General features: G+C 44.4%; 4 protein-coding genes across 14 annotated transcripts; all 4 read left to right on the forward strand.

The window, feature by feature from the left end:
- The first annotated feature begins 46,518 nt into the window (after positions 1-46,518).
- LOC118945979 (ETS domain-containing transcription factor ERF-like) lies at positions 46,519-102,901 on the forward strand. Of its 5 annotated transcripts, none has more exons than XM_036969623.1 (7): positions 46,521-47,431; positions 63,357-63,496; positions 90,010-90,128; positions 90,961-91,195; positions 94,900-95,083; positions 97,107-97,236; positions 101,846-102,901. In XM_036969623.1, exons 3-7 carry the CDS (start codon positions 90,023-90,025, stop codon positions 102,676-102,678), a joined length of 1,488 nt encoding a protein of 495 aa, XP_036825518.1. In that variant the 5' UTR covers positions 46,521-47,431; positions 63,357-63,496; positions 90,010-90,022; the 3' UTR covers positions 102,679-102,901. The 5 variants fall into 5 exon arrangements, with proteins under 5 accessions (XP_036825508.1, XP_036825518.1, XP_036825521.1 ...); XM_036969618.1 differs by lacking the exon at positions 46,521-47,431 and adding an exon at positions 58,993-59,324; XM_036969629.1 differs by lacking the exon at positions 46,521-47,431 and adding an exon at positions 58,993-59,324 and having other exon boundaries at positions 90,010-90,086.
- A 2,750-nt stretch (positions 102,902-105,651) lies between these two features.
- Positions 105,652-166,449, forward strand: LOC110503633 (rho guanine nucleotide exchange factor 1). 5 transcript variants are annotated; one of them, XM_036969519.1, is made up of 30 exons: positions 105,652-105,969; positions 128,021-128,107; positions 128,363-128,476; positions 129,534-129,632; positions 130,204-130,246; positions 130,373-130,478; positions 130,741-130,881; positions 132,581-132,610; positions 140,232-140,340; positions 140,540-140,630; positions 141,049-141,081; positions 142,333-142,542; positions 142,646-142,787; positions 143,931-143,942; positions 144,996-145,148; positions 145,782-145,978; positions 146,152-146,298; positions 151,636-151,715; positions 151,915-152,155; positions 152,236-152,336; positions 152,458-152,532; positions 152,651-152,726; positions 154,110-154,277; positions 154,780-154,867; positions 156,056-156,175; positions 156,466-156,527; positions 161,039-161,185; positions 161,271-161,512; positions 161,936-162,018; positions 162,270-166,449. In XM_036969519.1, exons 2-29 carry the CDS (start codon positions 128,057-128,059, stop codon positions 162,005-162,007), a joined length of 3,150 nt encoding a protein of 1,049 aa, XP_036825414.1. In that variant the 5' UTR covers positions 105,652-105,969; positions 128,021-128,056; the 3' UTR covers positions 162,008-162,018; positions 162,270-166,449. The 5 variants fall into 5 exon arrangements, with proteins under 5 accessions (XP_036825414.1, XP_036825415.1, XP_036825416.1 ...); XM_036969520.1 differs by lacking the exon at positions 143,931-143,942; XM_036969521.1 differs by lacking the exon at positions 141,049-141,081.
- A 1-nt stretch (position 166,450) lies between these two features.
- LOC110510079 (B-cell antigen receptor complex-associated protein alpha chain) lies at positions 166,451-170,345 on the forward strand. Its single transcript, XM_021591406.2, has 5 exons — positions 166,451-166,730; positions 168,096-168,461; positions 169,235-169,350; positions 169,582-169,644; positions 169,786-170,345. Exons 1-5 carry the CDS (start codon positions 166,691-166,693, stop codon positions 169,909-169,911), a joined length of 711 nt encoding a protein of 236 aa, XP_021447081.1. The 5' UTR covers positions 166,451-166,690; the 3' UTR covers positions 169,912-170,345.
- A 620-nt stretch (positions 170,346-170,965) lies between these two features.
- On the forward strand, positions 170,966-214,951 carry LOC110510088 (hormone-sensitive lipase). Of its 3 annotated transcripts, XM_036969527.1 has the most exons (14): positions 171,038-171,135; positions 178,331-178,371; positions 194,941-195,182; positions 195,764-196,048; positions 196,170-196,260; positions 197,280-197,425; positions 198,080-198,265; positions 200,626-200,778; positions 202,517-202,661; positions 204,885-205,112; positions 205,245-205,403; positions 206,434-206,660; positions 208,754-209,020; positions 209,159-214,951. In XM_036969527.1, the coding sequence occupies exons 2-14, from the start codon at positions 178,356-178,358 to the stop codon at positions 209,558-209,560; spliced, it is 2,547 nt and encodes an 848-aa protein (XP_036825422.1). In that variant the 5' UTR covers positions 171,038-171,135; positions 178,331-178,355; the 3' UTR covers positions 209,561-214,951. The 3 variants fall into 3 exon arrangements, with proteins under 3 accessions (XP_036825420.1, XP_036825419.1, XP_036825422.1); XM_036969525.1 differs by lacking the exon at positions 178,331-178,371 and having other exon boundaries at positions 170,966-171,090; XM_036969524.1 differs by lacking the exon at positions 178,331-178,371 and having other exon boundaries at positions 170,990-171,135.
- The last annotated feature ends 3,217 nt before the right edge of the window (positions 214,952-218,168 follow it).

Genomic DNA, 218,168 nt, shown 5'->3' on the forward strand with positions numbered 1-218,168 from the left:
GCATCACTTGGACTAGGGTCCCAAACAAGCTTGTCTGTGTCAATTCAAAGGGAATTGCTCTATTATTTTTACGTCTGTGATTACGAGGACGTAGCTGTAACTACCACTCGGGCACAGATAACAAAGATGTATTTAGAGCTAAATAATATTGAGTGTACCTTTGTTTAAAGCTGGAATCAATACGTTTTAAACCGTGTCCATTTTTCATTTAGCCGCGTCATGTCTGTGCAGAGGAGGAGCCGGGAGATAAATGGGCTGGATCTTCTAATTCCCCTGTTGCCGTTATCATAATTGTTGAACAACCACGGTTTTTAAAGATCGGGCGTTAGGGGAGGCAGGCCACACAAAGAAAGTTAATAGATTTAGAAAATTGAGATGGATTGTGCAGCAGACATATTTAGAATGTTCCATTGGTTTGGCAGGAAGATGGACAAATATGATCAGGGGTTGTGGTGGGGGAATAAAACAGAGTACACACACAGGGCAGCAGCAGAGAATGCATCCTGCCTCACAGATAAAGGTGTTAGTGTGAAGATATGTTGAGTGAGTGTGTGTCTCTGTTATGGTTAGTACTGTAATGGCCGGATGTGTCATAGTTTGAAGTCCAGAACTGCCTTAATGCAGATGAGTTCACCCGTGAATTGTCACTGAAGGGTCCTAATTGACAAGCAGTTCCTTTCTCGGGGCAGCAGGGGGAAACCGCTAGCTGTCGATGGATGCTTCAGCCAGAGAATACAGGAGGAAATCTTTCCGTCTCTGAGTTGGGGGCAGGCAGGAGGAAGAGCTTGAGTGCTGTTAAATGGCACAAGCTAGAGACGGCAGTTAACAGACTTAGCACATTGTTTCAGATAAGCACAGAATGTCCGAATCAGAAGGTCTCTATTCCATTTGATAATGTATTATTTTATCTATAATGTTGATCAGTGTTACATGTATTCTTGTATCTATAGGGTTGAGCAGTGTTACATGTATTCCTGTATCTATAGGGTTGAGCAGTGTTACATGTATTCCTGTATCTATGTTGATCAGTGTTACATGTATTCTTTTATCTATCATGTTGATCAGTGTTACATGTATTCTTGTATCTATCATGTTGATCAGTGTTACATGTATTCTTGTATCTATAATGTTGATCAGTGTTACATGTATTCTTGTATCTATAATGTTGATCAGTGTTACATGTATTCTTGTATCTATAATGTTGATCAGTGTTACATGTATTCTTGTATCTATAATGTTGATCAGTGTTACATGTATTCTTGTATCTATAATGTTGATCAGTGTTACATGTATTCTTGTATCTATAATGTTGATCAGTGTTACATGTATTCTTGTATCTATAATGTTGATCAGTGTTACATGTATTCTTGTATCTATAATGTTGATCAGTGTTACATGTATTCTTGTATCTATAATGTTGATCAGTGTTACATGTATTCTTGTATCTATAATGTTGATCAGTGTTACATGTATTCTTGTATCTATAATGTTGATCAGTGTTACATGTATTCTTGTATCTATAATGTTGATCAGTGTTACATGTATTCTTGTATCTATAATGTTGATCAGTGTTACATGTATTCTTGTATCTATAATGTTGATCAGTGTTACATGTATTCTTGTATCTATAATGTTGATCAGTGTTACATGTATTCTTGTATGTATAATGTTGATCAGTGTTACATGTATTCTTGTATCTATAATGTTGATCAGTGTTACATGTATTCTTGTATCTATAATGTTGATCAGTGTTACATGCCACAAGTGGAATACACCCCTTTTATTTAGCACTGTGTTTTTTTCCATCTAAAACTGCTTTTAGAACCTGTAGAGAGAGACAACACAGCCAATGCTTTTGTGTTTCCTATTTTGGAACCAGTCATTGTGTCCAATGACAAACATCTCTCTCCTACATTCTGTCCTATTTTCTATAATATTCACATAATTATGGCATGATGCATCTCTTCCCTCCCTTCAATAATGTATTTTTTTTTCTCTCTATGGCTCTTATTTTCCATCCATTATCTTTCCCCAGCCTCAGATACATTGTATTTATGGTGCTCCAGTATACTCTATGAATGTCTGATGATGCAATGACATATTTCATCAGTACAATATAGATGGTAGTATTGCGGATACTACTGCAAATCATCAACAAATCGAAACATGAAACCAAACATTTATTTAGCCTTCGACATCCCAAAGACAAATGGCAAAAGCATTTTCAATCTGTCCCCCTGACAGACAGTTGGTAGTCTTTTAGGTTGCAGTCTGAAAATTGAATTACCTCATATTGGATCCTATAAAAGTCCAGTTGGGGGGATTTTCTTTCTGTGATGTAATTTGAGGTATCCAATTTTCCTCGTATTTACTGTCTATATTTTTGTCAATTTGGCAGAGGAACACATTGTACGTGTTGGTGCTTCGATGTCACTGGTGTCGTCGTGGTACTGTGGTTTTGCTCTCGTCGGCCCTGGAGGTCAGTGTGTGGGAAGAGAGGGTGGCTCTATGGGGGCTTTGGAGCCGCTCTCGGCCCGTCCCTTTGGGCACCACCAGGTCCGCATCCACTCCTCTCATTCATGAAGGGGTCAAAATACGGGTCAAAACATCCCGTTAGACTCTGGAGAGACGCGCTGGTGTGTAGGCGTAGATGAAACTGGGTATTTTGGGGGGGCTTTGGTATAGGCTGCAGCTGGTAATAGTTATTTCGCTTCACTCTCTCACAAGTCCAAAGACGCCTAAAACTATTGGTTTACACAAAAGAAGAAGGAAAAAAAAACCTCAATTGTTTGGTGAAGAGTGCTATGAGGAGGCTGGTGAACAACGTGGGTATGTAAGTGGGGTCGCGACCCAAAGTGGACCACTGATATGTTAATGGTCGATCGCGACATGTCAGAGTGAAATATATATATATAGCCTAAATATTTTTACATTTATTAGGAACTCCCTCTGGGCTCTCAACTTACGGTTGAGAGTTAGAATAGTACACAAGGTGCAATTTTGAAATTTGGTTGTGCCTCAGCAGTTTTCGTCTTGTTATGTCAATCACTGACAGTCACTCAATTAGTCATGTCATCGAACAATTTTTACATGGTAAATTAATCTAGCCAGTTTATCTAAAGTTGAAGTAATCAAGGCTGAATACCATCTGGGCATGGAGGGCACACAGACCCACAATGCTCTTTACTTTCTGTATCTACGTCATATCTCTGAGTCTACCTTTAAAACTGAAAAGATTTCACTCCATCCCATGGCAAAATGAGTAGAATTGCTGAACATTTTTATAAAATTGCAAAAAAGGGGGCATGTTTTTATGAGCTTGGGCCCATGGAAAACACTGAATTTCTCATTTAGGTCCCAGAACATTCCCATTAAGTTCAAGTTATGGTTTTATCTAATGTTAGGAGGATAACAAAATGTTTTTTGTTTTTTTTAATTACCCAAAACATTATTATGGGAACTTTTAAAGAACAGATGAAATGTATTCTGGGAACATTCTGGTAACATCAGGTGAATGTTTTTTGCACCATAAAATAATCAACCACACAACTGGTAGAATCAACCACACAACTGGTAGAATCAACCACACAACTGGTAGAATCAACCACACAACTGGTAGAATCAACCACACAACTGGTAGAATCAACCACACAACTGGTAGAATCAAACACACAACTGGTAGAATCAACCACACAACTGGTAGAATCAAACACACAACTGGTAGAATCAACCACACAACTGGTAGAATCAAACACACAACTGGTAGAATCAACCACACAACTGGTAGAATCAACCACACAACTGGTAGAATCAAACACACAACTGGTAGAATCAACCACACAACTGGTAGAATCAAACACACAACTGGTAGAATCAACCACACAACTGGTAGAATCAACCACACAACTGGTAGAATCAACCACACAACTGGTAGAATCAAACACACAACTGGTAGAATCAACCACACAACTGGTAGAATCAACCACACAACTGGTAGAATCAACCACACAACTGGTAGAATCAAACACACAACTGGTAGAATCAACCACACAACTGGTAGAATCAACCACACAACTGGTAGAATCAACCACACAACTGGTAGAATCAAACACACAACTGGTAGAATCAACCACACAACTGGTAGAATCAACCACACAACTGGTAGAATCAACCACACAACTGGTAGAATCAAACACACAACTGGTAGAATCAACCACACAACTGGTAGAATCAACCACACAACTGGTAGAATCAACCACACAACTGGTAGAATCAACCACACAACTGGTAGAATCAACCACACAACTGGTAGAATCAACCACACAACTGGTAGAATCAACCACACAACTGGTAGAATCAACCACACAACTGGTAGAATCAACCACACAACTGGTAGAATCAAACACACAACTGGTAGAATCAAACACACAACTGGTAGAATCAACCACACAACTGGTAGAATCAACCACACAACTGGTAGAATCAACCACACAACTGGTAGAATCAACCACACAACTGGTAGAATCAACCACACAACTGGTAGAATCAAACACACAACTGGTAGAATCAACCACACAACTGGTAGAATCAACCACACAACTGGACAGTTTTTGTATTTTGAGAACATATATTTTGTGATATCCCCATAATGTTCTCACCAGACTGTTTCTATAGACCTAATGAAACATTCTGTGAACCTTTTAAAGAACAGATTAAATGTGTTCTAGGAATATTTTTGCAACATCAGGTGAATGTTTTATACAAACATTCTATAGTCATCAGCACGACTGGACAGTTTTTATGTTATAAGAACATTTGCCACATTTGCCAGAACGAATGTTCTGGGAACTTTCACAGAAACAGTTTTGGTTTGCTGGGCAGGCTGAAAAAGTATAACAACCTCTGTCCTAGACAATTTCTGCCAATTATTTGTTTCACACACTCTGGCATGTAGGCCTATAGATAGGGCCTGTGTTTTGAAGATCTGACCTAGAAAAACTCAGGGCCTTAGTTATATAGCCTATATGGTTCCAGAGGTTTTCCTAGTCAGGACATGTAGTGTATGTAGTGAGGACTTCCAGGGCTATCGCTAACAGGAACTGCTAACCACTTTCTCTTTGGTTGATTATGGGCTTGTCCAGCTGTACCATCCAGCTAGCATCTGTCGCGGCGGCTGCTGTCGTGGCTCTCTGACCGTGGCCTCCCTCCTCCTCCATCCCGATGTAACCTTTTGCTCCCTGTCTGTGTAGGGAGGGATAGAGATGTGGATGGTGAGAGAGACTGACAGTGTGCGCTCCCCTGCTCAGTAAATATGAACTGCACCCAGCAGACAGACTCATTCATCACAGGGGAAAGGGAGAGAGGGAGGAGGGGGACAGAGAGGGGCAGAATGGAGGGTAGAGGAAAGGAGCAAGTAGGAGCGACAACAGAGAACTGACCACTGTATAGCCAAAGAAGAAGGGAGAAAGAGGGAGGGTGGAAGTTGGAGGAGGCAGATGGGAGAGGATGAGAGGATTGAGGGATAAATAGAGGATAGTGGATGTATTTGGGGCAGCATGGGAAACAGGAAGACTGATGAAATGTAGAGGGACAGAGAACGTATTCTATATTGTTTGAGCTCTGACAAGTGTAATTCCTGACAATGTGTAGATCCTGATGTCATTCTAACTCTGAAGACAGACCGGCTTCGGATCTCAATTTTAGAGACTTGTTGAACCTCAGACCTTGGCCTTCAATCACTTCATTTCTTAAAGGGAAGTGTCTTGTAAGGGATTTCCACATCAACCAAACAAAACGTATATTTACTGCGTTGTGGTTATTTTCCTTCCATGCTTTTTACACTATTAACCCTAGTTTGGATTCCATTAGCATTATGTTGAGGCCTTTCCTATTGAATTACAGTGGGGAGAACAAGTATTTGATACACTGCCGATTTTGCAGGTTTTCAAAAATCCAGAAAATCCCATTGTATGATTTTTAAGTAATTAATTAGCATTTTATTGCATGACATAAGTATTTGATACAACAGAAAAGCAGAACTTAATATTTGGTACAGAAACCTTTGTTTGCAATTACAGAGATCATACGTTTCCTGTAGTTCTTGACCAGGTTTGCACACACTGCAGCAGGGATTTTGGCCCACTCCTCCATACAGACCTTCTCCAGATCCTTCAGGTTTCGGGGCTGTCGCTGGGCAATACGGACTTTCAGCTCCCTCCAAAGATTTTCTATTGGGTTCAGGTCTGGAGACTGGCTAGGCCACTCCAGCACCTTGAGGTGCTTCTTACGGAGCCACTCCTTAGTTGCCCTGGCTGTGTGTTTCGGGTCGTTGTCATGCTGGAAGACCCAGCCACGACCAATCTTCAATTCTCTTATTGAGGGAAGGAGGTTGTTGGCCAAGATCTCGCGATACATGGCCCCATCCATCCTCCCCTTAATATGGTGCAGTCGTCCTGTCCCCTTTGCAGAAAAGCATCCCCAAATAATGATGTTTCCACCTCCATGCTTCACGGTTGGGATGGTGTTCTTGGGGTTATTCTTCCTCCAAACACGGCGAGTGGAGTTTAGACCAAAAAGCTCTGTTTTTGTCTCATCAGACCACATGACCTTCTCCCATTCCTCCTCTGGATCATCCAGATGGTCATTGGCAAACTTCAGACGGGCCTGGACATGCGCTGGCTTGAGCAGGGGGACCTTGCGTGCGCTGCAGGATTTTAATTCATGACGGCGTAGTGTGTTACTAATGGTTTTCTTTGAGACTGTGGTCCCAGCTCTCTTCAGGTCATTGACCAGGTCCTGCCATGTAGTTCTGGGCTGATCCCTTACCTTCCTCAAGATCATTGATGCCCCACGAGGTGAGATCTTGCATGGAGCCCCAGACCGGGGGTGATTGACCGTCATCTTGAACTTCTTCCATTTTCTAATAATTGCATCAACAGCTGTTGCCTTCTCACCAAGCTGCAGTGTATCAAATACTTGTTCTCCCCACTGTAACTCAAACTAGCACATTAAACATTACCAAGGCAACTAGACCATTTATACATCATTAGGCCTATACCTCATATACCTTCACTTTCAAATTCCCCTCTTCTCCACTGACCCTCCAACTCCTCCATTGAAAGCACCTTCCCGTTCCTCTCTCACCCCAAACCTCCCCCTCTCTGCCTTTCCCTCCATCTCTCCTTCCTCCACAAAGAAAGACAGGAGAGAGGGAAGATGGCGTGTGGCAGATGCCATATTTCGACTTTCTGTCAGTGTGATTAATATTGACACGGTGTGTTTCTTACCAGAGGGTTGTTGACTGTGTGTGTTGTGTTTTGATTTCATTATTCTGTGCTCAGGCAGTTTTTCTTAAAGATCATACAATAACAGATGTGGGGTCTGAAATAGAGACACAGATATCAGGATGGGTTGAGTGCACTGGTCATATCACTAGTAGAGACATCGGTCATCAGTCCTCCTATCCCGACATGTCTTACCCCCTCAGGGTGGGCTAAGCAGAGGCCTTATCAACTGTGACCCCTATGTATGTCTATGCCTGTGTTCATATTTCTAAAGAACTTCCCCTCTGGACTCGAGAGGGATTTAGGCTAATCATTCATTTCAGTGTGAACAGTTGAGAAGGAGGAAGAATCAAATCAATATCTAAATGTTGACTGCTGAGGAGAATAAATGAAGCAATGTGATGGAAAGGGAAAGGTTGAGAGACAGGAGAGAGAAAGAGGACGGGAAGGAAACAAGGAGAAACAAAGATAAACTTTTACGAATAAACAAATAAAAGGCGAAGCCGGGAAGAGAGTGCTAGATACGCTAGAGGCCGATGGGGGGGAAACAGTTGTCGCTGGAGACTTGTATTGACTTTTCCCTCCTCAATCGCACGTGACTGGAGCCTGTGTGGGGGCTGAGAGAGAGACTGAGGGAGAGAGACTGAAGGAGAAATGAGAAAATAAATTACTCTGGAAAGATATGACGATAGGCTACACGCAGCTTTAAATCTGAAAGGGAATTCGCGACACACTCGACCAATTTGTCACTGCGCTCTTTACCTTTTTTCATTTATTTTTTTGTACTTTTCCCCCTATTATTTTCGCCGCTTCAACACCCCGATGCCCTTAATATACCCCACCATCCTGTTCCATCCATTCTCTTTACACATTTCCCACTTTGTTTTTGTCTTGGTTAGGGTACTATTCGCCTATCATTTGCCTAAAATTGTATCCGTTTGTATTTTTCTTTTTTGCATTAGGCTATTATGTATTATTAATAATAAGCTACCTGCCTACATTTATCCAAAGATCAACCCATTTCATGATGCTACTCTCAGTGTGGGATCATGCTACTTACCCCATAGGCTACCCAAAACAAGTGTCTTTATTTGTGTCCGTTTATAATTGATGACAAATCCATAAATCTATCAACCTAAACTACTTGTCTTTCAATAGATCTGCCTTCATCTGTAACTACACCCAAGAATCTGTGCCCACTCTCCCTCCTTCTCCTCCTCCTCCCCAAACATATCAAAATCTAAGAGAGAGGTGGGAAATGAGATGCATCGGGGGGAAAAAAAGAATGAGGGGAACCAACAGTAAAGGATGGTTGGAAAAATGGGTGGAAGAATGAAATGGAAAAGAGAAAAGCAAGAAAACGCAGACTTAAAGTATACCCCCCTCTTTTATTTAATTTAGACGCGAGGCGAAAATCGATCCTGCCATTCGATACGCAATCCGAATCAAGGCGAATTAAGCGGGCGGAAATTAACTCTGAAAATATTTTTGATGGAGTGGCTTGTAGTCTCTCGGCCAAATGGACTGCAAAGTGGAACAAATGACAGGGGCCTAGTGGTGGAGACAGCGCCGCTCCATCTTCCATTAGGCCGTAATGGGATAGGTCCAGCCCCCTAGCTCGACTCGGCTGCATTAATCAAAACAGCCGCTATATGAAGATTTATGGTTCTCCCCTCGTCTCCGCTCCACTCCAGCGCCGCCGAAGCCAAAGCCAGTTCTCGGTGTGTGTGTGTTTGAAGAAAGGGGGGGGGGGGGGGGGGGGGGGTGATCTCTCTCTCTCTCCAAATTCCTTGCATATACACTAACAGACTCGCGTGTTTCGCTATGTGCACATGCTCCTTTATTCCGGGACTGTGTAATCGTATCTTGTCATTTTTGTCTACATGCATGTCTTAGGACCTGTTTCTTCGATTGGTACCTCTTATGGAGCTAGGTGATAGTCTATACTTCATGTAATACAGGGTAACAGGATGCTTTGGTTCTGGGTTTCTACAGACTACATTCATAGTTTTAATATGTACTGTATGTCTGTGACGCTGTAAGGCATTTGCCTTCTTTCCATCTGTTTTTATTTTATTACTGTTTATGACTGAACAGACTGTTTTTTTCCGAACCACAAACTTTCCATGAACAAATAAATCCTTAGGATATCACTGGCCAACAGTCCTTACTCTCAGGCATTCAAAAGTGAGACTTTAATGATAGTTCAGCCTAGTTGCTGTACTGAACCATCCTTCCAGGTGGTTGATCTGTGGCCCAGTTAGAGATAGAGAGGTAGGTCCACTGCTGTGCTGGGGCAGGGGGAGACAATCTGACTGACTAGCATCATGTCCTGGGAACAAGCCAAAAAACTTAAGCCACTTTTGATGAAATTAGACTGATCGGCCCACCACTGAGAGACCCTGTTTGAATGTGTGTGTGGTTGAAACAGGGAGCAGGATTGGAGGTCTCCCAATGGATGACCTCATGCCGTTGTCCCTTATTTCCCAATCTCTCTCACGCACACATGCACACACAGTGAGTTCTCTCCTTAACGCCTAACTTTTCCCAGCTCTCTCCTCTTCTCTTTCCCCTACCTCTTTACTTCCTGTATCTTCTCTGTTTTCCTTTCTCTTTGGGACACATTATTTCTACCTGTCCCACCTCTTTCCCCTCTATATACCTCCCTATCTTTTTCCACTTTAGACTATTCCCTTCGACCCCCGTCCCCCGCCCCTAGCTCTCCCATGCGGATAACCAAACCAACATGGAGACATCTCTATATCCATCTATCTATCTCTCCTTTCCTTTTGCCCTCCCTCTTTTCCCTTTTCCCTTCTTCTCTTTCTTTCACTGGCGCGTGGAGGGGAAGCTTGCTGCCAGTTTCAGTCTGCCGAAGGGTTTATTTAAATTAGAATTGCTTCAATCTCCTCCCCCTCTTTCTCTCATTCTCTTTCTCTCTCTCCCCTTCTTTCCCTCTCCCCCACCGTCCTGTTGAAGCCTCCAGAGTCCAGTCAACACTGGGCAACTTTGTTTGTAGATGGAAGGGAAAGAGTGGAGGACGGATGGGGAGGAAGGAAGTGAGGAAATGAATAGGGGAAAGTAGAGGTGGGAGAGAGGGAGTTAGAGAGAGGTCAGGGGAGACCTGCTAGTCAGTGTTCGTTAGTTCCTCCCTCCTCTCATGGCTCATTCCGCTCCGATTAGGCCCTTTAAAATGTCCTCTTCACTTGAGTCTGTCTGTAGGCTACCGCTCTGCCTCCTAGACATCCTCCTAGACATAGCACCCCTACCCTGTAGGCTACTGCTCTGCCCAGTAGACATCCTGTCAGAGCACCCCTACCCTGTAGGCTACTGCTCTGCCCACTAGACATCCTGTCAGAGCACCCCTACCCTGTAGGCTACTGCTCTGCCCACTAGACATCCTGTCAGAGCACCCCTACCCTGTAGGCTACTGCTCTGCCCACTAGACATCCTGTCAGAGCACCCCTACCCTGTAGGCTACTGCTCTGCCCACTAGACATCCTGTCAGAGCACCCCTACCCTGTAGGCTACTGCTCTGCCCACTAGACATCCTGTCAGAGCACCCCTACCCTGTAGGCTACTGCTCTGCCCACTAGACATCCTGTCAGAGCACCCCTACCCTGTAGGCTACTGCTCTGCCCACTAGACATCCTGTCAGAGCACCCCTACCCTGTAGGCTACTGCTCTGCCCACTAGACATCCTGTCAGAGCACCCCTACCCTGTAGGCTACTGCTCTGCCCACTAGACATCCTGTCAGAGCACCCCTACCCTGTAGGCTACTGCTCTGCCCACTAGACATCCTGTCAGAGCACCCCTACCCTGTAGGCTACTGCTCTGCCCACTAGACATCCTGTCAGAGCACCCCTACCCTGTAGGCTACTGCTCTGCCCACTAGACATCCTGTCAGAGCACCCCTACCCTGTAGGCTACTGCTCTGCCCACTAGACATCCTGTCAGAGCACCCCTACCCTGTAGGCTACTGCTCTGCCCACTAGACATCCTGTCAGAGCACCCCTACCCTGTAGGCTACTGCTCTGCCCACTAGACATCCTGTCAGAGCACCCCTACCCTGTAGGCTACTGCTCTGCCCACTAGACATCCTGTCAGAGCACCCCTACCCTGTAGGCTACTGCTCTGCCCACTAGACATCCTGTCAGAGCACCCCTACCCTGTAGGCTACTGCTCTGCCCACTAGACATCCTGTCAGAGCACCCCTACCCTGTAGGCTACTGCTCTGCCCACTAGACATCCTGTCAGAGCACCCCTACCCTGTAGGCTACTGCTCTGCCCACTAGACATCCTGTCAGAGCACCCCTACCCTGTAGGCTACTGCTCTGCCCACTAGACATCCTGTCAGAGCACCCCTACCCTGTAGGCTACTGCTCTGCCCACTAGACATCCTGTCAGAGCACCCCTACCCTGTAGGCTACTGCTCTGCCCACTAGACATCCTGTCAGAGCACCCCTACCCTGTAGGCTACTGCTCTGCCCACTAGACATCCTGTCAGAGCACCCCTACCCTGTAGGCTACTGCTCTGCCCACTAGACATCCTGTCAGAGCACCCCTACCCTGTAGGCTACTGCTCTGCCCACTAGACATCCTGTCAGAGCACCCCTACCCTGTAGGCTACTGCTCTGCCCACTAGACATCCTGTCAGAGCACCCCTACCCTGTAGGCTACTGCTCTGCCCACTAGACATCCTGTCAGAGCACCCCTACCCTGTAGGCTACTGCTCTGCCCACTAGACATCCTGTCAGAGCACCCCTACCCTGTAGGCTACTGCTCTGCCCACTAGACATCCTGTCAGAGCACCCCTACCCTGTAGGCTACTGCTCTGCCCACTAGACATCCTGTCAGAGCACCCCTACCCTGTAGGCTACTGCTCTGCCCACTAGACATCCTGTCAGAGCACCCCTACCCTGTAGGCTACTGCTCTGCCCAGTAGACATCCTGTCAGAGCACCCCTACCCTGTAGGCTACTGCTCTGCCCACTAGACATCCTGTCAGAGCACCCCTACCCTGTAGGCTACTGCTCTGCCTCCTAGACATCCTGTCAGAGCACCCCTACCCTGTAGGCTACTGCTCTGCCCACTAGACATCCTGTCAGAGCACCCCTACCCTGTAGGCTACTGCTCTGCCCACTAGACATCCTGTCAGAGCACCCCTACCCTGTAGGCTACTGCTCTGCCTCCTAGACATCCTGTCAGAGCACCCCTACCCTGTAGGCTACTGCTCTGCCCACTAGACATCCTGTCAGAGCACCCCTACCCTGTAGGCTACTGCTCTGCCCACTAGACATCCTGTCAGAGCACCCCTACCCTGTAGGCTACTGCTCTGCCCACTAGACATCCTGTCAGAGCACCCCTACCCTGTAGGCTACTGCTCTGCCCACTAGACATCCTGTCAGAGCACCCCTACCCTGTAGGCTACTGCTCTGCCCACTAGACATCCTGTCAGAGCACCCCTACCCTGTAGGCTACTGCTCTGCCCACTAGACATCCTGTCAGAGCACCCCTACCCTGTAGGCTACTGCTCTGCCCACTAGACATCCTGTCAGAGCACCCCTACCCTGTAGGCTACTGCTCTGCCCACTAGACATCCTGTCAGAGCACCCCTACCCTGTAGGCTACTGCTCTGCCCACTAGACATCCTGTCAGAGCACCCCTACCCTGTAGGCTACTGCTCTGCCCACTAGACATCCTGTCAGAGCACCCCTACCCTGTAGGCTACTGCTCTGCCCACTAGACATCCTGTCAGAGCACCCCTACCCTGTAGGCTACTGCTCTGCCCACTAGACATCCTGTCAGAGCACCCCTACCCTGTAGGCTACTGCTCTGCCCACTAGACATCCTGTCAGAGCACCCCTACCCTGTAGGCTACTGCTCTGCCCAGTAGACATCCTGTCAGAGCACCCCTACCCTGTAGGCTACTGCTCTGCCCACTAGACATCCTGTCAGAGCACCCCTACCCTGTAGGCTACTGCTCTGCCTCCTAGACATCCTGTCAGAGCACCCCTACCCTGTAGGCTACTGCTCTGCCCACTAGACATCCTGTCAGAGCACCCCTACCCTGTAGGCTACTGCTCTGCCCACTAGACATCCTGTCAGAGCACCCCTACCCTGTAGGCTACTGCTCTGCCCACTAGACATCCTGTCAGAGCACCCCTACCCTGTAGGCTACTGCTCTGCCCACTAGACATCCTGTCAGAGCACCCCTACCCTGTAGGCTACTGCTCTGCCCACTAGACATCCTGTCAGAGCACCCCTACCCTGTAGGCTACTGCTCTGCCTCCTAGACATCCTGTCAGAGCACCCCTACCCTGTAGGCTACTGCTCTGCCCACTAGACATCCTGTCAGAGCACCCCTACCCTGTAGGCTACTGCTCTGCCCACTAGACATCCTGTCAGAGCACCCCTACCCTGTAGGCTACTGCTCTGCCTCCTAGACATCCTGTCAGAGCACCCCTACCCTGTAGGCTACTGCTCTGCCCAGTAGACATCCTGTCAGAGCACCCCTACCCTGTAGGCTACTGCTCTGCCCACTAGACATCCTGTCAGAGCACCCCTACCCTGTAGGCTACTGCTCTGCCTCCTAGACATCCTGTCAGAGCACCCCTACCCTGTAGGCTACTGCTCTGCCCACTAGACATCCTGTCAGAGCACCCCTACCCTGTAGGCTACTGCTCTGCCCACTAGACATCCTGTCAGAGCACCCCTACCCTGTAGGCTACTGCTCTGCCCACTAGACATCCTGTCAGAGCACCCCTACCCTGTAGGCTACTGCTCTGCCCACTAGACATCCTGTCAGAGCACCCCTACCCTGTAGGCTACTGCTCTGCCCACTAGACATCCTGTCAGAGCACCCCTACCCTGTAGGCTACTGCTCTGCCCAGTAGACATCCTGTCAGAGCACCCCTACCCTGTAGGCTACTGCTCTGCCCACTAGACATCCTGTCAGAGCACCCCTACCCTGTAGGCTACTGCTCTGCCCACTAGACATCCTGTCAGAGCACCCCTACCCTGTAGGCTACTGCTCTGCCTCCTAGACATCCTGTCAGAGCACCCCTACCCTGTAGGCTACTGCTCTGCCCACTAGACATCCTGTCAGAGCACCCCTACCCTGTAGGCTACTGCTCTGCCCACTAGACATCCTGTCAGAGCACCCCTACCCTGTAGGCTACTGCTCTGCCCACTAGACATCCTGTCAGAGCACCCCTACCCTGTAGGCTACTGCTCTGCCCACTAGACATCCTGTCAGAGCACCCCTACCCTGTAGGCTACTGCTCTGCCCAGTAGACATCCTGTCAGAGCACCCCTACCCTGTAGGCTACTGCTCTGCCCACTAGACATCCTGTCAGAGCACCCCTACCCTGTAGGCTACTGCTCTGCCCAGTAGACATCCTGTCAGAGCACCCCTACCTTGTTCTCTTTTCCTCTCACTCTTTTTGTTTCTGTCTACTCTCTTCATATTTTCTTCTGTTCTCTTTTGGCCTCCCTATCTGTCTGCAGTCTCCCTGTTTCACAAGCTTGTTCTCTTACTAAGTCTCCAATTCCTCCCGCTCTATCTCTTTATCTCTGGTCCGTCTATCTGTCCATTATTTGACTCCGGTGAGTGAGCTGCATGGCATGGGTCAGTCAAGGCACCTAATCATCCCTGTAAATAATGACCCTGCCTTTTAAACCCTTCTTTCCCTCTCTCCCCCTCCTCCCCCTCTCCTCACCCCCACCACTCTTTGCCTATTAACGCACAATTATGTGAACGTGCCTCTTGGCCGTTGCCGACACCGACATAAAGGAAACGAGGTGTGGAGAACATAGAGGCAAGTCTCTAATGGCTGACTGACATCAGACAAGCTCATAGATCATAGGATTATTAATAACACTGTTAACCGGCCCAGTCAGGACCACCATCATCAACACAGACAAGTCTTAATGCACACTCTGATCATCTCTCATTCCCAGCACACAGCTCTGTGGCCTGTCGTGTAGGCTCTTGGAGGTGGCACCCATTTCATTTGACTCACTTAGATGATGCCTCTACAGATATAGTATCTTAATTTGATCACCCTGTTGCAGGACATTTAAAACTTGTAATTTATGTGAGGTTCAAAAAGGCTTCTGAAGTTTGTAAATTTCACTTAGAAATTTCAGACTTGATTTCCCCTCATGAAAAATATGTCAAATGTCCATTAATTCTAATCCACATAATAATTCACATTTCCTGTTGGTGCAGGATTATTTTCCTGCAGTAGCAAACTGGCTCAAATTAAGATCCTACATTTGTAGCCCACTGGTGTTGGTATAGAGATGCTGATTGGGTTATGATGATTCCGACTGTGTTGATTGGGTTATGATGATTACAATGGTGTTGATTGGGTTATGATGATTACAATGGTGTTGATTGGGTTATCATTCTGCAGTGCGCTGAGATATTCCATGTGACTTGTAGATAATGGGCAGGGAAATGTGGCCTTTAAGGCAGTGAGGGCCCATCTAGGGAGGGGAGATTGAAAGGCAGCAGGGAATGAATGACCTGTCCATTTAACCAGCCGGGCTCAGAGAGATGGCAGGGGAGCGGGGCGTCTCTGGAGAGCAGGGTCTGGGGAAATCACACTTGCACTTCCACCAAACAACTGGATCCTATAGGACTGAGCTGAGGGAGCTATAAACAGGTCAAGTTGATCCATTCTCCATCCACTATCATGGTTTGTTTCTATACTGTAAAAGAGAATCACATTTGTGTTGTATGATTGAATGTGTGTGAATAATTTGAAATCACAGTCTAAAGCCAGTGACTCACGGTCAATGCTTCCTAGGCTTCTAATAAGGGACCTACAACAACTGACATAAATTAGTATACTTTATTCACCTCATGTTTAATCATAGTGTGTTATTTCTCCATTGGTCTGTCCAGAAGTCTCAGATAGCCCTTAGGTGGTGTCGACTATTTACAATTCTAAAGGGAAAAATATAATATAATATGGCTGATGGTCTCAGTCCATTGCCCTGTAGTGCTAAAGGTTGGAAACTGAATACAGCTATAATAGCTGTCCATGGTTCTGAAATGTTAACATGAGGTATTCTGCAGGTGACAAAGTCACCACAGATCTCTTATGAGATGGTTGGTCAACAATAGTGTTGCTAATGCCAGCTCATTGATCCTTCAAGTGATTATACTAATGAAATGCCTTCTATGAACTAGCATTGCATTAGAACATGCATTAATTTATTCACCATTAGGTCTTAGGTCTGATGCCAAACTAATACAGAGTTAGAGCTTTCCTCTTTGTCTGGAATATAGGTTAGCTTCAGCACATCACCCAGACCTTGACCTCTGTGACCTTTGACTCATTCCACTGACCCTAAAACAACGGAAGTGGCAATTGTATCTAAAATTGTCGATGCATCATGTTTGATTATCTTTACAGATCCAATGAGCGGGAGGAATGGGACTGTACTGCACAACAGACAAAGTCAGTACTTTCATATCAAAGGTGCTTTATACTCGCCCAATGACAGATCTACTGATGTTTGAAATGATTTGTTTGGCTTTGGGAGATAAATAGTGTTCTGTTGGCCTGTCATTGTTTATTGTGCCCTTTTGATAGAATATTTAGCAATAGGCAATTTAATTGGCATTTGTGAAGAGGCAGTACTAAACTACATTATGACTGTATCCTCATTATTCCGGTCTAAAACATTTAAACGGTTGTAAAGGCATGAAATAATTAAATAATATTGCTAAAGAATAATATTTTATCTCTAGCTGCCTTATTTTGATGGATGTCTGTTTATGATTCGTTCCGCCAAGAAATTCCTAAAACATTTCCTGATAATATATCAATTTATCAGCCGAGATTTCTATGTTCATTTTCACCCCTCCCCCTAAAATAAAGCGTCTTACTCCTAAACGATCTCGAACTAATTAAGCAAGCGTTAATTAAAAATTCGAGAGAGTATAAACGTAGAGAATTGTTGTGGAAACGTTGAAGTTAATCAAGCTTTGAAATTATTGATAACATCCTTAGAACAGTGATCGATCGGTAAGACATTAACTGATACAAATAAAGCAGGGATTGTGATGTGTGTGTGTGTGTGTGTGTGTGTGTGTGTGTCATCAGGAAAGCACATCATCTATCTCTGGATGTAACTCTCTAACAGTAAAAGTCCATAAGGCTTGTTTTCAATCCATATGTTATAGTACGTTATAATGTACTTACTTACAATGGCCAAATGTCATCACTGATGTTGTACTAGCTAAATCCCCTTTACATAAAAAAAAACACAAGCTGTGACCTCATATGTAGTTAGTTATCCGTGTATCGATACTCAATTGATGTGTGCTGATGCCAATGCTTCCTCTCTTTGCAGGCGTTATACAAAACATCAGGTTTTCACATGTTTACATGTTATGTCCCCTGTGTGTCTGTTTACGCCTGTGTCAATGCCTGTGTGGCATGTACTTACAAGGCGCTTCATCATTCCGCCAGCTATAGGAGCAATTCACCCATAAAGTGAGCCTTTCGCCCATAAATAATATTCAAGTCGCTCTATTGTTAAGTGAAAAGTTGACTGGTGTTTGATTTTTTCTTCTTATTTTTTTTCCTTCTTCTTTTCCGCGGCGACCTCGGGTTAGGACTCATACATCACGGGATGACAGGTATAGAAAGGCCCTAAATTAGCAACTAAATCGAATATTGATCAGCTATGTGCGGCCCTGCGAGTCGCGGCTGCTTGCCGTTTTTTTACAGGGAAAGAGAGGAGAGAGAGAGCGAGAGATAGAGGAAGGATGGAGGGGTTGGGGTGAGAGGTGCCACTGTGTGGGTCTCTCACTCTCTCTCCCCCTTCTCTCTCCTTATCCTTCTCTCTGTTTGAGTTTGAGTGCTTGGGAGAGTGTCTTGTGTTGTATATTGCTTTGCAATAAGAGCCAGTGACACCGTTTTTATCTTCATCCGATTGAGTTTACTCGTCTGTGCGTATCATTTTCTGTACCCTTCCGACTAAATATATGCAAAACGATTGATGTATACGCCTCCGTATTAACTCTCCCCATTCTCTTTGGTTGAAGTGTTGTTAAATTGCCGTGCCGTTATTAATGATACAATGATGACAAACGTAGACTCCCATTAAGATCATTGTTAGCTGCTGAGACATTATAGCCTACCCCCTTCCCTTATCACATCTGTCTTCAGAGGGAGAGAAAAACTTTCCATACATCCATCCATAAATCAACAATAGCCATATGCAAAATCCTCTCCCACTTATTTAGTTTATTTTAGTTTTCATCGCATGCTTCTGAAGTTTAAATAAAGTATCTCATTACCCATTTGACTATTGGTCTGCGCTGTTTATAGATAATTTGCTTGATCGCGGTGCCCCCTCCCCCATGTTAGAATGAGAGAGAAGTCGACGGCGCACACTGTTTGATGAAACGATCAAGGGCTTTCCCTGGGAAACGTTGTTTGTCCGTGGCGGTGACGAACCAAACCCAAGGCCGGGGAGTGGGTGGTCAAGGTTACGCCGGGTCACTGAGATTAGTCCCGGCGAAGTCTTTAACAAAGGGCCGGAGCGTCAGGCCCGCTAAATCCAGATCAAAGTATCGGGTGTTGGACAAGCGGGGCGTAAAACAGGGATGAGCTGTGGATTACAACGGGCTAATTGGAAATTAGTCTGTAAGTCCATTAAAAGAGGTGGTTCCAACATTCTGCTTCTCGTTTAGGCCTCTGTCGTTCCACTACTCCCTCATAGGCCAAATCGAAACTGTTGGATACGGTTCTCATATAGTCATAGCCTAGACCTATGGGATTCAAAATGTGCAGCCTACAATATCCTATTCATATTAGGCCTATAGCCAATGTTGCTATATATGAGTTTCATTGAACGCGGAATGACCGTGCCAGGCGTTAGCTATTTCAGCACCATGGACAGCGTTATGTCAGCACCTCGCTTTTGGTCAGCGCCAGATCGAGTTCACGTTGCAGATTCCTTAAATACTCAAGACTGCATCACTTTTTGAACTTTGTAGGCAGTTCTTGTCATTCTAACATTTTCCTATGACATATGTGGGCCACGTATATTCCATCGTAGAGATAAATAGCCCATAGCACCGAATAGGCCTACTTTTTCTTCCGTCTCATTTGTCTGTTTTGCACTTACACTTCAAGATATATTTTAACGACTGTTATCAGTTTTTCATGCGAAGAGGACGACGATAGAAAATAGCAGAAGTTGTCAGAGATGCGCGCACCCCTTGTCACGCGCCTCTTGGCTAGCAAGTTGTGTAGAACTTTGCTCGAGGACATTCCGGCAACCATCTGTTTCCGGAAGATCTCTGAGCGCAGGGTAGGAAGCGGAGTTCGCAAATTTACGGGGAAAGGTGGTTGTCTGCCAATACGCCTGTTACTGTGAAAATGCTCCGTTTGATTTATTTTCTCTCTCCACTCAACTTTTCTAAAGACCTAACAGGAGGTAAGAAAATACATGTTATCTTCCTTTTCCTTTTTTTCCTTGGCAGAACCAGAAATAAACAAACCTCCTTCCTACTGCCACACACTAGCCCAGTCTATAAACACCCACATCTTCCCATCAGATTAACGGTCTTCTTTTAGGCTGAAAATCGTAATTCAAAGGATATCTTCAACATACTGAGTTCACATAGGGTTCATATGAAAGTGACCAAACACTTGCGTCACAGGCTTATTCCTATATCACTAACCTATTACCTATCTTACATTACTTAATTTTATCGAGTTACATTGCATTAAATGTATATACTGTAAGTGTACTTCTCATAAACAGAATCTGAGCTATGTGTATTCTTTCATTTCAGAAGAGATCAAAAACTTGCACATTAGAGAGACAGAGAGAGAGAGAGAGAGAGCGACAGAGAGTGAGAGAAACAGAGAGAGGGAGAGAAACAGAGAGAGAGATGGATAGAGGAAGATTGAGCAAGATGGAAGGAAGAGAGACCAGGGAAAGTACAGGTGGGTTGAAGGTTGTCAACAAATTAACACTGTTCCCATTCTGTTCATTAAGAGAACGTCTGGCGCAGAACAAGGTGTGCGTGTGTGTTATCAAGGTGAACTGGCAGAGAGACAAAGCACCTCTTCGAGGGGAAGTGCCCAAGGCAGTCAATGGCTTATACAGTACATGTGATTATATACAGTGCATAGGTTAGAGGAGTGGAGTGCTTCCCAACTGTGGGCACTGGAGACACACACACAGCTGATTCCTTCTGGGGTGTATCTTAAGGCTGTGTCCTAGCCTGTGGTGTTGGTTTTGTTTACAGTATAGGTCCCAAAATTGATTTGCTACATTTCAGCCCACAGGTTGAGGACCACATATTAGAAGGTTTTCTGTTTCTGACTGGTGGTTGTTATTGTATGTCTAACTACATCTTATGGTCAGCTAAATAGCTGGTCCCAGGCCTGTCATCTTGTTCTGCTCATAAAGGTTCAGATTAAAGCTAAGGGAGGGAGAGCTGATCTTAGATCTGATCTGTTGTTGTTTACTCCAACAGCGTCCAATGATTTGGGCCAGATCCAGAGAGGCTATAGAGCAGGTGGATGCTCCACTGAGCATTTGCTTGAAAATTATAATTGAATTCTGTTCATAAAGGTTAGACGTAATTGACATTTATATTTACCATAGCAAAGTTCCTTTAGGATTTGGAGAGTGACATACATGGATGAGTGCTATTTTGTTTCACTCTTTGAGGGTGTAAATTGATCAGAACAAAAGAGCAGAAGGTGAGAACCAACAAAATAAGAAACAACAAGAGAAGCTTTAGATAAAGGAAGAAGAGGAGTCAGTTGTTTGAGACGGAAACTAAAGATGCAGCAAAAGGCCATTGCCATCCAAGCAAAGAGTACAAATGATAGAGGGATGAAGTAACCATAAAACAAGAGGTAAAGAGAAGGAGAGAGGAAGAGATGAATGATGGATAATTGCATTAGAAAGAAGAGAGGGCCAGAAGGAAGGAAATGATTAGAGGAGGAGGGACTGATATCCGATAGAGAGGGAGAGATGAGGCTTGCTTACCGCTGCCGTTCAATACACACTGACACTCTCCCTCTGTGTCAACACATACTGTGTGTGTGTGTGTGTGTGTGTGTGTGTGCATCCTAATCCTAGTCCAGTGGCATACCCACTCTTGTCCACTCCTCGCTACATTTCAGTCCATCTCTCTCATTCGCTTTGTCTCAGTCCATCTCTCTCATTCGCTTTGTCTCAGTCCATCTCTCTCATTCGCTTTGTCTTAGTCAACATCTCTCATTCGCTTTGTCTCAGTCAATCTCTCTCATTCTCTTTGTCTCAGTCAATCTCTCTCATTCGCTTTGTTTCAGTCCATCTCTCTCATTCTCTTTGTCTCAGTCCATCTCTCTCATTCTCTTTGTCTCAGTCAATCTCTCTCATTCGCTTTGTCTCAGTCAATCTCTCTCATTCGCTTTGTCTCAGTCAATCTCTCTCATTCGCTTTGTCTCAGTCAATCTCTCTCATTCTCTTTGTCTCAGTCAATCTCTCTCATTTGCTTTGTCTCAGTCCATCTCTCTCATTCGCTTTGTCTCAGTCCATCTCTCTCATTCGCTTTGTCTCAGTCAACATCTCTCATTCTCTTTGTCTCAGTCAATCTCTCTCATTCGCTTTGTTTCAGTCCATCTCTCTCATTCTCTTTGTCTCAGTCAATCTCTCTCATTCTCTTTGTCTCAGTCAATCTCTCATTCGCTTTGTCTCAGTTAATCTCTCTCATTCTCTTTGTCTCAGTCAATCTCTCTCATTCGCTTTGTCTCAGTCAATCTCTCTCATTCTCTTTGTCTCAGTCCATCTCTCTCATTCGCTTTGTCTCAGTCCATCTCTCTCATTCGCTTTGTCTCAGTCCATCTCTCTCATTCGCTTTGTCTCAGTCCATCTCTCTCATTCGCTTTGTCTCAGTCCATCTCTCTCATTCGCTTTGTCTCAGTCCATCTCTCTCATCCGCTTTGTCTCAGTCCATCTCTCTCATTCGCTTTGTCTCAGTCCATCTCTCTCAATGCCTCCTCTCAATTTGAGATTACAATCCACATTATTTGATAGTGTGAAAGTTCTATATATAATTAGTACCTCTAATCCACTGATTTGTATAGGTGTCAGAAACGGATTGTCTTATTCCTCTGAGATGGGCTCATATTGACACGTCAGTACTTGTTCTGTGTATTTTGTTGTCCATTGCTTTTCAACCATACACACTCTCTCTCTCTCTCTTTCCCTCTCTTCATTCCTTTCCTTTTGCTCTCCCTTTTCCATCCATCCCACCCCCTCTTCTATCCAGGCAAGGCCACCTACAGTTGAAGTCGGAAGTTTGAATACACCTTAGCCAAATACATTTAAACTCAATTTTTCACAATTCCTGACATTTAATCCTAGTAAAAATTCCTTGTCTTGGGTCAGTTAGCATCACCACTTTATTTTAAGAATGTGAAATGTCAGGATAATAGTAGAGAGAATTATTTATTTCAGCTTTTATATCTTTCATCACATTCCCAGTGGGTCAGAAGTTTACATACACTCAATTAGTATTTGGTAGCATTGCCTTTAAATTGTTTAACTTGGGTCAAATGTTTCAGGTAGCCTTCCACAAGCTTCCCACAATAAATTGGGTGAATTTTGGCCCATTCCTCCTGACAGAGCTGGTGTAACTGAGTCAGGTTTGTAGGCCTCCTTGCTCGCACACGCTTTTCTAGTTCTCCCCACATATTTTCTATAGGATTGAGTTCAGGGCTTTGTGATGGCCACTCCAAAACCTTGACTTTGGGAGTATGCTAGGCGTCATTGTCCATTTGGAAGACCCATTTGCGACCAAGATTTAACTTCCTGACAGATGTCTTGAGATGTTCCTTCAATATATCTGCATAATTTTTCTCCCTCATGATGCCATCTATTTTGTGAAGTGCACCAGTCCCTCCTGCAGCAAAGCACCCCCACTACATGATGCTGCAACCCCCACGCTTCACGGTTGGGATGGTGTTCTTCGGCTTGCAAGCCTCACCCTTTTTCCTTCAAACATAACAATGGTCATTATGGCCAAAAAGTTATAATTTGTGTTTCATCAGACCAGAGGACATTTCTCCAAAAAGTACAATCTTTGTCACCATGTGCAGTTGCAAACCATAGTCTGTCTTTTTTATGGCGGTTTTGGAGCAGTGGCTTCTTCCTTGCTGAGCGGCCTTTCTGGTTATGTCGATATAGGACTTGCTTTACTGTGGATGTAGATACTTTTGTACCTGTTTCCTCAAGCATCTTCACAAGGTCCTTTGCTGTTGTTCTGGGATTGATTTGCACTTTTCGCACCAAAGTACGTTCATCTCTAGGAGACAGAACGCGTCTCCTTCCTGAGCAGTATGACGGCTGCGTGGTCCCATGGTATTTATACTTGCGTACTATTGTTTGTACAGATGAACGTGGTACCTTGTGGTGTTTGACAATTGTTCCCAAGGATGAACCAGACTTGTGGAGGTCTACAATGTTTTTTTCTGAGGTCTTGGCTGATTTCTTTTGATTTTCCCATGATGTCAAGCAAAGAGGCACTGAGTTTGAAGGTAGGCCTTGAAATTCATCCACAGGTACACCTCCAATTGACTCAAATGATGTCAATAAGCCTATCAGAAGCTTCTAAAGCCATGACATCCTTTTCTGGAATTTTCCAAGGTGTTTAAAGGCACAGTAGTAATAGTGTATGTAAACTTCTGACCCGCTGGAATTATGATACAGTGAATTATAAGTTAAATAATCTGTCTATCAACAATTGTTGGAAAAATTACTTTGTCATGCACAAAGTAGATGTCCTAACCGACTTGCCAAAACCATAGTTTATTAACAAGACATTTGTGGAGTGGTTGATAAACGAGTTTTAATGACTCCAACCTAACTGTATGTAAACTTCCGACTTCAACTGTACCTTTTGTCATTGACCCCTGACCTGTGTGCCTGGGCATTGACTGTCTCTTCTCTCCTCGTGTCTCCGGAGCTCCCTGTCAATACTTATCTGGTTTAGACACCCTCCCTCAGCGCTGTGGTCAGAGAGTGGGGGAGACCAGACGCACTGGAGCATCAGGAGATGAAGAGGACGAAGGAGGAGCGAGAGAGGGGGAGGGAGAAAAAGAGAGATGGGGCAGTAAAAGTGATGAAGATCGACATGTTTAAAAAAGGAGTGAAAATGATATAGCTGTTGCAATGACATCTGTAAGCAGATGTCCATTGACACAGACATTCATACTCATTCATAAAAAAACATACAATTAACAGAAATGAAAATGAAAATGTTTTTATGACAATACACTTCATAACTCTGGCTGCATCTACAGTAGAACTGGATGTTCCATCTAGAGTGTGTTTCATGTTATTCCTAACGTGCATGTCTCTATCAGCCCTATTTTCCAGTCTACTCCACCTCCACCATGCTCTGCAACCCTTTCTCTTCCTCTTTCCTCTTTCCATTTCCTCTAATCTTTCACTCCCTTGCTCTACATCCGTGTCACTTTGATTTCCCTGTCCGCTGGCCTGCAGGATGTGTATGTGTGTGTGACTATCGTCTGTTAAGAGAGTGTGACTTAATTGTGTAAAGCAGTTTTGCCATCCTAAGTGAATCACCACGTGTCCTTTAGCACATCAAGTTACTGAATTTACTGCTGAAACACACAAACACACACACACACACACACACACACACACACACACACACACACACACACACACACACACACACACACACACACACACACACACACACACACACACACACACACACACACACACACACACACACACACACACGGTATGTGTTGACACATCTCTATTCCATCTGTATGGGTGTGTCTGAGCACATTTGACACTTTGCCTAAGCTATATGTTTATATGTATATCAGCGTGAACCGTGTGTGTGTGTGCGTGTGTGTGTGTGTGTGTGTGTGTGTGTGTGTACACTGCTGTGTCTAGGCTTGGTGCTGGATGGGCCAGCCTGAATGAGAGTAGACAGTGGGCGCGTGGAGAGTAGGGGAGTGAGAAGGACGTAGCGCGGGTGGAGGGGGGAGAGAGGAGAAAGCGTTAGGCCGAGGGGCCCCCCTCTCCTAGACAGTTTGACTGATGACATGCATTAAACAGTTAATCTGTCTGATTGAATGTTTGCTTCCTTCAAATTGAAACATTAAACAACAAGGCGAGAGAGAGGGAGGGGAGAGACGGAGGAGGAGAGAGGGATATGGCTTCATCTATTGCCCAAATCATGCAAAGCATGGGACTGGAATATTTAATACTGCCCTGTGAGCCAGAGAAGAGGGAGAGAGAAGAAGAGGGAGATTGGAAGGGACAGAAAGGGGCTGAGAACGAGAGGAAAGAGAGGATGGGTGGGAGAGGGAGGGATGGATGAGAATGGAAAGGCCTTGGGTGGGTGGAGGGGGGAGAGTGAAAGGGTTAGAGAGAGTCAAAGTTATGAAGACAAAAAGAGAGGGATGAGAGAGAGAGAGAGAGAGAGAGAGAGAGAGAGAAGAATGGGCCTAACGAGAGGTATTGAGGTGAAGGTTTTGTACGGTTATCCATGTAAGTGTAAATAAGAACAAACTTACCATCACAGTGATAGGGAAAAGGAGGGTAATCGATGACATTAATCAATCAATGAACTACCAGGGAGTAAAGGAAACCAGCAGTATTCTGGACCGCAGGGCCTGGATTTGAAATTCCCTCTCCTCATGTCATTAAAAGGAACCTCCTTTCCATAATGATGTCTTTTAACACATAGAATTAAGAATGAGAACATTTAATATGATCTCTATGTTCTAACATTTGTTCAGATTACCCCTTCCCCTCCATCCTCCAGTAGGCTTGTCCTACCATGCTTCTCAACGTGTTATTATGTTCACTACCATGTCAGATTACCCCTTCCCCTCCATCCTCCAGTAGGCTTGTCCTACCATGCTTCTCAACGTGTTATTATGTTCACTACCATGTCAGATTACCCCTTCCCCTCCATCCTCCAGTAGGCTTGTCCTACCATGCTTCTCAACGTGTTATTATGTTCACTACCATGTCAGATTACCCCTTCCCCTCCATCCTCCAGTAGGCTTGTCCTACCATGCTTCTCAACGTGTTATTATGTTCACTACCATGTCTGTCTTCTTAGTTTTTATTATAGCCTAACTAGGTTATACTTCCTCAGGTTGTGACCTCTCTCAGAAAGAAGCCCAACCCCAGTCAGCCATCTCTCTGTGAAACCAACATGGAGACGACAGAGTCTGTCTGTCTATCTATTTGTACTGTTGTTTACACTTGAGCATGTCTGACCATATGACATGTCTATAAAGGTGATTCTAGGTATGATAGCAAAATCAGAAAGGCAAGATCTTCAAACTTGTTATTAATATAAATTTGTTGAGATTGAATATAAATACTGAGAGTAACAATTGTAATGCCTGCCAATAAATGGTCCTCTCATACTAGAAAACAGTCATTTTACTAATGAGTGGTTGCTGTCAAGTGCTGAAACATGGCTATAGTCTGACAGTGCCTGCCGGGGTTGCTGTCCAAGGTCCTGAAACATTTGCTGCTGCTAGGAGTCCCGGACATTAGCTTTAATGTTTACAATACTGTTAACAGACAGATGCATAGACGGACTGACAGATGGACGGAACAAGACAGAAAGAGCTGTTACTGTGGTGAGGATGGTGAACGATTGGGAGGAATTGGGTGACCCCCTCTAGGTAATGTGATATGTAATTTACCCTCAGCCTGACCTTGCTCTTCCCTGTATCCCACCATCACAACCCTCACAATATATTCCCCTCTGTCTCAAGTGCATATTCTCAACAATGACCTGTCATTTTCTTCCCCGGCTGATTTTGGCCCCCCTTTAGGACCAGGGCATATAATTGCACAAACAGACAGAGATAATGGCTTGATGAACATGAGTCTTTATCGTCAACAGGCGCCAGAAACCCAGAAGCAATATGAAAACATGAACAGGTAGGTAGCAGGATGGACAGATAAATGGATAGATCTCTTAGAGAAGGTCAAACTCCTGTGGCCAAGCGCTAAGACCATCATGAAGAGAAGAGAGAATTGATCGCCGCATGCTCCCAAAGGGGCTAAAACGACCAATAAATAATTTTTGCGGCGAGGAACATTCTATTGGGAGGGAAGGAGCAAGGAAGGGGAGAAAAAAACAACCCTTTCTTGGACTGTACATAATGACTCAGGTAAACTGCTGTCAGGAATAGCTCCTGGATCTTCAACTGGATTGTTTGGGTTTAGAACCCGGAGTTGTAGAAGGTCCATGCACCTCTCTCTCACCTCCCTGAAATAATGTATTGGTGGATAGTTGTATGTTCTCTCTTGTTCTTCTTAATGTCAGCACTACCAGAGCCCTTTGGCATAGGCCTTTGATTATTGACATCACCAACAAACCCCTCTTCCCCCACTTCCTTGACGATTGATGATTCCATCCATCCCTCTCTCTGCCAGTAAGGAGTCCCAAAATGATCCCCTCATCACAAGATGGTGTCTTCTGTTAGTGCCCCAAAAATGTATGATCCTCTCCTTGCATGGCGCCTGTGTGCAACCCCATAACACATCCCCCACTTGATGAGTGATAATAAGTGATTCCTTCAGCATTTAAGGCTTTATTCTATACCACCCACCCCCCCCCCCCCCCCCACCACCACCACCACCACTACCAACTCTTAAAATACGCGCTCCAGCTATTTTATTCATGTTCTGTTGAAAAACAATGGCCCAAGTACAAATACAGTAATGTACACACACTTGTGCCATGTCATGTCATACCTGGACCACCTAGTGGACCACCTAGCTCTGGTTCCTCCCCAGCCTGCATCAGTCTCTGCTTGGCTACTGACGCTCAGATGGATGGAGCGAGACACAGCCAATGGCCCTCCGTCACTAACAGAGGGATGGAGGGGCACGAAGAACACTGGCGGATATGCAGATTGGGGAGGAGATGAGCGTGTGTGAAGACAGAGACAGATAGAGAGATCCACGAACGGGTAAACAGAATGAGGTTGATTGCTAGCACAGAGAGAGGCCATTACAGCGAATCCGCAAACTAATCATAATGAATCACTTACTTATTAAGTGTTAATTACAGTGCGCAAATACATCCCAGGCAGGGAGGCATGGGCGTAGCTAGGCCTGGGTGGGTGCTACTTTCTGGAGGGTGCAGGCCATATTCATTTTTTCCTATGTATTAATTTCCCTAATTAAAACAACAAGGCTGAGATAATAAGTGTTTTCTTTGTGAGAAACAAATGAAGGCTGAGAAAAGCAATATGAAGCGGAACGTGGCTCAGTGTAAACACTAAATCATATAAAGTGATGGTGCTTGTTCAGCTGTTCATTGTTAAAATGGCTTTATATCCATTGGGTTGGGTTGGGTTTGGCTCCCCCTCCCCACTTAGTTATTGTTATTACCTCAAACCACCCCCGCCACACTAAAGTAAAGAAAACATACTCATCCCGCTCTCTCTTTCTCTCTTGTGTTACACACACACACACACACACACACACACACACACACACACACACACATTTATTGAGAGAATCTGTTCAACCGTTTCCATTGAGAATATGGATATTTTTGAATGCATCCAGGTTTAGGTGGCAAGTTAATCTGCTCACTAAATGGCCTACAATACTAGGGCCTACAGTACTAGGGCCTACAATACTAGGGCCTACAATACTATGGTCTACAATACTAGGGCCTACAATACTATGGTCTACAATACTAGGGCCTACAGTACTAGGGCCTACAATACTAGGGCCTACAATACTATGGTCTACAATACTAGGTCCTACAATACTAGGGCCTACAATACTAGGGCCTACAATACTATGGTCTACAATACTAGGGCCTACAGTACTAGGGCCTACAATACTAGGGCCTACAATACTATGGTCTACAATACTAGGGCCTACAATACTATGGTCTACAATACTAGGGCCTACATTACTAGGGCCTACAATACTATGGTCTACAATACTAGGGCCTACAGCACCAGGGCCTACAGTACTAGGGCCTACAATACTAGGGCCTACAATACTATGGTCTACAATACTAGGGCCTACAATACTATGGTCTACAATACTAGGGCCTACAATACTAGGGCCTACAATACTATGGTCTACAATACTAGGGCCTACAGTACTAGGGCCTACAATACTAGGGCCTACAATACTAGGACCTACAGCACTAGGGCCTACAGCACTAGGGCCTACAGCACTGGGGCCTACAGTACTAGGGCCTACAGTACTAGGGCCTACATTACTAGGGCCTACAGCACCAGGGCCTACAGCACTAGGGCCTACAATACTAGGGCCTACAATACTAGGGTCTACAGCACTAGGGCCTACAATACTAGGGCCCACATCACTAGGGCCTACAGTACTAGAGCCTACAGTACTAGGGCCTACAATACTAGGACCTACAGCACTAGGGCCTACAATACTAGGGCCTACAGCATTAGGGCCTACAGCACTAGGGCCTACAATACTAGGGCCCACATCACTAGGGCCTACAGCACTAGGGCCTACAGTACTAGGGCCCACAGGACTAGGGCCCACAGGACTAGGGCCCACAGTACTAGGGCCTACAATACTAGGGCCTCCAGTACTAGGGCCTACAGTACTAGGGCCCACAGGACTAGGGCCTACAGTACTAGGGCCTACAATACTATGGCCTACAGTACTAGGACCTACAATACTAGGGCCTACAGTACTAGGGCCTACAATACTAGGGCCTACAGTACTAGGGCCTACAGTACTAGGGCCTACAGTACTAGGGACTACAGTACTAGGGCCTACAATACTAGGGCCCACAGGACTAGGGCCTACAGGACTAGGGCCTGCAATACTAGGACCTACAGTACTAGGGCCTACAGTACTAGGACCTAAAGCACTAGGGCCTGCAGTACTAGGGCCTACAATACTAGGGCATACAGCACTAGGGCCTACAGTACTAGGGCCTACAGTACTAGGGCCTACAGCACTAGGACCTACAGTACTAGGGCCTACAATACTAGGACCTACAGTACTAGGGCCTACAGTCCAGGCCCCTTCAAACAGTAACCCCTCTGAAAACCATAAAATCAACCAAAACTCTTTCCCAGTTAGTTGTCAAATGTTGACATTCTCTTCCAGAATCACCAAAATACTATTCTAATAGGGAACTAAACTGATTTGACAATTTCTGTTTTCGTTTTTTTCCTCCTCCCTCCTTCCTCAATGCATTTTCTCAATTTCCTCATCTTTCTCTCTCTCAGCCCGAGTGGCCCACCTGAGCGTCTTTGGTGAGGGCGGGGAGCAGTAATGGCGTTAATGCTCAGTAATATGGGCCAGATATTATAATCTAAACACTGTCACATTGCGTTAGCCGCGGGAGACTGACGTGTCAATGCCGCGTTGCGCAGGTGAAGCATAGGGCTCAGGAAGCGTGGCCCGGTAATCGTCAAAAACAGACACGTTTATTTCAGGGTGGGTTCTTGTTTGTAGAATTTATTTCAGCCTATGGTTTGTGCGAGGTACAGGGAGTGAAATGCTCATGCCTGTGTGTGTGTTCGCGCTGAGTGCGCGCTTGGCTGGTGATTTATGCGCGTGTGTAATTGAGTGTTAATAAAGGTTTGTCCGGAGCGCGTGTAATTGTGTGTTCAGGACCCACCATGTGCGAGCGTGTGTGTAATTGGGTGTTATCGATGCTGTGAGTGTTTGTGTGAGTCTCAAAGTGCGTTTGGACAGATCACGGGTTGAGTGGAGGCCTCGTTGTGAGGTAATGCTCTGGAAAGTTCTCCTTGTTTGTTATCAGGATTCAGACATTCCCCCTAAAAGATGTCCAGTTTTTTTGTGGATCGCTGTCTGTAAATTGCCTGGATTTACTGAAATCCTTATAGTGCTTGTAGTGTTTTTATTTCTTGTCGTCAATCATACAAGGATAAAGAATACTGAAAAAAAACATGTACAGATGATTGTGGGTTTTAAAACCTTAAAGCCACAGTCTGTAAGATGTTCAGTGGTTTAAATTGCCATTCTCATTTAACATGTACCATTTCATATTACTGCATCCTATGTGTGTGGTGTCCTATATTAATGTACTGTATTTCTGGATGTATGGTGTATTATAGTGGTGTATGTATTCAGATGTTCTATAGTGTCTAGTGTTTAATACTAGTATGTAGTGTATTTGCTTGTGGTCTGTGAGCATACACACACACACATATATATATATACACACAGTTGAATTCGGAAGTTTGCATACACCTTAGCCAAATACATTTAAACTCAGTTTTTCACAATTCCTGACATTTAATCCTAGTAAAAATTCCCTGTCTTGGGTCAGTTAGCATCACCACTTTATTTGAAGAATGTGAAATGTCAGAATAATAGCTGAGAGAATGATTTATTTCAGCTTTTATTTCTTTCATCACATTCCCAGTGGGTCAGAAGTTTACATACACTTAATTAGTATGTGGTAGCATTGCCTTTTGACAGAGCTGGTGTAACTGAGTCAGGTTTGTGGGCCTCCTTGCTCGCACACTCTTTTTCAGTTCTCTCCACACATTTCTATAGGATTGAGGTCAGGGCTTTATGATGGCCACTCCAAAACCTTGACTTTGTTGTCCTTAAGCCATTTTGCCACAACTTTGGAAATATGGTTGGGGTCATTGTCCATTTGGAAGACCCATTTGCGACCAAGCTTTAACTTCCTGACTGATGTCTTGAGATGTTGCTTCAATATATCCACAGTCCCTCCTGCAGCAAAGCACCCCCACAACATGACGCTGCCACCCCCGTGCTTCACGGTTGGGATGGTGTTCTTCGGCTTGCAAGGCTCCCCCTTTTTTCTCCAAGCATAACAATGGTCATTATGGCCAAAAAGTTATATTTTTGTTTCATCAGACCAGAGGACATTTCTCCAAAAAGTACAACCTTTGTCACCATGTGCAGTTGCAAACCATAGTCTGGCTTTTTTTATGGCGGTTTTGGAGCAGTGGCTTCTTCATTGCTGAGCGGCCTTTCTGGTTATGTCGATATAGGACTCGTTTTACTGTGGATATAGATCATTTTGTACCTGTTTCCTCAAGCATCTTCACAAGGTCCTTTGCTGTTGTTCTGGGATTGATTTTCACTTTTCGCACCAAAGTACGTTCATCTCTAGGAGACAGAACACGTCTCTCTCTCTGAGCAGTATGGCGGCTGCGTGGTCCCATGGTGTTTATACTTGCGTACTATTGTTTGTACAGATGAACGTGGTACCTTCAGGCGTTTGGAAATTGCTCCCAAGGATGAACCAGACTTGTGGAGGTCTGCAAAAAAAATTCTGAGGTCTTGGCTGATTTCTTTTGATTTTCCCATGATGTTAAGCAAAGAGGCACTGAGTTTGAAGGTAGGCCTTGAAATACATCCACAGGTACACCTCCAATTGGCTCAAATTATGTCAATTAGTCTATCAGAAGCTTCTAAAGCTATGACATCATTTTCTGGAATTTCCCAAGCTGTTGGAAATCAACTTAGTGTATGTAAACTTCTGACCCACTGGAATTATGATACAGTGAATTATAAGTGAAATAATCTGTCTGTAAACAATTGTTTGAAAAATTACTTGTGTCATGCACAAAGTAGATGTCCTAACCGACTTGCCAAAACTATAGTTTGTTAACAAGAAATGTGTGGAGTGGTTGAAAAACAAGTTTTAATGACAGCAACCTAAGTGTATGTTAACTTCCGACTTCAACTGTATATATAATATGCTTAGTATTGTGTGTATATTGTGTTGTAGTTGTGTGTAGCATGTGTGTTGTGTCTGTACTGTTGTTTAATGTTTGTATAATTGTGTAGTTTGTGTAGCGAAGGTGTGTGTATAGCCTGAAGGTGTCTGTAGTGTTGCGTAGCGTAGTTGTTTGTTGCATTGTGTAAGGAAGGCATGTGTCTTGAGTTGTGTGGTGTAGGTGTGTGGGTGTGTTAAGCGTTGTGTAACCTAGGTGTGTGTGGTGTGGGTCCTGTTTAATTGATGCAGGCTGCCCATCGATCCCTCCCGCCCGGCCTAATGAAGGCCTGATTGGTTTGTGAGGGCTGGCTGGTTCTGCTCAGCTGCCTGCTGCCGGCCCCGGCCCCACCGCACACACTAATCCACACACACACCCTCAATTCACCATCACTCTTTTCTCTTGGTCTCATGCTTTGTCTCTGCCTGTCTCTCTCCTCTGTATCTCACTCTCCGTGCTCTGTCTCGTTCTACCACTGTCTCCCTCTGTGGCTCTCTTCTATTTCTCTGTTCTACCTCATCTATCATAGACATTTGACCCCAACAACACAGTGTAACAAGTCTGACACCTAGATGTAGTCACACCCTTCTGTAAATGTGGACACATAAATGTGGACACACCAGTGGCTGTCCTCTGGTATCTTCCGTATATTTATATATCTGTGTCTCCCCTTCAGTGGCGCCCCGTCATTCAGGGCAGGTTGGGCAGAGACAAAAAAAGACTTGCCTGTTTTGCATGTTATTTTGGCATTAATACGATGCAAACAATGTAAAAAAATATATATATATCATTGAGTTAATACAGCTGAATACAAACAAAACGTTTTTGTTTTCTTGAGTAAGTCAGCTCCAAAATGCAGGTGTTTCAGCCTAGTCTAGTGCTTTCTGTGGTGGTGGTGGGGCGAGCCAGAGTTACATTAGAAGTACCCATCCAAGAAGGCTCAAGGTCATTGGCCACAGATAAAATGACGTCAAATCACAATATATATATACAGTAGTTTTGATTGGACTACTTTCAAAATCTTAGCTAGCAGTCATCATCATGAATCAAGTCAACAATCTACTGGCAAATCATTTTTAATCCTTGTTATATGAAGATAAATAATGGAGAGAAATTATAGATGAAATGTATTGGTTATCTCCCGAGTGGTGCAGTGGTCTAAGGCAACTAGAGATCCTGGTTCAATTCCAGGCTCTGTCGCAGCCGGCCATGACCGGGAGACCCATGGGGCGGTGCACAATTGGCCTATGTCGTCCAGGTTAGGGGAGGGTTTGGCTGACAGGGATGTCCTTGTCCAACTGCTCTCTAGCGACTCCTGTGGCGGGCTGGGCGCAATGCCAGCTGACAAGGTCGTCAGATGTACGGTGTTTCCGCTGATACATTGGTGCGGCTGGCTTCCGGGTTAAGTGGGCATTGTGTCAAGAAGCAGTGCGGCTTGACTGTGTTTCGGAGGACACACGGCTCTCGACCTTCGGCTCTCCCGTGTCCATACAGGAGTTGCAGCGATGAGACAAGACTTGAACTACCAACTGGATATCACAAAATTGGGGAGAAAAAGAGATAAAAGTAAAAATATATATACAGTGCCTTGCGAAAGTATTCGGCCCCCTTGAACTTTGCGACCTTTTGCCACATTTCAGGCTTCAAACATTAAGATATAAAACTGTATTTTTTGTGAAGAATCAACAACAAGTGGGACACAATCATGAAGTGGAACGACATTTATTGGATATTTCAAACTTTTTTAACAAATCAAAAACTAAAAAATTGGGCGTGCAAAATTATTCAGCCCCTTTACTTTCAGTGCAGCAAACTCTCTCCAGAAGTTCAGTGAGGATCTCTGAATGATCCAATGTTGACCTAAATGACTAATGATGATAAATACAATCCACCTGTGTGTAATCAAGTCGCCGTATATATGCACCTGCACTATGATAGTCTCAGAGGTCCGTTAAAAGCGCAGAGAGCATCATGAACAACAAGGAACACACCAGGCAGGTCCGAGATACTGTTGTGAAGAAGTTTAAAGCCGGATTTGGATACAAAAAGATTTCCCAAGCTTTAAACATCCCAAGGAGCACTGTGCAAGCGATAATATTGAAATGGAAGGAGTATCAGACCACTGCAAATCTACCAAGACCTGGCCGTCCCTCTAAACTTTCAGCTCATACAAGGAGAAGACTGATCAGAGATGCAGCCAAGAGGCCCATGATCACTCTGGATGAACTGCAGAGATCTACAGCTGAGGTGGGAGACTCTGTCCATAGAACAACAATCAGTCGTATATTGCACAAATCTGGCCTTTATGGAAGAGTGGCAAGAAGAAAGCCTGATGGAGTCTGCAAAAGACCTGAGACTGGGACGGAGATTTGTCTTCCAACAAGACAATGATCCAAAACATAAAGCAAAATCTACAATGGAATGGTTCAAAAATAAACATATCCAGGTGTTAGAATGGCCAAGTCAAAGTCCAGACCTGAATCCAATCGAGAATCTGTGGAAAGAACTGAAAACTGCTGTTCACAAATGCTCTCCATCCAACCTCACTGAGCTCGAGCTGTTTTGCAAGGAGGAATGGGAAAAAATTTCAGTCTCTCGATGTGCAAAACTGATAGAGACATACCCCAAGCGACTCACAGCTGTAATCGCAGCAAAAGGTGGCGCTACAAAGTATTAACTTAAAGGGGCTGAATAATTTTGCACGCCCAATTTTTCAGTTTTTGATTTGTTAAAAAGTTTGAAATATCCAATAAATGTCGTTCCACTTCATGATTGTGTCCCACTTGTTGTTGATTCTTCACAAAAAAATACAGTTTTATATCTTTATGTTTGAAGCCTGAAATGTGGCAAAAGGTCGCAAAGTTCAAGGGGGCCGAATACTTTCGCAAGGCACTGTAATACATGTATCACTAGCCACTTTAAACTATGCCACTTTTATGTTTACATACCCTACATTGCTCATCTCATATGTATATACTGTACTCGATACCATCTACTGCATCTTGCCTATGCCATTCTGTACCATCACTCATTCATATATCTTTATGTACATATTTTTTATCCCTTTACACTTGTGTGTATAAGGCAGTAGTTGTGGAATTGTTAGATTACTCGTTGGTTATTACTGCATTGTCGGAACTAGAAGCACAAGCATTTTGCTACACTCGCATTAACATCTGCTAACCATGTGTATGTGACCAATAAAATTTGATTTGGGAGAGTTTTGGCTGATATATGACTCAGGCGGATACTTGGATGGCCTTTTATTTCCCCCTCTGAGATTGACACTGGTGAATGAGACAAACACACACACGGAGAGAGAGAGAGAGAGCGAGAGAGAGAGACTGATAGCATTCTCCTGCCTGTCGTAGTGACTGTCTCTGTGAAGGAGTGTTTGACAAACCAATTAAGGAGACGGCAGTGTAATACCTTGGTATGTGTGTCTGTAGTGACTGGTACAGGAAGACTTATAGTCGCTGTGATGACTGACTCACCACATCTGACTGACATGTGACTGAGACTGTGCTGAAAAGAGACACTGAGACACTGACACCAAGAGAGAAGCCCTCAGACACATAGAGATACAGAGACAAGAGGACACACAGTGACTCCACGTGATGGTCTGGGATGGTTCCTCTCCTGATATCTCTGTCTTGTGTCAGTAAGGGGAGCAGTGGCCATTTTAAATCTTGGTGGAGCAAGACAAATACATAGATATATATGTGTATGTGGGATGCATGCCAGCAAAGCCACTACATAACACTACACAATACATTCAATTGCACTATACCATGGCTACACCTGGCTATCAGCGGAGCCTTGTCTGGCAGCGAAACAGTTCATTCAGCCTCATTTACTGCCTTTCAAAAAAATATAGCTATGGCTGACTTTCTTCAACAAATGTGGTTTCTACTGACAATTGAGATGTACAAACTATGGCATAAGGGGACGACAAGTGGATAAGAGGCAATCTGTAATTTCGTTTAAGACATTAATGAGCGAGCTAGGATGGACGTAGTCAATATAACTATTTGTTTAGCACTTTTGAAATGTACAGTGACAGAATTCAGAACATGGGCCATTCTTACAGTGTTCTCCCTGTACACCAAGTCAGAACTGTAGGATAAATAAAGTGGGAATATAAGCAGACAATGAAAGTTCTTACAATATTGTCACTTTCGTCGTATGAATGAGACCAAGGCGCAGCGTGTATAGAGTTCCACATATTTTAATAAACTGAAACTCACTAAACAAAACAATAAAGAACAACCGAAACGTGAAGCTATACAAAATAGTGCTGACAGGCAACATCACATAGTCAAGATCCCACACCAGAAAGTGGGGAAAAAAGGCCTGCCTAAATATGATATCCAATCAGAGACAACGATAAACAGCTGTCTCTGATTGTGAACCATATCAGGCCAACATAGATATTCAAAACCCCTAGATCTACAAAAACCCTAGACATACAACAACCCTAGACATACAAAAACTAGAGTACCCACCCTAGTCACACCCTGACCTAACCAAAATATATAGAAAACAGATATCTAAGGTCAGGGCGTGACAAATATTAAATGATTACATTTCTCAAAAACAGGATATAGGCTACATGTGCACCACCAAGTCAGAACAGTAGGTGAAATTAAGAGGTGAAAATAGACAATAATTAGGGTGAGGTCCATAGGCTACTAACAGCTTACTACACAACATACACTTAGTATTACTTTCTAGGCTACAGTATACATATCTCCCTGGCATATTACATAATTTATGCAGAAGCATACAATACATTTTTGGGCTGAACTTGTTGTGCTGTGCTCACTTGAACGAAGATGGAAGATGGCGCAGTGGTCATTTGTGGAATTATGGTGCTTTCAAGACAACTCAGGGAAAAAAATGTTGAATCGTGATGACGTCAGTGATCTTCAGGTCGTAGCTCTAAAAAGAGGCCCGAGTTCCTGATTTATAATTCCGAGTTGGATGAAAGTTCAAAACGTATTTTCCCAGTCGTAGCTCGTTTTTCACGAGTTCCCAGTTGTTTTGAACTCACTAAAGTCAGATGTTGTAGTTCCAAGTTAACAGTTATTTTGAGCGCAGCACAAATCATGCTTCATTGACAGCATAGCCAATGTTGATTGTTTATAATTTTAAACTAGGATAAGAGACCCTTAATCTTAAATTTAGGACCACACAGCCACAATGCCCACTTAACCCGGAAGCCAGCCACTGAATAGCAGGCTAATGATTGCTTTGCAACACTTGCAGTTAGCCACTGATTCCTTCCAAACCACTCATTATTGAAATTGTCCAGGTGTTAGAATGGCCAAGTCAAAGTCCAGACCTGAATCCAATCGGGAATCTGTGGAAAGAACTGAAAAGTGCTGTTCACAAATGCTCTCCATCCAACCTCACTGAGCTCGAGCTGTTTTGCAAGGAGGAATGGGAAAAAATGTCAGTCTCTCGATGTGCAAAACTGATAGAGACATACCCCAAGCGACTTACAGCTGTAATTGCAGCAAAAGGTGGCGCTACAAAGTATTAACTTAAGGGGGCTGAATAATTTTGCACGCCCAATTTTTCAGTTTTTGATTTGTTAAAAAGTTTGAAATATCCAATAAATGTCGTTCCACTTCATGATTGTGTCCCACTTGTTGTTGATTCTTCACAAAAAAATACAGTTTTATATCTTTATGTTTGAAGCCTGAAATGTGGCAAAAGGTCGCAAAGTTCAAGGGGGCCGAATACTTTCGCAAGGCACTGTACATAAAGATTGCAAGATGCAGTAGATGATATAGAGTACAGTATATACATATACATATGAGATGAGTAATGTAGAGTATGTAAACATTATATTAAGTGGCATAGTTTAAAGTGGCTAGTGATACATTTTTTCCATCAATTTCCATCCATTTTCATTATTAAAGTGAGCTGGAGATGAGTCAGTATGTTGGCAGCAGCCACTCAATGTTAGTGGTGGCTGTTTAACAGTCTAATGGCCTTGAGATAGAAGCTGTTTTTCAGTCTCTCGGTCCCTGCTTTGATGCACCTGTACTGACCTCGCCTTCTGGATGATAGTGGGGTGAACAGGCAGTGGCTCGGTTGGTTGTTGTCCTTGATGATCTTTATGGCCTTCCTGTGACATCGGGTGGTGTAGGTGTCCTGGAGGGCAGGTAGTTTGCCCCCGGTGATGCGTTGTGCAGACCTCACTACTCTCTGGAGAGCCTTACGGTTGTGGGCGGAGCAGTTGCCGTACCAGACGGTGATACAGCCCGAAAAGGATACTCTCAATTGTGCATCTGTAGAAGTTTCTCAAAGCATTTCATGATGACGGAAGTGAGTGCTACGGGGCACTCAGTTACCTTAGCTTTCTTGGGAACATGTGGGAACATGTGGGAACAGCAGACTGGGATAAGGATTGATTGAATATGTCCGTAAACACACCAGCCAGCTGGTCTGCGCAAGCTCTGAGGACGCGGCTGGGGATGCCGCCTGGGCCTGCAGCCTTGCGACGGTTAACACGTTTAAATGTTTCACTCACGTCGGCTGCAGTGAAGGAGAGTCCACAGGTATTGGTAGCGGGCCGTGTCAGTGGCAATGTATTGTCCTCAAAGCGAGCAAAGAAGTTGTTTAGTCTGTCTGGGAGCAAGACATCCTGGTCTGTGACGGGGCTGGTTTTCTTTTTGTAATCCGTGATTGACTGTAGACCCTGCCACATGCCTCTTGTGTCTGAGCCATTGAATTGTAACTCTACTCTATACTTAGCTTGTTTGATTGCCTTGCGGAGCGAATAGCTACACTGTTTGTGTTCAGTCATGTTTCCGGTCACCTTGCCCTTTTTAAACGCGAATGCTGCCATCAAGCCATCAATGGTTTGGGAATGTTTTAATAGATGCTATGGGTACGACATCTCCGATGCACTTTCTAATGAACTCGCTCACCAAATCAGCGTATTCGTCAATGTTGTTGTTGGACGCAATGCGGAACATATCCCAATCCACGTGATCGGAGCAGTCTTGAAGCGTGGAATCAGATTGGTCGGACCAGCGTTGAACAGACCTGAGCTCGGGAGCTTCTTGTTTTAGTTTCTTTCTGTAGGCTGGAAGCAACAAAATGGAGTCGTGATCAGCTTTTCCGAAAGGAGTGCGGGGGAGGGCCTTATATGCGTTGCAGAAGTTAGAATAACAATGATCCAGGGTTTTACCAGCCCTGGTTGCACAATCGATATGCTGATAGAATTTAGGGAGTCTTTTTTTCAGATTAGCCTTGTTAAAATCCCCAGCTACAATGAATGCATGCTCAGGATGTGTGGTTTCCAGTTTACATAGAGTCAAATAAAGTTTGTTCAGTCTGGCATTGCAGCGGGCAGCCCCATCTCTCACTGTCTGTCAGTCAGTCAGAGAGGCTGGAGCTGGCATCATACAGTACTCAAGCTGTCATTGAAGTCTCTAGCTAGCAGAGTTCAAATATGACTCTTTGTCCAGACCTTTTTTTAGGTTATCCCCGTGGTTTCACGTGTATAATAATGTAAACGAACAAGCAAATAGCGCTGATAGCAGAGATGCATATTCAACACCACAGACAGCGTGATCAGAATCCTTGCAATCTGCCGTTCAGAACCAAATAACGGTGGAGAGAAGCTGTGTCAAGTGAAGCTGCAGAAACGTCAATGGCCACTAGGGCAATCCTGAACATCAAATCAAATGTTATTTGTCACATGCGCCGAATACAGCAGGTGTAGACCTTACCGTGAAATGCTTACTTACAAGCCCTTAACCAACAATGCCGTTATAGAAATAGAGTTTAGAAAATATTTACTAAATAAACTAAAAAGTATCACAATAAAATAACAATATCGAGGCTATATACAGGGGGTACCGGTACCAAGTCAATGTGTGGGGGTACAGGTTAGTAGAGGTAATCTGTACATGTTGGTGGGGGTAAAGTGACTATGCATAGATAATAAATAATTGTTCATCAGTCTTATGGCTTGGGGGTAGAAGCAGTTAAGGAGCTTTTAGGACCTAGACTTGGAGCTCCGGTACCGCTTGTCATGCAGTAGCAGAGAAAACAATCTATGACTTGGGTGACTGGAGTCTTTGACAATTTTTGGGGCCTTCCTCTGACATCTCCTAGTATATAGGTCCTGAATGGCAGGAAGCTTGGCCCCAGTGATGTACAGAGCCGTACGCATTACCCTCTGTAGCGCCTTACGGTCAGATATCGAGCAGTTACCATACCAGGCGGTGATGCAACCTGTCAGGATGCTCTCGATGGTGCAGCTGTGGAACTTTTTGAGGATCTGGGGACCATTGCCAAATATTTTCAGTCTCCTGAGGGGGAAAGGTGTTGTCGTGCCCTCTTCACGACTGTCTTGGTGTGTTTGGACCATGATAGTTTGTTGGTGATGTGGACACCAAGGAACTTGAAACTCTCGACCCGCTCCACTACAGCCCCGTCAATGTGAATGGGAGCGTGTTTGGCCTACCTTTTCCTATAGTCCACGATCATCTCCTTTGTCTTGCTCACATTGAGGGAGAGATTATTGTCCTGGCACCACACTGCCAGGTCTCTGACCTCCTCCCTATTGGCTGTGTCATTGTTATAGTTGATCAGACTGTTGTGTCGTCAGCAAACTTAATGATGGTGTTGGAGTCGTGCTTGGCCACGCATTCGTGGGTGAACAGGGAGTACAGGAGGGGACTACGCACGCACTACTGAGGGGCCCCCGAGTTGAGGATCATCATGGCATATTTATTGTTGCCTACCCTTACCACCTGTGGGTGGCCCGTCAGGAAGTCCAGGGTCCAGTTACAGAGGGTGGTGTTTAGTCCCAGGGTCCTTAGCATAGTTATTAGCTTCATGGGCACTATGGTGTTGAACGCTGAGCTATAGTCAATGAACAGCATTCTCACCTAGGTGTTCCTTTTGACCAGGTGGGAAAGGGCAGTGTGAAGTGCGATTGAGATTGCGTCATCTGTGAATCTTTTGGGGCAGTATGTGAATTGGAGTGGGTCTAGGATTTCCGGGATGATTGTGCTGATGAGAGCCATGATCAACCTTTCAAAGCACTTCGTGGCTACCGACGTGAATATGAATCAGCCTCACTGCTGTCCAAGGTGCTGAATCTGAAAATGCAATCCTGCTACAGGAAGGCCTACACAGGAAGTACCTATTAAGAAGCCTAATAGACTGCTTCCGCCATACTTTATTTCAAACAGTTAGCTTTAGTTTTGTAAATAATAAGTCATGAATCTGCAAAAAACTAGAAGAAACTTTTTCAGTGATTCCTTGAAACGACAACCCCAAGGGGTTGATGTATCAGGGTGGGGGTCAATTCAGTTTTCAAATCAGAAAGAGAATTCAAAGCCATTATTTTGTAAGTTCATTTTTTAATGAATACATGGAATTTTAATTAACTTACAAATTTACTGCATTCTATGATCAGAACTCTGGTAACCTACAGAGTAGACTGGGTCCTGGTCAAGATGTTAACCTACAGAGTAGACTGGGTCCTGGTCAAGATGTTAACCTACAGAGTAGACTGGGTCCTGGTCAAGATGTGAACCTACAGAGTAGACTGGGTCCTGGTCACGATGTTAACCTACAGAGTAGACTGGGTCCTGGTCAAGATGTTAACCTACAGAGTAGACTGGGTCCTGGTCAAGATGTTAACCTACAGAGTAGACTGGGTCCTGGTCAAGATGTTAACCTACAAAGTAGACTGGGTCCTCATCAAGATGTTGGTTTTCCTAAAGAAGGCCAAGCTCTTCACAACTGTCAATCATATTAAAGTCAGTTTGTGTACCTGTGGTCTGTCTGTCTCTGTCTGTCTCTGTGTGTATGGCTCCCTATACCCTAACCCTCCACCTATTCCTATAGCCAACACTACCCCCACAAACACACAATAGCACACACTCCCGATAAGTGGTGTGTGTTTACAGCTTGTTCATTTCCACTCTGCAACTCTCAGCTGAGAAAAGAGTGAGGGAGAGAGAGCAGGAAAGAGAGAGGGATAGAGAAAAGGAGAGCAGGAGAGAGGGTGATCGGAAGAGAGAGGGAGGGTTTACGGGTAGTGTTTTTGTCCTGGAGAGAAATAGCCCTCTAGATTGTAATTGGAGGCAGAGAAAGAGAGAAAGAGGAGGGAGGGAGAGACAGCAGAAATTGCTTGGCTGGGGCTGTGTGGGATGATAGTGTTTTTGACAGGTAAATAAGGCTGTGATTGTGGACAGTTACACTGCACCTCGCTGACCCTCACACACGCTGGCCTCCTCCATCTATATTTCACTCTGACACGCATGCTGACTCCCTCTCTCTACTACACACACCCTCGCACACAACCTCACATACTGTACACACTGATACATATGCACTCACACACAACCTCACATACTGTACACACTGATACATATACACTCACACACAACCTCACATACTGTACACATTGAAACATATACACTCTCACACATAACCTCACATACTGTATAGCATATGCTAACATGACAGTGGGCTAAATACATCATCCCTATAGACCTATACTGCCCTACCAACCAAAAAAGCAGTAACTGCTCATAGCACGGAACTGAAAAAAAAAGGCTTTTCTTTACCTTGGTTTCACAGTAACTTTATACAGTTACTGCTAACATGACCCCCATTTTCTGCAAAACACAATAGAGGCAGGATTCTTGTCTGCATAATTAAGAATGCATTTTTAATATAGCAAAATGATATTAGCTCATTTTCGACCAAATGAGCAGTATACTGTATTCTTGCTTGGTAGGGCAGTATACTGCTTAAACATTCACTGACCACCATTCATTTATTAACCCTATTTATTTATTGCTGTCCCTCTCAAACGATGTATTTTATTTTTGAATTTTTATTTTTGAAGATAGATTTTCTCTATAGGACTATAGTGGTATCTATTCTTCCTACACGTTTTCCCCTTCCTTCCATCTTCCCATCCTCTTTTATCAAGTCAACAACCGTCCCCCCTCCCCGCCTGCCTGCCCTTGCCTCCCTCGCTCCCTCCCTCTCTCACTTCAATCTCAAGTGTTTTCAATTTTATTCTAGAGTGGAATTAACTACCCCCGATGTCAAATTGCCGACGAAATCGATAATAATATCTTTACAAAAGAGGATATTCCAGTCTCTCGCGTCGGCTTTTGAAAAATGGAAAATTTAGCCGAGATTGATTCATTAGTTGACACGTTATAGGACGGTATAAGTATTGATCGCGGCCTGTCATGTCCCATCTCGGCTAATCGAAGCTGAGGCGCTCTGTCGATGGGCGCATTTTTCATAATTCCAACGCCGGGGAGAGAGACTAGCCGGCGCAGGCGACTGCTAGGCTCTGAGAGAAAAGGGGAGAGTGTAAGGGGGGGGGGGGGGGGGGGGGGGGGGGGGGCAGACGAAAGATAGACGGAGAGAGATGACTGGGGGGAAATAGGTAGGGGGCAAAGAGTGGAAGACCGAGAAATAGAGTGAAAAAGAGGCATGGGGTAAAAGGGAAAAACGGGGATTTGTTTGTGCACGGACACAGCTAGCCTGGAGGCCCGGGCGGTGAGAGGGCTAGGGGGAATGTATGTTAATAGTGCAGGTATTGGGGCGTAGATAATTAATGCATTAACTAATTAAATCCTAACGGTGAGATAACGAGTTGGAGGGAAGAACGGAGTGGGATGGCAAAAGAGAGAAATAGGGCGACAATGGGGAGAAATTGGTTTTAATAAGGGGACGAAGATGCGGAGAGGTGTGAAAACGTCTAGATCGGATGAGGAGAGAGCAAAGGTGGAGTGCTGAGAGGGGAGGTTGGGGTGGTGGGGTGGATGAATAAATAGAAATCGAATGACTTGGGTGCGAAGAGAAAGAAGTTCTGAGGCGGAAAAAAAATATAAAGAGCAGCGAAAAGACACAACGACATTGATGGAGAAACTTTTGATAGCTGTGCAATTCGTTTGGAAAGTTGGTATTGCTCGCGCTCAAGAATTCAGTCCAACATAATGCCACCGCTCTCACATTCTTGTCACGAGTTCCATGAAACTAGGGTACACGTCAATCAACTAAAGAACGCTGTTGGAAGGGAATGGAGTCTACCTGTTTTTTTGCCGCCCTTTTACTGGCCCCTGCATTGGCCCTTTAGGTCCTCTGGCCCCTGCATTGGCCCCCAATGTCCTAGATGTACCTGTTTCCCTTCCTGTATATACAACACAGTAGGCATGCTATAGAAGGCTACAGTGTGAAACCATGAATGTTTTTGCAAATAAAAGGCATTGTTTTAGTTTGATGAAATGAGGCAATAGACCCATAGATCCCTTTCTAAAAGTAAATATATATAGTATAGTATATATATAGTAAATATGGTCCCATGTGGCTAAGTTGATAGAGCATGGCACTTGCAACGCCAGGGTTATGGGTTCGGCTCCCACGGGGGACCAGTATGAACAAATTTGAAAATGTGTGCATGCACTCACTATTGTAAGTCACTCTGGATAAGAGCGTCTGCTAAATGACTCAAATCAAAATAATCAAAATGTAGACCTACTACAAGCGGTTTAGGCCTACTTAGAGAGGGAGATGCTGAGCTGAAGATGGTCCTCTATGTTCTACTATTCATATGCCAAAATATAACCACTACTCTGCTGGCAACATTTATGAATCTCAATTCATTATATATGATTTGAATAAAGTCACAGGCATATTTTCTTGTGTTGAGAGAAAAGCAGAGGTTGGGCCAAGGGCTACCACAAAAAAACTATGATAAGAGTGCTGCAGCTGATGACAAATGGTGGGAGGAGGGATGGAAAGCATCAAGACAAATGAGATACACAAAATTAGAAGAGAGTTGGAGTTGGATTAGAAGAAGGAGAGAGGGATGACTAGAAAAGGAGGAGAGTGAGTGCATATGAGCAAGATGGAGAAATAGAGGGGAGGGGGTGCGCATGGGGGTCTCGGTACTTGGCAGTCTCAGGGTATCTCAGGTTCTCTCCGGCCGGGAAAGCGGTCGATATTTAATTGTTATTGCTAGCATGAAACGCACGGAAGCGGGGCCTGTACGAAAATTTCTCATTTATTTGGTATTCTTGTTCTCTCTCTCTCCCTCCCCCCTCCTCTTTGTGGAACGCCGAGGGTGTGCGGGGTTAGAAGGGAGGGGCAGTTACCACGCCGTGGGGGTAGAAATAGAGGGATGAGGATGGGATAAGCTCTAAGGGAAGAAATACACCGTTTTCTCCTCCCAAGTTTAGTTTCTGTCCCTAGACACATCGGATCCCCCCTCTACCACCTGCACGTAGTCTCACTCCCACTGTCACTCGCCCCTGGACCCCCTCCCACTGTTCTCCATCACCCCTGTCTACCCCCACCTGTCCAAAATGAAAAATCTGTCATTTTCATCAAACGTCCAACCAAATATTATCTACACTCCATTCCAAGAGATCGAATCTTATTTAAGGCGACGAGATTCGCCATCTGTTTTCAAATTTCATTCCTCCATGAACTTTATTTTCCCCGACTTTGGGAAAAATTATAACCTGATCGATCCTCTATCTGGCCACCGTGTACATATATTTTCAGTGGCGGTCTTCCACTTTGCTTTCAGTTGGCTGGTCAATTTTTTGTCTCGTGGACACACAGGAACACGCGCAGAACACATTTTACAGAGCAGATAGAAAAACTTAAGTGCAGCCAGTTTGGGTGTAGAGGGCTAGACCCATATGAGCTTCTCAATCTCTTTCTCTCCACCCCCTCTCTGCTCTGCTCTTTCCCCGCGTCCTGGACCTCTCTGTCATGCTCGCTTGCTCTCCCCCTAGCAAACACTGTCAACCTGCCTCGCCCTCTCATATAGCGTTGTTTCTCGTCATGTCTCCATCTGGTTCGCAGCTTCTTCTTCCTGTCCCATCTCTTACGCACCGCGGACGCAGATGGAAGTGACATAGGAAACGTTTAGAGCGGACAACATTTTTTTGCATTTGTCCTCTTTTCTTTTAGCACACTAGCCTATTTGTTTTTAGGCAGGACATTTCAACAGAGTTTTGTTTGTTTTCTTTACCAGCCTGTTTGTGTACACCAGTCTACTCATACTAGGTCCGTTTTTCTTTAACCTAATACTCAATATTCCGATTATTTTCTGTTTATCAATAACTTTTATAGCTATAGCCTACCCTATTTATTAGCCTATTTATATTTATTTGAGTTGTTTTAGCCTACTATTATGCACATGTGGAGGATCGGCAGTGAAAAGTGCTCATGAGTTGATTCCCAGTCGTCAGAAAGCTCTGTCTATGTCAGTTACGTCGACCGGACCCCGGAAACTCAAGTGGGACCTACTGCCAAGTCGATGAGAGCGCATCGGAGAAGGTAAGCATGCTCTCTTCCCATTGCCTCTGGATAGACACCTTAGACTAAGTGAGAGGAATACTAAAAGAAGACGTCGGAGTGCTCTGGAAACAGAGAGCTCAAGAGATTGAGGGGGAAAACACGTGGCTCCTTCAGAAATTGATTGATCTACAGAATGCGCACGGGAGTGTATTGTACTGCGCTCAATGCGTCTACAAATAGATCTACGCCGGTTCCTTTGCTATTGCGCTGCTTCTTTGACGAGAAATTGAGTTGCTTCTTTGAGAACGTGTTGCGTTGCATTTGTAATGTAGGCCTACACTGAGTGTACAAAACATCAAGAACACCTGCTCTTTCAATGACAGGAGACGGGTTAAAGAAGGATCTTTAAGCTTTGAGACAATTGAGACATGGATTGTGTATGTGAGCCATTCAGAGGGTGAATGTGCAAGACAAAATATGTATGTTAGTAGGTACCAGGCGCACCGGTTTGTGTCAAGAAATGCAATGCTGCTGGGGTTTTCACGCTCAAAAGTGTCCCTTGTGTATCAAGAAGGGTCCATCCCCCAAATGACATCCAGCCAACTTTAGGAAGCATTGGAGTCAACATGGGCCAGCATCCCTGTGGAACGCTTTCGGGCACCAGACTAATTGAGGCTGTTCTGGGGGTGAAACTCAATATAAGGAAGGTGTCCTCAATGTTTTGTACACTGCCATTCAAAAGCATGGGGTCACTTAGAAATGTCCTTGTTTTTGAAATAAACTTTTTTTGTCCATTAAAATAACATCAAATTGATCAGAAATACAGTGTAGACATTGTTAATGTTGTAAATGACTATTGAAGCTCAAAACTGATGATTTTTAATGGAATATCTACATAGGCGTACAGAGGCCCATTATCAGCAACCATCACACCTGCGTTCCAATGGCACATTGTGTTAGCTAATCCAAGTTTATCATTTTAAAAGGCTAATTGATCATTAGAAAAACCTTTTGCAATTATGTTCGCACAGCTGACGGAAGTTGTAGGTGCAGAATGTATGTGTGAGCATGCGTGTTCATGTGCTTGTGTGCATGAATGTGCAAGGTAAGCCTCAAACTCATACAGTGTGTGGCTAGCCTTAGTTAATGCTTGCAGCACTTATAAATGTAAGTAGGTTTAAAATGGTGTATATTTGAGGGGGGAAGTTACCTGTAGAGCAGGTGTGGACAATTCCAGTCCTCGAGGGCCTGATTGGTGTCACAATTTTGCCCCAGAAAACACATCTGACTCCAATCACCTAATCATGATCTTCAGTTTAGAATGCAATTTCATTAATCAGCTGTGTTTGCTAGGGATGGAGAAAAAGTGTGACACCATTCAGTCAAGCCCCTGTGAGGTGTATCTCTGTAGCAGTGTCAGTGCTGTATCTAGATGGGCCACAGTGTGATCAGTTAAAGCATTAGGCATGAAACACTGGCTGGACCAGAGGTAAAGGCCAAGTAAGGATAGGATTTTTTTTCAATGATATCAATCACAGGTATATTTTTGTTATTCAGTATGCCTGGCTGGAAAAGCAACAAGCTCTGTCTCACTGCAGAATTAGACGTTCATCCATGTTCTCCAAACGTCACATTTTGATGCTCCTGCTGCTCTCTATTGTTCCATTTCCCCGAAGGTCAAATGTCGTAGTTAAAGGTCAAGTTTAGTCACTCATTCTGAATGGTTAAGGTAAGGGTTATGGTTTGTGATAGGGTTAAAACATGAAGTTTAGTCACTCATTCTGAATGGTTAAGGTAAGGGTTGTGGTTTGTGATAGGGTTAAAACATGAAGTTTAGTCACTCATTCTGAATGGTTAAGGTAAGGGTTATGGTTTGTGATAGGGTTAAAACCCAAAATAAATAAAGTGTCCACGACTTGTATTGAACACACAACCTTCTGATTCAGAGTCATGGGATTACGCACATGCCAGCACCCTGTCCACAACACCCCACAACACCCCATCAAAACCCAATCCTACTTGATGGTAAGTGTTCACTGTTGCCCCTAGTGGTCGGTTTAAGGCATTTCCAAATGTTCTCAGGACATGGAAAGACGTCCAATTTCAACGTCAATCTTGAACAACCTGGCTGGTTGATCAGTGGCTTTGAGCCTCATCCAATGATTAGGTCGGCTGCATCAACATCCACACCTCTCAGAAACACAGCGGTTCAGTTATTTGTCTTGTACATTGGTCGACTGAGGTGATATTTATGTTGACTTTAACAGGTTGATTATTGTCAGGTTGAATGGTTCCATGAGAGCTAAAACAGTCATAAAGGCAGGTCCAGAGTCAGTCCTCCAGCACTGAGACGATGACAGTACAGTCAATGGCTCCAATCATTCCTCATCTGCTTTATGGCTCTTCCGACGTTTATAGCCGTTAGGCGGGCTTACGTAAACGCATTAACGGATGTGAAGGGCACGGGGGCTTTATTCAGCTGGGTACTACATTTAATCAAGGGTCACTCCCAGTTCGTAAAGTCAGTAATCCACTCCATGTCAGCTTGATCCGCTTCAGAGTTTGGCTGAGACATGGCAGAGGACTGTTGCATGGATGTTTGTCTATAGGTAATCTTATTAGATGACTGCACTACATAAAGAGATCATTATACTAGATGTGTTATCTGTTTATTTATTCAACCAACTGATAGTAAAATAGATGGAAAAACATTGTTCCTGCCTTATACAGTCTTGCTTTATATTCCCTCTTATCAGTGCCTGTGAATTGCCCTCATTCTTTTTCTGTCCTTACTGTTATCCTTCCCTTTTCCCCTGTCCTTACTGTTATCCTTCCCCTTTCCTCTGTCCTTACTGTTATCCTTCCCTTTTCCTCTGTCCTTACTGTTATCCTTCCCCTTTCCTCTGTCCTTACTGTTATCCTTCCCCTTTCCTCTGTCCTTACTGTTATCCTTCCCCTTTCATCTGTCCTTACTGTTATCCTTCCCTTTTCCTCTGTCCTTACTGTTATCCTTCCCTTTTCCTTACTGTTAACCTTCCCTTTTCCTCTGCCCTTACTGTTATCCTTCCCCTTTCCTCTGTCCTTACTGTTATCCTTCCCTTTTCCTCTGTCCTTACTGTTATCCTTCCCCTTTCCTCTGTCCTTACTGTTATCCTTCCCCTTTGTCCTTACTGTTATCCTTCCCTTTTCCTCTGTCCTTACTGTTATCCTTCCCTTTTCCTCTGTCCTTACTGTTATCCTTCCCTTTTCCTCTGTCCTTACCGTTATCCTTCCCTTTGCTCTTCAGTAAATCCTTCTTCCTTCCTCCTCACTCAATTCTTGTCTCTCTGATTCACCCCTCTCTTTCTATCCACCCTCCATCCATCCACCCTTCCTTTCTTCAACCCTCCCGTCCTACCTGCCCTACCTACCCCCAAGATGGCCTGCCCCATGTTTGGGAGTCGCTCACCCCCCCCCCCCCCCCCCCCCCCCCCCCCCCTTCTCTCACTTAACCCTATATTTCACAGCTGAACTGCGGCTAATTTCCCTGTAGTCGGCCGAGCAGCACTCCCTCCACCACACCACCACGCTTAATTACCCACAATTAAAGACCAACGCTAACGAGAAAATTGCTCTGTTATGAAATGACTTCAAAAGGGGACTGGAGGAAGTGGAATGGATTCAAGGAAAAGTTGGGCGCTAGCCTTGGGGGAGACTGGGAGGGAAAAGGAGAGTTGTAATGCAGTCTTTCCTTTTACCCCCAAGGATGTTTCCTTAGGCTGGATGTGCAAAGACCTATAGGCCACACCCGGAGCTGTAGACACTAAAAGTGTGTCCAAAATGACACCCTATTCCCCATATAGTATCAGTCCTGTGTACAGTATGCAGTATGTGGCTCTGACCAAAATTACTATACTGTGAAAAAGCTGTCATTTGAGGTTTGCTCTACAATTTTATATTGAGTCCAATATAGGTTCTTCAATTGAACATATCTACCGCCCTAGCTAATGAAACATGATGGTGAGGCAGAGGGATAGTACAGGCAAGTAGCAGACTGATGTAGGGGAACTTCTTTGATGCTGGACCCCACAGAAAAGCCAGAATGTGGGTATAATCAAATCAAATTTTATTTGTCACACACATAGTTAGCAGATGCTTGTGCTTCTAGTTTCGACAATGCAATAATAACCAACGAGTAATCCAACCTAACAATTCCACAACAACTACCTTATACACAAGTGTAAAAGGATTAAGAATATGTACATAAAAATATATGAATGAGTGATGGTACAGAACGGCATAGGCAAGATGCAGTTGATGGTGTAGAATACAGTATATACATATGAGATGAGTAATTTAGGTTATGTAAACATTATATTGGCATAAGTGGCATTGTTTAAAGTGGCTAGTGATACATTTTTACATCAATTTGTCCATTATTAAAGTGGCTGGAGTTGAGTCAGTATGTTGGCAGCAGTCACTCAATGTTAGTGGTGGCTGTTTAACAGTCTGATGGCCTTGAGATAGAGGCTGTTTTTCTGTCTCTCGGTCCCTGCTTTGATGCACCTGTACTGACTTCGCCTTCTGGTGAACAGACGGTAGCTCGGTTGGTTGTTGTCCTTGATGATCTTTATGGCCTTCCTGTGACATCGGGTGGTGTAGGTGTCCTGGAGGGCAGGTAGTTTGCCCCCGGTGATGCGTTGTGCAGACCTCACTACCCTCTGTAGGGACTTACGGTTGTGGGCGGAGCAGTTTCCGTACCAGGAGGTGATACAGCTCGACAGGATGCTCTCGATTGTGCATCTGTAAAAGTTTGTGAGTGCTTTTGGTGACAAGCCAAATTTCTTCAGCCTCCTGAGATTGAAGAGGCGCTGCTGCGTCTTCTTCACCATGCTGTCTGTGTGGGTGGACCAATTCAGTTTGTCCGTGATGTGTACGCCAAAGAACTTAAAACTTACTACCCTCTCCACTACTGTCCCGTCGATGTGGATAGGGGGGTGCTCCCTCTGCTGTTTCCTGAAGTTCATGATCATCTCCTTTGTTTTGTTGACGTTGAGTGTGAGGTTATTTTCCTGACACCACACTCCGAGTGGTAATCAAGCCTACCACTGTAGTGTCGTCTGTAAACTTGATGATTGAGTTGGAGGCGTGCATGGCCCACGCAGTCGTGGGTGAACAGGGAGTATAGGAGAGGGCTCAGAACGCACCCTTGTGGGGCCCCAGTGTTGAGGATCAGCGGGGTGGAGATGTTGTTACCTACCCTCACCACCTGGGGGAGGCCCGTCAGGAAGTCCAGTACCCAGTTGCACAGGGTGGGGTCGAGACCCAGGGTCTCGAGCTTGATGACGAGATTGGACGGTACTATGGTGTTAAATGCTGAGCTGTAGTCGATGAACAGCATTCTCACATAGGTATTCCTCTTGTCCAGATGGGTTAGGGCAGTGTGCAGTGTGGTTGCGATTGCGTCATCTGTGGACCTATTGGGGCGGTAAGCAAATTGGAGTGGGTCTAGGGTGTCAGGTAGGGTGGAGGTGATATGGTCCTTGACTAGTCTCTCAAAGCACTTCATGATGACGGAAGTGAGTGCTATGGGGCGGTAGTCGTTTAGCTCAGTTACCTTAGCTTTCTTGGGAACAGGAACAATGGTGTCCCTCTTGAAGCATGTGGGAACAGCAGACTGGGATAAGGATTGATTGAATATGTCTGTAAATACATCAGCCAGCTGGTCTGCGCATGCTCTAAGGATGCGGCTGGGGATGCTGTCTGGGGCTGCAGCCTTGCGAGGGTTAACACGTTTAAATGTTTTACTCACGTCGGCTGCAGTGAAGGAGAGTCCACAGGTTTTGGTAGCGGGCCGTGTCAGTGGCACTGTATTGTCCTCAAAGCGAGCAAAGAAGTTGTTTAATCTGTCTGGGAGCAAGACATCCTGGTCCGCGACGGGGCTGGTTTTCTTCTTGTAATCTGTGATTGACTGTAGACCCTGCCACACACCTTGTGTCTGAGCCGTTGAATTGTGATTCTACTTTGTCTCTATACTGACTCTTAGCTTGTTTGATTGCCTTGCAGAGGGAATAGCTACACTGTGGGTACGACATCGCTGATGCACTTGCTAATAAACTCGCTCAGCGTATTCGTCAATGTTGTTGTTTGACGCAATGCGGAACATATCCCAATCCACGTGATCGAAGCAATCTTGAAGCGTGGAATCAGATTGGTTGAACAGCGTTGAACAGACCTGAGCTCGGGAGCTTCCTGTTTTAGTCTCTGCCTTATAGGCTGGGAGCAACAAAATGGAGTCGGGGTCAGCTTTTCCAAAAGGAGAGTGGGGGAGGGCCTTATATTCGTTGCGGAAGTTAGAATAACAATGATCCAGGGTTTTACCAGCCCTAGTTGCACAATCGATATGCTGATAGAATTTAGGGAGTCTTGTTTTCAGATTAGCCTTATTAAAATCCTCAGCTACAATGAATGCAGCCTCAGGATATGTGGTTTCCAGTTTACATAGAGTAAAATAAAGGTAGTTCAGGGCCGTCTGTGTCTGCTTGGGGTGGAATATATGCGGCTGTGATTATAATCGAAGAGAATTCTCTTGGTAGATAATGAGGTCGACATTTGATTGTGAGGAATTCTAAGTCAGGTGAACAGAAGGACTTGAGTTCCTGTATGTTGTTATGATCACACCATGTCTCGTTAATCATAAGGCATACCTCCCCGCCTCTCTTCTTACCAGAAAGATGCTTGTTTCTGTCGGCGCGATGCATCAAGAAACCAGCTGGCTGTACCGACTCCGATAGCTTGTCTCGAGTGAGCCATGTTTCCGTGAAGCAAAGAACGTTAGTCTCTTATGTCTCTCTGGAATGCTACCCTTGCTCGGATTTCATCAACCTTGTGGTCAAGAGACTGGACATTGGCGAGTAGTATGCTAGGGAGCGGTGCGCGATGTGCCCATCTCCGGAGCCTGACCACTTCGTCTGCCCCTTTTATGGCATCGTTGTTTTGGTTCGCCGGCTGGGATCCGATCCATTGTCCTGGGTGGTGGGCAAAACGTAGGATCCGCTTTGGGAAAGTCGTATTCCTGGTCGTAATGATGGTGAGTTGACGTTGCTCTTATATCCGGTAGTGCCTCCTGACTGTATGTAATAAAACCTAAGATAACCTGGGGTACCAATGTAAGAAATAACACGTAAAAAAAACAAAATACGGCATAGTTTCCTCGGAACGCGAAGCGAGGCGGCCATCTCTGTCGGCTCCTCGCAGTATAGTATACTGTATTCTAGTCATGGATCATTTTTTATAAGTCATTTTATATTTTTTCTGGATTATGTCTGTATAGTTTTTTGATTGCTAGGTATTACTGCACTGTTGGATCTAGAAACACAAGCATTTTGCTGCACCTGCGATAACATCTGCAGATCTGTGTACGCAACCAATAAACTTTGATTTGATTTAGTAAAATTATTCTGGATACTTGTTTGAGTCTGCATTAATGAGGCTAACCAATAGCAGGCTAAAGACGAGGCAGACTGACTTGAGCAGTAGGGTAGATACTCCCACAGACACACAGACTATCAGTAGCCCGCTGTAGGTGAAGCTATAGACTGTTACCATGAGTCATGGGTAGACTTATGGAATCTATGGAGATCCAAACAGATTTACATGATGTCTTGCTTTGCATTGTGTCATGAAGTGGGCTATAGTAGGGGACTGTAGGCATCATGAAGCAGTCATTAGCTCAACACAACACAGCTCAGTATTTGTCAGTCAAAGGAAGAGCAGGCTTTCCACCCCCCCCCCACCCCACCCCACCCCATCCATAACCCAATCTAAAACCAGAAAAAGTAAACAAAGAAACATTAATTCAGATTATTTTCATCCAGTTTGCACCCTAATACACAGACTAATGGGGAATAGAAGAGCTATATGCTGGGGATAATTGTAGCAGTGGTAGTAATAACGTCAGACCCTACACTGATAACAATTATATTTGATTTCATTTGAGAATGCCTCCACAGCTGCTCCCGTCTCCCCCCTCTAGATTAAAGTGGGTGTGTTAATTCCCTGGTGTAGCGATCGAAGGGCTCTGGCAACAATGGGAAATGGGCTATTGATTAGAACAGCTCAGATTAAGACTAGGCAGTGCAGCTCTTGCTTGCTCCCCCCCTTTTCTCTCCATTTCCTACCTTCTTCTTTCTGTCTTCCTGTCTGTCCTGCTTGTCACCTCCCGCTATCTATCCCCCTCTTTCTTTCTTTTTCCTACCTGACTCTCCCCCCCCCCTCACACACACACAGACTCTGTCAGTGTCTATGAGGATTTCCGTGTCTGTCTGTCCGCCCCCCCCCCCCTTCTCTCCCTCCTCCTCTCTCTACATCCTCTCTCCTTCTCTTTCCCAATCTCTGTCTGTACCTATTAGGCTTATCTTCTCTCTCTCGACTCGTTTTTGAAACAAGGTAAAAACGTCTGCCAATACCACTGTTGATGTAGTAAAGTCTAGAAATGTAGAAATAGAACTTTACAGTAAATCCCAGACTGTATAAATTCATGATAAATGTACAGTAGTATGGACTTAAAAAACTAGATTCTAAACCCCTCACTCCAAAGCAGTCTGACACCCACACTGCTGTTAGGTTGTATATCAATCAATCAATCCACGTCTTTGTTTTACCACAATTAAAACCTCCCCTATCAAAATCTCTCTTATACCAAATTAGCTGTCATAATCTGACAGGGGACAAAATACATTGGATTTGCATTGAAAAGACATAAAACATACAACATATAAGGAGACAGCAAATCTATACAGTGAAAAGTGAGCTAAAATTCCCTTGCTCTACTTATATTAATTACCTCAATCAATGGGAATGCTGTAGGTCAGTTATCCATCCTCCCCCTCCACCACTACTCTCTGGCAGAATGCCTACCAGACCCCGGAACCACATCTCAAGCGCAGATCTAGGATCAGTGACCACACTACTGATTCAACCCTGTTGGTGTTATAAGGCGCTTGGGATTGGCCTTGGGTCAGTGGTTAGGAGGTACTGTATTGTCCACTGCTTCCACCCTTTCGGCTGTGAGACACACACACACACACACACACACACACACACACACACACCAGTGTCCATATCAATATTCCTATGATCCTTAGGGACTATGAGAGAATTGGCGGAGCTTTCATCTGCTGAGTATGTGTATGTGTCTGATATCCCCTTCTCCCGATACACACACACACACACACACACTTAGCCTCCTCCCAGACACGTGTGTAAACACTATGATGCACACACACTTAGCCTCCTCCCCGACATGTGTGTAAACACTGATACACACACTTAGCCCCCCTCCCAGACACGTGTGTGAACACTACAATACACACACACACATAGCCCCCCTCCCAGACACGTGTGTAAACACTACGATACACACACACTTAGCCCCCCTCCTAGACACGTGTGTAAACACTACGATACACACACACTTAACCCCCTTCCCAGACACGTGTGTAAACACCATGATACACACACACACACTTAGCCCCCCCTCCCAGACACGTGTAAACACTATGATACACACACGTAAACAGACATGGGTTAATATCAAGGACTTATAATTGCATGCTTCAGCACAGTATGATGATAGGTTTGGTGTTATAGGGGAACCTTGACAGGAAACTCAAGGGAACATGGAGGTGAAAAATGAACAGAAAAGGTCAGAAGGACATAGAAGGGGTCGTAGGGAAGAGAAAGGATGGGGACGCCATGCAGAACATGCACAAACATCTTTAGAAGTTAAGTAACAAGCCCAGACAGTCAAATCAGCACAGGACACACTAGAGGGCGGTTGAGAGGTGTGTGTGTGTGTGTGTGTTGGTTTCTTGTTTGACCCGAAAGTTGTTTTTCTGAATATCTGCTGTGGACTTAAAAGGTAACTGCCAAAATAAGGAAACACCAACATAAAGTGTCTTAATAGGGTGTTGGGCCACAAAGAACCAGAACAGCTTCAATGCATCCTTGGAATAGATTTGACAAGTGTCTCGACATCATGGGGGCATAGCCATGGTAGACAAAATAATGGCCTTCCCAGCATTTTATATATGACCCCAACCATGATTGGATGTTAATTTCATAATTAACTCAGGAACCACACCTCTGTGGAAGCACCTGCTTTCAATATTCTTTGTGTCTCTCATTTACTCAAGTGTTTCCTTTGACAGTTACCTGTATCTCTCTCTATCCTCACTATCTGTATGGTGTTTTCTGTCTCACCTGCCGTACTCCCATCTCTCTACCTCATCCCATCCCTGTCTCTACGCCAGTGGAGGCTGCTGGGGGGAGGACGGCTCACAATAATGGCTGGAATGGAGCGAATGGGATTAAACACATGGAAACCATGGAAACCATATGTTTGATGTATTTGATACTTATTCTGCACCAGCCATTACCACGAGCCCGTCCTCCCCAATTAAGGTGTCACCAACCTCCTGTGACACACACTCTATCTCTTGCTACCCATGCATGCACCCCATCACCACATCCCTCTCTCCATCTTCTCTTCTGTCTCGGTGACTCCCTTGTCAGATACTGCACCTCTCTGCACTCGAGTGAGTTCCATAGGTTTACCTAACTGATTATTAAGTAGCTGATTTGAGGATCAATTAAGTAATTCAAGTTGGTTAGCGCAGGGTCGATTGCTGGCATGGGACTGAGGATGTACATTGAAGTGTGTGTGTGGTATAGCATAGCGCTACAGCCTTGCTTTTGCAGCCCTATGTGTCTTTTTACTCATGTTAGTAATTGTGGTGTATACAGTGATATTTAGGGAATTATGTCCCATACAGACATTTAACTACACCCCTTTATTGAATGTTGGATGTGTGGCAAGAGGAAATAAATGGCCATTGACTGTGAAAGTGAATGATACCGTATCTTCACCTTCTCTTTTACCTATTATGATGAATTCCCTATAGAAATGTCAGTGGCTGTGGCGGTGGCTTATGGGTTTTTAGGCATCATCTGGCATGGAATCTAACCAGGAGTAGTGAGGATTCAGTCTGAAAGAATAGTGAGGATTCAGTCTGAAAGAATAGTGAGGATTCAGTCTGAAAGAATAGTGAGGATAGTGAGGGGAGCGAATATGTGAAGGGATAGAATAACGACGATGTTTGACGGTGTCACTTTGAGTGCACAATGGTGCATTTTGGGGTTTAATTCTACGTCTTCCCACTGGGCACACACTGGTTGAATCAAGGTTGTTTCCACGTCATTTCAAGGAAATTGCGTTGAACCAACGTGGAATAGACTGAATTGACGAGAATGGGTTAAGCCTGTCCTGAAATGGGTTAGCGGTGCAAAATAACACAATACTTTGTTAATTGACGCGTAATTGCATTGTTGAGTACAAAAAATGGACATAGATTTCGGTAAATTGACATTTTTGGAAAATGGCACTAAAACAGAGCAAGGGTGAGGTATATGTGATGAACCAGTGAGGACGTAAGATAGAGGAGCTCCTCTTGTGGCGGCGCGACTAAAAAGAAGAGTGTGAAAGGAAAAACACACTATATATATATACAGTAAAACTCGTTCACAGACACACACACACACACACACACACACAAACCTCATATACGAAACACAGGAGCGGAAACGGGTCGAATCCTACTTCAAATTCTCTTTCCTCTCGGCTTGTCGACCGGGGAAAACAAACCGACCCGAGGCACAGCGAATGGGGATTTACTAATTAACTACTTACACACAGAGAGATGCACACCTCCTCCGCTCCCTCCCTCCCTCTGTCAGTTCCCTCGGTCGAGGTTGTTTGTGTAGTGCTGCTTCCACGGTCCCCGGCTCGGTGCGCTACTGGAACAAACGCCTGGAGAGTGATCTCACACCTGGGTAGACTGCTCACGCTTTGGCTGTTGAAAGAATACTGAACTACTGGGCAAAGACACTTGAGGTATGTCATCGTCTATAACGCCATATATTTGGCCGTCAAATGTTTTAGTTTTAGAAAAAGTATATGATTGTTTGTTTGTTAGATTTTGGATGTGTTTTTTTTATGAGTTTACTTTTTGTAACAAACCAATATTATTGGGATTATTATTGTTATTAGGCTGAGCTTTTAACACAATGCTACTTTAGATTCGATTAACTATCTATATCATTGTTTATTTTAGTTTTGATAATTCCTAGTTGGCTTCCAGTCTGGATATAGTAGCCTACCTGAAATAGTGAACAATCATAAATAGGCTAGATTTTGGGGAGTCACATCTGAGTCTCCCGTCTTCACCAGCCCAGCATGCATGTGAGACCACTGCTGCTCTTCCCGTCTTGCGGAGGGGGAAGTTGTCTCCCGCGCAGAGCTGTCTGTGCTGGCCCGGATTAGCCGTTAAGTGTCTCTATTTGTTAACGCTTTACGTCTAACCCTCACCTCCACACCACAGTATCAATCAGTCAATTAAACAGGCACTCACACGGGTAGCAAGAGGCGTCTAATGTCGGCTATGCGCAACCTGGTCTCCGTCTCTCTCTCTCTCTCTCTCTCTCTCTCTCTCTCTCTCTCTCTCTCTGTGTGTGTGTGTGTCTCTGTCTGTATGAGTGACACAGCCTAATTTACCTTCACAAAGTGTATGTAATGTTTGGCCGCAGTTGCATTTATCTGTGTCATCTTTTTCACGCTCTCGTGAGCCAGGATGCAAATACATGTGACATGTCAGGGAAACTGTGATTTTGGCAGACCCATTCATCATTGCGCGAGTAGAAGTTTGCGGATGATTGTAACAAAACGGTTGGGTATCCAAAATCAGACCTAAAGTTTGTGTTTTAGGCTTTAGATAATAGCCCCACAAATGTATCACTAGCCACTTTAAATAATGCCACTTAATATATTGTTTACATACCCTACATTACTCATCTCATATGTATATACTGTACTCTATACTCTACAGCATCTTGCCTATGCTGTTCTGTACCATCACTCATTCATATATCTTTATGTGCATATTCTTTATCCCTTTACACTTGTGTGTATAAGGTAGTTGTTGTGGAATTGTTAGGTTAGATTACTCGTTGTTTATTACTGCATTGTCGGAACTAGAAGCACAAGCATTTCGCTACACTCGCATCAACATCTGCTAACCATGTGTATGTGACAAATACAATTTGATTTGATTTGACATGTTTACAATGCTGTTATTTGTTGTGATAGGGACACCATACAGTTGGAAATAGGCTAGGCAAATTTGGATGCGCACTTGATTTTTTTGAAAAAATAACACGTTTATTAGAATATAATCGATTATAATATGATTTTAATCGCAGTTTAAATAAGTGGTATTGTGAGTTTATTTGCTTTTATAATTCAGATGTGAGTGTGTGTGTGAGAGAGAGAGTTGTGTGTGTGTGCGCGCGCTTTCGTGTTTAGCCTAGATGGGAGTTGGAGATGTGTCGATGCTGATCACGGGTGACCTGGCAGCGATATAGATGCAGAGAAAATTCTCAAATCTTTTGGAATAATCTAGCCTCTGTTTGATTTGACTTGCCCCCCCCCCCCCCCCCCCCAAAAAAAAAAAAAAGTTGTTTACCCCGGTGAAACGTTGATGCATATTTATAGGCACCGTGGGTGTACCTTATCAATTATTTGTGCCAGTACATTTCTAGATAAACAGTGTTTATAAATCAATAGATGCATGTAACTATTCCAGATTAAGAGATAGATCAATAGGTCCACCTAACCCGACCGAATGTTTATTTTTTCTCTGTTCAATTATTCAATATATCATCTAACTTTGCACAACTTTGCCACTGCTCACAAGCATCTACTATGAGTTGCTGAGTTCAAGGCTTAAATTAAAGTTGTCTTAATTTTAATAGACTATAGACCTACTCTTCTAATCGTATATTGGTTTGCATTGCTATTACTATGATATAGACGTGACAATGGTGATGACAATGCTGTGCATATGGAATAATGATAAGAGCCTAATAATAATACATTTAATTTAATTCAGCGTCAATTACGAAAAATAGTGTACAGAAATAGTTAAGTGTCGATTTGTATCCATGATAAAATGAAGGCAGAAAGCTTGGTTAAGGATATTTTTGATAGACTAAATGTCCGAAATTGTGAAAGTAAAAAAATAACAAAAATTCACTGCACTCTCATTCAATGAAAAATATTTTATAATTCAATGTATATTGTTTACTTAGAAAGTTACATTCTTTCTATATATTTTTGTTTTGTCTTGGTTTAATTTTTGCAGTGTTTAGGTGGAAGTGTCAAACCTCGTTTTCTCTCATCTCCAAACTGACCATTCATTTAATTATATCCGCGGTTTGTGCCGCCTCTTCCCGGTTGCCTCGATCTTTCTCTTGTCAATATTTGGTAGAAATATTTCCGACATTAAATGGCATTTGGGGAAATCTCTCCTCACATCCCTCACCCTCACCCTGCCCTCCCTCCCCCTCATCTTGAGGTTGGGCTTGAAGTTCTTCGCCTGTCCAATTAGGCTACATTTGTTATAAGCTATCGGTTATTTTAGTTTAAGTTGTTTCTAACTTAATTCGAATCGATTAAATAAGTTAATAATAATAATAACAACAATTTCTCACATTTTGGTAGGCCTATTTGTGTGCCGTTTTGGCAAACACGTAGGCTATATTATTGTTATTATTATTAGTAGTAGTAGTAGTAGTAGGCTAGTAGTATTATTAGTATTGTTCCCTTTTAATATATTGCAATAATGACAGATGTAATTGTTACAACGTTAAAACGGTATTTTACAAAATAATCAATTCTAATCCCATGACTTTCTGGTACAAAACTAAAAGGCTTACAACAAGGCATACAACAATATAATATGTCGACAAGGAACTCCAAAATGAACGATTACATTTTAAATATATTATAATTATTCAATTATCAATTTAAAGTATGTCGCCTACAAAATGCCTGCACATGCAGGTGTCCAAAAAGTCTGTGACATCGAGCTGCCGTGTTGCCTGGCTTTAACGTGACCTGTTGAGGTCAATATCGTCATGTTAATCAATCCACTGAGGGAAAATGCATAATCTGACATTTCTCCACTTCTAAATGTAGAATTTTCCTGGATAATCTCTTAATAATGTTCCCATACGCACCGTTACACCTTACATCGAGGAGCCATATCAATAATTTCACATATATGAACCTTTTGGATACACACAGAGGAAGGATAATATATTTAAATTCAGGAAATGCATTTGTAGAATTAAAGCAAATTTAGAAAGTCAACCATTTGCCCATGAATAGCACCGCTATTCACCTTCTCATTTAGTTCAGGCTCGGTACCAGTGTTATGAATGCCTCGTAGTTGAATGTTGCTTCTCAACCACAATCAACTTTCTAATGCTAATTGCGCCATGAAATATTCGGGGTAAAATGCCTAGGCCTATACAGAGTCGAGGAAGGCAAGCGCCCTATCGATAGTGTATGAGACGCTAGGAGGCCCACTTCAGTGATGATGCGCAGCATTCAATTCCAGGGAATACTCGTTGCCTGAGCCAGTAGGCTACCCCTGTTTCATCTCACCAGTCCACCCGTCTCCTCTCCTCTCGCCATGACAGTCAAGAGTAAATAAGGTGATTGATCGGATGGGTGGAGTGGTTCCACCTGTCATTGTGCTCTTCTGTGATGTAGAGGCTGAAGTGGCCCTCCCGGACACAACTCAAGTCCCAGGGACGGTTCTATTCAACTGGAAGAAAGCACGAATATCTTCCACTTGTCATGTGTTTGATTATTTCTTCCCCAAGAGTGTCTTCTCTTTTGGGGAAGCACTAGGCCATGATGAGGCAAATTCATAGCCAACACGACGTGGTGTTTGTGTTTGACGTGGTTATAGGGCCAACAATAGGCTACATACGGAATTAACCTTAACTCGTTTATTAAATTAAATACATATTTAAATGGGTTGAATCACAAATAAATTGAACGAAACTATTCATTTTTTAGTGTAACATCACTACGCGGGACTTCCTTCGTCTCTCCGTCCGGAACCAGCGCAGTCCAAAGAGGTCCAGTTCAGTGGGGTGTTTGGAGTTCGGGCTTCGGCCTCAGGTGCATCTCTGAGGCGGGGCGACGCGGGAGTCCAGGTTGGTGGCAGCCCGCTCCATTGATGACAATATCCCTTCTAGCTTTTCAGTTAGGACTACTGTCTCTCACTAACTGAATGTATTTACCAATGTTTATCCGAACGGAATCATGCTTTTTATGTTCAAACTTTTTGGTTTATTATTCAACTATAAATAAGACCAAAATCCAAAATAGACCTATTGACAATACTTGTTATCATGTCAATAAAACATTATAGCTAAGCACCGCAAAAAGTCAAAGTACAATATTTTCTCATTATAATTGAACCAATGTGACTGCACCTCATACTGAATGGGTTTCACAATGCCCTTTGAGCTTTGATCAGCACTGTCTGTCTAAAGTGATAAGCTCAATAATGAATAAAAGCAAAGTTATCGAAGCCATTTTGTTTCGTATGTTATAAGAGAAAAACGTAGTTCTCTTGACCTGATTGTATAATGCAATATGGGTAGCAAAGCTCACAATACCTATAACCTCTCTTTAATGCGTACAGTTATCCCCATACATACTGCACCTATAGGACAATTGAAGGACTATTCAGTCCCTCTCCCTGTGTCTCTCTTCCTACCCGTCCCCCCCCCCCCCCCCCCCCCCCCATCTCCTCTACACCCCCCCCCACTTTCCCTCATCTCTTTCCCCTCGCCCCCCTACCCCTGTCCCCTCTCCCCGGCACACCTGGTAACTACAAACTTGTACACAATAATAACAGCGAGATGTATCCATCTATCTCTCTCTCTATCTGGCCTGTCTGCAGTTAGTGGAGTGGCTGAGAGACTCGCAGGAGTGAAAGGTCAGTTAATCGATGGCACACAATTTGACAAATCCCAGCGACTCTTATCATCCACATGGCGTTTAGGGCCAAAGGAGAGGAGAACCGCAGAGATAAATGTTTAATCCTGACTGGAGAAAGAGAGGAAGAGAGGGGTGGAGAGAGAAAGCGGGAGGCAGAGAGGGAAGGAGGGAGAGGGAGGGATGTAGAGAGAGGGGGGGAGATATAGGGAGAGAAGGAGCGAGAGAGAGAGAGAGAGAGATAGGGAGGGATGTAGAGAGAGGGGGGGGGGAAGGAGAGTGAGAGGGAGGGATGTAGAGAGAGGGGGAGATATGGGGAGAGATAGGGAAGGAGGGAGAGGGAGGGATGTAGAGAGAGGGGGGAGATATAGGGAGAGAAGGAGCGAGAGAGAGAGAGATAGGGAAGGAGGGAGAGGGAGGGATGTAGAGAGAGGGGGGGGAGAGAGAGAAAATAGAAAAGTAAACGGGTTACAGCCAAATGGGCGTTGAAGTTGTAAGTGGAGGGACATAGCCACATGGACATAGCCACGTGGACATAGCCACGTGGACATCTCTACTTCTACATTATATTCACACAGATAAAGTTAATTGATTCATGCTCTTTCAATATGTTTCCTGGATTCATTCTGGACAGTAAGAGTATACTTAGAAGTTGTAATGGTTTTGACCTTATTTTTGGCAGCTTGTGTAAACTTAGTAGAGAGTTAACATACAGTGGTATTATCTCACAGCTATGTCTGTCCCCCAATGTGTACAGTTGAGAAAAACAAACCTTGTATGATTGGCAGATTTCTGAGGCAGTAGGATGTTAGTCCAACAATAAGACCGAGCAACAAAGAGGAAAATGAGTTTTAGAACACAAAGCTAGTCGGAGACTTTTCTTCATTTAAAAAAAAAAGTGGCAGTGGTTTAGAAATGGACCCACTTTCTCTGTCCTCACGCCCTTGAGAAGAATGTCTGAACTATAGCATGGCCTCAGTTGATTAACCTTCTGCTCTTTGAAAGGACTTAATGAAATTGCTCAACCCAAGTTCATTTTATTTTGGGGGTTTCTTTCGCTGAGTCATAATTATCGCTTTGACAGTGATGTCAAAAAACGTTAATGCTTTGGTGGACTTTTCTAATGGACAATCCTTATGCGTGAAATGCATACTGCTCTTTCTATCCAGACATTGACACAGACAGACAGATGGACTGATGGTGGAGAGAATACAGTAAGAGAGACTGAGAGATGGCATAGAAAGACAGATGGTTGGAGAGGAAAGAACAAGAGACCGCGGATAGAAAGACAGACAGACAGACACAGCGAGAGACAAAGAGCAGACCATCCACCAGACACACTGACTTCCAGACTGTGCTACTGTGTGTGACTGAGGGAGCTGCTTGGCCGAGCATCCAGACACACGCTCATGTCCCTTCCCGCCGTCTCAATACGAGCTCAATGTCATTCGATTGAGATTAGTCGCACTGGCATGACAGCAGATCCCTAGTATTGCCAAAGCACTTAGGAGGCAATGACAGGCCCACATCGATGAGTGCTAACACACACACACTCCAACATGCCATGCAGGCAAGACAGACAGTGAGAGAGAAGGAGAAATAAGGAGAGAGGGAAAGAGGGAGAGAGAGCTCATAACTGGCAAAACATCAACAACTGGCAAAACATCAACGACTGTCAAGAAGAAGCAGTGGGCAAGAACTGTAAAGAGTGTAAAATAAATGTTAAGGGTGTTGGAGAAAAGATGAGGTGGGTGGGGTAAGATGGGTGACTCAGACAGAGAGAGAGGAGGTGGGTGGGGTAAGATGGGTGACTCAGACAGACAGAGAGAGAGGAGGTGGGTGGGGTAAGATGGGTGACTCAGTAAGAGAGAGATGAGGTGAGTGGGGTAAGATGGGTGACTCAGACAGAGAGAGATGAGGTGAGTGGGGTAAGATGGGTGACTCAGACAGAGAGAGATGAGGTGAGTGGGGTAAGATGGGGGACTCAGACAGAGAGAGATCAGGTGAGAGGGGTAAGATTGGTGACTCAGTAAGAGTGACTCAGAGGGAGAGAGGATGAAGACGAGTGTATACAAGTGATGTACGGGAAGTGGGGAGATTTACTAGAAGAGAGATTATTAAGTCAACATGTCCTGGGTCAGTCATTAATCCGATTTAACAGCAATTAAGGTGAGACTGATTCCTTCCTAGAGAGGAGGGGGAATCACAGAGGGAGGAGAATTAGAGGTGGTAGGTGGGAAGGGGAAGCAGCTTTACTGGCAGTATCAGTCAGTACTCCTCCACAGATGGAGCAACCATAACAAGTTCACCCAAGCAACCACCACACCCCACATAATACAGCTCTATTCTCAATAGTCAGCTATAATCAAAACTATGACCTTGTAAACAGGCGGTAGACATAGGCCGGGATTCAACCCTTTGTCCTCAATGCAGGTTGTAAAGGCAATGTCACTGCGTCCACATTCATGGTAAACTCTGCATATGTTGAATCCCGGTCTTCCATCTAATACAGTGATGTAGGAGGTGGAGGGGGAATCTCTTTCCACTGAAGGTGAGAAAGAGGAGAGCAGAGAGGAGGGTAACTCCGGTGCATATAGATGAAATGTAGGCCCTTTTCCCCCTCTCCTTCCTCCTTCCCCCTCTCCACCCTCAGCCCCCAGCCGTCGTGCTCTGCTCTCTGGGTTCGGTTGTTCCAGATGTGTATCGGGTGCTGGGGTGGACAGAGGGCCCCGTCGTCCCTGTAGCATTGGTGCGTCTATTGGGAGATTGTGGTCCTGATAGCTCTCCCGTCTGACATATACACAACAGAACATAAATCACACACACACATTATCTCTCAGGCTCCTTGTGTCTATCTGTGTTACTCACAGTCTTAATGAGAAAGTTGTTGGCTTTAATTGGATTGGGTTGCATGATGTTTGAGATTTAAATGAAGTTGTACCATTATTTACCATCCTTAAAACAATCGTAACACACCATTAGGGCTCCACAGAATGGCCAGCGCATTGAGATATACAGGGTTCTCATTCCCATTCTATGGGTATACATTCTATCCTATGGGCCACCCAGTCCATGTATGATACCCCCAGTAGCAGTGCGTGGGGTAAAATCACTGGAGAAGCCAATCCAGAAAAAAATCATTTTACAACCTCTGTGTTGTGATAATTCTGTTGTTTGTTCTATAATCTGTTAGTTCATATGCCTTGACACCGTGATATATTATAGACCTATAGCCGAGACAATAGGAAGACACAGTGGCAGAATAAATTCAACCGCACATTTGTTTCATTACAAAATCGGAGAGCAACATCTGTCCGGTGAAGTCCACAAAGCATATTGCATTTAACAAACAGTTACATGACCTACAGCAGGGTCAATCAAGTTAATATTTCTGACCTTTTCGAACTACTGAACAACTATTGATTTAGAACAGTGGAGTTACTGCAGGTCCCAAAGAAAACAGGAGCTTCCACTATTCCAGCACCATTTACACTTCAACATTTCAACATCCTCAAATCACCGATGCTTAGTCTAATACAGTTGCACCTAACAGATTCCCGAAACAATTTAGTCCAATCAACATAAGCTAAATATCGTGTGTGTGTGTTTCATATTGCCTAAACGGTCTATGACTGTCATGTAGTAATGTTATATGCTTTAAGTTGTTGTTGTTCTAGGCTACCTGGCTAAAAAACTTGCTTGCTAGCCTAACTTCCTTTCATGGGCTACGATGTGGTAGGCCAGCTAGTTAACATTAGCAAACTACATGTAGTAGTTACATGTTGAACTTCTATCCTCTTAGGCCAGGGGTACAATGTATGAATTTATAGTTGATCAGAATGGCCGTTATAATCATTAGCCAGTATAGAGAATTTAAGTAAAACCACAAGTCCAAATCCATATCTCCATCCATGGCTAATTTAGGAAAGGGTCGGTTTTAGCTAGCTAGCTAGCCACCGGAGGACAACAACACAATGAGATGCAACAATTCAACTTTTTCTGTCAATGTGGTCTAAGGCACTACATCTCAGTGCAAGAGGCGTCACTACAGTCACTTGATCTGAATCCAGGCTGTATTACATCTGGCCATGATTGGGAGTCCCATAGGGTGGCGCACAATTGGTCCAGGTTCGGCCGGGGTAGGCTGTCATTGTAAATAAGAATTTGTTCTTAACTGACTTGCCTAGTTAAATAAAGGGTAAATAAAATAAAAATTCCCTTGCCAGTTTTTTTTTTGGTGCATCAGAACCATTCACAGTTGAGCTCACTTAGTTTAGCTGAATGGCTAATATTTTATATATTTTGTATCAAGGCTTATTGGCTTCCCTTTCTTGTTACAATGTCATACTCTTTCTGACCAGACAGCATCAGATAGATATGCTACACATACTGAGACAGAGGAGTGCTGTTTTGTTTGCTCAGATGCTTTCTCTGGTGAGATACATTCAGCCTCTTGCGAATTGAAGGAAATGTATGCAACACAGCGAGATGAAAGATAGTATGTTGTTTTTCTTTTTTGGGGGAAGGCTGGCTTCCCTTGGCATCCATGAAAACACACCACTGGATACCCCAGATAGAGAGAGCATTACATTTGGCCTGTGTTGACAGAGGGAGGTTGTATTGACTGGCTCTTGCAGGGGAGGCGTGTCCCCAGCCCTGTCTCCAAACCATTTGTGGCGTTTAATACACTGTAGCAGAGGTCTCCCTAACTTGTACACTGCATGCAGCAGCCGTAGGAATCAATATGCACTAGTCTAGACTGAAACGGAGCATCTGACACAGAGTGAAAGAGGGAGTGAGGATGAGAGAGAACGAGGGAGGAAGAGGGAGAGAGAAATAGGAAAGGATATACAGGGAAAGGTCAGAGGAATCCAGGGAGATACAGAAAGGAGACAAAAGAAGAGGAAATTATCAGAGACATGGTTTGAAAAGCATGGAGCCAAAGAGAGGAGAGAGAGAGAAAGAGAGAGGGATGGATGGAGAGGGGGTGGAGTTAGAGAGCCGTAGATAGTGAAAGAGAGACAACAAGAGAGCGCCGTCAGTGGCTGAAAGAGACATTAAGCCAAGAGAAACAGGGATGGAGACCCCGAAAAGAGGAAGACAAGGACACAGAAGAGGATACACACAGGAAGAAAAAAAGACATAAGAGAAAGAGAAGGGCGGGAGAGAAATAGAGACAGAGGGAGAGGAAGAGAGAGAGAGCAGAGGAAGAGCACGAGAGAGGGGAGAAAAACAGAGAGAGGGGGGTAAAATTTCCATCAGGTTTTCAATTGGGTTGGATCAATAGTGTATTAGAGCTCACCTTGACCCTGTCTCTCCCCCTTCTCCCTGGCCCCCTTCTCCCTGGGCCAGCACACAGGCCAAGCTACTCTCCCTCACAGCAGGGGGCGGAGAAGGGGAGAGATTGCATTACGGCCTCCTTTTCTTGGACCAAAGTGGCAGAAAATGGCACAATAAAAAGAGGGATAGAGGACAGAACAAAAGAGAAACAGAAAGAGGAAAAGTGAGGGAGAGGGAAAGAGAGTTGTGGGGTGGAGGTGGTCCATACTGGTTGTTGTGTGTGTTGGCAGACAGTGACTATACATGAGGAGATCTGACTGAGGGACATATAGACAACAGAGACCATGCATGGGAAATGAAAGCACTGTGGCCATATAGGCTGCAGCTGGTTCTATTTAGGAAAACAGATACATGTGTACTCTGATGCACTGTTCTTTACATTGGGACTGTACAACCTTCACTATATGGCACCATTCTGTTGTATAGGGTTTTGTCTTTACTCTTTTGGACCTCCTGTTGTATTGTGTCTCATAGGTTGATTTATTACATATGGTCTCCATGACATGAATATAATGTTGAGCCAAAAAGCAGTTGATTTGTTGTCCAGACATTATTTTCCATCTTTACATTGTGAGTTTCTGAATCTTAGTTTGGCCTGACAAACGCACATACACGTACGTGCGCTCACACACACACGCTCACACACACACACACCACATCACAACACGAGGACACAGTACTTCACATCATTTCAGGGGACAGAAGCAGGGGCAGAGGGAGCGAGGGGATGGGGAGAGGTTGAATGAAAAAAATTGATCCGGGAATTTAGCATTTAGACACAGTTTACAAAGCGATATAGAGGGGAGGCGCAGGAGCAGAGGGGAATATAGGGGGAGGACACTTAACTTTACAATAGGTCAGCTTTGCCCAATTGACTAACTGTAACCCCGGCGTAGGTTAGGATGTACTGTAAATACCTGCGTGGTGTAAAATAATTTCAGAAGTGTTTTTGTTTTATAGAATTTAACTAAAACGACAGGATGCTCGGGGGAAGTTGGCAGGTATTTTTTGTAGAATCTCAGTTTGTTCCCGTTAACTTACCCATATGGAAACTAGCCTTTTTCACTCGTTCCCGTTTTAAACTATTCCATTATATAGATTTGTTGTTATTGTAAATAGATGCAGACCACTTCTCAATAAAGGTTTATAAGGAGAAACCAGCCACTAACCTCCCCACATTTCCTAATGTTGTTCCCATTGTCACCCATCCACACTTGGGCGCACATGTACATGCAGGGACTCTCAACAACACATTGTCCCTCTTGCCGAGGGGGAAAAAATAGGGGGAAAAAGGAGAGAAAAGAAATCGATCGCCGGGGATAGCGGTGCGCGTCGGAGGATCGTATCTTGTCAAAATAATATATTACCCTCATCCCCGGCTGATCGATGCGGTGGATTAGGGACGGAGGGCTCCCTCTCCCCTCTTTCTCCCTCTCTTCCTCCCCGGCGCTCCGTGCAGTTTAATATTTACCTTCGTGAAAGAGCGGCGGTGACGGCGCTCACCCCTAATTGATTCCGACACTTGGGGCTCTCTGTTTGGGCTGCGGATGAGAGAGGGAGGGGTTTAGAGAGGGAGGGGTTTAGAGAGAGCGAGAGGTGTAAAACATCAAATGGACAAAAAATGAAATGAAAATACCTACAACGAAACAAAATACATTCTGAAGATTGACAGCAGTGACTGAATGTAAAAAAGAAAGGATCTGAGAGGGGTCATAATCAGATGAGCTCCTGCATTTCTTTAAAAATGATAGTTTTAGAGTTAGCGTTAGATAAACTTGAAAGGCTATTATTCCAACGCTATACAGCAAATGCTCTGGAAAACTGAAAATTACCATCCAATGAACAGTGTCAAAGACCTTCATCTCTCCCGAGGCCCCAGAAGCTGCCTACCACTCAGAGGTAATAAATATACACTACCCTGTGTATGTAAATAATGATAAGGCAAGAAAAGATCACAAAATTAAGCTTCGTATGGAAAATCAAGAAACACTTTTTGCTGACTATTATAAAAATGGGAACATCAGCAACCTCATCTTCCACACAAACCATCCCCTGGCATGGCACAGAGCTATATTAGCACACTACCCCTCTGTTAAAAGGAGGGGGGGGTGTTAACGAGGGGTGGAAACTCAGGATACTAGACAACGAGGACTCTGAGTCAGCTAATATAAATCTCTATAAGTCTGGAACAGTATTGCTACAGGGCAACCCCAAACAGTTTCAGTTGGACTTTCACCTAATCAAAGAAGTATCCCAGCAGGAGAAGCTCTCCCTTGAGATAGATACCCCCGCCCTGAGCGGGTCTTAACAGACCTCTTCATTATATAACCCCACAGACGAGCAACCCCAAGTGGAAAGTCAACCTCCCAGCTCAGAGTACTACCCCCTCATTGAAAGGAAGGATACATTTACCCAGCTGGAGGTAAGGCAGGTGGAGCTGGAACAGGAAGTGATTACACTTCAGTCAGCACAGACTCGGACAACAATCCAGCACAACAACACCCCCTTAACCAGACCCGGAGAGCTGGAGGTGGAGAGAGACATATCTGCACTCTGGACTGTGGTGAGACAACTTCAACAATATAAGAAGCAAGAGCAGGAGAAGAACAGAGCACTAGAGGAGAGGATCAGACTGCTTGAGGGGAGGGTGAGGGGGATGGCGTGTGACAGAGAACAATCCACTAGAGAGGTGGCCACCCTGGCAGAGAAGCCAGCAGAACCACACAACTCAGCTCCCGACAAAAGTCTCGACACCACAGCAGAACAGTCCACACCAGACCCTGACCATAGCGTTGAGATCACAACAGAACAGACAAATGAAGAACCCCAAGCCCAGGGGATCTCACTCCCTCTGAGCACCCCTCTGTCAGCCACCCTGATAGCCCTCCTGACAAACCACCCACACCCACTGAGGACATACACAAGACACAGATTGTACTCCTTATGGACTCAAATGGGAAATATATAGAAGAAAATAAACTTTTTCCCAAAAGCAGTGTGTCTAAACTTTGGTATCCAAACACCCAGCGCTCCCTAGACCTTCTGTCTGAGGACCAACTAGGTTCACCTAGCCACATAATAATACACATAGGCACAAATGACCTGAGAACACAGCAGGAAAGGGTGGCCACAGCACTGAAGGGAGTGATTGAAAAAGCTACTTTCCCCAATGCACAAGTGGTCTCCACCCTGCTACCATGAAAAAACTTCCACCCTGCTACCATACAGCGGGGGTAAACACAATAATTTCCTGTGACTGTGCCTCAAAACCAAATGTTTACCTGGCCCACCACTCCACCCTGGACTTGAACAGCCTTTATGACCAGGTCCACCTATACAAGGCAGCAGTGCCCACCTTCGCCCGGACTCTAAAGGACATCGCTCTCAAACGCAGCCCCAACACTTCACACAGGAGCAACAGATCAACAGACACCCCGCTCAGACCAGCGAGACGCTCTCCCAGACCTGCGGGACCCCCCTTGGACCTAGAGAACACATGCCGAGAGGACCTACATCCACACCACAACACCACCAGCCACATCCACACCCCACCCCAACCAATTGGACACTTTATGGAACACAAAGCCTTCACTATCTCATGCTGGAATATCCCAGGCCTGAGGGCATCTGCCTTTGGCTTAAAGAGCAGGAACCTGGACTTCATCAAAGTAATCGGAAATATAGACATTGTCATTCTGCAAGAAACCTGGTATAGAGGAGACGGACCCACGGGTTGCCCTCTAGGTTACAGAGAGCTGGTAATCCCATCCACCAAACTACCAGGTGTGAAACAGCAAAGGGACTCAGGGGGTATGTTAATTTGGTATAGAGCAGACCTAACTTACATTTAATGGAGTATCAAAACAGGAACCATTTACATTTGGCCAGAAATTCAAAAGGAAATGATATTAACAGAGAAAGATGTCCTCCTGTGTACTACCTATATCCCCCCCACTAGAATCCCCATACTTTAATGAAGACAGCTTCTCCATCCTGGAGGGGGAAATCAATCATTTCCAGGCCCAGGGACATGTACTGGTCTGTGGTGACCTACACGCCAGAACCGGACAAGAACCTGACACCTTCAGCACACAGGGGTACAAACACTTGCCTGGAGGTGACAGCATTCCCTCCCCCATATGCCCCCCTAGGCACAACTATGACAATATAACCAACAAAAATGTGTCACAACTCCTGCAGCTCTGTCGCACGTTGGGTACGTACATAGTCAATGGTAGGCTTCGAGGGGACTCCTATGGTAGATACACCTATAGCTCATCTCTTGGCAGTAGTACTGTAGACTACTTTACACGAAACCAAACAACAACACAAATAAATATCTATCCAAAATGGAGATGTATGGGTAAACCACTTCTCCAATCTTTTTGGCTCTATAACAAAGAACCATCAGCAAAAATATATACATGATCAAATAGAAATCTTAGAATCAACTATTAAATACTACCAGAACACACTGGATTCTCCTATTACCTTGAATGAACTACAGGACAAAATAAAAACCCTCGAACCTAAAAAGGCCTGTGGCTATACTTAAACTCTTTAACATCATCCTCTTCCCCAATATTTGGAACCAAGGACTGATCACCCCAATCCACAAAAGTGGAGACAAATTTGACCCCAATAACTACCGTGGGATATGCGTCAACAGCAACCTTGCTGCATTATCATTAACAGCAGACTCGTACATTTCCTCAGTGAAAACAATGTACTGAGCAAATGTCAAATTGGCTTTTTACCAAATTATCGTTCGACAGACCACATATTCTCCCTGCACACCCCAATTGACAAACAAAAAAAACAAAAAACAAAGGCCAAGTCTTCTCATGCTTTGTTGATTTCAAAAAAGCCTTCAACTCTATTTAGCATGAGGGTCTGCTATACAAATTAATAGTAGGTGTTGGGGGAAAGACATACAACATTATAAAATCCATGTACACAAACAACAAGTGTGCAGTTAAAATAGGCAAAAGACACATTTCTTCCCACTGGTCCGTGGGGTGAGACAGGGATGCAGCTTAAGCCCCACCCTCTTCAACATACAGTGGGGCAAAAAAGTAGGCTTTGTTACTTTGGTCCCGGCTCTCTGCAGGTCATTCACTAGGTCCCCCCGTGTGGTTCTGGGATTTTTGCTTGTGATCATTTTGACCCCACGGGGTAAGATCTTGCGTGGAGCCCCAGATCGAGGGAGATTATCAGTGGTCTTGTATGTCTTCCATTTCCTAATAATTGCTCCCACAGTTGATTTCTTCAAACCAAGCTGCTTACCTATTGCAGATTCAGTCTTCCCAGCCTGGTGCAGGTCTACAATTTTGTTTCTGGTGTCCTTTGACAGCTCTTTGGTCTTGGCCATAGTGGAGTTTGGAATGTGACTGTTTGAGGTTGTGGACAGGTGTATTTTATACTGATAACAAGTTAAAACAGGTGCCATTAATACAGGTAAGAAATCTTGCTTGTTTGTAGGTGACCAAATACTTACTTTCGACCATAATTTGCAAATAAATTCATTAAAAATCCTACAATGTGATTTTCTAGATTTTTTTCCTCGTTTTGTCTGTCATAGTTGAAGTGTACCTATGATGAAAATGACAGGCCTCTCATCTTTTTTAAGTGGGAGAACTTGCACAATTGGTGGCTGACTAAATACTTTTTTGCCCCACTGTATGCTTATTTATTTTCCCTTGTGTACTTTAACCATTTGTACATTGTTACACTGTGTATATATACATAATAATAACATTTGTACTTTTTATTTATTTAAATTTTATTTAACCTTTTTTTAACTAGCCAAGCCGGTTAAGAACAAACTCTTATTTACAATGACGGCCTACCAAAAGGCAAAAGGCCTCCTGCAGGGACGGGGGCCTAAGATAAAAAAAATAATAAACAAAATAAACAAAATAAATACAATATAAGACAAAACACACATCACAACAAGATAGACAGAACACTACATAAAGAGAGACCTAAGACGACAACATAACAAGGCAGAAAAACATGACAACACAGCAATGGTATCAACGCAACATGACAACACAGCAATGTCTTTATTATTTTGGAACTTCTGTGAGTGTAATGCTTACTGTTCATTTTTAATTGTTTATTTCGCTTTTGTATATTATCTACTTCACTTGCTTTGGCAATGTTAACATATGTTTCCCATGCCAATAAAGCCCCTTGAATTTAATTGTATTTAGGGAGATAGATAAAGGGCAGAAGTGAAAAGGTTAGACTAATGATGTGGCGGGAGGGAGAGGGAGAGAGGGGGAGAGAGAGAGAGACGTAGTAGAAAAGGATGGATAGAGGGATGAATAATACGACAAGGATGGAGGAAATTAATGTGGAAGAGAAGGGGAAATGGAGAGAGTGGGAAATTGGACAGGAGGAGAGGAAGAGAAATGGAGGCATAGGGAACAGGGAGAGCAAACGAGAGGGATTAAGAGAGCGACGGAAAGATAAATATAAAAAGCGATACATGACTGGAGGGGTGGACATAGAAAACCTATCAAATGGAGTGTTGGGGGAAAATAGGGGATGAGGGAAGAAAAGCAAGAGAGGTGACAGGATGATATCGAGGGGGATAGACTGAAAACAGGAGTTATAGGGAGGGAGGGGGCGAGAGGTGACAGGATGATATCGAGGGGGATAGACTGAAAACAGGAGTTATAGGGAGGGAGGGGGCGAGAGAGGGACATTTTTTTCCGATGAAGGAACTGGCCTGTCATCTTGTTCCACCAGTACAGAGCGCTCCTATAAAATACGGGGAGCAGGCAGGCCACACAGGGTGACTTATGTGTATATGTAGGCTTTGTCAAAATATCTTTCTGTCTTCCTTCCTCTGTGCTCCCCTTTTGCTCCTTTGCTCCCTTGCTGTCTCTTTCCAGCTCTTTCACTGTTTCTCTCCTGCTCCCTCCCTCTCTCGCTCTCTCTCTTTCTCTCTCTCAGTCCCAGTTGAGTAATCTCCCTTTCTCTCAGACCAGCACATCTCTTTATATCTCTCCTTGTCTCTCTGCGTAGTTCCCACACAGTTTCACAGGCTATGTGAAGGTTTTAATCCCATGAGGATTTATACATGAAAAATAACCAGAGGGACATTAACTTGAGCACACATTCAGTTGCCTCTGTAAATTCTCCAGGTCTGTATCCCGCTATGGGGGGTTGGCATCCTGCACACTATGGGGTTGGAGGGGAAGCCTACTTGGAGCACTCATTAACTATTTCTAAACACATTAGAGCTTTATTTAAGGGGTATTCTGAGTTATGACAGCCCATGCTTTCAGACAGGACAGGCCCCGTTTAGATCCATTTCTTCTGGATTCAGTCTTCAAAATAAGTATTGAAATTCATTTAATGGATCATCAGTTTTTCATTTTGTCTCTCTCTCACTTTTCAATTCATAAATTGGATTTCATTGTATCTCATTTGAACTGACTGAATTCAAATGTAATTGACCCGAGCCCTGCAATATGGGACAACTCTTGCCTCACCCTCATCCTCCACAGATGGCAGGCAGGTTTGGGGGGAGGACGGGTGAGTGCGAGACAGCAGGAGGAGTCTGGAACGACCCAGAATGTATTTATTTTACTGAACAACACAGAAATAGAATCCCAAATCCATTCGTGACTTGCTCTGTCTCTGTTTCATTCTGTCTTTCATTCCCTTTCCCTGTGTGTGTGTTATTTATTTATTTCTCTCTCTCTGTCTCTCCCTCTCAGTCTGTGTATTTCTCCCTCTCTGCTCTTTATTTACCTCTCTCTCCTGCTCTCTCCGGTGGCTCAGGGAGCGGTAACAGAAGTGTCAGTTGTCATTATTGGTCTAATTCAGTAATCCGTCATCGAGGCTCACTGTATGCAGCGTATTATACGCCGGCACAGCAGGTGTACAACGCACTGAGGTGGAGATTCCATTTGACACGCACAGAGGCGAGGGCCGACGGGGGCCAGGCTGGTGGGCATGCTGTGTGTGTGTGTGTGATGCAGGAGTAGTAAAGGTCTTTTGATTTCACTGGAAACAAAGAGTTCTGAGAGGTCTCAGTACAGAGAGAAGATACAGTCACACAGGAGTTCAGAGGGACAGGGTTAACACACACATTTACACAAAAACACATTTACACAAACACACTCAGTTACACCACACTCACTGCCAGACACGAAGCCAGTTGGTCAATGAATAGTCAGTAGTGCACTGAGAGAAGGAAAGGCTATCATACCTATAGTTATCAAAATTACTTCTGAGAGAGGTTTCATTTCTTTGCTGACATCGATGAATGAATATGCATTGTAAAAATTTACGATTTGTCTCCCATGATAGGATTATCAATATGATTAATGGTACTAGATTCATTTTGATAGTGATGATCTGGGTATTATACATCGTGATTATATTAGGAATTTCTGCTCTCCACAACATTGATTGTGTTTCCATGTTTTTTTTTACTATTCACGCTTTCATCATTTATTGACGTTATGAATACACATTTTGTCATTTTTACATTACACGCTTTCCATGTTCATCAACGAGCTTGTCCTATTACCATCTTCTGAAGTCACACTCACCTCCAATTAGAAAGTGTCCAGGTTGAATCAAGATGACCCTAAAACTACAACTCCCATCTCATAGCACTGCAGTCCTAGTTCCCCCGGGGGTCTCAACTGGAGCAAAAGAAGACTGCGTAAATCTTCTTTAGTAAGTTTATTGTGAATTGTGAGGACAGCGTATCTCTCCTTTCGCTCTCTTACTTTTATCAATTTGTATGGGAGCTCCCACCTCTCGGTTCCCCACGGGTATGGCGGGTTTGATCACGTTCTCAACCACATAAGGCTGCAAATCCAGTAACCACTGTAAGTGTTTTAAACAGTTTAAACTATCAACATACTTCACGCTGTGTCTAGAACCCCTACACGTGTCTCAGACCACACCCTTCCCCTTCCCGTAGGCTACTTTACTTTGAGGTTGTTTATTAGGCACATGGTCACGTTCAATGGCATCACGTACAGTCTTATGTGGATATTCAGCTGGTGCATTTTTCAATCGTCTTTCAATTAAGAAAGTTTTAAGAAACAATTTCCCAAGATGAGGACTTGCGTTTCTGTAGACTACCAATTATAATGTATCCAATTTGATCTTCCCATGACCATTCTTCTAGTCTGCTATTTCGATAGAATTACGAATTGTACATGTCATTGTAATCGAGTCCAGTAAAATATAACCAAGAAGCAAACACATTTATGCTTGTAATATTGTCCATAGAATGACTGAAGAGCTTAACCATCACTAGGCGGACAAGGAACGAAAATAAATTAGGGGTTGGCCTATAATAATAACAGTAATAACAAATATTTGTAGTACTACTACTATTAATAATAATAGCAACAATAATAATGTTAATAATAACATGAACAATAATAATAATTGTCCAATTAATTCCATGGTTGTCAAAAAGGGGAACATTTATTCATAAATTGTGAAAATGCACATGATTCGTTGACTAATTACTTTTCAGTGGAATACTTATCAAACATCATGCTTATAAATCAAACACACACACAAAAACGAAATGTTACCACTATTTTTGTGTCCGTTAAATGATTGATATAGCTCACTGATGTTATGAGCTTGTTGTTTCAACATTCAGATATGTAGGCTTCCCTTCTTATTCATCTGTAGAGTGCTACTTTTCGGTAAACATGAACGATCGAATCAAGGCGAAGAGACAGGAGGCGATTGGAGGGGGAATGAAGAGGAAAAGCACCTGTCTACGGGGTTCTGGGGGAGTTCGACCCGCCGTTTCCGTTTTGCAAAAGCTGCGGTAGCGAGGTTGTGAGACAAGACTAAGAACTTCAAACAAACCGCTAGCCCAAACCGGTGGAGGCCAATCCTGATGAAGACAGAAAGAAATGAACAACTAACCACCGTGCATTACCGTCCGACTCTCTTTCTGAAAAACAACACTCTTTCCCTCTCTCATACTTAAAAAAAAAAGATCCAGCAAATGGAGACAGAGGGAGAGAAAGAGAGAGGACTGGGGCAGAAGGAGGGAGTGTGTTAGACAGTGTTGGGAGGTGGTGGCAGAGAGATTAATGGTCTGTGTTGATGTTTGGGGCAGGGCACTCACTGCTTTGGCCCTCCTTGTAATTCTGTACTTAATCACCATCATTATGACACAGAGAGAGGACGGAGGAGAGGGGGAAAGAGTGAGATAGAGAGAGAAAGGGGGGAAACCCAGGACAGATAGAAAACAAGGTGATCAAGGAGGTTGATGAAGGAGAGAAGAATGGAGAGGGGACACAGGAAAAGAGAGCAAAGGAGATGAGAGAGGAGCGATGAAGGAAGAGAGTGGGTACTAGAAGTGTGCTTGAAATATTACTGTATGCTTGAGTGAGCAGGAGATGGAAGATAAGAAAGGGGGGGGGGAGAGGGAGAGGATATAAAACAGGATGAGAGAGGGAGCAGCATGAAAGAGTACGTATTGAAGAGTAGGGTGCCGCTCTGCAGATGATGAAACGCTAATTAAAGTAAACGAGCTACCTGAGCCCTTCGACTAACCCCTTGTCACACTCTGTCAAGAGCAGAAAAGAGTGAAATAACTAGGGAGAGATGGAACGAGGTAGTGGGAAGACGAGACAGAGATTTAGGGAAGACGGAAGTTCTTGATGTTCAATAGTTGTGCCTTTAGGTCCAAGTTTAGTTTCCAATGTTGCCTTTTCATATGAACCATTATGAACTAAACAACTAAGTTTACCCAATACCTCTTGTTATGATTATTTTCTATACTTTACATGGCATCGGCATTGCCCGAATTCAAATAACTTGGGTGATTTGGAAATAAATAGCTACCATTATCATATAGTGTATGTTTGATGTCATGCTTCTTCCACTGTATGGGTTGGGGTGGTTTAACTACATGTCATTGTGACCACGGTGTTCTTTCAGTCATTTTCAGGGTTCATGTTTTACCATAGCTAGTTTTTTTTGTATGTAGAGAGCCATGAAAACATATTAGGGAACCGCGTTATTAAAGATAATTTGTTGTCATCCTGTCACTATTACAATTTGTCCCTTGGTTGTTACCCCTTCATGATATTTCCTTAGTCCATCAAGCATTTTGGCGAGCTATATATAAATCCACCATTCATTATTTCTTAAAGCTCATATTCATTCAATTAATCCCGGGTCTAATTCGTTTATATATTTATTTAGACCATCTCGCTATTCCTCTTTTCCTTTTTTCATCTCTCTCTCCGACGATTATCCTGGCGTCTAATTAGAAATCGATGCTGTTGGGGCCGGCGGGTATTTCCGATGTGTTTGTGGACATTGAGAACAATTCCCCCGAAAGAGAGAGAGAGAGCGAGAAGAAAGAAAGTAAATATGAGGGAAAAAAACACACTCCTCCTCAATTTACCATACTGACAAGCAACTTCACTCCTTCCAGCTATTCTTCTTTTTAAAAAGCAGTAAAAAGCAAGTAACGGAGAAATGAAAATAATATCATTTTAATGACTGGCGCGAGGGATTTGAGCGGGGAGTGTTATTAGAAGAAATAAACGATGAGGGGTATTTCAAAACGCTTGAAATGAATGAGCATAGCTCAACACTAAAATACAAACAAATGTTACCAACAACAGTTTAGAAATAAATGGTGTCGGCTCGGTCACCAATGCAGTATGGAGGAGACTATTCGCCTTCTCAGTTGCATTCTTGTTGCGTAATGTAGGTAATTATAGCCATAAAAAAAACATTTTTGGCTTACCAATATTAGCTTATATATTTACTTATAATTGCGTTATTAATATTATTATATTAATAGCTTTCTATTATTATAACGGTTATTATCATTATCGTTATTATTATGGTTATTATGCCTGTATTTAGTATTCATATAGTTTGCTGAACGTTATTTCTAAATAGATATGTAATGCATTGCAGAATTAAAAAAAAAAAAATTCCTCTGCCTGACTCGGTCTGTGCCTCTGCGCCTGTCTGCTCTATTCCGATACCGATCCAGAGTCTCTTCCGGTCGGCGCGTCCGGTGGAGAGGAGTCGGCAGAGGCGACGGGTTAGCAGTATTACTGCCGGAGCAATCGAACCTAAACGAATTAGGAACCCCAGATGCCGGTCTGGGAGAACATTTTAAAACGAAGTGAAAAGGGAATGAGGGTGCGCCCTTTTATTAGTTAAGCTCACACCAGCACCGTTATTTCTCTACCCATAATCAGTTTGCAGCTTTTAGCTGTTTTTTGTTGTTGACCCTTACAACGAAATCTCTCTCTCTATCTATCTCTCTCGTGCTGTATTCGGACTTTGTGGAATTCAATGTCAGGAAATGTGAAATTGGGGAATACATTCATCTTTTAGCAATAATGAAAAATAAAATAAGTTGTTTTTCTCGGTGTTGCCTCATATTTCGTCAGTCCCTCTGATGCTTTACTTGGCAAAGGCAATCTGCTGGTGTGTGTGTGCCTCTGTTCGTTGGTTTGGTATTTGAGTCAGTCGGTGCATGCATGTCTGTCAGTCCATCTCGCCATCTCGCGCGCTCATTAAACGTCCCTCTCCCCCTTCCCCGCGTGTTTGTGCTCCCACTCCCGCCCTCCTTCCTCCTCGCCTCGCTCCTTGCCCATGGCTATATGATCGTGAAAAATGTGTTTACAAAACTCGCTCTCTCACAGATCAAACCGCACGCGAATCAAAGACTTGGAGAGAGAAAGAGAGGGGAGAGAGAGAAAGAGAGGGGAGGGAAGAGAGGTGTGTGTGTAATTTAAAAAATCTGTTTTTTTTCCTTGTGCATGTGGATGTCTGCACATGGCTCCTTTGGCAATACAATATCTTTAAGCCCAAAACAACTGTTTGTGTTTCATAGTTAAACATGAGACATAATGTAATATTGATGGCTCCTTGACACACTAACACGGTGAAACACGGCCTGTCTCAGTTCAGTTGATCATTAGTGTGTATTACACGCCAGTACAATGTTGCGCTAACAAGCACCTGTTGTCATCTATAGTTGAGCGTTCAGAGGTGTGACACGAATTGGTTTAATTGACAGTTGGAGAAGCATATGCTGTTTTGTTTTACTTCTCATGTTGCTGTTAGGCCAGTCGTGTGTGTGGTGCTCAGGTATGTATGGGTATGGAGATGGGAGATGGAGGGAGGGAGAGTAGGAGTCATAACAAAACAAGGGACTGAATTTAGAAGTGGGTAATACAATACAGTATTGATGGACCAATGGGGAGAGGAAGAGGAAGAAATAAAGAGAGTGACTTGGCAAGACACAGAAGAGGATGAGGAAGAAAAGAGTGTCAGAGGAGAGTGAAGGGGTAAAGAGAGGGGGATGAGAGACGGGGAGGGAGGGGCAGACAGACAAGTGGGGGAGTGATTATAGCAGGGTTTATGTATGAGCTATTGATTTAGTCGGTGGTGACTTCTTGAGTGGTTAATTCGGGAAGTGAGAGCGATAGAGAGAGTAACTCACTGACCAGGGAGGAGGAGGGATAAATAGAGAGGGGGGTAGAGAGCAGGGAAGAGAAGGATAAGGAGGAAAGAAGGGTCTGTAACAAGTGCATCTCCTCATGGGGTGAAATCATTGACAACGGCAGCTTTCATCACAATGCATCTAAAGACAGGTGTTGAAAGCAGGGAGGTACAGTGTTGGTCTCGCAGGATGGAGTTAAAAGTGTCGTTTTTCTGCTGAACTTTGACCTCTGAATCCCATAACTGTCTGTGTCTGAAATTACACACTATTTCCTTTAAAGTGCACTATTTTGACTGCTGAAAGTGGTGCACACTAAATGAAATTGAATGCCATTTTGATCCCCTAATCTGACAAACCACAATGCAGGGTTTAAGTAGGCTACATTCTGGTCAACGAAGAAAATATTATGTTCAAATGTCAGATTTTTCCATAAAACAGTTGTTTTTAATGAACAAGTTTGATAGCTTTTGGTATCTTTCAAATCTCTCTCTCTCACACACACCTTCCCTGTTTACCTTCAGGATAGGGTGAAGTTGAGCCCATAGGACACTCATCTGCTCTATAGCAACAACAGATGGTTCTCCTGTTCTCACTGGCTTATCCTGTCTGGAGGAGTCAACATCAACCCTAACCCCAAATCCCTAAACTTAAACCTAACCATAGCCCCAATTGTAACCCTAAACATAAGCCCTAAACCTAAAATAGCGATTTCCTTGTGGGGATCAGCGAAATGTCTGCACTTGTCCGAACTTCGGGTCCCCACAAGGATAGTAAAACCAAACCATTCACACAGACACGCACACACACCTTGCATCTGGAAGTAGTCATTTGCTGTTAATCAAACTCTGTGAAATTGCCTCACCATGAAATATATTTCGTGTATACGTTTGTAGACTTAATCATGTATGTACGCATGTCTCTTTGTGTGTACTAGACGTGAATATGCGTGTCTCCGCTTGTGTGAAGTTTAAGGTCCGCTCGCCAGAGCAGTTTCTTTTCCTCTTTCTCTTTCACACTCTCTTCGCGCAGGTTTTGATCTCTCAGCCGCGAGATCAAAGGCGCTCTCTGGCTATTAGTCAGCGCAAGCCATTGATCCCTCATCGATCCACGCGAGACACAGCCGCCCCGTGAACACCGTACTAGGCTCCCCAAAGCTCTCCCGCGCGTCGGGAGAGAGAGAGCAAGCAAGGAGAGAGGGAAATCGCAAAGGGGGGCAATGTGTGTGTGCGTCTGTGTGGATTTTTCACTGGCACCGGTAGAGCCAAGCTCGAGCTTTTTCTTTGCCGCGGGACATGAAACAATGAGGCTCGAGCCGGTTTTAATAAAGCGCGCTTTCCCTCCTTTCAACTCTGGCGCTCGGCGGACGAGCCGGCAGCGGAGAGCAATCGATAATTAATGACGATGAATAATTTAACCCTATCGATTGATACTTTTTCTTCCTCTTTTTTTCTTCGTATTTTCCGTCTTGTATCTTAAGGCCAGTATTCTGTAAGGTGGTGATACCATATCACATGCAACACTCTCCCTTCACCATCTCCTTAACTTGAGCAAGTTTTCCAAACGTTCGCTTCCTCATCCACATGCCAATCTACTGTATAGTTATTTATAATTTAGCTTCATAACTTAACACACCAGTTAGTTTTCTTAATAAAATCGTCATCATTAGGATTCACATACAAAACTTTACCCCATTTATTTCCCGCATATACTGGTTGAATCAACGTTGATTCCACGTAATTTCAATTAAGTTGAACCAAGGTGAAATAGGGTCTGTTCCCAGTGGGATGACTGTTTGGTGATGTCGATTCACATACACACATATCTCCAAAAGGCCCATAGTTTTCAAGCCCCCAATGCTTTTCGGGCCTAAATTGTATGGTCTTTTTTTTTGTTTCTGAACTGGTTTAGCAGTTTGGGTTTATAGTCATTTTTACAGGCTCATTTCAAGTTCTCCATAATTTCTCTTCTTTACCTCTTCCTCTTTTTTGTTTATTTATTTTCCCTCTCCATTTATCCCACCATTGATCCTAGTTGTATTGTTGTCTGTTCCATAGACCTCTCCACCTTCCAGTTTAACATTTGGACAGCCTGCACATCCTCCTGCACTTTTCTCCCTCCCTCCCTCCCTCCCTCCCTCCCTCCCTCCCTCCCTCCCTCCCTCCCTCTCCTCTCCTACCCCCCTCTCCTTCTCCTCTTACAAACCCATACCACAGTCCCTCTGTTCTTCCACCCCGAGGCTGACCAGAGTGTCAGAGCTAACCAGAGAGAGGAACAGAGGGAGAGGGGGTAGAAGGATAGAGAGAGGGGGTTCAGTTGGGCATTTTCAGGGGCAACCAAAAAAGAAAGATGAGACAGATGTACAGAGTTTGTTTCATCTGTTGGAAACAGAGAGCGAGAGAGGCTAGACTCGTAGCTCTTTTCATATGTATGTGTATATATATTTATATATATATATTTTTTTGTTGAGACCCTACACTTTTTCCATCTTTAGACACCACTGGAGACAAAATGTTGCCAGAATGTCAGTCTGTCCACTTTCCATCTCTGGCTGCTACTCTTCACTCTGCTCCCTCTCTGTCCACAGTCTCTCTATTACCAGTCTTTCTTCTGTTCCAAGTCCCCACTCAACCCCAAGTCCCCACTTTACCCCTTTTCCAAGTCCCCACTCTACTGCAAGTCCCCACTTTATCCCTTTTCCAAGTCCCCATTCTACCCCTGTTCCAAGTCCCCATTCTACACCAAGTCCCCACTTTACCCCTGTTCCAAGTCTCCACTTTACCCAAGTCCCCACTTTACCCCTGTTCCAAGTCTCCACTTTACCCCCTTTCCAAGTCTCCACTTTACCCCTGTTCCAAGTCTCCACTTTACCCCCTTTCCAAGTCTCCACTTTACCCCTGTTCCAAGTCCCCACTTTACCCCCTTTCCAAGTCTCCACTTTACCCCTTTTCCAAGTCTCCACTTTACCCCTGTTCCAAGTCTCCACTTTACCCAAGTCCCCACTTTACCCCTGTTCCAAGTCTCCACTTTACCCCTGTTCCAAGTCTCCACTTTACCCAAGTCCCCACTTTACCCCTGTTCCAAGTCTCCACTTTACCCCTGTTCCAAGTCTCCACTTTACCCCTGTTCCAAGTCTCCACTTTACCCCTGTTCCAAGTCTCCACTTTACCCCTGTTCCAAGTCCCCATTCTACCCCAAGTCCCCACTTTACCCCTGTTCCAAGTCTCCACTTTACCCCTGTTCCAAGTCCCCATTCTACCCCTGTTCCAAGTCCCCATTCTACACCAAGTCCCCACTTTACCCCTGTTCCAAGTCTCCACTTTACCCCTGTTCCAAGTCTCCACTTTACCCCTGTTCCAAGTCTCCACTTTACCCCCTTTCCAAGTCCCCACTTTACCCCTGTTCCAAGTCTCCACTTTACCCCTGTTCCAAGTCCCAACTCTACCCCAAGTCCCCACTTTACCCCTGTTCCAAGTCTCCATTCTATTCCAAGTCCCCACTTTACCCCTGTTCCAAGTCTCCATTCTACCCCAAGTCCACACTTTACCCCTGTTCCAAGTCCCAACTCTACCACAAGTCCCCACTTTACCCCTGTTCCAAGTCTCCACTTTACCCAAGTCCCCACTCATCTGTCAGACCTGATTTAGTGAACTGCAGTTCATTACCATATAGAATCTGATTCTACGTTTCCATTCACAGAAAAGCTCAATAGTGAACTCCAAGGCAGGTGCAGGTGTACTATGGGGTTCCAGGACACATGTTATAGGTGTATTAGTGTAACAGTGGAACAATAGTTGCCAGTGTAAAACTGGGACAATATGTCTCACACTCTGCCTTTTTTGTTATTGGTGATTAGAGTAATCCTTCATCTATACTGTTGTATTGGTTGGCCATCAGTTACGGTCTTTTCTTTGGTCCATTATAGGCTCGTCCTCAATGCTACGTGCAAACCTCTTTGTGAGTATCTTTTAGCCTTTGTCTCCATCTTTGGTAAACAATGAAAATTGTATCTTTCAGTCCTGCGATAAATATGTATGTGTGTGTGTATTGATTCAGTTAGTATCCACTGTTTCAACAACGCCTCATTGTGTGTGCTATTATTATCAGTCTCTACCTGTACACTGATGTTGGTATGTGTGAGTAGAGTATATACGTGTGTCTGTGTGTGTATACACTCCATTAGTCTATCAGAGTGCCTCTGTATCTGCCAGTGTGTGTGCATGAGGAGCAGTATTCCCTGTGCTGCTAGTTATAATGTTTCTGGGGGTGATAGGGGGAACTTGAAAGCCCTGTGCTGCCCAAATCAAAACTAACAAGGAAATGATGGGGGCTCCTTTATCTCCTCTCTGGCCTGGGGGGCTGAGGGGTGCGAGAGAGGGAGATCGGGGGTGGGGGGATGGAGGGGTGGGGGCCTGGCTTCCTCTTTGATTTGTAAAAAATTCATTACCTCCGAAATCAAACGGAAAATTACTGTGCCGAAGCATAACACACAGAACAGGAGAGGGAGGAAGAGAGAGAAGACAGTGGACAGGTGGGAAAGGGAAGGGAGGAGTCAACTGTGGAGATAGGCTGGCAGATAGATAGGAGATGGGTGCGTATAGATTTTGAGGAGGTGCATAGGAGGAAAGAGAGGTAGACCTTGTCTGGTACTAAAGCACCCATATTGTGTGTCCTCTGAGAGTACAGACTGGGGTTTAGGAGTCTATGGCAAATGATAGGATGATGTGCTATTGATGGCCCAAATCTCAAGGGAATAGGGAGAGGCATAGATTGTTGCAAACATAAAATGACATATGGAATCATAGACATAGGAGCTCTATGGCTGTAAAGACCAAATAAATAGACAAGTTGAAATTCAGTGCAGTGCCTGTCAGGTCTCACACATGCTTAAATACTGCTGAAATACTGTACATGTAGCCTCTAAAGATGTTGAAATAATTCCACAACAATATCTGGAAAATTGTTTTGAATGTACTGCTTCCCAGAACGCATAGTTGTCTAAGTAAATAATTGAACAGGGAGTATAGGGTTGCTAGTTACAGGTGAAGATAATTACTTGTGACAGACATAGTTTGCACTCAAGGATGAACAGTAAAGGAGGGACCGTAAAGGAGGGACCGTAAAGGAGGGGCAGTTAAGGAGGAGCAGTAAAGGAGGGGCAGTAAAGGAGGAGCAGTAAAGGAGGGGCAGAAAAGGAGGGGCAGAAAAGGAGGGGCAGAAAAGGAGGGGCAGAAAAGGAGGGGCAGTAAAGGAGGGGCAGTAAAGGAGGGGCAGTAAAGGAGGGGCAGTAAAGGAGGGGCAGTAAAGGAGGGACAGTAAAGGAGGAGCAGTAAAGGAGGAGCAGGGAGAACAAGAAAATGAGGAAGAGAGGAAAAAGAAGAAAGGATATATGCAGTCAGACGGTGGATTCTGAGAAAGAAAGAGGTCTGAAAACACAAAGATGAAGAGAGCGGGATGAGCCACAGTCCAAAGACTAAAAAGAGCGAGAGGGTGAGAGTGAGTGAGATGGTGAGAGTGCGAGAGGGTGAGTGAGAGAGAAATGCCTGGAGTTAGTAATAATAATTTATACAAACACACCTCAATAATTCACGTACCATTTCAATGCTGGAGGGAAAATCCACATTTCACAGAGCATAATTAAATAGAGACAGAGAGTGGAAAGAGAGAGAGAAAGAGATGGAGAGACCAGCATTAAATATATTTTTGCAGTGGCATGGTTTCTTTTCCATTTGAGGTTTGTAAAACAACCAAGATGAAACTGTAATATCCAAACTGTATCCAATCTCTTGAGCTCCTCTCACTTCACTTTCTCCTAACATTGACAGGTGCACATCCTTAGTATTTCCCCATTCACCCCCACAGTTGTCTAATGTGCACAGTCGAATTACAACTCTGTCTTTAGTCATATTCACTCATATTACAGGGTCAGCCATAGTAGGAGCAAAGGAAGGTTAAGTGCCTTGCTCAAGGGCACATCGACAGATTTTTCATCTTGTCAGCTCGGATATTTAGAGCCCACTGCTCCAACAACTAGGCTACCTGCCGCCCTAATTCACAGTTTAATTTCTATATTCAGAGATTATTTTCTCAAAAATAAAATGATGTGAATGTTCAGACAGAAAGACTCTGTGCTGATCAACAGTTTGCTGGCCAATAAACATGTCTGGATGTATTTATTCTGTACATTCACCTGTTGTGCTTTTCACTAGCCAACCCAATTCCAATTTCTGGGCATTTATTTGGCATATTCGATACAGATCATATCTTAGGTATTAGTAATGTGAAAATATGAAAATACAGCTTTATTTGTTTTTACTTACATGGCCTTGGTTCTCAATTTAGTTTCTATTTTTGTAATTGTCTACTCATTGTATTACAAATATGAATTATTTTAATGGATTGTAAATTGAATATATCAGTCTTTCATGTTACGTCTTTGTCAATATAGCCGTTATAACCACTAAACCACTAACCATTTTGGAATGAATCACTACTCCCTACTCCCACTTTTTGATCAAAACAGCTTCTATCTATCACCTCATTATCCTGCGCCTTCTTCACGTTTAAAAGAGATGTTTTAATTTATCATATTCTATACTGTAGGGGTGTCCTCCACATTGCATCAGTTACTGCTCTCTGACCCTGTTAGATCGCTCCATCAAACACGTGACCTACAAAAGCTCTTGATATATACTGTATGTAACGTTGATATAAGGGACTCAAAACCACGGTGTAAAACCGTCCCTCGCCCTTTGTCCTGCAGGTCATCTCTCACCTCAGACTTGTTTAACTCATCCCTCACTCTCACCTTTCTTTTTCGTTTTCTCCTAAGAAATAAAAGTAATTGGAATTCAATTGGAATTTTTCCTTCTCTCCCTTTGTCTCCCCATCTCTCAGGTGTAGTGGAGGCATGGACTGTAACTGTGTCAGTGATCTGTTGCTCACCCCCCCTGTCCCTGCCCTCTGGACTCCAGGTGAGGCAAGCAGGATTGGGGCACTTTTTTGCGGAAGCCGGGGTACGTGGTTTGGGGAGTTGGGGATTTTATTAGGGTTGTGGAGGAACATTTGATTAGCATTTGGGGGAGGGCAGATACCAGTTATACACTAAGGGGAGATGTACAATGTGCTGTACCTGTGCAATGTTTGGTGTTAGATGTTATTATCAGCAGGAATAAAATAGACAACAAAAAATCTTGATGCTAATTTACCAAACTGTCTTTATTTACACTTCAACTTAATGCTTTATTCCTACCGCTTAACCTTTATGTACCTATTTGTAGTAGGTTTACCTGTATTCCCTTGCATACTTTTTCCCTGTGTTACTGCTTAGTACACCAGGCCTTTGATAGCTAGTGTTTTCCAATGGTCAATATGTATACTCCAACAAGTCTGCATTATAAAGATCATTTTTATATTTGAATGACAAAAAAACTTACCACACACATCAGTGAACAAATAGCGTTTCTAATTTCTTAGGATTCCTGTTTCTTTACTTATTCTGCAAGGCAATTAGCCAGAATTTTTGTTCAATTGATGAGCTATTTAATTATGTTAAAAGTGTACGGCAGCAGGCAGTTAGAATTCAAGTATTATCAAAATGTAAGTAGCATCCATCAACTCCGAAAGAGAGTAGAAATCTAACTGACCAGCTAGCGGGTCCAAGCTAGAGGCCATTAGTAGTACCACAGAGCAACATTGCTGTAAGCATGCTCTATGATATTAAACACATCATCCCTTAACTGTATCACCCCATCAGTCATCCAGACAGCTAGCCCCTTTGGCCAGCACTCACCATTCACAAACCAATGGGCCTCAATCTCATCCTCCCACTCTCTTGCTCCTCCTCAGGCATTGCCTTCCCAGACTGGGCCTACAAGCCTGAGTCGAGCCCCGGCTCGCGACAGATTCAGCTTTGGCACTTCATCCTGGAGCTGCTGCAGAAGGAGGAGTACCAGAGTGTGATTTCCTGGCAGGGGGAATATGGAGAGTTTGTCATCAAGGACCCTGACGAGGTGGCCAAACTGTGGGGCCTCAGGAAATGCAAACCCCACATGAACTACGATAAGTTGAGCAGGGCGCTAAGGTAGGAACTGTGTGTGTGTGGGTGTGTGCCTGTGCATGTGTGTGTTTTTGTGTATGTGTGTGCTTTATTAGATATTTTTTCAGTATAAGAAGCCAGAAAAAGTAGCAGTATTCATTTGTAGTGGATATAAGTCCTACGTGTCTCATTCATCTTCTCCCTCCATGTCAGTAAAAATGGAAAGAAAAATCTGATGTTTTTTCCTTAAATGTCAATACCCTTGATTCCACTTTATTTTCCAATGTCCAAATGGATAAGTTCACTATTAAACCTCTATATAAAAAATTCAATAAGAATCCCCCATGTAAAATAGCTTAGATTTAGACCTACCGAGAATAAATGAAGTCCTTCTGCCTTCTCAGAAATACTTGGCTCAAAACTCTACGCATTGCTATGTGATTTAAGCTATAGCCCTGCTACCTATTCTGCTATGGATCATTCTATTGAATTTACCCCGCACCCCACCGCTACTCGTTACTTGCTTATGCAAATCAAATGACAATACACACACACACACACACACACACACTGTTACCCACCTCCCTGGTTTCCCCTGCCCTCTCGTTAATGGGGGCTGTCGTAGGGGTCTAATTGTTATGAATTGGCTGGGGCCATAATTAGCCTTCTTGATTAGCCTAGCTTAATTGCTCAATTAAGGTCCGCGGCACAATTGCCACGCAAAGCAAAAGTGTACAAATCATTGCGAGGGCCCGAACCGTTTGTGGTGGATACATACTGTGATATACATACTGATATACATACTGATATACATTGTATTTGGAAAGTATTCAGACCCCTTCACTTTTTACACATTATTCTAAAATGGATTACATTTCCCCCCCCCCCCCCATCAATCTACACAATACCCCATAATGACAAAGCAAAAATAGTTTTTGGGAAATTGTTGCTAACTTATAAAAATAGATAACAGAAATACCTTATTTACATAAGTATTCAGACCCTTTGCAATGAGATAGGAATTTGAGCTCAGGTGCATCCTGTTTCCATTGATCATCCTTGAGATGTTTCTACAACTTGATTGGAATCCACCTGTGGTAAATTTAATTGATTGGACACACCTGTTTATATAAGGTCCAACAGTTAACAGTGTATGTCAGAGCAAAAACCAAGCCATGAGTCCAAAGGAGTTGTCCGTAAAGCTCCAGGACAGGATTGTGTCGAGGCACAGATCTAGGGAAGGGTACCAAAACATTTCTGCAGCATTGAAGGTCCCCAAGAACACAATGGCCTCCATCATTCTTAAATGGAAGAAGTTTGGAACCACCAAGACTCTTCCTAGAGCTGGCCGCCCGGCCAAACTGAGCAATCAGGGGAGAAGGGCCTTGGTCAGGGAGGTGACCAAGAACCCAATGGTCACTCTGACAGAGCTCCCGAGTTCCTCTGTGGAGATGGGAGAACCTTCCAGATAGACAATAATCTCTGCAGAACTCCAACAAAAAGGCTTTTATGGTAGAGCGGCCAGATGGAAGCCACTCCTCAATAAAAAGCACATGACAGCCCATTTGGAGTTTGTCAAAGGGCTCCTAAAGGACTCTCAAACCATGAGAAACAAGATTCTCTGGTCTGATGAAACCAAGATGGAACTATTTGGCCTAAATGCCAAGCGTCACGTCTGGAGGAAACCTGGCACCATCCCTACGGTGAAACATGGTGGTGGCAGCATCATGCTGTGGGGATGTTTTTCAGCGGCAGGGACTGGGAGACTAGTCAAGATCGAGGGAAAGATGAACGGGGCAAGGTACAGAGAGATCCTTGATGAAAACCTGATCCAGAGTGCTCAGGACCTCAGACTGGGGCGAAGGTTCACCTTCCAACAGGACAACGACCCTAGGCACATAGCCAAGACAACGCAGGAGGGGCTTCGGGACAAGTCTCTGAATGTCCTTGAGTGGCCCAGCCAGAGCCCGGACATGAACCAATCGAACATCTCTGAGGAGACCTGAAAATAGCTGTGCAGCGACCCTCCAGATCCAGCCTGACAGAGCTTGAGAGGAGCTGCAGAGAAAAGTGGGAGAAACTCCCCAAATACAGGTGTGCCAAGCTTGTAGTGTCATACCCGAGAAGACTCAAGGCTGTAATCTCTGACAAAGGTGCTTCAACAAAGTACTGAGTAAAGGGTCTGTGATATGTGATAGTAAATGTGATATTTCAGTTTTCAATTTTTTATGCATTTGCAAAAAATCAAAACTGTTTTTGCTTTGTCATTATAGGGTATTGTATGTAGGTTGATGAGGAAATAAGGTTGTAACGTAACAAAATGTGGAAAAAGTGAAGGGTTTTGAATACTTTCCGAATGCACTGTGTACAGGTCTGTATGCCTGTGAAGTTGTTACCTTACATCTGCAGTGTAGCTGTACAGGATTTTAACTTTGTCACTGGCCTATTTGAAACGACTTACATGCTTAAAATAGTAAATTAAAGTCTAAGAATGTATCAGGGCAGTCACCAGCTTAATATAATGTGTTTATTCTTTATTAAGTTTTGAGAACACCCCCCACCCCACCTCACCTCTGTACCAACCCTCTCATCTGAACCATATGGCAGTATGTAGTATCTGACAGTGTAGGATTCTGACAGGTGCTGTAGCCTGTGATACCTCAGTAGGTGGCACAGGAAACAAGCCATGTAAGGTTGGAGTGACTGGCACCTGAGTTTGTTTCCATAGAGACACCACTCACATTGTAGTCCCGCCCTCAAAGAGGCACTTCAGTTGTGAATGATGCCAGAAGCGCTGACAGCAAGAGTTGATGTATATCTATTATGCATATTTCTGTACATATACTGTACATGTAATGAATAATATGTCTGTACATATACTGTACATGTAATTAATCAAATGTATTCATCACATGCTTCGTAAACAACAGGTGTGGATAAACAGTGAAATACTTACTTACGGGCCCTTCCCAAATATATTTCATATTTACATAATAATTGCTGTATGTCAACGGTGCACAGCAGGTCAGATCAGGCTGTGGAGGGATGTTTATGTGCTTGTTTTTGGTTTTATTCAGGGACTTATTTAGTCCTACCTAACGAGGTGTGTGTGTAGACTTTATCAAATCAAAACATGAATTGATCAGGGAGAAACAAACCCAGCAGGAGTTCAGCCCTGGAGGACAAGTGTTGTTCCCCCTGCTGTTAAGGGAACACATTACTGTTGACCAGGGCTCTCCAACCCTTCCTGGAGAGCTACCCTGCTGTAGGTTTTTGCTCCAACCCCAGGTGTAACTAACCTGATTAATTTTACCAACCAGCTTATTATTAGAATCAGTTGCGCTAGATTAGGTTTGGAGGGAAAACCTACAGGATGATAGCTCTCCAGGAAGCAGGTTGGAGGGAAAACCTACAGGATGATAGCTCTCCAGGAAGCAGGTTGGAGGGAAAACCTACAGGATGATAGCTCTCCAGGAAGCAGGTTGGAGGGAAAACCTACAGGATGATAGCTCTCCAGGAAGCAGGTTGGAGGGAAAACCTACAGGATGATAGCTCTCCAGGAAGCAGGTTGGAGGGAAAACCTACAGGATGATAGCTCTCCAGGAAGCAGGTTGGAGAGCCCTGCTGTGAACCATCGATGAAAACATGGATATTTGTTTCTAACTCTTCCTGTTTTTTTCTCTCCTTTCTCCATTCCCTCTTTCCTAATCTCTTCCCGGTCACCTTTCTCTCCATCCTCCCCCACCCAGGTACTACTATAATAAGCGTATTTTGCACAAAACCAAAGGGAAGCGTTTCACCTACAAGTTTAACTTCAGTAAGGTGGTGCTGGTGAACTATCCTCTGCTGGACATGGCCAGCTCCCCCTTCCTGCTCCAGAACCACTTCAATGGGGGCTCCGCCGCGCCTGACTGCAGCCCTCTCACACCCGAGGTATGGAGGGAGTAACGGAGGAAGTGAGGGATGGAGGAACGAATGGAGTTTAGGACAGAGGGAGGGATGGAGAGAAAGGGTAATGGATGGAGGAGGGTATGAAGGGAAAAGAGAAAGAGAGGATTGTAAGGACAGGAATTACAGGTTTTCCAGAATAGACAGCTACTCCAAGTTATTCCCCACTGTTAACACAATCCATCACATTGTCTAAAGGGAGCTGTCATTTGAACAGTACATGTTTGAATTCACCAAAACGAAGAGACAAGTTGGATAGAAGACCAGCAGATTCCGAGTACCTGAGAACCATCAACGACAAACATTGGGGAAAAGAAGAGAGAAATAAGGAAAATGAGAGGGAGAGATGGAAATATGGTTGCCACAACTCCATACTTGATTGTTTATTAATGTTGATTTGATTCAGCGGGTCTAGCTAAAAATCCATTTAGTCTCAGGGAACTGCAGATTGTACTGTACAGACTCCTGCTGTGTATTCATTCTTTAGTTACGGGAGGATCAATTGTATTCCGCGTATCTTATCATACATATTTTATTCACTGTTTCTAATAGCAGCAGTCCTGATCATGATAAAATGTTCTTCACTTATTATTTGCCCAGAGACATCTTGAAATTTTTACAGAGATAAATGTTATTGGACCACCAGAGGGGGTTGTATGAATAAAACTGTCCTGTTACAGTTTGTAAAGAAATAATAGATACACGTATTGAAGTAATGGTCTGTGCTCAGGGTGCATATTTCTGATGGATCCATTTAGGTGATGATATATTCAAATGAAACACTAACTGATTCATACTTTCTCATTTGCTTGGATATAGAAATTGTTATGACAATTTTTTTTTTTTTTTAACAGATGTTTTACAAATACAAAAAAATTGACATTGTGATACTAGTGCAAATAGTATAATATCTTTTAATTTAATTCATGAAATCTATTTAAAAGGGAATAGAGTTAACTTTAAATGACTAGTAGAGTCTTTCCTTGTCCTGAAAGATAGAAAAAGAGAGTCAGAGAGAGTAAAGGAGAAACTGGAGAGATGGTTTTAACTTGTCCTTAAAATAAAAGAAGACGTTATCCACCCTTCTCACATTCCCGTCTCGGATGGCCTATCCCTCTGTCATCGATTGAAAATGAAAGAAATAAAAGACAAGTAGATACGTCAGATCAGATCAATGTTCGGTCATTAATGCAGGTTTGGTTAAGCAATCCAGATCATGCAGCTTGGAAGTACAGTCTCGCTTTTCAAACTTGGAGCTGAGGGGTGACAGAAATTATTGATCCCAGCTCTTCTAAAAAAAGAGAAATCCTCCCTCTCTCTCTCTGTCTCCCTCGACTCTGTGTGATTTAACCGTTTCGTTTGTTTGGCTACCTTTCTCTTTCCTGTTTTAAAGCACTTCTACACACACACACACACACACACACACACACACACACACACACACACACCTCATGAGCACACACACACATACATACATTCTCCCCTCTCTCTCTCTCTCTCTCTCTCTTACCCCACACCTATTATGTTGTTTAGTCTCTCTCTCCCTTCCATCAATCCTTTCCCTCCTTTGTCCCTGCACACTCTTCCCTCCTCGAAGGGCGCCCAATCCCTCTATCTCTCGTAGTTTAGCCTTTGTGCCCACTTAATCGTTGGCCTCCATTTGACTCTGTACTTCTCCTGGCTTTGAGTCTTTGAGCCTCTGTGTCCTCCTACCTCCTCTCCTCATCTTCTCCTCTGTTCTCCCCTCTCCTCTCCCTCTCAGTCCCCTGGCACTTCCTTTTATCCTGTCCTTGCTGTGACTGTTGGTGTGTTTGCACCACACACTACAGGGTGCCATCTCCATCAAATGACTTACCCTAAATACATGGTGATTTAAAGAGGAGGTTGATCCTAAAGACAAGTCTAGTTTTTCTTTGCTGGTTAAATGAATTGCTATTAAATGCTTAAATGACATGAGCAGATTCTAATGTTTTTTGTTCTGTCTCTCTGTCTTCCCTCTTTCTCCCAGGCCCTGCAGTCACTGTTCCCTCGTTTGCCAGAGTCAGGGAGAGGAACCTCCCTGTTTGATCGAGTGGCCACAGCCCCGGGACCAGAGGGAGATAAACTGAGACTGGACACATTCCCCTTCCTCAGCTCAGGTGAGAGAGAGAGAAGAAGCGAGATAAGAGGCGAGAGGTTAGAGGGGTGACAGCGGTAAAAATAAGGCAGAAGATGATTGAGAAAAATGAGAGAGGGAAGGTAAAGAACAGAGGAGAGAGGGAAGGTAAAGAACAGAGGAGAGAGGGAAGGTAAAGAACAGAGGAGAGAGAGAGAAGGTAAAGAACAGAGGAGAGAGAGAAGGTAAAGAACAGAGGAGAGAGGGAAGGTAAAGAACAGAGGAGAGAGGGAAGGTAAAGAACAGAGGAGAGGGAAGGTAAAGAACAGAGGAGAGAGGGAAGGTAAAGAACAGAGAAAAGCGGGAAGGTAAAGAACAGAGGATAGAGGGAAGGTAAAGAACAGAGGAGAGAGGGAAGGTAAAGAACAGAGGAGAGAGGGAAGGTAAAGAACAGAGGAGAGAGGGAAGGTAAAGAACAGAGGAGAGAGGGAAGGTAAAGAACAGAGGAGAGAGGGAAGGTAAAGAACAGAGGAGAGAGGGAAGGTAAAGAACAGAGGAGAGAGGGAAGGTAAAGAACAGAGGAGAGAGGGAAGGTAAAGAACAGAGGAGAGAGGGAAGGTAAAGAACAGAGGAGAGAGGGAAGGTAAAGAACAGAGAAAAGCGGGAAGGTAAAGAACAGAGGAGAGAGGGAAGGTAAAGAACAGAGGAGAGAGGGAAGGTAAAGAACAGAGGAGAGAGGGAAGGTAAAGAACAGAGGAGAGAGGGAAGGTAAAGAACAGAGGAGAGAGGGAAGGTAAAGAACAGAGGAGAGAGGGAAGGTAAAGAACAGAGGAGAGAGGGAAGGTAAAGAACAGAGGAGAGAGGGAAGGTAAAGAACAGAGTAGAGAGGGAAGGTAAAGAACAGAGTAGAGAGGGAAGGTAAAGAACAGAGTAGAGAGGGAAGGTAAAGAACAGAGGAGAGAGGGAAGGTAAAGAACAGAGGAGAGAGGGAAGGTAAAGAACAGAGGAGAGAGGGAAGGTAAAGAACAGAGGAGAGAGGGAAGGTAAAGAACAGAGGAGAGAGGGAAGGTAAAGAACAGAGGAGAGAGGGAAGGTAAAGAACAGAGGAGAGAGGGAAGGTAAAGAACAGAGGAGAGAGGGAAGGTAAAGAACAGAGGAGAGAGGGAAGGTAAAGAACAGAGGAGAGAGGGAAGGTAAAGAACAGAGGAGAGAGGGAAGGTAAAAAACAGAGGAGAGAGGGAAGGTAAAGAACAGAGGAGAGAGGGAAGGTAAAGAACAGAGGAGAGAGGGAAGGTAAAGAACAGAGGAGAGAGGGAAGGTAAAGAACAGAGGAGAGAGGGAAGGTAAAGAACAGAGGAGAGAGGGAAGGTAAAGAACAGAGTAGAGAGGGAAGGTAAAGAACAGAGGAGAGAGGGAAGGTAAAGAACAGAGGAGAGAGGGAAGGTAAAGAACAGAGGAGAGAGGGAAGGTAAAGAACAGAGGAGAGAGGGAAGGTAAAGAACAGAGGAGAGAGGGAAGGTAAAGAACAGAGGAGAGAGGGAAGGTAAGGAAGGAAGGAAGGAAGGAAGGAAGGAAGGAAGGAAGGAAGGAAGGAAGGAAGGAAGGAAGGAAGGAAGGAAGGAAGGAAGGAAGGAAGGAGGAGAACTGATGGAGAGAGGAGAGGGAAGGTAAAGAACAGAGGAGAGAGGGAAGGTAAAGAACAGAGGAGGAAGGAAGGAAGGAAGGAAGGAAGGAAGGAAGGAAGGAAGGAAGGAAGGAAGGAAGGAAGGAAGGAAGGAAGGAGGAGAACTGATGGAAAGTGGAGCCTGAGAATGATAGAGGAAATGAGGAGAGCATAACGAGAGAAGGAAAAAGATCAAATCCATGTTCACTGCAGTACTTTACACAGCAGAGATCTGTCCCTTTACTGCCTCCAATTCACACTCTCCTTCAGGTGAGAGGAAGGGTTAGATGGAAGTGATCTACAGTATATATAATTGTATTATTACGAGGCAGATGCTCAATTAAGGTTTTTAGAATTAATGTCAGTGTAATAATTTGCATTTTCCCTTTATATAATCTTTCAGTTTGTATGTGTGTGTTTTATTTGTGTGCATGTATGTGTGTGTTTTATGTGTGTGCATTTGTGTGTGGGTGAGCATGCAGGCATATGTGTGTGTGTTTGTGCGTGTGTGTGTACAGATGCCTTTGCCTGTCTGGATACTCCATGTGTGTGTTTCAGCCCTGCTACTGCATTGGAATGTGTGCCCTTACAGCACAGTGAGTGTGTGTGAGTTAGTGTGTGTTCACTGTGAACACACTCCCCTTCACATCACAACCTGGCCCCCCTGTTTTGTTTGTCCTCAGGTCCTATTCCCCCCCACCTTCCCTTCTCACCCACCTCTCCCTCCCATGTGTCCCCCCTGTCCTAATCCCATCCCAGGCAGGAAGGCCCTAATTGAGGGTGCAGGCTTCAGTTTGTGGCCTGTGGGCGCCCATTACTGTGTTTTCATAAGCAAGTGAGGCCTGCCTGCCTGATTCAATATTAATTTGTCTGCCAGCTACTTCTGGCCCAGCACACAGAGACTCAAGCACTGTCAAATTAGCCCTCCATAGCAAATAACAGAGAGAGAGAGAGAGAGAGAGAGCGGGAGGACGAGAGAGAGAGAGCGGGAGGACGAGAGAGAGAGAGCGGGAGGACGAGAGAGAGAGAGCGGGAGGACGAGAGAGAGAGAGCGGGAGGACGAGAGAGAGAGCGGGAGGACGAGAGAGAGAGAGCGGGAGGACGAGAGAGAGAGAGCGGGAGGACGAGAGAGAGAGAGCGGGAGGACGAGAGAGAGAGAGCGGGAGGACGAGAGAGAGAGAGCGGGAGGACGAGAGAGAGAGAGCGGGAGGACGAGAGAGAGAGAGCGGGAGGACGAGAGAGAGAGCGGGAGCGGGAGGACGAGAGAGAGAGAGAGCGGGAGGACGAGAGAGAGAGAGAGAGCGGGAGGACGAGAGAGAGAGAGAGAGCGGGAGGACGAGAGAGAGAGAGAGAGCGGGAGGACGAGAGAGAGAGAGAGAGCGGGAGGACGAGAGAGAGAGAGAGAGCGGGAGGACGAGAGAGAGAGAGAGAGCGGGAGGACGAGAGAGAGAGAGAGAGCGGGAGGACGAGAGAGAGAGAGAGAGCGGGAGGACGAGAGAGAGAGAGCGGGAGGACAAGAGAGAGAGAGAGCGGGAGGAGGAGAGAGAAAGCGGGAGGAGAGAGAGAGAGAGAGTGGGAGGAGAGAGAGAGAGAGAGAGTGGGAGGAGGAGAGAGAGAGCGGGAGGAGGAGAGAGAGAGAGAGAGCGGGAGGAGGAGAGAGAGAGAGAGAGAGCGGGAGGAGGAGAGAGAGAGAGAGAGCGGGAGGAGGAGAGAGAGAGAGAGAGAGCGGGAGGAGGAGAGAGAGAGAGCGGGAGGAGGATAGAGAGAGAGAGCGGGAGGAGGAGAGAGAGAGAGAGGGGTAGAGAGAGAGGTGTAGAGAGAGAGAGAGAGCGGGAGGAGGAGAGAGAGAGAGAGAGTGGGAGGAGGAGAGAGAGAGAGAGTGGGAGGAGGAGAGAGAGAGAGAGTGGGAGGAGGAGAGCGGGAGGAGGAGAGAGAGAGCGGGAGGAGGAGAGAGAGAGAGCGGGAGGAGGAGAGAGAGAGAGAGAGAGCGGGAGGAGGAGAGAGAGAGAGAGAGAGAGCGGGAGGAAGAGAGAGAGAGAGAGGGGTAGAGAGAGGTGTAGAGAGAGAGAGCGGGAGGAGGAGAGAGAGAGAGAGGGGTAGAGAGAGAGGTGTAGAGAGAGAGAGAGAGCGGGAGGAGGAGAGAGAGAGGGGTAGAGAGAGAGGTGTAGAGAGAGCGGGAGGAGGAGAGAGAGAGAGAGAGGGGTAGAGAGAGAGGTGTAGAGAGAGAGAGAGCGGGAGGAGGAGAGAGAGAGAGAGGGGTAGAGAGAGAGAGAGAGAGAGCGGGAGGAGGAGAGAGAGAGAGGGGTAGAGAGAGAGAGAGCAGGAGGAGGAGAGAGAGAGAGATGGGGTAAATATTTGAGTTTGTTGTCTGTTGTTGGAAGGAAGTACAGTCGGGGTCATAGAGAGTTCTTTTGTTCACGCACTAAAATGTAATTCCAGTATCACCTCAGATTTACCTCCTTTGTTTCAGTTGTTATTAAATGATGCATATAGGGAAGCTGATGTAATACACATACACATTATATCAGCTGTTATGTTAATCAGGTTTCTGAAAGTATGATGGAGCCAAGTAGAGTGCCAGAGTGTGCGAGTTGTGTTTTTCTGTTATTCAGTTGACTTCACCAATAACTGGATTTCTCTTACCACAGTCCATTTTCCTTTTTTCATAGACAGTATTATTTCATTACACTGGCATAACTATTCTGTTATTAACGGGATACTTTAATCTGCCAGACAGCATATCTCTCATTATGTTCATATTTGTTGTGAACCAGTTGAATGTGTTAATAGGTCTGGCAGGCATATAGTCTAAGATCAGGGTTCTATTAAAATCAACAGCGCTCTCATTTTGACCCAGCGCATAGCTGTGGATTTGCGATGCTAATTATTGCAGAGCATAATTAGTGAACATGCTTGGATGTGGTATGTCAGGAGATCTTTACCCCTTCAGAGAGCTAACCTCTGTCTCTGTGTCTCTGTTCTCTTCCAGCCGCTCCCTGTTACTCCAAGCCCCCGTCCCTGTTGGGTCCTTACCCCCGCAACCCTCCCTTCGACTACCCCTGGGGCTTCAATCCCTACCTCTCAGGGGCCTTCTCCCTCAACAACTGCCCCAAGCTGCCCCCCGGCTCCCTCTATCCCTCCCACTTCTACCCCAACCCGCTGCAGACCAGCCTGGGCCAGCTGCCTCACCCCTTCTCCTCCCTACTACCCCCGGGAGAGGTGGCAGGAGGGGGAGAGAGGGGAGCAGCGGGCCAAACCGGGGTTACTAACAGCACGGCAGGTGGGCAGCCCAGACTCTGCTTGCCTCCTTATCCTGGTGCTCTGTCGCTGGGCCGAACAGACATTCTCAACGGGGGCTCTGTGGGTGAGAGGGAGAGAAGGGAGAGCAATACCCCAGGCACGGAGCCTGGGTTGGGGATAGGGTTAGGGTTAGGGCTGGGTCTGGGAGGGATGGGTCTTGGTGGTGGTGCTGGGGGGCGACAGAGCCCATCGGAGCGACGAGGCGGGGTGAAGCAGGACCCAGAGTCAGACTCGGACCTGGAGATCACAGATCTGAGTGACTGCAGCTCAGACAACGAGCCTGACTTCAGCATCACCAAGGAGACCAGGCTGAGTGGTCGATCACAGATCCTGGTGGAGGGGAAGAAAGGGGGAGCACTGCCACCTCTCTCCTCCCTTCCTCCCCTCGTGTCCTCCCATCCCCTCAAGAGCCTGGTGCCCCTTACCCCTTCCCCTCCGTCCCTCCCTCTATCCCTCTCTCCCTCCATGGCTCTGGTTGAACGGCACAGGGAGACAGAGACTCTAAAATTGATCCACAGCTAATAGATTCTATTAGATAACTCTCTCTCTTTCTCTCCCCTCTCTCCTTCTCTCTTTCGCTCCCTACATCTGTTATGTTGTCCTTTATTTGAGCCATCTTGCCCCGTCTCTCTGTTTTTTTTTCTTCCTCTCTCTCTCTCTCTCTCTCCACCCTTCTTCTCTTTCTCCACCCTTCCTCTCTCTCTCTCCAACCTTCTTCTCTTTCTCCACCCTTCCTCTCTCTCTCTCCAACCTTCTTCTCTTTCTCCACCCTTCCTCTCTCTCTCAACCTTCTTCTTTCTCCACCCTTCCTCTCTCTTTCTCCACCCTTCCTCTCTCTCTCCACCCTTCTTCTCTTTCTCCACCCTTCTTCTCTCTCTCTCCACCCTTCTTATCTTTCTCCACCCTTCCTCTCTCTCTCTCCACCCTTCTCTTTCTCCACCCTTCCTCTCTCTCTCTCCACCCTTCCTCTCTCTCTCCACCCTTCCTCTCTCTCTCCACCCTTCCTCTCTCTCTCTCCACCCTTCCTCTCTCTCTCTCCACCCTTTCTCTCTCTCTCTCCACCCTTCCTCTCTCTCTCTCCACCCTTCCTCTCTCTCTCTCCACCCTTCTTCTCTTTCTCCACCCTTCCGCTCTCTCTCTCCACCCTTCCGCTCTCTCTCTCCACCCTTCCGCTCTCTCTCTCCACCCTTCTCTTTCTCCACCTTTCCTCTCTCTCTCTCTCCACCCTTCATCTCTCTCTCTCCACCCTTCTCTTTCTCCACCCTTCCGCTCTCTCTTTACATGGGTACTTGTCCAACATAGCTGAGATAGTGAGCTTGCTGATTTCAACATTACTGAGAGACTACCATGTTTCAGATGTATGTGTACTACTTATTCATCATGTGCTCCCACACATTTTATTGTCTCAAGGTTTCAGTGATGTTTTGAGCTTTAACAGCATTGTACGTTGTTCTGTGCTATTCGTATGTTACCGTGTTACTGCAATGGGTCCATCAAACTGCCTAAATATCAGTCAAATGTATAATGAATTACATTAAAATATAATACTAGAACAATAATAAACAACACTACAATATACACACAAGATTAATTCCAATAATGGCCGCAAAGAAATTATATCTGACAGAGATATTACTTTAGTTTTTTGGGGATTCCTTTTCTTGGGTACCGGTATGTATTTTTCTGTTCAAAACATAGTCAAACATTGCCAGCTGGTGGTCTTTATAGGAGGCTGCTACAGTTAGTTGTTTGTTGGGAAAAAGGATCATCCCCCAAATCCAAACAATTAGTCATTTTGCTCTGCTAATGTAATGCTCTGGTATTGTAATGCACATTTCTAACTCCATACTTGTTTGTTTGTTATTATTTAATGCTAATTTAAATTGCTTAACTTTCTTCAGTGAGAGGGAGAGAAAGAGAGAGCAAAAGAGAGCTGGACAAATCTAGAATTTGTATCAATATTTCATTGTATATATTTTATTATGGTGTACATTACATTTAATTATTATCAACATTATAAAAGTTTGCTGTGTTGGTGTGATTTAATTATGTATTTAAATAATGTTGGGAAATTGACAAGTATAGGTGTATTAAAGTTTTAAATAATTAACAGCAGTCAGAGTATCTGCGCTGGAAAGGTGTTTTTTCTATGAGGAGGACTCATATATGGGGAATTGTCTCATATTTTCTCAACCCCAGCTAATTGTGCCCTTTGGTCATTTTCCAAGATGCCCTTTGGGTTTAAATATTCTGGTAGTCTTATTTTTATAGTTAGCATTCACCCAGTGTAACTGTTCTGTCATTTCTCAAATGGGAATAATATTGGTTTCAGCACATTCTTTCAACTACAATTACAACAAAAAAATGTAGATTATATTTGAGTCAACAGTTAGGCAATAGCTCCCCTTGTAGAAATTAAAACAAGAGGTACAAAGTATCTCAATACCAACTAGGGACATTCCATGTTGCTCACTTTGAAGCACAGAGTGCATCCTAACTACCCCACATTGTACAGATTCATATGGTATGGGTTTGTAACAGGTGGCGGTGTAACATTAGGTGTGAAAGCCCTATTGTAAAGGTCATGTAATTCTATATTTGTTGGATTCTACCAGAAATCTCTGTTTCATGATCTCTGTGTGGCATTTACCAACACCACTGTAAATACTCTTTCCTTTGTGAATGTATGTGTAAACACATCCAAAATGATCATGCCGTGAAATAATGTCACATTTCTTTGTTTTATTGTAAAGAGGAAAAATGGAAAGATCAAAAATAAGAAAAAAATATGAATAACTTCTAAAGCAATAAACATTATTCTGGAGATTGGACTGTTCTTGGCACTGAACTCATTGTGTGAATGTGTGTGCTTTACACAGTAAGAGGCTCCTATAGGCCTGCTTGAGACCCCTGGTGTAGAGCATCCTTTCTCCACAGGGTGGCGAACCTGGACCTATATTACAATGTAATGACCTTATCTAGTCTACATGAATAGTTTGCATTATATCATGGAAGGGTTTGATTTCATGAGCATGAGTAAAAATTGGCCATGGTTTCCCTTAGTCTTATTTCCTTGCATGTGTAATTGACTGATTGAGTTCAACGAGTTGTAATAGTCAGGGTAATGGGACAGCATATGCCATATTGCCTCCTCTATATATGATGAAGGGAAATTAAGAAGATGACAAACCAAGATAGGTGCATGCCCTAAACTTTCACAAACAGCCAACACTACCTAAATCGGAATTACTTTGTGTGATAGCCTATTTGTGAATTGTGAAACACATGAGATCATATTGCTAAGTGAAACAGAAGTTTACGAAACAAAAGCATTGCCTCTACTGGATATTCCTAAATATATGGATGCACTAGTTCAGGGTTTCAATACTGTTCAATAATTGACATAATGCGTTCAATTCCATAATTAATATTTCAACACGGTTTACCTTATGTGTGAAAATATAAACTTGACTCCCATGGGTAGTCGAGGGGACCGAATACCGTGTAACACAATCTAGTATGGTAGCCCATCAGGAAACAACTGGGGATGGAAAAAGTTACATGAAAACCAGATTTTATATAGCTAGATCATATTGAAAACTGTATTATTACATCAAACCAATATATTTTGACATCGTCATGTATTACTTTGCCAGTGGTTTATGCAGATAAAATAATCAGGCAAGGGGAAATTGTGCACTTGAATTTGTACTTCCGCGTACAATGTTTTTTTCCAGCGACATACGACAACTTTCGAACAGCGAACCATAATAGACGTTTGTCAGTCTTTTTTTTTTGTTGCTGTATTTTGAGGTGAGTACCTCGTTGAAACATTTTGATAATATATATTAACATGTACATACGTTCGATGCTTAGTTACTTATAAAAAAAAACTTGGGATTTAATGAGGTTATTCCGCGAGTAAAGGCTTGTCTCTCGCTAGCCAGCTCACCAGACAGCCTTTAGTTAACGTCTAGCTAAAGGAATGTTGTGTTTGGCTACAGTCTAGCGGAACATCTCGTTCTCTCGAGTCCCAAAATCAGGTGTTTTAGAGTTAATTAAACACTATTTTCATTACAGAGTAGGACTTGCTGAAGCATACTGGTATTTGAAGGGTACGTGTGATATTTTTTAGCAGGCTACAAAGTATCGCTATCCGTCATGTTACAAAAATGTTGCAAAGAGCATAATTGTAAAATGACTCGCAACATTGTAGCCTATTATTTAATGTAACTCTGTAACTATAGCAGTTATTGCCAGCAATGTGGCCAGGCCTACGTGCAATGATTTGCTTGCCTATGTATTTTTTTACGAGTATTTCAACATGACATTTAAAATCTAAAAAGTATATTTTATCAAATAACATTAATAGCCATGTTTGATTTAGCTGAGCCTAAAGTCTGAGTGTTTTTTTAGACATAATTACACATACATTATACTGATTAGATTGTTAATCATTATCAAAGGTAGATAGCCTACTGATAGCAAGTTATGAGATTGTACCAGTAGGTTTATCTGTAGCATATTTCTCCTGCACTCCAGTTGATCACACTATTTTGTCTTCCTATATGAAAAGTACAGCAGCTACACAAACACACATCTGTCACTGGAGTCCATCCCACTTTTGGCCCTTTTTGCCTCTCCCCTCCCCTTTGTCTAACTCCCCTCCCCTTTGTCTAACTCCCCTCCCCTTTGTCTAACTCCCCTCCCCTTTGTCTAACTCCCCTCCCCTTTGTCTAACTCCCCTCCCCTTTGTCTAACTCCCCTCCCATTGGTCTAACCCCCCTCCCATTGGTCTAACTCCCCTCCCCTTTGTCTAACTCCCCTCCCCTTTGTCTAACCCCCCCCCCCCCCCCCCCCCCCGTTGTCTAACTCCCCTCCCCTTTGTCTAACTCCCCTCCCCCATTGTTCTGTTTAATCCTCTACAAGTCAAAATCAAAATAAATGTATTGATTGCATATGCAGATGTTATCGCAGGTGCAGCGAAATGCTTGTGTTTCTAGCATACAACAATGCGGTAATAGTACCTAGCAATACACAACAATATGCACATAATCCAATAAGTATAAATAAAACATTTCAGAACGAGCAATGTCAAAGTCTGTAATATATACAAACTGGTATAGACAGTATATTAATAGAGAAGGCGTGTACAGCAGTAGTTGTATAGGATGAGCCATGACTAGAATACAGTATATACATATGAAGTGGGTAAAACAGTATTTAAACATTATTAAGGTGACCAGTGTTCAGTCACTATGTACATAGGGCAAAGCAGTCTGTAAGGTGCAGGGTAGAGTACCGGGTGTTAGTCAACTCCTGTAATAACAGTGACTTCGGTGACTTAGAAATTCTGGGATCAAAGATCAAGAGAATAATATACAGTTGATGTTGGAAGTTTAAATACATCTTAGCCAAGTACATTTAAACTCAGTTTTTCACAATTCCTGACATTTAATCCTAGTAAAAATTCCCTGTCTTAGGCCAGTTAGGATCATCACTTTATTTTAAGAATGTGAAATGTCAGACTAATATAATTATTTTCTTCAGCTTTTATTTCTTTCATCACATTCCCAGTGGGTCAGAAGTTTACATACACTCAATTAGTATTTGGTAGCATTGCCTTTAAATTGTTTAACTTGGGTCAAACATTTCGAATAGCCTTCCACAAGCTTCCCACAATAACTTGGGTGAATTTTGGCCCATTCCACCTGACAAAGCTGGTGTAACTGAGTCAGGTTTGTAGGCCTCCTTCCTCGCACACACTTTTTCAGTTCTGCCCACACATTTTCTATAGGATTGAGGTCAGGGCTTTGTGATGGCCACTCCAATACCTTGACTTTGTTGTCCTTAAGCCGTTTTGCCACAACTTTGGAAGTATGCTTGGGGTCATTGTCCATTTGGAAGACCCATGTGCGACTAAGCTTTAACTTCCTGACTGATGTTTTGAGATGTTGCTTCAATATATCCACATAATTTTCCGTCCTCACGATGCCATCTATTTTGTGAAGTGCCCCAGTCCCTCCTGCAGCAAAGCACCCCCACAACATGATGCTGCCACCCCCGTGCTTCACGGTTAGGAGGGTGTTCTTCGGCTTGCAAGCCTCCCCTTTTTCCTCTAAACATAACGATGGTCATTATGGCCAAGCAGTTCTATTTTTGTTTCATCAGACCAGAGGACATTTCTCCAAAAATTACTATCTTTGTCCCCATGTGCAGTTGCAAACCATAGTCTGATTTTTTATGGCGGTTTTGGAGCAGTGGCTTCTTCCTTGCTGAGTGGCCTTTCAGGTTATGTCAATATAGGACTTGTTTTACTGTGGATATAGATACTTTTGTACCTGTTTCCTCCAGCAGCTTCACAATGTCCTTTTGCTGTTGTTCTGGGATTGATTTGCACTTTTCGTGCTAAAGTACGTTCATTTCTAGGAGACAGAACACGTCTCCTTCCTGAGCGGTATGATGGCTGCGTGGTCCCATGGTGTTTATACTTGCGTACTATTGTTTGTACAGATGAACGTGGTACCTTCAGGCATTTGGAAATTGCTCCCAAGGATGAACCAGACTTGTGGAGGTCTACCATTTTTTTGAGGTCTTGGCTGATTTCCCAGGATTGTCAAGCAAAGAGGCACAGAGTTTGAAGGTAGCCCTTGAAATACATCCACAGGTACACCTCCAATTGACTCAAATTATGTCACTTAGCCTATCAAAAGCTTCAAAAGCCATGACATAATTTCTGGAATTTTCCAAGCTGTTTAAAGACACAGTCAACTTAGTGTATGTAAACTTCTGACCCACTGAAATTGTGATACAGTGAATTATAAGTGAAATAATATGCCTGTAAACAATTGTTGGAAAAATTACTTGACTCCAACCTAAGTGTATGTAAACTTCTGACTTCAACTGTACCTGATTAGACCTAGAGGGTTGGGCCAATATCCATGGTTTGAGTTGATCAACACTTATTTAGCTGTTTAGTTTCGTAGGCTCAATTGAACTCCAAAAATAACTAAGTCTATGTGTTACTAAGAGACTGAATTGGGCCTTCAACATATCAACATTGTGAATGCTGAATCACAAAAAATGTTGCTTTAGGTGCTATGTAGGACCTTTGCTCAGAATCTGAACAGCACTCTGTCTCAAGTCCAGCCATGGTCTGTTGTTATGGGCCTGTGGGTTGACCTGTAGTTGTTTTGGAATAGTTCTGTAGCTGAACTGATCAGATGAGACGTGATGCTGAAACGGCGGTTGGGCTTGGAGCGTTGTAATGTGTCAGCGGCGACCACTGAACTACAGAGGCTTCCTGTCTCTGTTAGAGGAACAACAACACTTTTCTGTCATCCCTCCCTCTTTCTTTCTTTCTCTACCTCTGCAAGTGCAGTCTTGCCTGAAGCTCAAAGGGTACCGTCTCTTCCTGTTAAAGGAATGTGGGCTATTTAATTGAAAGTTCTTTCTTGTCTCTCACTCACACACATACTAGGGCTGGGCTATATATCGAATTTGATAATTTTAATTCATGTTTTGGCGTGAAATCCAAATGCCCGTATCGCAAGAATCAAGGTATTTTTTGTTTTTATGAGCGTTTTATGTCCGCTTGTTCTCATCATGTTGTCTTTTTGGTCTCATTTCCTTTGCTTCTTCTGCTGAGACTGTGCATCTTTCCATTTACACACACACCAAGCCCCTCCCCCCACACACTCAGCTCCTCCCCCTCACACCAAGCCCCTCCCCCTGCTACTCACAACAGCAAAGATAAGAGATCACTGCTTCCTCTGACAAGAGTTGAAGGTTTCAACTCGCTATTTGCATTTGAGGTTTGGTCCAACAGAATGCGTCATAAGGAGACTGAAACACATTGAGGCATTATTTTACTGTAAAAGAGGAGTTAACCTTTCTAACTATATCATTTGTATGTCTCAACTCATCAAATTGGGGGCAGAGCAGACTCTACTGAAACAGGAGTATCAATGAACGTTGATTCTGGAAAATTAACGCTCAGTTTGTCGCTCGCGGTGGTGTTGCCGCATCTTAGCCAAAGACTGTTATAGCATAAAACACCATTATATAAAGAATTTGTTCTCATTCTCAATGGCAACTCGTTCTCGTTCTGAGAAATAAGATTTCGATTTTAACATCTGAACAAAGTGGACAGGCTAGCATGCTGTTCAAACAGTTGGAGACGGACAGAAGGATGTGTTCATAACAATTACACTGTTAGACCTTGTTAGCAAGCAAATAGATTCAAGTTGGCTGAAGTTGAAATATAAAGATTTGCTGGCTTCTCGCTAGCACGTGTGCTTGAGAGGTTGTTGATGAGACCGGTGTTCATTTTCTATAGTCCTTGCTACAAGAAGTGAGTCATTATTAGTGAATGTGCATGTTTCTGGTTAAATTTGTAATAAAAATGACATTTTCATAGACAGACTTGAAAGCCAGATCAGTGATTATTGTAAAAAAGCATGTTAATCTATTTTGATTAAATAATTAGTGCTTTTATGGTTGTGGAAGGCTTATATTTATTCTAGGTATAGTTGTACAAGTCCTGAATTCATGAGATTATTGCTGACTGTTTGAAATTAAGTGTATTTGACCTTTAATTGTACAACAAAGCCTATTCAGAGAAACTGTATATATCGTGAATCGCCCATAAGTTAGAAAAAATGGAGATATGATTTCTAGGCCATATCGCCCAGCCCTAACAAATGCACGCACACACACTCCCGACCCGCCACCAATCCCTCTCTCAGGTACACAATCCTATTCTCTCAGGTACACCATCCCTCTCTCAAGTACACAATCCTATTCTCTCAGGTACACCATCCCTCTCTCAAGTACACATTCCTATTCTCTCAGGTACACATTCCTATTCTCTCAGGTACACATTCCTATTCTCTCAGGTACACCACCCCTCTCTCAGGTACACATTCCTATTCTCTCAGGTACACATTCCTATTCTCTCAGGTACACAATCCTATTCTCTCAGGTACACAATCCTATTCTCTCAGGTACACATTCCTATTCTCTCAGGTACACATTCCTATTCTCTCAGGTACACAATCCTATTCTCTCAGGTACACATTCCTATTCTCTCAGGTACACAATCCTATTCTCTCAGGTACACAATCCTATTCTCTCAGGTACACAATCCTATTCTCTCAGGTACACATTCCTATTCTCTCAGGTACACATTCCTATTCTCTCAGGTACACAATCCTATTCTCTCAGGTACACAATCCTATTCTCTCAGGTACACAATCCTATTCTCTCATGTACACAATCCTATTCTCCCAGGTACACAATCCCATTCTCTCAGGTACACAATCCCATTCTCTCAGGTACACAATCCTATTCTCTCAGGTACACATTCCTATTCTCTCAGGTACACATTCCTATTCTCTCAGGGCATTAATAGAGGAATCCCAGTGCTTGATTAGGCCTAGTGTAGTTACAGCTGAGATACACTGAGCTCAGTAACTAGGCCAGAGGGTTACAACCAGACAACAAGCAGATGGTGGAATATAGCCTACTACCCACAATGCAACAGCCAGGGGGCTGTCCCTCTGGACAAAGGGGCAACTATTAGGGATTCCCTATAGGACTACTTGTCTTTCTTAGAAAAAAAACATCTCACACATGTTGAACATGCTGTTCAGTTTAGCTATAAAAGCATGTTGAGAAGTGTAATCTGCAGTGCAGATTCTTATGTTAATCAAGTGTAATGAAGAGTGCCACTCTCGTGTGTGTGTGCGCTATGCCGTCCTGCGTCTCCCTGGCATGACGGAAGGATCTGAAAGCAGCAGCATTAATCCTGGCCTTGAGCAAGATGAAGCTGAGCACCTTCTAACCCAGAACCGTGTGTGTTCATCAGTGTGAGCGTACTGTATGTCCGTTTGCAATTAGCCTAGTGTGCATTCCAGACGACAGTTAAATGAGACGTTTATTTGTAATAAGTGGAGATTGTAACGGCAGGGTGGGTGATGGTTCTCAGGTAGCCTAGCTCAGGGTTATTCTCAGGTGAACACAGGTAGCTCTGGTTTACTGTCAGCTTGTACAGTATATGTGTGTGTGTGTGTGTGTGTGTGCGTGCGTGCGTGCGCGCATAGTCTAATTGTACATACTGTATGTGGTATACAGTTGTCTGTGTATTATGTCTTTCTATTAGGCCTTGTGTTTGTGTGTCTCTTTTTGTGGTGACAGACAGGCTGGCAGACATACAGCCAGGTGTGACATGGAAACAGCTCTGCCCCTCAGTCAGAATGTGAGTCAGACTGGTAGAGAACAGGAGGGAGAGAAGGAGCTCTTTCATTCCCTGGGTCAGGGTGGAAAAGACTGGGCTTCATGGACTGTGTTTACTCTTGGGGATGGATGGCTGGAGAGAGAGGGACAGGGGTGGGTGGGATAACTTGCAAGAAGTGGGACTTGAACAAGAGTGAAGGTTTAGACACACACCACCATCACGAGAACAAGCAGCCTCAAATTACCCCTCTATGTTGACAGTACAGCAGGGCTGATGAGGTTTCCAGTGTAATCAACGAGAAGGGGCCCTAGGACATGACACTATCTTAACATTTACATCTCTGAATGAGTTGTATACACATTACGTTCTAAAAGTCTGGTTAGAAAAAGGGGAGACAGAGATGTATGACTAAATCTGAAGAGAGTAATTATTAGGCCATTTTCACTGAGAAATGTAACAGAAATGTCCAATAATGATGCTAGCTGCAGTATGTGGTTCATGGTGCCTCAGTAATAGAGCGATGTTAAGATGGAGGATGTGAATGCAGCAGGACTGCGTTGCATGGTTGGTGAGTTATGTGGGCCGTACCGTCATGGAGGGGCGGCGGTATTGCTACCTCCATGTTCAGAACCAGCCCAGATTGGGATTCTGGGAAAGCTCTTCCAACACTCTGGCCGGACATAGCTGCTTTATGTGCTGCAGTCCTCAAGTCATCATCAGCCACCGCTGGACATAGGGGTGGTAAAACGTGGCCTGCCAACACAATCACACACACACACACACACACACAATCACACACACACGCACGCACGCACGCACGCACGCACGCACGCACGCACGCACGCACGCACGCACGCACGCACGCACGCACGCACACACACACACACACACACACACACACACACACACACACACACACACACACACACGCACATGCCTTCAGAATGAATGAGAATGTTTCTCCACGACCCAAATGGTAATCAAAGGCCTCTGTGTTTGGCCTGCGCAATTACCCTACTATCCAGACACACACACACCAACACACACACACATTTGGAAGCGGTTAAATAGGCGGGAGGCTCACTGCGAACCCATTCCATGACAGTCGATTGGCCCTCGTCTATCCAATGTTTCCTTGAAGCATGAAACAGTGACCACTTACGTGGAGAGCAAGAGAAAAATAGGGGGTAGGGAAAGTAATGCCAAGGAGTGGTCAGGGGTATGGAAGTATATTTTGGCATTAAGGGTTAGGCAATAGGGACAGAGAAAGAGATGCAGGGGATTTTACACATCACTGCTGTTCTAGGGGTTAGGAATTTTTTGAGTTGCTAGTCTTATGTTAGCCAGTGCGTAATGGCTGCTAAATTACGTAATTGGCTCTACTGTTCTGGTCACGAGTGGCTTGGCCATACCAACCAAGATGGATTTGTAATTTTATTTAGCCTTTATTTAACCAGGTAGTCAAGTTGAGAACAAGTTCTCATTTACAACTGCGACCTGGCGATTGAGATTGATTTGAAGGTGGAGAGGGAGGGGAGAAGAGAGTACGGGGAGGGAAGGAAGAGAGCGAGAGAAGTGGACTGAAAGAGGGATGGGTAGAGAGGATGTGGTATGAGGGCATATTCACACCACTTTCAGCGTAGCTGTTTCCCTCCATCCCACATCCTCCTGACACTTCTCTGTCTCTACTTCGCTCTCTCTCTCTACCTCGCTCTCTCTCTCTACCTCGCTCTCTCTCTCTACCTCGCTCTCTCTCTCTACCTCGCTCACTCTCTCTACCTCGCTCTCTCTACCTCGCTCTCTCTACCTCGCTCTCACTACCTCGCTCTCTCTCTCTCTACCTCGCTCACTCTCTCTACCTATCTCTCTCTCTCTACTTCACTCTCTCTCTCTACCTCGCTCATTCTCTCTACCTCGCTCACTCTCTCCACCTCGCTCTCTCTCTCTACCTCGCTCTCGCTCTCTACCTCGCTCTCTCTCTCTACCTCCCTCTCTCTCTCTACCTCGCTCTCTCTCTCTACCGCTCTCTCTACCTCTCTCTCTCTACCTCTCTCTCTCTACCTCTTTCTCTCTACCTCTCTCTACCTACCTCTCTCTACCTCGCTCTCTCTCTACCTCGCTCTCTACCTCGCTCTCTTTCTACCTCGCTCTCTCTCTCTCTACCCCTCTCTCTACCTCGCTCTCTCTCTACCTCTCTCTCTCTACCTCGCTCTCTCTCTCCACCTCACTCTCTCTCTCTACCTCGCTCTCTCTCTCTACCTCGCTCTCTCTCTCTACCTCGCTCTCTCTCTACCTCTCTCTCTCTCCCTACCTCGCTCTCTCTACCTCGCTCTCTCTCTCTACCGCTCTCTCTACCTCTCTCTACCTCGCGCTCTCTCTACCTCGCTCTCTCTCTACCTCGCTCTCTCTCTACCTCTCGCTCTCTCTCTACCTCGCTCTCTACCTCGCTCTCTACCTCGCTCTCTACCTCGCTCTCTACCTCGCTCTCTACCTCTCGCTCGCTCTCTCCCTCTACCTCGCTCTCTCCCTCTACCTCGCTCTCTCCCTCTACCTCGCTCTCTCTCTACCTCTCGCTCTCTCTCTACCTCTCGCTCTCTCTCTACCTCTCTCTCTCTCTCTCTCCCTCGCTCTCTCTCTCCCTCGCTCTCTCTCTACCTCGCTCTCTCTCTACCTCTCGCTCTCTCTCTCTACCTCGATCTCTCTCTACCTCGCTCTCTCTCTACCTCGCTCTCTCTCGCTCCCTCGCTCTCTCTCTCCCTCGCTCTCTCTCTACCTCTCGCTCTCTCTCTACCTCTCGCTCTCTCTACCTCTCGCTCTCTCTCTCTCTACCTCTCGCTCTCTCTTTACCTCTCGCTCTCTCTTTACCTCTCTCTCTCTGTTCTCTCCTTTTACTCTTTCATTCTCATCTCTTTGCCTCTGTTGGTTCTTTCTTCTGTGTTAGATCTCTCTCTTTTGGAACATACACGTAGGCCCAGAGTCTGATACTACAGTATGTTGTATTGTGAATGACAATCTCTGTTTAACCAATACTATGTACTGATTAACCCTACAAATAGTTACAAGGCCAGGCAGTAAACTGTTCTAGTAGCTAGTTATCTTGAATGATTGAATCTGTTGACATTGAGTTGTACATATGTATGACTAATTTGGGGAAATATTTGTACCTACAGTTGGTCAGAAGTTTCTATACACTTAGATTGGAGTCATTAAAACTTGTTTTTCAACCACTCCACAAATTTCTTGTTAACAAACTATAGTTTGGCAAGTCGGTCAGCACATCTACTTTGTGCACGACACAAGTAATTTTTCCAACAATTGTTTACAGACAGATTATTTAACTTATAATTCACTGTATCACAATTTCAGTGGGTCAGAAGTTTACATACACTAACTTGACTGTGCCTTTAAACAGCTTGGAAAATTCCAGAAAATGATGTAATGGCTTTAGAAGCTTCTGATAGGCTAATTGACATAATTTGAGTCAATTGGAGGTGTACCTGTGGATGTATTTCAAGGCCTACCTTCAAACTCAGTGCCTCTTTGTTTGACATCATGGGAAAATCAAAAAACATAGCTGCTTTATGTGCTGCAGTCCTCAAGTCATCATCAGCCACCGCTGGACATAGGGGTGGTAAAACGTGGCCTGCCAACACAATCACACACACACACACACACACACAATCACACACACACGCACGCACACACGCACGCACGCACGCACGCACGCACGCACGCACGCACGCACGCACGCACGCACGCACGCACGCACGCACGCACACACACACACACACACACACACACACACACACACACACACACACACACACACACACACACACACACACACACACACACACACACACACACACACACACACACACACACACACGCACATGCCTTCAGAATGAATGAGAATGTTTCTCCACGACCCAAATGGTAATCAAAGGCCTCTGTGTTTGGCCTGCGCAATTACCCTACTATCCAGACACACACACACCAACACACACACACATTTGGAAGCGGTTAAATAGGCGGGAGGCTCACTGCGAACCCATTCCATGACAGTCGATTGACCCTCGTCTATCCAATGTTTCCTTGAAGCATGAAACAGTGACCACTTACGTGGAGAGCAAGAGAAAAATAGGGGGTAGGGAAAGTAATGCCAAGGAGTGGTCAGGGGTATGGAAGTATATTTTGGCATTAAGGGTTAGGCAATAGGGACAGAGAAAGAGATGCAGGGGATTTTACACATCACTGCTGTTCTAGGGGTTAGGAATTTTTTGAGTTGCTAGTCTTATGTTAGCCAGTGCGTAATGGCTGCTAAATTACGTAATTGGCTCTACTGTTCTGGTCACGAGTGGCTTGGCCATACCAACCAAGATGGATTTGTAATTTTATTTAGCCTTTATTTAACCAGGTAGTCAAGTTGAGAACAAGTTCTCATTTACAACTGCGACCTGGCGATTGAGATTGATTTGAAGGTGGAGAGGGAGGGGAGAAGAGAGTACGGGGAGGGAAGGAAGAGAGCGAGAGAAGTGGACTGAAAGAGGGATGGGTAGAGAGGATGTGGTATGAGGGCATATTCACACCACTTTCAGCGTAGCTGTTTCCCTCCATCCCACATCCTCCTGACACTTCTCTGTCTCTACTTCGCTCTCTCTCTCTACCTCGCTCTCTCTCTCTACCTCGCTCTCTCTCTCTACCTCGCTCTCTCTCTCTACCTCGCTCACTCTCTCTACCTCGCTCTCTCTACCTCGCTCTCTCTACCTCGCTCTCACTACCTCGCTCTCTCTCTCTCTACCTCGCTCACTCTCTCTACCTATCTCTCTCTCTCTACTTCACTCTCTCTCTCTACCTCGCTCATTCTCTCTACCTCGCTCACTCTCTCCACCTCGCTCTCTCTCTCTACCTCGCTCTCGCTCTCTACCTCGCTCTCTCTCTCTACCTCCCTCTCTCTCTCTACCTCGCTCTCTACCGCTCTCTCTACCTCTCTCTCTCTACCTCTCTCTCTCTACCTCTTTCTCTCTACCTCTCTCTACCTACCTCTCTCTACCTCGCTCTCTCTCTACCTCGCTCTCTACCTCGCTCTCTTTCTACCTCGCTCTCTCTCTCTCTACCCCTCTCTCTACCTCGCTCTCTCTCTACCTCTCTCTCTCTACCTCGCTCTCTCTCTCCACCTCACTCTCTCTCTCTACCTCGCTCTCTCTCTCTACCTCGCTCTCTCTCTCTACCTCGCTCTCTCTCTCTACCTCGCTCTCTCTCCCTACCTCGCTCTCTCTACCTCGCTCTCTCTCTCTACCGCTCTCTCTACCTCTCTCTACCTCGCGCTCTCTCTACCTCGCTCTCTCTCTACCTCGCTCTCTCTCTACCTCTCGCTCTCTCTCTACCTCGCTCTCTACCTCGCTCTCTACCTCGCTCTCTACCTCGCTCTCTACCTCGCTCTCTACCTCTCGCTCGCTCTCTCCCTCTACCTCGCTCTCTCCCTCTACCTCGCTCTCTCCCTCTACCTCGCTCTCTCTCTACCTCTCGCTCTCTCTCTACCTCTCGCTCTCTCTCTACCTCTCTCTCTCTCTCTCTCCCTCGCTCTCTCTCTCCCTCGCTCTCTCTCTACCTCGCTCTCTCTCTACCTCTCGCTCTCTCTCTCTACCTCGATCTCTCTCTACCTCGCTCTCTCTCTACCTCGCTCTCTCTCGCTCCCTCGCTCTCTCTCTCCCTCGCTCTCTCTCTACCTCTCGCTCTCTCTCTACCTCTCGCTCTCTCTACCTCTCGCTCTCTCTCTCTCTACCTCTCGCTCTCTCTTTACCTCTCGCTCTCTCTTTACCTCTCTCTCTCTGTTCTCTCCTTTTACTCTTTCATTCTCATCTCTTTGCCTCTGTTGGTTCTTTCTTCTGTGTTAGATCTCTCTCTTTTGGAACATACACGTAGGCCCAGAGTCTGATACTACAGTATGTTGTATTGTGAATGACAATCTCTGTTTAACCAATACTATGTACTGATTAACCCTACAAATAGTTACAAGGCCAGGCAGTAAACTGTTCTAGTAGCTAGTTATCTTGAATGATTGAATCTGTTGACATTGAGTTGTACATATGTATGACTAATTTGGGGAAATATTTGTACCTACAGTTGGTCAGAAGTTTCTATACACTTAGATTGGAGTCATTAAAACTTGTTTTTCAACCACTCCACAAATTTCTTGTTAACAAACTATAGTTTGGCAAGTCGGTCAGCACATCTACTTTGTGCACGACACAAGTAATTTTTCCAACAATTGTTTACAGACAGATTATTTAACTTATAATTCACTGTATCACAATTTCAGTGGGTCAGAAGTTTACATACACTAACTTGACTGTGCCTTTAAACAGCTTGGAAAATTCCAGAAAATGATGTAATGGCTTTAGAAGCTTCTGATAGGCTAATTGACATAATTTGAGTCAATTGGAGGTGTACCTGTGGATGTATTTCAAGGCCTACCTTCAAACTCAGTGCCTCTTTGTTTGACATCATGGGAAAATCAAATGAAATAAGCCAAGACCTCAGAAAACAAATTCTAGACCTCCACAAGTTTGGTTCATCTTTGGGAGCAATTTCCAAATGCCTGAAGGTACCACATTCAACTGTATATCAATAGTACGCAAGTATAAACACCATGGGACCACGCAACCGTCATTCCCCTCAGGAAGGAGGCGCGTTCTGTCTCCTAGAGATGAACATTGGTGAGAAAAGTGCAAATCAATCCCAGAACAACAGCAAAGGACCTTGTGAAGATGCTGGAGGAAACGGGTACAAAATTATCTATATCCACAGTAAAACAAGTCCTATATCGACATAACCTGAAAGGCTGCTCAGCAAGGTGGAAGCCACTGCTCCAAACCCGCCATAAAAGATCCAGATTGCACATGGGGACAAATATTGTACTTTTTGGGGAAATGTCCTCTGGTCTGATCAAACAAAAATAGAACTGTTTGGCCATAATGATCATTGTTATATTTGGAGGGGAAAGGAGGAGGCTTGCAAGCTGAAGAACACCATCCCAACCGTGAAGCACGGGGGTGGCAGCATCATGTTGTGGGGGTGCTTTGCTGCAGGAGGGACTGGGGCACTTCACAAAATAGATGACATTATGAGGATGGAAAATGATGTGGATATATTGAAACAACATCTCAAGATATCAGTTAAAGCTTGGTCGCGAATGAGTCTTCCAAATGGACAATGACCCCAAGCATTCTTCCAAAGTTGTGGCAAAATGGCTTAAGGACAACAAAGTCAAGGTGGCCATCACAAAGCCCTGACCTCAATCCTACAGAAAATGTGTGGGCAGAACTGAAAAAGTGCGTGCGAGCAAGGAGGCCTAGAAACCTGACTCAGTTACACCAGCTCTGTCAGGAGGAATGGGCCAAAATTCACCCAACTTATTTTGGGAAGCTTGTTGAAGGCTACCCAAAAAGTTTGATTTAAAGGTAATGCTACCAAATACTAATTGAGTGTTATGATAACTTCTGACCCACTGGGAATGTGATGAAATAAATAAATGTTGAAATAAATCATTATCTCTGCTGTTATTCTGACATTTCACATTCTTAAGATAAAGTGGTGATCCTAACTGACCTAAAACGGAATTTGTACTCGGATTCAATGTCAGGAATTGTGAAAAACTGAGTAAATGTATTTGGTTAAGGTGTATGTAAACTTCTGACTTCAACTGTATTTAATCCCTAATCTAACATGCAGTTGGAATATCAATGTATCTAATCTGGACTGTCATGTGTAATCTGCACTGTTGATGTAAATGTGTTGACCACAGTGGTGTTGCAACAGTTGTCAGCTATGAATGATTATCCTTCATTAACCTGAGTTAGCCCAGGAATTTCACACTTCAGTCCCTGCATTGCCCAACACACCACACACATTGTATTTTTGTTGGGTAAATGAATGAACTGTAAGTAAGCATTGTTGGGAAGGGCCCATAAGTAAGCATTTCACTGTTGGTCTACACCTGTTGTTTATGAAGCATGTGACAAATAACATTTGATTTGATACACCCCCCCCCCCCCCCCCCCGCACACATGATGGCAGGCAGGCAGCAGTACTAGGGCCTCACTGTGCTTCTCACACCTTATCTCAGTGTTACCCACGTGTCCTCGACTCTCTGTTTCTCAATCATCTTTCTTCGGTTGATTTTGTTCATTAAATATTTGCCAACTTCCTCTCCTGAGTGACAGAGGTGATGTGCACAGTTCAAGTAAAGAGAAGGGTGTCATTTCTTAATCTCACCCCTGACCTTGTTCCCCTCTGCCATGCTCCATCCTTCCTCTTTCTATCTTTCTTTCTCTCTTTCTCATTTTGTACACCATCACGCATCTCTCTCTCTCTCTTCCTCTATCGTCTCCTCATCCCTTCTCCTCCCTTCCTCATCTCCTCTCTCTCGTCTTCTCTTTCGCTCTCTCGATCTTTTGACATGACTCTTGCAGACAGGTCGAACAGGAAATGGCTCTTATCGTTTCCTGAGGAAATTACACCCACTTCCTGTCTGTGTGCCTCCCGCTCCTTTTCTACTCAGGCGCCTATGGGGACAACCCCTCGGAGCCCGGCCAGGGCCATAGGACCCCAGAGAAGCCCGGACTCATTCAGTGCAATGAAGCCTTGCCTGATGAGAAGGCCAGATAAAAAAGAGCACAGACACAGCTGAGCTTCCATAAAGGCTCTGCTCTATTTCAGGGCCGTGCTGTCATAGTGGCACAGGGGACCGGACACAGGCTATTGTGCGGGACCGGGTGTTTGGGGTGAAGAGTGACCTAAGCTGACACAATGAATGGATGTTTGGTACTTATAAATGCTTTATGTTTTCAGATGGGATGAAAGACTGGGTTCTATGATTGATAGATACTGTAGAACCCTCGTTCTCTTTGTTGCTTTTATTTGTACTATATGACTCTCACCAGTCACATAAGGGCAGTGGTGTAAAGTACTTCAGTAAAAATACATTAAAGTACTACTTAAGTAGTTTTTTTGGGTATCTACTTTACTATTTGTATTTTTGTCAACTTTGACTTTTATTCCACTACATTCCTAAAGAAAATAATGTACTTTTTCCCTGACACCCAAAAGCACTCGTTACATTTTGACAGGAAAATGGTTCCGATTCACACACTTATCAAGAGAACGTGCTCATCCCAACTGCCTCTGCCCTGGCGGACTCACTAAACACACATGCTTTGTTTGTAAATTATGTCTGCGTGTTGTAGTGTGCCCATGACTATCCGTAAATTAAAAAAACAAGAAAATATAAGGAATTTGAAATTATTTATACTTTTACTTTTGATTCTTAAATACATTTGAGCAATTCCATTTACCTTTGATACTTAAGTATATTTAAAATGAAATAGTGTTAGACTTTTACTCAAGTAGTATTTTACTGGGTGACTTTTACCTTAATAGAAAACGACTCAAGTATCTTTACTTTTACTCAAGTATGACAATTGAGTACTTTTCCCACCACTGCATAAGGGTCTAAGGCTTCATCCCTCTAAAGTGTTGTGCCAGTTGGTTCTGTTGACACTATCTAAACTCCAGCGGTCTGGGCTGCTTTACTCTTACTGGGTATTGGCAGGCACCATACAATACAAGCATTTCTATGATCCTTCCTATTCTGATTCTGACTGGCTGACACAAACTGCTCTGGCTGACAGTCACTGTAATGTGACTGTCATTGAAGAAGCTTGATTGACAGTTATCAGCCTCTGCCACTGTGGCATGGACAGTAAAGAAGTTCACAGTGGGGTGAAGTCATCGTTTGGCCCATCAGTGTCCTGCGTTCTTATTGGTTGTGTAAGTGGTGACACGGTGGGTGTTTGTTTGCTGAAACGGTTACACAATGGGGATTGTGGTCTTGGTGCTAGAGCTGGTGTAACAGTGACTTAGTGGTTATTATTAATACAACTCTCACAGTGACCTGCCTGGTTTAACTAAGAAATGCTGTAAAACAAAAAATGTTGAATAACCATATAATATGAATGAGTTTCAAGTGAAAATGGAGATAAACTCAGCAAAAAAAGAAACCTGTCAATTGCGTTTATTTTCAGCAGACTTAACATGTGTACATATTTGTATGAACATAACAAGATTCAACAACTGAGACATAAACTGAACAAGTTCCACAATATGTGACTATCAGAAATTGAATAATATGTCCCTGAACAAAAGGGGGGTCAAAATCAAAAGTAACAGTCAGTATCTGGTGTGGCCACCAGCTGCATTAAGTACTGCAGTGCATCTCCTCCTCATGGACTGTACCAGATTTGACAGTTCCTACTGTGAGATGTTACCCCACTCTTCCACTTCTGGGGGGAATTCATAAAACCCTCCGATCCAACAGGTCCCAGACGTGCTCAATGGGATTGAGATCCAGACTCTTCGCTGGCCATGGCAGAACACTGACATTCCTGTCTTGCAGGAAATCACGCACAGAACAAGCAGTATGGCTGGTGGCATTGTCATGCTGGAGGGTCATGTTAGGAGGAGCCTGCAGGAAGGGTACCACATGAGGGAGGAGGATGTCTTCCCTGCAACGCACAGCATTGAGGTTGCCTGCAGTGACAACAAGCTCAGTCCGATGATGCTGTGACACACCGCCCCAGACCATGACGGACCCTCCACTTCCAAATCGATCCCGCTCCGGAGTATAGGCCTCGGTGTAAAGCTCATTCCTTCGATGATTAACGCAAATCTGACCACCACCCTTGGTGAGACAAAACTGTGACTAATCAGTGAAGAGCACTTTTTGCCAGTCCTGTCTGGTCCAGCGACGGTGGGCTTGTGCCCATAGGCGACGTTGTTGCCGGTGATGTCTGGGGAGGACCTGCCTTTACAACAGGCCTACAACCCCTCAGTCCAGCCTCTCTCAGCCTATTGCGGACAGTCTGAGCACTGATGGAGGGGTTGTGCGTTCCTGGTGTAACTCGGGCAGTTGTTTTTGCCATCCTGTACCTGTCCCGCAGGTGTGATGTTCGTATGTACCGATCCTATACAGGTGTTGTTACACTTGGTCTACTACTGCGCTGTTTTAGGCGTCTCACAGTACGGAGATTGCAATTTATTGCTCTGGCCACATCTACAGTCCTCATGCCTCCTTGCTGCATGCCTAAGGCACGTTCACACAGATGAGCAGGGACCCTGGCCAGGTGCATGTTCATTAATAGTTTATTGTTCATTGAACAAGCATAGGAAACAGTGTTTGAACCCTTTACAGTGAAGATCTGTGAAGTTATTTGGATTTTTACGAATTATCTTTAAAAGACAGGGTCCTGAAAAGGGGACGTTTAGGAGTTGTAACAGGTGCTTTATAATAGACGCACACACAAGCCCTCCCCTGCACATTCACACACAGAAACACCCAAGTACAGCGGCACGTATGCCTGATAGCTATCAATAGATTGATGCCAGCTGACACCTAGCTAATTATTGTTGGAATGTGACGAAAGGGGAGGGGGGAGAGGAGCGTGGGAGGAGTGGGACAGCTGCCTCAGGAGCTCCAGGGCTCTCCTGCTCTTCTGGGCCACGTCCCAATAATGGCCTGAATAAACTTCCTTTCCTTGTCTCCTTTCCTCACCAAGTCACATCCCAATAGTCTGTAATAGTTTCTCTCCTTTCCTCACTGTCAGAACAGCCCCATCCAGCCCTTTTCATGTATCGGGATGAGAAGGAAAGGGGACGAGAAGTCAAGGAGATGAGAAGGGGAAGAGACTGGTGTAGTCTGGTGCCATGCTGTGGAATGTTCAGTATGTCAGGAGAGGAGAGTAGAAGGGACCCTCCCACATAGACCCTCTCAGATTTAAGCTAAAATATCCCAACACCCAACTAATGTTTGCACTGTAGTGGGGGATACTACTTCATGTGACAGCATTTCATAGTTCCACCAGGCAGCAGTGCATTCAGCCTCTGTGGTAGCCATGGTGATGTAACTGTACGGTTGGGTAAATACTGCTACTGCAGCGGTGTTACTTTACATGCCACCTCGTTCCCAGTCTAATTCAACATAGCATTGGGCAGAAGTGTGTGTTGTGAACAAGATTACTGTAAGTGCAGCCCAGGCATTGGTTGATTCAGGCTACTAACAGCGGGGGTCGGTATGTGTGGTGCTGAGAGGAAGGTTTACCAACTGGTGTGTGGGATTATTTCACCCTACTTTGTGCATGTGTTGGTGCACGTTTGTGCACCACTCAGTTCCCTGGTTTACTTACCTCTACACATGACCGTGAATGACCACATGTTCTCTCCTCCTCCTACTCCATTTTTCCGTCTCTCTCCTTGACCTCTAAAAGCCTCTGAACTCATACCAGCAACACCACTTCTCCTTACAAGACAATGTGCTATTTTAGTCTCTGTCACTTACCTAACCTCACTCTCAAACCCAACACACATTTGCTGCTATCGCACCTCAGTCATCTAGATACGCTGAACTCTTTCTACAAAATATGTTTTACACTTTCACAGGCCCACACCCACCCGCTCACATCCTCATTCACACACATGCGTTTAAAGAAGTAATTGCAGACGTTTTTGCTGGTGTAGCGTATTCCATTCCTACAGTCTACAGATCTGCAAATACTGAAGGTGTAACCTAGGGTCTAGGGGTAGAGTTTAAGGGTTGGGGGTTGTTTCTGGACTAGCTGTCACTGACTGTTGTGAGTTCTCACGGGGACCCATCTCCCTCAGGGCATTATTAGTTCAACTTTGTTGAATGCTCAGCTGTAAACTGGGTTTTGGCAAGGCATGTTCAACTGTTTCCCCTGGGTTAAAATATGTATCCCTCTCTCTAACTCCCTCCAAGCTACGATCCCAAATCTAAATGTTTCAGAGGAGCCTGGAGGAAGAGGAATTTGTGATTTGCAGAAAGCACCTTGATTCTACTTAATTAGTCAAACACTCCAGGATTTTAATGGCGCTAGATATTTAGCCATTCTCCAAAAATTGATTGGAGAATTCAAATTGGCCCCTATATTTTCTTGCAGTCAATTGCGTCAGTAATGACCTGTCGTGATAAGCAAGCAAAGGCCCTAACCAGAGTTTACCCCCCCTCCCTAACCAGAGTTTACCCCCCCTCCCTAACCAGATTTTACCCCCCCCTCCCTAACCAGAGTTTACCCCCCCTCCCTAACCAGAGTTTACCCCCTTCCCTAACCAGAGTTTACCCCCCCCCTCCCTAACCAGAGTTTACCCCCCCTCCCTAACCAGAGTTTACCCCCCCTCCCTAACCAGAGTTTACCCCCCCTCCCTAACCTGAGTTTACCCCCCCTCCCTAACCAGAGTTTACCCCCCCTCCCTAACCAGAGTTTACCCCCCTCCCTAACCAGAGTTTACCCCCCTCCCTAACCAGAGTTTACCCTTTACCCCCCCTCCCTAACCAGAGTTTACCCCCCCCTCCCTAACCAGAGTTTACCCCCCCCTCCCTAACCAGAGTTTACCCCCCCCCCCTAACCAGAGTTTACCCCCCCCCCCTAACCAGAGTTTACCCCCCCTCCCTAACCAGAGTTTACCCCCCCCTCTCCCTAACCAGAGTTTACCCCCCCTCTCCCTAACCAGAGTTTACCCCCCCTCCCTAACCAGAGTTTACCCCCCCCTCCCTAACCAGAGTTTACCAGCCCTCCCTAACCAGAGTTTACCCCCCCTCCCTAACCAGAGTTATGATTGTGGAACATTCAAAGCAACTGGGAAACGTCCATGGCAGGCATTGTTATTTATTTTTTTACCTTTATTTAACTAGGCAAGTCAGTTAAGAACAAATTCTTATTTTCAATGACGGCCTAGGAACAGTGGGTTAACTGCCTGTCAGCTCGGGGATATGAACTTGCAACCTTTCAGTCCAACGCTCTAACCACTAGGCTACCAGCCACTTTAACTTGATACATAACTTCTGAGTGATAGGAAACACGGGCACCACCACCAGTCAGCGTACACCCACAGATAGAACAATGAGGAAGATATTTCACCGGATGTATAAATGTGAAGCATCCACTTGGCGTTCCCACTCACTACCAAATATGGCAGTGAGCGGAAGCCCAGTGGCCGACATTCTGTACATTTGATCAATGATTAAACATTTGATCTCAATACAGTTTTCTGTTCCCAAAACTATAATCTCTTGCGAACAGTGTGGACAAAGTTGTCTAGACTTTACCCTTTGCTAAGGTTTTAAAAAAGGGCATTGTTTAGAACAAGTGAAAAGGTGAATTGAGTTATTGCACATTTCACAGAGTAGGCGTTCCTTAATGGAAATATGCAAATGTGTGCTAGAACGAGCCAATAGAATCTCACCAACTTGTGCTTGGCTCTGCCCACCTCCTCCTGCCCACTATGACTCATTTGTTTCCATTTGAAGCGACAGGCTGTGGTCTATCTTGGTTTAGTTATAAAAAATCTTTGCTACACCACTGCCACACACCAGTGGTTACTATGACAACTAGCTTGGCCGTGTCAGCTAATGACTGCTGTCTGAACACACATGATTTGGTCACTTGTAACTTGCTGTTTGGACAGTCAGTATTCTAAAATGGATTTGAGCATTAAGGCCTGCAGTGTGAACAAGGCTTTAGTAGTGTGATTATGGGGTCCTATAGACTAGGTCAGGGGTCGGCAACCCTGTTCCTGGAGGGCCGCAGGTACTGCAGGATTTTGTCCCAACTAGGCACCACACCTGACCTAATTGATCAGTTCAGTGAATGTCTAACATCAACACACCTGGTCTACCAGGTCAGTTAAACCAAAACCATGAAGTGCCTGCGGCCCTCCAGGACCAGGTCATATATATATATATATATATATATATATATATATATATATATATATATATATATATATATATATATATATATATATATATATATATATATATATATATATATATATATATATATATATATGCTAAAAAGAGAGAGAGGACATTACATCATCTGACACCACCATAACCTGCTGAGTGACACTGCAAAAGTCAACCCACACCGACCTCGGCCTCACCCACCACACACACTTACAGTCAAGAAGGAAATATATTTTATATCAGCAGGTTGTGGTGGTGTCAGATGATGTAATGTCCTCTCTCTCTTTTCTGTCTCCTCATGGTGCCAAAACTCCACATCGCAATTAATTGTCTGAATTGAATCATAATAATAAATAGAACTATAAGTTTATAACATTAATGTGCACCACAGTTTAAAAATTGTCCCATTATCAATCACCCACATTAGCAAACTTATTTCATTTCAAACTTCACATTTCTCTAGTATAGGCTACTTATTGTGATGACGGATATGAGCAAAATGCCGGTGATAAGTGATCGGTATGGTCAGTGTCAATCATTTTCGGTTTATTGTCCCAGATCTACTCTGCCTGTAGGGGGGAGCATTTGGGGCTCAGTGGTCTAACTGTGTCTCTGTCTGTAGGGGGGAGCGTTTGGGGCTCAGTGGTCTAACTGTGTCTCTGTCTGTAGGGGGGAGCGTTTGGGGCTCAGTGGTCTAACTGTGTCTCTGTCTGTAGGGGGAGCGTTTGGGGCTCAGTGGTCTAACTGTGTCTCTGTCTGTAGGGGGTAGCGTTTGGGGCTCAGTGGTCTAACTGTGTTTCTGTCTGTAGGGGGGAGCGTTTGGGGCTCAGTGGTCTAACCCAGCCATGAGCATCATCGGCGCCGAGGATGAGGACTTTGAGAATGATCTGGACCCCGTGAGTAACTTCCTGATAACAATGAACTGTAGCGAACAATAGACTGATGAATGATCATATCTGTTCTGACCTTTCTCTCTGTCCTTCTCACATACTCCATTCTCTATCCTTCTCCTCCTCATTCCCTGTCTACCAATGTCCTCTATCTAATCTGTCCTTCACTCTGTACTGTCTCCTTCTTCCCTCCTCTATTCCTCACCTCTCCCTCAATATATCTACTGTTTCTAATCCCCCCCCTCTCTCTGTCCATCCCAGACGGTGGATGACCACAGCAGTCACTTCACCAGTATAGAGCTAGTGAAGAGTCGGCCAACCCACCTGCTGGTCTTCCTTCAGCACGTCATCCTGCAGTTCGACTGCTCCTCCCTGGTGAGAACTACAGTGTGTGTGTGTGTGTGGGTGTGTGTGGGTGTTTATGTCCATGTTAGTGTGTGATGAGTGTCTGTCTGCTCCATGTGTAGCTCTGTTTCTGTGCCTCTCTAGTGATATTAAGCATGCCTGTCTCTCCCTTTTATTCTGCATGCAGACACCGTGATCCACCCAGGTACCGTTACCCCTTCACAGCCCAGACAGGCTCCCTCTCCTCACCCCTCTCCCAAACCCCCTACCTCCCCCTACCTGTCCCTGTAGCTAGTGATGCACCTGTATTTTAATACACACCAGACTGTCATCCACCGACCATACCGATTACTTATCTGTCCTTCACCGACCATACCGACCACTTATCTGTCCTTCACCGACCATACCGATCACTTATCTGTCCTTCACCGACCATACCGATCACTTATCTGTCCTTCACCGACCATACCGATCACTTATCTGTCCTCCACCGACCATACCGATCACTTATCTGTCCTTCACCGACCATACCGATCACTTATCTGTCCTTCACCGACCATACCGATCACTTATCTGTCCTCCACCGACCATACCGATCACTTATCTGTCCTTCACCGACCATACCAATCACTTATCTGTCCTCCACCGACCATACCGATCACTTATCTGTCCTTCACCGACCATACCGATCACTTAAATGTCCTTCAACGACCATACCGATCACTTATCTGTCCTCCACCGACCATACCGATCACTTATCTGTCCTTCACAGACCATACCGATCACTTATCTGTCCTTCACAGACCATACCGATCACTTATCTGTCCTCCACCGACCATACCGATCACTTATCTGTCCTCCACCGACCATACCGATCACTTATCTGTCCTCCACCGACCATACCGATCACTTATCTGTCCTTCAACGACCATACCGATCACTTATCTGTCCTTCACCGACCAGTGTTATAGAAAATGGTTTGTGTGTGGTACTCATATCTTCTAGCTCCCTTCCTCATTTTTCTCTCTTTCTCTCTCTCTCTCTCTCTCTCTCTCTCTCTCTCTCTCTCCCTTCCTCCCCCTCTCAGTTGTGTTACCTCCATGCTGACCTCTTCAAGAACCTCAGTACCAAAGAGACCAAGAAGCAGTTTGTGGAGTTCTACAACAGCTTCCTGGACAAGAGCGCTGTAAGTGCAAGAAACACAGGGAGCTAGGAAGCGACTGTAGAGCCCAGAGCCAGATGACACCTCACTGTTCTGTTCCGTACTTAGTACCTATTCTGTACCGTACTTCCTCTGCTTTCTTGCTACTGGCCGTTTGTCCGGCTGTACCCTCTATACCCCTCTTCCTCTCGCCATGTGTCTCCCCCTCTCCCTCTGCTCAGTGTGTCACACTTTCTCACTCTGACAAACCACTTCCTGTTCGGGTCGTGGGAATGACCACTGGGAAAGATTGCTATTTCTATTGCTCTTTTCCTGTTTTACACTCCCTCTCTATTCTAAAAGGATACGTTTAGTGAAAGTTCATTGGAACATTCAGAGATAGAAAGAGGCTCATGGAGTAGAAATTGTACTTCTGTTTTCTAAGTTTCCTCTTGCCTGCATAAAAAAATGGTATTCAAGTGACATCTGGTGGTGACTGTGGTGTACTGCATTGTTTGAGATTTCTATACAAATTGTGTCGTAGAAGTCACTGTGATGCATATTATCATTATGTCAAATTAAATGTTCTCTCCCTCCTTCTCTTCAACCCACATAGATTCTCAGAGTGCAAATCCCTCACAATGTATCGTTTGAGTTGGGTAAGCCCTCCTACGATCGTTCTCTTATGATTTTAGATAATGCAGCCGTCATACTGCTATTCCACCACTGGTCTACTCAGCATTATCTGGATAAAGCATGGTGTGTATGTAATCTCTCTGTCTCAGACCGTACCAGACCAGACCTGCTCAGTGAGGAGCAGCAGAAGAAGTTTGTCCAGGATGTCCAGTTGGCTCAGGCCCCAGAGGTGCTGCGACAGCTGGAAGACTTTAGGTGACACACCCACATCCATAGAACCAGCAGTGACCTGGTCAAAATCACCCATATCTATGGAACCAGTGAAACAGCACTTATTGACTCACCAGTGATAACATTGGGTTAAAATAGTCTCTGCCCTAAACCCAAACTCTCTTGTTGCTCCCCATACACACATGTGTACCAACTAGCCCTCAGCGATAATGTCAGACTGATGACAGTTATACAGTGTGAGATGTAAATACTTAAAGGGATACTTCCTGCTGTGCCTCCCTCCCAGGCAGAAGAGGATGATGGGTATGACCCCTAACGCGGCAGAGCTGCTGGAGGTGGAGTCTCACTACCCCACTGATCGTATCCCCATGGAGATGAAGGAGAAGGCCGTGGCAGAGACCCTGCTGGACAAAATGTCTGAGATCCAGTGAGTATACGGCTGTGTTGGATTATTGACTGTCATAATGCAGTACTACATAACGTATAGCTTTTATGTAACTTCATAGATAAAGGTACAGTCTAATTAGCTAAGTTAAACCTCCCATGGCTTCGTTTGGGGGCAAGTTTCATTTGAATTCAATTAAATACTGTGTATTATCATCATGACATCACGGGCCTCTAGACATCACAGTTCCAGTCCCTCAGCGGACATTTCTAGAATATGGTGCAGAAATACACACATTGACACAACCAGTTCAACACACAGGGACCACTAGGGGGGTAGATGGATGATTAAAGACATGGAGGAGAGAGAGGGATTTGGGGAGAAAAGAAAGAGGGACAACAGTGATTGGAACAGAGGGGGTGAAATGGAGGTGGAGGAGAGGAAGCAGAGGGAGAAGGAGAGAGTCAGCAGTGCCACGTTGGCAGGAAGGCTCTCCCCTGGCATGCTGCCAACCCGGAGGGAGGGGGAGGATGGAGAGGGGGAGGGAGGGAGAGTAGGGGCAGTCTAGTCCGTTCATCTACCTCTGACCCAGTGGCCAGACACAATGAATTAACACTGGAACAAGTGAGGAGGAGAGCAGGCGACAAGCTCTTTAACCTGCAGTGTGAAGAGAGAGGATGAAAGAGTGACTATAAGAGAGAGCCCAACAAAGGGAAAGGGGATATGCCCAATGCATAAGTCCCTTTTTTCTGGTTACTACTGTATTGTCAGTGGAGGAAGTATGAAAAGCTTGTCAGCAGGCCTTACACATCATAAAGCAGCTTCCCACCGGCTCTGTTACTGACTCACAATCAACTCTCTCTGTCTCCTAACTACAAAAGAGTTATTCATTTTTTCTGCCCATTTAGATTCACTTACACAATCCTCTGCTCTTCTCCACAATCCCACACTCGCCCTCGTTCAGCATGCTCCCCCGTCTCTCCCCCTCTCTCCGCCACAACATGGTGATCTCACCTCCTCTGTTTCCCATTGGTCAGTCAGTGGAATGGAGGGATGGGCTTGGCGTCCTGATTGGCTTCGGGAATCCCGAGGAAACCCCTCCCCTCCCTTTATGTTAATAGAAAAGAATAACAGTAGGATCTCATTTCCATATTCTTGCCTGCTTGTTGCATCAGACTAAAACACAGTTAAATAGCCATTTCCGGTGTCCTGGAGCATTGTTAGATTTTCCAGCCCACCCTGCAGACAACTCCCAGAGAGCAGCTGTGCCTTGACTTCACACTTATCTTTTGAAGATAGTTAGACAGCTGATACCTGGCCTTGTGCAGAAAAGCAGTTTGGATAGATTTGTACAGATTAGATTTTTGCAGTGTTTTAGTTGAAAAACAATTGTCAATAGTTTCTTGTGCATTGTTTTGGGTGCAGCTTTTAATGCATCTCTCATTGTTTTAGACTTTGTTTTATTTTTTCCCTTTTTTTGTTGGAAAGATCAGAATATGTTCAGTAGCCTCTGCTCTGAACACAATATCACTGCAGTCAGATTTGAGTTGGATCAGGAGAAGCTTAGCCGCTTCAGATTCCACCGTCCCAAAACAGAGTTAAGAATCGGTCGAGAAAGAGCGAGGGAAAATGCCACTTAATCGACTCCACCGGTAAGTCTACAGACTTGGCAATGTCTGCACTTATCTTTCTCTCTCTCTCTCTCTCTCTCTTTAATATCTATTCATCTCCTCTCTTTCAGCCCCTCCATCGTCGCAGACGAGGAGAAATGGTGAGTTCTGTGTTTCACGGTGCTGTGTGTCTGAACCACTTCCATCAATGTGTGAATGCATGCTAGACATGCTTTGTCCAGCTCCCTGCTTAGATTCATTGATGTTTTAAAGTCCATACATGCCTTATATTTATTTGACCTTCCTCCTCAATTAGTTTGTTTTGCTCTATAGTTGTACTTTGTGCAGACTTCAGTACTGTAGGTGAACGTTGTGCAGACTTCAGGACTGTAGGTGAACGTTGTGCAGACTTCAGGACTGTTATTGTACGTTGTGCAGACTTCAGTACTGTTATTGTACGTTGTGAAGACTTCAGTACTGTTATTGTACTTTGTGCAGACTTCAGGACTGTTATTGTACGTTGTGCAGACTTCAGGACTGTAGGTGAACGTTGTGCAGACTTCAGGACTGTTATTGTACGTTGTGCAGACTTCAGGACTGTTATTGTACGTTGTGAAGACTTCAGGACTGTTATTGTACGTTGTGAAGACTTCAGGACTGTTATTGTACGTTGTGAAGACTTCAGGACTGTTATTGTACGTTGTGCAGACTTCAGGACTGTTATTGTACATTGTGCAGACTTCAGTACTGTTATTGTACGTTGTGCAGACTTCAGTACTGTTATTGTACGTTGTGCAGACTTCAGGACTGTTATTGTACGTTGTGCAGACTTCAGGACTGTTATTGTACGTTGTGCAGACTTCAGGACTGTTATTATACGTTGTGCAGACTTCAGGACTGTAGGTGAACGTTGTGCAGACTTCAGGACTGTTATTGTACGTTGTGCAGACTTCAGTACTGTTATTGTACGTTGTGCAGACTTCAGTACTGTAGGTGAACGTTGTGCAGACTTCAGGACTGTTATTGTACGTTGTGCAGACTTCAGGACTGTTATTGTACGTTGTGCAGACTTCAGGACTGTTATTGTACGTTGTGAAGACTTCAGGACTGTTATTGTACGTTGTGCAGACTTCAGTACTGTTATTGTACGTTGTGAAGACTTCAGGACTGTAGGTGAACGTTGTGCAGACTTCAGGACTGTTATTGTACATTGTGCAGACTTCAGGACTGTTATTGTACGTTGTGCAGACTTCAGGACTGTTATTGTACGTTGTGCAGACTTCAGTACTGTTATTGTACGTTGTGCAGACTTCAGGACTGTAGGTGAACATTGTGCAGACTTCAGGACTGTTATTGTACGTTGTGCAGACTTCAGTACTGTTATTGTACGTTGTGCAGACTTCAGTACTGTTATTGTACGTTGTGCAGACTTCAGGACTGTTGTTATACGTTGTGCAGACTTCAGTACTGTTATTGTACGTTGTGCAGACTTCAGGACTGTAGGTGAACGTTGTGCAGACTTCAGGACTGTTATTGTACGTTGTGCAGACTTCAGGACTGTAGGTGTACGTTGTGCAGACTTCAGGACTGTTATTGTACGTTGTGCAGACTTCAGGACTGTTATTGTACGTTGTGAAGACTTCAGGACTGTTATTGTACGTTGTGCAGACTTCAGTACTGTTATTGTACGTTGTGCAGACTTCAGTACTGTTATTGTACGTTGTGCAGACTTCAGGACTGTAGGTGAACGTTGTGCAGACTTCAGGACTGTTATTGTACATTGTGCAGACTTCAGGACTGTTATTGTACGTTGTGCAGACTTCAGTACTGTTATTGTACGTTGTGCAGACTTCAGTACTGTTATTGTACATTGTGCAGACTTCAGGACTGTTATTGTACGTTGTGAAGACTTCAGGACTGTTATTGTACGTTGTGCAGACTTCAGGACTGTTATTGTACGTTGTGCAGACTTCAGTACTGTTATTGTACGTTGTGCAGACTTCAGGACTGTAGGTGAACGTTGTGCAGACTTCAGTACTGTTATTGTACGTTGTGCAGACTTCAGGACTGTAGGTGTACGTTGTGCAGACTTCAGGACTGTTATTGTACGTTGTGCAGACTTCAGTACTGTTATTGTACGTTGTGCAGACTTCAGTACTGTTATTGTACGTTGTGCAGACTTCAGGACTGTAGGTGAACGTTGTGCAGACTTCAGGACTGTTATTGTACATTGTGCAGACTTCAGGACTGTTATTGTACGTTGTGCAGACTTCAGTACTGTTATTGTACGTTGTGCAGACTTCAGGACTGTAGGTGAACGTTGTGCAGACTTCAGGACTGTTATTGTACGTTGTGCAGACTTCAGTACTGTTATTGTACGTTGTGCAGACTTCAGGACTGTAGGTGAACGTTGTGCAGACTTCAGTACTGTAGTTGTACGTTGTGCAGACTTCAGGACTGTTATTGTACGTTGTGCAAACTTCAGGACTGTTATTGTACGTTGTGCAGACTTCAGTACTTTAGTTGTACGTTGTGCAGACTTCAGTACTGTTGTTGTACGTTGTGCAGACTTCAGGACTGTTTTTGTACGTTGTGCAGACTGCAAGGACTGTTATTGTACGTTGTGAAGACTTCAGGACTGTTATTGTACGTTGTGCAGACTTCAGGACTGTTATTGTACGTTGTGCAGACTTCAGGACTGTTTTTGTACGTTGTGCAGACTGCAAGGACTGTTATTGTACGTTGTGAAGACTTCAGGACTGTTATTGTACGTTGTGCAGACTTCAGGACTGTTATTGTACGTTGTGCAGACTTCAGGACTGTTATTGTACGTTGTGCAGACTTCAGGACTGTTATTGTACGTTGTGCAGACTTCAGGACTGTTATTGTACGTTGTGCAGACTTCAGGACTGTTATTGTACGTTGTGCAGACTTCAGGACTGTTATTGTACATTGTGAAGACTTCAGGACTGTTATTGTACGTTGTGCAGACTTCAGGACTGTTATTGTACATTGTGCAGAATTCAGTACTTTAGTTGTACGTTGTGCAGACTTCAGGAATGTAGTTATACGTTGTGCAGACTTCAGTACTGTTGTTGTACGTTGTGCAGACTTCAGTACTGTTGTTGTGCAGACTTCAGGAATGTAGTTGTATGTTGTGCAGACTTCAGTACTTTAGTTGTACGTTGTGCAGACTTCAGGACTGTAGTTGTATGTTGTGCAGACTTCAGGACTGTTGTACGTTGTGCAGACTTCAGGACTGTTGTACGTTGTGCAGACTTCAGGACTGTTGTACGTTGTGCAGACTTCAGGACTGTTGTACGTTGTGCAGACTTCAGGACTGTTGTACGTTGTGCAGACTTCAGGACTGTTGTACTTTGTGCAGACTTCAGGACTGTTGTACTTTGTGCAGACTTCAGGACTGTTGTTATACGTTGTGCAGACTTCAGGACTGTTGTTATACGTTGTGCAGACTTCAGGACTGTTGTTATACGTTGTGCAGACTTCAGGACTGTAGGTGAACGTTGTGCAGACTTCAGGACTGTTATTGTACGTTGTGCAGACTTCAGGACTGTTATTGTACGTTGTGCAGACTTCAGGACTGTTATTGTACGTTGTGCAGACTTCAGGACTGTTATTGTACGTTGTGCAGACTTCAGTACTGTTATTGTACGTTGTGCAGACTTCAGTACTGTAGGTGAACGTTGTGCAGACTTCAGGACTGTTATTGTACGTTGTGCAGACTTCAGTACTGTAGGTGAACGTTGTGCAGACTTCAGTACTGTTATTGTACGTTGTGCAGACTTCAGGACTGTTATTGTACGTTGTGCAGACTTCAGTACTGTTATTGTACGTTGTGCAGACTTCAGGACTGTAGGTGAACGTTGTGCAGACTTCAGGACTGTTATTGTACGTTGTGCAGACTTCAGTACTGTTATTGTACGTTGTGCAGACTTCAGGACTGTAGGTGAACGTTGTGCAGACTTCAGGACTGTTATTGTACGTTGTGCAGACTTCAGGACTGTTATTGTACGTTGTGCAGACTTCAGTACTGTTATTGTACGTTGTGCAGACTTCAGGACTGTTATTGTACGTTGTGCAGACTTCAGGACTGTAGGTGAACGTTGTGCAGACTTCAGTACTGTAGGTGAACGTTGTGCAGACTTCAGGACTGTTATTGTACGTTGTGCAGACTTCAGTACTGTTATTGTACGTTGTGAAGACTTCAGGACTGTTATTGTACGTTGTGCAGACTTCAGGACTGTTATTGTACGTTGTGCAGACTTCAGGACTGTTATTATACGTTGTGCAGACTTCAGTACTGTAGGTGAACGTTGTGCAGACTTCAGGACTGTTATTGTACGTTGTGCAGACTTCAGGACTGTAGGTGTACGTTGTGCAGACTTCAGGACTGTTATTGTACGTTGTGCAGACTTCAGGACTGTAGGTGTACGTTGTGCAGACTTCAGGACTGTTATTGTACGTTGTGCAGACTTCAGGACTGTTATTGTACGTTGTGCAGACTTCAGTACTGTAGGTGAACGTTGTGCAGACTTCAGTACTGTTATTGTACGTTGTGCAGACTTCAGTACTGTAGGTGAACGTTGTGCAGACTTCAGTACTGTTATTGTACGTTGTGAAGACTTCAGGACTGTTATTGTACGTTGTGCAGACTTCAGTACTGTTATTGTACGTTGTGCAGACTTCAGGACTGTTATTGTACGTTGTGCAGACTTCAGGACTGTTATTGTACGTTGTGAAGACTTCAGGACTGTAGGTGAACGTTGTGCAGACTTCAGGACTGTTATTGTACGTTGTGCAAACTTCAGGACTGTTATTGTACGTTGTGCAGACTTCAGGACTGTTATTGTACGTTGTGCAGACTTCAGGACTGTAGGTGAACATTGTGCAGACTTCAGGACTGTTATTGTACGTTGTGCAAACTTCAGGACTGTTATTGTACGTTGTGCAGACTTCAGGACTGTAGGTGAACATTGTGCAGACTTCAGGACTGTTATTGTACGTTGTGCAGACTTCAGTACTGTTATTGTACGTTGTGCAGACTTCAGGACTGTAGGTGAACGTTGTGCAGACTTCAGGACTGTTATTGTACGTTGTGCAGACTTCAGTACTGTTATTGTACGTTGTGCAGACTTCAGGACTGTTATTGTACGTTGTGCAGACTTCAGGACTGTTATTGTACGTTGTGAAGACTTCAGGACTGTTATTGTACGTTGTGAAGACTTCAGGACTGTTATTGTACGTTGTGCAGACTTCAGGACTGTTATTGTACGTTGTGCAGACTTCAGGACTGTAGGTGAACGTTGTGAAGACTTCAGGACTGTTATTGTACGTTGTGCAGACTTCAGGACTGTTATTGTACGTTGTGCAGACTTCAGGACTGTTATTGTACGTTGTGCAGACTTCAGGACTGTTATTGTACGTTGTGCAGACTTCAGGACTGTAGTTGTACGTTGCGCAGACTGCAGTCCTGAATGTTGCGCAGACTGCAGTCCTGTATGTTGTGCAGACTGCAGTCCTGAATGTTGCGCAGACTGCAGTCCTGTATGTTGCGCAGACAGCAGTCCTGTATGTTGCTCAGACTGCAGTCCTGAATGTTGCTCAGACTGCAGTCCTGAATGTTGCTCAGACTGCAGTCTTGTATGTTGCGCAGACTGCAGTCCTGTATGTTGCGCAGACTGCAGTCCTATATGTTGCGCAGACTGCAGTCCTGTATGTTGCTCAGACTGCAGTCTTGTATGTTGCGCAGACTGCAGTCCTGTATGTTGCGCAGACTGCAGTCCTGTATGTTGCTCAGACTGCAGTCCTGTATGTTGCGCAGACTGCAGTCCTGTATTGTGCGCAGACTGCAGTCCTGTATGTTGCGCAGACTGCAGTCCTGTATGTTGCGCAGACTGCAGTCCTGTATGTTGCGCAGACTGCAGTCCTGAATGTTGCGCAGACTGCAGTCCTGTATGTTGCGCAGACTGCAGTCCTGTATGTTGCGCAGACTGCAGTCCTGTATGTTGCGCAGACTGCAGTCCTGTATGTTGCGCAGACTGCAGTCCTGTATGTTGCGCAGACTGCAGTCCTGTATGTTGCGCAGACTGCAGTCCTGTATGTTGCGCAGACTGCAGTCCTGTATGTTGCGCAGACTGCAGTCCTGTATGTTGCGCAGACTGCAGTCCTGTATGTTGCGCAGACTGCAGTCCTGTATGTTGCGCAGACTGCAGTCCTGTACGTTGCGCAGACTGCAGTCCTGTACGTTGCGCAGACTGCAGTCCTGTACGTTGTGCAGACTGCAGGACTGTTATTGTACGTTGTGCAGACCGCAGTACTATAGTTGCATTACTTTGCCATAAATGGCATTCTGTAGCTGATGTAGACTGACTTGGTTTGTGGTCTTATGGCCTCAGTTTGAAAAGCTCTTGCATTTTCCCTCTCAAGCTCCTCTTCCTACTCCTCCTTTCATCTCTAGTAAACTACCAACTCTCCACCCAGCATCACCCCAGCCTTTCTCATATTCCAACCCCACCCCTTTTCTCATCTCAACCCCACCCCTTTTCTCATCTCAACCCCACCCCTTTTCTCATCTCAACCCCTTTTCTCATCTCAACCCCTTTTCTCATCTCAACCCCTTTTCTCATCTCAACCCCACCCCTTTTCTCATCTCAACCCCACCCCGTTTCTCATCTCAACCCCACCCCGTTTCTCATCTCAACCCCACCCCATTTCTCATCTCAACCCCACCCCGTTTCTCATCTCAACCCCACCCCGTTTCTCATCTCAACCCCACCCCGTTTCTCATCTCAACCCCACCCTGTTTCTCATCTCAACCCCACCCCGTTTCTCATCTCAACCCCACCCCGTTTCTCATCTCAACCCCACCCTGTTTCTCATCTCAACCCCACCCCGTTTCTCATCTCAACCCCACCCCGTTTCTCATCTCAACCCCCACCCCGTTTCTCATCTCAACCCCACCCCGTTTCTCATCTCAACCCCACCCTGTTTCTCATCTCAACCCCACCCCTTTTCTCATCTCAACCCCAACCCTTTTCTCATCTCAACCCCACCCCTTTTCTCATCTCAACCCCACCCCTTTTCTCATTTCAACCCCACCCCTTTCTCATCTCAACCCCACCCCTTTTCTCATCTCAACCCCACCCCTTTTCTCATTTCAACCCCACCCCTTTTCTCATTTCAACCCCACCCCTTTTCTCATTTCAACCCCACCCCTTTCTCATCTCAACCTCACCCCTTTTCTCATTTCAACCCCACCCCTTTCTCATTTCAACCCCACCCCTTTTCTAATTTCAACCCCACCCCTTTTCTCATTTCAACCCCACCCCGTTCTCATCTCAACCCCACCCCTTTTCTCATTTCAACCCCACCCCTTTCTCATCTCAACCCCACCCCTTTTCTCATCTCAACCCCACCCCTTTCTCATCTCAACCCCACCCCTTTTCTCATCTCAACCCCACCCCTTTCTCATCTCAACCCCACCCCTTTTCTCATCTCAACCCCACCCCTTTCTCATCTCAACCCCACCCCTTTTCTCATCTCAACCCCACCCCTTTTCTCATCTCAACCCCACCCCTACTCTCCCTCTCTTTCACTCCTATTATTTTTATTTACAGCTCATGCTTTAGCACCCTCTATAATAGTGTATCATTACTGTTTCTATTGCAATGCCAATATATATGCATTTATACAGCATGTACTTTCATCACCACTAACTTTACAGAGATCTCGCTCTCCCTCCCTCTCTCTCTCGTCCTCCAGTTCGTCAATCTTTGCAGCAGTGGCCTTCTACATGAAGCACCTAGGAGTGAAGTCCAGGGTAGCTGACAGTAAGAAGTCCAGAGGGTTCTTCAGGAGACCCCTTGGGAAGGTGAGTCTGTCTGTATGTCTGTATGTCTGTCTCTCTGTCTCTCTGCCTCTCTGTCTCTCTGCCTCTCTGTCTCTCTGCCTCTCTGTCTCTCTGTCTGGAGTCCACAGTCCATACCACACACCAACCTATCCAGTATTATAAGACTGTACTTGTCATAATGCGCTCTCTCTTTGTCTCTCTTCCTCCATCGCCCTCTCAGAATAAGAAGAGTGAGGAGTCCACTAAATCTAAACAGAAGGGGGGTTTTCCCAACATCCTCAGCGCCGCCGGTGGCTGGATTGCTGGCAGCAGTACGTACCAGTAGTGTCATAATATGACATGAGATTGTACTTCATCAATACCCAAGGAGAAATTAGTTTGTCTTCCTTAAGTAGTTAAAAAAACAACACAAAAATATTTACAGTAAAAACATACTGTATGCACTACTAAATACACACTGCATACACTACTAAATACATACTGCATACACTACTAAATACATACTGCATACACTACTAAATACACACTGCATACACTACTAAATACATACTGCATACTGAAGGTACAGAGAAACAGAGTGGATGACATATAGTATAAGCTATGTCAGGTGTTTGATTATCGATCGCCATCTAAAAGTGGGTCTACCAGAATGACCGTAGTGCCTGTATAAGACAAAGTCTTTGTAGAATTAAAAAGAACCCGTTGTCTTGCCCTGTGTTCTTCTTTCAGCTGAGGTCAAACTTCCTAAAGTGGAGGCTGAAGGTACCACCGTCTGGCTCTTTCATCTCCTCTTCCCCACCCCTTTATCTCTAGAATGGTTTAGTCCTTACTAATCAACCTCAAAGCATGTTTGCATGTATCAAATCAAACCTGGAAGGGGCCGAGGGGAATGGCAAGTTTTTGATTTGTTGACTTGCTGTTTTGCGTCTAGGTGTAATCATTGGTGTTTTAATAGATGGACTAACCACATACACACACACACACGCTAGAGCTTGGGCGAAAAAAATGAAAATCTGTGATTTTGCTATACAATATTCCTGTAGATTGTTCTAAAACCGTTGATGGTCAACGGTAATAGCCTATGCGTTATGTTGATTCCTGCAGAAATTTGACGTTTGGTGCACACTTTGAAATTTGATGTTTGGAGAAACGCGGATAACCGTCAGAATCTGACGTTAAATTGGTAAAACCGTGAGCTCTTGTTGTTCATCAAGTAGCCTAGGTCTAGTGCTGGAAGGTTGTTGTAGGATGTTAGCCTAGATAGATTAATAAATTAGCCTACATTTACTGATAGATTAATCAATTAGCCTACATGTCTATATAGCAACAACATCACTAGCTAAGTGTTTTGAGTTCCCACTGCTATCTCAGTTGACTTACTTGGCACTGGAAATCAATAGTCAAAAGCCCTCCCGCTAATGTAAAGTAGCCTAACTGTCTCTTTAAAACGTTTAGTTTTATTGTTGTAGGCTATTTATTGTTATCGAGCAAAATAGTTACATTCATCACATTATCACAGTTTGTCCATCTCGCCCAGCTCTAGCACCTCGCCCAAAACATGATTTATTGCTGATTTATCATTATCGAAACAATTGGTCAATTTAACGCAACATGGATTTTTGTCCATCTCGCCCAGCTCTCTCTCTCTCTCTCTCTCTCTCTCTCTCTCTCTCTCTCTCTCACTCACACACACACACACACACACACACACACACACACACACGGTCAGTCTGTCGTAGGGTTGTGAACATAGGCACAAAACTGTCCCCACCCTGAGAATGATTAACCCTCCTCTCTCACCACAGATTGACTGACTGCCCTATAATCATCCTGTCTGTCTCTGTCTGTTTCTTTCTCTCATGGTCTCTCATGGAAATGACTGACTGTTTTAACTCTTTTTTTTCTCAGTCATCCCTTTTACCATCTATTTCTCTACCCCTCTCTCTCTCTCGCTCTCTCTCTCTCTCTCTCTCTCTCTCGCTCTCTCTCTCTCTCGCTCTCTCTCTCTCTCAGTGGATAAAGAGAAGGTGAATCAGGAGCGTAAGGTTTCCAGCGGCCTCGCCCCCTCTCGAGGCTCCTCCGCCCCTGATGCCGCCCCTCCAGCATTAAGCAGGAAGTCTGTTTCCACAGGATCCTCCCCCCATCAGGGTTTGGAGGTCAGCGAGGGCTCAGGGGTTCACATCAGTGTGACCTCCAGCCCAGACTTCTCCCACAGCGAGATAGGTAAGGCTGATTGGACGGCTACATGGTAGCAGAGCAACACCCAACCTAACTTAGGGTGTGTTCAGTGAGGTGAATCTGATGTGTGCTTTTTTCCCTCTCCCAGGTCTGTTCAGCAGTCGTTCGGACCCCCAGTTGGTGGCGGAGGGGGGCGAGGTGTCCCCCGCGGGGATGGCAGGGGGGCTGGCTATATGGGAGCCCCCCTCACCCAATGAACCCCCCCTGGAGGAAAACCTGGACAAAGACAGGTGAGAGAGAGAGAGGTAGTAAGGGAAAGGGATAAATAGAGAAAGAGAGAGGTAAAGAGAAGGGGGGGGGGGGTGGAGTAGATGAGATGTATAAAACCAAAGACCAACATAGACCCAACACCTTTAGGTAGAGTTGAACATAGTCAAACATTTTTAAAAGGTTAGGGGTCAGTGGCTATGCTAAGGCTGAGGAAGCGTGGTAAAACTCCCTCAGTGTCTCCGTCCGTCCCTGCTGTGTACTGTGCTGCCTAGCCTACCTACCACACCTTAACCCTGCCCTGCCAGAGCAGCTCCATGTAGTGAACACCCACCCAGCATTTGGAGATGGACCCTTACTGGGGCTACAGGGACCTGGTCTTCCCCTCCAGCCCCCAACCCCTCCTCCTCCCTTCTCCTCTACCACAAATCTTTTGTTTTGTTTACCTGTTCTCCACGTTCTTTCTCTCTGTGTGTCCATTTTTCATGTTTGTTTGCTCCTCTTCCAAAGCACCACTGCTGTCTCCTTGTTTGTGCGATGCTGACTCTGCTCAGTTGTTCAGAGCAAGTTAAGTGTATAATAGTTAACATTGTACTGTAGTGTGTCATCTTGTCTGTGTGTCTGCAGGCTAGACTCAAGTACCAGAGCTGGGGAAAGCTGGTATAACGTTATGTTGTCTGGGGTTGTGCGTCTGTCTGATTTGGGCATTCATTGTGCTATATTTGGTTTGTAGAGCATTGTATCTCTACAGGCTTAAGTTCATTAAGTTGGCTTTTATTGTGCTTCAGTCGTGTGGTCCAGCTTTAGATTTGTCTGTTGTCGGCTTTATCCCAGTCCTACTGTAGGTCAAGCAGTGAGGTCTGGTTCGCTTTCATGTCTGTTGCTTGCAGAAGGCATCAGTATGTGTGGTTCTATAGGGTTCCGCTATGTTCTGTTGTCCAGTCTTCACAGGGCTTCATGTGGTACCATGTTCAGGACAGCAGACGTCTTGTGTTTGTGGGCGTGCTTTGCTTTCTGTGGTTTTACAGTGCGTTCAGTGCTGCTAGGCTCTGTCCGTGTGCTGCAGCGGTTGATGGGGAGAGTTGGAGGTTTGTAGAAAGGGGTTACTGTGTTACTGTTGAATGGTTGTGGTGGTTATGTAACTGTCCTGTCCCGTGTTTTTACAGACGCAAGACAAGGTGGGTTTCTACTTCTCTGCGACAGGGATACGGACACGCACTGGGCCTCATATTGATAACACACAGTCCATCCTGCATTACTGCGCGCACACACACACACACACACACACACACACACACACACACACACACATACACACTCTCACTGCATGGCTAAGTATTGTTTATCCTGTAGCTTGAAGTGACGTGAGTAGGCTGTGATGTTAGAGAGTAATAGTCTTCGTGTGTGTGTGTGTGTGAGATTGGAAAGCTGATAAGCCCAATTGATTACCATTTAACACTGCATAATTGAAAGGCCTTGGTACACAGACACACTGAGATGTTACTAAGGACCGCTTTCTTAACTAATAGTCTTGAGGTAGATGGGCTTCCAATGTGTTTCTAATAGGGCTAGTCATTAAGCAGTAACCCAGGACTGTGTGGAGTGTCTCTGCTTCCAATGTGTTTCTAATAGGGCTAGTCATTAAGCAGTAACCCAGGACTGTGTGGAGTGTCTCTGCTTCCAATGTGTTTCTAATAGGGCTAGTCATTAAGCAGTAACCCAGGACTGTGTGGAGTGTCTATGCTAACAATGTGTTTCTAATAGGGCTAGTCATTAAGCAGTAACCCAGGACTGTGTGGAGTGTCTCTGCTTCCAATGTGTTTCTAATAGGGCTAGTCATTAAGCAGTAACCCAGGACTGTGTGGAGTGTCTCTATGCTCCTGAGTCTAACCATCCATTCTCTGTCACATCTCTTGTGTGCTTTTCTTTTGATCCTCTACATTCCTTTGACATCACATTGACTTCCTCTGTAATGGTTCTCCTGCTTGGATCCACTTTATCCTAATATCTCCCCTGTCTTTGTTGTTCCACTCTGTACTTTTTGGTTTGGTCTTTTGGACCATTTTCTTGTGGTTCCTGTACTCCTCACTCCGTCTGTCTCTCTACTTCCTCCCGTGCCTCCCCTACTACCATCCTCCTTGTATTTTTCCCACCCACTGGCTCTCCTCTCGCTCTCCTCTCTCCCTTCCCTCGATGTACTCTCCTCCTCCCTCCCCTCCCCCCCTCCCCAGGCGTGTGGGACGCAGTGAGAGTGCTCGTGTGGACAGACATTCCTCCCGTCGCCGTGGCTCCTCCCGGGCCAAACAGTCGCGTTCCCGTAGCGACGTGGACCTGCAAGCCGCCGCCACGGCAGCACACTCCTCCCCGACCTCTCCCCACCCCTCGTAAGGCAGACCCCTACCCCCCCCCCTTCTCTCAAAGGGGGGAGAGAGGAGCACAGCTCCTCACAGTAACTGATGGACAGGCAGACTGACTGACTATAGTAACTGATGGACAGGCTGACTGACTGACTATAGTAACTGATGGACAGGCTGACTGACTGACTGACTATAGTAACTGATGGACAGGCAGACTGACTGACTATAGTAACTGATGGACAGGCTGATATTACTGCCCAACTAACTTTGCTTTACTGACTGTCTGATGTCTAAGACAGAAAGGCTGAGTGAGAGTGAATGGAAGCTTCTTCCACTGTGTCCCCAGCAGCTTCATTAAGTCAGGAAGAGATCCATGCTGAGTGACACAGCTTGACTGGAGGAGGAGGGTCAGAGCTGGAGTTATTTTCTTAGTCAGGGCTACAGTACCAACTGTAACTACGTGTAATGTTAGTGCTGTGTGTGGATTATGTAGACTTTGAACCAGCCAATAGCGTAATGTCCCAATCCAAATGCCTCTCAACCCAAGCAGGTTTTTCTAGCTTCGCGTTAGACTCTTTTCATATTATCGCCCATACCCTTAATCCCCATACCCTTATACCTGCCCCTCTCCTCCTCCTCTGTCCTCCTCTCTTCTATCAGTGTTGATGAAGGGGTGTTACTGCCCGAGGGTGTGCTCCCAGGTCTTTCCCTCTCTGGCACCACCCCCCAGCAGGAGGAACAGGACCCTCGCCTCCTGGAGCTGGAGCAGGACCCGCCCAACTGGAGAGAACACACCCCCCCAGACACCCTCAAAGACCTCAGCAAGAAGGAGACCAAGCGGCAGGAGGTCATCAACGGTGAGGAGGGACGGGGGATGGAGGGATCCAATTAGAAGTAATTGCGGTGTAACATTGAGCTGCTACTCATCTGATGCAAAATATTGAGAATGAATTGGCACTAGAGGAATCTCTCTCTCTGTCTCTGTCTTTCTCTGTCTCTGTCTCTCTCTCTCTCTCTCTCTCTCTCTCAGAGTTGTTTGCGACGGAGCACGCCCACGTGCGTATGCTGAGTGTTCTGCAGACAGTGTTCTGGAAGCCTTTGGAGAGAGAGGAACTCATGACCGCCACAGAGCTGGCCACCATCTTCCCCAGCCTGGACGAGATCATAGACATGCACTGTGAGTAAGGTTCCAACGCTGCTTGACCGTAGTATCACCATAACCCCCTCTACAGTACAACCACATGACCAATGTACTGCCACTGTAACCCCAACTACAGTACGACCGTAACCCCCTCTACAGTACAACCACATGACCAATGTACTGCCACTGTAACCCCAACTACAGTACGACCGTAACCCCCTCTACAGTACAACCACATGACCAATGTACTGCCACTGTAACCCCCTCTACAGTACAACCACATGACCAATGTACTGCCACTGTAACCCCAACTACAGTACGACCGTAACCCCCTCTACAATACAAACACATGACCAATGTACTGCCACTGTAACCCCAACTACAGTACGACCGTAACCCCCTCTACAATACAACCACATGACCAATGTACTGCCACTGTAACCCCAACTACAGTACGTCCGTAACCCCCTCTACAATACAACCACATGACCAATGTACTGCCACTGTAACCCCAACTACAGTACGACCGTAACCCCCGCTACAATACAACCACATGACCAATGTACTGCCACTGTAACCCCCTCTACAATACAACCACATGGCCAATGTACTGCCACTGTAACCCCAACTACAGTACGACCGTAACCCCCGCTACAGTACAACCACATGACCAATGTACTGCCACTGTAACCCCCTCTACAATACAACCACATGACCAATGTACTGCCACTGTAACCCCAACTACAGTATGACCGTAACCCCCGCTACAGTACAACCACATGACCAATGTACTGCCACTGTAACCCCCTCTACAATACAACCACATGACCAATGTACTGCCACTGTAACCCCAACTACAGTACAACCACATGACCAATGTACTGCCACTGTAACCCCCTCTACAGTACAACCACATGACCAATGTACTGCCACTGTAACCCCCTCTACAATACAACCACATGACCAATGTACTGCCACTGTAACCCCCTCTACAGTACAACCACATGACCAATGTACTGCCACTGTAACCCCAACTACAGTACGACCGTAACCCCCGCTACAGTACAACCACATGACCAATGTACTGCCACTGTAACCCCAACTACAGTACGACCGTAACCCCCTCTACAGTACAACCACATGACCAATGTACTGCCACTGTAACCCCAACTACAGTACGACCGTAACCCCCGCTACAGTACAACCACATGACCAATGTACTGCCACTGTAACCCCAACTACAGTACGACCGTAACCCCCGCTACAGTACAACCACATGACCAATGTACTGCCACTGTAACCCCAACTACAGTACGACCGTAACCCCCTCTACAGTACAACCACATGACCAATGTACTGCCACTGTAACCCCAACTACAGTACGACCGTAACCCCCTCTACAGTACAACCACATGACCAATGTACTGCCACTGTAACCCCAACTACAGTACGTCCGTAACCCCCTCTACAGTACAACCACATGACCAATGTACTGCCACTGTAACCCCAACTACAGTACAACCACATGACCAATGTACTGCCACTGTAACCCCCTCTACAATACAACCACATGACCAATGTACTGCCACTGTAACCCCAACTACAGTACGACCGTAACCCCCGCTACAGTACAACCACATGACCAATGTACTGCCACTGTAACCCCAACTACAGTACGACCGTAACCCCCTCTACAATACAACCACATGACCAATGTACTGCCACTGTAACCCCAACTACAGTACGACCGTAACCCCCGCTACAGTACAACCACATGACCAATGTACTGCCACTGTAACCCCCTCTACAGTACAACCACATGACCAATGTACTGCCACTGTAACCCCCTCTACAGTACAACCACATGACCAATGTACTGCCACTGTAACCCCCTCTACAATACAACCACATGACCAATGTACTGCCACTGTAACCCCCTCTACAATACAACCACATGACCAATGTACTGCCACTGTAACCCCAACTACAGTACGACCGTAACCCCCTCTACAGTACAACCACATGACCAATGTACTGCCACTGTAACCCCCTCTACAGTACAACCACATGACCAATGTACTGCCACTGTAACCCCAACTACAGTACAACCACATGACTAATGTACTGCCACTGTAACCCCCTCTACAATACAACCACATGACCAATGTACTGCCACTGTAACCCCCTCTACAGTACAACCACATGACCAATGTACTGCCACTGTAACCCCAACTACAGTACAACCACATGACTAATGTACTGCCACTGTAACCCCCTCTACAATACAACCACATGAACAATGTACTGCCACTGTAACCCCAACTACAGTACAACCACATGACCAATGTACTGCCACTGTAACCCCCTCTACAATACAACCACATGACCAATGTACTGCCACTGTAACCCCAACTACAGTACAACCACATGACCAATGTACTGCCACCATAACCCCCTCTACAATACAACCACATGACCAATGTACTGCCACTGTAACCCCAACTACAGTACAACCACATGACCAATGTACTGCCACTGTAACCCCAACTACAGTACAACCACATGACCAATGTACTGCCACTGTAACCCCCTCTACAATACAACCACATGACCAATGTACTGCCACTGTAACCCCAACTACAGTACAACCACATGACCAATGTACTGCCACTGTAACCCCAACTACAGTACAACCACATGACCAATGTACTGCCACTGTAACCCCAACTACAGTACGACCGTAACCCCCTCTACAGTACAACCACATGACCAATGTACTGCCACTGTAACCCCAACTACAGTACAACCACATTACCAATGTACTGCCACTGTAACCCCAACTACAGTACAACCACATGACCAATGTACTGCCACTGTAACCCCAACTACAGTACGACCGTAACCCCCTCTACAGTACAACCACATGACCAATATACTGCCACTGTAACCCCAACTACAGTACAACCACACGACCAATGTACTGCCACTGTAACCCCAACTACAGTACGACCGTAACCCCCGCTACAGTACAACCACATGACCAATGTACTGCCACTGTAACCCCAACTACAGTACGACCGTAACCCCCGCTACAGTACAACCACATGACCAATGTACTGCCACTGTAACCCCAACTACAGTACAACCACATGACCAATGTACTGCCACTGTAACCCCAACTACAGTACGACCGTAACCCCCGCTACAGTACAACCACATGACCAATGTACTGCCACTGTAACCCCAACTACAGTACGACCGTAACCCCCGCTACAGTACAACCACATGACCAATGTACTGCCACTGTAACCCCAACTACAGTACGACCGTAACCCCCGCTACAGTACAACCACATGACCAATGTACTGCCACTGTAACCCCAACCACAGTACGACCGTAACCCCCGCTACAGTACAACCACATGACCAATGTACTGCCACTGTAACCCCAACCACAGTACGACCGTAACCCCCTCTACAGTACAACCACATGACCAATGTACTGCCACTGTAACCCCAACTACAGTACGACCGTAACCCCCGCTACAATACAACCACATGACCAATGTACTGCCACTGTAACCCCAACTACAGTACGACCGTAACCCCCGCTACAGTACAACCACATGACCAATGTACTGCCACTGTAACCCCAACTACAGTACGACCGTAACCCCCTCTACAGTACAACCACATGACCAATGTACTGCCACTGTAACCCCAACTACAGTACGACCGTAACCCCCGCTACAGTACAACCACATGACCAATGTACTGCCACTGTAACCCCAACTATAGTACGACCGTAACCCCCGCTACAGTACAACCACATGACCAATGTACTGCCACTGTAACCCCAACTACAGTACGACCGTAACCCCCGCTACAGTACAACCACATGACCAATGTACTGCCACTGTAACCCCAACTACAGTACGACCGTAACCCCCGTTACAGTACAACCACATGACCAATGTACTGCCACTGTAACCCCAACTACAGTACGACCGTAACCCCCTCTACAGTGCAACCACATGACCAATGTACTGCCACTGTAACCCCAACTACAGTACAACCACATGACCAATGTACTGCCACTGTAACCCCAACTACAGTACGTCCGTAACCCCCTCTACAGTGCAACCACATGACCAATGTACTGCCACTGTAACCCCAACTACAGTACAACCACATGACCAATGTACTGCCACTGTAACCCCAACTACAGTACGTCCGTAACCCCCGCTACAGTACAATCACATGACCAATGTACTGCCACTGTAACCCCAACTACAGTACAACCACATGACCAATGTACTGCCACTGTAACCCCCTCTACAGTACAACCACATGACCAATGTACTGCCACTGTAACCCCAACTACAGTACAACCACATGACCAATGTACTGCCACTGTAACCCCAACTACAGTACAACCACATGACCAATGTACTGCCACTGTAACCCCAACTACAGTACGACCCTAACCCCTGACATACAAACCAAAATTACAGTATGACTACATGACTGCCAATGCATGGCAGTGACCGTTACCCGACAACAGCACTTCTACAGTTCTGATACTGGCTGAAGTCAGTCTGACCACTGTAAATTGTAGGGCGGGGAATTGCCAAAGACCTCATGATACGATGTCACCACGATGCCTAGGTGTCCAGACGATATATATTGCGATTGGATGCTGTAATTTTATTGCGATTCCATGTTCCAAACATACTGCTCACCATGTCTGCTGCAGGGGGACAAGAGAGAGTCATGAGAAAATGAGTTTTGATCAGTCATGGAAATAAGTGCTGAAAACAAATGGGTTCCTTATTTAAAAAGAAGATGGAGAACAAGCTCTGATGGGAAAATACTGGAACTTTGGTGCAACTAGCGCAAAAATAATATTGCGATACTGTCAAAATGATACGGCATACCTTCCAAAATGATACGGCATACCTTCCAAAATGATACGGCATACCTTCCAAAATGATACGGCATACCTTCCAAAATGATACGGCATACCTTCCAAAATGATACGGCATACCTTCCAAAATGATACGGCATACCTTCCAAAATGATACGGCATACCTTCCAAAATGATACGGCATACCTTCCAAAATGATACGGCATACCTTCCAAAATGATACGGCATACCTTCCAAAATGATACGGCATACCTTCCAAAATGATACGGCATACCTTCCAAAATGATATCCTGATATATAACTGTATCAATATTTCCCCTCACCACTAGTAAATGAACCCTAGTGTAACTGAGTCCCAACCGTAAATTGACCTCAGTCTGACCATAATAACCCAACCATAAGTCTACCCCAGTCCAACCACTGTGTTCCCTGTGTGTTTCTGTGCAGATGCTTTCTACGAGCACCTGAAGAAGCTGCGTCAGCACAATTTCATCGTCAAGGCCATCGGAACCACGTTACTCAATAGGGTAAGGAACAGGTCACCTTCCATCACTCCCCTGTCTATGCCTCTCACCCCCTCTCTCTGTGCCCCTCACCCCATCTCAGCCTAACCCCCTCATCCCATATATGAAGTGGATACTTAGGGAAATGGATCCCTAAAGAAAGCTTTTAATCACTCCCTCTTTCTCTCTCTCACTTTCTCTCTCCCCATCTTTCTCTGTCTAGTTTGGAGGGACGGAGGGTGAGTGGTTTCAGAAGTTAACGTCTAGGTTCTGTAGTCACCAGACGTGGGCCCTGGAACAGCTGAAGATGAGACAGAAGAAAGACCCTCGTTTCAACTCCTTCATACTGGAGGCAGAGAGTAGGCCTCAGTGTCGTAGGCTGCAGCTGAAGGACATCATCCCCACTGAGATGCAGAGGCTCACCAAATACCCCCTACTGCTGGAAAACATTGCCAAGTGCACAGGTCTGTATGTCCTTCCCTGCTCACATTCAGATAAACAGAGAGGGTGTGTGTTGTGACATGTGTTGTGTGTATTCCTGTAGAGGACACCTTGGAGAAGGAGAGTATTCAGCAGAGTGCAGAGTGCTGTAGGAAGATCCTCAACCACGTCAACGAGGAGGTCAAACAGATGGAGAACCTGCTGGTGAGACACACACACACACACACACACACACACACACACACACACACACACACACTCAAACTACTACTATTCTTATAAGTGTCTGAGGGAAAGTATCAATGGTTTTTCTCTCTCCCTCCAGACCCTGAAAGACTACCAGCGCAGGCTGGACACCTCAGGACTCAAACCCAGTAACGAGCTGTACCTGGAGTACAAGGTGACTGACAATAGTGAGGGCTTCTTGTAGTGTGGTCCAGTGCTCTTCATGCTATCCTTTCTACAGTTGTCCCGTTCTCTCATTCTTTATCAGTCTCTATTGTTCTCTTCTCTCTCAGTACCTTGACTTGGCCCAGAGAAGGATGATCTATGAGGGGCCTCTGACCTGGAGAGTGACCAAGGAGAAAACCTTAGGTGCACTATCAACTCTACAAACATTAGTTTGTTTTAATGTGTCAACCAATCGTCTGTCTGATTTCATTTTACACAAACCTAAACTTTTGTTATTCTGCTGTTAACTTCCTGCCCCACTCTCCTCCTCCTCTCCTCTCTACCCTGTTCCTGCCCCACTCTCCTCCTCTCCTCCTCTCCACTCTGTTCCTGCCCCACTCTCCTCCTCCTCTCCTCTCTACCCTGTTCCTGCCCCACTCTCCTCCTCTCCACTCTGTTCCTGCCTCACTCTCCTCCTCCTCTCCTCTCCACCCTGTTCCTGCCCCACTCTCCTCCTCCTCTCCTCTCCACCCTGTTCCTGCCCCACTCTTCTCCTCCTCTCCTCTCCACCCTGTTCCTGCCCCACTCTCCTCCTCCTCCTCTCCTCTCCACCCTGTTCCTGTCCCACTCTCCCCTCCTCCTCTCCTCCTCCTCTCCTCTCCACCCTGTTCCTGTCCCACTCTCCCCTCCTCCTCTCCTCTCCACCCTGTTCCTGTCCCACTCTCCTCCTCCTCTCCTCTTCACCCTGTTCCTGCCCCACTCTCCTCCTCCGCCTCTCCTCCCCTCCTCTCCACCCTGTTCCTGCCCCACTCTCCTCCTCCTCTCCTCTCCACCCTGTTCCTGCCCCCACTCTCCTCCTCTCCACCCTGTTCCTGCCCCACTCTCCTCCTCCTCTCCTCTCCACCCTGTTCCTGCCCCACTCTCCTCCTCCTCTCCTCCTCTCCTCTCCACCCTGTTCCTGCCCCACTCTCCTCCTCCTCTCCTCCTCTCCTCTCCACCCTGTTCCTGCCCCACTCTCCTCCTCCTCTCCTCTCCACCCTGTTCCTGCCTCACTCTCCTCCTCTCCTCTCCACCCTGTTCCTGTCCCACTCTCCTCCTCCTCTCCTCTTCACCCTGTTCCTGCCCCACTCTCCTCCTCCGCCTCTCCTCCTCTCCTCTCCACCCTGTACCTGCCCCGCTCTCCTCCTCCTCTCCTCTCCACCCTGTTCCTGCCCCACTCTCCTCCTCCTCCTCTCCTCCCCTCCTCTCCACCCTGTTCCTGCCCCACTCTACTCCTCCTCCTCTCCTCCCCTCCTCTCCACCCTGTTCCTGCCCCACTCTCCTCCTCCTCTCCTCTCCACCCTGTTCCTGCCCCCACTCTCCTCCTCTCCACCCTGTTCCTGTCCCACTCCTCCTCCTCTCCTCTCCACCCTGTTCCTGCCCCACTCTCCTCCTCCTCTCCTCTCCACCCTGTTCCTGCCCCACTCTCCTCCTCCTCTCCTCTCCACCCTGTTCCTGCCCCACTCTCCTCCTCCTCTCCTCTCCACCCTGTTCCTGCCCCACTCTCCTGCTCCTCTCCTCTCCATCCTGTTCCTGTCCCCCTCTCAGAAGTGCAGTGTGTGTTGCTGGGGGATCTGTTGGTGCTGTTACAGAAGCAGGATGATAAGATGGTGCTGAAGTGTCAGAGTAAGAGTAACATCGCTGTTCAGGAGGGCAAGCAGATGCTCAGCCCTATCATCAAACTAGACTCTGCCTTCCTCCGAGAGGTGGCCACAGGTGAGACACGCACATCTTTAAATACTTCATTTGAATGCACAAATCACATTACAGTCCCGAAGGATTCAAACATTTCAAAGATTCACAGATACATGGACACACGTAGTGTCAAAGATACCTTCTCCACACAGCTAGGCTGTCCATGACAAAGAGCAATGAGCAGTACCTTGCTAGCTGCTTTGCCTTTTTCCCTATGCAGTCCTGCAATCTGATGGCCATGCACTATCAGCTTATTATGTACACGGCCAAAAGCTGTTCAGGCATGACTCAAGAGGCTGGTATTTCAGAAACTTGACAGCACAGGGTCTGGTCCATGTAAGAGTCAAAAGAGCAACCCACTTCCAAAAAGAGCATCTGTCTCCGGCCTCCCCCCACAACAACAACACCTGCCATATTTGGTATTCAAGAAAACACAACATCATCAACATGGAGCCGCACACACACACACACACCTTGCAGGAATATGTCATCTCAATCCCCCTCTCTTCTGTCCCTCTGTCAGACCGTAAGGCTTTCTACGTGATCTTCACCTGGGACAGCGGGGCTCAGATCTACGAACTAGTGGCTCAATCTGTCGGGGAGAGGAGGAAGTGAGTGTGGGAGAGGGAGAGAGAAGGGTTTGGGAAGAAGAGAGGAGAGGAGAGTGTGGGAGAGGGAGAGAAGGGTTTGGGAAGGGGAGAGGAGAGGAGAGAAGAGAAGAGAAGAGGAGAGGAGAGGAGAGGAGAGGAGAGGAGAGGAGAGGAGAGGAGAGGAGAGGAGAGGAGAGGAGAGGAGAGGAGAGGAGAGGAGAGGAGAGGAGAGGAGAGAAGGGGAGAGGAGAGGAGAGGAGAGTGTGGGAGAGGGAGAGAAGGGTTTGGGAAGGGGAGAGGAGAGGAGAGGAGAGAAGAGGAGAGGAGAGGAGAGGAGAGGAGAGTGTGGGAGAGAAGGGTTTGGGAAGGGGAGAGGAGAGAAGAGGAGAGGAGAGGAGAGGAGAGGAGAGGAGAGGAGAGGAGAGGAGAGAAGGGAAGAGGAGAGGAGAGGAGAGTGTGGGAGAGGGAGAGAAGGGTTTGGGAAGGGGAGAGGAGAGGAGAGGAGAGGAGAGAAGAGAAGAGGAGAGGAGAGGAGAGGAGAGGAGAGTGTGGGAGAGGGAGAGAAGGGTTTGGGAAGGGGAGGAGAGGAGAGGAGAGGAGAGGAGAGTAGGAGAGGGAGAGAAGGGTTTGGGAAGGGGAGAGGAGAGGAGAGAAGAGAAGAGAAGAGGAGAGGAGAGGAGAGGAGAGGAGAGGAGAGGAGAGGAGAGGAGAGTGTGGGAGAGGGAGAGAAGGGTTTGGGAAGGGGAGAGAAGAGGAGAGGAGAGGAGAGGAGAGGAGAGGAGAGGAGAGGAGAGAAGGGGATTGGGAGGGGAGAGTGAGAAATGAGTGGGGGAGAGTGGTTTGGGAAGGGGATTGGGAGGGGGAGAGGGAGAAGTGAGTGGGGGAGAGGGGGAGAGAAGTGTTTGGGAGGGGAGGCGAGGAGGGGATTGGGAGAGGGAGAAGTGAGTGGGGGAGAGAAGGGTTTGGGAAGGGGATTGGGAGGGGGAGGGGGAGAGGGAGAAGTGAGTGGGGGAGAGAAGTGTTTGGGAGGGGAGGAGGGGATTGGGAGAGGGAGAAGTGAATGGGAGAGAGAAGGGGATTGGGAGGGGAGAAGGAGAAGTGAGTGTGGGAGAGGAGAGAGGTTTATGGGGAGGGAGGAGGAGAGGTGGAAGATATGAAGATAAAGACGAAGCACCAACTGTAGTGGTGATGTGGCTTTGTTGTGTGAAGCTGGACAGATGTGATCAAGATGGCAGTAGATGAGCTGAAGAAGACAGGACCTCCATCTGACCTGAAGAGAGGAAACAGCATCTTACCTGGAGGAGGAGGAAACCCATACAGCCCCACCACGTGAGTCAACACAGCTCTGAGTGTGCACTGTTATAAGCCAGTCCTCTGAGCACTGATCACATTTTAGTCATTTAGCAGACGCTCTTATCCAGAGTGACTTAAAGGAGTTAAGGGTTAATTAGGGTTAAGTGCCTTGCTCAGGGTACATCGACAGATTTTTCACGTAGTCGGCTTGAGGATTTGAACCAGCGACCTTTCGGTTACTGGCCCAGCGCTCTTAACCGCTTGCCTACCTGCCGCTGATCTCATTTCTTTCTCTCCTTCTCTTTCTCGCTTTCTCTTTCTTTCAGGTTTCCTCAACCACCTCTCAGCCCCACTGAAAATGGAGGAGTCTTGTTGAAAAACAGCATTGGTGAGAACAGACAACAAAGCACCTCTTTCAAGCCATTGAGCTTCTAGATGTTGATAATGTTGTTGTTAATGGTGCTATTACTGATGTTTATTTAGTTACTGCCAAGACTGTTACTACCAAGACTGTTACTGTGTTACTACCAAGACTGTTACTGTGTTACTACCAAGACTGTTACTGTGTTACTACCAAGACTGTTACTGTGTTTTTTCTGTTCCTGTGTTACTACCAAGACTGTTACTGTGTTACTATCAAGACTGTTACTGTGTTTTTTTCTGTTCCTGTGTTACTACCAAGACTGTTACTGTGTTACTACCAAGAATGTTACTGTGTTACTACCAAGAATGTTACTGTGTTACTACCAAGACTGTTACTGTGTTACTACCAAGACTGTTACTGTGTTACTACCAAGACTGTTACTGTGTTACTACCAAGACTGTTACTGTGTTACTACCAAGACTGTTACTATGTTTTTTCTGTTCCTGTGTTACTACCAAGACTGTTACTGTGTTACTACCAAGACTGTTACTGTGTTACTACCAAGACTGTTACTGTGTTACTACCAAGACTGTTACTGTGTTTTTTCTGTTCCTGTGTTACTACCAAGACTGTTACTGTGTTACTACCAAGACTGTTACTGTGTTTTTTCTGTTCCTGTGTTACTACCAAGACTGTTACTGTTTTACTTACAAAAACTGTTACTGTGTTACTACCAAGACTGTTACTGTGTTACTACCAAGACTGTTACTGTGTTACAACCAAGACTGTTCCTGTGTTTTTACTGTTACTATGTTACTACCAATACTGTTACTGTGTTACTACCAAGACTGTTACTGTGTTACTACCAAGACTGTTCCTGTGTTACTACCAAGACTGTTACTGTGTTACTACCAAGACTGTTCCTGTGTTTTTACTGTTACTGTGTTACTATCAAGACTGTTACTGTGTTATTACTGTTACTGTGTTACTACCAAGACTGTTACTGTGTTACTACCAAGACTGTTACTGTGTTACTACCAAGACTGTTACTGTGTTACTACCAACACTGTTACTGTGTTTTTACTGTTACTGTGTTACTACCAAGACTGTTACTGTGTTACTACCAAGACTGTTACTGGGTTACTACCAAGACTGTTACTGTGTTTTTACTGTTACTGTGTTACTACCAAGACTGTTACTGTGTTTTTTTACTGTTACTGTGTTACTACCAAGACTGTTACTGTGTTACTACCAAGACTGTTACTGTGTTACTACCAAGACTGTTCCTGTATTTTTACTGTTACTGTGTTATTACCAAGACTGTTACTGTGTTTTTACTGTTACTGTATTACTACCAAGACTGTTCCTGTATTTGTACTGTTACTGTGTTACTACCAAGACTGTCCCTGTGTTTTTGCTGTTACTGCATTACTACCAAGACTGTTACTGTGTTACTACCAAGACTGTTACTGTGTTACTACCAAGACTGTTACTGTGTTTTTACTGTTACTGTGCTACTACCAAGACTGTTACTGTGTTTTTACTGTTACTGTATTACTACCAAGACTGTTCCTGTATTTTTACTGTTACTGTGTTACTACCAAGACTGTTCCTGTGTTTTTACTGTTACTGTGTTACTACCAAGACTGTTCCTGTGTTTTTACTGTTGCTGTGTTACTACCAAGACTGTTCCTGTGTTTTTATTGTTACTGCAGTACTACCAAGACTGTTCCTGTGTTTTTACTGTTACTGTGTTACTACCAAGACTGTTACTGTGTTTTTACTGTTACTTTGTTACTACCAAGACTGTTACTGTGTTTTTACTGTTACTGTGTTACTACCAAGACTGTTCCTGTGTTTTTACTGTTACTGTGTTACTACCAAGACTGTTCCTGTGTTTTTACTGTTACTGTGTTACTACCAAGACTGTTCCTGTGTTACTACCAAGACTGTTCCTGTGTTACTACAAAGACTTTTACTGTGTTACTACCAAGACTGTTCCTGTGTTTTTACTGTTACTGTGTTACTACCAAGACTGTTACTGCATTACTACCAAGACTGTTCCTGTGTTACTACCAAGACTGTTCCTGTGTTACTACCAAGACTGTTCCTATGTTACTACCAAGACTGTTCCTATGTTACTACTAAGACTGTTCCTATGTTACTACCAAGACTGTTCCTATGTTACTACCAAGACTGTTCCTGTGTTACTACTAAGACTGTTCCTATGTTACTACCAAGACTGTTCCTATGTTACTACCAAGACTGTTACTGTGTTACTACCAAGACTGTTCCTATGTTACTACCAAGACTGTTACTGTGTTACTACCAAGACTGTTACTGTGTTACTACCAAGACTGTTACTGTGTTACTACCAAGACTGTTACTGTGTTACTACCAAGACTGTTCCTATGTTACTACCAAGACTGTTCCTATGTTACTACCAAGACTGTTACTGTGTTACTACCAAGACTGTTCCTGTGTTACTACCAAGACTGTTACTGTGTTTTTACTGCTACTGTGTTACTACCAAGACTGTTCCTATGTTACTACCAAGACTGTTCCTGTGTTACTACCAAGACTGTTCCTGTGTTACTACCAAGACTGTTCCTATGTTACTACCAAGACTGTTCCTGTGTTACTACCAAGACTGTTCCTATGTTACTACTAAGACTGTTCCTATGTTACTACCAAGACTGTTCCTATGTTACTACCAAGACTGTTACTGTGTTACTACCAAGACTGTTCCTATGTTACTACCAAGACTGTTACTGTGTTACTACCAAGACTGTTACTGTGTTACTACCAAGACTGTTACTGTGTTACTACCAAGACTGTTACTGTGTTACTCCCAAGACTGTTACTGTGTTACTACCAAGACTGTTCCTATGTTACTACCAAGACTGTTCCTATGTTACTACCAAGACTGTTACTGTGTTACTACCAAGACTGTTCCTGTGTTACTACCAAGACTGTTCCTATGTTACTACCAAGACTGTTCCTGTGTTACTACCAAGACTGTTCCTATGTTACTACTAAGACTGTTCCTATGTTACTACCAAGACTGTTCCTATGTTACTACCAAGACTGTTACTGTGTTACTACCAAGACTGTTCCTGTGTTACTACCAAGACTGTTACTGGGTTACTACCAAGACTGTTCCTGTGTTTTTACTGTTACTGTGTTACTACCAAGACTGTTCCTGTGTTTTTACTGTTACTGTGTTACTACCAAGACTGTTCCTGTGTTACTACCAAGACTGTTCCTGTGTTTTTACTGTTACTGTGTTACTACCAAGACTGTTACTGCATTACTACCAAGACTGTTCCTGTGTTACTACCAAGACTGTTCCTGTGTTACTACCAAGACTGTTCCTGTGTTACTACCAAGACTGTTCCTATGTTACTACTAAGACTGTTCCTATGTTACTACCAAGACTGTTCCTATGTTACTACCAAGACTGTTACTGTGTTACTACCAAGACTGTTCCTATGTTACTACCAAGACTGTTACTGTGTTACTACCAAGACTGTTACTGTGTTACTACCAAGACTGTTACTGTGTTACTACCAAGACTGTTACTGTGTTACTACCAAGACTGTTCCTATGTTACTACCAAGACTGTTCCTATGTTACTACCAAGACTGTTACTGTGTTACTACCAAGACTGTTCCTGTGTTACTACCAAGACTGTTACTGTGTTTTTACTGCTACTGTGTTACTACCAAGACTGTTCCTATGTTACTACCAAGACTGTTCCTGTGTTACTACCAAGACTGTTCCTGTGTTACTACCAAGACTGTTCCTATGTTACTACCAAGACTGTTCCTGTGTTACTACCAAGACTGTTCCTGTGTTACTACCAAGACTGTTCCTATGTTACTACTAAGACTGTTCCTATGTTACTACCAAGACTGTTCCTATGTTACTACCAAGACTGTTACTGTGTTACTACCAAGACTGTTCCTGTGTTACTACCAATACTGTTCCTATGTTACTACTAAGACTGTTCCTATGTTACTACCAAGACTGTTCCTATGTTACTACCAAGACTGTTCCTATGTTACTACCAAGACTGTTACTGTGTTACTACCAAGACTGTTACTGTGTTACTACCAAGACTGTTCCTGTGTTACTACCAAGACTGTTCCTATGTTACTACTAAGACTGTTCCTATGTTACTACCAAGACTGTTCCTATGTTACTACCAAGACTGTTCCTGTGTTACTACCAATACTGTTCCTGTGTTACTACCAAGACTGTTCCTATGTTACTACTAAGACTGTTCCTATGTTACTACCAAGACTGTTCCTATGTTACTACCAAGACTGTTACTGTGTTACTACCAAGACTGTTCCTGTGTTACTACCAAGACTGTTCCTGTGTTACTACCAAGACTGTTACTGTGTTTTTACTGCTACTGTGTTACTACCAAGACTGTTACTGTGTTTTTACTGCTACTCTGTTACTACCAAGACTGTTCCTGTGTTTTTACTGTTACTGTGTTACTACCATGACTGTTCCTGTGTCTATAGAACGAGATAAGGACATCCTGACGGATGAGATGAAGTCTGTGGACTCTCATCATTCTCTGATTGATTACCTCTCGGACAAAGGCTTCGACTTGATTGGCCACAGCAACAGTGATCAGGTGAAAGTGGCCAATAGCGCGTTAAACGAAGGTGAGTGGGTTTATTTGATTGGTCCAAACGGTTACCATTTTCACTGATGTTCCTATTACTGTTATGTTCCTGTCTCCTGCCACAGTCATGTCCCTCAAGAGGCTATTGGTTGGCAGCATCAGCCTATCAGACAACTCACAGCCTGATGAGGAGAATGGAAGGGAGGAGCCAGAGAGGCAGGACCAAGGACTACAAGGGGAGGAGGGTGGAGGGATGAAGATAGAGGAGGAGGGAGGGATCAGTGCTCCTCTGGTTCTGTCCCAGGAGAGGATGGAGGAGGTGTGCCGGAAACTGCAGAGTCTGGAGGTACAGCTGAAGAGACTGCAGGTGAGAAAGGAAGGAAGGAAGGAAGGAAGGAAGGAAGGAAGGAAGGAAGGAAGGAAGGAAGGAAGGGAGGGAGGGAGGGAGTTGTCGAGGATTGAGTAATGGGGTTGCAAAGGATGACTGAAGCATAAAAGGAGTGAGCCAAGGAGGACAGATGGGGACAAACAGCAGCATAGAAGAGAAAGATAGAGAAAATCACTTCACCAGGGCTTGTGCTGCTCTGCTGCTATTGTCACTGAAATGGCTATGTGAAATTGGAGTTCTGGGACAATGGCCTTTGTCTGCAGCTAGCTGTGTGATGTCACAAGAGCACCCACAAAAGGGAAAGAAGATGATGAAAGGAAGGGATGGCGGAGACGGAGGGGTGAAGTGTGTGTGTGTGTGTGTGATTCAGCATTTAACTGTGTATTGATCTTGCTCCATCAGAGTGTTGAGGAGGAGCACCACCGGCTGCAGAAGGCCCTGTCTAAGTTCTCCCTGGAGGGGGGAAACTTCTAGTGGGACACCAGGTGAACCTTCATATACAACCCTTTATACTGTTGTCATGGGAGGAGTTTTTCTTTACCGCTGATACAGGGTCAGATCTTGTATTATCTCTCTAGTTAAGATAAGGGTTGGGGTTAGAGTAATATACGATTTTAGGTCAACTACCTCTGGCTCTGCAATGCCATGGGTATTAATACTAGAATTGTGTCAAGGATATGTTGTCTAATCTCACCAAATCTTTTCTTTAACCTTGTCATCTCTTGGTCTTCCTCAGATCACTGTAAGTGCTGGATTGGAGTGCTCGAGTTGCTTTTGGAGGATTGATGAATGCGTCCTGGAATTTCCTATTTACTAAACACTCTGTGCTCCACTGCCATGCCTGAGCCCTTGTTAAAGATTTCCAGGGGATCACAGCCAACCGTGAGGCCCTTGCAAGGCGGAGGAGCACGGCTTTACGCAAAGTAGTTGAGTAATGCAATGTGGGAGGGGTGTGTTTGAGGTGTGTGTGTTTTTGCGTGTTTGTGAACATGCTAGTATATGCAAGTGAGTGAGCGTGTGAGAGAGGGGAGTTTTGCAAACAGGTGCCAAAGATTGGAGCAGTAGTTTGCTGTGAGAGAGATGCTGCCTGGGCTTATTGATTGTGAGCTTCTGCAACACAAACACACACACACAACATATACTTCCCCCAGTGCATGTTCAGTAAATATATCTATCATTGCCAACTGTAGGGGTTTGGACTGTATAATAAACCCCCATGTATGCATGTAGAGAGAGATACTAGTGTCAGCCCTATAGGGGGCGATGTAGTGCTGTAGAACAAGACAGGAACATGCTCAGAGTTGTGAAATTCTGGTAACTTTTCCAAAATTCACAGGTTTTCCCCAAATCCTGGTTGGAAGATTCCTGGATTCAGGAGGGAATAAGGAGGAATTCTGGGAGTCGTTCAACCGGAGATTTCTGAAAAACCTGGGATTTTTTGGGAAACTTTCCAAACTTAGACATTTTACTGAACATTTAGTAGGCCCCTATATCCAGTACATGCCAAAGTACAGTAGAGATGCACCTTTAAGTTAGTATAATCCAATTCAAGTGACCAACCACACTGAATTCCCAACATTGAATTTGCAAATATTTATTACTATTATTATGATGATTTTATCCAAAGCGACTTAGTCATGCAGGCATACATTTTTACATTTTACCCCAATTGTTGAGAAGGTCTGCGCGTGTGTTTGTGTTGTAGAAGCAAAATGGCCTTCTGGAGTTACTGTAATAGAGTCCTATTAGACCTGTAATTATGGCCCAAACATTCATCCAGTAGTATTTGAATTGATCATGTTGTTAGGGATATAGATGGTGTGTGTACCGCTTTTGACTTCAGCCACCTCTCCTTTGGACCCTGCTACTGTGCTGGGCCGGGCGATAGAGGGATGGACAGATACACAGAGATGGGATGTAGATTAGAGATGGAGGGATACAGTGAGGAGGAGAGGAGGCAGAAGGGTTATTCCTTGGAAGACCAACTTGATTAGCAGCGTATTAGATGGTGATGGAGGTAGATGTAGAGAGAAGACTTGAAGTTCAGTGTTCAATGTGCTGTGGAATCGGTTATAGGGACCTCCCGAGTGGTGCAGTGGTCTAAGGCAGTGCTAGCTGTGCCACTAGAGATTCTGGGTTTGAGTCCAGGTTCTGTCGCAGCCGGCAGCAACAGGGAGACCCATGGGGCGACGCACAATTGGCCCAGCGTCGTTCGGGTTAGGAGAGGGTTTGGCTGGCATCGATGTCCTTGTCCCATCACGCACTAGCGTCTCCTGTTGCGGGCTGGGCGCAATGCTCGCTGACACGGTCGTCGGGTGTACAGTGTTTCCTCCGACGCATTGGTGCGGCTGGTTTCTGGGTTAAATAGGCATTGTGTCAAGAAGCAGTGTGCCTTGGCTGGGTTGTGTTTCGGAGGATGCACGGCTCTCGACCTTCACCTCTCCCGAGTCCATACGGGATTTGCAGCGATGAGACAAGATTGTAACTACCAATTGGATACCATGAAATTGGGGAGAAAAATAGGTTTTTAAAAAATCTATATAATAAAATAAAGAATCGGTTATAGACAATCAGTCAGACCCATACATGCTCTGATACTCACATTGCGTGGGAGCCCAGTGCAGTAACAATGGTCCCACAGGAGAACGGTCATCACGTGTGTGATGTGACTGGAGTCGACTTCCTGACTATAGGGCTAGTAGCTTCTCCGTAAAGAAAGGAGGGAGACACACAGTATTATATGCTGTATGATAAGTTTTTCGTCCGATACAAAGGTTATATTCTTTAATGGTGGCAATACCATTTTTGTGCATATTTTTCTTCAGGAGTTGATTGTAATTATTGTTATTATTTTGATGATTTAGAGTAGTGGCATTGAACTGTGGACTGGGAAACGGGACCAAAGAGAGACCCATGTACCTGTAGATCCTCATGTGAGCTGTTTATACTGTCCCACTGCTTATTACTATAGGAGAAAGTCACTTCATGCTGATTGGAGAGGGATGCCTACAGTAAGCAGCCGTGGCTCTCTGCTTCTCCTGCATCCAAACTCCAGCGTCACATGTAGAGAAAACAACACAGTGGGTAGAAACGTAGAGGAGAGATAATGATATCTAAGCTTGTATGAAGACTGTATTGTGATACATCCATCCATGCTGCTGCCCCAGACTAATGAACAGGATTTAACTGGACACTTCACAATCACACTGCCGTTCAAATCCTCTCTTCATTGCGACCATGTGTGAGCAGGGCTGCACTGTGTTGTTATAGACATGACTCACCTAGCGTCACTTTGATATTGACTGGACCACGTTTAGGGACAGCATGGGGTGGCGGTACAGTACAGTAAGATACAGAAGGATACTGAGATGAGACCCATCATTACTGATTTAAGCTACTGTTTCTATAGACCACTTCTGGAATGAAGAGAAGCGGGTCTGGGGAGTTCAGATGCAGGAATTGCAGGCGCGACTTGTCGTCACTCTCACCAGTGTTGGAATGACAGTTATCTTTCACGATCACTTTTGAATTATGCATTCTCGTTGTGGCCATAGCAACCGTTCCCTTACACCCTCCCCCAAATATGTAATTATGCAAATGTTATTGATAGTTACTCTAAGAAGCAGAGGGCGTAGTTACAAGTTGTGTTGAAACTTCATTGCCTTTTTTTCTTTCACCCCCCACCCCTTTATTTTCTCGTGTTCCCCTCTCCATCACCAAGTCCACAATAATAGTCTCCATCTCTCCTTCATCCTGTCTTCCTTCTAGAAGTCGTAGAAATGTAGTCCTTACTTCCTTACTACTCTCATCATTTTATTTTTGTTTCATTTGCTTAAATGGGTCGGGAGGTTTTGTTTTTGGTGATGGTTTGTTGAGAGGAACATATGTAATTATGTACTATGCATTTGGCAACAATGGGAGAAAGAGGAAGAGACTTGGATAGCTTTTGTTTGCTCAGAGACCCCATATGTGAGACAACTCACTTGTATTATACAATACTAGATGGCAACAAGATGAGGTTAAAGAGATTATCTCTAACTTGGGCTTTTTCACCATTGAAGCACAGTAATGAGCAGGTTAAATCCTGTTATACCAGCTTAGGTTAATACCTCCACCGCCACTGTAGTCTCAAGACTACTTGGCAAACGTGTGCTTACAAACCTCTCTCTCTTTCTCTCTCTTTCTTCCCTTTGCTTCCCCTCATGTATCCTATTTACAAATACATAGTGGTCTAGTTTTATATATAGAAGGGTGCCTTGTTCTGACGATCAAGCTTTTTCCCAAAGGGCTCTTTAGTAAACAAACACTGTTGGTTGGGGAGATGTTTGGCTGTTAAGGTAGAAGAACCATGAAATGAACGTAGAAAGAGTTGGGTGACCAACATCAAGTCTCCTGTTTAATGTACAATTACAGTGAAATGCCTTTCTTGCAATCTCTAAAGCAACATGCATTCTAGGTCTGGCCTGGAGGTTTTCCTAGTCAGGTCACATGGTCCGGAAACCCCCCTGGCCTTACTTCTAGGTAATCCAAGGTTTCAGATAGGTGGTTTGTGGGGGATTGACTGTAGGGTGGCTGTGTAAGTCCTGCAGTGTCCCCTGTAACTATGCTATCTCAGGGGTATGTATGTTACAAAGTGTATTGTGTGTGTTCACCTCAGCGACCACAAGGTTTGACCAGCGCCATGTTTGCTCCAGCTAGCCAGCGCTTTGAATAGAATAGGGTCTGGTCTGTCGCACATGCATCCGCCACATGTATATCTATAAACAAATGAATATGCAAGATCTATACTGTGTATTTTGGCTTTGATTTCATTGTGTAAGAGTTTTTAATTGTATACTTCAGAAGAAATGAGGTACGTTTTTTTTTATTGTAATTTTTATTTTTATTTTTTAATAAATGGGGGTAGAAAAAAACAACATTTTTTTGTTCTTTTACTGTTTTGAGTTCAAGAACACTGCAGTCACTCAAGCATATATCCTGACACCGAGAGACCAACAAAAGAGGAAGGAAGGTTTATTCACAAGACAACTGGGTAGAAGTGTATAGCTGTGTTGAAAGGCACAACACTCAAAATAACATTGGACCAAAATACTTTTTTATAAAAGGCCTTTTATTTTCTGCAACGGCTGGCAACCAATATAAAACACAGTGAAGAAGATGGTGGCCGTGACATTCTTGTTCCTCTGCTTCTGGGCTGGTGAGTAAGGGGCTGCTAGGATATGCTGATAAACAATGCTGGGTAGTTAGTCTTTTAGTGCATATTCACCTTTATTTGAGAAGTTACATTACAGGTGGAGGATGAAGATGAGACCGAAGTGTAAATCTATGCCATTTGAGTGAATTAATATGAATAGGTTCAACATCCTTTAAACCATGCATTGCAACATTTAAAACAATTTTCCCCCATTTTAACCCTTGGATCATGAGATTATTTAGCTGTGAGTAATGTATCTGTTCTGCTCTAATGAACCGTATCTCCAACCAGAGCAGATGGTTGTGCAATCAAATCACATTTTATTTGTCACATGCACGGACTACAACAATGAAATGCTTACCGAAAGAAAAATAAGAAATAAAAGTAACAAATAATTCAAGAGCAGCAGTAAAATAACAATAGCGAGGGTATTTACAGGGGGTACCGGTACAGAGTCAATGTGCTGGGGCACTGGTTAGTGGAGGTAATTGAGGTAATATATACATGTAGGTAGAGTTATTAAAGTGACTTATGCATAGATAATAACAGAGTAGCAGTGGGGGGGGGGGGGGGGCAATGCAATAGTCTGGGTAGCCATTTGATTAGATGTTCAGTAGTCTTATGACTTGGGGGTAGAAGCTGTCTAGAAGCCTCTTGGGCCTAGACTTGCTCCAATACTGCTTGCTTGAGTTGCGGTAGCAGAGAGAACAGTCTATGACTAGGGTGGCTGGAGTCTTTGACAATTTTTAGGGCCTTTCTCTGACACCACCTGGTATATAATCCCTGGATGGCAGGAAGCTTGGCCCCAGTGATGTACTGGGCCGTACACACTACACTGTAGTGCCTTGCAGTCGGAGGCCGAGCAGTTACCATACCAGGCAGTGATGGAACCAGGCAGTGATGCTCTCGATGGTGCAGCTGTAGAACCTTTTTGAGGATCTGAGGAGCCATGCCAAATCTTTTCAGTCTCCTGAGGGGAAATAGGTTTTGTCGTGCCGTCTTCACAACTGTCTTGGTGTGCTAGGACCATGTTAGTTTGTTGGTGGACACCAAGGAACTTGAAGCTCTCAACCTGCTCCGATACAGCCCCCATCGATGAGAATGTGGGTGTGCTCGGTACTCCTTTTCCTGTAGTCCACAATCATCACACACTAGAATCTATACCAAACACTTATAACTCTAAATAGCAAGAGATGTTAAGAGACATAATATTACAGCACTCTGGATTGTGTGGCGTTTTTAGTATCCAGTTTATTTTTATCATCAGTGTCTTGGGCCAATAGCTGGACAGATATGCTGTCAATAACTGACCTTTGATCAGTGTCTTATGGGTCAACCTCATCCTACTCCTGCTGCTCTGCCTTCTAGTAGGTGTCCACGGTGACCTCAGCCGTATCCAGGTTACTCTGGAGCCAGACAGGCCCTCTCTGAGGGTGCAGCTCTCTCACACCGCCCACCTGCGCTGCTGCTACTCAGCCACAAGGGGAGCCGTGGAAACCACCTGGTTCATCAGCATCCAGACGGTCAACGGCACGTCCGCCCCGCAGGGAGTGGACCGGAGAGACAACCATGTGACAGTGGATGGGGGGAACCTGACTGCGGCAGGGGTCATGTGTCACACACTCATCCTGAGGGAGGCCCGTCTGAACGACTCAGGGTTGTACCAGTGTTTTCTAAACCACAGCGCCCTGCGGCCCTCTGTATACACCCACGGCACCTTCCTGCAGGTCTACAGTGAGTGTGGTGTGTGTGTGTGTGTGTGTGTGTGTGTGTGTGTGTGAAGCCCTCACAGTAAGCACCCATGTCACCTTCCTTCAGGTCTTGTGTGTGTAACCCTCAAAAGCTTTAGTCTGGTCTGTACTTTGTTGTATAGTATTTATATTATGTGTGTGTCTGTGTATGTACATGTGGGTGTCTGGGTGGTGGGGTCAAACCAGCTAAGCAATTCAGAATGCTTTGTAATCCACAAATCCAGTTAACCACTGCCCAGTCCAGTAGAATTCACCATGAATGGCAGTTTCTGTTCCCTGTGGATCACAGTAAATCATCTGTGATGGTCTCATTACAACCTGCTAACCTAAAAGTTGGGTCCCGGTAGTGCACACAGATCAGACCAGATTGCAATCCACCTAAAGCACCCAGACTTAAGCCACCAGTGAATGGCTACATTGTGTAGTAATCCCTCTGATTTAATTCAAATTACCAATGTTCAAATGTTAAAGAAATGCTTTGTTTATAGGTTTTCCTGGGAAATTGTGTGACATACGGAGCATTGTTTTTTTTTAAAATAATTGCACCGCTAATCATACACTGGCTGTTTTGTATAATTTATCTCAAACTATTCTCCTCTGTCTTGCTGCAATCTGATGCATGGTACCCTGCCTCCCCCCCCCCCACACACATACTAGCTCTCTTTCATTCACATCTAGCCTGCATCTCTCCCATGAAAGAGCAGCAGGTGAGTTCTACTCTGATGATCTTTATACGACCCCTCTCTCCTTGCTCAGGGCCGATGGTGAAGATTCTGGACATCAGTGAAAGCACCAAGAACAGCATCCTGACTGCTGAGGGAATGTTACTGATGGTGGCAGTGCTTCTGCATGGTACCATGATGCTCCGTAAGGTCAGAGAGCCAAGCAGGCCACCTTTCCTACTGCTGATGCTAGGCTACTAGATCTAATATTCCTAATTTGCTCTCATTCCAATAGTGAATTTTGTCATTTGAAAACTGCTTTAACCAAAAGGACTAGTATGTATGGTAATCTTACTGTATGACGACAATGGGGTTTTTCACACCATTGGCCAAGAGATTTACGATATATTATGATGTCATCCACTTCCTCTCCTTTTCAAGATGAAGAAACTCAATCAACTGAAGAAGAAAAGGGTCAAAGAGGAAGAGGAGAATATCTATGAGGTGGGACTTGAATCAGATCCTCTCTCTGTCTTTCTGTCATAGTCACTGTTTTCACCATTCTTCATTCAATCAAACAAGTTCTAGAAGAAGGGAAGAGGAAGTCAACCTATCATAACCTCCCTTACCTCAATCCATATCCAGGGTCTAAATCTGGAGGAATGCTGCTCCACATATGATCAGATCCAGCGCTCTCTGGTGCAGGGCCCCTACCAAGACGTGGGAAACATGATTATGGAGGAGGAGGAAATCCAACTGGAGAAGCCTTGAATGAGAGGGGGGAGGAAGAGAGGGTGGGAGAAGAGTAATTTGATAGAACAGAGTTGTGGTGAGGGTTTTGATATGAATTTTCTTAAAAACTGTCCCCCCCCTTACACACACACACACACACACACACACACACACACGTATGTTTGAATTTATAGAGGTGACCTGCGTTTTCCTTGCAGCCTTTGCCTATATTTGAATCTAATTTCTTAGTGGACCAAAAAGACAGTAACCTACAATGTCAAAGGGAATTTGCTTTCAATTTAGCCTTTCATTACAAATGCCAATAGCTAAACACTTTATATTCATAAAATATATTTTTTTCTGCATGTTTGTATTTTCTATGCTTTTGTGTATGCATTGGCCAAATGTTTTTTTTCCCTCCAATCTCCATAATTCAAGGCCTGAATTGTGCTTAGTAAATAAAATTATAAAACTGATTGCCTTATGCTTTCATGTTTACATATTTAGCATTTTAGCTTCATGAAATGTATGTATTTGTCATATGTCCCTCGCACCCATACCGATGTGACTCGCTTGATGGAGTCTAGGAAGCGTTATCCCATTTCTGACACAATTGTGGGGTAGCACAACTGTGACTTGAATCTGGATCCTTGTCAACCTTACCATTCTTACCATTACACCAAGAGGCTCGTGATAGGCCTCTAGCACAGGAGGTTGGTGGCAACTTAATTGGGGAGGACGAGCTTGTGGGAATGGCTGGAGCGGAATCAGTGGAATGGTATCATATACATTAAACACATGGTTTGATGCCATTCCATTTGCTCCATTCCAACCGTTATTATGAGCCGTCCTCCCCTCAGCAGCCACCACTGACGATGTTGTAGCTTGTAGATCAGCTATTAAACCGTCTATACATTAAGGTTTACCTCCCTGTGATGGGAAGCCTACTGACAGACGGTACTGTACTTTGTTTACCACAGATGATTATCTGGGGAAAGCTTTCGGACACTGCAACGCAGCAAAGAGGGGTGGCGTTTGTCGAACTGGAGCACGTCAATAGGCTCAAGGAATGCATTACCAGCGCTGACTGGCTGCAGTTTTGTTTGTGGGTGTGGCTATTTTTTACAGGTATGACTAGAATATTTGAGGAGGCGCTGCGGAAATAGTGGGCGAAGATGGCGTCGGGAAAGAAGGGAGGAAACAGCAGCCTCGAAAAAGGTTTGAATGGAAGACGTTCGTCAAAACATAAAGAGGGGCCAATAGGTACGTTATTTACAGCAGTTAGACGTTGGACCATTCGCGTTAGTGGTTTTTGATAATGACAGTTAAATTAGGTTGCAAACCCCAACTCTTGCCTCTCTTCTAGCTAGCTAACTAGGATGCTAACGTTAGCCAGAAATATTTAAGCCGCGGAAGTGACAACAGTCTTAACATGTAACGTTAGCATTACGTTTTCTGGCAACTTGCATTGTGTGATATGAGGTTTGCATTAAAATAGTTCCCAGTGTTTCGAAGCTAAACTTAGTCACTAACGTCAGCTAGGTTGAAACTTTCACAACTCGTTTATTTCATAATGTAGGTATTGTAACGCGCAGTCTCGCTACAAAATACCAATGCAATTACTTGGAAATTGTAACTGTTTCGCGCGAGTAATTGACTGTAACGTTAGATACAATGTACATTATAACTAATCGAAACCTCGAGTCACTTGTTATATCGAGACGGCAGGTAGCCTAGTGGTTATGTATATATTTTTTAGTCCCAACTCATGTAGGCTGACGATGACAACGGTCCACCTGATCAGGTTGTCAAATCAGATAACACAGCAGGGTTTGTGGGCTCAGGGATTAACGTGTTTGTGTGTGGAGTGGTGAGGGACGTTGAGAAGCTGCACAATGCAACAGCAGCATCATATTCTTCAGACCGTGTTGCCATCAGTTTACATTTGGAACCGTGTACTCAACAATGTGACACATGGGCAGCCTTTGGAAAAGAACATGCTTGAGGGGGTGGCATTACATGGTCAGGGATATGCCATTCAGTCAGACAGTTCTCCCACTAGCAGGCTTCTTTACTAGTTTTTAATTACATGATCACTCTATTTACAAACAACTGGATTAAATATGTCTAAGAGCCTTTCACAATAGTCTCTCACAAACAAACTATTTATCTGTAGGTATTTAGTAATGAGATGAACAAACATGATATTATCTTCAGCAAATCTGCCTCTTGGATGAAAACTGGCACTAGACTGTTATTGTGGAGCAGAGACCTGTTATCGCTAGCTGTAAGCACCTTTTGAGTGATTCCAGAGCATGCGTGAATAGGCAGATGCATTCTGCAGGGGCAGGATTTCCTCCTCATACATTTGAATTCCAACAATACCTGTGGATTGGATTGCCACAACATTAACCATACGTTTAGCCTATCTATCAAAATATGCAGATAATGGTGAATGTAGCCTATTTGTCAACATGAGCTGCCGATTCTGTCTGACCTTAGCAATGACCTGCTGTATGAGATTTTGACTCAACTGTCAGTTGACTAGCCACCTGTAGTGCTAGACTTTCTTTTCTGGTCTGTCATCTCAGTCAGACAGTGTAGTAAAGGGCTGAGGGGAAACCGGTGAGGCCACCAGGAATGCTTGGTTGTGAGGGGTGGAGAGGGGCTCATTGTTACTAACGTCCTGTTGTGAAGTTTGGCCACAACTGAAATAGTCTGGAGCAAGGGTCGCACCTTCCGAACCCCACCATGACAGGAAATCCCCCCCCCCCCCCCCCCCCCCAAACAGGCCAAGGAAGATGTAGCCTAGCCTTCACACTGTTTGAATGCTATTTGACTTCAATTAGCAATAGGGCCTACTTCCTCAGGCTTAGCCTATTATTGGTACCATGGCATTTTGGATGAAAGTGAACTTCTATGCCATCTAAAGTTAAAGTGCAGTGTGCACCACCCATCACACCTCTAGGCCTAGATGACGACATGCCGTGATCAATTCGGGTGACTTACACATTAGAGGTCGACCGATTTATGATTTTCAAAGCCAATACCGATTATTGGAGGACCAAAAAAAGCAGATACCGATTAATCTGCCAATTTTTATATATATACTTGGAATAATGACAATTACAATGATACCAAATTAACACTTATTTTAACTTAATATAATACATCAATAAAATCAATTTAGTCTCAAATAATTTATGAAACATGTTCCATTTGGTTTAAATAATGCAAAATCACAGTGTTGGAGAAGAAATGTGCAATATGTGCCATGTAAAAAAGCTAACGTTTAAGTTCCTTGCTCAGAACATGAGAACATATGAAAGCTGGTGGTTCCTTTTAGCATGAGTCTTCAATATTCCCAGGTAAGAAGTTTTAGGTTGTAGTTATTAAAGGAATTATGGGACTATTTCGCTCTATACCATTTGTATTTCATATACCTTTTACTATTGGATGTTCTTATAGGCACTATAGTATTGCCAGTGTAACAGTATAGCTTCTGCCCCCCCCCCCCCCCACCTCTACCTGGGCTCGAACCAGGAACACTTAGACAACAGCCACTCTCGAAGCATCGTTACCCATCGCTCCACAAAAGCTGCGGCCCTTGCAGCGCAAGGGGAATAACTATTCCAAATCTAAACGCGAGTGACGTTTGAAACAGTATTAGCGCACACCCAGCTAGCTAGCTAGCTAGCCATTTCACATTGGTAACACCAGCCATTAGGCCGATAGGCTTGAAGTCATAAACAGCGCTGTGCTTGCGAAGAGCTGCTGGCAAAATGCACGAAACTGCTGCTCAGTCAGACTGCTCTATCAAATCAGACTTAATTATAACATAATAACACACAGAAATACGAGCCTTTGGTCATTAATATGATTGAATCCGGAAACTATCATTTCGAAAACAAAATGTTTATTCTTTCAGTGAAATACGGAACCGTTCGGTATTTTATCTAACAGGTGGCATCCCTAAGTCTAAATATTCTTGTTACATTGCACAACCTTCAATGTATGTCATAATTACGTAAAATTCTGGCAAATTAGTTCGCAATGAGCCAGGCAGCCCAAACTGTTGCATATACCCTGACTCTGCTTGCACAGAACACAAGATAAATTACACAATTTCACCTGGTTAATATTGCCTGCTAAACTGGATTAGTAGTTATAACTAGTGATTATGATTGATTATTTTTTATAAGATAAGTTTAATGCTAGCTAGCAATTTACTACTGCATTTGCAGTCGATTTGCAGTCGTGCACTCGTGGAGTGCAATGGTTAGAGCGTTGGACTAGTTAACTGCAGTTGCAAGATTGAAAGCCCTGAGCTGACAAGGTGAAAATCTGTTGTTCTGCCCTGAACAAGGCAGTTAACCCACAGTTCCTAGGCAGTCATTGAAAATAAGAATGTGTTCTTAACTGACTTGCCTAGTTAAATAAAAGGTATAAAAATCTAAAAAATTATCGGAAATCGATGCCCAAAAATACCGATTTCCGATTGTTATGAAAACTTGAAATCGGCCCTAATTAATCGGTCGACCTCTAGTTCTTATAGGCACTTTAGTATTGCCAGCCTAATCTCGTGAGTTGATAGGTTTGAATTCATAAACAGCGCAATGCTTGAAGCACAGCGAAGAGCTGCTGGCAAATGCAGGAAATGCTTACGAGCCTGCTCCTGCCTACCACCGCTCAGTCACTGCTCTATCAAATATCAAATCATAGACTTAATTATAATATAATAACACACAGAAATACGAGCCTTAGGTCATTAATATGGTCAAATCCAGAAACTAATTTCAAAAACAAAACGTTTATTCTTTCAGTGAAATGCGGAACTGTTCTGTATTTTATCTAACGGGTGGCATCCATAAGTCTAAATATTGCTGTTACATTGTACAACCTTCAATGTTATGTCATAATTATGTACAATTCTGGCAAATTAATTACGGTCTTTGTCCGGAAGAAATGGTCTTCACACAGTTCGCAACGAGCCAGGCAACCCAAACTGCTGCAAATACCCTGACTCTGCTTGCACAGAACACAAGAGAAATGACACAATTTCCCTAGTTAAAAGAAATTCATGTTAGCAGGCAATATTAACTAAATATGCAGGTTAAAAATATATACTTATCTATTGATTTAAAAAAAGGCATTGATGTTTATGGTTAGGTACACATTGGGGCAACGACAGTGCTTTTTTTTCGCGAATGCGCTTGTTAAATCACCACCCGTTTGGCGAAGTAGGCTGTGATTCGAAGATAAATTAACAGGCACTTCATTGATTGTATGCAACGCAGGACAAGCTAGATAACTACACATGGTTGATGATATTACTAGTTTAACTAGTTATGTTAAGATTTATTGTTTTTGTAAGATAAGTTTAATGCTAGCTAGAAACTTACCTTGGCTCCTTGCTGCACTCACCTAACAGGTAGTCAGCCTGCCACTTTGGAGTGCAATGTAATCAGCCATAATCGGTGTACCAATTAGAATTCTGCACCCACACTCTGTAGAGCCTCTGTATTTTGTGCCAATGTGTGAGTCCAGTGTTTAAATTGATACCTCACTATTTGAATATCATTAACATGTACCATATTCAAAGAGCATAGGCGACACTAAATGGTTGTCAAGAAGCCAATTATCTCTGATACTGAGGAACCAAGGTTGTAACAATGAGCAGACATTGTTATTCATTTGAGTAAGACTTTTACTTTCAAGATAAAATTGTAGGCCTACGTTCTAGATAGGAGAGAAAGTAATTTCACTCTGCCTGCCTCTTTACTTTTCTCATTGTACCTGGGCTGAGAATGTACCTTTGCCTCGAAGATGAGCTTATCAGGGAGGGTACTAAAACATTCAGTTAACCTATCCTTACTCTGTATTCAGACTATTCATCATGTTTGTCCTGCAGTCTATGGGATCATTAGGATGCCACCTCACCTTGCATTTTTCAGTTGAAAACTGACTTAATAAGTATATGGTTTCCAAAACATTCTGTCATCCTCTATAACCACTCAGACTTCCTGGTGAATCACTAAATTAACCAAAACAATATTAAGGCTGAGCCAGTCAGACTCGAGCTGCAATCCAGGAGGAATGAGCTGAGCTGCCACCCACCAACAAGATCATTTGTTCCCACTGTTTGGAAAGCACTGTGTACAACCAATCCAGCTTCTGCCCTGGCACGTACCGTACAGTACATTCAACAATGAGGTTCAGGCCTGGAGCAGCCTTAGACATTTCTCAAGACTTGGCATGGCCTACGCAAACATCTCAGCATTTCTAAACAGTACACATTCAAAGGTTCAGTATTGCTGTTAAGACTTGACCTCACATGTTCAGACAGTATGAGGTGGTTGGGTGTTTGGTATAGTGACACAAGGCCACACTGAAATTTGACTTCTGCTCCCAACCTCTCTGAAAAACATGCAGGTTGCAGCAGGGTGCTGCCACACTGGACAGCTATGGAGCAGTTGTTGTGGGGGGGTTAAGTGACTTGCTCAAGGGAAGGGCACAACGGCAGGCAATGGCATATAAGATTTGAAATATATTGAGACAAATTAGCCTGTAGCAAAATCTAACTCATTTGATTGAACATGAAACGTATTTCAATATAATTGAAATGGGCCTTTCTTCCTACTGTTTATATTTTAATGCAGTCATCTAGGTTTTCATTTGAGCATGTTTTTATGTCACTTGTTTGTATCAATTGTGTAGACATTGGCCACTTTGTATTTGTAGTTAACTTTGTTCTGAAGTTATTAGTGATCGCAGATGGATTAACCATGCAAGACTGTTTCGTGGAGAGCTTCTGTGTATAAAGTGACACGGGAGGGCAAAAAAGCATCTAACAAAGCACTTCGCTGTTCTACGAGTGGTCTGAGGCAGGCTTTTTTTAGATAGGGAGCGTTTTCAAGTGCAACGTTAACAATGGTTTTGGCCATAAAATGCTTTTGGGGCGTGTCATTTAAATCATAACAAAAAATGTATATATATATATATATATATATATAAGATATTTGGCTACAGAAGCTATTTCTTACCGATCTCTACATCTTCTAACCGGAATGACACATCTATAAGAAAGAGGCATAGTTGGACCGTTGCCCCAAGTCTACCTTTTTTAATTTGTTTATCCTATACTTGTTTATCCTATACTTTACTATACTTTTTAATGTACCCCCAGTAAATTCAGTGAATGAAATGTAGACCTACCCTTTAATGTAGAAGAATATTACTTTAAAATGCCTTACAACTGTCTTTCCTCATAACTATAAAACGAAGGATCTAAAACCTAGAGCTGGGACAACATTGCCTTCCTCTTACCAATGTAGCCTAGGCCTAGTGCTGAAACGTTTTTATAGGACGTTAGTCTACATTATACTGGTAGATTAATAAATTAGCCTACATGACTACATAGCAACAACATATTTCGAGTTGGCAATCAGTGTTTTTCAGGTTCCCACTTCCTCAGGTGGTGAATACTATAGCTTATACTCCAATATGCACAAAGATGTCGAGAAATTCTCTGAAGAATCAAAAAGAAATCGGCTCATTCTGGATCCTATTTTGACAGGTTGCACATCAAAATATCAATCATGCATTTCTTGGATGTTAGATGAAATAGCTTGCTTTTTTAATCATAGGCTACCATCTCAGTTGACTGACTTGGCACTGGAAAAAATGTCTAGAGCCCTGCCGCAAATGTAACAAATGTTTTAATAGACAGTTAATTTATCAGGCAAAATAATTATTTATCTCTTGACTTTTTGTCTATATCAGCTAGCTCTAGCAGGTCCCCAAACATGATTTATCGATTTTATTAGTGCAAACAAAATTCAATTTATTGCAATATGTTTTTTTTGTCATAATACCCTGCTCTACTAGAACCCGATAAAAGGATTTCTCTCACTCACACACACAGTTGTCTTTGACCATGGTATCTGCCAAATTGTCTGAAGGTCACTGGGAGTTGCATGCTGAACAGCCAATAACAGCCAATGTTACTAACTGCCAGGGGGAGGGGAAGAGGTTAGGTCACCACTTGGAAAAGGGTATTATTTCAATCCGACATCAGGGCACATACATGCACCAAATCACCCTGCTCAGTTCTGTGTGTATTCTGTGTGCATGCGTACATTGTGTCTGTTTTCCCCTGACTGGGTGAAGAGTCATGTCCCCAGAGTACAGCTCAGTGGGACTGCTGGCATGTGGCTAAAGAATCCCTGCCCTTTAAAACAGAGTGAGGGAGAGGAGAACAGAACAGAGTGAAAAGAAAAACAAGACTGGTTGGAAGTGGATGAAGAATGACATGCTGCCTGACACAAAAACAGACAGGGGAAGAGTCACCAAGTGAAGGAGAGAAAAGAAGTGAGGGAGGACCAATCACAAAACACTATCTCTCTCTTTTTACTTCTCACTCTTCTCTTTCCTCCTTATCTTGTTGCTGTTGTTGAAGAGAGGAGACAGACAAGGACAGAACCATGAACCAGGACACGGGTAAAAAAAACTATTTATACTCTTATGGCTTTAGAGTAGTTGTGACCTACAGCATGCTTGTTAATGCCTATGTGTGTATCTGCCTGCTCATACACATTATTACCTTCTCTCTTTCTCTCAGCCATCCACACCATTCCCCCTGTAGGGCTCATTAGAAGCCTGTTGTGCTGCGGGTGGTAGTTGTTGTCCATTATTTATTAATGCCTGTATTCATCCATCTTTAATGTCTTGGGACCAGGTGTCACTTTTAGTTCAGTGTGGTTGTTTACACTTAACTGCCTGGTGTAAAAGTTGACTGGTCAGAATGGTGATAGTGTGACTGAAACCAAGTTAGGTTCTTTCCAAGATTTGAATGGGTGATCTCAACTGAACAGCTGTTGCTTGCTTAGGCTGCCTCCATCTCTATAAACTTGACAGAGAATATAGTATGCTGCTGCTTTCACTAATTTGATTAGTTTAATTGATTGGTGGTTGAATGGTCTGAGTTGTCCTCTTGCCCTCTTAATGTCATGTTCTCAGGATAATTAGTGGGCCAGGGGCCTCTTTTATAAATGTTCCGTGAGTACAAAATATACCCTGTACATATTTTCTAGTGGTTGAAGTTTTGTATTGCAAGTAGCCTAAGTATTTTGTGCACATAAAGGATATGAGAAATGTATTTATAAAAACAAGATCCAGCCATTTGGCGTTAGTGAGAAGAGCGAAAACATGTTAATTTAACAAATAATTAGACATAAATTAGATTCTTATCTTCACAGCCATTGCCCAATAAATTCCTCACCTTTTCTAGGCAGCCGGTCTGTAGACAACAGTCAAATTTCAGGTGACCATGCAGACATTTGGTATTTTACTTCAAAGTATTTATGCTGTTACTGTTTGTAGCCTACTGTAATAAATTAAAAAAATTACTAGCCTCGACAATGTTTCAGAATTCGTGGGCAGTCAGCGTATTAGGTTGCGGGGTAAGTCAATGCAAAACATTGTTGAATTTAAATGTTATACTGACAAGTCCACAACAATTTGACCGACCACCTCAATTCAGTCTTATGTTGCAAAATTTGAAATTGTGTTTTTTTTTACATCGGATGAAAAAGACTCAGAGCTACAAAATGGTATAACATACACTGCAGTTGAGGGAGGAACAATGGGAAAAGTAATTACGTGCAGTGGAATGGTTACTTGCATAGTAGTAATACAAATATTTCTGAAATATTTTATTGTTAGATGCTTACCTATACACACTTGTCTAAATTGTTGGGTCATGTGAAAGAAGTGCTATAACCACCCCCCCAGCCAAATCTTGCTAATTGCTGAGTGGATGGGTCACTTATCTAGACATGTACACATGACATACAATAGATGGCTGTAATCAACCCCAGACACACCTGGCTAACTTGATGGGTCATGTAATCATCTGGCAAAGTGGAGACATGTAGGTATGTAGTTAAGCAATGAAACATAATCTCATGAAATGCTGTAGTTTAAATCTGCAGGTAGCTAAAGCTAACAGACTATGTTCAATGTTAGCTGGCTGGCTAACATTAAGCTATAACTAGCAATGCAAATTGCTTTATGATATAAGAATAATATTACTAGTTACCACACATAACATGAGCTAGCGATCCAGCAACCTAACGTTGCTAGCTAGCTAACAGTAAGCTTTTAGTTTAAATGAAAATGACTTTCTGACAATTTAGAAATGTATAATAACCAGAATGTATGAATACCAGACTCTTATACACTAAACAAAAATATAAACACATGTAAAGTGTTGGTCCCAGGTTTCATGAGCTGAAGTAAAAGATACCAGAAATGTTCCTTACGCACAACAGGCTTATTTCTCAAATGTTGTGCACATTTGTTGGCATCCCTTTTTAATGAGCATTTCTCCTTTGCTAAGATAATCTATCCACTTGACTGGTGTGGCTTATCAAGAACCTTATTAAACCGCATGATCGTTACACAGGCACACCTTGTGCTGGGAACAATAAAAGGCCACTCTAAAATGTTCAGTTTTGTCACAACACAATTCCACAGATATCTAAAGTTTTGAGGGAGCATGCAATTAGCATGTTGACTGCAGGAATGTCCACCAGAGCTGTTGCCAAATAATTGAATGTTAATTTCTGTACCATAGGCCGCCTCCAACATTGTTTTAGAGAATTTGGCAGTACGTCCAACTGGCCTCACAACCGCAGACCACGTGCAAGGCATTGTGTGGGTGAGCGGTTTGCTGATGTAAATGTGAGTGCCCCATGTGGCGGTGGGGTTATGGTAGGAGCAAGCATAAGCTACGGACAATGAACACAATTACAGTTTATCAATGGCAATTTGAAGGCATTGAGATACCGTGGCGAGCTCTTGAGGCCCATTGTTGTGCCATGCATCCGTCACCTTCACCTCGTGTTTCAGCATTATAAGGCACGGCCCCATGTTCCAAGGATCTGTACACTATTCCTGGAAGCTGAAAATGTTCCAGTTCTTCCATTACCTGCATACTCACCAGATATGTCACCCATCGAGTATGTGTGGGATACTCTGGATCAATGTGAGTTCCAGTTATGCCAATATCCAGAAACTTCGCACAACCATTGAAGAGGAGTGGGTCAATGTTCTACAGGCCACAAGGAACATCCTGATCAGCTCTATGCGAAGGAGATGTTGCTCTGCATAATGCAAATGGTGGTCACACCAAATAGTGTGCTTTTCTGAACTACACCCCTACCTTTTTTTTTAAGGTGCCTGTGACCAATAGATGCTTATTCCTATTCCCAGTCATGTGAAATGCATAAATTAGGACCTAATGTATTTATTTTAGTTGACTGATTTCCTTATGAACTGTAACGCTGTAAGACCTTTGAAATTGTTGCGTTTATTTTTGTTCCGTATACATTGATGAACGCTTCACGGCAGACTGGAACCCCAGTTTAACCTAGACGTCCTGTGACGTTTCCGTTTTGTTTAACTTCACCTTTTTTGTTTCAAGTCACTCCGGTTCAGACTGACCATGTGCAGAAAGTAGTTCAACTTTTTTCCCACTGATTTTTGCAGCAATTGTGTTGAGAGCAGTAGCAACACTTTTGCAGTTCTCTATGACTAACGTTATGTCTTTCAAACAAGCCACGGCAGCAAGTATTATCTACACATACTGAACAGTTCATGTTATCGACAGAATTATACTACATGGCAGACCAATCCAAACTCCTCTCAGCATGTCCAGCCCATCCATTATTTTAGCCAATCATGGCCAGCGGGAAGGTTTTTGACTTTTTCCGTGACTAAACCAACAATTTTATTTGTATTTACAGATGGCATACAAGTTTAGTTAAAGCACATGTAATTCATATGTTCAAGTATTTCTGCTAAAAACTGCATTTTGATTAAAATAAATAATAATTACATTGAAATGCTTCTTCTGTGAATTAGTGATGTGTGACATACGCCTAGCTTCCTGAAACAGGTCACATTTTTCATAGTTTCCTCTTACATAAACTGCCACAGTCTTTTTCCAAATACAGCATAAATTACAGCAAAAATCTAAACTTTCTGCCAACACAATAAATAGACCGGTAGCTTATGTAAAAGATTTTACAATATTGGTATAGGCTACAGTATTGATGTGCGACGGGAGCATAGCCTATTTAATCTGATCCTAGTTAGGACTTGGCCCTAAAGACAAGTCAATAGAAATGGAAGCACTCTTAGCAAACAGTTGTTCAGCCCTTAACACCCATCTAAAATCTTGGAAAGAACCTGACTGTGATCCTAACAGTCACATTACATTGCAACCATTCTGGCCACTGTAAAGATGGCATAAGTCTACTTTTACACCAGGGGCCTCATTTATAACTTTACATTTCACACTAAATATCTGCTTGCGCCATTTCTGAAAGTATGTCTAAAAAATGTTGATTTATATACTTTGTGTGAACATTATAACGCTGTCAACAAAATGCCCTCCATTCACTTTTTTTATGGTGACAATAACACCCTGTATCCCCAACGATGGAATCGGGGAGTGGATCTGTCTCTGTTTGTTGGTCACACACAGTATCTTAGACAGAACTGGGATGATTTTGACAACTTGGGTGAATTATGCGTCTTGCCATAGAGATCCGCCATTTACAAAATTACGCTGATTGGCCCAAGGCGGGAGCTATAGTAATTAACTGAAATGTGTTAGTCACGTTATCTCAATTGGCCCAAGGGTGGGCACTGCATCATTCAAGGGTTACGACATGTTTGCTGTATAATTTGGAACTAATCGAGTTAGGCCACAGCAGTAAAGACAAAAAAAAAGCAATGGTCAATTTGATCACATTTCTGTAGAGGTGTGGACAGAACGATAAAAACACTTTTTAAAAGTAAACGTGCATGATGCCTATAGCGAGTGCAAGCACTTGATTCTATATTTGAAACTATGTAAAAGTAAAAATGCTACAGCTCACACTTCTATGCAAAAGCTATTGTTCAATATTTTGTTTACCAATAGAAATAATCTGCTGCCTTGAGTTATGCACACGTACATCATTCACTTTAGCATCATACATAAATGCTGATCTCTTCTGGGCCCTTAGTCAAGTGAATTATTGGTAGTTGGCTTTGCTATGCATGGCAGATATTCTTTACACGGAACCCAAACTGGCTGCGCACGTGCGCCATCGTGCATACATTTATATTGTCCCCCTACACCAAACGCGATCACGACAAGCAGGTTAAAATATCAAAATAACTCTGTACCAATGACATTAATTTGGAGACGGGTTGAAAAGCATTAAACATGTATGGTAATTTAGCTAGTTAGCTTGCACTTGCTAGCTAATTTGTCCTATTTAGCTAGCTTGCTGTTGCTAGCTAATTTGTCCTGGGATATAAACATTGAGTTGTTATTTTACCTGAAATGCACAAGGTCCTCTACTCCGACAATTAATCCACACACAAAACAGTCAACCGAATCGTTTCTAGTCATCTCTCCTCCTTCCAGGCTTTATCATCTTTGAATATATATGGTGATTAGCATCTACACTTCCATAGTATTACCACGACAACCAGCGAAACAGTTCATCTTTCAATCACCCATGTGGGTATAACCAATGAGGAGATGGCACGTGGGTACCTGCTTCAATAAACCAATAAGGAGATGGGAGAGGCAGGACTTGCAGTGCGATCTGTGTCAGAAAGAGGAATGACTTCTATTTTAGCCCTTGGCAACGCAGACGCTCGTTGGCGCAATAATTGAATGACAAAGCTTCCTAAATCTATTTTGCAACGCTCGCCCACGCGACGTGAGCAGTGTTGTCAGGGTATTCTTTAGATTCACCGACGCAAAGCAGAATCTTACATTCTGTCTTACTGCCTCCTTAACTGGCACAGATAATAGGCTGAAGGAGAGAGATTAGAGTATTAGTCTAATCCTGAATTAATTTAGGTGTATGACTTTGCATTTTATTGATGTACAATGGTCTTCATTGTCATTTCAAAAAAAGATTTGGCCAATGCATTCGGTATGACCCATAATCATTCACACATGATGCAGAGGAGGAGAGGTGGTAATGCTCGTGAGAAGTTATCTATAAAAAATAAAATAGAGTTTGAGGGCCTATAATGCTGATTTATTCTGGTTCAAATTGCAACATCTGCTGCTTATTCAGTATCAGCAGTTATAATCTTGTTCTGCGTGCAGTTATGCTCCTACTAATTAAGCCATGTCAGATTATTTTCCAACACTGGCCCGGCAGCAGGGCTTAGGCTAGTGTTGCTGCCACACTCTGGACTTTACTTTGTTCTGGGAATTTATGGTCTTTATTTTATTAAGCGCCTCCCAATACTGCATTATGTTGCAGTCGTCACAATAGCTCGGTGCGGCAGGTAGCGGCAGGTAGTGGTTAGAGCGTTGCGCCAGTAGCTGAAAGGTTGCTAGATCGATAACAAGGTAAAAACCTGTCATTCTGCCCCTGAACAAGGCAGTTAACCCACTGTTCCTAGGCCGTGATTGTAAATAAGAATTTGTTCTCAAATGACTTGCCTACTTATAGTAAAGGTAAAAAATAATATATTTTTTGATCAGATTGCTCTTCCAATGTTCACAGCTAAACTCTGGCTCGCTCGCTCTCTGTCTCTGTCTGGCTCGTTCTCGGTCGGTCGGTCGGCCTCGCTCTCTGTTGCAAATGGGTAAAAACTGACAATGAAAGAGATCAGTGAACAAATTCCAATGTTCACAGCTAAACTCTGGCTCGCTCTGGCTCGCTCTGTCTCGCTGGCTCGCTCTGTCTCGCTGGCTCGCTCTGTCTCGCTGGCTCGCTCTGTCTCGCTGGCTCGCTCTGTCTCGCTGGCTCGCTCTGTCTCGCTGGCTCGCTCTGTCTCGCTGGCTCGCTCTGTCTCGCTCTCTGTCTGCCTCGCTCTCTGTCTGCCTCGCGCTCTGTTTCTCTCTGGCTCGCTCGCGCTCTGTTTCTCTCTGGCTCGCTCGCGCTCTGTTTCTCTCTGGCTCGCTCGCGCTCTGTTTCTCTCTGGCTCGCTCGCGCTCTGTTTCTCTCTGGCTCGCTCGCGCTCTGTTGCAAATTGGTAAAAACTGACAATGAAAGAGATCAGTGAGCAAATTCCAATGTTCACAGCTAAACTCTGGCTCGCTCGCTCTGTCTGGCTCGGTCTCTCTGTCTGGTTCGCTCTCAGTCTCTGTTGCAAATTGGTAAAAACTGACAATGAAAGATCAGTGATCTAATTGCACAAGTTTAGGTAGTACATCTCTGAGAAGCTGTTCTGCTGACTTTTTAAAAGGACGTTCTATACCAAAATGAATTAAAATAAAATGACATTGGTCCTTGCATATAGGTTGGACAATATTATCAGGTATGCTGTTAGCAAAAAGAATGATCACCTGTATTCCAATTGACGCAGAATACTGGCTATAAATAATACTGGCTATAAATAAATAGGCTGAAGCATGGATTTACCTATCTGCATTTACCATGGGCAAATCATTAGCTAGATCCCAAATGTAATATCTTTACTATTTAGCGTGTATTGATGAATTTTGTACAAAAAAACTAGCATAAACACGGAATATACTCTGAGTATACAAAACATTAAGAACACCTGCTCTTTCCACGATAGACTAACCAGCTGAATCCAGGTGAAAGCTATGGTCACTTGTTAAATCCACTCCAGTCAGTGTAGATGAAGGGGAGGAGACCGGTTAAAGGAGGATTTAAGCCTTGAGACAATTGATGCATGAATTGTGTATGTTTGACATTCAGAAGGTTAATGGGCAAGACAAAAGATTTAAGTGCCTTTGAACGGGGTATGGTAGTAGGTGCCAGGCGTTTATGTCAAGATCATCAACACTGCTGGGTTTTTCACGCTCAACAGTTTCTTGTGTATCAAGAATGGTCCACCACCCAAAGAACATCCAGCCAACTCAGCATTAGGAAGGCGGTCCTAATGTTCGGTGTACTCTGTGTAATGTGATACACCCCGTGCCTGTACTTCTCACAGAAGACACTTCATGTCACTATTTTTTTCACTTACTGTTGACCGGGGCAGCTCTAGCAGGGCAGAAATTGTATCAAATGACTTGTTGGATAGTGGCATCCTATGATGGTGCCACTTTGAAAGTCACTGAGCTCTTCAGTAAGGCCATTCTACTGCCAGTGTTTGTCTATGGAGATTGCATGGCTGTGTGCTTGATCTTTGTACACCTGTCAGCAACAGGTGTGGCTCAAATTGCTGAATCTACTCATTTGAAAGGGTGTCCACTTTTGTATTTATAGTGTTTCTTGCATAGAACGCACAACAACAAGCAGACTAGGTAAATATATAATTTCTGTTATACTATGGGGTTGTGTGGTTTTTCTATTCATTACTCATTTAGTTAGCAGAGGAATAGTAAATGAGGACTGTTCTAGCATATCTTCAGTGCGCTTCGGGCATACTTTTATTAAAATGTTTTTTAAAAATGAGGCTTTGTGGCAAGGATTTTGCTGTGGCGTGCCACCACTAAATGACTGCAGCGGAAACACTGAGCTGCACACCACCAGTGGTGAAGGAAAACGTGTGTGTGGTCCGTGAGTACATGTTTGGTCATCCTGCGTTTTTAGTATGTTCATAAGTAAGTGTGTGTGTGTGTGTGTGTGTGTGTGTGTGTGTGTGTGTGTGTGTGTGTGTGTCTCCAAGAAGGTTGATCTGAAGGAAATGGTCTTCCGCTCGTCTTTTTGACACATTCACTCAATCACTATTCTTCTTCTTGTGAATTCCCATATCACTTTCTCCCTCTCCCTGTGCCATTCCTCCTTGTTTGTTTTATATTATTTAACCTTTATATAACTAGGCAATTAGTTACGAACAAATTCGCATTTTACAATGACTGCCTACCCCGGCCAAACCCTCACCTAACCTGGACCACGCTGGGCCAATTCTGCGCCCCCCTATTTGTTAAAGCCTCTTACATCTCATCCTCTGTATTCTTCCCTTCAGTGTGGAATTGTGCAAGTCATGGTAATGCCCAGTAGACTATATTCCCAGTAACTTTAACTAATAGGAAATTGCATGCATAGAACTTCTAAAATAAAACAAGGCCTAACTCTTTCAAATGCAGTTTGCTTTCTAATTTAGATAACTCGTTTTAATAGAATTTCATGCTGCTTTTAGGTTCCGTTTAGGTTTCTGATTTACTTAATCACAAAACCTAATGAATTTGTAATGTGTAAGTATCTAGTAGTACTAAGCTCTTGCTAAGCCAGTGTCTTGTTCAGTGTTGCTATACTTGTGTGTCATGTCCAGTCACTGGTACTGGTGGCCCCTGGGCCCAGCATTGCAGACAAACTCTTTTGGACACATTTCTGCTGGACAGAGTTGGTGGCAATGTGCACACACACCCTCCCTCTGTTTCTGGTTAACTATAGATGCTTGGTTTGTGACACAGAGAAGGGAGGGAGGGAGAAAATGAGAGCATACAAAGAGCTGGGGGAAGAGAAGGAGTTTGGTCCCAAAGGGAGTGCTGCGTTCTGGGATGCTTGGTGACGAAGGAGGCTGAGAATTTGGGGAATTGGACAGGGTGGTTGGGTAATGTAGGGCAAAGCATAAGGTGGATAGGGTGTTCTCAATATAGCAGTCAACTGAAGAATAGCAGGTAATTACACTGGATTTTCTTCATGCTTTGGAGCAGGATAAGTCATTGGCAATGAATAAGCCTGATAATCAATTTTCTTCAATACTGTGAAGTTTTGTGCTATCTCCCTCCAGCATGTGGTAGTTTCACACGCCTAGTGTGTCATTCCATTGCTTTCTGAGGAGAGAAGCAATTGGAGAAGGATGTAGTGATGGCTAGAGGATGGGGAGATTCACTGGTGTGAGACAAGTTTGCTGCCTGGATGTTAGGAGGCTGAGATTCCTCACAACAAAGTGATGGCCCCTCTGACTGACTTGTACAGTACCATAAATGTCTTTAGCTGGCCCACCATCATTTCTCTGAGAGGCATTGTATCTGTAATGCCTTCCTTATTCCTTTCCTTGTCTCTTATCTTCATATACATTCATAATTCAAGCATTGTTGGATCTTAGAATCAGTGGCCTTGACTGTCTGAGAGAACATGAATCACCTTCCATTGCATGCTCTTTATTTCCCTTGTGTGGTTATGCTCTCACTCTGACCATCTGCATGCTCTCTCTCCCTGTCTCTCTCCATCTCGGTCATTCTATACAGTAAGTACCTGTGTCACCCGGGGTGCTCTTCCCTGTGCTTCTGCTGTGGAAACTGTGCTCTCAGGTGGCTCACTAGAACTCCATACAGCAGGCAGCCTGGCTAGCAGGCAGAGTACAGGCTGAGTGGACTCCTAGTGGAGTACCAGGGCGTGAGGTGTTTATTGCTTGGATGGCAGTTCAGTTCACTATTAATGCATGGTTACTCTGTTTGTTTGAACTCCTCTCAGAAATGGTTTCAGTTGTGTTCCTCCCTTTGGGACCACAAGAGAGGAAGGACAGAGCGGGAAAAGACAGCAACACGATGTGTTCCACCACTTGCTCTCTGCTCCAGTTACATGACTGTCTTAGAGGAATGAAGCTTTGATTTAGTTTTCCCAGCTTGCGCAACATTTCAGTCAATCAACTTTTATACTTAAGCAATAATACATGAGGCCATGTGTTAGGACATTTATCATGGCTGTGACATGGTCTCTTTCTGACTGCCATGTAAAGCACAACTACCCAAAAATGGTTGCTATGGAGGCTCTTCCCCCTTGCTAGCTAGCCACCTACACACTTCAGACTGAAGTTAGAAAGATGGCAAACTAGCTGCATTTTTGTTTAATTTGACCTGTTTTTCTATTGACATTTCTTTGTATACAGTCAGAAGTTTACATACACCTTAGCCAAATACATTTAAACTCAGTTTTTCACAATTCAATCAATTTAATCCCAGTAAAAATTCCCTGTCTTGGGTCAGTTAGGATCACCACTTTATTTTAAGAATGTGAAATGTCAGAATAATAGTAGAGAGAATGGTTTCTTTCAGCTTTTATTTATTTCATCACATTCCCAGTGGGTCAGAAGTTTAGACACTCAATTAGTATTTGGTAACATTGCCTTTAAATTGTTTAATTTGGGTCAAACATTTCGGGTAGCCTTCCACAAGCTTTACACAATAAGTTGGGTGAATTTTGGTCCATTCCTCCTGACAGAGCTGGTGTAACTGAGTCAGGTTTGTAGGCCTCCTTGCTCGCACACTCTTTTTCAGTTCTGCCCACAAATGTTCTATAGGATTGAGGTCAGGGCTTTGTGATGGCCACTCCAATACCTTGACTTTGTTGTCCTTAAGCCATTTTGCTACAACTTTGGAAGTATGATTGGGGTCATTGTCCATTTGGAAGACCCATTTGCGACCAAGCTTTAACTTCCTGACTGATGTCTTGAGATGTTGCTTCAATATATCCACATAATTTTCCGTCCTCATGATGCCATCTATTTTGTGAAGTGCACCAGTCCCTCCTGCAGCAAAGCACCCCCACAACATGATGCTTCCACCCCCATGCTTCATGGGTTGGGATGGTGTTCTTCAGCTTGCAAACCTCCCCCTTTTTGCTCTAAACATAACAATGGTCATTATGACCAAACAGTTTCATCAGACCAGAGGACATTTCTCAAAAAAATATGATCTTTGTCCCCATATCCCGTTGCAAACCATAGTCTGGCTTTCTTATGGCGGTTTTGGAGCAGTGGCTTCTTCCTTGCTGAGTGGCCTTTCAGGTTATGTCAATGTAGGACTAGTTTTACTGTAAATATAGATACTTTTGTGCCTGTTTCCTCCAGCAGCTTCACAAGGTCCTTTGCTGCTGTTCTGGGATTGATTGGCACTTTTCTCACCAAAGTACGTTCATCTCTAGGAGACAGAAAGCATCTCCTTCCTGAGTGGTATGACGGCTGCGTCGTCCCATGGTGTTTATACTTGCATACTATTGTTTGTACAGATGAACGTGGTACCTTCAGGCATTTGGAAATTGCTCCCAAGGATGAACCAGACTTGTGGAGGTCTACAATTTGTTTTCTGAGGTCTTGGCTGATTTCTTTTGATTTTCTCATGATGTCAAGCAAGAGGAACAGAGTTTGGAGGTAGGCCTTGAAATACATCCACAGGTACACCTCCAATTGACACAAATGATGTCAGTTAACCTATCAGAAGTTTCTAAAGCCATGACATCATTTTCTGGAATTTTCCGAGCTGTTTAAAGGTACAGTCAACTCGGTATATGTAAACTTCTAACCCATTGGAATTGTGATAGAGTGAATTATAAGTTGTTTGAAAAATTACTTGTGTCATGCACAAAGTAGATGTCCTAACCGACTTGCCAAAACTATAGTTTGTTAACCAGACATTTGTGGAGTGGTTGAAAAATGAGTTTTAAGGACTCCAACCTAAGTGTATGTAAACTTCTGACTTCTGTATATCCAGAAAGATTATGCTGATTCATGATTTCAACTGGCAGAAAAAAGCTTTCTGTCTCGTCCCGACTCCCGTTCGTTATTACAGTACCCAGTGAAGATCGAATTTCAATATTGCAACAATGTTGCACATTTTGAAGTGTCTCTATGCTTTTTACAGTGGCAGATGAGATGGTGGATCTGTTACAGCTAGGGTAGCAAAGGGTTATACTTTCCGGTAAATTTCCAGAAATCTTCCATGGGAAGTTAAGTGCGGGAATTTTGCTTAAATTCATCAAAGTTAGCTTATGACATCCTCTACTGGCAGGATAGAACAGCATCTGGTAAGACAAGGGGTGGCGCGCTATGTATTTATGTAAATAAGCTTCATCAAGAAGTGCATAGATCATCTTGTCCTCACGGTGATCGTACGTACATACCCCAACCAGAAGCCATGGATTACAGGCAATATTCACACTGAGTTAAAGGCTAGAACTGCCGCTTTCAAAGAGTGGGACTCTAACCTGGAAGTTTATGAAATTCCAATATGCCCTCCGACGAACCATCAAACATGCAAAGCGCCAATACAGGAAAAAGATTGAATCGTACTACATCGGATGTGGCAGGGCTTTCAAACCATTACCGACTACAAAGGGAAGCACAGCCGAGAGCTGCCCAGTGACACAAGCCTACCAGATGAGCTAAACTATGTCTATGCTCACTGAGGCAAATAGCAATGACAAATGCATGAGAGCACCAGTTGTTCCGGAAGACTGTGTGATCACGCTTTCGGCAACCGATGTGATTAAGACCTTTAAACAGGTCAAGATTCACAAGGCCGCAGGGCCAGATGGATTACCAGGACATGTACTGCGAGCATGCGCTGACCAACTGGCTAGTGTCTTCACTGACATTTTCAACCTCTCCCTGTCTGAGTCTGTAATACCAGAATGTTTTAAGCAGACCACCATAGTGCCTGTCACCCAAGAACACTAAGGCTAGTCTTAACAGAAAAATGATGTGTGGAGACATTTCACTGGAGTCAAGAAAAATCAGTGTACATTTGCAAATACTGTGCCAAATCACATGTGATAAATGCAACAAAGATGCAGAATCATCTGGACAAGTGCATAAATTTCCCTCAGAGCTCACAACAAGCTACCTCTGACAGAATTCCCTCTACTTCTATTTGAGATGAAAATGATGAATCAGATCTTATCAAAAGCAACAGCTCATGGTCCTCCTGGAATCAGAAGTTGTTTTTTTTTTGACTCAATGGAGAAACGTAGTCCGAGCAATGCTGATGTATGTCTTGCTCGAGATGTGTATGCAACTGGTTCACCTCTGCTGCTCACAAGAAATGTGTATTGGAAGAGATGTATGTATGTTCTCTGCCCAGGATACACCCCTCCAACCAGACATGCTTTATCTACTAATTTGCTGGATGCAGAGTTCAGCAGAATTCAAGTGAAGGTCAAGCAAATCACAGAGAAAGCAGACTGCATTGTAATCTCTGATGGGTGGTCGAATGTTTGTGGGCAAGGAATAATTAACTACATCTCCACCCCTCATCCAGTATTCTACAAGAGCACAGATACAAGGAACGAATGGATACACTACGAGAGACAAGGAAATGGTTAGGTGTGTGAAGGGTCAAGGGGTGGGGTGGTGTCATGTTTGACAGTCTCCTGGAGGGGAGGGAGTCTCTCCAACAAATGGCCATATCAGTATGCCAATATGGACAGCCCCATCAAGAGGATCCTCCTGGATGTATTTTGGGAGAGTGTGGGAAGCAGCCTGAAACCCATAGCAGTAGCACGGATTGTGGCTGGCATTGTCTCCCTGTCTGATGTTCAGAGAAGAAATCCGTACTGCCCTTCTCACTTCACTGTTGCTCCAAGCAGAGAGAACTTCAGTTCTGAAATGCATCAAAAAGCGTGAAGACTTCTGCCTGACGCTGCAGCGTACTTGTTGGACCCCAAGTATGCTGGCAAAAGCATCCTGTCTGGTGCAGAGATCAACAAGGCCTATGGTGTCATCACTATTGTGTCTCGCCACCTAGTCTGGATGAGGGCAAGGTTCTTGGCAGTCTGGTGAAGTACACTTCCAACCAAAGGCTTTGGGATAGAGATGCAATATGGCAGTCGTGCCAACATATTTCATCAGCCACCTGGTGGAAGGGACTTTGTACATCTGTGGCTCTTTCCCATGTTGCCTCCATCATCCTCCAAATCCCACCAACATCAGCCGCCTCAGAGCTCAACTGGTCCTTGTTTGGGAACACACACACCAAAGCACACAACAGGTCGACCAATACAATGGCTGAAAAATGTGTGGCCCTCGGCTCAAATTTGAGGCTTTTTGAGCCTGACAACGAGCCATCCTCAAGGTTGGAAAGTGACAGTGAAGATGAGGCCTCAGTCTGAGGTTCAAGAGAAGGACATTGAGGAGGTCCAGGGAGAAGACATGGAAGCCTGAGAGGAAGACAACCAAAGCTTTAGTTTCTAGACTATCATTTTACAGATTTTTGGGAGATGCAATGAATCATTGGTGATCATTCAATATTCCCTTTTGTTGTTCAGTGAAATCATCCAATGTGAAGAGTCAAATAATTTAAAGTTCAATTCGTAACTAAATATTTTTTTGTTCTTGGAACGATTTAATCATTTGCAATTGTCTACTTATGATAAGGTTAATACACTGCTCAAAAAAATAAAGGGAACACTAAAATAACATATCCCTGATCTGAATGAATGAAATATTCTTATTAAATAGTTTTTTCTTTACATAGTTGAATGTGCTGACAACAAAATCACACACAAATTATCAATGGAAATTAAATTTATCAACCCATGGAGGTCTGAATTTGGAGTCCCACAAAATTAGTGGAAAACCACACTACAGGCTGATTCAACTTTGATGTAATGTCCTTAAAACAAGTCAAAATGAGGCTCAGTAGTGTGTGTGTGTGTGGCCTCCACCTGCCTGTATGACCTCCCTACAACGCCTGGGCATGCTCCGGATGAGGTGGCGGATGGTCTCCTGAGGGATCTCCTCCCAGACCTGGACTAAAGCATCCGCCAACTCCTGGACAGTCTGTGTTGCAATGTGGCGTTGGTGGATGGAGCGAGACATGATGTCCCGGATGTGCTCAGTTGGATTCAGGTCTGGGGAACGGGCGGGCCAGTCCATAGCATCAATGCCTTCCTCCTGCAGGAACTGCTGACACACTCCAGCCACATGAGGTCTAGTATTGTCTTGCATTAGGAGGAACCCAGGGCCAACCGCACCAGCATATGTTCTCACAAGGGGTCTGAGGATCTCATCTCGGTACCAAATGGCAGTCGGGCTACCTCTGGCGAGCACATGGAGGGCTGTGCGGCCCCCCAAAGAAATGCCACCCCACACCATGACTGACCCACCGCCAAACCGGTCATGCTGGAGGATGTTGCAGGCAGCAGAACATTCTCCACGGCGACGCCAGACTCTGTCACGTCTGTCACACGTGCTCAGTGTGAACCTGCGTTCATCTGTGAAGAGCACAGGGCGCAAGTGGCGAATTTGCCAATCTTGGTATTCTCTGGCAAATACCAAACGTCCTGCACGGTGTTGGGCTGTAAGCACAACCCCCACCTGTGGACGTCGGGCCCTCATACCACCCTCATGGAGTCTGTTTCTGACCGTTTGATCAGACACATGCACATTTGTGGCCTGCTGGAGGTCATTTTGCAGGGCTCTGGCAGTGCTCCTCCTGCTCCTCCTTGCACAAAGGCGGAGGTAGCGGTCCTGCTGCTGGGTTTTTGCCCTCCTACGGCCTCCACGTCTCCTGATGTACTGGCCTGTCTCCTGGTAGCGCCTCCATGCTCTGGACACTACGCTGACAGACACAGCAAACCTTCTTGCCACAGCTCGCATTGATGTGCCATCCTGGATGAGCTGCACTACCTGAGCCACTTGTGTGGGTTGTAGACTCCGTCTCATGCTACCACTAGAGTGAAAGCACCGCCAGCATTCAAAAGTGACCAAAACATCAGCCAGGAAGCATAGGAACTGAGAAGTGGTCTGTGGTCACCACCTGCAGAACCACTCCTTTATTGGGGATGTCTTGCTAATTGCCTATAATTTCCACCTGGTGTCTATTCCATTTGCACAACAGCATGTGAAATGTATTGTCAATTAGTGTTGCTTCCTAAGTGGACAGTTTGATTTCACAGAAGTGTGATTGACTTGGAAGTACGTTGTGTTGTTTAAGTGTTCCCTTTATTTTTTTGAGCAGTGTATATCCAATGCAAAATAAATCTACTTTTTAAATGGTATTCATTTGCATATATTCCCATTAATTCCCATTTTTAAAACCCTACGGAAAGTTTTCACCTCTGAATATTCGCCAAAATGTGCCACCCTACTAGCAGCAGTATTGCGTCGCTAGGTAATGATACAAACAAGGTCTGTTTTTCTGAATGTGGCCATGTGTATGTTGTCTGGTATGTCATGGGATAGACTCTTACTCCAAATCAACTGTTGTGTGCTGCTATAGTGGGTTAGCCATTTGATTGAAGTGAGTATTAAGTATGGCCATAGAGATCTTTTTTTGGAATTAGGCATGATCAGTCTTTGTTGTTGCATGCTGACTGTTTCAGGCTTCCCTCTCTTCCCCCCCAGTGATGGACACTAAGGCGGTGTTTACTGCCCTGTACAGTGTGTGTGAGGAGAATGCTACATTCTTCTCTGAGGGTGCTAAGGGGTCCCAGGGGGGCGCGGCACAGCGACTGGTGGACACCATGACCCTGATCCAGGAGCACGCCCGCAGCCTGGAACCTGTCATCTCCGGCTTTGCTGCTGTCTACCACCACTTTGACTTTGACCCACACATACCAGCCAATGGATACCGCTCTCTAGTCAAGGTAGGATGGCAGGGTTTGTGTCTGTGTGACAACTCCCTAGTTTACAAAAGAATGTTTACCTTTATTTTACTAGGCAAGTCGGTTAAGAACATTCTTATTTTCAATAACGTCCGAGGAACAGTGGGTTAAATGCGTTATGGGGCAGAGCGACAGATTTTTACCTTGTCAGCTCGGGGATTTGATCTAGCAACCTTCCGGCTACTAGTCCAACGCTCTAACCACTAGGCTACCTGCCACCCCAAGAGTGAGTGAGTGAGTGTGTATGTGTGGGAAAAATTCAACACCAGCATCGTATGCCTCAAGTTTATTTTGTATTCTTTTTTTTTTTTCCTACCATTTGAGTGAGTGTCATAATAGAACCTATTCAGGCTCCCTCTTGTATGGATGAGAAATCATGACCTCTCTGCCAGCTGCTTACCTCTTATTAAATGTCTCTGAATTTCTGTCTCCACCTTTTTCATGGTCTGTCTCTCACACTCCTTTTCTTTACCTGTCGTTATTTTCTCTCACACATTCTCTTTTTTGAATGTCATTTCTATCACTCACACACAGCACTTTTCCTCCTCCCACCCCGCTCTTAGGTGGTGCGCTGCTGCATTCTCCACATCATCCACAAGGGGCGCTACATCTCCACCAACCGACGCAGCATCTTCTTTCGGACGGCCCACAACGCAGGGGAGATGGAGGCCTACTGCTCGGCCCTATGTCAGCTGAGAGCCCTGCTCTACCTGGCCCAGCGACTGCTGCACGACAACAGCCACGGGAACCTCTTCTTCCACGAGGAGAGCGGCCTCAGCCAGAGCTTCATCCGGGAGTACTCCTCCATGCACAAGGGCTGCTTCTACGGACGCTGCCTCGGATTCCAGGTGGGGGGGAGGAGAGGAGACTGGGAGGGCAGAATACTTTTGGGATTATCTTGAGGCCCTTTTTGTTAGCCTCAGGGAAAAGTATTTTGTTGCGATTGGTTTCATGTCTCTCCTCTTCCAGTTCACTCCAGCCATCCGTCCCTGTCTGCAGACCATAGCCATCGGCCTGGTGGCTTTCGGAGAGAACTACAGGCGCCACCAGTCAGGCATTGGTCAGTGGCTCCAGCAAACCTCCCTATTGATGGAAACAAAAGCCACTCAATCACTAATTCATTCTCATTTACATCCTAAACCATTCTACTGACATGGCAACTCAGTCGACGTGAAGGGATTGTGAGGGAGAATATCAATGCTAGATACAATACATCATTAAAGGGTCATTTAAAGGGAGACTTACTTAAATTAACCCACACACACATTTGAAATAGTTTATTTTAATCACCAAATCACATTACAGTCTAGAAGGATTCCAACATTTCATAGGTCATTGATATATGGACACTTATGAGTACAGAAAGCACCTTCTCCGTACAGCACACATACACAAGTAAGCATTTCACTGTTAGTCTACACCTGTTGTTTATGAAGGATGTGATGGCACACACACAATATGATCTAACACTGTCTTTTGCTTTTTGCTGCTTCCCAGTGGAGGAAGGAGGTATTGCACCATATGGTGAGTGTCTGTCCCCCTGACCACTGCCGTAGTCTCAGTCTGGGAGATAGAGCCAGGCTTTGACATGGTTAGTAGGTGACCAAGTCTTAGTGTTTAATTAGATTAGGGGAATCCTCTGTTTTAGTGCTCTGGTGGAACAAATAGCCATACAATTCAGCTCTCCTGGACAACAGGTGACCACTGCTCCGTCTCATCCAGACACTCCTGTAGCTACAGGGATTGAAAGAGTTCTGTTTAACAGTAGCATCTACTGCCTCCACTCATGGCCATCGCTCTCTCTGCCTCCCCATCCCTGTGTTTCTGTCTGTGAGTTGATTTGGTGATTTGATGTGTTAGCATCCACTCACTCCCTCTCCTCCTCCACTCTCTCCCTCTTTTCCCTGTCCCTTTTCTGTCATTCATCTTTATCCATACCTATACATTTTTCCCTCTGCCACTTCCACTACCTTGTCCCCCTCTCTTTTTTACCTGCAACTGTCTATCACCCTCTCCTTCTTGCCTGCCTCCTACAACCATATCTCCACTATCTTCTCTCCCCCTTCCCTCTGTCTCCAGGTGTAGCAGCCAGCTCCTTCTTTACCTCAGGGAAGTACGCCATCGACCCGGAGTTAAGGGGGGCGGAGTTTGAACGCATCACTCAGAACCTGGACGTCCACTTCTGGAAGGCCTTCTGGAACATCACAGAGACCGAGGTTCTATCTGTGAGTCACTGACCACTCTGGACGGACCCTGGAACGGGTCGCTGGTAGAATACTCTTCCCTTGCGCTGGGATGTACAGCTCAGTGGTAGATTACTCTTCCCTTGCGCTGGGATGTACAGCTCAGTGGTAGATTACTCTTCCCTTGCGCTGGGATGTACAGCTCAGTGGTAGAATACTCTTCCCTTGCGCTGGGATGTACAGCTCAGTGGTAGAATACTCTTCCCTTGCGCTGGGATGTACAGCTCAGTGGTAGATTACTCTTCCCTTGCGCTGGGATGTACAGCCCAGTGGTAGATTACTCTTCCCTTGTATGTGTTTCTCAGCGTTTGTCCTGTTGGCTATCTTGACTCTGTCTTTCATTCCTCTCATAGTTATGTAGTTGCAGAGCTTGTAATACTGTCACTGTTTAGATTTTACTGGATTCTTTCCTGCCATGAGGAGATGCTCTCAGCTTTGTCTTTGGTCAAGTTTATTGACCTACTAATGACCGGAAGATCAAAATAATTAAATGATATTATGAATGTTTATCTGATTTGCCCTCAGCCTTCCCTCTCTTTCTTGTCCCTCCTCCTAAAGGAAAGACTGAAACATTGCGGTGTATCTGTGACGGATAACAAAGTAATCTTCTTCCTTTCCTTCCACTCTCCCCCTCAGAGTCTAGCCAGTATGACATCCACCCAGGTGAAGGTGAACCGTGCCCTCTCAGTGCCCCCTGTGCCCTTTGACCTCCCGCTGGTGGCTGATCCCCATCTCACTGTCACCATAGAGGCCCCGTCGGCCCACACCGGCCCTGGCCCCGTACAGATGAGGCTGATCTCCTTCGAGCTGAGGGAGGGACAGGTAACTAAAGCCCTGTTCATATTGGCAGTTTGAAGTGACTCAAAAACCTTTTTTTAATTTTTTTTTAATCCGATTCAATTGTTAACAGATCGATAATTTAACTTATAATTCACTGTATCACAATTCCAATGGGTCAGAAGTTTACATACACTGAGTTGACTGTGCCTTTAATTAATTAAACAGCTTGGAAAATTCCAGAAAATGATGTCATGGCTTTAGTACCTGTGGATGTATTTCAAGGTCTACCTCCAAACTCTGTGCCTCTTCTTGCAGCCGTCATACCGCTCAGGAAGGAGACACGTTCTGTCTCCTAGAGATGAACGTACTTTGGTGCGAAAAGTGCAAATAAATCCCAGAACAACAGGACCTTTTGTGAAGGACCTTGTGAAGCTGCTGGAGGAAACAGGCACAAAAGTATCTATATTTATGCAACAGTATAGACTTTACGTCCGTCCCCTCGCCCTGACCTGGGCGCGAACCAGGGACGCTCTGCACACATCAACAGTCACCCTCAAAGCATCGTTACCCATCGCTCCACAAAAGCCGCGGCTCTTGCAGAGCAAGGGGAACCACTACTTCAAGGTCTCAGAGCAAGTGACGTCACCGATTGAAACGCCACTAGCGCGCACCACCGCTAACTAACTAGCCATTTCACATCGGCTACATTTACAGCAAAACAAGTCCTATATTGACATCCTATATTGGCAAGGAAGAAGCCACTGCTCCAAAACCGCCATAAAAAAGCCAGACTACGGTTTGCAGCGGGATATGGGGACAAATATCATACTTTTTGGAGAAATGTCCTCTGGTCTGATGAAACAAAAATTGAACTGTTTGGTCATAATGACCATCGTTATGTTTAGAGGAAAAAGGGGGAGGCATGCAAGCTGAAGAACACCATCCCAACTGTGAAGCACGGGGGTGGCAGCATCATGTTGTGGGGGTGCTTTGCTGCAGGAGGGATTGGTGCACTTCACAAAATAGATGGCATCAAGAGGACGGAAAATGATGTGGATATATTAAAGCAACATCTCAAGACATCAGTTAAAGTTAAAGCTTGGTCGCAAATGGGGCTTCCAAATGAACAATGACCCCAATCATACTTCCTAAGTTGTGGCAAAATGGCTTAAGGACAACAAAGTCAAGGTATTGGAGTGGCCATCACAAAGCCCTGACCTCCATCCTACAGAAAATGTATGGGCAGAGCTGAAAAAGTGTGCGCGAGCAAGGAGGCCTACAAACTAGACTCGGTTACACCAGCTCTGTCAGGAGGAATGTGCCAAAATTCACCCAACTTATTATGGGAAGCTTGTAGAAGGCTACCTGAAACGTTTGACCCAAGTTAAATAATTTAAAGGCAATGCTACCAAATACACTCAATTAGTATGTTAACTGCTGACCCACTGGGAATGTGATGAAATAAATAAAAGCTGAAATAAATTATTCTCTCTACTATTATTCTGACATTTCACAAATTTAAAATAAAGTGGTGATGCTAACTGACCTAAGACAGGGAATTTTTACTAGGATTAAATGTCAGTAATTGTGAAAAACTGAGTAAATGTATTTGGCTAAGGTGTATGTAAACTTCTGACTTCAACTGTCGGTCCCGCTTTGTTCTTTGGTTCCTAGTGAATACAACCTTGTTCGCATACTGGTTACATTCCAGTCTCAGCTGATTGTAGGTCAAAGTTCACTTTTGTTAACCTTTCAAATCTGACAAGCAGAACCTTTGACTGGTAGATCAAAATGTGCATTGTGTATTTCCCAAGTTAATTGACTTTAAGCTGCTGCTTTCATCAGCTGTTGAGAAGCCCCTTCCTGCGTGAAATGCTTGAACATCAAGGGATTCTGTTACTTTGCGTTTCCTTTGTTTGAGAGCAGCTGTAGTAAATGACAGTGTCTTGTCTTCTCTGCTCATCCGCAGCTCTTAATCCCTTTAAATCCACACACACACACTTTATTTATTTGGGGAGGTATTGAACAGCAGAGCTGAGCATCTGTAGTCTGGCATTATACCAGACATGATATCAGCCAACACTTTTAACTCACTCATTGATCCTGCTCAGTCAAAGAGCTGTTGTCTTATGTGGCAAACACAAGCGAAAGCCTCTGCTGTTCCCTGCTAATGTTAATGAATGGGAATGAGAATAGTGTGTTTGTGGTGGAGCTGGAAGGACAGTCTGGAGCAGAGAACAAACCACACAGCTAGTCCTGACTGAAGGGATTGTTCAACAGAGAGCTGTAAAGCAAACGGACAAATCAACATCTGTAGCAATTGAAGTGAAAACAGATTTTTTTCTAGCTTTGATTGCGATAGTGATTCTCTGGCTGTCTCTGTCTCCCTCCCTCTTCTGTAGGACAGTGAGGCGTTGCTGTCCCTGTCTCGTTCTGAGGGGGGTCCTATCTCCCTGTCTCTGGGAATGAAGACCAAGCAGAGCCCCCCTTCTCGCTGGCTCCTGGTGCACTACCACGGAGGAGGCTTTGTGGCTCAGACCTCCAAGTCTCACGAGGTAATAACACATTCTGTTCTCGTTTGTTTGTTGGGGAGGAATTGACCGTCACGTTTCACCTTTAACCTAACTAGTGTCTCTATGGTGGGAACCCATGGCGTGGCCTGGTTCTCTCCACAGCCTATCATGTTCAAGACCTCAATGTCTTTTTTTATTTATTATTTTTGTTAACTGGAATCAAACCATTCTAATGAATAGTTTGAGAATTGTGTTGTTAGAGGGGTACTTGGTGGTCTTGAGGATATGTTCGGAATAATTGTGTTTTCACTCCATGGCTTCCCTGTAATGAGCCGTTCCTGCTAATGACTGTTTAATTCATCCAATAGGGTTGATGGACACAAACTGACTTATATATTTATATCACTCTATATTATCCAGTGATTGGTGCAGGTCAGCCCCTCTTTCCCCCAAATCCACTCCTGTCTCTCTCCTCCCTCCTCATTCCATCTCCTCTCTCTCCCCCCTGTATTATATAACCAGCAGGGTACTTTAAACCACTGAGACGCATCACCATGAAACCAGAATGGACTGGCAGTCCCTTGATCTCCAATAGCCTTGCAACCAGAGGCTATAGGAAGTGATCTGAGGAGGAACAAGCCTGTCATGTTGAATTAGCCTGGAACTCTGCATGAAGTTATTATGGCTTTATATTACATAGGCCCTAATGGAAGATGTCTGTCTGTGTGTGATCTCCATGCTTTAGGCTCTCTCCTCTAACCCTGTCCTCTACGCTTTCCTCCTTTCTGATCATTATTCCCTTTGCGCTCTACTCTCCTTTGTCCTAATGACCTCTTCTGTCATTTTTGTAATCCACCTCTGCTCTTTGCTTTCCTTTCTCTCTCCTCCCTCCTTCACTGTACCAACTCTATTCTTCCTTCCTCCCCCTGGCCAGTGAGGAGATGGATAGAGTCTGTGAGGGCATTCATCTCTCTCTATGGGGTCCGCTGGCAAGCCTTGTGATTGGCAGACCTGGCCAGCGGCGCTGACGGGTTTCAAAACGCATCATGTACTGACAATGCCGATCGCTCAAATTGGCGCGCAGGCGCACGCGCGCACACCACGACACGCATGTCAGCTGTGCCAGACTGTGATCCATTATGGCAGCGTGGCTTTAAAAGTGCAGGGCAGATTCCCAGGGATGGTGTTGAGGTGGTGTCTGGCAGTGTGATGTGGTCACATCCAGTCATGGGCCACTGAGGTGAGGCTCTCTGTGTATTGTTTAGAGAGGCAGAGCTGTCACTACTGACACTGTCACTGATGCTTAGAGAGAAGAGGAGTGGCAATGGAGCGATCGAAGGACAGGAGAGAAACTTCTGTAGAGGAGGGCAGACTAATATTGTCAGAGGAGATTTATGTCTAAGAATGCTAATCATTTAGCTACTATGACATCAAATTGCATAGCAACAACAGGTTAACACCACCCATGTGTAGTGAGAGCAAGGTTGTCAAATTGCATTTGTGAGCACAGTGCACATAACTGGTATTTCCATAACAGAATTACCAAGCCGCCACTGGAGTTAGGCAGTGTTGGGTTGGTAGTTCACCAATACAGAACCTGCAAGGTGGGCATCTGATACCAGGACCTCTCTCCTATCCTTCCCAACACCACATCCTGTAAAGCTAGCTAGGGGGCACTAAGAAGCCTTCAGAACTGCAAACAGCACTCTGCCTGCCCTGGTAGGAGGTTGCACAATCTACAGTACACTCACTCCTTTCACCCCCTTTCTCTCTTCTCCAGCCGTACCTGAAGAGCTGGTCTCAGGACCTGGGTGTGCCCATCCTGTCTGTGGACTACTCTCTGGCCCCTGAAGCCCCCTTCCCCAGGGCCCTGGAGGACTGCTTCTACGCCTACTGCTGGGCCATCAAGAACCACCAGCTGCTGGGTAGGACAACACACTACTACCACTTTATCTAACCCTACTGCTGTGCCATCAAGAACCACCAGCTGCTGGGTAGGACAACACACTACTACCACTTTATCTAACCCTACTGCTGTGCCATCAAGAACCACCAGCTGCTGGGTAGGACAACACACTACTACCACTTTATCGAACCCTAACCCTACTGCTGGGTAGGATAACACACTACTACCACTTTATCTTAGAATAGAATGGTCTTTAATGTCCCCGGGGGGAAATGTCTTTGACAACATTTTGATGCTCTACATTTGAAGTCGGAAGTTTACATACACTTAGGTTGAGTCATTAAAACTCGTATTTTCAACCACTCCACAAATTTCTTGTTAACAAACTCTAGTTTTGGCAACTCGGTTAGGACATCTACTTTGCATGACACAAGTAATTTTTCCAACAATTGTTTACAGGCAGATTATTTCACTTATATTTCACTGTATCACAATTCCAGTGGGTCAGAAGTTTACATACACTAAGTTGACTGTGCCTTTAAACAGCTTGGAAAATTCCCAAAAATTATTTCATGGCTTTAGAAGCTTCTGATAGGCTAATTGACATCATTTTAGTCAATTGGAGGTGTACCAGTGGATCTATTTCAAGGCCTACCTTCAAAGAAATCTGCTAAGACCTCATCCTTGGGAGCAATTTCCAAACGCCTGAAGGTACCACATTCATCTGTACAAACAATAGTACGCAAGTATAAACACCATGGGACCATGCAGCTGTCATACCGCTTAGGAAGGAGATGCTTTCTGTCTCCTAGAGATTAACGTACTTTAGTGCAAATCAATCCCAGAACAACAGCAAAAGGACCTTGTGAAGATGCTGGAGGAAACGGGTACAAAAGTACCTATTTCCACAGTAAAACAAGTAATATATCGACATAACCTGAAAGGCCGCTCAGCAAGGAAGAAGCCACTGCTCCAAAACCACCATAAAAAAGCCAGACTACAGTTTGTAACTGCACATGGGGACAAAGATCATACTTTTTGGAGAAATGTCCTCTGGTCTGATGAAACAAAAATTGAACTGTTTGGCCATAATGACAATTGTTATGTTTGGAGGTGAAAGGGGGATGCTTGCAAGCCGAAGAACACCATCCCAACCGTGAAGCACGGGGGCGGCAGCATCATGTTGTGGGGGTGCTTTGCTGCAGGAGGGACTGGTGCACTTCACAAAATAGATGGCATCATGAGGACTGAAAATTATGTGGATATATTGAAGCAAAATCTCAAGACATCAGTCAGTAAGTTAAAGGCTTGGTCGCAAATGGGTCTTCCAAATGGACAATGACCCCAAGCATACTTCCAAAGTTGTAGCAAAATGGCTTAAGGACAACAAAGTCAAGGTATTGGAGTGGCTATCACAAAGCCCTGACCTCAATCCTATAGAAAATGTGTGGGGAGAACTGAAAAAGCATGTGCGAGCAAGGAGGCCCACAAACCTGACTCAGTTACACCAGCTCTGTCAGGAGGAATGGGCCAAAATTCACCCAACTTATTGTGGGGAGCTTGTGGAAGGCTACCTGAAACATTTGACCCAAGTTAAACAATTTAAAGGTAATGCTACCAAATACTAATTGAGTGTATGTAAACTTCTGGCCTACTGGGAATGTGATGAAAGAAATAAAAGCTGAAAGAAACCATTCTCTCTACTATTATTCTGACATTTCACATTCTTAAAATAAAGTGGTGATCCTAACTGACCTAAGACAGGGAATTCTTACTAGGATTAAATGTCAGGAATTGTGAAAAACTGAGTAAATGTATTTGGCTAAGGTGTATGTAAACTTCTTACTTCAACTGTATATATAAATAGACGGACCTGCTTTTTCAGATGGGCTTAATTCCCATGTTCGCAATATTTACTTTGGATATTTCCTGGTACTTAATAGATTATTATGACAGAAAGCTAAAGACTGGTTAGCTTGGAACTCACTCAACTGATGGCCATAGTCTCAATTTATGTCTCAATTATAAAACATTGTGGGACAAGATAAAACAACACCTATACGGTACTTGCATATCAACAACCACCCCCTCATTGCCCCATATAGACATGGGTACAGAGTGGGACTTGGACGTGTTATACAGATTCTCACTTTTACTCAGCTTTTCTCCTTTCTCTCCCTCTTTCTGTTTCTCTGTCACACTCTTGCCTCAATCTACTGACTCTGACTCTCCTCTCTCTCAGGTTGGACGGGCGAGAATGTCTGTCTGGCCGGTGACAGTGCTGGTGGTAACCTGTGTATTACAACATCGATGCGCGCTGCATCTCACGGCGTGCGGATGCCGGATGGCATCGTAGCTGCCTACCCTGCCATCCTGCTCACCGCCTATGCCTCGCCCTCCCGTCTGCTCACCCTCTTTGACCCCCTACTGCCCCTCAGTGTGCTCTCCAGGTGTCTCAGCGCCTACGCAGGTAAGACTGTGTGAGAGGGTGCAGAGATGGTTTACTGCCCCTGAGTGCAGTGCGTGGTGTTTGTGCATGCCAATCAATGCTGGTGAGTGATGGGTACCACATTTCCCCTCTCCCCCTCCCTCTCTCTCCCAGGTGAGGAGCCCCAGGCAGAGAAGCAGGTGGAGAAGGTGAGCACTCTGAGCATGGTGAGGAGAGACACGGCCCTGCTGCTCAGAGACTTCAAACAGGGAGCTTCCAACTGGATCCACTCCCTACTGGACCCCAACAGAGCCGCTGCCACGGCATCCACAGGTAGGTACACGTGTTTGTTGTGGGGGGGGGGGGGGGTCTTGTGGTGAGAGGGTGTGTCTGTGTCATTGTGTTCACGCATCTTAGTGTCTGACTGAGGTGAAATAATATTTTCCTATTACCGGAAGGGCCATGTATGGAAGATTTTATTGACATTGATATCCACAGTTGACGTCTAATTAACCCATCAATCACCCACGGCCACCACCCTGTTACGTCACACCCTCATCCATCCATATCAATTCACTGCTTAGTCCTAGGCCACAGAAGGCTCTCCCCACTAATTGTGTTGAAACCCTGCAGTAAGCAGACTATTCCAGGCGTCACCATGTTACCTGACACACAGCAGCTGTGGGCCAGACTAATGACTGTATCATTGGGGGGTGTACATTATTAAAGGCCATTATTAATAGAAGAGCTCAGTGAGTACAGCTTTGAGAACAGACAAGCCATGACACCTCTTACAGCTGTGTTGTGACGGGGAGATCATATCGTAATGACACCATTATTGCTTAAAGCTATAATCAAAGTGGGCACCTTGCGTCTGTTTTGGTAAAAAGCTGAGGGATGGGTCTGGAGCAATGTAACCATTCTCAAATTCATACTGTAGACAGCTATGGATGGATGGACTTACAATCCATGTGATAAACATTGCAGTTTTAACCATGTTTTAAAGCTTTACAGTGTTAGTTTACATTTATATTGTTTAAAACATTGGGGTGAAATAAGATTATATGTGGGGTTCTGATGGGATATTGACAGTTAAACTAAGATAATGAGGCATTTTTAAGTTATATTCTTCAACAATCAATGGTGTATATCAATCATTTGAGTCCAAAAATGAATGCAGTATCTAACGATTCTAGCTTTTAATATCCATCTCCCAATAACCACACGCCGCTCACCCCTGCCTCTTCTCACCGTCCTCCAATCATATGTCTTCATTGATGTTTCCCTGTTCCATAATGGCCTCCGTCTTTGTCTCTCACTCTGCCTCTGTCTTATTTTGTCAGTGACTCTCTTCTCTCTCCAGACACGTCTTCGTCAGTGAGGAAGAGTGTGTCTGAGGCATCCATCAGCTCACCCCACTCGGACCCCCCCGTGCCCCCTGAGCATCCCTTTGACTTCTCCCTGAGGAGAGAGTCTCTGAAGAGCCACACCTGCCAGGACCTGGCAGGCCACGCCAACAACGCCAACTCCACTCCCGCTGCTGCCCCCACCACTCCTGCCCACAATGCAATGGTGTTCCCCGAACCCACGGTATGATACTCCCTGAGTTGCCCTTAACAGATGTAGGATCAGATTACCCTCTCCAAAACCTAACCTTAACAATTTCGGGGGGGGGGGGGGTTAAACTGACTTCAGATCAGTGTGGCAGCTTCATTCTTACTGCTAGAGGTCGATTTCAAGTTTTCATAACAGTCGGTAATCGGCCTTTTTGGATGCCGATTTATATTGCAATCCACGAGGAGACTGCGTGGCAGGCTGACCACCTGTTACGCGAGTGCCGCATCAAAAGGACCTTGTGGCTGCAAGGAGCCGAGGTAAGTTGCTAGCTAGCATTAAACTTGTCTTGTAAAAAACAGTCATCACATAATCACTAGTTAACTACACATGGTTGATGATATTACTTGGTTACCTAGCTTATCCTGCATTGCATATAATCAATGCGGTGCCTGTTAATTTATCATCGAATCACAGCCTACTTCAACTTTGCCAAACGGGTAACAATTTAACAAAAGTGCATTCGCAAAAAAAGCACAATGGTGGCACAAATGTACCTAACCATAAATATCAATGCCTTTCTTAAAATCAATACACGAGTATATAGATTTTTTATCCTGCATATGTAGTTAAAATAAATTAATGTTAGCAGGCAATAATAACTAGGGAAATTGTGTCACTTCTCTTCCCTTTAGTGCAAGCAGAGTCAGGGTATTTGCAGCAGTTTGGGCCGCCTGGCTCGTTGCGAACTGTGTGAAGTCCATTTCTTCCTAACAAAGACCGTAATTAATTTGCCAGAATTTTACATAATTATGACATAACATTGAATGTTGTGCAATGTAACAAGAATATTTAGACTTAGGGATGCCACCCGTTAGATAAAATACGGAACGGTTCCGTATTTCACTGAAAGAATAAACGTTTTGTTTTTGAAATGATAGTTCCCGGATTTGACCATATTAATGACCAAAGGCTTGTATTTCTGTGTGTTTTATTATGTTATAATTAAGTCTATGATTTGATAGAGCAGTCTGAGCGGTGAAAGGCAGTAGCAGGCTTGTAAGCATTCATTCAAAAAGCACTTTACAGCGTTTGCCTGCAGCTCTTAACAATGCTTGAGGCACAGCGCTTTTTGACTTCAAGCCTGTCAACTCCCGAGATTAGGCTGTCAGTACTAAAGTTCCTATAAGAACATCCAATAGGGATGGTATATGAAATACAAATGGTATAGAGAGAAATAGTCCTATAATGACAACCTAAAACTTCTTACCTGGGAATATTGAAGACTCTTGTTAAAATGAACCACCAGCTTTCTCATGTTCTGAGCAAGGAACTTAAACGTTAGCTTTCTTACATGGCACATATTACACTTTTCTTCTCCAACACAGTGTTTTTGCATTATTTAAACCAAATTGAACATGGTTTATTATTTATTTGAGACTAATTTGATTGTATTTATGTATTATATTAAGTTAAAATAAGTGTTAATTCAATATTGTTGTAATTGTCATTTATTACAAATATATATATCTATATAAATAAATCGGCCAATTTTAATCAGTATCGGCTTTTTTTTGGTCCTCCAATAATTGGTATTGGCGTTGAAAAATCATAATCATTCGAACTCTACTTATTGCGTTTACGACCACTTCAGACACACTTGTCACTGAATTGTTGGTGTTTGTCTTAACGAAGCCTCTCGCTGAATAATTTATGCAAATAGATGGTGACCAAGCTGCTTGTCTTGTTCCCTCCTCCACAGATTTAACTGGCGCTGACAGGCAGGCAGACAGAACTGTGTGTCTGAGTGTAACCTGTAGTGTGTCAGTATGGAGATCATCTCTGTGTTTCTATAAAGCCAGTCTGAATGAATGCCTCTGTCTACAGGGGGAATATGAAGAACTGTCACATGACGTCACAGTGAAACATGTCAATGTTTGTTCCTGTGATTTGAAATGGAAAAAATATACTTGAGGCTTGTAGATTCTTAGAACACGTGTCTGGTCCCAACGGAAAGACGCATCAGTATTATCCCGTATCTTATACCATAAGGTTTCCACAGTCTTGGTCCTTGACTAGTGATAACTTATGTATTGCCATGGTAACATATTTTTCTTGTACCCCTCCAGCCTGACAACGTGAGCTTCTTCCTCTCCAAAGAGGAGGCGGTGTCCATGTCAGATGCTCTGTCCTCTGTAGCCATAGCTCCCCCTGAGGGGGAGGAAGGCGTGGTGCTGGAGCACCCTCGGGAGTTCCCCCTGGGCTTCGAACCGCTGCGCTCTGAGCGGCTGGCTGAGATGAAGCTGGCCACCTCGCCTGTCGTCAGGAACCCCTACATGTCTCCTCTACTGGCCCCCGACAGCATGCTGAGAGGACTGCCCCCCATACACCTAGTGGTGGGTGGGAGGGAAATGGAGTTGACGACTGGCTTGTCCCAATCTTTTTCTGGTCTTTTCTACCAATTTAGTATTTTTTTTACATGATCCTAGAAGACCCTCTTTGACTCTGTTGTTTATCTCTCCTTCTCCCCTTAGGCCTGTGCGTTAGACCCCATGCTGGATGACTCTGTGATGTTTGCCAAGCGCCTGAGGAACGTAGATCAGCCAGTCACCCTGTGTGTGGTGGACGACCTCCCCCATGGCTTTCTCAGCCTATCACAGCTCTCCAGGGAGACTAGGGAAGCGGCTAACGTCTGCGTCAACCGAATCAGGGACGTCTTTGACCAGAAGGACTCGCCCCAGGAGCCACGCATGCACCGCAAGCTGGAAAGGACCAATCAACGTGCTTCCTCTGTCGCCACGGGTGACCCAGAGAAGCTTTTTGCAGCACCCATTCAAGAGGAGGAGCTGCTGGTGGCCAGGGGAGGGGCTCTAGTTCAAGATGGGGAGGAGCTAGTTGGTGTGGCAGCACAGAACAACATAGACATTGTAGGATAAAGGCATAATCAGGGGTTTGCTAGATGAGTACCGTTTGTTAAAGGATTTAAAAGAGATGGAGAAAAGGGGGGGATTTGGGCCATATGAAGCCTGGGAGAGGAGAAGAGAATAGAGTGAAAGAAAAACAGCAGGAGGAGGATATGGAGAAGGTGTTGGTAGCGTGCCCAGTTTTGGAGAGACAGAATAAAGCACCCATGGATAGAGAGGACAGCAAGTACTAATTGCAACCTCTTCAGCTTTCAAACTCTCAATTGCTGTTTAGCACCATGCACGGTGACATGTTGACCACACACACACGAAACCATTTTGCCTTTTGGGCTGCTGCATTGTGCTCGGTATAGAACTGTGAGTTTGGAGCCTGGACATTATAAAACAGCACAGAGCGTTGTGGTGAATGGTCAATCCATCTCCCTATAGAAGACTATTTCAGTCCCTAATCAGATGAGCTCCTACATAGTGCCATCACAACTTAATGGCCACTTGTTTTTTAGGGAGCCGCTCTAAATCAAGCTTAATAACTGTAGAACTCTGAGGTCTGTTAAACTAGTTGGTTGTGAATACTGCCGCTGTTCGGTCACTTACCCTGATGATTGGCCCATCAATAGGGTGCTGCAGCATTGGAAACAACAAACTTAGAAACTGGAAGGATTTGGTAGTACCTTGAAATTGTTAACCATAATAGATCTTATTATGCCATAGTATTCCTTGTTATTTGTATTTATTGTGTGTGTTTATGTATTATATATTTATATATATATATATATACTCATATTTTTATTTTTTAATCCTGGATCATAGTTATACCTGTTTATTCAAGGCTTTTAAGAGCACATTGTGAGGTGGATGCTAAGTTATGTTCCTAGCTGTGTAGTGCCATACTCTATGGCTGCTCATTCCTAGTTGTTCAAAGTAGCCAAATGTTAACCTCTATCACTGTAGTGACTAGTGGTCAGCTAGTCGTTACCCACCAAACCAGTCACCTCAGTGAGATGTGGCTGAGGGTTGATATTATTATATTCTGGTCTTTATATTATACTGATATATTATAACTATCCAATCATAAATAGCTAATGCAATATTATAGCTGCTTTTTCACCAGTGCAATCAACAGGATTCAGTGGAGCCATAATTATATTGTGCTTGGATTTAAGTACACTGTTTGGGGGGTAAAGCATCAAGTCTCACAGTCATTTTTGTTTTGATCATTTTTATTGACACACAGTAATTAAGTCTTATGATTTTAAGTTTCTTGTGCTCAGCCTTTGTTTGTTGCCATCTAAAAGCAATCACTTAGCTGTCTATAAACTGACTGCCTTTAGAAGCACATGTTTTTTAAAAGACTGGAAATCCTTTCTCTATTTGCACAGTGAATAACTTCAATAAGAAAGCCTTGAAGCAGACGGATGCACTGCCCATCTCTTCATACTATCTGTACATCACTGCACTGACTGCCAAAAACTCAGCCCTCTATCCCAGGATGCAGTGCATTACACTGCCACAGCCCTTGAGCCAGGGGACGTCCTGCTTGCTGACCCATTTCTGCACCTCTGTCCAAATCACAGAGGATCCATTCTGCTCCAACAGCCTGTACCGAGCGAGCAGGAGAATCTAGAACAAGCCTGATAGTGAGTTCATACTCACTGAACAGGTGACTTCTCTAGTTAGACAATGTCTTTCTGTGTACCTTTAGGACATTCTACAGTGGCTGACTGACAATCTGTGTTCTACACTATCTTTACCCTGTGCAAATACTCAGGGGCTGATGCTACAACTGCGTTTTGACTGAATCTGATATGATACTTGATATGGCCTCTGTCTAGCTTGTTGAGAATGAATGATTCACATTGGAGTGAAAGCCTTTATCTAAATATAAATGACAACAACCTCACTTCTGGTGCTGTCTTTGTCTGGTGGTCACAGGCCTGGGTTGCCAGATCTGTTGAGAATTATGCTGGTTGATAAGGATGGCTTTTGGCTGGATTTAACCCCCTCCCTCACCCCCCAGAAGAGCAGGGTTTACCCAGCACAAGGTCATGATCTAGTATTATGATTCACTGTCCTCTTTGCTGCCAGTGCTTATTGCAGTGTTTTGAGGCAGGCTGATAGAAATGAAGAGAACTGTTAAGTGATTCCTTGAAGACCTGTAAGGTTATCTTGTTTTTAGAAGTCTTGTGTTTAATGGTTGATGGTTTTAGGCGATCATTTCACACTTTCTTTGTAAGTTAAGTGTAACTGTCTGTGTTTAGTGCCGTGTGAGGTGTCTGGTAAGTGGATTCTGTATGCGTCTATCAAGGACTCTTAACATTGCATGTGTTTGTCAGTGCTTGTGTGGGTGGAACATCTACCATCTTTGAAACCATGATTGTGTGTTTTTAATTGCAGCAGTAAAGCAGCACGTGGGTGTATGGGGCCATGAGTTGCGACCCAAGCCCCTGAATCTCATGGGTGTTGTACAGTACACTATTGTTTAGCCAAGCAGGACTTATGAGATCCCATTTAACATTATGCATTCTGTCAGCCATCCATTGCTATGATGCATGACAAGGTCCTTGATGAATACAGTTCTCATTGTGCTCTAGCAACATAACTGATCATGCATATTGAGATTTAGTAGCCTGGCGTCTCCATTGCCAGAGTAGATATCATAACCCCACACACACACCCAACGAGCACCACTCCAGGCCCTATGGGATGCCCTGAATGGCTCCTATAGACTACTAGCGCCCCCAATGAGCAAAGCTAGTACAGCCCTCTGATCTATCTATGGAACTGCGTAATGGTGGGTTAGAACCGTTGGTGGTTTATGACCAAATCCTTTTTATTTGGGTTGTGGCTTTAGACCAGGTCCTGGTCAGAAACATTGCTCTTGTTTTCTTGGTGGGTCACAATAAATTATTTAAATGTGTCACAGTGCAACAACTTTGGGGAACCACTGCAATAAGCTGCTCTTTTAATGGCTACCAATCCTTCACCTGATCTGAGAGGAGGGCACTGCACAGGAGAAATCCATGACATGGTGCTAGCCCATTAGTCTCGTGAGGTTACCACCATCTTGTTTTCACCTTACTAGTCTAGGTTGTCAGTAAAGGGGAGGAGCCATTTGAGGGCGTTAGAACATGGTCTCCCTCCACATGTGGGCAACCACTGTTTCTATGCCTCAATTTTTTTAAAAATTGATTTAGAAAAAACAATGTTTAAAGTTTTATCTTTATTTAACTAGGCAAGTCGGTTCAGAACAAATTCTTATTTTTAATTACAAACTAGGAACAGTGGGTTTAACTGCCTTGTTCAGGGGCAGAATGACAGATTTTTACTTAGTCAGCTCAGGGATTAATTATTGCAACCTTTCGGTTACTAATCCAATGCTCTAACCACTAGGCTCCCTGATGCCCCTACTTGCCGTTGGATGCATCATGCATTAGCATTGTGTGCGTGTTGCCGCGTTCAAAACAACTTGCCACTCTGAAAAATATGAAGTCAAATCATGATGTCGGTGATCTTCAGGTCGGAAAGTCAGAGCTCTAGAAAGAGGCCCAAGATTCCGAGTTGGATGAAGGTTCAAATACATTTTCAGTCAGATTGCTTTTTCCTCGATTTCACAGTTTTGAACGCTCGGAAGTTGGAGAATTTCTAGTTCCTAGTTGTTTTGGGGAGTGTGATCCTCATTTTGGTCTTGAAATGCAAAATGGCTGAAGTGGTGTGGAGTGGCTTTGTGTGTTTTGATTATACATCATACCTCAACCATTTCCTTCATGTATAGGCTATTTACACTGGATTCTACATCTCTTAGCCCTGGGATATATTTAGCTCTAGGCTAACCTGAAACATGCAGTGTGAAAAGCCTATTAGTACGTCAACATATTATCTAAAAGCTGTTTAGGTCAAGTACCCGGTCAAATGTTTCACCACACACAGCTATGCAGTAACACACCAGCATCCTTTACTAAATGTTGTCTCCTGTCTTTGGTAAGCCGTGTCTCCTTTTTCAATCGAAAATTTGGTCACTTGGTTGAAATGCTTTCGATCAACCCTGAGGCTAGAGTTATGCAAGGCTATTTTCCATTTCCATTTGGTCATTTAGCAGACGGCATACCACTTAGTTTGCCTAGAGCATTGTGCAATCTACACAATCTGGTCACTTGAGAATACTTGAATGGAACTGATCTCGACTGCCTGCTTTGCAGAATGTGTTCGTCTTGATAGGAAATAATTTTATTTTCTATTGTTTTGTCCCACTTAGACCAGGGGTTCTAAAAGCCGCTCCCCCCCCCCCCCCCCCCAAATGTTTTGTTGTACATAAATGCACTTGAATTTAAACTTTAAACTGCCATTTTTTTTCTCTGCCTCATGGCAATGTGTCGACTGCAGGATGTTACCGTTAAAGCTGCAACAATAACACATTTGCTTGAGAACTACAGCATTTTCACTTCGATGCCAAGAGGCAGGCCTTTTTTCATTTATTTTTCTAGGCAAGTCAGTTGAGAACAAATTCTTATTTTCAATGATGGCCTAGGAACAGTGGGTTAACTGCCTTGTTCAGGTGCAGAATGACAGATTTTTACCTTGTCAGCTCGGGGATTCGATCTTGCAACCTTTCGGTTACTAGTCCAACGCTCTAACCACTAGGCTACCTGCCGCCCCGAATGTTCTTTAAATGCTACCTGCCACCCCAGGCCTGAGACTTGGATCGTTCAGCCATACACTGCAGAAGTCATGATAACTCCTTGTTGACTATTTTTTTTATCTCACTCTAGTTATGATTTATGAGGGGGTTCCTGATGAATTTGCTATCACAAAAGGGCCCCTCCCCCCAGCCCCAAAAAGGTTGCAAATCCCTGACTTAGACAATACCACCTGTGTGATAAAGTGCATGTTAGATTAAGGCTTGAAGCAGAACCAAAGATTGCGTCTAGTTTTATATGACATTTGCCATCACTGTCATTGACATTAGTAACAGACATTTTGGCCTGGGTTGATGTCCGTGCGTCCTGTTAGCTGTGTCATTGAGATCTACATAGTAGTTCTGTGTTTGCACTTTATGGAACAAGACACTGGTTAATATAGAGCTATTGAAGATAACTATATTTTATTAAAACCTACACAAAGCCATAGAAAGTGAAATGTTTTGAAGTTTACTTTATTTTTATTTATGTTATTTTACAACACCACAAGTGCATCCATGTGAATAAAAGATTAATCTGTATTACAAAAATAAAATACATTTCCTGTATAGATAATTTAACTTTCACTTGTTTTTCCTCATTTTTTAGACTCCTGTAATGACTCTTTACAGAATTGGTTGAATGTTTCACATATGCAATAAGTCTTTTGTCTCTTGTAACCCTTGTTTTTCCTGTTCATTTTTTTGTTGAATAAATATATTCTCCCAAACATGTTACATCTGTATTTATTTTGAAGCTGAAATGTCAGAATACGGAATTGGGGCAACAGACATTTTGTGACCTATGGTTAAATTCATTACCTGTCAATCAGATCTTTAACTTGATTACAAGGCTGTTTCAACAAGCTTATTCTGCTCATCAATCTGACTTTGACACAGTCAGGTCCATAAATATTTGTACATTGACCAAGTTATCATTTTAGTTCTACACCACCACAATTGATTTGAAAGGAAAGATGAGCTGAAGGTGCAGACTTCCAGCGTTAATATGAGGGTATTTACATCCAAATTGAGTGAACGGTGAACACCTCACCCCAATTTTAGGGGCTTAAAAGTAATTTGACAAACTAATGATCCAAAATTAAATTGTGAGTTAATACTTTGTAGCAAATCATTTGCAGTCAAAGACTGGAACCCATAGACACCACCAGATGCTTGGTTTCTTCCCTGCTGATGCTCTGCCAGGCCTTTACTGCAGCTGTCATCAGTTCCGGCTTGTTCTTGGGGTGTTTTGCCTTCAAGTGAAATGCATGCTCAATTGGATTCAGGTCATGTGATTTACTTGGCCATTGCAGAACATTCCACTTTGCCTTTTGCAGTATGCTTCGGGTCATTGTCCATCTGCACGGTGACACGCCATCCAATGAGTTTTGAAGCATTTGGCTGAATCTGAGCAGATAATATAACCCTAAGCACTTCAGAATTCATTCTGCTGCTTTTGTTAGCAGTCACATCAATAAATACAAGGTAACCAGTTCCATTGGCAGCCATACATGCACACGCCATAACACCACCTCCACCATGATTCACAGATGTGGTATGCGTCGGCTCATGAGCAGTTCCTTCTCCATACTCTTCTCTAACCATCACAATGGTACATGTTGATATTTGTCTCATCTGTCCATTGGATGTTCCAGAACTGTACAGGCTTCTTTTTTTTGTTGATGTTTGACAAACTCTAATCTGGTCTTCCTGTTTTTGAGGCTTACCGATGGTTTACATTTTGTGGTAAACTATCTATTTACTCAAGTCTTCTCTTGAATGTTGACTTTGACACAGATACGCCTACTTCCTAGAGGGTGTTCTTGATCTGGCCAATTGTTGTGAGGGGTTTTTTCTTCACCAGGGAAATAATTATTCTGTCATCCCACCACAGTTTTCTGTGGTCTTCCGGGCCTTTTGGTGTTCCTGAGCTCACCAATGCATTCTTTCTTTTTAAGAATGTACCAAATAGTTGTTAAGGCCAAACTTAATGTTTTTGCTATCTCTGATGGGCTGGTTTTGATTTCTAAGCCTAGGCTTACTTCACTGCCAGTGACTGCTCTTTGGACTTCATATTGAGGGTTAACAGCAAGATTCCAAATGCAAATACCACACTTGAAATCAACTCCTAGACCTTTTATCTGCTTACTTGTAAATGATCTAATGAGGGAATAACACACACCTGGCCATGGAACAGCTGAGCCAATTGTCCAATTACTTTTGGTCCCTTAAGGGACCCTGGCTCAGTTCTGAGAAGTAGGCCAAACCAAACCACACAGAGTGAGAGACTATTCTATTGTAGGCTATTTAGTCATTTTTTTTCTATTTTATCACATTCTATCCTACTGTATTGTATTCTTGACTTGACACATAAAAAGTCCTGTAATTCATACACCGTAAATACCCTCAAAATAAATAAATACCCTCAAAATAAATAAATACCCTCAAAATAAATAAATACCCTCAAATTAAAGCTGAAAATCTGCACTTTCAGCTCATATTCATTATTACTTTCAATTCTAATATGCTGTGGTAGACAGCTAAAATAATAACTTGGTCAATGTCCAAATATTTATGGACGTGACTATGTTGCGAACTTCTGAAACGACTTATGCCCGATTGTTCACCAGATGTGTTTTGTTTTGCTGCGATCTAGTCTGCATTTTCCATACATGGTGCACGTGCTTCACTTTACAACTATACTGAACAAAAATATACATGCACCAATTTCAAACATTTTACTGAGTTACAGTTCATATAAAGAAATCAGTCAATTAAAATGTATTAATTAGGCCCTAATCTATGGATTTCACATGACTGGGCAGGGGCAACACCATGGGTGGGCCTGGGAGGGCATAGGTCCACCCACTGGGGAGCCAGGCCCAGCCAATCAGAATTTGTTTTTCCCCACAAAAGTGCTTTATTACAGACAGAAAATCTCTTCAGTTTCATCAGCTGTATGGGTGGCTGGCCTCAGACAATCCCGCAGGGTTAAAAGTCGGATGTGAAGGTCCTGGGCTGGTGTAGTCACATACACAAGATGTTATTCTGAGTGGAGCAAAATTCCTATGCTTCTAGATCGACAGTGCAGCAGTATCTAACAGGAAATATCTAACAATTTCACAACAACCCTAATATCTAACTAATTCCACAACAAAACCTAAGACAATCTAGTAAAGGAATGGGATAAGAATAAAGAAGTATAAAATAAATGAATGAGCAGTGACAGAGCAGCCTTCTTCACCACACTTTCTTTGTGCGTAGACCATTTCAGTTTGTCGGTGATGTGTACACCGAGGAACTTGAAGCTTTCCACCTTCTCCACTGCTGTCCCATTGATGTGAATGGGGGGGAGGGTGCTCCCTTTGCTGTTTCCTGAAATCCACAATAATCTCTCTTGTTTTGCTGACATTGAGTGAGAGGTTATTTTCTTGACACCACACTCCGAGGGCCCTCACCTCCTCCCTGTAGGCCGTCTCGTTATTGTTGGTAATCAAGCCTACCACTGTAGTGTCGTCTGCAACTTGATGATTGAGTTGGAGGCCTGCATGGCCACGCAGTCGTGGGTGAACAGGGAGTACAGGAGGGGGCTGAGAACACACCCTTGTGGGGCCCCAGTGTTGAGGATCAGCGGAGTGGAGATGTTTCCTACCTTCACCACCTGGGGGAGGCCCGTCAGGAAGTCCAGGACCCAGTTGCACAGGGTGGGGTCGAGACCCAAAGTCTCAAGCTTAATGACGAGTTTGGAGGGTACTATGGTGTTGAATGCTGAGCAGTAGTCAATGAACAGCATTCTTACATAGGTATTCCTCTTGTCCAGTTGGGATAGGGCAGTGTGCAGTGTGATGGCGATTGCATCGTCTGTGGATCTATTGGGGCGGTAAGCAAAATGAAGTGGGTCTAGGGTGTCAGGTAGGGTGGAGGTGATATGATCCTTGACTAGTC

Source organism: Oncorhynchus mykiss, chromosome 3 (genome assembly GCF_013265735.2).
Source record: "Oncorhynchus mykiss isolate Arlee chromosome 3, USDA_OmykA_1.1, whole genome shotgun sequence".
In the NCBI taxonomy this organism is placed as follows: Eukaryota; Metazoa; Chordata; class Actinopteri; order Salmoniformes; family Salmonidae; genus Oncorhynchus; species Oncorhynchus mykiss.

What these genes read in the sequence shown, in the direction of transcription:
- LOC110503633 (XM_036969519.1), top strand. Translation starts at nt 128,057, where the DNA reads ATGAGCATCATCGGCGCCGAGGATGAGGACTTTGAGAATGATCTGGAC. An exon ending in TTGAGAATGATCTGGACCCC is followed by an intron (nt 128,108 to 128,362) that starts GTGAGTAACTTC and finishes TGTCCATCCCAG; the next exon opens with ACGGTGGATGACCACAGCAG. An exon ending in AGTTCGACTGCTCCTCCCTG is followed by an intron (nt 128,477 to 129,533) that starts GTGAGAACTACA and finishes TCCCCCTCTCAG; the next exon opens with TTGTGTTACCTCCATGCTGA.
- LOC110510079 (XM_021591406.2), top strand. Translation starts at nt 166,691, where the DNA reads ATGGTGGCCGTGACATTCTTGTTCCTCTGCTTCTGGGCTG. An exon ending in GTACCATGATGCTCCGTAAG is followed by an intron (nt 169,351 to 169,581) that starts GTCAGAGAGCCA and finishes CTCCTTTTCAAG; the next exon opens with ATGAAGAAACTCAATCAACT. An exon ending in AAGAGGAGAATATCTATGAG is followed by an intron (nt 169,645 to 169,785) that starts GTGGGACTTGAA and finishes ATCCATATCCAG; the next exon opens with GGTCTAAATCTGGAGGAATG.
- LOC110510088 (XM_036969524.1), top strand. Translation starts at nt 171,048, where the DNA reads ATGGCGTCGGGAAAGAAGGGAGGAAACAGCAGCCTCGAAAAAGGTTTG. An exon ending in ACATAAAGAGGGGCCAATAG is followed by an intron (nt 171,136 to 194,940) that starts GTACGTTATTTA and finishes CTTCCCCCCCAG; the next exon opens with TGATGGACACTAAGGCGGTG. An exon ending in TCGAGCTGAGGGAGGGACAG is followed by an intron (nt 198,266 to 200,625) that starts GTAACTAAAGCC and finishes CCTCTTCTGTAG; the next exon opens with GACAGTGAGGCGTTGCTGTC.
- LOC118945979 (XM_036969613.1), top strand. Translation starts at nt 47,412, where the DNA reads ATGAGAGCGCATCGGAGAAG. An exon ending in ATGAGAGCGCATCGGAGAAG is followed by an intron (nt 47,432 to 90,009) that starts GTAAGCATGCTC and finishes CCCATCTCTCAG; the next exon opens with GTGTAGTGGAGGCATGGACT. An exon ending in ACTTTTTTGCGGAAGCCGGG is followed by an intron (nt 90,129 to 90,960) that starts GTACGTGGTTTG and finishes GCTCCTCCTCAG; the next exon opens with GCATTGCCTTCCCAGACTGG.